This window comes from Grampus griseus (genome assembly GCF_964374135.1).
Source record: "Grampus griseus genome assembly, chromosome: X".
Classification (NCBI taxonomy): domain Eukaryota; kingdom Metazoa; phylum Chordata; class Mammalia; order Artiodactyla; family Delphinidae; genus Grampus; species Grampus griseus.
The window spans coordinates 11,563,612-11,851,969 of record NC_138999.1 but is presented as its reverse complement, the minus strand read 5'-3'; the positions used below and the strand labels follow the sequence as shown (position 1 = coordinate 11,851,969).

General features: G+C 40.2%; 1 protein-coding gene across 2 annotated transcripts; it reads right to left on the bottom strand.

Moving 5' to 3' along the window:
- Positions 1–67,517: 67,517 nt before the first annotated feature.
- On the bottom strand, positions 67,518–263,094 carry GLRA2 (glycine receptor alpha 2; the record flags this gene model as incomplete). 2 transcript variants are annotated; one of them, XM_082681722.1, is made up of 10 exons in its annotated part: positions 67,518–67,796; positions 103,933–104,082; positions 189,666–189,880; positions 191,496–191,633; positions 194,325–194,407; positions 211,999–212,222; positions 220,229–220,296; positions 260,144–260,277; positions 262,424–262,499; positions 263,038–263,094. In XM_082681722.1, 9 exons carry the CDS (start codon positions 262,489–262,491, stop codon positions 67,518–67,520), a joined length of 1,359 nt encoding a protein of 452 aa, XP_082537848.1. The 2 variants fall into 2 exon arrangements, with proteins under 2 accessions (XP_082537848.1, XP_082537847.1); XM_082681721.1 differs by lacking the exons at positions 220,229–220,296; positions 263,038–263,094 and adding an exon at positions 220,392–220,459 and having other exon boundaries at positions 262,424–262,491.
- Between the last annotated feature and the right edge of the window lie 25,264 nt (positions 263,095–288,358).

Here is a 288,358-nt window from a genome sequence, read left to right as displayed (position 1 = left end):
TCACCAACAGTGCAAGAGGGTTCCCTTTTCTCCACACCCTCTCCAGCATTGGTTGTTTGTAGATTTTCTGATGATGCCCATTTTGACTGGTGTGAGGTGATACCTCATTGTAGTTTTGATTTGCGTTTCTCTAATAATTAGAGATCTTGAGCAGCTTTTCATGTGCTTCTTGGCCATCTGTATGTCTTCTCTGGAGAGATGTCTATTTAGGTCTTCTGCCCATTTTTGGATTGGGTTGTTTGTTTCTTTAATATTAAGCTGCCTGAGCTGTTTATATATTTTGGAGATTAATCCTTTGTCTGATGACTTGTTTGCAAATATTTTCTCCCATTCTGAGGGTTGTCTTTTTGTCTTGTTTATGGTTTCCTTTGCTGTGCAAAAGCTTTGAAGTTTCATTAGGTCCCATTTGTTTATTTTTGTTTTTATTTCCATTACTCTAGGAGGTGGATCAAAAAAGATCTTGCTGTGATTTATGTCAGAGTGTTCTTCCTGTTTTCCTCTAAGAGTTTTATAGTGTCCGGTCTTACATTTAGGTCTCGAATCCATTTTGAGTTTATTTTTGTGTATGGTGTTAGGGAGTGTTCTAATTTCCTTCTTTTACATGTAGCTGTCCCATTTTCCCAGCACCCCTTATTGAAGAGACTGTCTTTTCTCCATTGTATATCTTTGCCTCCTTTGTCATAGATTAGTTGACCATAGGTGCGTGGGTTTATCTCGGGAGAAGGACGCTTTTGAAAGATGTTAAGGAGCAGAATGTCATGCTCAAAGCTACATTCTAGAAAGATCACTCTGGCTTGGGTCAGAGGGCCACAGCGTGGAGTCAGAGAGAACAGTCATAAGACTTTGACTGCAGAAGGAACTCTGAAATGTGTGGGCTGAGGCAGGACAAGGGGAGGGGCATGAAATGGATTTGAGAGCTATTGCGAAGGTGGGATTGAAGGGGCTCAGCAGCTGTGTGGGTAGGTGAGTCAGTGAGAGGATGGACCTGGCTTGAGCAGTGGAGGCGTGCTGGTGCCCTCTCTGAGACGAGGGAACATGGAAGGAGGAGCACTTTGCGGGGGGCGGGGGTGGAGGAAACCATGGATTCAGTTATGCCTATGGTTAGTTTGAGGTACCAGTGACACCCTCTCAAAGATGTTGAGTTGGCAGCTGTAGACCCCTGGATGCCGGCACCCACAGATTTAGCATGCTTGGTTTTGAATGTTCTTAAGGAGCGTGACATTCCTGTAGCACAAATGTAAATCAGGAGGTGAAAAACTGGTGTTTAAGAATGAGTCATGGGGCTTCCCTGGTGGTGCAGTGGTTGAGAGTCCGCCTGCTGATGCAGGGGACACGGGTTTGTGCACTGGTCTGGGAAGATCCCGCATGCCGTGGAGCGGCTGGGCCCATGAGCCATGGCTGCTGAGCCTGCGCGTCTGGAGCCTGTGCTCTGCAACGGGAGAGGCCACAACAGTGAGAGGCCCACATACTGCAAAAAAAAAAAAAAGAATGAGTCATGTAGCCTATGAGTGAGACTCACACGTCTATTTTTGGGGGATCAGGAGAATTCAGGAAGGGTGGGTTCAAAGACAAAAGCCAGAAGTGCTGGCTAGTAGGGTGAAAAGGAGGAGACAATTTCAACCTGTGGAGTTTGAGCGGACAGAGTGGCATAGAAAAGCCACTAAAAAGTCAGGATTGGAACTTGGGTGGTATCAGAACTGGAGCTGTAGGTTAGGGAAACAGAAGTCGAATCCATTTTGCCAAACTGTAGCTTTTGATTTCTTGATTTCTTAGCTCTGCTAAATGGCATGGAGCTGAGAAGCGGGCCCTAGCCTTTTGAGTTTGCTCTACTTTCTTCAAGGCACGCCCCCCCCAACAACTGGCAGAGACAGGTAGTTCTTTAACAATCTGAAAAGGGATTGAGGTGAGTAATGAACTTGGAAAAGAGGGTGAAATCTAACCCACATCAGCAGAACTATATCTGTTACCTCTGTGGGCCGAGGATGAACACCAGGCATGGTATTGGAAGGCAGAAACGTGCTAAATTTTTACTTCTGACACTTTTTCTTATTTTAACTTTACTGATAGCTACATGATGCTCCTTCTGCCCTCCTCCCCTCCTCCCCGGAAAAAAAAAAGAAGCTTGTCAGGTTGGCGTGAGCTTCTTTTCCTCCCCAACACTCCTCTGCCCCACCCCACCCCTCCCCCGCTCCCCCACCTACACACACCCAGAGTTATTAGTGGGTAGCTTATCTAAGGCATTTCAAAATGCAATCTCTTCATCGGTGAGGAAACACATGGTGATCATTTTAAAATATTGAGTGGCGGAAAGAATTCCGGAGGTCTTTAAGGTAACAGATTAAACTGGAGTCTTGTTCTGCAATAACATTTCCTGGCACCAAGTTTATTGCTGAAATCCAAGTAGCACGTCTGCTTTGCCTCAGCACCATACATGCCTGTGGCTAATCGACAGACAGGTCTCGAAATCCCTGGGTGATCTGCACATTTGTCCCTAGGAATAAACGTTACTCCCTTTGGGAGAGCTCAAGGCTAAATGATTCAGAACCCAGTCCTTTTGGCATGTAAAAAACAGTAGCTTTCTTGGAGTCAGAGACAAATTCATGACTCTTTTCCACCACTGCAAATGTCTTGGCTCTCAAAATGAAGGTTGGTCTTCATATCCTGGAATGAAGAGAATTTATTCAAGTCTCAGCAGTACCTAGATCTGAAGATAGCAGCATTGGGGCCCTAGTTTTTCCAGAATTTCTTGTATTCAGTGCATGCTGATTCTTTTCTCCTGAAATACATTTTCAAGGACCATAGTAGAAACCACTGCCTGGTGACTTTAAAGGAAAGTGTTGCTTGACTTAAGGCCTATACATTTCTTGGGTTGTTTGATTGCATTTCAGCTTAGAAAACAAAAGAAGGTACCAGATTCAATTATCTAATATCCTAATTCATTTGGATGTCCTATATTCACATTAATTCAGTTTAGCCCAAACTGAATTTATCATCTGTGCCCAGTGTTTCTTCTCCTCCCACAATTCCTGTCCTAAAGAATAGTACCACCACCCATGCAGACACCCAATTGAGAAGGATGGGAGTTACCCAAGACTCCTCTTGGTTCTTCACCAGTCGCCAAATTTTCTTGATTCTATCTCTTCAATCTCTTATTTCCATTTTCTCCTCTGCCTTCCCACCACTGTGATGAAGGTCCCCATCACGTCTTACATGATCTATGGTAACAGGGTCCTATCAAACTTTCCTGCCTCCAAAAGCTTACTGCCCCTGATCTCAGCAATCGGTCTTGGCGTCCTTACACAATGACCCTTCTGTGTTGCAAATCTGATTGTTTTATTACAACTTAAGACCCCTGGGTGGTTTTCCATGACTACAGGGTAATGCCTGAACTCTTTAGTATAACCACCAAGCCTTTCCCTCTGTGACCTGGTCTCTGCCCTCCCTCCTTACCCTATGGTCTGACATTCTGCCCTGTGACCCAATGTTTTAGCCACATCATGTGATACCATACCATCCTATGAGGTGCCTGGCTCCATGGCCTCGCCATTCCTTTCACATACCCTGCATATTCCATTCTCTGCCTGGAGGGTCCTTCCTCCTCTCCTCTGATAGGGAAACTCCTAGTTATCTTTTCAGAACATCTTATCCTTGGTAGCACCCTCAATAAATCACTCACAGCATCACCTTACAATGGTACTATCTGAAACGTCCTTTTTTGCTGTCAGTCCAGGAGCACCTTCAGGAGGAGCCCTGACCCATTTATCTTTGACTCTCTTGCCTAAATAGCCACAAGAAGAGAGGAAGACAGGTCATATGGCCTCGGTTCCAAGGTTTCAAGGAAATCACAGAGCTCTTAAAGGAGAATAAGCCACAAAGCTCTTCTTATTTTCCATCTTGCCCTGTTCTTTGTGTTTCCTAAGGCCTGGAGTCTTTGCAATTCATTTTTTTCCTAGCAGGCACCAGTACTGTTGGCCTGGGAACATGGTGTTAATAAAAAGAAATGGAGGAAGGGTGGCTGTGTTAGCAGTGCGAGGGTCTAGTGGTCCTTTAGATGGAAGGCAATCTGGGAATCATTATTATGCTGCGAGCTCTGTTTTTCAAACTTTTAAAAACATGATTCCCCCACCAGAAGGATAAACGGTTTTGTTATGATCTAATACACATAAACACATACACAAACATATGTGAAAAAACAAGTGAAAAAGAGGTTCATTCAGTGGTTGAGAGTCCGCCTGCTGATGCAGGGGACACAGGTTCGTGCCCCGGTCTGGGAAGATCCCACATGCCGCGGAGCGGCTGGGCCCGTGAGCCATGGCCGCTGAGCCTGCGCGTCCGGAGCCTGTGCTCCCCAACGGGAGAGGCCACAACAGTGAGAGGCCCGCGTACAGCAAAAAAAAAAAAAAAAGGAAGCATTTTGATTATTTAAATATTTCCTTTAATGAAATTGAGTTCTTTATCAGAGGACGTTTTCACACCCACTGGCATGATATGGTGCAACACTGGGGCTGGTAAAGCGCAAATCACAGGGCTGTGTGCTTGCTGTCTAAGGACTTGTGTCTTCAGAGACACAAGAGTAGATGCAGATGATAGAGGGAAGACCTGGCTGCTCATTAGAATCACCTGGCGATCTTTAAAAAAAAAAAATCCCAGACTAATTAAATCAGAAGGGCTAGGTGTGATAGGTAGCTAGGTGTCAGTATTTTTAAATCTGTCAGATTCAGTGGTTTAAAAATACACCCACACATTTTGTGATACTCCTTTCTTCAAGAGGTAAAACTTAATTCCTTCAGCTCATTGAGAGTGAGCTGGACTTAGTGACTTGCTTCTAACAAGAATATATGGAGGCAGTGACCATATGACTTCCAATACTAGCTCATAAAACACTCTGAGGCTTCCTCCTGGCTTTCTCTCTTGAATCACATGCTTTGGGGGAAGCCAGCTACCATGGCCATGAGGACACTCGAGCAGCCCTAGAGAGGATCTCATGTTATAAGGAACTGAGGCCTCCTACCAACAGCCAGCGAGGAACTGAGCCCTTTGTGATGGTTAATTTTATGTGTCAGCTTGACTGGGCCATGGGGTGCTCAGACACTTGGACAAACATTATTCTGGGTTTGTCTGTGAGGGTGTTTCGGGATGACATTAACATTTGAATAGATAGACTGAGCAAAGCAGATTGGATGGGCCTCATGCAATCAACTGAAGACCTAAATAGAACAAAAAGACTAAGAGGGAACTCCTCTTGCCTAAGTCCTTGAGCTGGGACATCAGTCTTCCTGCCTTCAGACTTTAACTGAAACAGCTGCTCTTCTTGGGTCTCAAGCCTGCTGGCTTTGGGACTGGAAGTGACACCGTCAGCTCTCCTGGCTCTTGGGCTATTGTACTTGGACTGGAACTACAACATTGGCTCTTGTGGGTCTCTAGCTTGCTGACTACAGGTCTTGGGACTTCTCAGCCTCAGTAAGTGTGCAAGACAATTACTTATTTTATACACATTTATATCCTATTGGTTCCTCTCTGGAGAACCTAGACTAATGCAGCCTTCTGCCAATAGTCTTGTGAGTGTGCCATCTTGGAAACCCCAGTCAAGCCTTCAGATGACTGCAGCCCAAGCTGACATCTTGAGTGCAGCCTCATGAGAGATGCTGAGCCAGATCCCCCACCTAAGCTATTCCCAAATTCCTGATCCACAGAAACTGCATGGGGTAGTAAACGTTCTTTGTTTTAAGCTGCTAACTTTTGTGGTAATTTGTTATACAGCAATAGATGACTACCACACTAGGTGATTCCATTACGCAGCCAAGCTTAAGGCGAACTGCTTTACTCTCCCATCAGTAAAAATCATGAAATACCTGCTTTTTAGGCACTCAAAGGGATCTTGACCACTTATTTATATGGTAAGGGGCCTGTCAAATGTCTAGGCGAAGCAACAGACCTGTAGTGGTGACTTTTCTTTGCTTCTCAGTATTTTCCAGTTTCATCCTATGTCCAAGCCAAGCCTCCCATCGATGAGCTTCATTCTTGGACCATATTACATTGCCTTGGTCCTTGTCTCTTTGCACTCAGAATTGACTTTGCAGCTCCAGTAATTCTGTTATCTCATGTTTGGGTGTAGACATCTTTGTGTTTGGAACAGAGTAAAAGCCCTATGAAAGACAAAATATTGTTCTAAATTTTTCTGCTAGTTTGAACCTTTCCTCTTGATTTTCAGAAGAAAATTCCATAGGAAAAATAATAGAAGCCACTAGACACAAATTCCCTTAATTTTCTTGTCATCAAACTGCTTTTGTATCCAATCTTTTCTTCTCCTCTGGCTGTTATTCTTGAAAGTTGATGTCCTCTTTTCACAGGCTAATATTCCCACCTGTGCTCTGCATCACATTATCTCTCCCTCTCCTCAAGGGTGAGTCTACATCTTCACTGCTTCTTCTCTTCTAGCTTCTTCTCATTGAAACTACTCATGGTTGAAGCCTGCACTCTTTCCCCAGCTCAACTATTGTAACCTAGAAGGCAAGGGAAGTGTCTTGTTAATGAAGATACATTGAATACATGAGTAAATGTATTAATTTTGAAAATACTGAAGCATTTAATAGAGAATAGAGTTATTCTTTTTCAGTGTCTACCCCAAAGTTTGTATTTCCTTTTCTTGAAAATAAAACCTAAGATGGAAGTTACAGCCTCTTCACCAGAGATGTAGTAAAAGAAGCTACAAAGGTATTCAACTTAAAATGGAGATGTGTCTGGTTAGTGGTCAACTACCAATTTGGCAACCTAATGGCCACTTTACAACATTTAAAGCATCATATTGAAACTAAGAGGCTGGAGATCCAAGACACCTTTCTTTTATTGCTACCTAAGTGTTCTTGATTTCTCTTTATTTTGCCAAGTCTGAAAGTCACATTCACTCAAAGAGCATAATGAAAATTTCCCTAGGAAGCCATTAATACGTGTGAGAATCACTGTAGCAGGGTGGCTACTGTCTCTCTCTCAATCACACCATTTATTACATTCTCCATTTGGAATGTAAACTACAAACTGACTACATTTGATTTTTCCATCACACCCAATATTGTATGTACCTGTTCTCTCCTCATCCTATAGGCTTTTCATGGAAGAGTCTATCATTGCCATGACTTAGAGAGCGTCAGCTAGACTCAGAGGAAAGAACATGGACTTTGTATTTAATAAGAGTTATTTGAATGCCAGTTCTACCACTTATTAGCTATATGATTTTGGGGAAGTGATCTAGTCTTTTAGAATCTCAGTGTCCTCATCAGTAAAAATAATGTACAGCTCAGAATTGTCATGGACATTAAATGAGATAATTTTGAAAACATTTATTATGGCGGCACTTTCTTTGCCTTCCATATTCACAGATGACTTCCAAATGTATGTAGCCCCACTTTTCTCCTTAGATCCAAACCCATGATTCTAACTGCATATCTCAAAGGTATCTCATAAAGGCATCTTCACCACAGTAACACAGCTCATTATCTTTCCTTTCATCCTTTCTCCTCTGGTGTCCTCTAGTTTAATTAACAGCAACATCACTCAGTCATCCAACCTAAAAACCTTTGCATCATCCTTCATCTTTCATTTTCCTCTCCCTCAGTCTTCATCCGCAGGATCTGTCAGTCAACAAAGTGTTGATTCTGCCTTTAAAATTATAACCTGTCTTTTTCCTCCCCACTTCTGCCTTGGTTATGACTCTGGACTTTTCAACCTGGACCATTACCTGGCTCCAGGTAAACAGAAGCATGTCACTCATCTGATTACACACAAGACATATTTGTAACAGTGTCCTAGAGGACCCCAACATCCCTTGTAGCCTCTGTGGACCCCCTAAAGTGCTCACCAAGGACCGTGCAGTTGTTGATGCTGTGGGCCATGGTACCCAGAACCACCAAGTCACCACAGCCTCTCAGACCCAGAGTCGCCACATACCCCTGCACCTGGCACCTTGTACCACTAGGCCCAGGGTCATAGCATACTCCAATATGCCCCACCCACAGGTGAAGGTCTTTCCTTTCCTTTCCTTTCCTTTCAGCCAGTAAAGTGTGGAAGAGGTGACTGCTTCTTCAAATGTATAGACACCTGTGGTAGGCTATAGAGATCACAAAGATTCAGGGAAACATGACTTCACCAAAGGAACACAGGAAACCTCTAGTAACTGACACCAAAGAGGTGAAGATACAGGGATTGCCCAACAAAGAATGAAATAATTCTTTAAATAATTAATTCTTTAAATAATTGTTCTAAAGATGTTCAGAGAGCTACAACACAAATAATCAATTTAATAAAATCAAGAAAACAATACAAGAACAAAATTAGAAGTTCAACAAAAGGACAGAAAAAAGTAAAAGAAATATCAGAGCTGAAAAAAACAGTGACTGAACTAAAATTCAATAGAGAGCTTCAACAGCAGATAGGACCAAAAGGAGAAAGAATCAGTCAATTCAAAGACAAATCATTTGAAATTATCCAATCAAAGGAACAAAAAGTAAAAAGAATGAGGGTGTTCTCTGGTGGCCTAGTGGTTAGAATTCTGGGCTTTCACTGCTGTGGCCCAGGTTCAATCCCTGATCGGGGAACTGAGGTCCCGCAGGCCATGCAGTGCAGTTGGAACAAAAAAAGGAGAGAGAGAGAAAGAAAAAAGAATGAAAAGAAGTGAAGAAAGCCTATGGTCCTTAGGGATACCATTAACAGAAATAATCTATGCATTACTGGAGTCCTAGAAGAATAAGAGAGGGAGAAAGGGTAGAAAGCTTATTTAAAGAAATAATGGCTGAGAACTTCCCAAACCTGGGGAGAGACTTGGAAATTCAAGTTTGTGAAGCTAATAGGTACCCCCAAATTTCAATCCAAAATGATCTTCTCCAAGATACATTATAATAAAACTGTCTAAAGTCAAAGACAAAGAGAGGATTTTTAAACAGCAAGAGAAAAAATTTCTCTCAGGTAAGTGAACCCCCATAAGGCTATCAGTGGATTATTCAGCAGAAACCTTCTAGGCCAAGAGAGAATGGAATGGTAGATTCAAAGGGCTGAAAGAAAAAGAAAAGCAGCCAGCCAAGAATACTTTACCCAGCAAAGCTGTCCTTAAGAAATGAAGGTGAGATAAAGACTTTTCCTGTCAAAAGCTGAGGGAGCTCATCACCACTAGACCTGCCTTATAGGACATGCGGAAAGGAGTTCTTCAAGCTGAAATGAAAGCACAGTAACTAGTAATATGAAAACATACAAAAATATACAACACACTGGTAAGATAAGTGTAGTCAGATTCACATACTCTAATACTATAATATGGTGGAGTGTTAACCAGTTAACTCTAGTATAAAGGTTAAGGATGAAAGTATTAAAAATAGATACAGCTCTGGGCTTCCCTGGTGGCGCAGTGGTTGAGAGTCCGCCTGCTGATGCAGGGGGCATGGGTTCGTGCCCCGGTCCGGGAAGATCCCACATGCTGCGGAGCGGCTGGGCCCGTGAGCCATGGCTGCTGAGCCTGCGCGTCCAGAGCCTGTGCTCCGCAACGGGAGAGGCCACAACAGTGAGAGGCCCGCATACCGAAAAAAAAAAAAACCCATGAAATGTGGGGGTGGGAGTAAAAGGATAGAGTTTTCTGTGTAATCAAAGTTAAGTTCTTATCAGCTTAAAATAGACTATTATCTCTATAACATGTTTCAAGTAAGCCTCAGGGTAACCACAAAGAAAAATCCTGTAGTGGATACACACAAAATTGAGAGAAGGGGATCAAAGTATACCAACATGGAAATTTATCAGTTTGCATAGAAAGGCAGCAAGAGAGGAAGAAAGTAACAAAGGACATACAAAACAGCCAGAAAACAATTGACAAGATGGCAATAGTAAGTCCTTACCTATCAATAATTACTTTAAATGTAAGTGGATTAAATTCTCTGATCAAAAGTTGTAGAGTGGTTGAATGGATGAAAAACGAGACCCAACTATATGCTGCCTACAAGACTCTCACTTCAGCTTCAAGGATACAGATAAGCTGAAAGTGAGGGGATGGAAAAAGATATTTCATGAAAATGGAAACTAAAAGAGGACAGGGTCGCTATACTTATATCAGGTGAAATAGACTTTAAGTCAAATACTGTAATAAGAGACAAGGTCATTATATAATGATAAAGGGATCATCAAGAGGATATAATGATTGTAAATATATATCAACCCAGTAGTGGAGCACCTAAATATATTAAGCAAATACTAACATCTGAAGGGAGTAATAGACAACAATAAATAATAGTAGGGAAGTTTAATACCTCACTTTCAAAACAACATAAGTGTCCATTGACAGATGCATGGGTAAAGAAAATGTGGTTATATACGTATACGATGGAATATCAACCGTAAAAAAGAAGGAAATCTTGCCATTTGTGGCAACATGGATAGACCTTGAGGGCATTATGCTAAGTGAAATAAGTCAAACAGAGAAAGAAAGATGCTGTACAATCTCACTTATATATAGAATCTAAAAACATTGAACTCAGGACTTCCCTGGTGGTCCAGTGGCTAAGGCTCCGCTCTCCAATGCATGGGGCCCAGGTTCAATCCCTGGTCAGGGAACTAGATCCCACATGCTGCAGCTAAAGATCCCACATGCCACAGTGAAGATCCCGCACGAGGCAATGAAGATCCAACGTGCTGCAACTAAGACCCGGCACAGCCAAATAAATAAATATTAAAAAAATATTAACTATGAATATAAACTGTTTAAAAATAAAATAAAAACATTGAACTCGTGGAAATAGAGAGTGGAATGCGGGTTGTCAGGGGCTGAGGGGTGGAAGATATTGGGAGATGTTGGTCAAACTTCCATTTATAAGATGAATAAGTTCTGGGGATCTAATGTACCACATGGTGAAAAAAGAAGTGAAAATTCATGTTAGAAAAAACCTGCACTTTAAATTCCTTATCCAACAACACAGATACTAAATGGCACGTTTCCGTTTTTCAATTTACAGTATTATAAATGAAATATTTATGACAAAGTGTCTAGATTACTTCCAACTTACTTTTTGTGTTTTTAACTCTTGACAAATTACAACTCCTTTTACAATGAGGCAATAGGTCTAATTTTTTTTAAATGGGGCATTAATATTGAAACCTAGCCTCTGATTTCTGTTGGCCAACAGGGTTCAATGTATATATTCATCCCAGAAAATTGCTTAGCTTCAGGGAGGGACAGGTCAGCCAGGTGGGGAGGGAGAGTCAGGTTCTAACCAAAGTAGGGCATGATGAAGTGACTAACTTCTGTGGAGAGCCTTGCTTTTTCTTCAGATCAAACATATTCAGTGTCTTGAAAAACTCCTCTCACTAATTTGTGCACATATTTCTTTTGAGATTGATGCTTTCGGAGGGAAAGTACAGAATGACAGTGTCTAAGCGCAGCGCTTTTAGGAAGATATTCCTGACCTAGTTAAAGAATCTCAAATTTCAGGCAAAACCCGTGCTCCCAATTTCCACGGCATTTCTATGACACATTTGAGTGGATTCATTACAATTTTTAAACCTTTCCCAATATAAAATATTATGAATATAAATGTAAGATTTTTAGGTGTAACACAGTTGTCATCCATTTTTTGTTTTTGTCATTCTTACCCTAGAAAGAATGGAGGCTGCTCTGGAAACCAGGCTGTTAAAATGTCCCTTTTTCAAATGTGTTAACAAATGTAATTGGTTCATATAAAAGAGGACATGGGCTCTCAATGGCCACCTTAGGAGGAAAAGGTATATTAACAATTGAGAGGATAATAGGAGGGTTTATCACTGCTTCAAGTATAATGAACATACAGAACACACCTTTTGACATTCTGGGTTATAGGTCTAGCCGTTGCAGGTTGTAGCTTTCTCACCCTTTCTTCAAGTGGAGCTGAGAAGCGGCAGGGTAATTGCTCAGCTCCAGCACATCCTCCTTCTAGGGACTCTGTAGATGTCTTTAGTGCCCATGTCATCTCCCTCACCTACTTCTAACTTCAGCCATTGCTGTGTCGCACAGTTCCTTGCGCGCTCAGATGCACCACAACAACGTCTGTATCAGTTTGCTAAAGCTGCAGTGACAAAATCGGGTGGACTGAGTGGTTTACACAACGGAAATGAATTGTCTCACAGTTCTGGAGGCTAGGAATTCCAGATCAAGTTGTTGACAGGCCATGCTCCCTCCAAAGGTGCTAGGGAAGGTCTGTTCCCGGCTTCTGTCCTAGCACCTGGCAGTTCCTTGGCTGTGGTAGCAGAACTTCAGTCTTCATGTGATATTCTCCTTGTGTGCTTATATCTGTGTCCAAATTTTCCCCTTTTTCTAGGGATACCAGTCGTATTGGATTAGGGCTTATCCTAATGAACTCATTTTAATTTGATTACCTCTGTAAAGAACCTATCTTCAAATAATGTTACCTTCTGAGGCGCTGGAGGTTAGAACTCCAACATATAAATTCTGTGGAGGAACACAGTTCAACCTATAGCAGTGTCACATTTTAAACTCGCACCGTGCTTTCTGTCTCATGGCCTTCTCAGAGCTGAAGCCATGGAAGCTGCTGGGCTCAGAAGGTGAGCCTGTTGACACCCTTGGGGCAATCCTCAATCAGTCAGGAATGGGACCCGTGAAAAAATGCACCACACTCCTCTCCTTTGGATGGATTATTCTGGCAAGCAGGTATTCCATCTTTTCTCAGAAGTCCTGACAAGACTGCGTCCCATTTGCTACAACAGCAACTTTATTAACACACCCTGACGTTGGCTTTCTCCCGTCTCACTGATCCTTTCCCTTACTACAACTTCTTGGGATTCCCCTCAAACAAATTACCAACACTCTGCTGAGATGATCTCTTTGTCTCAGACTCTGCTTTTGCGACTATCCAAACAGCTGCTTTTGCTACCTTCAGTAGAAAAACTAAGTATTCCTCTGTAAGGTTGCATCTCAAGTTATACATGATAGTAGTGCCTCTGATTATGATATTAACTATGAAAAGTATATTTTTCTAGTCTTCATAAATGTGGCCTGTCTTGCTAGTATGATTATAGTAGATGTATAGAAAATATAACTTTATTGTTGAAAATACCTACTCCCATTTTGGCAGGTGAGAAAAACTGAAGCTCACAGAGTATAATTGATAATACAAGAAGTTAGAGGCAGAGATAGGGCTAGAACCTAGATTCTCTGATACCTGAATTAGCATCTTTCCCCACTATATATTTAATTCCTGTTTCCAGGAATACTTCATATGTTAATAAATGTTGTTCCTTTTAGAGGGTGTTTTACAAGCTTTTAAGGTAATAGAATATAAACTTCTTAAAGACAGGGAAGATTCCTATTTATATTTGTGACAAATGGGGTTAATGTCTTTTACAGAACGAGTGCTCACTAGATATAATGTTAGCTCCATAATGGCACAGATTTTTGTCTGGTGTGTTCGTTGATGTATCCCAAGAACCTGGAACAGTGCATGGCACATAGTAGGCATTTGACAAACATTTGTTGAGTGAACAAATGAATGTAGATATGCTTAAAAGACAAGAAATAATTGTTTCTGTCTCTTTTGCCTTCTGTTAGAGGGCCACCTAAAATCCATTAATAATAGCACAGTTATACATGTCAAAGAATGTTCAAGATTGTTTACGTATATCCGTGATCTAATTTAATCCTCACAATATCCCTATGAGGTAAGGAAACCAAGACTTAGAGGAACTTCATAGCTATTCAATATCACAAAGCTTATGATTGACCCAACCACGTTTTGATCATGTGGCCTCTGATTAGCATAACTTAGATAACTGCATTGTTAACGCAACAGAAAATGAGGGCAGATGAAGTTTTAGTCTCTACTCATAAATTAAGCAATCATCTTGCAAACATCATAATCGAAAGGTAAAGGATTCAATCCAAGATATTTCTACACATTGAATCTGATGGAGTGTGATGACTCATCACAAAACCAGAAAGAACCTTTACTTCTCCCCGTTTGGTTGTTGCAAGTCTGCTGGGAGTGAATTTTACTGAAGTGAAACTACTTTCATTGTCATAATTCCTTATGTTATTAAGCCCCATTATTAATTGTTGGTTTTCTTGGTGTAATTTATTTTTTTCTGAGGAAATAATGTTCTACTGAAAAATGGCAAGCAAATAAAATCTCCTCTTTGTGAAATATCAGCTCCCTTTGACAGCCTGAGACAATGTATGCCAGAGGTTAAGTCAAGGGCTCTGCAGTCAACTGTGTGGCTTTGACGAGTTCCTTACCCACTCTAAACTCCAGGTTCTACATCTGTAAGATGGGATCCAAAAAGTACTTAGCTCTTAGTGTTGTGCTAGTAAATGAAATACTGAAACCAAAATACTTTGCACAGGACGTGACTCTAAATGTAAATGCTTAATAAAATATTGCCACTACCACCACCATCACTACCACCACCGTCATTGTATTGAAGAAGAGTCCTTTTTTTAATGGCATAATACCATTATTTGTTTGAAGAAAGATCACCTTTGCTAGAGTATGGATGGTTTCTCTGGGTCTGAAGATACAGCATAGAAAGTGAAACTTACAAGATGCACTGTGTTCCTTCTTATGTGATTTAGGGCATCACCATCTCCTACTGCTGTGCTGTCCAACATAATAGCCACTAGCCACATGTGGCTCTTGAGCAATCCAAATGTAGCTAGTGCAAGTGAGGAACTGAATTTTTAATTTTATTTAATTTCCATGTATTTAAATTGAAACTTAAATGGCTACTTGTAGCTAGTGACAACCAGACTGGACAGCATTGTATTTTGTCATGCTGGGGATGGGACTTTGCAAACCTTTGCCAGCTGATGCCCTGTTAGGCTCTGCCAGTAGGGGGCACTAGATGGAGACTTCAAAGTTGGGAGGAGAAGGGACCTGTTCCTTCCTGTCCACTTTTGTTCCTTCAGTTAATGTCAACACAGCAATGGTTCTTCACTCTGACAGTGGCAATTGGTTTCAGTACTTGCCACACTCCCAGAACTAGCCCCATTGTACTCCTCAGAGATACCAGGACCAGCTGGGCAGTGCCTGCCCCTTCCACCCATGCCCCCAGGGCTGGGCTCCAATTCCATGGGGCTCTTCCTCCAAACCTTTAAATTCCACTAACTCTAATCTCTCATATAGGGACAGGTTGCTGCTTTAGTTTCCTGATTTTGTCTTATGGTTTCTTTGACAACAGTTCAGTGAATTCTCTAGATTAAATCTTTTCTATTAAAATACCTGGCATGGTGTCTGTTTTCCTGTCTGGACCCTGATACCAGCTTCCTGGGATCTCAGTCCCTGTGGGGCATATTCCTGCTACTTCAGCCAAATGTAGCTCCAGCCCCAGGACTTCACCTAGAACTTCACCTCTGGCACAATCTAGCCAGATTTTCCCTTTTTTTCCTGCTAATTCTTTTTTTTAAAAAATATTTATTTTATTATTATAAAATATTTTATTATTATAAAATGTGAACTGAACACATGGGTTGAGTCCACATTTTAGCTATTGTGAATAATGCTGCTATGAACACGGGTATGCCTCATGTATGTTTTAAGAGACTTTTCATGAAGAAAGCAAGAACTGAATGAATCTCAAAGGGCACTGATGAGAGAATATTTTAAATGCTGAGGAAAATGGAGGTTTTTCCTTCCTCTCACTTCCTTGCATTTACTTCTCTCACTCCCCCTAATGGATCCCCCCAGCCTAGGTGGGCATGTTCTCCCAAGAAATTCACCATATAGTGACCGAGGCCATATAAAAGTTACCTGTCCTCAGAGTCATAATCCCCATTTTGCCTTTGACCCATTTTCTTCACTGAAACATTTTGCACGCTGACGTTTCACATCATTCAACTCACTGGGCTCTAAATCCATGGTCTATGAAATATATTATCATTGGATTCCAGACAAATCCTTCTGGAGTCACAAACATGGAGAGCTTGGCACTAAGGAGGTGGCAGCCAGGGCAAGGTTGAACTCATGGAGTTCTTGGGTGGTAATGAACTTCTTGATACCACTAGAGGCCCAATAAAAGATTATATTGCTGCTTCTTGGACAGTTTTACCCCATTCTGCTTCCTGCATACTAATTATGGGGTTCTTTCTCCTCACTTTATCAGGAACATGGTAAGGCTCATTCAAGGTACAGTTTTCCTCAGCTCCCTTTTCTTACCACAAGGGCCAAAGAGAGACTAGGTGAAATAGGCATTAGCACAAATAGGAGTTTAAAAATAGTTTCTTTCCTTTGGGGGAGGTTCTTTGATTTTTCAGGTTCCCTTCTTGGCAACCAATGACAGGGAGAAGGGCCAGACCCCACCACTTTTATTCATTTTTTATTATTTTTATTTTTTTAACATCTTTATTGGAGTATAACTGCTTTACAATGGTGTGTTAGTTTCTGCTGTATAACAGAGTGAATCAGCTATACGTATACATATATCCCCATATCTCCTCCCTCTTGCGTCTCCCTCCCTCCCACCCTCCCTATCCCACCGCTCTAGGTGATCACAAAGCACGGAGCTGATCTCTCTGTGCTATGCGGCTGCTTCCCACTAGCTATCTATTTTACGTTTGATAGTGTATATATGTCCATGCCTCTCTTTCACTTTGTCCCAGCTTACCCTTTCCCCTCCCCGTGGCCTCAAGTCCATTCTCTAGTAGATCTGCGTCTTTGTTCCTGTCCTGTGGTACGCGGGCCTCTCACTGTTGTGGCCTCTCCCGTTGCGGAGCACAGGCTCCAGGCGTGCAGGCTCAGCGGCCATGGCTCACGGGCCCAGCCGCTCCGCGGCATGTGGGATCTTCCCAGACCAGGGCACGAACCCGTGTCTTCTGCATCGGCAGGCGGACTCTCAACCACTGCTTCACCAGGGTAGCCCCCTCTAGGTTCTTTATGACCTTTTTTTTTTTTTTTTTTTAGATTCCATATATATGCGTTAGCATACGGTATATGTTTTTCTCTTTCTGACTTATTTCACTCTGTATGACAGACTCTAGGTCCATCCACCTCACTTATTTTTAGTTTTTGAAGGAACTTCCATACTGTTTTCCATAGTGGCTATACCAATTTACATTCCCATCAAGAGTATAGGAGGGTTCCCTTTTCTCCACACCTGCTCCAACATTTATTGTTTGTAGATATTTTAATAATGGCCACTCTTACTGGTGTGAGGCGATACCTCATTGTAGTTTTGATTTGCATTTCTCTAATAATAAGTGATGTCGAACATTTTTTCACGTGCCTGTTGGCCATCTGTATGTCTTCTTTGGAGAAATGTCTATTTAGGTCTTCTGCCCATTTTTTGATTGTTTTTTTTTTATGATATTGAGCTGTATAAGCTGTTTGTATATTTTGGAAATGAATCGCTTGTCAGTTGCATCATTTGCAAATATTTTCTCCCATAAATAGGTTGTGTTTTTTTTTATGGTTTCTTTTGCTGTGCGTGAGCTTTTAAGTTTAATTAGGTCCCATTTGTTTATTTTTGCTTTTATTTCTTTTGCCTTGAGAGACTGACCTAAGAAAACATTGCTACAATTTATGTCAGAGGATGTTTTGCCTATATCCTCTTCTAGGAGTTTTATGGTGTCATGTCTTATATTTAAGTCTTTAAGCCATTTTGAGTTTATTTATGTGTATGGTATGAGGGTGTGTTCTAACTTCATTGATTTACATGAAGCTGTCTCCAACTTTCCCAACACCACTTGCTGAAGAGACTGTCTTTTCTCCATTGTATATTTTTGCTTCCTTTGTCATAGATTAATTGACCGTAGGTGTGTGGGTTTATTTCTGGGCTCTCTATTCTGTTTCATTGATTCGCAAGGGTCTTAAGATTGCTAGCTTTGAAGGTGGAGAAGGCGCCATGAGCTGAGGAATGCAGGCAGCCTCTGGAAGCTAGAAAAGGCAAGAAGGTGAATTCTCCTCTGGAGCATTCAGAAAGGAATGCAACCTTGCTGACACCTTGATCTTAGTCCAAGGAGACCAATTCAGACTTCTGACCTCCACAATTGTAAAAGTATAGATTTGTGTTGTTTTTAAAAGCCACTAAGTTTGTGGTAGTTTGTTACAGCAGCAATAGGAAACTCATACTAACACAGGCATGTATTGCTAACATAGCACGCCTGAATCCATGGGCATTTGTAACTGCTGCATGCATGGTGATAGGGGCAAGTGTCCATCTACTCCAGAGTATCTTCTCCTGTAGTTATGCCCCAGCATTTCCATACTGAAATATATGTTGTTTTTGTTGTGAAATACATTCTTTTTTTATTCTTCCTTTATATAGTCTTCCCTTTGGGTTCAAAATCCTCAAGATCTGTTCCCACAAATATCCCTCTGATTTTTGCTCTTATAATTGAATAAATTCCTAAAGGTCTTCCATTATATAAGCCTTCTCTTCCCAAGTTTGATGCCACACTCAACCTCTCTCCCAGGGCTGGAATCTGATTATGGTTATTGACTGAGTGACAATGACTGGTGGGCTACAAAATATTAATTTTGTTCCACGAGGGCACACAGGCCAGGAAATAAGAGTTTCTCTAAGCAAGGGTAGGAGAACTGCTCTGCAGACTCAGGAGGCCCAGTGGGAAGCACTTCATGGGGAGTTGAGGATTCAGGGTATTCTTCAAAGTGTTCCAGATATTTCCATTCAAATTGCTGGAATTGCACTCTTTCCAGGGCACTGCCTTCACTCACATCAAAGACGTGGTAGGGCTGTGAATCCAACTGATACTGTAATTCAGCAAGCAAACTTGGATTTGATCAGACTCAAAGTCTGAGTTAGATTTTTGGATATTTTATTTTTATTGCTGTAAGAGAGAAAATGTTTTAAAGCGTGTTATAGAAAATCTTTGATTTTCATCTGTGCCTCGAGGTGAAAGCTTAGGCATATGAGGCTTTAAAGCGTGTTCTCCACGCTTTAAATTCAGTACTGCCGTCAGGAGCAACCTCCCATCCTTCAGAGGAGAATGTCTAGGGCACATTCTACCAGTTTCTCAGAGCGTACCCAGTGGGATAGAGTCCAGCTGCCCTCAGTAACAGATCTCTTTTCCAATCTCTCTCTCTCTCCATGCTCCTTCATTCCTGCTTCCTGGGGTCACCTCCCAAATAAACTACCTGCACCCCCAAACCCTTGCCTCAGCCCGACCTCGGGGAAACTCAAAACTGGGACACCAGGTTCTTGGACTAAACTCACCCTACTACTTGTTTTTATAGAGCTCACTCGTGAGCTAAGAATGATTTTTCACATTTTTAAACGATTGAAAAAAATCAAAATAATATTTTGTGACACATGAGAATTATATGAAAATCAAATTTCAGTGTCTGTAAAGTTTTATTGAATCACAGCTACGCCCATTAATGTTTGTATTATCTACGTTTGCACTGCAGGGCTGTGTTGAATAATTGTGACAGAAACCATCTGGCCTGCAAAACCTCAAATATTTACTATCTAATGCTTTACAGTAAAAGCTTGCTGACCCGTGGATCTGGGCAATACATGTTCTACTAAATTGAATTGTAACATTATCAAGTATAGGCTAAAATCTAACCTATGTTACATCAAAATCATTTATTTCAGAATATTTTAGACATTTAAAAAGTTTAGCCGAATATCTACCCAATTATCATTAATAACCAACTTTTTAGACCTCAGACTAAGATGTTATGTTGTTGGAAACTGTCTTCTGGTTGTATGTATAGAACATAAGAGTTTAAAAACCCAGAAAACGATTTCAGTATTTAACCTTATGATTTACTTCTTAAGTACTCTTACTGAGTGCTTGGCACATAGTAAGCAGGTAGGGAATATTTAACAGTAAACAAATGAAAAGTGACCATACTTTACTGTGAGACCAAGTAGTTCTCCTGTATCATGTTAGAAATTTAACTTGTTATAGAGAGAAGGGTTTCATTTTGTAAAATAAGTGGTCCCAGGCCACAGGGAAACAAGCCTCCTTTTCACGGTTGGACATAATCATGGTTCAAAGTCATTTGATCTATTCATGTATATCTAGAGCACGAAGCCCCTTTGTACACAGAAAGTAATCAACACCTAAGAATTTTTCATTTTCCTTTATTACATTTTGCTATATTTGCGAGTTATCCAGTACTTAGTAATGCATTTGGAAAATATCCAATAACTTACGTTTAGTATCAGCTAAGGTTTATTAATGTAGTGGATTCTATTTCATGTGGAATGTTCTTCCTTACTGAAAAAAATCATTAATAGTTTTCCATTGCTCACAGGCTGCATCCAGATTCCTTAGTTAGACTCATCCTGGGTGCAGCCTATATCACTGAGCTTATCTCCCATTATCCTCCAGTTAAATGTCCTCTTACTCTGAGAAGCATCCCCAACGTTTCTGGCCTCCATTATCTCTTCTTACGCATTAGGTGCCCCCAGAAGCAGACTGGGACACAATGATTTGTGTGCAAGTGATTTTTTTTTTAACATCTTTATTGGAGTATAATTGCTTTACAATGGTGTGTTAGTTTCTGCTTTATAACAAAGTGAATCAGTTAAACATATACATATGTTCCCATATCTCTTCCCTCTTTCATCTCCCTCCCTCCCACCCTCCCTATCCCACCCCTCTAGGTGGTTACAAAGTACCAAGCTGATCTCCCTGTGCTATGCGGCTGCTTCCCACTAGCTATCTATTTTACGTTTGGTAGTGTATATATGTCCATGTCACTCTCTCACTTTGTCACAGCTCACCCTTCCCCCTCCCCATATCCTCAAGTCCATTCTTTAGTAGGTCTTTATTCCTGTCTTACCCCTAGGTTCTTCATGACCTTTTTTTTTTCTTCCTTAGATTCCATATATATGTGTTAGCATACGGTATTTGTTTTTCTCTTTCTGACTTACTTCACTCTGTGTGACAGACTCTAGGTCCATCCACCTCACTACAAATAACTCAATTTCGTTCCTTTTTATGGCTGTGTAATATTCCATTGTATGTATGTGCCACATCTTCTTTATCCATTCATCCGATGATGTACACTTAGGTTGATTCCATGTCCTGGCTATTGTAAATAGAGCTGCAGTGAACATACTGGTACATGACTCTTTTTGAATTATGTGTGCAAGTGACTTCTTACGGAAGTGCTCTTGGGAGAAAAGGGTGAGGGAGCAGGGCACGCAGGATAGGGAAGAGTGGGGTTGCAGGTGAGGTCTCACGGAGGGTACGTCGGCCTTATCCCGCGGGGGAGCTCTGGAGTGGGCGTTGCTTCTCAGCCTTTGCCTTGCCTTGCGGAATAGGAGCTAGAGTTTTATGCTCTCAGGGTCCTGAGTTCCTGGCTAAGGGCCGCTCAGGGGCAAGTAGGACCCCAGGCATTGTGGGCTTTCCATGCATGCAGGCAAAGTGACTCTAAGCATCTAAGGGCATCTTCTAACCAAAGTCACAGCTACAAGCTGTTACAAGCAGAATCACACTGAAGCTAGGGAAGGGTGCCCAGAATTGGTGAGGGAGCTCAGTTTCTATCACATCGTTTCCTCTAGCATGTGCTTGCCGTGTGGCGGGTACCACCTTCTACTTTCAAATACCACGGGAAGGAGAGAGCCCTGGGAGCGAATCTTGGCTCCCTACCCAACCAAGGGACCTTGGTCATATGTCTAAACTTGTCTTAGTCTCTTAGACTGTGCTTCTTTAAGTAAGCATAGTTCTATATACCTCAGAGGATTATTCTGTAGATTAAAAAAGATACCTAGGGAACTAGCACACGAGAGGTTTTCCACACGTGTCAAATCTGAAATTGTTCCACTTTGCTAGTCTCTGGCAACTCGTGCTCTCCTGGCCATAATCTAGAATTAGTCTCTATTCTATGACACATGGAATGAATTATGAGCTTCTCTATTTAGTCCAGTTAAACACCGTTACAAGGATGCATCATCTGTACTTGGGTTAAGCAGAACTTCCCAACCTCTATTGACATTTTGGACTGGATAATTCTTTGTAGTGGTGGGGGGCTGTCCTGTGCACTGTAGGATATTTATCAGCATCCTTGACCTCTACCCAGTACGTCCTAGTAGCCCTCCCTCAAGTTATGACAACCAAAAATGTCACCAGACATTGCCAAATGTCCCCTAGGGAGCAAAATCACTCTTGGTTGAGAACCACTGGATTAAAGACATTCCTAGGAAATGTGCAGAGTTGATTTCAGTCTTGGAAACAATGCAGGTTGAATAACAGCAGTACCTTTTATTTTTAAATAAATTTATTTATTTATTTATTTTTGGCTGCGTTGGGTCTTCGTTGCTGTGCGCCGGCCTTCTCTAGTTACAGTGAGCGGGGGCTACTCTTCGTTGTGGCGCGCGGGCTTCTCATTGTGGTGGCTTCTCTTGTGTGCGGGCTTCAGTAGTTGTGGCATGCGGGCTCAGTAGTTGCGGCTCACGGGCTCTAGAGCGCAGGCTCAGTAGTTGTGGTGCACGGGCTTAGTTGCTCTGCGGCATGTGGGATCGAACCCATGTCCCCTTCATTGGCAGGCGGATTCTCAACCACTGTGCCACCAGGGAAGTCCCAACAGCAGTACCTTTTAAATGCTGTTCCTTTTCTCTTTAAATAATACAATTGTTTTCATGCATCGTTTTTGTGTTTTGGTCGTTGCTGTTTCGCTTTGCTTTGCTTTGGCATTGGGGAAGGCGAAAGGGAGGAAATTCATATATTTCAAGTGCAAGAATTTGAGGAGCCATGCTTTGAGCAACAGCTGGATCTCAGGGACCAGAGAGCTCACATACATCATATCTCAAGTCTCTGAAGGAGGCAGGATTTGAATGCAGACTGCCTTGCTCCATCCAGTGTTTGAGAAGCAGCCATTGACAGACTCTGATATCGGGTAATGATTGATGGTTTCCTAGATAACATCTTATTGGGGACAGGAGGAATAGAATGAGTGTTATTGTGTCAGACAGGATGTGCCAATTTCTTATTTAGAAGGAAGATTGACAATGCTTTGTGACTGTGATTCTAATGAGGCATATTTAGGAGTGAATATTTCAATACGAAATGCCATCCAGTAATCTTATCTTTATATGACCTATGGGTTCCAATTTCAACTGTTTCAGTCATTCTTGTCAAAGAGATAGCCAGAGTAATTGAAATCATCAAATTACTGTAATTGCAACTTTATCCTAATCCAGTAATTATCCCCTTAATTCAGTTTTCACCACTGAATATTTATATCTCTATTAGGAGCAGATAGAATTGAAAAAAAATATATTGCATATTGCAAATTGTAATCTCAGGAATTTGAACAGGTACAAAGTCATTACTTTCTCATCCTAGAAAAATAATTGGCTGTTTTCAAGCTTTTCCAAAGTGATGATCGGTAACTGCTGAGAAACTGCTCCCAGCAGGTGCCCTAATTGGTAGACACCTGGGAAAAACCGGCTAATTTACACTACACCAGACCTTCATTTATGAGAGGCTTTTGAATCTTTGGGATTTGGGTTTGTAAACCTTTAAGTATTTCAGCATTATAATGATTGGTTTTATTTTTGTAAACCTGCTTTTAGACCCAGCAATGCCTGGCAAGGCTTCTGAAACAACCTATTCTTACTTGTGGGAAAGCAGAAATACCCGCAGAGAGCAGTAGACGGGCCAGCATCGCCGGCCACTCCCCTGTAAGCACCTTCCCGATACCCCAGCCCGCCTCACATGGGTACCCAGGAGTCCTCCTACCTTTCTCCCTCTTTCTACTTCTGTTTTCAACCTCTTCCCCCAGCTGCATCCCCCTGACTGCCCAAAACCCTACCCATTGTGGCCCAGATGGCAGATCTTCAGCCTTTGTATTAGCAAGTCCCATTTTGCTCCTTATTCGGTTCAGAGTGGCACACCCACAAGATAAACAACCCCCTCTCTTGCTAACGTCCATCACTACTCACAGCTTTACTTTGTTGTTTTCTCATGAATAACTAGTCTAGTCTGGTTAAGTGATTGTCAAACCTTATTTTAGCAGCCAAGTATTCCCCTCAAATAAAACCAACTAAGCCCCTATTTGTGAAACAAGACACATGTGCCATTGCTTTTGGAGAAGCAGGGGACCCTGGGCCATCTCTCTCCAGTCTTCAAGACTCCCCTCTCAGCTCAGGTCAGACACTCCCTAGACTGGAGCATTCCTTTCAATACCATTTGCAAATCACTGGTCTAGTCCAGCCTCCTTATTTTACAAATACGGAACTTAGTCCCCAAGAGTTACAGGCACAAGTTCAAAGTTACACTGCTTGTGTTTGATAGAGGCAAGATTTGAACTGGCCCAGTGCTCTTTCCTCAGTGGTCCTCCCAACCCTTGTGGCCAGATGTCCACTAGATAGATATTCTTGAAAACTTGAAGCAGGTAGGCATTTTCTCTAGGATGTCTGAACTATTTGCTTTATCATTGTTGAGCTGAAAAGCTCTCTGAGAAGGTACTGCATCCAAGCTGATGATATGTAGCTTGTCCCATCATGAGGAGACCTCTCCCTGCCCCGTCCTCCCTACCCCCGGCTGTGGTTTTGAGAGCTACCAGGGGACGTAAAACGTGCCCACAAACAAATCACCGTTTGTGTTCGCATTGTCCTGAGCCCCAGCCGGCTCGCTGATCTCAGGCTCTGCCTTCTCCCAGCTGAGTTTCTGGCCATTGGTGGCCTGTCCACTGGGCACTGCTGCTCTTGCCTGGAGATCTGGTGTGGAGTGCATGAAGACTTTTTTTTTTAAATAAATTTATTTATTTTTGGCTGAGTTGGGTCTTTGTTGATGCGTGCGGGCTTTCTCTAGTTGTGGCGAGCGGGGGCTACTCTTCGTTGCGGTGCGTGGGCTTCTCAGTGTGGTGGCTTCTCTTGTTGCGGAGCACGGGCTCTAGACGTGCGGGCTTCAGTAGTTGAGGCTCACGGGCTCTAGAGCGCAGGCTCAGTAGTTGTGGCGCACGGGCTTAGTTGCTCCATAGCACGTGGGATATTCCCAGACCAGGGCTCGAACCCGTGTCCCTTGCATTGGCAGGCGGATTCTTAACTGCTGCGCCACCAGGAAAGCCCGAGAATCTCTCTTTTCTCCGTCATCCTCCCTATAGCAGCTTCTTGTGCCTGGGAGCTTTACAGAGTTTTTAATGAACGTGACCGGGAGCCCTCCATGAAGTCCTATAGTAGATGCTGGGTAGAGTGATAACTCTAACTGATTTATCATGTGGTATTCAAAATGGCCCCAACCCTCTGATCACTATTACTGGGTATCTGGATCAAGCTGGTTATGTAGGAATTTTTGTTTTATTTTGTTTTAAAAAAGTTTTGTCCCAGGAGGTGCCTTAGTTCCACAAACAATCAAACAAAAAAAGAGATTTCTGGAAGACTCAACCCTCTGGGCCCACAGACATGCCCAGACAGTCTCAATTCCCTTGGTGACCCAGGAGACGCTCACGCTGAGAGTCCCCTACGCTGTAAAAAGTAATTCTCACAGCTTAGGATTTGTCTACGAGCTGGAATCTTCTCGAGCCTGCTGAACTCGTCCAGAATAGGCAGCTTCCTTTCCTTGCTGCTTCCTATCAGCGCCAGGCTTCCCAGGTGTCCTCATCATGTCATGTTCTGACTCAGTCTAGTTCTCCTCAGGGTTCCCTGTTCCATCCACACTGGCCAAACATTGATTGTATTGAAAGACAGAGTAAGGAGGGCGGGGGAAGGATTGGCAGTAGGAAAATCTGCAAGTATAGAAAAGACAGTGATATGTTAATTAGTGTTAAATAATAGTTTGCAGTTGATAAAGGCTTTATATATACTTAAGTCACTTAACAACCTTGGGTGTTGGGCATTGTTATCCTTCTAAGGTTTTAACTTCTTTGAAAATACAGTGCCAGGAAAATGCTATATGTCCTCAGAGGAACTGATGTTCACTCTCCTTAATGAAAACCAAATATATGTAATTTCATTTTTCCCTGCATGCCCTGGCGTCTAGGAACCTCAGATTCTAATGTGATGAATATTTAAGGCTATTATAGCAGCAGTTAGCATGCTTTCTCTCTTTTCTTTGTTCTGATTCTTCCTAGCTCCCCTTCCTCTCTTTTCTTTTTTTTCATTCGTTTCTTTATTTTCTAATATATACCCTCTTTCAAAACATTTGAAGCAGATTATGAAAGCTTGTACCAAATGATACCAAAATAAAAAGATTGGGTTAGATGCCTGGAAATAACAGAGTGGAAACAGAAGTGGGTCCCAAAAGGAAATGTTCTAGTTTGCAGATAATATAGAGACATGGCCAGGGCTTTAGGAATCTGATCCTTAGCTACCTGTGAAAGGAATAGGAAAGAAAATATATATTGAAACATTTGTACTTTTCTGCTGAGTTATATACTTCCCAGGAATCATAGGAAAGTTTTCCCTATTCCCAGGTTGTAAAGAAATTTGTCCATTTTTTTCCCTCTAGTACTTTTTTTTTTTTTTTTTGCGGTACGCAGGCCTCTCACTGTTGTGGCCTCTCCCGTCGCGGAGCACAGGCTCCGGATGCGCAGGCTCAGCGGCCATGGCTCACGGGCCCAGCCGCTCCGCGGCATGTGGGATCTTCCCAGACCGGGGCACGAACCCGCGTCCCCTGCATCGGCAGGCGGACTCTCAACCACTGTGCCACCAGGGAAGCCCCCCTCTAGTACTTTTAAGATTTCAAAAATTTACGTTGAAATCATTGGTGCATTTGGACTTGATTTTGGTGCACAACGTGAAGTGGGGAGCCAACTTCAGCTTTTTTCACAAGGCTACCCAGTTGTTCCTACACCACTGATTAAAAAGTCCAACTTTACCCAACAGGTTAGAGATGCCCCTTCTATCATGTACTAAATCCCATGTGTATTTCTATCCTATAATTCTAGGCTGTTCAGTTATATTGGCATCTCTAGTTGTGCACTAGTTCCACGTTTTTAAATTATTGTGCCATTATAAATGTTTTGATTTCTAATAGCACTTGTCATTCTTCAATGCTTTCATTATTTTTCAGATGTTTGCCTAGCTATTCTCATCTATTTTCTCATTTAACTTTATAATCAGCTTGCGTAACTCTCGACAAAAAATCCTGGCGTTCATTGGGATCTCATTAAATTTATAAAACACAATCAAAAAATTTTAATGGCTGCTTAATATTCTTTCATACTGATACACCCTCATTTATCAAACCATTATGCTATTTTGGATATTTAGGTTGTAGGCGTTGATTGTTTTGTCAGATCTTTATTTACCCTCCTTCTTTTGAGTAATTGCTCCTATCTCAGTCTAATCATGTGCTTTGGTTGAGGGCCATTAAACAAAGAACCTCATCACGCCCTGGTAATTGGTTCAACAGATGGATCTATGACTCAAGACAGGCCAGTCAAACTCTTTCCCTGGGATCTCTTTGAATTGGGAATCTCGTCAGGTATAGAAACGTGAGGTGGTGAGCCCAGAATTATAACCAAGGATGGGTTCACTTCATGGGAACGTAGCAAGAAAGAAGAAAGCTGACACCTATTGAGTGTCTGGTGGCATGGACCTCTAGCTTCAGGTATCTGTAACTAGGATCACACTCTTGCTGGTTATGGGAGCCAAGAAATCCCATTTCGCTAAAGATAGTTCTCTCCCTGGCTCCAGCTTTATTGAGGTATAATTGACAAATAAAAATTATATATACTTAAGATATACAATGTAATGATTTAAGATACGTATACATTTTGAAATGATTAATACAATCAAATTAATTAACACATCCATCACCTCACATCGTTACTATTTTTCCTGTGTGGTGGGAACACTTAAAATCTACTCTCTTAGCAAATTTCAAGTATACAATACAGCATAATTAGCTATAGTCACTATGTTATACATGAGATCCCCAGAACTCATTCATCTTATACTGAAAGCTTGTACCCTTTGACCAACATCTTCCCATTTCCCCCTCCACTCAGCCCCTGGCAACTACTGTTCTACCCTCTGTTTCTGAGTTTGATGTTTTTAGAGTTCACCTATAAATGGGAATATACAGTATTTCTCTCTATGTCTGGCTTATTTCACTTAGCGTAATGTCCTCCAGGTTCATCCATATTGTCACAAATGGCAGACTTTCCTTCTTTTTTATGGCTAGATAATATTACATTGTGTATATGTAACACATTTTCTTTATTCTTCATGTGTCTGTGGACACTTAGATTGCTTCCATATCTTGGTTATTGTGAGTAATACTGCAACGGGCATGGCAGTTCAGATATCTGAAGACACTGATTTCATTTCTTTTGGGTAAATACCCAGAAGTGAGGTTGCTGGATCATATAGTGGTTCTATCTTTAATATTTTGAGGAATCTCCATACTGTTTTCCATAGTGGCTGCACCAATTTACATTCCCACCAACAGTGTAGGAGGGTTCCATTTTCTTCACACCCTTGCCAACGCTTGTCACCTTTTTGGTAGTAACCATTCTAGCAGGTGTGAGGTGATATAAATATAGTTTTTCTTGAAGTAATACTGAGCAATACAAGAGATATTTTCCCTCCTTCCCTCCCTGCCTTTGTTTAGATGTGAGGATCTCACTGAGTGTTGAGTATCCTCTAAATTTCAGTCTCAGCCTTTCCACAGGTGTCTTTTTCTCCTGTTCCTCCCTGCATCCTGCATGTCAGCCACAGTGCTTTATGACTGTACCTTTGTCTTTCTTGCCTTTGAAACCTCTTCCAAGACTCCCAGATCCTCTCATTTTCTGATTGGAATAGCACTATTGTGATACTTCACCTTTCATAAGAAGTACGTTCAGAGCACTCATGACCCTCGCCTTTGCTAACTTGAAAGTTTGGTCAGACTTTCTTCTGACCCGAAGTTTTGTGCAAGGCATGTGTATGTCCTAGAGCTAGCTCTTCAATCATCATTGAAGTGTTGGGTTTCACTCGACTGCTGTTTTTTAAAATACCTTTTTAAAATAACCTCTTCGTAAATTGCTATACGCTATATAAGATTAAAGAAAACTGAAGGTGAATCAATGAAAACACGCATGACCAGCTAGCGTCACACATAAGCGCAATGATGCATCCTTTGCCTAGCCTATGGACTTGTGACAACTGCTCTTTAAATGTTTGCCTGAAGAAGATTACCCATTATTGGAATTACACAAAGCTTTGATTGTTAAGTCAGCAGGGTTTTGCTTCATTTTTTCCTGCTTTGTTTTCTGTTTGCATTTAGTATTAACTCAAAATTTGATGTCTTTTGAGGGAAGAACACAAATTTGATTCATCCCCACATTACTTCCAGGTGCTTCCTAGTTTATTTAATGGTTGAATGAATTGTCTGTCACACATTAGGTTTTCCCAAAGCACCTGGCACAGTGAAGCCCTCAAAAATTTATTGAATGAACAAATAAATGTATGAGTATATGAATGACTATGGAATGAATAAATGGAAAAGTGTAGAATACATCAATGAACTAAATGTTTTCAAAGGAGAAATTTTCTTTTATTTTCTTCTTTTTTTCTCATGGAAAGGCATTTTATTTTAGATATAGCAATGTGTACATGTCAATCCCAAACAAAGGAGAGATTTTCTGAGTACCAGAGAATTATAGCAATCTGACTTGTCAGTATAACAAATTGTTCATTTATATCTCTCTCGAGCAGGATTTCTCAGCCTCGGCGTTGATGACATTTGGCGTCTGATAATTCTTTGATGTGGGGCCGTCCTGTGCACCGTAGGATGTTTAGAAGCATCCCTGGGCTCTACTCACTAGATACCAGTAGCTTCCACCACCTCTGCTCCAAAAATGTCTCCAGAAAGTGGCAAGTGTCCACTGGGGGGCAAAATCACCCCAGATGAGAGCCACGGCTCTTAAGATCGTTCGGTTCCCCATTTCCTCCCTTCTCTCCAGCTGCCGGTTTAATAATGTGTAAATTGTTTCTAAAGATCTTTCCATTCCCCCAGCAGCTGAGCTGCTACTAGCACGTCTCTCAGTTGTCTAATGTGCATTTGCCATTCCCATCTTTGCTTGAGGAACTGCAGGAGCTCATATGTGCAACAAACATCGCTCGCCCGTCATCAGCATTTTTGGGCTGAATCAGCCTGTCAGGCTTTGTCATGTTGAAGCTGCTGTGGCCAACTTCAGTAAGCAAGAACAACAAAAAAATGCCTTCTAACTTCCCTAACCAAGAGGTCCTGTTTGACAGATTTAATTCAATCAAATAGATACTGAGGCATTTCGTTAATAAATGATGAACTTAACTGTCATTTCTGAGCTATCTTCTTACTCTTCAACTAGAGAAGGGGGTTTGCTTCTTAAATGCTGGAACCATTCTCGGTTATTGTCTCATGAAAGAGACAGGCTGACTGGCCAAGATAATGGGTAGATAGTTATCTATCGTATTAGTCATCATTTACTGTGTAACAAATTACTCCCCACACTTAGTGGTTTAAAACAACAAGCATATATGATCTCAGTTTCTGTGGGTCAGGAATTCAGGAGCAGCTTAGGCAGGAGGTTCTGGTTCAGGGTCTCTCCCAAGGTTGCAGTCGAGATGTCAGCTGTGGCTTCAGTCAGATGAAGATTTGATTGAAGCTGGGCAGAGGAATTTGTTTTACTCACGTGGCTGTTGGCAGGTCAACTTAGTAGATTGCAGAAAACAAACACAAAAACAAAACCCAGGATGACCAGTTAAATTTGAATTTTAGATGAACCACAAATAATTCTGTAGTATAAGTATGTTACAAGCAATATTTGGGACATCCTTATACTAAACTGTTATTCACTGTTTATCAGAAATTCAAATTTAGCTGGCATTCTTTTTGCATCTGACAACCTTATTGGCAGTAGGTCTCATTTCCTTGCTGTGTGAACCTCTCTCCAGGGCTGCTTTAGTGTTCTCATGGTGTGGTGGCCAGCCTTCCTGAGAACGAGTGGTAGAGAGGTGGAATCTACTTTGTCTTTTATGATCTAACCTCAGAAGTCACGTGTTATCCTTTCTGCCAATTTCTGTTGGCCACATAGACTAACTCTGATACAGTGTGAGAGGAGTTTATCCAAGGGTCTGATCATAGGGTGCCGTCTTGGAGGCTGGTTCCCACATCTATATTGTGGGATTTCAGGGCTGCTAGTAAAATCTTCCTCAATCTCCAAATATTACCCTATTGGTAGGCCGAATTCTAAGGTAACCCCTAATGAGTTGTCCCTTTGTATCATACCCTCCCCTGGGCAGAAGCTGGGACTTTCTTCTAGCCAAGAGAATATGATAAAGGTAATGAGATGTCACTACCTTAATTAGGTTATGTTATATGGCAAAGGCGGTGGGATTTTATTTTCATAATTCTTTTACATTGTCTGAGTCCCTCTTAGCCTACTAGAGTACGAGACTCTCCCTTGCTGGCCTTGAGGAAGCTGCCATGTTGAGAAGTCAGCTAGAGGGTCTATGACAAGGAAGGTGGGTGGCCTTCAGGAGCAGAGAGAGAGTGGCCCTTGGCTGACAGTCTGCAAGAAAGCGGGGATCTTGGTCCTACAGTGGCAAGGGACTAAATTCACCCAACCACCATATGAGCTTGGGAGAGGCTCCTGAGGCTCCTGGAAGGAATGCAGCCCTGATGACACCTTGATTACAGCCTTGATCGTGAGACCCCAAAGCAGAGGACCCGGCTAATCTGTACCTGGACTTGTGATACACGAAAACTCTGAGAAGATAAATATGTCTTGTTTTAAGTTGCTGACCATGTGGTAATTAGTTACAAAGCAGTAGATCACTAGTTCATCTTTCTACCTTTGGCGCTGCATTGGGGCTGACACTCCACCTTCGGGAGAGTATTGGTAAATCTTACTCCCATCACATGCCCTCTATTAAACTGCATGCGCTTTCACAGTGTGCCTGAAAAGAGACAGAAAGCCAATTTGGAAAAACTTGATTCAACAAGTAGTTGTAATTAAATGTGGAGAGTTGTTATGATAGGTGAACAGCAGGGGACTTTGAACACACAGTAGGGTGAGCTAAAATAAAATAGCCTAGGAATTCAGGAAAGGGCTTCTGGAGGAAGTGATTTTGAAAGTTGGAAGAGTTATTTAGGCACAAAGAAGAGATGTGGAATATGAAGGAAGAGAATTTTTCGAAAGTATAAACTATTGCGGTATGACAGAAAAAGTGCCTAAATCCTGTGTGCGGCTTGACAAACTTCACAAAGCAAACACCCCTGCAACTGTCGCTCGGGTCAGCAAACAGTCCTACCTGCCTCCCAGAAGCCCCGCTGTGTCCCATTCCAGCGAGTGACCCGACCTCCTTCTCTGCAAGGGTAACCCTGTCCTGACTCGTAACACCATAGTTTAGTTTTGACTGTTCTTGTACTTCACATGCTTAGACTAATATAGCATAGGCTCTTCTGTACCTGGGTTACCCCCAGTGTTATGTTTGTGAGATTCATTCCTGTTGTTGCATGTAGCTATAGTTACTTTTCTCGCATGGGTGCGGAGTATTCCCCTTTAAGAAGAGACCACATTGCTTCACGTTCATCTGGGTGATCTGGGTTGTTCCCCGTTTGAAATCAAGGAGTGGGGCATTTAGTGTGACTTATGGGGAATGAAGCAATCTAGCACCAGCCTACCTTTCCAAGCTTGGCTTAGACCGCCCTCTGAAATATGAGTGTTCAGAGGAGAGGGTTATCTAAATAGATGTCAGAAGGGTAGGCCAGTGCTAGATTGCTCCCTGCCCTGCAAGCCACGTTTGAATTTGACTTTATTCCAAGGAGCCATTTAAAGGCTTAAAGTAAGTAAAAGCTCAAAATTCATTTAAAATATGTCTTCTTAGCTAAATTTTAGAGAATGAATTGAAAGGAAGCAAGTCTGGTGCAGGGAGACAAATTGACTATTTCAATAATTGTGAACAACAGACATATTTGATCTTGTAAGGGTTTAATGAGTCTGGTGTTGATGTTTTCTGCTAAAGGACCTTGCATTTAATCATTGTTTTTTCTTGGATCAGCCAGAAGACTTAGCTGGCATTTTTCACAAAAGAATGGGGAGGCTGGTGGAGCTGCTGGTTTGCTTTTGTTGGCTGTCACTCTGCAAATGCTACTATAAAGAACACAGGAAAAGTCCGAGGGCCACTGTCTGAGCGGGGCCTGCGACCACAGTAGGAGAAGCATGATTCCAGTACTTCAGTAATGGAAATGCAGGCCTATGCTTGTGCAAAGAGGGCATCGTCCATTCTCTCTGGTTAGACATGTGTGGTCAACACCCCCTCCTCCATACACTGAGACCGTTCCACCCAGAATGGTCCTTTCCCCATGTTATGACTAGGCTTCCCCCTTCGCGCTGTCTTTATAAACCCCCAACCAGGCTTAGCCATTATGTCTACATCATGCACACGTTCAGAGCACACCCTTCTTCACTCCCTTTATAGGAAGCTCACTCTGTAAGTAGGCATATGCCCGTCCTCTCCAGCAAGGACTGTACCTGTCTGAAACCTGTGTCATGTCTGTTCCCCATGTATCCACCATCCACCCTCCACTGTTTTTCCTGGTCTGTCATAGTCTTTCTCACCACCATTCACTAAATCCTGTCTACTCTATCTCAGAAAACCCTTTCATGACCAGTTTTTCCTTCCCACACTTACTGCTGACTTTCTACCCCTATTTCAGTCACTCAGCATCTCTCGAGTGACCCCGACAAAATGACTCCAGCTGACCTCCTTGCCCAGGCTACCTACCCTACTTCAATTTTTTTCGTATGTCCAGAAAGTAATGTCTTTTTTAAAAACAAATTTTATTGGGGTATTGTTGATTTACAATGTTGTGTTAGTTTCAGGTGTACAGCAGAGTGAATCTGTTATACAAATACATATATTTACTCTTTTTTAGATTCTTTTCCCATATAGGCCATTACAGAGTATTGACTTAGAGTTCCCTGTGCTATACAGTAGGTTCTTATTAGTTATCTGTTTTATATGTAGTAGTGTGTATGTGTCAGTCCCAATCTTCCAATTTATTCCTCCCCCCTCCTTACCCCCTGGTAACCATAAGTTTATTTTCTACATCTGTAACTGTTTTGGTTTTGTAGATAAGTACATTTGTAGCCTTTTTTAGATTCCACATATAAGCAATATGATATGATATTTATCTTTCTCTGTCTGACTTACTTTACTCAGTATGAGAATCTCTAGGTCCATCCATGTTGCTGCAAATGTCATTATTTTGTTCTTTCTTATGGCTGAGTAATATTCCATTGTATATATGTGCCACATCTTCTTTATCCATTCCTCTGTTGATAGACATTTAGGTTGCTTCCATGTCCTGGCTATTGTGAATAGTGCTGCAATGAACATTGGGGTGTATGTATCTTTTACGGTTTTCTCCAGATATACGCCCAGGAGTGGGATTGCTGGATTATATGGTAGTTCTATTTTCAGTTTTTGAAGGATCCTCCATAGTGGCTGTAACAGTTTGCATTCCCACCAACAGTGTAGGAGGGTTCCCTTTTCTCCACACCCTCTCCAGCATTTATTGTTTGCAGATATTTTGATGATGGCCATTCTGACCAGTGTGAGGCGATACCTCATTGTACTTTTGATTTGCATTTCTCTGATAGTTAGCGATATTGAGCATATTTCCATGTGCTTTTTAACCATCCATATGTCTTTTTTTGGAAAATGTCTATTTAGATCTTCTGCCCAGTTTTTGATTGGGTTGTGTTTTTGTTTTTGTTTTTTTTTTTTTTGATATGTATGAGCTATTTGTATATTTTGGAGATTAAGCCCTTGTCAGTTGCTTCATTTGCAAATATTTTCTCTCATTCTGAGGGTTTTCTTTTCATTTTGTTTATGGTTTCCTACATAATGATCAAGGGATCAATCCAAGAAGAAGACATAACAATTGTAAATATACGCGTACCCAACATAGGAGCACCTGAATATACAACGCAAATGCTAACAGCCATAAAAGGGGAAAGCAACAGTAACACAATAATAGTGGGGGACATTAACACCTAACTTACACCAGTGGATAGATCATCCAGACATAAAATTAATAAGGAAACATAAGCCTTAAGTAACACATTAGACCAGATAGACTTAATTGATCTTTCTTTATAGGACATTCCATCCAAAAGCAGCAGAATATACTTTCTTCTCAAGTGCACATGGAACCTTCTCCAGGATAGATCACATCTTGGGTCACAAATCAAGCCTCGGTAAATTTAAGAAAACTGAAATCATATCAAGCATCTTTTCTGACCACACACTGTGAGATTAAAAATCAATTACAGGAAAAAAACTGTAAAAAACACAAACACATGGAGGATAAACAATATGTTAGTAAATAATCAATGGATCACTGAGGAAATCAAAAAATACCTAGAGACAAATGGCAACGAAAACACAACAATCCAAAACCTACAGGACTCAGCAAGAGCAGTTCTAAGAAGGAAGTTTATAACAATACAATCTTATCTCAGGAAACAAGAAAAATCTCAAATAAACAACTTAACCTTGCACCTAAAGCAACTAGAGAAAGAAGAACAAACAGAACCCAAAGTTTGACACTTTGCTTCCACCTGCACCACAATCGTATTCACTTTTAGAGTTTCTGAGATTGTTGCTGCCCATACTATAAAACCGTTGATCGCTGTTCTGAAAAGTGATGAGATGCATGGACCCAGGATGGACCCATGTTCCTTGGGGCTGGTCAAAGGAGGCAGTTGTTTCTTAGCCTTCGAAAAGTTCACTCTTTGCCCAGATCTCACAGTCACGCTGCTAATCCATTGTCTACACACCTTCCCCCAGTCTGTGCATGCTTAAGTACCAGGACTCCCCTCTGACCTGTTCCTGGTGTTATCACTCAACCTGGGTAATAATACCATCTACTTCTACCAGCGCTGTGTCCCCAACTCCTTCTGATCTCTCACCCCTATATCCAATCATGAAGTGCTATCCATTCTCTTTCAAAAGCTTATCTCATGCCAGCCCCTTCACTTCTTTTGCCATGCCCTAATTCAGACCTTCATCACCTCTGGAATCATCTGCAACTGACCTCCCTGTCACCATTCCCCCTTCTGTAATTTATTTACAATTATCTAGACTCTTCCTCAAATACTAAACTGCTGCGTTACTCTTTAAAACCTTTGAAGATCACCTCTATAACGATATATATGTTTTATGGCTATTTAATAATATTCCATTGTATGGATATACTACACTTTGTTTATCCATTTACTAGTGAATGAACATTTCAGTTGTTTCTAGCTTTTGGTGATTATGAATAGTGCTATAAATATTTGTGTGCAAGTTTTTATTTGAATACCTGCTTTCAGTTCTTTTGGATATATACCTTGGAGTGGAATTGCTGGGTCATATAGTAACTCTCTGTTTAACTTTTTGAGGAACTACCACAGGGGCTGCAGCATTTTACATTCCCATCAGCAATGTATGATGGTTCTAATATCTCCACATCTTTGTCAATACTTGTTATTTTCTGTTTTTTTTATTATAGTCATCCTAGTGCATGTGAAGTGGTATCTCATTGTGGTTTTGACTGGCATTTCCTTAATGGCTAATGACGTTGAGCATTTTTTCATGTGCTTATTGGCTTTTTGTATATGTTTTTTGAAGAAACGTCTCTTCAAGGCCTTTGCCCATTTACCCATAGATTTGTCCTTTTTGTTAATTGTGTTTTAAGAGTTCTCTATATATTCTGGATATGAGACCCTTATCAGATATATGATTTGCTAATATTTTCTCCCATTCTGTAACTTGTCTTTTCACTTTCATGATAGTGCCCCTTTCTGCACAAAAGTTCTCTAATTTTGATGAAGTCCAATTAATCTATTTTTTCTTTTGTTGCTTGTGTTTTTGGTGTCATAACTAAGACTCTATTGCCAAATCCAAGGCCAGATCTACTTTTAAAATTTCCATTTCCCACCATGAACCTCAATCCTGTGGTTTACCCAAAATGAATCTCTAATGAGTCCCTGGACATGCAGTTTCCTTTACCTGGCAAACCTTTTCCTCAATTCAAATATCACCTCCGTGAATTCTCCATATCCACAGGAAGTGTTACTTATTCAAATAGCTTCTTCCTTCAGGCACTGATTTTATCTCTGTACTCACCTGGTATGTAAGTTTATCTGTGTCTTTTTCTCCTTTTAAGATTATGGTGCTTTGAGCACAGGGATGAATTTTGTTGTGCTCTGAAGTCTGTGCCTTTAGTAGATGCTCAGTGTTTGTGGAGTGAATGGATGAATGAGCAGTTATGAGAAATAACACGTTCTCTTGTCATATAGCTTTAAAAGCCATTCCTTACATCCCATTCATTTTGTGGAAAGGGGAGACAGATTTCCCACTGCAAGAGTCAGACAGATATAAGACTGATTGAATACATGGCATTGTCACTTGTCACTGAACACCCAGAAAGGTTCTTCTTGGCTCACCTACTGCCTGTGGTCCTTTTTGGAGACCTTCCAATTCTCTAAGGCCACCTATGACTCTCTTTACATGAGAAGTCAGGTGAGGGGAATCTCACATGAGATCTAACCTGTGCTTCTCTTTATTTCTAAAGAGATACCCCACATCCTATTTTATTTAAAGCTAGGGACACGCTATCAATAAGAAAAAAAGTCAGTCTTGGGATTCAGGAACTGTTTCACAGAAGTATATAAAAAAATTAGTGCTATCCAGCTGCCTGAATTTTAATCTATTCTCTGATTCCACACATAGTTGTAATAAGACACAAGACTGCCTTTACCTTTGTTTCTTTTTGTCTTTCTCCTTTTGCTCCTCTTCAGTATCTCATACTTTCTCTTATTCTCCCCGTCTGTGCTAGTATTGGGGCAATCAAAGAGATTATGCTGTCAACAAGATACCATTCTGTGGACTTATGGTTTTTGTAGTTCATGACGGTGGGAACATTTCCTTTCAAAGCAGCAAGATCTACCCGTCTACACTGATAGACCTCTTCTTAGGTTGAGATGAGAAGTGGCCCAGACTTTATACTTGGGCAGCCATGACTTCCCAGAGGAGCCATAGCCCATGTGGTAATAAGCTCATAGCCCACTGTGAAGTAGCATCCATGCCCGTGTGAAGCCATGACAGTGTAACCCTTGCAGTGTCCCCCATTGTTCTACACAGTTCTGCTAATTCACAAAAGCCCTCACACTCCCAGAGAAAGACAGTCCGCTCTCTAGCCATGGTAACAATGAAACCCCAGAACAAGATCTGTTTTATCCATCACTGATTACTCTCTGAAAGGCAGCCAATCAGCGACAATCTCACACTTTGACAGTCAGCTGAAGGAAAGCTGCTGATTTTGCACGTTTGTAAGGCTGACCACTCCTGTCTCTTTGACAAATGTAACCTGAAAACAAACCCATCCCCTAAATGAGCAGTTTGTTTTGCTCAGGGAGAGTCTGCCTGACCAGTAAAGCTCTCCCTTACTTACGTAAGAAAGAAGTTCAGTCTTTTGGTTTCAGAAATTGTGTGACGGTCTTATCCTTTGTCAGTTTTCCACTATGTCTTGAATGTCTGCCTATGCCAGTATTAACAGAGTTCTATCATCTATGCTATATATGATATATCATGCTAAAAATGACAGTTATTGAACATAAAGGTGCAGGCATGCTATATACATGATGCTGAGTCTTGTAGTTACTGAGCACAAATCAACGTATATTTTACACAGTCACAGGTTAAGAGAGGTATTATATCTCTCTAAGGGGATTAGATAAGCATTTCATGTATTCAATTTTTAAGCCCTCTCTGTTCTTATAGTTTGATTTTTTTTATGCTTTTAAGCCACTAAGTTTTTAATTTTTTAAAAAATTATTTATTTATTTTTGGCGGCATTGGGTCTTCTTTGCTGCGCACAGGCTTTCTCTAATTGTGGCGAGCAGGGGCTACTCTTTGTTGCGGTGCACTGGCTTGTCATTGCGGTGGCTTCTCTTGCTGCAGAGCACGGGCGCTAGGTGAGCGGGTTTCAGTAGTTCTGGCTTGTGGGCTCAGTAGTTGTGGCTTGTGGGCTCTAGGCACAGGCTTAGTAGTTGTGGCACACGGGCTTAGTTGATTAGATGTGGGATCTTCCCAGACCAGGGCTTGAACCAGTGTGCCCTGCATCGGCAGGTGGATTCTTAACCACTGCGCCACCAGGGAAGTTCCTAGTTTGATTTTTTTGATTTTAGATGAGAAAAGTCAAGTTTTCAAATTTCAAATATGGCCTCTGGGTCTAACTCAGCCTGAAAATGGGCTCTTAAAAATACTTAAACCAAATTTAGAAGTCTGGAAATTTCACACTTAAGTCTAGATTTCAGTATTTTCTTTAAAAAAAAAAAAAAGGTCAACTTGGTATTCCAGGGCCTACACTGCTGCCTAGCTGCACTCAGCAGTAATAGAGGAGCTGCGGCTGCCCTGTTTCCGCAGTCCCAGGACTCCCTGGTGTTGCCCCCCAGGGAGGGGGAGTGTCAGTTTCCCTTTATCAACATTGTCTCCTTGTTGCTTTTCTTGTAATAGGGACCTATTACTCTGCACAGAACTCTCTCTGTCATTCAGTTGTTTGTGTTAAGTGCATTATAGCTTCAGAGGGTGATCATTCCAGTTCATTTATAGGCTTTTAAATGTGACCCCTTTGACCAATAAAAAGAAGCCAGGTGACAAACCCTTTCCCAGTCAGCTTGGGTTATAGGCCCTTTTCCCTCACTGGTGTAGCATCTTCATTTCAGATTCTTTCAAGGTTATAAATTTAAGTGTTCGTACCTCCCTATTTTGGAGGCTTTTAGCTTGTCTTCTCATTTCTTCCATTAATAGCATATTTTATTCCTTAAAAACAGCAACAACAATTTTATCCCCTGCATTTAGCTGCTGTGGTAGATTGTGAAAATGGTCACAGTTGTTCTACTTCTTCTGTCCATGATCTAGGGGAGTGCTCTCCCACACCGACTCCAGGCTGGCCTCGCAACTTCCTTTGGCCAGTGGGACATTCACAGCCATGATGTGAGAGAAGGTTTGGAAAGCATTTGTGCATTGGGGTTCATTCTTTTGCTGAGCTTCGGAACTGTGGGCACCATCACACGAATGAGCCCGGGTTAACCTGCTAGATGATGACAGACACATAGTTAAGTCATCCTCATCACCCCAGCTCGTATTCAGCCAACTGCCAGACAGGTGAGAGAGGGCATCCTGGGCCATCCAGCCCCAGCCAAGCTGGCCCAAAGCAGAAGAATTGTCTAGCGGTCCTGCTGAATTGTGAGAAATGATAAACTTTTCTTATAATAAACTTTTGTTTTAAGCTTCTAAGTTTAGGGATGGTTTATTATTATATAGCAAAAACTAACTGGTACAACCTAAGTCAAAGAATGTTCTATTACCAAAAAAAGCTACATTTTTCAAAACTGTCAATATCGTGAAAGAAAAGTACTGTTCCAGATTGGAGAAGAGTAAAGAGGCATGAAAATCAAATGTAACACGTCATAGTGGATTGGGTCTTGGACTGGGTGGGGAAAATGCTCTAAAAGACATTGATGGGAAAAATTGAAAAAAAATTGGAATACGGGCAATAGAATAGATGATAGTATTGTGACAATATTAATTTTCTTAAAGTTGGTAATTATGTTGTGACTATGTAAGAAAATATCTTTGCTATTAGGAAATACACACTGAAGTGTTATGAGGTAAAGTGACACGATTTATGCAACCGACTCTCAGAGAAGAATAACAAGAATGATATTCTCTCTCAAAGAATAAATAATAATAATAATGTGTGTGTGAGAGAGGAGGGAGGGAGGGAGGGAGGGGGAGAGAGAGAGGGATCGAGGGAGAGAGGGAAGGAGGGAGAGAGGGACAGAGGCAAGGGGGATGGACAGGAGGAGGAAGGTGGGAGGGAGAGACAATTATAAAGCAGCTGTGGCAAAAGTTAAAAATTGATCAGTCTGGGTAAAGTTATATAGAGGTTCTTTATACTATTCTTGTATCTTTAAGTTTAAAAATACTTCAAAAATGTAAAAAGGAAAAACTCAACAATTGAGGAAATAAAATATTAACTGATGTAGCTTTCTTCAGAAGCCCTCTAACAACACTATCTCAACACATATGTTTTAGGCAGAAGCCAAGATATGTATTTATGTAGACATCAGATCTAGGGGCTTATGATTGAAATGGGAAATGGAGGATGCTAGAATCGTGTTCATTTTATGCCCAAGACACGTGGAGATCAACAGAAGCCCTTTAAGGGGTAGTGAAGAGGCTGGTGGAGAGGGAGCAGAACATCTGGAGTTTTGTCTTGGTTCTGCCACAACTATCTTTAAGTTTTAAAGCAAGTTATTCAACTCTCTTGGCCTCAGTTTGCTTTCTAGATTACATGGGAAGGTGATCTCTCAAGGCTCTTAATGTTGCTAACATTTATAAAATACTTATAAAATGAAATCAAATGTGTTGATCAGTGACTTCTAGTGTTGTAATCTTAGTGACCCTTGGTTACTATGTGGTAACTACACATGCCATATATTTATGGCTGTAGATGGGTGCCTCATTACATATGTAGAAGTATAGTGGGCATAGGCTTGGGTTATTACATGGCTGCCCCTGTAGAAGCTAGGCTATCTGGGGGTGATATTAGCAGAGAACGATTTTTGCACAGTCATGACATTGGAGGGCCTCATTGGTGATCAGGGTAAGTGATATAGATTGCAAGGCCTGGGATTAGTAAGGATTGACACCCTCCCCTCCCCCTCAATGTACACACATACATATAACCCTAGCTCCCCAAAATGACACAGGAGCGAAGAATCACAGTGACAGAAATGACAGGGTGGCATATGGAACAGAAAGACACCTTATAATCTGGAAGACATGTAGTGAATTGCCCATAGGTAAGACTTGTATTTTTAGCAGCATTAAAACTTAGCCCAAATAAGAATGCCAGTGTCACTGTGGAAAAGTGTCCTGGACCCTTTTGTTATTGTCAGGGATTTGGGATACATAACACAAAATGGCATTTTTTAGAAAAGTGCTGGATATCTCTGGCTCTTGGTACCCTGCAGCTTTATGATGCATCCTCGCCACCTCTCCTCCCTCTTAATGACTTACTTTCACATTTCTTTCCTCCTGCCCCTTTTTACTACCCCTCACCCCTTCAAAGGCTGGTGCCACTCGTGAGCAATATTTAAGCACTTTGGGAGTCTCTCAGAGGAAGGATGCTATTAAAAACAAACAACAACTTTGTATTGATGTAAGTACAGCTTAATGAATTTTCACACTGAATGCACTTTGTCACCAGCCCCCCACCCCCATTCCCGAAGAGAACATTACCTGCATCCCACGAGCCATTCTCACTCTCTTCCCATTCAGTAGTTTCCTCCAAGGGTAACCATCATTCTGACTTCTAACAGCATATTAGTTTTGTCTGTTTGGAACTTTACATTAATGGAATCACACAGTAGGTACTCTCTCGTATCTTTCACTCAGCATGTGTGAGATTCATCCGTATTGGTACATGTAGTTGTAGTTTGTTCATTTTCGTTGCTGTGTAGTATTGCATGTAAGATATACCACAACCTGTCTGTCCATTCTATTCTTGGTGGGCGTATGTGTTGTTTTTGTGTTATAGCTATTTTGAACAGTGCTGCTCTGAATGTTCTGGTACTTGACTTTTGATAAACATGTGTATGTGTTGGCTATATGTCTGGGAGTGAAATTGCTGCACCCTAGGAGACGTGTGTGCTCAGCTTCGGTAGATGCTGTGAGGGCATTATTCTGCACATGCCTTTTTTGGCCCACGCACTTGCCATGCCATCTCAGTGAGTCCTCACAAAATCCTTTCAGGATCTTATTCTTGAGCTTACGCTGCTGCTGAAGACACTGAGGTTTCGAAGTGTTAAATAAATTGTGCAAGTCCCTTATTATTTGGACTGGAGCAGAGATTAGAACCCAGCCTGACTTGACTTCAAAGCCTGTTGTTGTTGTCGTTGTTTTAAATGATGCCCTCCCATAAGTTTCTGATCTCAGATTTAGAACCATGCCAGACTATTTTCATATGATTTAAGGATAAATGGTAGTGCCTTTCCAAGCAATGCTATTTATTTTATTGGTAACATTTCTAGCTATAAACATTTCTAGCTATAAAAACCTTTGATGTGTGTATTGCCTAGAAATGCTGGGAAAAGAAAAGGATGCAAAATGGTAAGATCTGTGTTCTCTCTGTTCCCAGGTGAGACAAAGATATTACCTGTTTCCCCCAAATTTGAGCTCCCCTATTGTAGTGTCCAGTTGCTGCTGGCAAACCAGGAGCTATGTTTCCTATCCTGCTTGTATCTAGTGGGACCACGTGACAAGTTCTCACTACAGGAATAGTGATAGTGATGTGTCATCATCTCCAGGCAGAAATAGTTGAAAGCAGGTGTTCCTCCTCCTCCCTATCTTTTTCTGCATACCAGACAGACCCCGAGAATTCAGTATGGACCTTTAAGTCCATGGTGATGCTGAAGCCATCAAGGGAGCCTGAGTCCCAAATCACAGCTTGGAAGAGAGGAAAGCTACCTGCCAATCAGAAACGCCCACTTGGGGGACTTCCCTGGTGGTCCAGTGGTTGACAATCTGCCTTCCAATGCAGGGGACGTGGGTTCCATCCCTGGTCAGGGAACTAAGATCCCACGTGCCTCGGGGCAACTAAGCCCACATGCCGCAACTACTGAGCCCATGTGCCACAACTAGAGAGCCCTCACACCGCAACTACTGAGCCCTTGTATTCTGGAGCCTGCGTGCCGCAACTAGAGAAGCCCACACACTGCAACAAAGAGCCCGTGTGCCACAATGCAGACGCAGCCAAAAAAAAAAAAGAAAAAAGATCCCACGTGATGCAACTAAGACCTGGCCCAGCCAAATAAATAAATAAATAAATAAGTATTAAAAAAAAACCACGCCCATTTGGACTTTGCCGGAGTGAAGAACGATAAACTTCTGTTGTGTCAAGCCTCTGAGATTTGGGGGCTTGTCTGTTACAGCAGCTGCTGTTACCTTAACTAATACACGTGGTGAACCTCCAGGCTCATCTCACCATTTCCTCCTGCTTCCCTCATTTGGATTCTGGTACCTTTTCCATGGCTGAAACCCTGAAGACTTAATTCCCTGATTCTTTTTACCGGCCAGAATCATAGGAAGTAAATGCTCTGCTCTTGCAGGACCCTGATCTGATTATCTTTGTGAATCATCTTAAGCCCCATTATTTATTGCGTGTGCTGTGACAATGTAATGTAATATAATGTAATTTAGCCTTTGAAACTCTTTGTTCTTTGTGAAGAAAGCCAGTACAGAATGAAAAAAAGGCCTTTTCGTGGCAACAATGGAAAATTTAGTGGAACTTTTTGTATATAGCCATGAATTTGTACAGCTCTTTTATGCTTTTCAAACTTCAGCCCTCACAGAAGCTTTGTGACATAAGACAGGCAGCTTTTATTATCTCCACTGCGCAGTTGAAGAAAATGAAGTGCAGAGAGGTTCAGTCACGCTGAACTAGAAACCAGACTAGTGACTTCAGTCAACTGTCCTTTTGGCTCCTCTGTGATGCCCCCGTGTCTGTGTCAGGAGTCGGGGAATTATGGCAGAATCTACCAAACCTCATTATGATCAGCTGTTACATGTGAGGTTGTTCAATCTGGGTCTGAAGAATTAGTAATTTGAAGAAATCAATTTCTTAATTTCTTTAAAGTGGGCTTCTTGTGGGCTAATTTTACATGTTAGTTCCCAAAGCCTTATTAGCCTATCACAGGGCTATGTTGTACAGCTGTGTAGGTGGATCACTACATAACCATATCTAGCAGCTGATATGGTCATACAATGATGATACAATTGCCACAAGATCCAGGTGAGGGTTTTAGCACATTCTAAGCACAGATATGAGCCCTTGTAAGCCCTTCCTCTTTCCTTCTACTTCAAGACTGGGAAACTAGCAAGTTTCCCAAATTCTGATGCTCACTATCTCTTCCTGCCTGGCCATTTTTCTTTTTTTCCTCCCAGTTTTATTGAGATATAGGTGACATACAGCACCATATAGGTTTAAAGTGTACAGCATAATGATTTAACTTATATCATGAAATGATTACAAGTTTAGTGAACACCCATCATCCCATACAAAGTTAAAGAAATAGAAAAGAAATTTTTTCCTTGTGATGAAAACTCTTCGAATTTACTCTTAACAACTTTTGTATATAACAGCAGTGTTAATTACATTTATCATGTTGTACATTACATCCCTAGTACTTATTTATCTTATAACTGGAAGTTTGTACCTTTTGACTGCCTTCATCTAGTTCCCCCTACCCTGCCTACCCATTTTTCTTACTTCCAGACTCACTCTAGCTGCCTGCCATAAAGTCTCATGCAAATATTCCTTCCTTGGTTTGCCTGTCCACCAAGATTTGTCCTTTCTTCTCTGCTGACTTCTCCTCCTTGTAGGTACCATTTCTTTGCAAGGCCTCCCCACCCTTACCTTTCATATGAGCGTCAAGATAATTGACCAGGGACTTCCATGGTGGCACAGTGGTTAAGTATCCGCCTGCCAATGCAGGGGACACGGGTTCGAGCCCTGGTCTGGAAAGATCCCACATGCCACGGAGCAACTAAGCCCCATGCACCACAACTACTGAGCCTGTGCTCTAGAGCCCACGAGCCACAACTACTGAGCCCGAATGCCACAACTACTGAAGCCCACGCACTTAGAGCCCGTGCTCCACAACAAGAGAAGCCACTGCAATGAGAAGCCCACGCACCGCAGCGAAGAGTGGCCCCTGCTCGCTGCAACTAGAGAAAGCCCTCACACAGCAACAAAGACCCAGCACAGCCAAAAATAAATAAATAAATAAATTTTTAAAAAGTTAAAAAAAGAAAAAGATAATTGACGAAACCATGGAGATTTTGATTCTCATGAGGTACAGTCCCATCACTGTTTTTCTGTCATGCATCCTGTGTATGTAATGCCTTCCCTCATCCTACCCAGTCTTCCAAGCCCTGCTTGAACCATAATTTCTTTTTCTTTCTCTTTCTTTCTTTTTTTTTTTTTGGCCACACAGCTTGAGGGATCTTAGTTCCCCAACCAGGGATCGAACCCAGGCCCTCGACAGTGAAAGCGCGAGTCCTAACCACTGGACCGCCAGGGAATTCCCGAGCCTTACTTTCTATAGTCAGGGTTTCCCCAGGCTTTCTGATATTCCTGTCCTCTAAACACTGCCATGGGATGCTGCAGAAGAGCCCTGAAGAGGGAACCAGAAGTCCTGGATCTAGCCTGACACTTCAAGGACCCTGTGGCCCTGGACAAGTCACTTAATGCTTCTGAGTCTCAGTTTCCATTTCTATAAAATAAGGGCATTTGGCTGATGACCTCAAAGTTCCTTTCCAGACAGAAATTCTCTAAATTTAGGCTTGATTTACGCTGATGGGATCCAGCCAAGTTTGGGGCTCATGCCCTATTTAGTTTTCCATCAACACCAGAGCAGACTCAGAAAGTCTTGGTCTATTTCCTAGCAGTAAGTACCTAAGGATCCGAACCAGTTGAGCTCTTTAGGGAATACATTGTCACGCACTTACCCTTTCTTCAGCATACATTTACTGAATGTGTTAGTTATCTATTGCTGCACAGCAAATTGCCTTAGAATGTAGCAGCTTACTACAATTAACATGTATTATTGCACAGTTTGTGTGGGTGAGGAATCTGTGCAGGGCTCAGCTGGGTCCCCTGGCTCAGAGTCTCTTACGAGGCTGGAATCAAAGTGTTGGCCAGGACTGCAATCAACTCAAGGCTCAACTGGTGGAGGATTTGTTTCCAAGGCCATTTATCTGATCGTTGGCAGCCTTCAGTTTCTCATACGCCTCATAGGTCTGAAGAGCCTGAGTTTCTCATTGGTTGTTGGCCAGTGGCCTCCCTCAGTTCCTTGCTACGTAGTCCTCTCCATAGGACAGTTCAAAACATGGTGGCTTGCTTCAGAACAAGCAAGCAATAGGAACCAGAGAGAGCAAGACAGAAATCACAGTCTTTTGTAACCTGATCCCAGAAGTGACATCCTGTCCCTTTTGCCATATTTTATTTATTAGTGGAGACCAGCAAATAGCCATCTGCTTTTTCCATTGAATTGTGAACTAATTGAAAAATCAGACAGATAGGTGAGGCAGATGGGAGGCCCAAATGCAGACATCTCTTGCTTAATGCTGGTTTTCTGTTAATGAAATTAGATGTTCTGCACAAAAATTCTACAGGAGACCTTTTGCAATTATTTTAAATGGGAAAAAGTACTACGCATTACAAATCAACCCACACCCCCAACCAACTGAAGCACATTAAAATGCCCTTATGTAAAGAACAAACTGTCATGTCATGAGGTAAAATGCTTAAAACATGGCTTACTTGACACCAAATAATTAATATGGCTGTTGACAAGCCGTTGCTTCATCTATAGTCACGTCATTCTTAGTGCCAGCGACATCCTAGCCACAAATCCCCTCTGTTGACACTCTGGAGAACTTCACAGTATCTTTGCGTGCTTCTGATCCATCCAAACTTGATTTATTCTAAATGCCAATTGTATTAGGAGTGAAACTTGAGACATTCCCTGCATGCTCTTTTGTTTAAAAGGTTGTATTGATCTTTTAAGGCATAAATGTAATTTTTTTAATACAATCCTCATTCCCCTGAAAAGTATTCAGGTGAAGTTTGGATATTAAAAACCAAGAGACACTTTCCTGAGAAAACATTAACCAAAGATACATTCTGTGTGGTATATGCCTGTGTCACTTTTATTGTAAATAGTGCTGATATTGGAAAATGTGATTTAAATCTGTGGGCGAGCAGGCTCTAAAATTCTGCTCTGTAGAATGGACTTGAGGACACGGGGAGGGGGAAGGGTAAGCTGGGACAAAGTGAGAGAGTGGCATGGACATATATACACTACCAAATGTAAAATAGATAGCTAGTGGGAAGCAGCCGCATAGCACAGGGAGATCAGCTCGGTGCTTTGTTACCACCTAGAGGGGTGGGATAGGGAGGGTGGGAGGGAGGGAGACGTAAGAGGGAAGAGATATAGGGACATATGTATATGTATAACTGATTCACTTTGTTATAAAGCAGAAACTAACACACCATTTTAAAGCAATTATACTCCAATAAAGATGTTAAAAAAAAAAAAAAAGATGGTTCAGGCCAGAATCGTAAACTGGAAATAAAAATAAAGTAAAATAAAATTCTGCTCTGTAGAATTATTTAGACTTATCTGTTGAGTCATACTTCATGCTGGAGAACCGTGGGCTTTCCCTGAAGGGAAATGTTGAAAACATTTCCTTTATGGGAAACATTTCTATTAGGTTGAAAGCACATGGCAAGACCAGAGCACAACATGTAATTTTGGAAAATCGGTGGCCCCCCCAAGAGAAAGGAGAGAGGAGGGGGCAGGAAAACACTTTCAAACTTCACAATCAGATTCAGTCACTTTTCCTTTCCAGGGAGGGACTGAGAGAGGCCAGAAGAAATACCCTAGTGAGTTCCCTCCACATGTAAAGATAGCCCCGAGTTTGAGAGACAAGACCCTTGCGACAAACCCTGTATTGTAGGTTCTAACACTTTACGTGCGTGAATCTCACAGTGGCGTTGCAAATCAGGTGTTGCCATCATTATTGCCATCATAGATGGGCGAAGTAAGAATGTAAGAGATTAAGCAACCTATCAAAGGAACAGGAACAAATAGGGACAGAGAGTAACACATTTGAGACTTGAACCCAGTCCTATCCGATGCTAAACCCTGTGTTCTTAACCACAGAATGATAATACCGTATTGTTTTGCATACCATGTTTAAGTCTTTATTGTAAGTGGAAGTGGAATGTTGCTGAATTTTTAGCTGATAACATGGTGAAACTAGTAAAAAATTTTATCCACGTTTCTAGGGTCCGTTTTGTTTCTGTCTTTGTCCAGGCCAGAAGTTTTCCTCCTTTGCTTAGGTTATGTTCAGCAGTCAATGGATCTTGTCAGGTTACAACAGGAATATTTAATTTCAAAACTTTAGAGATCAGCCCTCTTTCATCTTTGTCTGATCTCCTTTATACTCTGCAACCAAAATTATGTTCTGAAATGCAAAATCAGTCTTGTTCCTCCCCTGCTTAAAACCTTATAATGGCATACCATTACTTATAAGAGAAATCCCAAGGTCCTTAGCCAGGCATGCGACTTCATATTTTTCATCCCCGCTTTTCTCTCCAGCCTCATTTCTCATTCCCATTCCAGAATAAGATCCAGCCATTTTAAACTATCTGCAGCTGGCATACTTTCTCTATGAAGGAGGATGTAGAACACTGAGTTTTCACCGAATGATTTGGTAAAAATATAACCATAGAATCAGATCCCCAAAAGGCCTCAAGTACATCTCCAATTTGCCCACCAACTGCCCCAAAGTACCCCTAGTATATTCATAATGAGTTGACTTTCTTAAAAATCCAGAGTCCTCAGTCATCAGTCTGAAGGCTTTTATTGGGTTTAGAGGTGACCAGAGGCTCCCAGCAAAACATTGGATTATGTGTTTGGTCAACCAAATGGGAAAGGTGACTGTCGTCGTTGGATTCCGAACAGCTAGGAAAGCAAAGAAGCTGTGAAGGTATAGCTGGAATCAAGAAAAGGTCATCTCCTCAGTGGGGCTAGAAAGGAAAGTTGTAAGTCAGCCTTAATTCTTTTTTTTTTAAATTTTTAAATTAAAAAAATTTTTTTAACATCTTTATTGGAGTATAATTGCTTTACAATGGTGTGTTAGTTTCTGCTGTATAACAAAGTGAATCAGCTATACATATACATATGTCCCCATATCTCCTCCCTCTTGCGTCTCCCTCCCACCTTCCCTATCCCACCCCCCTAGGTGGTCACAAAGCACCAAGCTGATCTCCCTGTGCTATGTGGGTTTAGGGTTCTCACCCGCAGTCAACACACAGGCTGGGTGGATCTAGGTCACGGTAACTTCAGGTTGATTTGCCGCCCGGTGTTGCCTTACCGCTTCATTAACAGCTTGTTAAACCAGTCGGTAAAGCCATTTAGAAAATTCCTGGTAAGAGGGAACCAATGGGAGCACCATGTATTGAATGTCACTTTGATACCTCCCAGGATCCACTAACAGGACTTTTTTTTACCTGTGTTGATGTGTGCTGTTCCGATATTTACAGTCTGCAGACCCTTACATGTGAGCCCATTTTAATGATACTGGAGAGCAAAAAGGAAAAAAAAAAAAAAGATCCATCCAAGGCTTTCCTGAAATCAATACCATAATTACATTTTAGACCCTCCAGGTATTAATCTCCTTTCTTTCAGAAAAGCATTCCATTTTCCTAGCATTGGTCTCTTAGAAATAATACTGCTTCTCCATGGCTCTGTTGAATTTTTTTCCCCCTGAGGGAGAAGGAAAAGCAAGCTTTTCCTTTTCACCTTCTTTTCTCCTATAGCCCTTCTCGCTTTTAAATTGAATGTTCATTCATGCTCTAAAAAGACTGTGCACAGACAAAGGGCTGATGTGAAAATATTTTATAATGTCAACAGCTTGAACATAAGCTGTTTTCAGTGCTTTCTGACACTCCTTGATTTCATTATTTTATTTAACAAATATTATGTTTTTTCCTCTAAAAATAATGCTAATACTATTTGCTGAACACTTGTTACAGGCTAATGGTTGTTCCAAACACTTGACATGAATTGACAGATTTAAATCTCATTAGAACTCTGTGAAATCAGTACTCTTTTCACATTAGGACTCCAATGCATGGAAAGTTTGGAACGTTTTCCCAAAGGCTCACAGCTAGTAAAGGCAGAACAAAGATTTGATCCCAGGCAGTCTCACTCCAGCACCTGCATGCCCAACCACTAAGCTATATCTGGCTGAATCTGTATGTATGTACCTTACACTGGGCTACGTGCCGAGAGGACTGTAAAAAATTAAACACAATTGGTGCCTGTACTGGATTGAATAGTGTTCCCCCCAAATTCATGTCCACTTAGAACCTCAGATTGTGACCTTATTTGAAAACTGGATCTTTGTAGTTATAATTAGTTAAGATGAAGTCATACTGACCTATACTCTGAAAACTGTAAAACATTGATGAAGGAAATTGAAGATGATACAAAGAAATGGAAAGACATCCCATGCTCTTGGATTGGAAGAATTAATATTGCTAAAATGGCCATACGACCCAAAGCAATCTACAGATTTAATGCAATCCCTATCAAAATACCCATGACATTTTTCACAGAACTAGAACAAATAATTCTAAAATGTATATGGAACCACAAAAGACCCTAACTTGCCAAAGCAATCTTGCGGAAAAAGAAGAAAGCTGGAGGTATCACTCTTCCTGACTTCAGATTATACTACAAAGCTACAGTAATCAAAACAGTATGGTACTGACACAAAAACAGACATATAGATCAGTGGAACAGAATAGAGAGCCCAGAAATAAACCCAGGCACCTATGGTCAGTTAATCTACTACAAAGGAGGCGAGAATATACAATGGAGAAAAGACAGTTTCTTCAGTCAGTGGTGCTGGGAAAACCAGACAGCTGCATGAAAAAGAATGAAATTAGAACATTCTCTCACACCATATACAAAAATAAACTCAAAATGGATCAAAGACCTAAATGTAAGACTGGAAATAATAAAACTCCTAGAAGAGAACATAGGCGGAACACTCTTTGACATAAATCGTAGCAATATTTTTTGGAGCTGTCTCCTAAGGCAAAAGAAATAAAAGCAGAAATAAACAAATGAGACCTAATTAAACTTAAAAGCTTTTGCACAGCAAAGGAAACCATCAATGAAACAAAAAGACAATCTACAGAATGGGAGAAAATATTTGCAAATGATGTGACCAACAAGGGGTTAATATCCAGAATGTATAAAGAGCCCGTACAACTCAACATCAAAAAAACAACCCAATCAAAAAAACAACCCAATCAAAAAAATGGGCTGAAGACATTGCCTAGAGTCACACACTAGGACATGGTGAATGGATCTGCCTCTGTGACAGTGGATCAGTCCCTTAACTGTACTATGTTTCAGTTTCCTTATCCCTAGAATGATGATGGTGATGATGTTGATGGTAATGATGGTGGTGATGCTGCTGCTGATGGCAGTGATGATGATGGTTGTCATGTACCGCAGGCTAACTCCATGCTAGGGTCTCTGATGGGAAACGATTCTTCTCTATTTTACAGGAGAATAAACTGACCAAGGCCACCATTCCTGTGATCACAGGATGATCTGGCAGAATTTGTGTGAAAGCAATTTGTAAACTGTCCTTGTGCTGCACAAATGTTAGTTATATACAGCAAAAGTCCTCCTAATAAGTTCCTCCCACTGGCCTTGGTATGCCAACTTAGGCATTTTCAACACTTAAATCAGGAAAATGTTTTCCTTTCTGTATTAGGTCAAAGTGAAACAATAAAAACTCTATTGTCCCCTTTTACCAAAGAAGTTTATTCAGACTGTCTATAGATAGAGTCTTTTCATTTTCAGTCAGGCTTTTTGATGTTTAGATGATAATTTAAAATTGTAAGAGTTACAGTAGACCACACAAGAATGGACTTCATTCATAGGTGATAGATTCTGAATGATGTCTGTAGTGAAATAAAACATTATTAATTAAAGGTGGGTAGGAAGGGAAGTTAGAACTAATGTTTATTCGGGTACCAATCAATTTAGCCCTTACCTACAATGTATAAGGTAGATATTATTGTTATATGTATTTTACAATATCTTCAGTACTGGGGCATTAAAGCTTTCCCCAAGGACAGCCTGCAGATATGAGACCAAGGGAGAGTTTAAACTCAGATCTGACTCCACAAACTATACCTTTACAACGATGCCACCTGCCTTCCAGAAGAATGGGCAAATAACTACATAGAGGTAGAATAATTTGAAGGAGAAAAACTTCCCTTTCTAAATTTTTCTACCTGGTATACATGGCAAAAGCTGATGGGAGTATTTAGAAAGGAACTGGGATAGCACTCAGTGTGTTTTGGTTTCTGAGCCCAAAGTTACATTAACGTGCTGTGTGGTATGAGGCATGTCACTCTAATGCTATGTGTTTTGGTCCTGATAAGATATGGTATTAATAGTCAGAAAATAGTTAGGCATTAAGTTTGAACTGCAAAGGGGGGGGGTTACAAGCGTTCTTTCGGCGCGGTGCTGGGCTTGACATTGCGTTATCTGGGCCATTTTACCACTCTGTAGAGGCAGAGGTGAACGTGCAGAATTTTGTTCAGTAGAAATGTGAATAATTTCTGTCTGAAGAAGAGAGAACTCCAAAGGTTACTGCTTATGGCCTGTTGGACATCGACCAGTTTGGTTTCTAAGGCCAGAAAACTTTATTCTAACAGTGCTTATAAATACCTAACTTCTCAAATTCTCTTAGGACTGGTTTTAATACTTTACTGTTTTTTTTTTAAATCAACTAATAAGTTAAATACAATTTTTGACTTGTGTTAATTTTATATTTGTATGAGAGTCATGATTTGAAAATTATGGTTTAAGAGTTTTTAGCTAGGAAGCCTCAAATCTATAGCCTTTTCTGGAATCTCTGCCTCTGCTTCCTCCAAGTGACACAGCAATGGCACTGGAAGTCGAGACAGTCACCTGGCACTCTGGGCTCCTTCTGCAGCAATTGACAGGCAAAGAAGGGGGTTATGTGCTAGCTGGGGTGATTGTTCCTGAGGATCAAGAGGAAATTGAGTTGCTACTATACGATGGGAATAAAGGAAAGTATGTAAATATATCTGAAATGCAGCAGACCCCCTCTCAGAGCTCCATGTCTTAGAAGGCCCATGCCTTCTGATAAAAAAGTGAAGGGAAAAGGTCAATGGGAAACTATTACAAAAACTTAATACAGGCAGAACTGCTAATGTCCCAGACCCTTAAGGATCTGTAGAATTAGGGTTTTTCAGAACACACTTTGAAAAATCCTAATCTAGTGCAATTCTTTCATTGTTACAGACCCCAAACCTGCTTAAGTTTTCACAGCAATTTTTATCTAACTGGCTAGTAATAGGTTCCTTAGTTCTCTGAGCCTCTCATGCAACACTCAATTAAGTTCTTAATAAGTATTCAATATTCACTGAAGAAATACCGTACTGATTTAACCACCTACTAAGTGCCAGGCACAGATCTAGACCTTGGGAATACAACACTGAACCTATGTTTCTACTTTCTTACATGAAGCTGTCCTTTAAGTGTGTGTGGGGGGGGTGGGGGGGGGAGAGAGAGAGAGAGAAACAAGAAATAAGTATATAAAAGCATCATTTGGAAAGTGACAAATGCTATGTAAAATATAAGGCAGGAATGATTATAGTGGTTAGAGGCTACTAGTTTATATAGGATGGTCAGAGAAAGCTTCTCTGATAAGAAGACATTGGAGCAGAGACCTGAATTCAATCAGTGAGTGTGTTAATTAAATCAGTGAATTAAAGCCCTGAGTGTATCTAGAGTAAGGGCTGGCAAAGTACGGCCCACAGGACAGATCTGGCCTGCCACTTGCTTCTGTAAATAAAGTTTTGTTGGAACACAGCCACATCCATTTGTGCACACATTGTCTATAACTGTTTTCATACCATAAGAGCAGAGTTGAGTAGTTGCAGCAGAGGCGATATGGCCTGCAAAGCCTAACCAATTTACTATCTGGCCTTAAAAAGTTCGACAACTCCTGGTCTAGGGAAAGAGGGTACCAGGCAGAAGAAATAGCACGTGCAAAGGCTCTGAGGTAGAAGTGTGGTTAGCATGTTTAAGCACTGGGCAGTATGCCTGGAGGAAGTGGGGATGGATGGGAGAGGGTTGTGGAGTGGAGGGAGGGAAGGTCAGATCATGTGGCCACAGTGAAGGTTCTGGCTTATTCTCTGAGTAAGATGGGAAGCCACTGGAGGTTTAAAGCAGAGTGACATGATCTGATTTATGCCTTGAAAGGAGCTTTCTCGCTACTGTCCTTCTTGTATCTCTTCTGCCTTTCTCAATACCCTGCCCCTAAATCTTTGGCCTCAGAAAGCAGGGATAGCTTAAGAAGTGATTATACATTGAGGTGTTGAAGCCTTGGTTAGTTCTAATCCTTGCATATGAAGGATCTCCTAGCTCTTGATTCTATCATGTTTGAGGACCTGGAGCTTCTGATGAGGCTTCAGTGTGCGTGAGGACTGACCGAGCTGTCCACTCCATGACCAACCCTAGGGCCTACCAGAAAAAGGCTGGCATGGCACACACTTCATAAAGACCACCCCAGAGCTTTGCTCTTCTCTTTGAAGACACATTCACCTATTTATGAATCATTTATGCCAAAGTAATAATGTACTTTCTAAATGCTGACTTGTGGTCTAAAAACATCTAATACACACTACCCTCAGCTTGGGGGAAGCTATATTACTTGTTATTTTTGAGATGCATTTGCACCAACATAGGAATATTCCATCTTTTCTTATGTGGGGACATGTGTGATGATGTGAAGACCATTTCCCCTCCTTCAAAAATGGAAATAAACACCTTCTAAAATGAATTCCATTGGTCTTTTATTCAACTCCAGTATCTTTGGGGCCATTCAATAACACACGATATTTACTGTCAGTGAAGATGTTCTTAATACTATATGCACCATTTGAGCTACCTCTCTTGGGCGTGTTCAACAGAAATATTCTATTGTACGCTGTCCTTTACCAATTTATTTTGTTATCCATGAGGGTGGGTCAGTGGTACCATGACTTTTTACTTTCCAGGCTTTTATTTTCCTAGACAGTGTGGATATAGTGAAAGGATATAGTCTGAGGAGTTAGGAAGCAAATTATGCCAGATGTTCAACCTTGAATATGATAGGTGGCTTGGGTGAGGTGTCTGATTCGTGGAGCGTCTGTTTATCTATTGACCCTTTGTGATTGGCCGCCTTGGACAATTACTAGAATTGAATGCTGTTGCTGTTGTAGACATCAAAACATGTTGATATGTTGAAAGCACTATATGAATATGAAGTTGTGGTGTTATTTTTAATTCTTCTACTTCGTGATCTATGAAGAGTATGCATTACTTGAATCACTCAGTCTATACTGAGGAAAAAAAAGAAAAAAAGCAAACGCAAATTGGTGAAAATAAGAAGTTTAAAGCAGAGGTTAAAACATTAAAAAAGGCTATTTGGCAGATATATGGTTTACATTCATTCGACAAATTGGCTTCAGGCTTAAACTAGGAGATGCAAAAATGTTAAAAAATATTCTGAACAGGCTTTTCTCTCTTTTCCAGAGCTGTGAATCATACGATATGGAATTTTATGCTGTGTTTTGGTTAGAACCTACTTATTTGATGTTAATGGAGTAAGCAAAATGTAAAATGGTACTCATTTAATCTTTATTGGAAAATCTGCTTTCAGAATTTGGCAGTTCTCTTCAGTGGCATAGATGAGGAGCTTAATGCTAATACTGTTGTTTGGGAGGAATTTAAAGAATCTACAGCCAGTCTGGTTTGTAGCATCTGTTTTGGACCAAGGTGTTTGAGAATGCCATAAAGAGTCTTAAGCCTTAAGTCATCTCAATCTGTTCTTAAAACCAACTGGTAGGAATTGAAAAGTGTTTAAAAGACAAATCCCCCAATAATCCATTATCTGAAAAATGGTAGCAGTAGTTGGTTACTTCTTGTCATTGCTTGGCTGGGAAAAACTTATGTAACTTTGTCAATAGGCACAGCATAGCCACCTTCACCAACTTTTCCCCTAGTGATAGTAATAATATTCATTGAGCATCTGAGCTTTGGCAGGCAGTGCAGAAAACCCATGGAACCATAACCATTTTCTTCCACAAGCTTCCAATCTAATGAAAACTCGTAGTAAGTTCTCTTCGTCAGAGCCATGATTTTACTCTTGAACTATTTTCTTTCAAATACTTTTGTCAAAGAAAAACGTCCTCAATAAAATCTCCAATAACATTACAGAGGAATTATCTATTTTGCCAGAGTATGTGTTGCTCAAAATCTTTTCCCCGAGATTTTATTTATCTAACCCCAATTCAAGAGTTCTTTCCACTGAATGTGGACTAGAATTACAGAAAAGTCAAGAATCCCTCTTGCCATCCAGGATGCCTTTACCTACTTCAGTGGCCAGCAGATACGTTTAGAGGTGAATATATATATATATATATTTTTAACAATGTTATTGGAGTATAATTGCTTTACAATGGTGTGTTACTTTCTGCTTTATAATAAAGTGAATCAGTTATACATATACATATGTTCCCATATCTCTTCCCTCTTGCATCTCCCTCCCAACCTCCCTATCCCACCCCTCTAGCTGGTCACAAACCACCGAGCTTATCTCCCTGTGCTATGCGGCTGCTTCCCACTAGCTATCTGTTTTACATTTGGTAGTGTATATATGTCCATGCCACTCTCTCACTTTGTCCCAGCTTACCCTTCCCCCTCCCCATTTCCTCAAGTCCATTCTTTAGTGGGTCTGTGTCTTTATTCCCGTCTTGGCCCTACGTTCTTCATGACCATTTTTTTTTTCTTAGATTCCATATATATGTGTTAGGATACGGTATTTGTTTTTCTCTTTCTGACTTACTGCACTCTGTATGACAGACTCTAGGTCCATCCACCTCACTACAAATAACTCAATTTCGTTTCTTTTTATGGCTGAGTAATATTCCATTATATATAAGTGCCACATCTTCTTTATCGATTCATCTGTTAATGGACACTTAGGTTGCTTCAGTGTCCTGGCTATTGTAAATAGAGCTGCAATGAATATTGTGGTACATGACTCTTTTTGAATTATGGTTTTCTCAGGGTATATGCCCAGTAGTGGGATTGCTGGGTTATATGGTAGTTCTGTTTTAAGTTTTTTAAGGAACCTCCATAATGTTCTCCATAGTGGCTGTATCAATTTACATTTCCACCAACAGTGCAAGAGGGTTCCCTTTTCTCCACACCCTCTCCAGCATTTATTGTTTCTAGATTTTTTGATGATGGCCATTCTGACTGGTGTGAGATGATATCTCATTGTAGTTTTGGTTTGCATTTCTCTAATGATTAATGATGTTGAGCATTCTTTCATGTGTCTGTTGGCAATCTGTATATCTTCTGTGGAGAAATGTCTGCTTAGGTCTTCTGCCCATTTTTGGATTGGGTTGTTTCTTTTTCTGATATTGAGCTGCATGACCGGCTTGTAAATTTTAGAGATTAATCGTTTGTCAGTTGCTTCATTTGCAAGTATTTTCCCCCATTCTGAGGGTTGTCTTTTCGTCTTGTTTATGGTTACCTTTGCTGTGCAAAAGCTTTTAAGTTTCATTAGGTCCCATTTGTTTATTTTTGTTTTTATTTCCATTTCTCTAGGAGGTGGGTCAAAAAGGATATTGCTGTGATTTATGTCATTGAGTGTTCTGCCTATGTTTTCCTCTAAGAGTTTGATAGTATCTGGCCTTACATTTAGGCCATTTAATCCATTTTGAGTTTATTTTTGTGTATGGTGTTAGGGAGTGATCTAATTTCATACTTTTACATGTACCTGTCCGGTTTTCCCAGCACCACTTATTGAAGAGGCTGTCTTCTCCACTGTACATTCCTGCCTCCTTTATCAAAGATAAGGTGACCATATGTGCGTGGGGTTATCTCTGGGCTTTCTATCCTGTTCCATTGATCTATCTTTCTGTTTTTGTGCCAGTACCATACTGTCTTGATTACTGTAGCTTTGTAGTATAGTCTGAAGTCAGGGAGCCTGATTCCTCCAGTTCTGTTTTTCGTTCTCAAGATTGCTTTGGCTATTCGGGGTCTTTCGTGTTTCCATACAAATTGTGAAATTTTTTGTTCTAGTTCTGTGAAAAATGCCAGTGGCAGTTTGATAGGGATTGCATTGAATCTGTAGATTGCTTTGGGTAGTAGAGTCATTTTCACAATGTTGATTCTTCCAATCCAAGAACATGGTATATCTCTCCAACTATTTGTATCATCTTTAATTTCTTTCATCAGTGTCTTATAGTTTTCTGCATACAAGTCTTTTGTCTCCTTAGGCAGGTTTATTCCTAGATATTTTATTCTTTTTTGTTGCAATGGTAAATGGGAGTGTTTTCTTAAGTTAACTTCAGGATTTTTCATCATTAGTGTATAGGAATGCTAGAGATTTCAGTGCATTACTTTTGTATCCTACTACTTGATCAAATTCATTGATTAGCTCTAGTAGTTTTCTGGTAGCATCTTTAGGATTCTCTATGTATAGTATCATGTCATCTGCAAACAGTGACAGCTTTACTTCTTCTTTTCCAATTTGGATTCCTTTTATTTCTTTTTCTTCTCTGATTGCTGTGGCTAAAACTTCCAAAACTATGTTGAATAATAGTGGTGAGCGTGGGAAACCTTGTCTTGTTCCTGGTCTTAGTGGAAATGGTTGCAGTTTTTCACCACTGAGTACGATGTTGGCTGTGGGTTTGTCACATATGGCCTTTATTACGTTGAGGAAAGTTCCCTCTATGCCTACTTTCTGCAGGGTTTTTATCATAAATGGGTATTGAATTTTGTTGAAAGCTTTCTCTGCATCCATTGAGATTATCATATGGTTTTTCTCCTTCAATTTGTTAATATGGGGTATCACATTGATTGATTTGCATATATTGAAGAATCCTTGCATTCCTGGGATAAACCCCACTTGATCGTGGTGTATGATCCTTTTAATGTGCTGTTGGATTCTGTTTGCTAGTATTTTGTTGAGGATTTTTGCATCTATGTTCATCAGTGATATTGGCCTTTAGTTTTCTTTCTTTGTGACATCTTTGTCTGGTTTTGGAATCAGGGTGATGGTGGCCTCGTAGAATGCATTTGGGAGTGTTCCTCCCTCTGCTATATTTTGGAAGTGTTTGAGAAGGATAGGTGTTAGCTCTTCTCTAAATGTTTGGTAGAAGTCGCCTGTGAAGCCATCTGGTCCTGGGCTTTTGTTTGTTGGAAGATTTTTAATCACAGTTTCAATTTCAGTGCTTGTGATTGGTCTGTTCATATTTTCTATTTCTTCCTGGTTCAGTCTCGGCAGGTTGTACATTTCTAAGAATTTGTCCATTTCTTCCAGGTTGTCCATTTTATTGGCATAGAGTTGCCTGTAGTAATCTCTCATGATCCTTTGTATTTCTGCAGTGTCAGTTGTTACTTCTCCTTTTTCATTTCTAATTCTAGAAATTTGAGTCTTCTCCCTTTTTTTCTTGATGAGTCTGGCTAATGGTTTATCAATTTTGTTTATCTTCTCAAAGAACCAGCTTTTACTTTTATCGATCTTTGCTATCGTTTCCTTCATTTCTTTTTCATTTATTTCTGATCTGATCTTTATGGTTTCTTCTGCTAACTTTGGGGTTGTTTTGTCCTTCTTTCTCTAATTGCTTTAGGTGTAAGTTTAGGTTGTTTATTTGAGATGTTTCCTGTTTCTTAAGGTAGGATTGTATTGCTATAAACTTCCCTCTTAGAACTGCTTTTGCTGCATCCCATAGGTTTTGGGTCATCGTGTTTTCGTTGTCATTTGTTTCAAGGTATTTTTTTATTTCCTCTTTGATTTCTTCAGTGATCACTTCGTTATTAACTAGTGTATTGTTTACTCTCCATGTGTTTGTATTTTTTACAGATCTTTTCCTGTAATTGATATCTCGTCTCATAACATTGTGAGACGAGATGTCTCATAGCATTGTCTCATAGCATTGTGGTTGGAAAAGATACTTGATACGATTTCAATTTTCTTAAATTTACCAAGGCTTGATTTGTGATCCAAGATATGATCTATCCTGGAGAATGTTCCATGAGCACTGGAGAAGAATGTGTATTCTATTGTTTTGGGATGGAATGTCCTATAAATATCACTTAAGTCCATCTTGTTTAATGTATCATTTAAAGCTTGTGTTTCCTTATTTAGTTTCATTTTGGATGATCTGTCCATTGGTGAAAGTGGGGTGTTAAAGTCTCCTACCATCATTGTGCTACTGTCGATTTCCCCTTTTATGGCTGTTAGTATTTGCCTTATGTATTGAGGTGCTCCTATGTTGTGTGCATAAATATTTACAATTGTTATATCTTCTTCTTGGATCGATCCCTTGATCATTATGTAGTGTCCTTCTTTGTCTCTTGTAATAATCTTTGTTTTAAAGTCTATTTTGTCTGATATGAGAATTGCTACTCCAGCTTTCTTTTGATTTCCATTTGCATGGAATATCTTTTTCCATCCCCTTACTTTCAGTCTGTATGTGTCCCTAGGTCTGAAGTGGGTCTCTTGTAGACAGCCTATATACGGGTCTTGTTTTTGTACCCATTCAGCCAGTCTGTGTCTTTTGGTGGGAGCATTTAATCCATTTACATTTAAGGTAATTATCGATATGTATGTTCCTTTCCCATTTTCTTAATTGTTTTGGGTTTGCTATTGTAGGTCTTTTCCTTCTGTTGTGTTTCCTGCCTAGAGAAGTTCCTTTAGCATTTGTTGTAAAGCTGGTTTAGTGGTACTGAATTCTCTTAGCTTTTGCTTGTCTGTAAAGGTTTTAATTTCTCCATCAAATCTGACTGAGATCCTTGCTCAATAGAGTAATCTTGGTTGTAGGTTTTTCTCCTTCATCACTTTAAATATGTCCTGCCACTCCCTTCTGGCTTGCAGAGTTTCTGCTGAAAGATCAGCTGTTAACCTTATGGGGATTCCCTTGTGTGTTATTTGTTGTTTTTCCCTTGCTGCTTTTAATATGTCTTCTTTGTATTTAATTTTTGATAGTTTGATTAATATGTGTCTTTGCATGTTTCCCCTTGGATTTATCCTGTATGGGACTCTCTGTGCTTCCTGGACTTGATTAACTATTTCCTTGCCCATATTAAGGAAGTTTTCAACTATAATCTCTTCAAATATTTTCTCAGTCCCTTTCTTTTTCTGTTCTTCTTCTGGGACCCCTATAATTTGAATGTTGGTGCGTTTAATGTTGTCCCTGAGGTCTCTGAGACTGTCCTCAATTCTTTTCATTCTTTTTTCTTTATTCTGCTCTGCGGTAGTTATTTCCACTATTTTATCTTCCAGGTCACTTATCTGTTCTTCTGCCTCAGTTATTCTGCTATTGATCCCATCTAGAGAGTTTAAATTTCATTTATTGTGTTGTTCATCACTGTTTGTTTGCTCTTTAGTTCTTGTAGGTCCTTGTTAAACGTTTTTTGTATTTTCTCTATTCTGTTTCCAAGATTTTGCATCATCTTTACTATCATTATTCTGAATTCTTTTTCAGGTAGACTGCCTATTTCCTCTTCATTTGTTAGGTCTGGTGGGTTTTTGCCTTGCTCTTTTATTTGCTGTGTGTTTCTCTGTCTTCTCATTTTGCTTAACTTACTGTGTTTGGGGTCTCCTTTTCGCAGCCTGCAGGTTCGTACTTCCCGTTGTTTTTGGTATCTGTCCCTAGTGAGTAAGCTTGGTTCAGTGGGTTGTGTAGGCTTCGTGGTGGAGGGGACTAGTGCCTGTGTTCTGGTGGATGAGGTTGGATATTGTCTTTCTGGTGGGAAGATACACAGCTGGTGGTGTGTTTTGGGGTGTCTGTGGCCTTATTATGATTTTAGGCAGCCTCTCTGCTAATGGATGGGGTTGTGTTCCTGTCTTGCTAGTTGTTTGGCATAGGGTATCCAGCACTGTAGCTTGCTGGTCATTGAGTGAAGCTGCGTCTTGGCATTGAGATGGAGATCTCTGGGAGATTTTTGCTGTTCGATATTACATGGAGCTGGGAGGTCTCTTGTGGACCAGTGTCCTGAACTTGGCTCTCCCACCTCAGAGGCACAGCCCTGATGCCTGGCTGGAGCACCAAGAGCCTTTCATCCACACGGCTAAGAATAAAAGGGAGAACAAATAGAAAGGAAGGAAGGAAGGGAGGGAGGGAGGGAGGGAGGAAGGAAGGAAGGAAGGAAGGAAAGAAAGAAAGAAAGAAAGGAAGGCAGGAAGGAAGAAGATAAAATAAAATAAAGTAAAATAAAATAAAGTTATTAAAAATAAAAAATTATTATTAAGAAAAAAAATTTTTTTTTTTTTTGCAGTACTCGGGCTTCTCACTGTTGTGGCCTCTCCCGTTGCGGGGCAACAGGCTCCAGACGCTCAGGCTCAGCGGCCATAGCTCATCACGGGCGCAGCTGCTCCGTGGCATGTGGGATCTTCCTGGACCGGGGCATGAACCCGTGTCCCCTGCATCGGCAGGCGGACTCTCAACCACTGCGCCACCAGGGATGCCCAAGAAAAAATTTTTAAAAAGTAACAAAAATAACCCCCAGAAAAACCGTGGACAAAACCCTAGGACAAATGGTAAAAGCAAAGCTATACAGACAGAATCACACACAGAAGTATATGCATACACACTCACAAAAAGAGAAAAAGGGAAAAAAATATATGTATCGTTGTTCCCAAAGTCCACCTCCTCAATTTGGGATGATTCGTTGTCTATTCATGTATTCCATAGATGCAGGGTACATCAAGTTGATTGTGGAGATGTAATCCACTGCTCCTGAGGCTCCTGGGATAGATTTTCCATTCTCTTCTTTGTTTGCCCAGCTGCCGGGGTTCAGCTTTGGATTTGCCCCCCCTTTGGGTCTTAGCATTGAGACAGAGATATGTAGGAGAGTTCTCGCTGATTGATATTACATGGGGCCGGGAGGTCTCTGTGGTACAATGTCCTGAACTCGCCTTTCCTACCTTAGAGGTTCAGTCCTGACACCCGGCCGGAACACCAAGACCCTGTCAGTAACATGGCTCAGAAGAAAAGGGAGAAGAAAAGAAAGAAAGAAAAATAAAATAAAATAAAGTTATTAAAATTTTAAAAAATTATTAATGTAAAAAATTTTAAAAGGAAAAAAAAAGAAGAGAGCAACTCAACCAATAAACCAAATCCACTAATGATAACACGTGCTAAAAACTAACATAGCATACTAACATAAACATAAAAATCAGAAACTAGTCAGTTGCATACAGCAAATCCCCCAAAATCCACTGCCTCAATTTTCAGATGGTTCGTTTTCTATTCAGGTATTCCATAGATGTGGGGTACCTAAGTTGACTGTGGGGATTTAATCCACTGCTCCTGAGGCTTCACAGAGAAATTTCCCTTTCTCTTCTTTGTTCACACGGCTCCTGGGGTTCAGCTTTGGTTTTGGCCCTGCCTCTGCATGTAGGTCACTGTCGGGCGTCTGTTCTTCACCCAGATAGGAGGGGGTTGAAGGAGAGGCTGATTAGCGGGCTGTGGTTCACTCAGGCCTGGGGGGAGGGAGGGGCACGGAGTGCGGGGCGAGCCTGCGCAGCAGAGGCCGGCGTGACATTGCACCAGACTGAGGCGCACTATGTGTTCTCCCTGGGAAGTTGTCCCTGGATCCTGGGACCCTGGCAGTGGCGGGCTGCACAGGCTCCCAGGAGGGGAGGTGTGGAGAGTGACCTGTGCTCGCACACAGGCTTCTTGGTGGCGGCAGCAGCAGCCTTAGCGTCTCATGCCCATCTCTGGGGTCCGTGCTGATAGCTGCGGCTCGCGCCCGTCTCTGGAGCTTGTTTACGCGGTGCTCGGAATCCCCTGTCCTCGCACACCAGGAAACAAAGAGGGAAGAAAATGTCTCTTGCCTCTTTTGCAGCTCCAGACTTTTTCCCGGACTCCCTCCTGGCTAGCCGTGGCGCACTAGCCCCTTTCAGGCTGTGTTCACGCCGCCAACCCCAGCCCTCTCCCTGCGCTCAGAACCGAGCCTCAGCTCCCAGCCCCGCCCACCCCGCCCCGCCCCGGCGGATGAGCAGACAAGCCTCTCGGACTGGTGAGTGCCCGTCGGCACTGATCCTCTGTGCCGGAATCTCTCCGCTTTGCTCTCCGCACCCCTGTTGCTGCGCTCTCCTCCGCTGCTCCGAAGCTCCCCGCCCCTCCACCACCCGCAGTCTCCGCCCACGAAGGGGCTTCTAGTGTGTGGAAACCTTTCCTCCTTCACAGCTCCCTCCTACCGGTGCAGGTCCCGTCCCTATTCTTTTGTCTCTCTTTATTCTTTTTTCTTTTGCCCTACCCAGGTACGTGGGGAGTTTCTTGCCTTTTGGGAGGTCTGAGGTCTTCTGCCAGCGTTCAGTAGGTGTTCTGTAGGAGCTGTTCCATGTGTAGATGTTGTTCTGATGTATTTGTGGAGAGGAAGGTGAACTCCGCGTCTTACTCTTCCGCCATCTTGAAGCTCCTCCTCTAGAGGTGAATATTAAAAAAAATTTTCTAATGTGGGAACCACACCCTGCCTCTGAAAATTATACGGTATACACTTCGATTAGACATGATCGTTTAGCTTAGGATTTTCCCCCAAGGCGCCGCCCATCCCACCATGTGTAGCATCGGGGCTCTTCCTAGGACACTTATGGGGTCAGGCCTATCTTTGGGAGGCATTTTAGCCTTACTTTTAGAGGAAGAGAATTGAGACCAATCAAAGTCTTTGCCTTATTTATTTGGAAAGAAGCGAGCAATAAGATAGAAATAGTGTTTTAGGAAAGAGGCACAAAGCATGGCACTAATCTTGCCAAAGCTAGGAATTGTGTAGTGTAGTGCAATTCATAATAATAATAATTTTATTATTATCTGTTAGTTATTGAGAATTTACGATATGTTAGACATCAAGCTCATGGCTTTCCTTGCATTTTTCTCGGTTCATCCTCTTAAAACTCTATGAAATAGGAGCTACTCAGAAAAATCAGGTAACTTATCCAAGATAACCCTGTTGATAGGTGGCCGAGCTAGTCTTTCTATCTCCAAAATTCATGTGTTTAGCCATTCTGTGATATTCTTCTCTATGGAAATGATTCAATATTTGAATTGGTTTAAAAGGGTATAAACATCAACTTAGGAATCCATGTCTTCCTGAAAATTTTATGAAGGATACCTTTAGTTAAGGAAAATCTACAAGAGCTAAGATGAGTTACCTCTATTTCACTGGGGTTCTCAGAATTGTTTTTCATCATGGAACTCCATTCCTGACAAGATTAGGATGGATAGGTGGACAGATTGGTCTTTTAAATTGCTTTTCCCTTTGGTATTTTACGATTACGCAGTGCTCTTGGAACTTTTCCATATCTCATATGAAGTATCCAGTATTAGATTCTGCTCGCAATGGCTACTAATACTTCCATGTCTCCATTTCCCTGTTTCTACAATGAGAATAATGTACTTTTTTCTTTCTTCATGGGGATACTATAAGCTACTCTTATATTACAATAAAAATATAATAGCTATGTAAATGCTTCAAGTTTATGAGGAAGACCAGAAACAAAAATCCAAGTTACCATTGTCATCTAAATTATTTACATTGTAATGCAAAAATGGAAAGACTCATAGCTTCTGTGGCACACTTAGCTTTATTGAAATTGAACAAATATTTTTAATAACCCCTTTTACAGCACATGTAAAATTTAATTTTTTCGTTATATTTTTTACAGGTTGTCTTTTATCTGAGTAAGCAAAAATACGTCTTTTTTTTTTTTTTCTTACTTAAAACATGTAGCCAGGATTCAAACCACGTAGCTCTGGTACCAAAAAGGCAACAGGTTATGAAAATCACAGTACAATTTTAAAATTCTTTAAGTTAGTTAAGGATATTTCCAACAATATTCACTTGGATTGACAGTAGAAATCATGGGTCAGTTGACATTAGGACTAATAGTTACACCTACAATGAGAGCAGAAATGGGAAGTTCAAGCTAATATGAGCTACACCGTTCAGGACACATCATCTCCATAAATACTGTGGCTGAGAGGCTGCGACGGCTAAGTCACACTTGAGTACTTAATTGCACGTAAATATAGCCAAAGTGAAAAAAAATGTAGTGTGCTAACTTGGATCTAAAAGAAAATGGGCATTTATTTTTAAGAGGACATACGGTCAAATCAATTTCACAATACACAATTCAAATCCCCAAATTACATCTAGGAAAGAAAAAGAGTATTAAAATGCACACCTACACGGACAGTAAAGTATAAACTTGTTCTTTGTGATTGGTATTTATTTTTTGTTGTCGTTTTCTCGATAAGTAGAAATTATTTATGACCCACAAAAGGATTCCTCAGGTGAAGCACTAATTACGGACATCGTAAAGAACGTAGCTCAGCAGGCTTGTTTTAAAAACGAGGCAGCATTTTCCTGAAAAAGTTTGGTCCTCAACTCACTATAGGCTAGTCACGATGATCAGATGGTAAGCATTTTCCTTTTGTGTGTGTGTGTGCGCACGCATGTGTGTGCACACACACGCGTGTGTTTAAGCTGTCTTTTCAGTACCAGAATTAGCCAAAACCAAACCAAACCAAACTGAACCAAAAGACAAATAGCCCTCAAGTACTTGACTTTGCATATCATGTCTATTTAATGCATCATCGGAAAGAGCAGTGCTAAAGACTGTGAAGGGAATTATGCTCACGTGATTCTGCAACACCGTAATTTTGTGCAAACATTTTCCTTCATTGCCCGGATAACTTATCTTTTTTCATGTAGGTGCCAGGAAACCCGCCCCCATGATCCTCCCTCCCCCCTCCCGCAGTCTTCTCCTCTGTCAAAGTGATGTAAAGACAATTTCACTGTGTATTTACAAGCACAACAGTTAGGCAAGAAGGTCCCAGGGTCTGAAGAGCACGTCTATTTCTTGTGGACATCTTCATGCCGAATGATCTTGTATGTGATCCAGTAAAAGACGTTGAAAATGAGGAAGGCCAATGGGAAGGCAGCTCGAGAAATCGTGTCAATCCTTTTTGCCCGGTCTACAAACTTCTTCTTGATGGCATCTGCATCTTTGGGGGGCTGTGGGAGCTGGCTGGCAGGTGTGGCCTTGACAGCCGTTCCATCCTTCACTTGAAGGCAGTGACCCATCCCGTAACCACTGAAATTAAAACGACTTTCACGAGTAACATCTTCTTCCTGGAAGAATAAAAACAGGGAAAGCACAGATAGGTTGTCAGTCAAATCAGATGGAAGGTGCTTAAAATTCTTCAGAAGTAAAAGGATAAATCGCAGTTAACTGGTCGTGTGGAAGGCTTTCGGAATGGGGAGTTGTCTTTCAAGTTCAACTCAATTATTCATGGAACAGATACAGTTCATTAACTTTTCTGGCTGAGAAATTAAGTGTAAGAATAATGACTCCGTGGTCATTTTAATTAATTAACAAACAGAAATACCTACACTATACTCAGCACTGACTGACGTTCCCAAATTCTAGTTTATTGATCCACAGCTTTGAATAGACTGTTTTAAAGCTAAATCTCCAAATCCCAGTATTACACTCTAAATCTAAGAAGGGGACTATTCATTCATTCACTCACTCATTCATTCATTCACCCATTCTTTCATTCAACAAAGCATTTACTGAATCTCTGCCCTGTACCTGGCCCTGAGCCAGGAACTTCTAGTATTGTGGCTCATTCATAGCCCAGTCCCTTCCATTAACATTGGCTTTAATGTTTGTGTTAGATCTAAGATTAACCCCTTAAATGTATAACTTTTCCTCTCCAGCCCTCTAGTTCATCTCAGTTATATAGCAGACATTAAATATTCAGTGTTTGGAGTTGAATATTTCTACCATGGTTAGTTTTTCTAGTGTCAACTTTTTACGTTGATTCTTTGGCTATTCATATCTACCATATGAACATACGTCGTTTTAGCTGATGTCAGTGGTTTTTTTGTGTTATTTCTACATGAATTAGATACAAGACTGAAAAACTGTAACCTTATGGTGAAGAGCAAATACCCTACATAGAGACAAATGTATGGAATTTGGGTGCGTGGTTGGGTTGAAAAGATGGGATTGAAATGACCTGCTTAATAAAAATCTAGTTCTAAATAGCCATCGATTGAATCATCAGCTTCTGCAGCTAGATTACTGTTTTCTACAATACTGTGCCACCCCTTTGAAACACCAAAGACACTGCACTCTTTATCTTGCTAGAGAAGAATATTATATTAATTAATTTGGTTATGTTTTTCCAAAAGACAGTAAAATTTGGTATTAATTTTATTTCATCAATGTTTATTGTATGTCAGTTGTGCCTTCACACATACAAAAGATATACTGAATGAAGGACTTTTAAAAATTTTATTGGAGTGTAGTTGGTTTACAATATTGTGTTAGTTTCAGGTGTACAGCAAAGTGATTCAGTTATATGTATATTATCTATATATCTATATTCTTTTTCAGATTCTTTTCCCTTATAGGTTATTACAAGATATTGAGTAGAGTTTCCTGTGCTCTACAGTAGGTCCTTGTTGGTTCTCTATCTTATATGTAGTACTGTGTGTATCTGTTAATCCCATCCTCCTAATTCAACCCCCCCGCCCGCCACGTTTCCCCTTTGGTGACCGTAAGTTTGTTTTTGAAATCTGTGAGTCTGTTTCTGTTTTATAAATAAGTTCATTTGTATCATTTGAATGAAGGACTTTTAACGTAATATTAATGTGAGATAACCCAACTGTAATCCAAATGGTACAGCAAGGACAAATTTAGGTCAGGAAAATCAGGCCAAAGCTCTTCTAATAAAATAACTGTAAAACTACTCCTTTATAAAACCATTTTCCCAGTACTTTTATGTATATGAGATTGTCCTGCACAAGTTGGTTCAGGATACTCTGTCTCATTTGTTAACAAAATGTAATAAGGATTTTTCATTCAACAAATAACTGTTGAGTGTTGAGTCTATGGCGAGCATTTTGCTAGATGCTGGGAGACAGTTGATGAAGTTGGACAAGAGCCCTACCTGCATGGAGCTTTCAGAACCCAGTGGAAGTGGTCAACCTAAAGGCATTCTCATATAGGGAAGCTGGCTAAGAAAACCCAGGCAGACATTAGAATACTTCCATGTACTCAGCTCTGTAAGCTCTGTAATGAAGACTTCAGCTGGACTCAGATTCAAAGAGTAAATCTGGTTTCTTTGTCTAAAATGGGAATGATATATTTTATGGGTGCAAAACTTTCAAATACGTGAAATATTTAAAAATGTGGACTAAACAGATATATTAATCATTACAGCGTCGTTGGAAGACTTATTAGCAAGAATGTTAGAAGACTTATTAGCAAGAATGGAAGCACACAGGTCACTAGGAGGAGGGGACTTGTTAGTCACATGGGTTATAAGCAGTCTTATTCTTCCTGCCTATTACTAACTGGTAATTAGATCTTAACCAGTGTGTGAGAGAAGTAGAAACGGTGTGATTTGGTTTAGTTAGAAGATCCAGACTAGGAATTTGGCTGTTTGGGTTCTAGCCTGGCTCCACAGGTTATAAGCTGTGCTGATCTGAGGCAAGATATTTATTCTCTCAAGGGCTCGGAGACCTCATGCCAAACTGTTGAGTCTGGACTAGGTCTGTGGGTCTCAGCTTTGGCTGCTAGGGAAGCTGTACAAGTATATGTATGCTTGCCTCTCCTCCCAGCCTCTTCCAGATCAACAGAATCAGAATCTCTGGGAATGAGAGCTGAGAATCCATATTTTTTTAAAAATCCAGTGACTCTAATGCAAAAGGTTGGAAACCAGTGGCCTAGATCAGCTCTAATGTCCATCTCTAACCTAGTCTATGTTATTAAGTCTAATATAACTTTTCAAGTGGAAACAATCCCTCAAAATACATTTCCCCTTATCTGCCTAAATTTACTGTGCTGTTTTTCCTTTCCATATCTGTAGAATCTTACAAATTGCTGTTCTCACCTCTATAAACACTTAGAAAGTCATGAATAAGTGTATAGTTCACTGCCTGAGTGAGATAAGATTCTTTTAAATTTCCTGGGTCCCTGAAGAAATAGAAAGAGTAGTTGGCTAGTAACCTGTTTTTAGCACATGAAACAAAAGGAAACCTAAATACACACATCCATGTTTCTTTTCAGACTGACTCATTCATTTAATTTCTGTGGTCTTTCTTCACATACTGTGAATGGACAGCTGAAGAGATTAACTCATTCATTAACTAGCAGAAGCAGAAGAGAATACCAGGTTAGGTTACTATTATGTCGTACATTGCCGTGCAAACTGTGGGCGCTTAATAAACGTTTGTTGAATAATGAACAAAGGGAATTTTAAGAGAGTTTCTCTCTGCTTGAAAATACTTTCACCATTCATTCAACAGTATTTCAAATTATGCTTCTGAGCATAGTTACAACTAATTAAATCAATTCTTTAAAATTCTCTACCACAAAAATAAATCTGTCACAGGTAGAATTTATCCATTTAATTTTTCATGTGCAGGAGATATGAATGCTAGTTTAAGGGTCTTCTTATTTACCATTATGATTCATTCAATGCATTTTAAATATAGAACCTTAAATTACCCACATCAAAGGGTATGGTCTTGATTCAGAAAACATAATTGCAACCAATTTGAATTTTTGTGTTATAATGAATGACTAATTGCCTTTGTAGCAGGTTCAGAATAAAAACGTTATGGTAATGTGGCAAGATTCCTACATGAGGGCAAAGTGGAGATGAGCTTGAGTCATGGATAAACTGAAGCTAAAATAAAGAACAATCTGTAGGCACAGATTAGTTGAATGTATTCACAGGGACAGTCGGTGTAATCCTCTCAGTGAGGAAAGAATTGCAGGCATATATTCTCCATTTCTTCTAATTAGCCAGAAAACCAATTACTTAATTATTGCTACTGACCTGCCACCTTCAGTATCTTTGAGCAGTAAATACTTCTAGCTCACTCTGTTTTGTTTTTCACTGATTAAATTCCCACAGAAAATGAATCATCCAGTTGAAGTTTCAGTACATGCAATTTCTATATCCCACTTTGATAAAATCTCCTTAAACCCTGTCTGCTGTAAGTAGGAAGCACTGCCATGGTGCTATGCAATTCATTGGAGATTTATCATCTTATTTTATCTTATCCATCAGTTTTACTTACTGTAAAATTCACTCATTCCTGTGTTTGGAATAACTCTTGTCTGGATGTGAAACTGAACCTAAAGCTCACCAGAATTGCATCGTACTGAATTGTTTAAGCAAATAATTTCAATATAATTAAAGAGTATAGGATTTATACAATGAAAGATTTCAGTGGGACCCATATTTCCAATTTTTCTTTTATGTCCTAGAAAGGAGGAAATAAAAGGACTCCTATAAACGGGGGTAGGGGAAAACTCTTTCCATCCCATTTCTCACCCAGATTCTTTGATTGAATCTTTGCCCTTCTACTGGAATAGGAAATGGCCCAGTTGGAACTGAAGTTTGCAGTGAGCTTCAGTCAATGCAAGGACATTATGGAGTCTCCAGCCCTCCTTAGGAAACAGTGTGAGTCCAAACACAAGTAGGTTTTTACCAAAAAAGTCCCCTGAGCAAATGAAGGCTGGGTGATGCTTAATGGTAGCCCTGCTTGGGCTTCCTAGCCTTGGGGAGGAGGGATGGCCTTGAGAAATTCTCAATTCTTTTTTTTTTTTTGCGGTACGCGGGCCTCTCACTGTTGTGGCCTCTCCCGTTGCGGAACACAGGCTCCAGACGCACAGACTCAGCGGCCATGGCTCACGGGCCTAGCCGCTACACGGCATGTAGGATCTTCCCGGACCGGGGCAAGAACCCGTGTCCCCTGCATCGGCAGGCGGACTCTCAACCACTGCGCCACCAGGGAAGCCCTGAAATTCTCAATTCTTATGGCCTCAGTTTTCTCCTCTGTATCATGGGGGCTTGGGAGTAGATATGAATAATAAATAGATATCATGTATTGATTATAATTATATACCATGCTCTTAAAACCACAGTCAGTCCTATCACCAAACCATCCCTACAAATCACATGGTTTCAGAGGAAATTGAGACAGAGAGAAGTTATGTGGCTTCCTGAAGTTATATTGCTAATAAATGTTGAAGCTGAAATTCAAATCAGGTCTGTCAGATCTCCAAACTGTCTGATTCCAAAGACTCTGGAAGTCTTTGGTTTTTATGAATTTGTCCCTAGCAAGCCCCAAATGGCTTCCATTCAAGATTATGGAAGAAGAATCCCACTGAAATTTGTAGAACAACAGATCTGAAATAAAGTAAACCAAATATAACCCCTTGTTGCTTAATGGCATGTGGTGAAATAAATTAAAACTGTCACAGTGTCATTTTGGGGAAGACAGTGAATAGCATTTTTTCCAAAAGAAAAGCAAATCAGTGGATCATCTCTTTTCAGTGCAGGATATCATTATGATTGATTTTTGAAGAAGAATGAACTGCTGGTGTTCATTTCTTGAGTGCTTGTCATTTATGTATTCATAATGCCAACAAATGATTCCTTGAGCACCTATTATGTGCCAGGTGTGTGGTGAGGGTACAGCAGTGAACAAGGAGATGAAGTCTCTTCTTTTTTGGAGTTTACATTCTAGTGGGGAAAACAGTAAGAAGTAGAGTAATTATGTGACACACACACAACTACATATTTATACATATACACAGATAAGACACCCCACACATTTGCACGTACACAAACACACACACACAGATAATGATGGAGGCTTTGAAGGAAAACAATCAAGGTAAGACCCTTAAGAGAGATGAGTGACAGAGAAGTGGATGTTTTAGATTGAGTGGTCAGAAGAGTCCCAAGGACATGCCAGGCACTGTGCCATTTGGCAGGAATCCAGCGGCGAGCAGGACAGATCAGACTCTTGCCTTCACGTGGTTCCCAACCTTGAGGTGAAGACAAACATTCATGGAAGCATCACATGAGCATGGAATTACTAGCTATGATAAGGGCTCTGAAGGGAAATTATAGGGTGTTAGGAGAGCGTATTAACGGGGGTCCAGGTCTAATCTGGCTGATAGGAGAAGCTTTTCCCTGGGGAAGTGATGTTTCGTTAGAGATCTGAAAAATGAGAGGCATTAAAGAGGGCACAGCAGAGTTGGGAGATGTCTGAGATAGGAAGGTTTGCTGCAATTGAGAGATGGTAGGATGGCTCGTGGAATGCAGAAGGAAAGTGGGGTGAGACACAGTTTCAGAAAAGACCAGGGGCTGGATCACATAGGACCCTGCAAACCGTGCTGTCGGTTTGGAGCTTTATCTTAAGAACCAAGGGAAGGAAAAGATGAATAAGACCTTGGGTTTGGGGGGGGTCATACAGAACCAAATACAGAATTATATGAGAGAGATTCTTGAGATATGTACAAAGGTTTATTGGAGCTCAGGTGGGCCTGAAGCCTTTAGAGTTGGTGAGGGTATGGACGGTAATGCTGCTGAGATATACAAGGCAACATGCAAATCATCTATGATCCCCCTAACCTGGAAAAGACTCTGTAGCTACCTATTGGTGTTTAGAACTCATTTCCAACTTTCTTTTTTTATTATTATTTAAAATTTTTGCTTCCCAGTCATGTTAAAGAATAGGTAGACAGGAACTCTGGATTATGATAGCTGATTTCCACTAATGTCTTTACTCACCAAAGGATAAGCTCCTAGGAGTGTGCCCACCTCATCTCTGTAGTCCTCTTCCCTGGCACAGTGCTGGGCCTATGAGTTATTCAAAACCCGTGCTTGGCAAGATCCTCCTGATTCTGAGAACAGTCTCAGAAAGGACATGCTTCCTGGGGAAAGGGAGGGGACAGCGATTGTCTCCCAGCTGATTTCCCTTTCTTTGACACTTGCAGCCCTTTCTGCGGCCTCTGGATCAGTCTTGCCCAAAGAACTTCCATTCTATCCCTTTCACTGCAGACTCACTAGCCTTGGCATTGTAGAGGAGCAGAGGAAACACTGGGATAGAATCTAAAAGGCTCAGTCCCTCAACATTTTTGCTCTTCTATTTCCTCTTTAAAATGAAGAGATTAGCCATTTGGCCATTTTCTTAGTTTGAGTATAGGACTATAATGCTGGCTAGTATATTGCCTTGATACTAATCTCTAGCTGGTTGATATGTTTAAGACATTCTTCCCAACTGCAGACTAGACAGTATGCAGGTAAGGATCTTAAAGCCGCCTTCCTCCTGCTGCTCTCATGCCTTTGCTAGGGTTGGCCTTGTGGGCATGCATACTGTGCCCTCACTCGCCCCATTGCTTAGAAGGGTACTATACTTGGTTTAACGCTTTGCTGTAGCCATCTTGAAATTCATAATGATTTTTGAACAAGCACTCCACGTTTTCATTTTGCACTGGGTCCCACAGATTTTGAAGCCAGCCCTGCTTTCTGCTCCAGTGGAACTAAAGGAATGCCACTGGCCCATTGCTTTCATTCCTGGCTTAATACTTTTCAAGAGTTTCTCATCTCCTTAATGACCACTCCTAAGCTCCTTTGTGACATTCAAGGACCCCCTATGTCCTGTCTTATACCTGCTTCTCTAATGGGGTTTCATGGTCTTTGGCTTTATTCTTTGCATAGAATACTCCTCACCTCTCTTCACTTGGCGAGCTCCTGCATGTCCTTCAAAGCTCTACTCATCCCATTCAGGGTGCCTTTTCTCTACCCCTGAGCCTGGGCCTTGGGTTTCTCCTCAGCTCCTGTAGCACTGGGTCGCATGCCTCCATAATGGAACCTGCTGTCATCATAGTTTACATGTCGGCCTCTTTTATGTGACCTTCAAGTGGAAGGACCCACTTTTGCATATCTTGATCGCCCCAGTACCTAGAACAATACTTGGCTAAAGCTGCCTATGTTGAATATTATATATAAGGTAAATGCTTCTTAAATGAATGTTGGAAAAAAGTCTTCTGTGATATGAAAAATGATTTCCTAGCTTATTTATTTTATGGTTTATTTTTGCATATTGAATTTCTATAAAGTTAGGGCAAACCTAAGCTCAGCAGTGCCACTCACGAACTGAGGTATTTATGGTCTATATTTGAAACACTGTCCATTTTGTCTGGCCCAGTGTTAAGCTAGTGAGCAGCCCAGAGAGCGTGAAAATATGTAAAATTAGATCCCTCTTATTAACAATCTTAGCAAAAAATACATGCTTCTTTGCAAAAAAAATAAATAGAAGAGACAAAGACTCCAGAATACAGAGAAATTGGTTTTCATTTATGCATCTATTTGCAAATCAAAATAATAAAGCTAGGTAAATGAAAAGCCAGTATGTATTATATACTTGCAAGTATTTCACCAAATAAATGAGACCTTATCAGTTATTACCCATAGCAAAGACTAAGGAGTATTTGCATAATATTAAGGGTATTTGAATTCATATGCCATCCATTTGGGTTTGGTGAAGAGAGTAAAATTCCTATAAATCTACGGTCATCACCAAATATCAGTTTTAAGTCTTGAAATTTTAATTATTGGAACATTTTTCTTCACAAATCTCTTAAAACACATGAATACCTGCACTATGGTGCTGTGCACAATGTACACAAAATCATTACACAAAATCTCCTTCACGAAATCTCTTTCATTGCCTCAATCACACATGTTATTTTTACAAGCCTCTCTGTGTATATAAAAAGAAAAAAGCGGGCTTCCCTGGTGGCGCAGTGGTTGAGAATCCACCTGCTGATGCAGGGGACACGGGTTCGTGCCCCGGTTCGGGAAGATCCCGAATGCCGCGGAGCGGCTGGGCCCGTGAGCCATGGCCGCTGAACCTGCGCGTCCGGAGCCTGTGCTCCGCAACGGGAGAGGCCGCAACAGTGAGAGGCCCGCGTACCACAAAAAAAAAAGAAAAAGAGGGGGCTTCCCTGGTGGCGCAGTGGTTGAGAGTCCGCCTGCCGATGCAGGGGACACGGGTTCGTGCCCCGGCCTGGGAGGATCCCACATGCCGCGGAGCGGCTCGGCCCGTGAGCCATGGCCGCTGAGCCTGCGCGTCCGGAGCCTGTGCTCTACAACGGGAGAGGCCACAACAGTGAGAGGCCCGTGTACCACAAAAAAAAAAAGAAAAAGAAAAAGAAAAAAGCCAGCAAGGTTTCTTATTCGGGCCAAAGCTCACCTCCAATAACAGGCAGAAGATATGCGGGCAAGAGAGGACAAACAGAACTCAGCTGTGGTGTGAGCTGGGGTTCCAAAACTGCTGTTGCCCCAGCCCGCAAATGCCTTGCAGGGATTGGGGCATTGGGAATTGAGCTGGGCTAAGACTCCTAGTTATCCATGAAAACCCATCTTTCTTTCTTCTTCCACTGGTGGGTCTTTCTTGAGCTCCAAGTTGCTTAACTATGGCACTGTTGACATTTGGGACCAGGTAATTATTTTTGTGGTAGGGAACTATGTTGTATATTTTAGGATATTTAGCAGCGTCCCTGGCCTCTACCCACTAGAAGCAAGTAACACACACTTCCCCCACAGTCGTGACCATGAAAAGTGTCTCCAGACATTGCCAGATGTCTCTCGCCCGTACTTAAGAAGCCCTGCTTTAGCTGCTCACCCATGTGCGCCTGGGGAGGCTGTATTTTCTAGCGTCCCCTGCACCTGTGTGGGACCATGCGACACATCTAGTACCAGGAAGTCTAACCAGCTCAATCTCCAAACCAGAATCTAGGCACCTCTTACCAGAGCCTCCACTCCGTGCTGAGCTGAGCTACCTGACAGTGGCGTATCGGAACCATTTCCACCAGAATTATAGTGATCACCTTCTACCTAATCCCCTGGCTTCTAGACCCTCCCTCCCAACAAGAAGGTCTCTTCTCAATCCAGCAACTAGAGGGATCCTGTTAAAATGTGAGTCAGGTCAGATCTTCATGAGCTCGAACCTCCAGCGGCTCTCACCTCAGTAAAGTCCAAGTCCTTGTGATGTCCCCCCTTTACCTCTCAGAGCCCAGCTCTTGCTGCTTTCCCTCTAGCCCAGGTGTCAGCAAACACTTTCTGTAAAGGGCCAGGTAGGAAATATCTTAGACATCATGGGCCATCCTGAAGTATAGGTCCCTTTAATGCGTATTTTGAATCTAATTTCCTAAAGTGAACTATGTACTTCACTCTATTTTGGACCACACCTCACCTGCAGCACCCTATTTTTTAATAGACTGGAAGTAATTATCTAAAAATAATTGTTTGATCTTTGGCTCAAAATCTGTAAAGCAGAAATGTTTTCACTTAATGTCAGCTGCAGTCTTAGAGAGTAGTTCAGAAATCAGTTACATGGTTGTGATGTTTCGATGCCCAGAGGGAAGCAGTGCCTTGCAGATGGAAATTCTTTCCTAGTAGTCCCTGTCAAATCTGGCCTGGCCAGAATGCTCAGAAGACACACTAAATTCTAAGAAGCGTGAAGGTGAACACCTTCCATCTGGAGTATGAGCTGTTCGATGATTAGCGTAGTCTGCCATCTGTTCAGGGTACAAACAAAGTGAATGTTGAGACTGTCTACACAGTGCAGACTGGAGGGGACAGGTGGTCAGAGGGTGAGCCCACTGCCGAACTAAAAGGCGTAAGAGCGGCAGCAGCAGCGCGTCATGTCAGGCATTCACTTGCTTTCTAACGTGGATGGCTGTGACTGCCAACTTCTTCAGACCATGATCATGCTTTGATCTCTATATATAACATACACACTTGGTGTCAAAAAGTGGTTACTGTGTGAGATGATCTGTTGCTCACCTGGCACTTCCAGTCCTGTAGACGTGCCTGCCTATGGCTGGGAAGAACTACATTTTCCAGAATTCCCTCCTTGATTAGTTCCAGGTGTGGGTTTGCCGGTGAGAGGAATTTGGGAGATTTGGAAGGTAGAAGGGAAGGAGAGGCCATTATTTTGGGGAGTCTCTGGGAGGCAGATGCGGCTGCTCTGTTAGACACAGCGGCATTACAGACCTTTCTGGGGGCTCCCATTTTATGATTCCACTTTGGAGGCCAGATATGGTAGCTTCTCAGATTTTCCTGTCCATACCTGCTTTTCCCCCCAGAGCTTCAGCTTAAAGTTCTGTCCTCTGACTATAGCCTTCCAGACCTTCCTTCCCCCAGTTACTCTCATATTTATATAAACCGTAATTTCTATAATAAACGCCTTATCCTAGTAGTGTGTATAGTGTCTCTGTTTTCCTGACTAAACCCATCCAGATACAGATATACAGGTAATCCAGGCTTACAAGTACAAAACAGCATCTTGATGCAAGTTACTGTAGTTTTCTTCAATTAAGACTTATTGAGCATCATAATGTACCAAGCATTAGAAAGAAATAAGGGCACAAAAGACAGAGCCCTGCCCTTGAAGTCAGTGTGGGATTGGTGGAGGGGGCCTAGAACATGTGGACCAGTGGCTCTCAACCAAGAGTGATTTTGCCCCCCAGGGGACGTGGGGCAACGTCTGGAGACATTTTGGGTTGTCACATGGGGCAGAGGGTGCTATTGGCAACTAGTCGGTGGAGGCCAGGTCACTGCTAAACATCCTACAATACGCAGGACGGCACCTCACAACAAAGCGTGAATTATCTAGCTTCAAATGTCAATAATGCTGAGGTTGGGAAACCCTGATACAGACAGATGACTCCAGTATAATGTGATATCTGCTGTGATAAAGGAATGTACAGGCCACGGGATACTATGGAAGAGGATGTTAGGCTAGAGTCATTAAAGGAAAGTTAGATGGTACTTTTTTCTGTAATAATACCATGGAATGCACTGCTTCTGGAAGAATACATGAATATTACAGATATGTTACAGAAAAGCGAATGTAAAGGCAGCCTCGTTTGGTTCACTGAGCCTGCTTTTTAGTGCAACTACAGAGCAGCTCAAGGACACTTGTCTGTGCCATTTGGCCAGGTGTTAGTATCTTTTAATCTTCCTGTATCTTAATCAGGGAGGATTTGTTACAAAGGACAGAAACCTGCTTGTGACAGCTTAAATGGGGGAATTTCTTTAGGAAATTACTATAAAAATATTGTAAGAAAATCTCTCGAGTCACCAAGGGTAGAGAAGCAGTGCCCTGTAAAGGTAAGAAGGCTGGGTTCTAGATCCAGAGCTCCTGGTTTCCAGTCTTGTCTCTGTCACTAACCAGCGTGGGAGCTGGATAAGTCACTCAGATCTCTACGTGCCTCAGTCTCCTCTGCAGTAAAAAAAGAGAACAACGGCGTCTTCCTTTTAGGGATTTTGAAAGGATTCAGTGAGCTAATGCACACTGAGGGCTTGTATCAGTGCCGGTATATAGTATGTACTCAGTAAATGTTAGCAACGATGGTGATATTGATGGTGGTGTAAGCAGGGCTACCAGTCCAGGAACTCCAATAAGCAAGTCAGCAAACGAGATTATTCGCCATCTCTCAGGGCTGTGATTCTCCCCCATTTCTGCTTTTCTCCTTTCAGCTTCCTTTACTTATGCATATTTCAACTGGGCCACCCCGACCTCAACCCTATGGGAACCTTTTCAACTCAGGTCCTTACTACCATTAGAGCTTACTAATTAGAGCACTCTTCATTCAAATTCTTGAAAGAGAGAATGTCACTGATATCCCAGTTTATGGACTGTTGTACTTGAGTCATCGGATAGGAAAAGGGGTAGGAGATACAAACAGGACAGCTTGAGTGCAGGGTAGGGGGCAAGGGAACCCTTCCAGGGTGCTGAGTGTTCCTGAAAGCCCACCACACGAGGAACCATAGAAGGAACAAGAGAGGCTGGCCTCTCTTGTCTCTCTTATCTCTCCAGATAAGCGTGGCTATATAACAGGTGTTTTCAGAAGAGGGAAGAGCATCTGTACTAATGATTCCAAGGTTGCTGATCAAAAACAATTGGTTGATGTTACAGGGAGACGGAATTCAACTCAACATGCGAAAGAACTTTAAACAACTCTGCCTGAACGTGGAGCACAACATCTTGGAAGGTAACGAATTCCTTGTTGCTGGAGATATTCAAGTGTTTGATCATTTCTTGGAGATGTTTACTATTGACGTAACGTGCGGGTTAGTGGCCAAGATAACCATTTATGTACCTTCTAATTGTGGGAGTCTCTGGTTGGGTATGAAAATTGGTAAGGTAAGAAGTCCAGGAGGGAAAACCAAATTGAAGGTGCTGACCCAAGTGAAGGAAAGATGTATTTAGTAAGCTGTGCCCTGCTATGACCCTCCTTGACCTCCTGGAAGTTTCTGATCACTTTGATCCCATTTTGAGAAATCCTGCTCTAATGTGATCAACCCACAGCAACAGTTTGGTTCAGGTGTATTTTCTCTTTTGATTATTTTTGACTCGCACACTATTTTATGTCCTCATTTCTAAGGGTTTCATTTAAGCAGCAAGTCCCTTGCTGCTGTTATAATGTTGAAGAAGATTCTAATATAGAATATATAAAATATATAATACAGAATAATTAAAAAAACCACAAATAGTAATGTGCAACCTCATATTATGTAAACTAGGCACAGAATGGATGTATTTTTAGAGGTCTACACAACATGTTTGTGGAGGCCTGTCTTTATGATAGCCACTTTTGACAGCCTAGAGGCTCCACGCCATAATAGTACCCTTCCAAACAGCCACTTCTTTCTTTCTCCTCTTCCCTCCCACTGCTCAGTTTCTGCTGAAAGGAGCTCAGAGGGAGAGGAGTAGACGCTGTTGGCTGTCAAAGGTTGGCGAGCTGTTCATTTCTGCAGGGAGCTCAATAAACTCAAGAACTGAGAACTCAGTCCACAGGATTGGATCTATATTTGGTCTTGCCCTTGATCCCTTCCTCCCAACTTTGAAAAGATAGGTTAACATCATGATGAAATCACCCAGGTGTGACTTGGAGAAGGCTTAGGAGGGTTGACAGAGGGGCAGTGAGGCGTATCCTGAGGAGAGAGACGTCCCCGGGCCATTACTTCATTGCTTTCTGCAGTTGCAGAACGAACACGTTTTCTCCAGGTGAAAAACTATAAACCTGCTTTCTCTGGCCGATCGTTATTTCTTTTGGAATTTGAATGCTCCTGATAAGCGAGGTCTTCTCTGTTGAGTGTGGATGGACTGTAGGTTCTGTTTTAAAATTAACAGCAGACGAACACTGTAAACCATGAGGAGGCACTTTTCCTGTTGCTTCTTCCAAGGACATTGAGAGCAGCAAAGTGAACCAGAAGCACAACCTGTGCTCCATCCTTCGGGATTATTATTTAGTTCTGCAGATCATCTATGCCCCAGCTCTCTTCTACCTTCCAAGGACATTCAGAGCAGCAAAGTGAACCAGAAACACAACCTGTGCTCCATCCTTCTGGATTATCATTTAGTTCTGCAATCATCTATGCCCCAGCTCTCTTCTACCTTCCCTGCAACCACTTGTTCACTAGTACTTCAACTATAGCTTCTTATAGGCAACTCTTGCAAAAAAAAAAATTAGGAAAAGGAAAATGGGAAAGAATGGAAGGGTTTTTTTTGTTTTGTTTTGTTTTCCTTTTCCTTTTTCTTTTTTTTTTTTCTTTTTATCTGTACTGCATTTCCAAGATCTCCCCTCCTCTCTGCTTCATTACTATGGTTACCAGATTTAAGATTTCAGACAGAAAGTTGTCTGCAGGCCCAGAGGGAAGATTGATTGCAGTAAACCCAGAAGACAGAGATTGGGCACAATTCGAAAATAATACCAGGATCTGTTGATCTAATTGTCAACCAGTCGAGTTTCTAATTAAGAGAGTGTGCGTGAAGGTATGTAGCACAGGACATGTGCTAGGCCCTGCCACTTCCTACCGAGCCCTAGACTCTACATGTGTACAGCTTTTGTTTGATTTTAGCAATAAGGTAGCAGTAAATGCTTCCAAGTCCTCTAGAGCTTCACAGGAGAAGCAACTTTCTGTTACAAGAAATAAGCTTCAGTGATCAAGGATTCCGAATTCACTTTTCTGGTTATCCATGAACTGATCATTTGCCTCCGGAATAAACATGCAGATCCTGCTGGCACAGATTGCCAGCCCCTTTATAATCAGGCCGTAACAGACTGTTCGAGTTTCATTTTCCATCATTTCTCATGACATAACCTATGCTTTAGAAACTCTGTTCTCTCAGTGGCCCAAACTTTTCTACATTTCTAGGCCTTTCCATGTCCTGTTCTTCGTGTCTAGCGATTCTCTTTGACTTGTCTGCCTGCTGAATGACAAGTCAACCTTCCGTCCTTAGCTCAGCTCTGTGTAGCAGTAGCCATGCCCTTTTCCTATCCTCTCCTAAATGCTTGCCTTTATTAGGTTGGAGTTGAATACTATAGTTATGAGTCTCTTGTGCACTAAACAGTGGGCGATGAAATTAGTCAAAATAATACATAGGGTCGTTTTCAAGAGTCAGAGGACATTGTACATGAGCGTGAGGAGATACGTTTACATCAAGGGCTCTATTATACTAATCCAGGTAGCTGTCCATCCCTTTCCCCACAGATTTGTTGTGTGTTGGGCTAGAAGTCAGATGCCAGCGGGCTGGATCCTTAGGAAGACACAGCTCTGTATGTTTAACTGCCTCGTATAAGAAATGGCATGACTTCTGATGACTTAGTGCTGGCTGGTTTCCCACCTTCAGGCCACTGAGCTATGAGCCCCGAGTAGAAACCCACAATTCATTCAACATTTCTCAGGTACCTAGTATGTACCAGACAATGTGACAGGCTCTTCAGATTGAAAGATGAGTAATAGCCTTTGCTGGTTAGATTTCTGATGACATTTTCCTGCAGGTTTTTTTTTTTAAAACAGACGAAGGGAAGAGAAAGGAAATATTTGATGAGTGTTGGCTGTGTGCAAGGCACCGTGGTTCACATGCATAATCTTGCTTCCTCTTAATAGTAACCCCGTGACAAAGGGTTTATTAGACCCTTTTTACAGATGAAGAAACTAAGACCCAGAGTATAAGACCACGGCTCCACATCACTCAGCAGATATAGTACCAGCCAGGATTTTAATTCAGCCAGCTGGACGCCTGGCCAAAGCTCATTTCACTATGCCATGATTGTCTCCTATCTCTTTGTTTTTATGATTTTAAGAGAAGAGGTGTATATTTTTAAACAGGACAGGAATTCTATGGCAGAATTATTCTAGAAAAGTGTGCTATAATGAAACATGTTGAGGGGATATTTGGCTGGTACGAAAAAATCTGGCTTTATGAAAGAGATTTTTATAAGTTTTTTTTCATCAATCTGTCCTCAAAGACTGGAAGTGTGAAAGAGCGTTTGTTGATACTATGATGAATTAAGTCATCTACGGTCTGGCAGCCAGGAACTGGCTGTCTGTACGACATTTAGCAAACCTCAGAAACTCCCTATGGAGATACCACAGCCAAACTCTCTTAATTCAAAGCATTTTGTTCTTTCCAGAAGTCGTATGACTATTTAGAACAACTGTTTTACTATCATACAGGCGTGCGCAGTTCAATCCTGTTCACCACAGTGAAACTCCTCACCCTGGCATGGATTCTATTGGATGGCATTTCACATGGTCTCCTCCTCGCTCGTGTGAACACAGAGCTTAGAGAGGGCGCCTTCTCAGTTATGGGAAAAGGTGTTGTGTAGGTTCCCGTTTGGCTCTCAGTACCAGGTGATAATCCTAGGCCACTGAATAGCTAGAGCTGCTCTTCTTAGGAAAAACAAAACCAACTGACAATAAGCAACACACGATTAAATTATTCTGTATGACTGAAATCTTTCATAATTAAAAATAAATAAAATTACTGAAAAAGAGAGCAGTCATAGTGATGAACTTAGCATTCCTCATCACATGAAAATTAATTTTATTTAGCGCCTTGGGGCATTTTCCTATGCCTTAATAGCGTGCCTTATTTTAGACTGTGCATACTGCAATATGTGTACATTAAAAAAATGGACTGTTTTGCAAGATGTTCTAGAGCAGCATTTCTCAAGCTTCAGTGTGCTTGTGAATCCCCTGGCGAACCCTGTTATAATGCAGATTCTGATGCAGTAGGTCTGGGGTGGGGCCTGAGAGTCTGCATCTCTAACCCGCTCCAGGTGATGCCTGTGCTGCTGGTCAACAGGTGCATTTTAAGAAGCAAGGATCTAGCAAAGTAGTTCTCAAACTTGGCTACACCTTGGAATCAGCTGGTAAAGATTAAAAAAAAAATCAAGATGTTTTGATTCCCACCCCCCACAAAGATTGCCTTAATTGGTCTGGGGTGTGGTCTGGGCATGCGGAAATCTTCAAAAACTCCCAGGTGACTATACTGTGTAGCCAGGATTGAGAACCTTGCTCTACTGCATTATCTTGTCTCTAGAAAATGTGAGGACTCATTTCTGATGCGACTTTTGTTGCTTTTGAATAAATCCAACAGCAGACAGAGTGCAATGAAGTGGGAACATTCAATAACTTAACCTCCTCATGTTTATACTTGTGTCAACTTCTTGAAAAGCAATTAAATTATGTGCCAACAAAGTTCATACTCTTGTTACCAGGACAAAGAACCATATTTTGGATCCCCTTTTTTTACTATCTGGTATAAATAGAAGCTTATATAGAATAAAAAGCTAACTTACTAAAGAGGAAATTCCTAATTAAAAGGTTTTTCTGGCTCTTCTTTTGGGTTGTATCAGTTCTAATTATTTACTCCTCACCTGAGTAGTATCTTTGTAAGCAGATTGTAATTATGAAGCTAAACTTTTTTTTTCTCTCAAAAGCCTCAGCCCTCTGTGTGTCTCTGTCCCTGAGATCAGGGTTTCTTCATCTTGGTACTGTTGACGTTTGGACCGGATGGTTCTTTGCCGTGAGTGCTGTGTCCTGTGCTTTGTAGGGTGCTTAGCAGAATCCTGGCCTCTACCCACTTAATGTCAGTGTCACGTAGTCTCTCCCCCTCACCCCCACCAGAATGCCTCCAGACATTGCCAGTGTTCCCTGGGGCAGGGGAGAGCTAGCCTCTGCTTGAGAACCACTGCTTTAGATCAAAGGACGTTTCCATGTCACTGACTCTCGCTTTCACCCTGAACGTCTCAGTGTGGGAAGCTCTCCAGGTTCATCTATTGCAAATGAGAGGTATACTATCAGCAAGATAGGACGAGACCATTTTCTGGTGAGCATTGAACGTCAACTTCAAGAGTGGAATTTTCATTACCTATGAAATAGAATATCTAATTCTGTTTTATTTATTCACAATAACACGATGATATTAGAATACCCTACACTTAACATTCCAAGACGAAATGAAGTTTACAAGTGCCACTTCCTCCTTGGGAACAGCCCCTCCTCGTTAGCTGGGAGTATTTTCCCTTCCTAGGAATTGCCACGACTCCGACTATATTATGGTTCTTAACATTCTCTATTCCATATTAGAAAAATTTTGCATTTAATTTGTTTTCTTATTGATCTCTGAAGCTGCATGGAGCCAGTTTCAAGCAGTTTTCATAGCCTCACTCTCCGTAACTAAAACATAACTCTGTACAAAGCAAGCATTATAAAAAATATTTGTTAATCAAATGAATTCTAGGGCTGTCCAGCAGCTTAGAGCGAAAACTAAGAAAACGGCCCATTTCTTTCTAACCGCTTCAGCGCAAAGCCAGGATCATTTATTTTGTAAATGGTTGCTCTTGCTTTTGATGACCATTCATCAGTCAGATGGGAAGTAACTCCAGCTTCACTTAAGCGTTTTGTCCTCAGGTGAGTTTATTACAAACAAGAATACTATTGAGAGAAGACAAATTAATATTGTGCTTAGTAAACCCACATCTCTTTAATTTAATGTCAGAGAGGCACCAGGCTTCTCTCATTTAGTTTGATCTTTTTATGAGAATCCAGTTCTGTTGAAATAACTACAGCTTGCATCATCGTGAAGAATTCTACAGCAATTAAGAGCTATCCAGTCAAAGGAGAAGGTTTAAGATATCTGCCATCAGTCTTAGACAGTAACAGAGCTGAAGGCACAGGCTTAGATTTCCGGGACATAAAGAGATAGAATTGTATCACTGAAACCTGTCAAGTTGTTTGGAAAATCCAGTAGCACGAACATATTTTAGCATTTCCGACTGTAGGTTGCAATAGATGGAATGCAGTTGTTTATCTGTAATTTGAAGAAACCACTATTTTGCCACTCGCTGCTCTTTCTAGATCCTTAGCCCTCTGTTTTCACACTTCGGGCACAAAAGGTACTCCAGGATCTGTTTGGTATTTGGTGAGGAGGCAGAGGACGGGATTAAATGGGACCGTGATTGTCATCAGTCCTCTGCCCAGGAGGCGTTGCTTTTGTTCTCTCCAAAGCAACCCTGAGACAAGGTATTTGTGTGCAAGTGGTTTATTTGGAAGGTAGCATTGGCGGGAAGTGGGACAGGACAAGGGCGAAAGTCAGTAGAGGGGGTGCGAATGATCAGCCATCACCAGGGTTGGCAAGTGGGGCTCAAACCTCTCACAGCCTCAGACTGGGACCTACCAAGGGCTGCGGAAGCTGAGTATTTGGCCCCCACACCCCAGCTCTCATTGGTTGAGAGCCACTCTGGCACTTCTGGCCTGCCTCAAGGATGCATGGAGAGCGCTAGAGTGGTCTGTGGACGCTCTCAGACAGTCGCAGGAAACCACTGCCATGTGTGGTCGTCAGAATAATGGCCACCAGTGATGTCCATGTCCTTATCCCTGGAACCTGTGAATATGTTACTTTCCAGGGCAAAGAGAGTTTGCACGTGTGATTAAGTTAAGGCCCTAGAGATGAAGAGAGGGCCCTGGATTATCCAGCTGAGCCCAATTTAATCACAAGGCTCTTACAAGTGGAGACTCTTTCCCAGCTGTAGTCAGAGGGATACGTGCCTGTGGAAGGAGGGTCAGAGAGATGCAGCGTTGCTGGCTTTCAAGATGGAGAGAGGGGGCTGTAAGTCAGGGAATGTCGGTGGCCTCTAGAAGTTGGAAAAGGCAAGAAATCAGATTCTCCCCTAGAACTTTGTTACATAACAACATGAAGGTGGCCACCGTACTGGCCCCCTAGGTTGTTTATTTCTCCACTGTAGGCTGAGACCTGTTAGCTCAAAAGCCTGCTGGCACCAAATGCAAATTTTACACATTGAATCATTTTTTAAATGGCCCAAACAAGCAGATTGTTAGTCCCCTAGAGCCTGCCTGCTTCGCACACCTCATATAACTATGCCTGGCGTCTGCTGGCCAGTGATAAGGTAGAGCCTGTGGTTAGAAGACCCCAAGCCGCTGCTGCCCTTCGGAGCTCTCCAATGGGACCCTGCCTGCATGCTGCTGAATGCCGCCACCAAGACAGATAAGGCCCGCTCTCGGATCTCCTCGTCCCTTCTCGTCGGGAGCTCCTCGTTGTCAGCCCCTGGCCCGGTGCCTGCCGTGAGGGACTCCCCCCATCCCCCCCGTGCAGTCCTGCCCAAGCCCATCCCTACAGCTTGTGCCGTGGTACTGCCGCTCGCGAGCACAGTTTCCCCTGATCAGCCCCCGAATCCTGACAACCCCACAAGCCTCCAGAAGCAATGCAACTTTGCCGATACCTGATTTTCACCCAGGGAGGCCCGTATTGCACTTCTGACCTCCAGACTTAAGATAATAAATTTGTCTTGTTGTAAACCACTAAGTTTGTGGTGATATTATAGCAATGATAAGAAGCATGTGTTAGAGGAAAACATAGGCAGAACACTCTATGACATAAATCATAGCAAGATCCTTTTTGACCCACCTCCCAGAGAAATGGAAATAAAAACAAAAATAAACAAATGGGACCTCATGAAACTTCAAAGCTTTTGCACAGCAAAGGAAATCATAAACAAGACCAAAGGACAACCCTCAGAATGGGAGAAAATATTTGCAAATGAAGCAACTGACAAAGGATTAATTTCCCAAATTTACAAGCAGCTCATGCAGCTCAATAACAAAAAAACAACCCAATCCAAAAATGGGCAGAAGACCTAAACAGACATTTCTCCAAAGATATACAGACTGCCAACAAACACATGAAAGAATGCTCAACATCATTAATCATTAGAGAAATGGAAATCAAAACTACAATGAGATATCATCTCACACCAGTCAGAATGGCCATCATCAAAAAATCTACAAACAATAAATGCTGGAGAGGGTGCGGAGAAAAGGGAACCCTCTTGCACTGCTGGTGGGAATGTGAATTGGTTCAGCCACTATGGAGAACAGTATGGAGGTTCCTTAAAAAACGACAAATAGAACTACCATATGACCCAGCAATCCCACTACTGGGCATATACCCTGAGAAAACCAAAACTCAAAAAGAGTCATGTACCAAAATGTTTATTGCAGCTCTATTTACAATAGTCCGGAGATGGAAACAACCTAAGAGCCCATCATCAGATGAATGGATAAAGAAGATGTGGCACATATATACAATGGAATATTACTCAGCCATAAAAAGAAACGAAATTGAGCTATTTGTAATGAGGTGGATAGACCTAGAGTCTGTCATACAGAATGAAGTAACTCAGAAAGAGAAAGACAAATACCGTATGCTAACACATATATATGGAATTTAAGAAGAAAAAAAAATGTGTCATGAAGAACCTAGGGGTAAGACAGGAATAAAGACACAGACGTACTGGAGAACGGACTTGAGGATATGGGGAGGGGGAAGGGTGAGCTGTGACAAAGCGAGAGAGAGGCATGGACATATATACACTAACAAACGTAAGGTAGATAGCTAGTGGGAAGCAGCCGCATAGCACAGGAATATCATCTCGGTGCTCTGTGACCGCCTGGAGGGGTGGGACAGGGAGGGTGGGAGGGAGGGAGACGCAAGAGGGAAGAGATATGGGAACATATGTATATGTATAACTGATTCACTTTGTTATAAAGCAGAAACTAACACACCATTGTAAAGCAATTAAACCCCAATAAAGATGTTAAAAAAAAAAAAAAGCATGTGTGTGGGGCTTCCCTGGTGGCACGGTGGTTAAGAATCCACCTGCCAGTGCAAGAGACATGGGTTCAAGCCCTGGTCCGGGAAGATCCCACATGCCGCGGAGGAACTAAGCCCATGCGCCACAACTACTGAGCCCACATGCCACAGCTACTGAAGCCCGTGCACCTAGAGCCCGTGCTCTGCCACCGCAATGAGAAGCCCCCGCTCGCCACAACTAGAGAAAGCCCGCGCGCAGCAACGAAGACCCAACGCAGCCAGAAATAAATATTAAAAAAAGAGAGAAGCATGTGTTATTGCAAATAATTCAAACCGCAAAGGCATTTTCGTATTTACACTTATGTAAGGCAAGCTTTGCTAAGGTCACAGTATGTATGTCAGATTTGGAAAGGTAGTTGCAGCAAAACTACAAAAAGATAAACGTGTATTCATAATAATCTATGCCTCTGGGGAGGGGCTTTTAGGTAAGTGTACAATTAAAAGTGTTTAATTAGAAACGCTGCAGCAGCATTTTCCTGACACTGCCTCATTCCATCCTGGCCATTTCTGTACAGAGCGACATTCCTACAGTTCCATTCTGATTATAGCATCTTTAAGACCTTTTGGTGGCTCCCACTTCGTGAGCAGCTGTAGTCTTTCTTCCTCATCCCTCCATGTCCCCAACACTTGGCCAGACCCAGCTCTTTTTTTTTTTTGCTTTAAGTTCATTATCTGTTTTCATCCTTATGAAAGTATTTTTTTAAATTGAAGTATGGTTGATTTACAATGTTGTGTTAATTTCTGTTGTACAGCAGAGTGACTCAGTTATACACATATATTTTCTTTTCCATTATGGTTTATCACAGGATATTGAATATAGTTCCCTGTGCTATATAATAGGACCTGGTTGTTTATCCATCCTATATGTAATAGTTTGTATCTGCTAATCCCAAATTCCCACTCCATCCCTCCCCCCCGCCACCCCCCTGGCAACCACCAGTCTGTTCTCTATGTCTGTGAGTCTGTTTCTGTTCCGTAAATAGTTCGTTTGTGTCATATTTTAGATTCCACATATAAGTGATATCATATGGTATTTGAGACCCAACTCTTGATGATGACCTGAAAGCACCCTGTTGTTTCTTGCTTCTGAGCCTTTGCATAACTGTTCCCTCAGCCAGAACATCCTCCTCACCCCTTTTTCATCTGTCAAGTTCTTATTCCTGTGTCAAGACCCAGGTGAACAGTCAATTCCCTGGTGCTACTAAGTGGAGGAGATGCTCTCTCCTTGGTCATCACCAAATCTTGCACTTAAACCTCTCATGTGGTACACAACACTCTGTGTTGAAATCATTTGTCTGGGAGTCTGTCTATCCTAGCAAACAAAACACAAATAGCACCAAAAGGAGACTAGTTGATGCAAGTTTTCTTATTTTAATGTTGAATTCCCTTTAAAAAAAATTGTATAGCAAAAGTCTCTTAAAAGAGTCTGTGTGCAAAACTAGAACTTCAACTAAGTTTGATAATTAGAGGATCACTGATGTTAAGGACCTGGGGTAACTGTTTTATTGCCAAAAAGGGGTGGGGGGTAACTACTGTATTGGTCACATTTTCATTTACGTGGAAAATGTTCATTCTCTTTTCATTCTCCTTCTTCTCCTCTTGACATTATGTCTATTTCTCTACCCCCCTCCTTGGACCATCACATGAGTCATACTTTTGTCTATTTATCCATTCTGTCTGGCAAAAGCCTTACTCTTCACAGGCATGTGACCTGCAGTGAACATAGGGGTGTACATATCTTTTTGAAGTAGTGTTTTCATTTTCTTTGGACAGACACCCAGAAGTGGAATAGTTGGGTCATATGGTAGTTCTATTCTTAATTTTTTGAGGAGTCTCCATACTGTTTCCCATAGTGGCTGCACTAGTTTACATTCCTACTAACAGTGTACAAGGGTTCCTTTTTCTTTGCATCCTCTCCAACATTTGCTATTTCTTTTCTTTTCAGTAATAGCCATTCTAACAGGTGTGAGGCAATATCTCATTGTGATTTTGATTTGCATTTCCCTAATAATTAGTGATGTTGAACATCTTTTCATGTGCCTGTTTGCCATCTGTATATCTTCTTTGGGAAAATGTCTATTGAGAGTCTCGGCCCATTTTTTAATTAGGTTGTTTTTTAATGTATTTTAGATATTAACCCCTTATCAGACATATTGTTTGCAAATATCCTATCTCCCATTGCACAGGTCGCCTTTTTGTTTTGATGATAGTTGTCTTTGCTGTATAGAAGCTTTTAAATTTGATGTAGTCTCATTTGTTTTTGCTTTTGTTTCCCTTGCCTTTGGATTCGGATCCACCAAAAAAAACTCAGTAAGACTGATGTCAAGGAGCTAACTGCCTATGATTTCTTCCAGGAATTTTATGGATTCAGGTGTTACATTGAAGTCTTTAATCCATTTTGAGTTAATTTTTGTGTATAGTATAAGATAGTGGTCCAGTTTCATTCTTTTGTGTGTGGCTGTCCAGTTTCCCTAACACCATTTATTGAAGAGAGTGTCCTCCCTTAGGATATTCTTTGCTCCTTTGTTAGTTAATTGTCCATATATGTGTGGGTTTATTTTGGGGTGCCCTTTGTGTTCCATTGATCTGTTTTTGTGCCAGTACCATACTGTTTTGATTACTATAGCTTTGTTGTTTAGTTTCAAATCATAGCATGTGATGCCTCCAGCTTTGTTCTTCTTCTTTTTTTTCTTTTTGCGGTACGTGGGCCTCTCACTGTTGTGGCCTCTCCCGTTGGGGAGCACAGGCTCTGGACGCGCAGGCTCAGCGGCCATGGCTCATGGGCCCAGCCGCTCCACGGCATGTGGACTTTTCCCGGACCGGGGCACGAACCCATGTCCTCTGCATCGGCAGGTGGACTCTCAACCACTGCGCCACCAGAACCAGAATCTTGTTCTTCTTTCTCAAGATTGTTTTGGCTATTTGGGATATTTTGTGGTTCCATACAAATTTTAGAATTATTTGTTCTAGTTCTGTGAAATATGCCGTTGGAATTTTGATTGGGATTGCAATCTGTAGATTGCTTTGGGTAGGATGGACATTTTAACTATTCTCCCAATCCATGAGCATGGAATACCTTTCCATTTGTGTCTTTGATTTCTTTCATTAGTGTCTTAAAGTTTTCAGTGCCCAGGTCTTTTCCCTCTTTGGTTAAATTTATTTCTAGGTATTTTATTCTTTTTAATGCAACTGTAAAAGGGATAGTTTTCTTAATTTATTTCTGATAGTTTGTTATTAGTGTATAGAAATGCCACAGATTTTTGTATATTGATTTTTGTATTCTGTGACTGTACTGAATTCATTTACTAGTTCTAACAGGTTTTTGGTGGAATCTTTAGGGTTTTCTAAAAAGTGACAGTTTTACTTCTTCCTTTCCAATTTAGATGCCTTTTATTTCTTTTTCTTGCCTAATTTCTGTGGCTAGGATTATCTTGAATAAAAGTGAGAAGAGTGGGTGATTTTGCTTTCTTAATTTTTTAGAAATTATTTAATTTCTTGTTACCTTTCAGTCCCTCATTATCTCTGGTATTGATTAAAACAAGAACCATCTCCTCTTCCTCTTGCCTCCTGTCCTGCTCTGTTTGAAGCATTTTCCATAGTGCCCAACTGGACTTTTTTCTCATAATGCAAATTTCACCATGGCATCCCCTCCCTACTTAAAAACTTAGTGTCTCCCCATTGCCCTGAGGAGGAAGTTCAACCCTCTTAGCATGGTGTGGAGCCTTTCCTTGCCTAGCACCTGTTCACCTCTCCAGCTTCCTGTCTTGTTACTCAACCCTGAGGGAGCACACGTGTTGGCTTGGTACTGTCTTAGTTGGCTTTTTCTAGAAGGCCCTGAGACAAAGATATGAGTACAGATAGTTTATATGGGAGGTCATCTCGGGAGGCGATCTCAGGAGGCAATCTCAGGAGGCACCAGTAGAGGAGTGGGAAAGTGAGGTGGGGAAAGAAACAATGTCAAAGGTGCATTGGTACAAAGGTTACAGTGTGGGCACCTGGGGCTCAGTGCCACTTGGAACCCCTGGGAGCCAGTGTAGAACATGCCTCAGAGGGACAAGGAAGTTGGTATATTTAACCCCCGCCCCCAGCGGTTACTGATGGAGGGCTGTTCCTGGAGTAAGCCCTCAGTGTTGCCAGCTTGCCCTGCAAAACTGGAGCATGCTTCTGGGGCCTAAGACACCCTCCTTCTCCTCACACCAAGGCAGAGCAGAACTTGTAGTAGGAAGCCACCACTGTATTTAGAAGCAGAGAGTGCCGTGGGGATATGGGTGGGGCGTCCACAGCGTTTACCGTAGTGTCTGTATCACAATATATCATATGTACATAGACTAATAAGCCGACACATTTTCTGTCTCTCCGTGGCCTGTGAGCATCCCAAGGGCAGACTTTGTGGATTGCTTGTAGAAAGTGTGCAATACATCTACACTGAATATATGAGTGAATGAATCAATAAAATAGTCTGAAGGTAAGGGAAAGTGAAAATTTTGAAGAGAAGAAAATCAGAGTCAGAAAAATATGACCTAGTAGGAAGGAAGGTAGTAAAGAAAATAGAGATAATGGGAAATAGCCTGAGATGAAAGAAGGAATTGGAGGGAGACACTACAAAGACAGGCATTTAATTTGTAAGGCTGCTTCTGCAAGTCACTTTGCATCTTGCAAAAGGGAATTCCATACTGGATGCCCTAAAAGAACAGTCTGTCACAATACCTAACAAAATGGAAGAAGCTGGGAAGAAGGAACAACTGAAAAATATTTCAGGCCTCTATACCCCTGACAAGTATCAGCTCTGTACCTTGGTGGTATAGGGGAATTACAAAGTACAGTGACATTTCTTTTTTCTTGCTGGCTTTCACAGTTAAGTCCAAACTCCTAATCCACACAGGTCTGTGAAAGCCTCATCTGAACCCCTCAACCTTTAAGACAAAAACCAAACATGCCTCCTGCCTCCCAGGAGAAGCATTTACAACCTCTTCAACATCCTGCTTGCTAAGGAAGCAGTTGTTACCTTAATTAATGATGTATGAAATCCTCTTTAAGCACTTTGTGCAAACATGTGGCAGAACATGGAAAAAATGCTAAATGACAAGAGAGAACATACACTGTTGCACTGCATTCTTCCTGAAAGGAAAAAAAAAAGCTTCCTTCCAAGGACAAGGAAAAAGGAGACCTGTAGGGATCTTCAATCTAAAAATACCTTTATAAAGTATTTTCTGTTTGTTAATCTTTCAGTGGCTAGTTTCCCAACGTGGAATCTCTGAGGTTAATGTCCTTGACATGACTATGGACACGTTAGTAGCAAAGGTATGAGGTAATCACGGCATTTTCTTACCGAAAGCCGTTTTACAGAGTTCTCTGGAGCCTCACTACTCAAAGTGTGGGTCTCTGGACCAGCAGCATCAGAATCACCTGGCCCGCAAATGTTGCAAAAGTCCCAGGCTCTGACCTACTGAGTCAGCGTCTCTCGGGCTGGAGCCCAGAGTTCTGTGTGTTGCCTAGGCTTCAGGTGATGCTCACGTGCACCAAAGCTGGAGAAGTACTGATCTAGAGCAGGACGGTCAAGGTGGAGTCCATACACCAGCACCACCTGTGAATTGTTCATTGCAGTCTGCAACCGGACAAGTGCACTTGTTGTTGGTTATTCTCAATTCCTGTGCTGGTCTGCGGAGTGAGGATTCCTAGGCATTCTCCCAATCTGAGTAACAAACCCACTTTAAGAGTTCCCCACTGGGTTTTCTCTAGAATGAACAACACTGTTTGTTGCTTGTTTAATGCTGTCCTACTGCCTTCCCTTTCTCTTTAACACCAAACGTGGATGTGTGCGCCTGTTGAACCACACATGTTCACATGTTAATCCTAAAAATAAGTTTACATTATGACTCTTCACATCAATGAGCATTCCCGAAATAGGTGTGATAAAGAGCTTAATTTTTTTTCCCTACCCACATACAAGCATCTTCATCTCTCAGAATCAGGATGTTAATTCAGAGTCTGAACCTAGTATTTTCCAGATGTGACCCTGCCTTACTTCATGCGTGAAGCTATGCATAGCATCAGAGATCTTTTTAGGGGGTAGGAGGCATCCACATGAATTGTGTCTTAATGAATGAAGCCAATCAGATGCAGTTTTCCTTCCTACTCAGTTGAGTGTGCATTTGAATAAATAAATCAATTTTTAGAAGGTAGGCTGCTGAATAGAATTTGCCTTTTTCTAATGTAAGGGAAAGACAACTGGCCATCACCCAATGGGCCCCACGTGAATGTGAATCAAGCAGGAATTGACCCTGACTGATGTTAGCAGAACCGGAAGTGCTCTCCTGCCTTGGTGGGCGGGTGTTTGCAAGGGTGGCACAATTTACATACAAGAAACAGAAAATAACCTAGAATGTTTCGTACTGAGAAGTGTAACCTACCAATGTTCTAAAGCAAGGATTTCTCCACCGTGGAACTGTCAACATTTAGGGCTGGGTCATCCTTTGCCGTGGGCACTGTCCTGTGCACTGTAGGATGTTTAGCAGCATCCCTGGCCTCTACCCACTAGGGACTAGTAGCATCCGTCCCTTGGCTGTAACAACCAAACATATCTCCAGACATTGTCAAATGTGCCTTGTGGGGGGAGGGCAGAATAGCCCAGGTTGAGAACCACTGCTCTAATCCTTTGGAGAGGAAGAAAAAGGTGAGACCTTAAAAAGCAAGATTATCAAAGGTTGACCTTACTCTGAATATAGTTCAGTGGGTCCCCTGTTTGCTTAGATTTGTTTGGTCAGTTAGGCTTAGTGGTAGTGACATCTGCATTTCAGCAGCCTTCTTTCAAAGTCCGTTTACATTCTAATTGGGTTGGCAGGGTCTTAATGGGCTCTGTAACTTTGAGAAAAGTGCCCTTGTACTGACTGGCTGTGGCTAAACTACATCTTAGCAGTGGGAGGTAAAATGGAAGAATTCAGCTTAGCCTCAATCTTTCTACTTCTCTTGTTTGGACACTGTAGAGTAAGAGCACGAATTCATTATTTCAACCCTATGATTATAAAAATAGCTGTACCTGGCTGACATCTTGCTGTGCAGTCTAATTTCCCTTTGTGGAAGAAAGACGAGAGGAGTAAAAATGGGGGAGGGAGCAGGTCGGCAGCCTGTTGCTGTATTGTAAGATAGTTGATTTTAATCTGTAGACTATGTTCCCCCATACATTGAGCAAAACCTTTATGACTCTGAGTCTACCACATACCCTTGTGGTGCAGAAAGTGGATACTAAAACAAGCAATCACTAAATGTAGAACTTAGCACATACCAGGGCCTATTTTAGGAGCTTTACCCATGGGAAGTCATTTTATTCTCACCACAGTCCTATGAGGTGAATACATATTAACTCTATTTACAGATGAGAAAACTGAGGCACAGGTAGGTTTTTTTTTTTTTTAAGTAACCTGCCAGGGTCACAGAGCTGGTAGATTACAGAGCCTCCATTTGAATGTTGCCAGTTGTAGTAATCTCACAGAATACCAAGCTCAGGGTTACTCTGAGACCATGATAGAGTGAGACAAAACAAGGCCACTTCATAATGTTATCTAAGCACAGATGAAAACAAGGTCACTATGACAGCCAGAAAATACTAAACATCTTTCTTTCAGTTAAAATGAGTGACTGCTGCTTCTTTACCAAATATAGTTTTATTTTCACTCTAGTCTGCCCTCCTATAAATAAGATTTATTGAGATACCTAATCACTGAATTTCCCTTGCTTTCTGACAGCATCCAGTCTAGAGCAAACCTCTGCTTCCGTAGTCTTTCCTCCCAAATCGCCCAGTTTAGAGCCCTCTCTATGTTCCCCCTCACTGCAAAGAGTAGTAAACCCAACTTAACTACCAGCTTGCTCCTGGTGGCCTTTGCTTGAAGGGCATTGACACCTATTTGTCAGTGTTAAAAAGCTAGAAGTAGTAGCTGATTTTCCAGATGAGTAAATCACTATCAAGAAGATTAATACATTCTAAAAAATGGGCCAGATCCAACGAGGTGAATATTTATAGCAATAAATATAAAGTCCTTTCTTTAGGTTTGAAAAAAATCAAGCACATAATCAAGAACAGATAACTTGACAGCTATATGTATTAATAGGAAAAAAAAGACTTGGGAAATGAACAAGCATTAGCAACGTCAAAATGAGCCAATCGTGGAATATGACTACTGAAAAGCACTACTGTAATTTACTGCTCTATTAAAAAGTGCAGATAGGGCTTCCCTGGTGGCGCAGTGGTTGAGAGTCCGCCTGCCGATGCAGGGGACACGGGTTCGTGCCCCGGCCCGGGAGGATCCCGCGTGCCGTGGAGCGGCTGGGCCTGTGAGCCATGGCCGCCGCGCCTGCGCGTCCAGAGCCTGCGCTCCGCAACGGGAGAGGCCACAGCAGTGAGAGGGCCGCATACCGCAAAAACAAAAACAAAACAAAAAAAAAGTACAGATAAAGAGAGGGGATATTCCTGCTTTTCTGTATTACATGCTGATCATGCCTGCACTATCACATTCTGTGACTCATACTTCAAGATGTCACTAGCGAACTAGAGAAAGGGTGAGCAGTGTGCTAAGAGGCTGTAAGCTGTATCATAGGAAAGAGTTGGTCAGTTTAGCTCAGAAACTTTGAGAAGACCTGCCGGCTCACCATCCTTAAGTGTTTGAAGGGGTGTCTCCAGAAAGAGAGGAAGGAGACTTTGGTCCTTAAGGGGAAGGAGTGTTGGTCTGACTGGGGACTTTCCAGGACCCCATGGGTGTGAAAAAGCCACTCCCAGGTGACCATTTGCTCTGGGTCCTTGTCTTCTGGCCTTCACCAGTGGGGCTTCCGCCCCACTGGAATGGGAAGATCTAAGGGCCTTGGAACATTGAGGAGGAAATAGTGCAGGGCTCTGGACCTTCCGAGTGGAGGGACAGGGCTTCTAAGTTGTTCCCCTCCTGGGGCAGTGCACTGGGATTTGAGGCTAAAACCTGGATAACGATAAAGTAGCTACTGTTCTTGTAGGTTTATTCCCCTCCAATAGGTCCAATGGAGGGGAATTGGAGGGGTCCAATTCCCCTCCAAAGGGAAGATGATTGGTTAAGAGCAGGATTCAAGTATTTCTAGGTAGAGTGTCCTAAATAACCCCCCCAATACATTTCAATTTTATATTCTTCTGTAAAGCGTACAACAAATGGGTAGAAAGTGACACCTTATGAAAGGAACAAATTACATACTATGCGTGCTTGAAAGAGTGGTATCATTTCCACCCGGTAGGATCAGGAAATTCTTATTTTTAAATTGAAGTATAGTTGATTTACAATTTTGTGTTACTTTCAGATGTACAGCAAAGTGATTCAGTTATATGTATATATATTTCAGATTACTAGGAAGTTATCTTTTGGGAAATTGGCAATCTAAGAATTAAAGGACAGGGAAATGAAGGGAGGGAAAGGCAAAATTGCAAAAAAAATGAGGACTTTTCCAAGTTACTGTCACGTGAGACATTTTGGTCAGGGCCTCACATTCTCACCCTGTTGTCTAATTAGGTTGAGGCCCCGTCTTTTCTTCCGGGGAGGTTGAAGTCTAAACAGTGTGTTCACAACATTCCCTTAAAAGGCGGCTCATCCTCAGGTGGCCTAGAAGCCGTAGCCATGTTCTCAAGCAGCTACAATTTGTTTAGTCACTGAAAATAAAGCAGTCAGAGCTCTATGGGTAACTGGAAACCTGAAATCAGGCACAATGCCGAAGTCAGGAGTGGTGTGGCCAGATATAAAAAGACAGGGCGAGAGAAGCGCAGGTGAGGCTTTAAAGTTCTTATGGGGAAGTTGTTAAGCCATCACATGGTGTGAAAAGTTACTGGAGCTGAGGGCGTAACATAAAAATAGGATTTTACTACTTAGACCTGGGGCACATCAACTTCTAACAGGCTGGGGTTGGCCCAACCATAGGGATTTGCAAGTTCTGTCCGTGAAGATCTCACCTTGATTGTTGCTGAGAAACTCTGCTTTGATAAAATTGGCTGCTTTTTGAGATGTAGAAAAGGTAAAGCAGATACGCCTAGTTGCAAATTGCCTGGTCCCCTCCTTGAAAGTGACCCCGTTTCATAACTTGACGGTTCAATAAACACCCGGCACTCTTCCCATGTAAGTAAATGTAATCTCAGGGCTCTCTCAGTAAACATCTTCCTTGAACATCATGCCAGTGTCACTTTGGGAAGTAATCTGCGCTGGGATTTTCTTACACCGTCTAAAGAATCAGGCTGGATTGTGTTGGGGAGGTCAGTTTCCTAATGGGAAATTAAAGAGATGACTTTTTTATTGGGAATATTGAACATTTTAACATGGTGGCCTTGTTTTTGTTTTTAAACTCAGGCCACAACCTATTAGGGTCTGTGAAAGTCTAATGGTTCAAGACCAGCTGGGCTGGAACTAGGGCAAGGTAAGGTCTCAGGTGCAAAATGTAAGGGGGGTGCCAAAACCCCAGTACTTCAGGTCAATATTTTAATGCAATATTTGAAAAATTCCTTATTAATGCAAAAAGCCATGGGGAAAAACTACCAAATTTAAATAAATACAAGATCTGACCCTGTACTTGTGTGACTTAATCTCACTTGCCTCACCCTAATCTCATCCCTGATGGACCAGCCTTAAAAAAACTGAATAGAAAATATTAGGGTGCATTAGAGATGTTTGTTTCAAGTGTGTGAGTGGGAGAGAGATTCTGGATCAGAATGTAAGATGTAAAATGATGTGAACTCTGCAGAGCAGCAGCTGAGGCCCGGAACGCTGGAGCCAGGCTGCCTGCGTGTGTGGCTTTGGGCGTTTTACCTAACCTCTCAGGGCTTTCCTCTCCTCATCTGTACAGTGGAGATAAGAACACTGCCTTCATTATTGGCAGGATGACCACTTAACTGATCCCAACAAGGACAGTTTTGATAGTGGAAAGTGGCTCGGACAATCCAGCTCTATAATGTTGATGCTTTTTTATTTTACAGTAATTATCAAACAGTAAGACAATTACAGATTTAAATCATCAAGAAATGACAAAGCCATTCAATCATGAGCATTTAGATGCCCACAGCAAGACTGCTCAGCCTCTATTTTGTTGGTCTCATGTTCACTGAACTTAGGATTTTCTCATGTTTTCCACTGACCCCACCAAAGGGTAGCCTAGTGGCTTTCTAGGTTTTGTATACCGTGTCATGGGCCAAGGCTGGTGCCCCAAATGGCCAGCAGGACAGCAGTATCTCATCACTGACAGACCAAAAGAAAGAAAGGTTTATCCCTAGCCTCTTGTGTCTGAGTGCACTTCATTTTATCAGCAAGCTCCCTTCCAGCTATCCTGGAAAGAGTGTTAGTTATGACATTGCTTCTGGAAAGGGTCAAGAACAGAGGCCAGGGATGGGGATGGTTATTTTTTAGATTTCAACACATGTTAAAGTGAGAACTTGTGTACTGCACCTGTGTACCCCCAACCCAGAAAGAAGATCACACCATGACAGAAAGCAGATGTATAGAGTAGAGGTCCACCAAACCCATCTGAGTTTATTTTAATGCAACTATTAATAAGTGTTTTGGTTTAAAATGAATAATCCAAGACAAATGCTAAATTACACAGGGCATCAGGAAAATAGGCAGAAACAGGACTTTCTGCAGTAAACTGGGCTGTATGATCACAGTGCTCACAGTTGTGGGGACTAAATCAATTCTTGTATGGAAAGTATGGTTTATAGTAACCCCTCAATCAGTGTGAGCTCTTGTTACCATTTTTTCTAAACATAATTCAGACTCAAAAAAATTGGAAAGTGCTACTTTGGAAAGATGCCGTTTCCTAAGGGACAAATAATTGGAAATGCCTCCCCCTCCTTTTTTTTTTCAAAAGTCAATTGTCAATGATAGTAAGAGCTTTGACTGCAAAGGGGCACCTGCTGATTGTTTTAATTAAAGTTTTAAATTTAATCGTAAACTTTAAATTCATAACCACACACCTCAGCTGGGCTCTCCCACTACCTCTGCCTCAGCATTCTGACCCCATCTCTCTCCTTGAGCAATGGCTTTTTTATTCTCCCAAACTACTATTTAATACTATATCTTTCCTCCTTAAACCTTCTACATTCCTCCTTTCCATGCCATTTTCAGCTGGTAACCTGCCTCATAATCCTTGGAAATGATAGGAGCAATTAGGAGCTCTACATCGTACCATCATCCAACTACCAGTGTCATTCTTCCATTTTGTCGGTACAGTGGTGTAGCACATGGGCTCTGGAGACACAGCATCACACCTCAGATCTTGCTGTGCTACTTCGTGGCGCATGAGCACGGGCAAATTATTTAACCGTGCTTTGGTATCCTCATCAATGAACTGACACTAATTTAAGTCATTATTAAAATGGCTGAAATATCTGTCCTCGTGTAAGGCCACCCCTGACCCTTGGTTCTGGATTTCACCCTTTCTCATCTTCTAAAGGTTTTTTTGTTTTTCCTAGAAATTATGGTGTCCTTTCACTGCGTTGTTGATTTCTCCCTTTTTGCTACAGTATTCCTGTTGTCAAACATGTTCTTTTATTTTCCATTTCGAAAAAAGGTTCCTCCCATGATCCCACATGATCTTCCATGCTATCTTCTAGGCTCCCAGCAAGTTTAATGTATCATTTTTTAGGGGGAACAGATTTTGAAAACTCTCTCTCATCTCTTGTATGTAAAATTTTGACTTCAGTTCGCTAGTGTATTGTTACAGGCACTGGAGTTCTCCGTATCAAAGAGCATATTTCTCTCCCAGAATCTGAAACTGAAAGCAAGTGCAAGGCTTCTGGAGTCCTATATGAAATTAAGTTATAAACCAGGGCACTGCTTCCCAAATGTGTCTGCACACTGGCATTGCCTGGGGACCTTCAGAAGATACACCTGTGCCCCATTCCGAGACTGGGATTAATGGGTATGGGGTATGGCCAAGGTTTGGGATTTTTTTTTTTTTTTTTTTTGCGGTACGCGGGCCTCTCACTGTTGCGGCCTCTCCCATTGCGGAGCACAGGCTCCGGACGCGCAGGCCCAAGCGGCCATGGCTCACGGGCCCAGCCGCTCCGCAGCACGTGGGATCTTCCCGGACCGGGGCGCGAACCCGTGTCCCCTGCATCGGCAGGCGGACCCTCAACCACTACGCCACCAGGGAAGACCCGGTTTGGGATTTTTGAAAGATCTCCAAGCTATTCTAATGTGCAGGCAAGTTTGGGAACCACTGAACTGGAGGTTTCGAGCCATGTATTTCCAACCTCAAACTTCTAGATAATGTAAGTTTTGGGTTTCTGCATTAAAATTAAAGTTGAGACAATGAGATCAGTCTAATTGGATTTATCAGGTTGAAATCAACATGAGTAGGGACCTTATTTACATAAAGCCGAGCAATTCATAAAAAAAGCAGTTTTGTGAGCAAAGACACGCACACAAATTATCAATGTTCAAAACAACAGGATTTTAAAATAATTTTGTCAAACGGAATATATATCTCCAACTACAGTTGCTAGGTAAAACACAGGGCTCCCAGTTACATTTAAATTTCAGATAAACAACAAATAATTTATTAATATAAGTCTGTTCCATGCAACATCTCGGATGTACTTATACTAAATATTTATTATTTATCTGAAATTCAGGCTTAACTGTGTGCCCTATATATTTTTTAAATTGAAGTATAGTAAATTTACAATGTTGTGTTAGTTTCAGGTGTATAGCCAAGCGATTCAGTTATATATATGTATATGTATGTGTGTGTGTGTGTGTATTCTTTTTCGCATTCTTTTCCCTTATAGGTTATTACAAGATATTGAGTATAGTTCCCTGTGCTATACAGTAGGTCCTTGTTGGTTATCTATTTTATATATAGTAGTGTGTATGTGTTAATCCCAAACTCCTGGTTTATCCCTCTTCCCCCTTTCCCCTTTGGTAACCATAAGTTTGTTTTCTATGTCTGTGAGTCTATTTCTGTTTTGTAAATAAGTTCATTTGAATCATTTTTTTTAGATTCCACATATAAGTGATATCACATGATATTGCTCTTTCTCTGTCTCACTTATTTCACTTAGTATGATAATCTCTAGGTCCATCCATGTTGTTCCAAATGGCATTATTCCATTCTTTTTTATGGCTGAGTAATATTCCAGTGTGTGTGTGTGTGTGTGTGTGTGTGTGTGTGTGTGTATGTGTATACACCACATCTGTTTTATCCATTCATCTCTTGATGAATTTTATTTGCTAAATGTGACAACTCTGTCCCAATTTTAAAGGACTAACCTGAGCAGGAATTCAGTATAGAAGGCTGAATCAGGACAAAAATTAACTTCAGCTTCTTGCTCGCTATGTATTGTTCTATTTTATAAATTACATTGCCTGGATAACCACCTCGAGCTCTACCTGACTTTGTCTGCACTCAGGGTCAACTGTACCTTATTCTGCCTCTTCTGCCTTCTCCGGAGCCGCAGAAACTCCTTGTGCTGCCTGGAGACAAAGTTCACTGCTGCATATTCCAGTAAGGCTGCAAACACAAACAGAAGGCACACTGCCATCCAGATGTCAATCGCTTTTACGTAGGAGACCTGAGAGAGAGGGAGAGACAGAGACACCGTGAAAACTTGTGGGGAAACCAGGCTCCTTATGGTGTGAGCAGCAGAATAACGTCATTTCCCTTCATCAAGGATTATTTTCTAGGCTTTCCTTAAGAAAGTGCTTAAGCGTTTTCCATCCCACTTTGCAGATTCTGGGCAGAGCAGTGAAAGTTACATGCCCCCCTGCCCCAGGCCCTTGTTCCATTTCTCTCAGTGTAGCCCACCTGCTCAAGTAGCCTCATCCCTGAGACCAGCTCCAAAGGTGACTACAAGAACTGCCTTCGTGAAAAAAAAAAAGAAAGAAAAAACTTTGAGGTAAAACAGTGGGTGCTACTCTTGAAACTGCTCATTTCCTTCTATTTTTTCTTACCATTTAAAAACTCATTAAGATAATTCCAAAACTTGGATGAGAAATAAACTATATCTGGCTTTGGGTCCTTCAAAAACCAATTTGTAATTTCCATTCAGCTTTTGATCCTAACTGATGCAGAAACAAGTTTCTTCTTTTTTTTATTGAAATATACAATATTATACAAGTTACAGGTGTATAATATAGTGATTCACAATTTTTAAAGGTTGTACTCCATTTGTAGTTATTTTAAAATGTTGGCTGTATTCCCCTTGTAGCTTATTTTATACACAATAGTTTTTACCTCTTAATCCCCTACCCCTAAATTGCCCCTCCCTTCTTCCCTTGCCCCACTGGTAACCACTAGTTCGTTCTCTATATCTGTGAGTCGTTTTTTTTTTTTTTTACATCTTTATTGGAGTATAATTGCTTTACAATGGTGTGTTAGTTTCTGCTTTATAACAAAGTGCATCAGTTATACATATACATGTGTTCCCATATCTCTTCCCTCTTTTCTTTATTGTTATAGTCACTAGTTTGTTGTATTTTTTAGATTCCACACATAAGTGATATCGTACAGTATTTGTCTTTCTCTGTCTGACTTAGTTGCACATGGCAAAATTTAGTTCTTTTTTATGCTGAGTAGCATTCCATTGTGTGTGTGTGTGTGTATACACACCACATCTTCTTTATCCATACATCTATTGATGGACACTTAGGTTGCTTCCATATCTTGGCAATTCTAAATAATGCTGCTATGAACACTGGGGTGCATGTATCTTTTCGAATTAGTGTTTTTGTTTTTTTCAGATATATACCCAGGAGTGGAATTGCTGGGTCATATGGTAGTTCTATTTTTAGTTTTTTTAGAAACCTCCATACTGTTTTCCCTAGTGGCTGCACCCCTTTTCTCCACATCCTCGCCAACATTTGTTATTTGTGTTCTTTCTGATGGTTGCCATACTGACAGGTGTGAGGTGACATCTTACTGTTGTTTTGATTTGCATTTCCCTGATGATTAGCGATGTTGAACATCTTGTCATGTGCCTGTTGGCCATCTGCATGTCCTCTTTGGAGAAATGTGTATTCGGGTTTTCTGCCCACTTTTTTAATCAAGTTGTTTTATTTTTTGGTTTTTTGGGGGTTTTTTTGTGGTACGCGGGCCTCTCACTGTTGTGGCCTCTCCTGTTGTGGAGCACAGGCTCCGGACGCGCAGGCTCAGTGGCCATGGCTCACGGGCCCAGCCGCTCCGCAGCATGTGGGATCTTCCCGGACCGGGGCACGAACCCGTGTCCCCTGCATCGCAGGCGGACTCTCAACCACTGCGCCACCAGGGAAGCCCAAGTTGTTTGTTTTTTTTTGATGTTGAGTTGTATAAGCTGTTTATATATTTTGGATATTAACCCCTTATTGATCATATCATTTGCAAATATTTTCTCCCATTCCAGAGGTTGTCTTTTCATTTTGCTCATGATTTCCTTTGCTGTGCAAAAACTTTTAAGTTTGATTAGGTGCTCCTTGTTTATTTTTGCTTTTATTTCCTTTGCTTTAGGAGACAGATCCAAAAAAAATATTGATGTGATTTATGTCAAACAGTGTTCTGCCTATGTTTTCCTCTAGGATGTTTATGGTTTCTGATCTTATATTTAGGTCTTTAATCCATTTTGAGTTTATTTTTGTATATGGTGTTCTAATTTCATTCTTTTACATATAACTGTCCAGTTTTCCCAGCACCACTTATCAAAGAGACTGTCTTTTCTCCATTATATATTCTTGCCTCCTTTCTTGAAGATTAGTGGACCATAAATGTGTGGGTTTATTTCTGGGCTGTCTGTCCGGTTCCATTGATCTGTGTGTCTGTTTTTGTGCCAGTACCATACTGTTTTGTTTACTATAACTTTGTAGTATAGTCTGAAGTCAGGGAGAATGATTCCTTCAGCTCTGTTCTTTCTCCAGATTGTTTTGGCTATTCGGGGTCTTTTGTATTTCCATACAAATTTTACAATTATTCTCGTTCTTTGAAAAATGCCATTAGTATTTTAATAGGGATTTCATTGAATCTGTAGATTGCCTTGGGTAGTATCATCGTTTTAACAATATTAATTTTTCCAATCCAAGAATGTGGTATATCTGTCCATCTGTTTGTGTCATCTTCAATTTCTTTTATCAGTGTTTTATAGTTTTCTAAGTAGAGGCTTTTACCTCCTTAGGTAGGTTTATTCCTAGGTATTTCATTCTTTTTGATGTGATGATAAATGGGATTGTTTCCTTAATTACTCTTTCTGATATTTTGTTGTTAGTGTATAGAAAAGTAACAGATTTCTGTATATTAATTTTTTTATGCAGCAATTTTACCAAATTCATTGATGAGCTCTAGTAGTATCAGGTGGCATCTTTAGGATTTTCTATGTATAGTATCATGTCGTCTGCAAACAGTGACAGTTTTACTTCTTCTTTTCCAATTTGGATTCCTTTTATTTCTTATTTTCTGATTGCAGTGGCTAGGACTTCCAATACCATGTTGGATAAAAGTGGCAAGAGTGGGCATCCTTGTCTTGTTCCTGATCTTAGAGGAAATGCTTTCAGCTTTTCACTGTTGAGTATGATGTTAGCTGTGGGTTTGTGATATATGGCTTTCATTATGTTGAGGTTAAATAGTTGTAAACTATCACAAATCAAGATATTCAACCAAAGTAAAATATCAGGGCTGTAGCCTTGGGAAGGTATCTGGTTAAAAAGGAAACTTTTATGACCCTTCTGTGATTGGTTGAGTGCTTTGTACATCTTATTTGATAAAGCAGATTCTGAAAGCAAATACTTTTTACTTGCAATGCAAAGTTCCTTTCATCTCACTCAACTTCCAATTATTTTTTTAAACAGGAGGGGGAAAATAATTAGATGAAGTTGTAACATGTTGGACCACAGACTACAAACGATTCTTATTCAACTGCCTATGTGAATGTGTACTATCTAGTTCTAATTTTTAAATAGGGTTTCCTGTTTTTTGATAGTTGTTACTGAGTGTTTGCCATCCAGAATTTATGCATTTTACATATATTAATTTTCTAACCATTATGACAACTGTATTACCCCCATTTTCTGGTGAGGAAAGTGGGGTACAGAGAGGTTAAATTATTACCCAAAGTGAGAAAGCTAAAAGGTGGCGGAGCTAAGATTGGAATTGGAACCCAGTCTGACTAGCGAATCTCCTTTCTGGACACACACAAACATACTACTGGGATTATACCTTTTGTACCTTGCACTTCCCTTTGACCTTTGTAGTGAGCATTTCCCATGTAATTTAACTTTCTTCTAAATCATAATTTCCAGTGCTTGTATAATTGTCTATACCATCATTAATCATTCTGTATGATAGGATATTTAGGTGATTTTTAGTTTCATTTTATGCTACTGTAAATTTGGGAGCTATGAATATTCTTCCCCCCCCCCACCAGATATTTAACTATATCTCTGATTATTTGTTAGGTCAATTTTTAGACTGGGATTATGGGAGTAAATGCTAAGAAAATATGCTCCTGACTTAGAAAGTTAGTAGGAGCATAGAGGATGTAAAAGCAGAGACTCTAGAATGAGATGCCCGAAGTAAGAAACACTGCTCTGTTGTTACTCTAACTTTGCCAAATTGTTTAACCTGTCTCTGCTTCCCCTCCTCATCTGTATAAAGGAAAATAATAGTAGCTATTTCGTAGAGTTATGTGGATAAAATCACTTAATGTATGCAAAGTGCTTAGAATAGTGTTTGGCACAGAGTAAGTACTATATAAATGTTTGTAATTATTTGACTACATAAGGGTGTGATTTTGTTAATAGAAAAATCTTGGAAGAGACAGAAAAATCAACAAGGAAAATAAAAACTGCCCACTGTCCTAATATATTCCAATTATTATTTTTAAGGTTACCACCTGCCTTGCACTATTTGTCTCCATCAATCTGAACTACTTGGCAGTCCCACATATGTTGTGACAAAGTGGTATAGCACCTGCGATGCTTATTCTCAGTCTTTCTGATTAACAGATGACTCAGAATCCTTCGTGACTTGGCTTGGATACCAGCTCCTCTGGGAAGCATCCCTAACCTTCCTACTTTTGTCTCATCTGGGTTGGGGGCCACTTTTCCTTGCTCCCTTATAACTCTCTATTGAGCCTGTCTGTTCTTTTTCAGTCCAGCAGCTTCCCTGACCCAACCACTAGACTCACTAGACTGTAAACTTTTTTTTTTTTTTAAGAAAGGTCCTGTGTAGTATTACTCTTTGTATCACCACCAGCCCTGGACCTGGCAAATAGTGAGTAAACATTAGATATGTGGGATGGATGGATAAATGGATGATTGAATGACAGAAGGAAGGAATGAAGGAAATAGCTGGCCATCTTTCCATTTTTGTACTTTAACTTCAACAATTCTTTACTATATAACATTACCCACAATTGCACATACTGGGTATTTCTGAGAGTGGACTGTTAGTGCATTTAAATTCTCTCAGCTCACCAAGCATTCCTGGAATGTTTCTTTCCTTAATAAGCAATAATTTTCTTGTATTTGCTGTCCTGGAGCAGTCCTATTCTCCTGTAATAATCGAACATTACCAATCACAGCATTCCGGTTATATGTTATTCAGATGGCCTTTGAATGTTTTAAGACCTAATAATGAGAAGAATTTGTCAGTGCCTGATAGATGTCCATACCAAAAGCTAAGTGCAGTAGAACTCACCATCATTCCTCCCCTTGCTAGTGTTTATAGCACTCAGTCATTTGTAAACCTTTCCCCCCTCTCCTTCTAGCCATCAGCAGGCCAGGCACGTATTTGGCTTCTTTTATAACTGCTCATAAACAAATCCTTTCAGTCTCTTAATGATTTTGGTTGGTCTCCGAGTTTCCTCCAAATCATGATCATCTTTCCAGCATTGAAGTGCTGGCATTAACTGCATTATTCACACGGATTTAGGTGGTGCTGTGAGACATCTGTTACGTATGATGGGATGTCCTTCAGTGCTGGTCTCTCAGGATTGAAATGCCTTTTTGTTACTTCCATCCAGCTCTGATGTCACATTCTCTCCCTTTGGCTGCTAATTCTTAGATGTTTTTACCTCACATTTTTTCCTGTCACATTATTTTTATGATTCCTGGGCTTACATGAGCCCTTCCTGAACTACATTACTACAGTCTTGCAAAACAGTTTTCAAATTAATGAAGCTCTCAAAATGCTAGTATGATTCATTTAGTGTTATCTCTCCAGGTATATTTAATTCAGAAACATAAACGCTGAGGGCCTACTATGTGGAAGGCACTGTAGTAGGTGCTGGTGGGAGGTGGGGCAGAAATACAAGAATAACTAAGATGCACATTGATTCTTCCCAGGACTCCCCAGATGATACCCCAGGGGAACCTGTTCATGCTGTGCTCCAGAAAGCGCCATTCACATAGGTCAGGGAGCAGCAAATTAGGACCTATGAATCGAATCTGCCCCACCACGTTCTATAAATAGTTTTATTGGAACACAGCCATACTCATTCATTTATATATTGTCCACGGCAGCTTTTACAGTAAAATGGCACAGTTGAGTAGTTGTGACAGAGACCATATGGTCTGGAAATCCTAAAATACTATGTGACCCTGTACAGAAAATGTTTGCCAGCCCCTGACATAGACTGCAGTGTTGTCTGGTTTGTCCTGGGGATGTAAATCTCGGTGGCCCTATTTGGTGCTTGAGAAAACCACGGTCTAGTGAGGGAGACAGTCAAGTGAACATAAAACTGATGCAAAGCAGGTGGTCTCATATGCCAAAGTAGAGGAAAAACCAAAAGGTGGCTGGAAGATGTGGGGAGTTCAGTAGTGACAGGGAAAATCAGAAAAGGCTTCGTTCCTGGATGGCGTGACATTTGACTTAGGGCTTGAGGAAAGCCAGGACTTTGATGGGTGGAAGAAGCTATGAAAGCAAACCATGAAGATGGGAGAGAATAGGTGGGCTTGAGGATGGTCAGCAATCCAGTGACTGGGATGTGCTGGGTACCGGGGAAGTGCATGGTGAGGTATGGACAGGTAGGCTGGGCCAACACAACTTCCAGGCAGAGGCATCTGGGTTTCAGACTGCTTGTAAAGATAAGCTAGTTATGGTTTTGAGGTGGGGTATAGATATATAAGGCCTTTTGTAATTAGCTTGGATTTCTTTGTCTCAAAAGCAAGAGTCTTAGCAAAAGTAGACATTTTCCCTCCATATAGAAATTTACCTTCTCTCCTGACACTCTCAACTCTACACAGAGTCAGTTCTCTTCCAAGCTTTCTAACAACATCTCTGAATCCTTTGCTGAATCTTCTTCGATTTCTTATCTGTGGTCCTTGAACTCTTTCCTCTTCTATTTTCCCTGTATCTTCAGGTCCTCAATAAATTCATTCACTCCTATAGTTTCTCTCTCTCTGTGTGTGTGTGTGTGTGTGTGTGTGTGTGTGTGTGTGTGTGTGTGTGTGTCTCTCCCATAGCAGAGATTGGCCAAGTTCTTGTGAATCCCATTTCCTCTTCCTGGGACACCAGTAAACAAGATTTCCCCAGTGGAATGTGGGCAGAAGTCATATACACTGCTTCAGGGCCTCTGAAATCTCCCAAGAGGTCATTAGGACTTAACCTTTCTGCAGCCACCTTGGGTGTCACTCATCTAAGATGGCAGTGCCATAAGATGGGAGAAGCCTGGATCCCTAAAAGACGCAGGGCCACCCATTTCACAGTGGAATGTAATAGGAGTGAGAAATAAATTTTTATTGTTTAAAGCCATGGAGATTTCAGGGTTTTGTATTTCCAACGTTCCCAAACCCATCACTCAGTCCTGACCTCCTGACCTCTCACCAGTATTCTTGTGCTCATTATAAAAGGCCCAGTGCGGGGTGGGGGTGAGGTGGTGGTGGTGGTGGTATTTCCCTGGTGGTCCAGTGGTAAAGAATCCGCCTTACAATGCAGGGGATGTGGGTGGTTCCATCCCTGGTCAGGGAACTAAGATCCCATGTGCCGCGGGGCAACAGGTTACACTGGGACAGGCCAGGTAGTCAGTGCTGCCACCATCCTTCTCTTCCAAGGAAATCTGATTTTCCTGGCATTAAACAGCAGATAGTAAGCCCGTGTGCCACAACTACAGAGCCCACGCACCCTGGAGCCTGCGTGCCACAACTAGAGAAGAGAAAACCCACATGCCATAACGAAAGATCCCGTGCCACAACGAAGATCCCACATCCCACAACTAAGACCCGACACAGCCAAAAATAAATAAATAAAATAAATTTTAAAAAAAAAATTAAAAAAATAAAAGGCCTGGGAAATTCCCTGGTGGTCCAGTGGTTAGGAGCCCACACTTCCACTGCGGGGGGCATGGGTCTGATCCCTGGTCTGGAAACTAAGATCCCACAATGCCCTGCAGCATGGCCAAAAAATATATAAAAAGGGCCCGCAGTTAGGATTTGCAAAAGCAAAATCATTAAATGCCCCACCTTCCCATTCACTTCATTTGAATCTTGCTTCCCACCGGCAACACTAGTTTCACCATTAGTTCTTTCCTTGCCTTCACCTCTATTCAGTCTGTTGCAAAAGCTCAACATTGACTTCTGCAAAGCACCCTTAGGTTCACCCTTTTCTCTCCATTCCAAAGATGTCACTGCAACCCTGGCCATCAACGCTTACACCTGGTTATTATAACAACTTCCTAACTGATCACCCTGTACCCAGTTCCTCCTCGTGGCACTTTATCCTTTTGCTTCTGCCAGATTTAATTTAAACACCAATTCATTTTGCAGCACATCTTGAGAACTACTGTGGCTGCCTAGTACAGGCTCTAGTATCCAAGATCTCACACAGCATGTGTCCACCCTAGTTATTCAGTCTTATTCCACTCTTTCCTAACATGAACCTTGTGCTTTGTTTAAGCAGTTCTTCTTACCCTGAGGAAGCCAAGTGCATTCCTACTGAGAATCTCAGTCATTCTCAGATGGGTGTAATTTTGCACCACAGGAGACGTTTGGCGATGTCTGGAGATATTTTTGGTTGTCACAACCAGGGGGAGGTGCTACTCGTGTCTAGTTGGTTGAGGTCAGGGATGCTGCTAAACATCCTATAAAGCACAGGACAGTCCCCACAGTGAATAGTTATCCAGCCCAAAATGTCAATAATTCTGAGATTGATAAGCTCTGAGATAGAGAAAGCACCCGCCCCCAACCCAGGTATCCAGGCCTGGTTCAGTGGTCCTCAGCTGGGGCTGATGTTGCCGTGAGAGGACACTTGGCAATGTCTGAAGGTGGTTTTGGTTGTCCCACCTGGGGAGTGAGATTTTGCCACAGGCTTCTAGTGAGTAGAGGCCAGGGATACTGCTAAAAAGCCCAACAATGCATAAGACAGCCCCCATGACAAAGAATTATCCAGCCCCAAATGTTAATAGTACGAAGGCTGAGAAATCTTGGTTTACACTCTTCTCCCAGCATAGAAATTCTTCCTCCCTTTTCCTGCTTTCTCTGCCTATGTATTTCCAGGTAATTCCTCAAGGAGTAGCTCAGTCTCCATCTCCAGAGTGATGCTTTCTCTGCCTATTCTAGCCCACAGTGGTCTTACCCATCTTTAGGATTTGTAATGCACTGGTAGTTAGCATCGGACAGTTGAGTGTGTGCTTCATGTTTGCATGTTTTATCTGCCTAGTCAAAGTATAGGATGCTTGGAGGATAAAGACCCAGGGATGTCTTTTGTATCTATACCCCCCAAGAACAAGTCTTTGTGCACTGAGTAAATGCCGCATAGTTTCTGTTGACTGACAAGTTATTCAAGCTGCATATAAATTCAAATTCCTCTCACAATCACTAAAGGGAAAAAATTTATCTCACGTCTTTTAAAGCCAATAGCTGATGATATTAAGATTACTCTAGATTTATTTTCACTAAGGGAAAGAAGAATAGTTATTCTGCTGAATTTACAATTCCTGTAGTTTACAAACATATCTGGTGAAACAGTAGAGCCAGTCAAGTTGTTTAGGTTTTTGTGGCACTAAATAAACATTTATCTGATATTTGAACAGACCAGTTAGTTGATGGAGTTTAGCTCATTACTCAGTTACTTTGGCATCATGTTGACATTTCTTAGAGATACTTTTCATTAGTGTTTTTTTTTCTTTTTCAACACTATCTAGGTATTTTTGAAAACCTTGGCAGTTTTTCATGAGGAAATTTTTTCATTAATTATAATACTGAGATCAGTTTCAAAATGGAAAATCAAACCATGAATTTATTTACTTTAGTCCCATAATTTGTTTTGTCTACATTCAAAGACTACACCATTTCCTGCGTCATGAAGCCAGTTGTTCATGGGTTCGGCCATTTTCTACCCAGTGTTTATCCCCATCATAGAAGAGTGGCTCGTCATTGTATAAGGATTGCCTGAATGTCCTTACAGCTTGGGTGCCCTCTCCATCCCTCATGGGCAAGGCACTACCATTTGACAATGTGCCAACTGAAATATATCCACATTCGCATCCCCTAGGCTGACCCCAGAGAGCTGAGACGTTCCTCTAGCAGCCAGCCAAGGAGGATGGGTATGAACACGTATGAAGAGAAATTCTCTCCAGTAGAGAAAAATCACAAATGACTGTGATAAACCAAGTATTTTTTTAATAGAAAAGAGACAAAATGGAATTTATAGGACAATGTCAAAATACTAAGATATTTTTCTTGCTTTAAGTGGAATGATGTCTCACACCCACCTGCTTGAGTCAGTGTTTAATTATTCTCAGAGTATGCATACAATCCACTGCTAAACCAGAATAGAAGATTTTCTGCTCTGTACAGTACAGTTTCTTTTCATCCAATTTAGAAGGACAAATCTTAATTAACCCTGATTAATGCAGCTGTTGAAATGGATACCCGTTGGTCACAGTAGCCTGACCTGCGCTTCCATTACATGGGACAGAAGCCTTTGGTAGCTCCAATCAATCGTCTTTTATTGAGTGCTATGAAGTACACCACCACCCTCTCCATCCTCATTTTATGGGGGAGAAAAATAAGTTTATTAAATGCATGTCTAAATCTTATACAAGTAGTAAGCAACAAAGATGGAAATGAGAATTCTGGCTTTGACTTTGTTTTGTCTCTTACCTACATTCAGTCATGGTAAAAAATATCATCAGAAAAAATATAAGCAGTCGAATTAATCCTAGTGCCAGAGATTCATGGTGTTGTACAATTTTATCTTTACAATTTCACTGCCAAGTTGCCATTTTTATTGCCTAATTAAAGAGCTCACATCTGCCGTTTAACGCCAGGAAAATCACATTTCCTTGGAAGAGAAGGATGGTGGCAGCACTGACTACCTGGCCTGTCCCAGTGTAACCACCGCACCCCGTTTTCTCTCCATGTCTTACACTCTTACTAGGTTCTGGGTAGAGTACTGAATAAACACAACTCTTGTAAGGGTGCTGTTTGTAAAAAGAGCCATTGGGTGGCAGTGCCTCCAAGCCCGTACCTGCAGGAACCAACTAGTTACCAAGGGCATTCCTTAGACCACAAAGCTTTCATCAGGACAGGACCTGAACAACCTCAGGGACCAAATAATTTGGGTGTTGGGTGGCACACAGGTCTAGTTAGCTGATATTATTTCTTAAGATGAATAAATTTCTCTCCATTATGGTGGTCAGAAAACTGTTCAAAGTTGCTTGCCAAAGCACACTCTCCGTGTGAGTTTTGTGAGTGGAGAGGCAAGAGAAGGGTAGAACTGCCAGCCCCAGAATGCACGAATAATCCTAGGTGACAGCCACTGTTAGAGGCATCATAGGGACACCCTGGAAAAAGGCAGCCCCAAGGCTCAGCTTTCTGCAAATGTAGGTGTCTGGGGGAGGGAGGCAAGGTGAGGAAGGAGTGGCATCTGGAGGAAGGGGAGGGAGCAGGGCTGGTGGGGCTTCTTCCCTGTGCTGCGTCTGCCACATGTCTCACCATATTCTCAGCTGATGGACAGGAATACTGATTCCTTCCATAGTCTGCTTCCGGTGGCTGCACCTTCAACGACAAAAGAAGTGCAGTATATTGTTTCTTAGGCAAGGGCAGGAATGAGGAGGGAGTTGGGAGTCAGGAGCAAATTGCCCAGCAGTGTAAGATAACCACAATGAAGAAAAGAGCCAGTTGGATGATATCAGTTTTGGAAAGGCAACCAAAGGCTTTTGGTGGATAATGAGACGATGCTCCACTTAATAGATATCTGTGTAGTCAGTGTGTGTGTGTGTGTGTGTGTGTGTGTGTGTGTGTGTGTGTGAGAGAGAGAGAGAGAGAGAGAGAGAGAGCGAGAGAGAGAGAGAGAGAGGGAGAGAGGGAGAGAATCAGGGAGAATATGAAGACGGGAAAAGGAAGGAAATGATCCAAGGATCCCAGTGTCATGGGGTCACTGAAGGATTGCATAAGACACTTCCGGTAAATCTTAACACTCATTTGGCAGATTGTGGACCCTCAGTCACATTGGTTTGCCAGGAATGAGCTCTTGAAGATATTACATAATTCAAAGCTTGCATAATTCAAGGCAATTTTCCCTAGAGGAATACATAAAAAGTAGAATTTGGTTGTATTTCATGTTCTGTGCATGCATTAAGACTTTATTAGTATTTTTACATTGCCCTATTTCAAACTCACACAAGCTAAGTTCACGTAAAATGGCATCTCGTCGTAGCGAGCACTCCTATATGTCAGGGGGGCTGCGATGTGCTGTTACGAAAACAAAACAACGAACTCCCACCACCATGATCAGTGAAACGCTTTCAGCCACAGAACTCTAGGAGTTATCTCTGTGATATAGATAAGAAAGCTGAGTTTACTCTTTAACTCTAGCAAGATCACACGGCAGAAGAGTGGGTGAGCTGCTCCTCACATCTCCTCTGGCTTGACTCCACCCTCCGTGCTTTTCTGGCTCCCTGACCCCTGAGGGAAACCGTCCCCAGGGAGTGAGTCGGCAGAATTACTCACAGACTGTGGTTTCACCAGATGACAACATCTGATGTGAAAGAGGTGAGAGAGTGCAGGCAGCGGGCTGGGCGAGCTCGAGACAGCACAGTCACACCTGCAGCCATGGAGCTACTGTGAAAAGAAATGTGGGAAAATAAGAGAGAGCTACACTGCCCTTCATCTGCTTTCTCAGCCATGGGTGCTGTTTCCACTTCTTTATTTACTCCCCCACCCACCTCGTCGCAGCTTCAAGTTTCATTCTTATGAACAAGGAAGGAGAGGAGGGAAGTTTAATAAAAACCGTCCAGTCTCGTTCTCTGACTCAGGCTGAGGGAAAGGCCTTGGGATGGCGGCTAGGGTTTGTAGCGATGACAGTGGTTTTCTCCTGTCCTCCGTCTGCTGCTGCCCAGAGAGGGGGCTGGATGGGAGGGGAAATCTGGAGAAGCTGAGTGGTCTCCACCCCCTAGACTGGGCTCGTTGCCTTATGATTTCCAAGTCGGCTGTGCTCCCTGGAGTAGCATGAGGAGGCCAGATCAGGAAGGCAACACGGGCCAAATCTCTCACCCCCGACCATTTTTGCAACCCTGAACCTTAGCAGAGTGAGCAGGCAGGCCATTGCTGGGTATGTGCGGGCTCTTGGTCATCCCAGAGCAATCACGATGGCGGACTTCTGATGCAAGCGGACTTCTGAGATGCTTGGTGGGGTGGGTGAGATAGGTGAGCAATGGACGATCCTGGACTACAAACGGTGGCAGGCTTAGAAGCCCATTCCAACCTGTAGTGATAGAGAAGCCATTTCCTCAAGAGCACCTGGGATCCTGTGATGACTCTGGGGTGCAAAGAGGCTTCTCCAGGTGCTGAGCTTCCCTGCAATGCACCTGAATCCTCTGAGCCCTGGGATGCCACAGCCTGGGGATAAGGACGGATGTTCCTTTGGTGGAGGGCAAGAGTGTTTCACAACTGAGATATTAATATCTATTGAATGGCAGTCAGTGGTAGCCAAGAAGCTTTACCACCCACGCCCTGACCTGTGGCCTGGTTTAGCTTCAGCTCTGCACTTTAATGTTAGCTCATGGTGCAGGCAGCAGGTGAGTGAGGAGGGCTCTGCAGAAGTCACCTTGATAGAAACCTTCCCTTCTTGGCCTGAGACCCTGGGTGCTCATGCCTGGGGCATGGCAACCTCAAGCTCCTGAAGTGAATCAGGCCTCCATCATGTTCAAGGTTACATATGGGGAGAAGAAAACAAGAAAAAGAGCTCCAGGTCAATCAGAGGCCTGGAATTAACGTGGTACAAGAGCCTCTGGCTGGGCTGGTGATCTCACTTTTTGTTACTGTAAATTACCCAAGAGCTGGCCTCCACTGTGTCCATTTCTTGTAGCAGAGCAACATTTTGATGCAAGTCAGTTCCATGCCTTTCTCCTCACCACAAAAACCAGAAACACAAACCACCCGCTAATAATTAGCTACTTATTTGCACTAGATATGAGCCTGCAGGAATCTGTTCGTAATTAAAAAGAAATCCTACAGCCTCTTGAATAAAATGACACAAATAGATAAGCAAGCTCTTTGAAGAAATTAAAAAGACCGTGCTATCAGGAGGCATTTTTTGTATTTCAATATTGAATTGTACAGACTGCTATAAAAAGAACAAAAGATAAATTGTGAAAGTGGAAAGATTTGGGTTGGGCTTATTGAGTACATCAATTTCTAATACATCATTTGCATATATCTGCTTCAGAGAGTTTAGATGAGTCCCAGTCCCTTGATGGAAATCAATCCTGTAGCATTACAGAAGCTAAGAAAAGGAGGCAGGGCTGTGATGGAGAGAGCAGTGAGAAGATGCCAGGGATGTGGGTCTTGGCTTTGCCACTGGCTGACTTTGCAAAGGTGGCCACGTCATTTCACCCTTCTGGGCCTCAGTTTCCTTCTTGGAAATATAAAAGGGTTGGATGATCATCTCTAAGGTTTCTGAAAATCTATAACTCAAGGGAAAGAGAAAGTGATGAGGGAGGAAACTAAGTCAGTAGCAGGATGGGGTCCCAATCTCAAGGTGATCAGGGCCGTGAGTGCAAGAAGCGGCCTTCTGGCTCTCTGCTGTGCCGTCTTAACAACCTTCAGTGTCATCCAGTAATGCGTATTCATTGAGCACCTCTGTGTGCCAGGCGGCACCTGCCTAAAATGGAGAATTCCTTGCTTAGAAACAACTTGTATTGATGAAAACATTTACCTGCATAAGACTATGTGTAGCAGATGTACTGCAAATTCACCAGCAAATTGAGTGAGAAAGTCTCCTGTAAACCATCAGCAACTCACCTCAAGCCCTGAACCTTGCTGCTTTTCTGCCTGAGAGTTGTTTTTTTGTTTGTTTGTTTTATTTTTTGGCACTTTAATAACTTTCTCAACTTGCATACAAGGAAGCTTAGAACACTCCAGGGGGACGCCTCTCAACCATAGAGGGATGGGAGTTAGTGGATAAAGACGCCGGATTTCCAGTTACTTGGTGGGATAAATCTGATGAGAATTCTATATGGTTTTTCAGAGGATCCCCAGCAGGATTGAACCATACTTGCCGTCCATGGTAACTGGCTCAGTAATAGACTTTATTGGCTTTTCCCCTTTCCTTGTTTACACTCCGTACTCTCTCACTTGTCCTTCCTGAGGCCCCCTCCCAAATGAACTATCTGCACCCAAATACTTGTTATGGGGTCTGTAGTTTACTGAAGCAAATGGCCCAAAACTAAAATTAGATCAGGGAAGGCTGACACAAACGTGATGCCTGTCACATCATGCACCGTTTAGAACCAGGATAGCAACCAACCACAGGTCCTCCTGAAAATTCCTTTCCTATTGACAAAAGCCCTATATCTGGCTGGTTTCCTCATCATCAGTGAGAATGGAGTGTCAACACAGTTCAAAAACCAATCTGGAGAAGTAAGCATCAAATCAATTTGGGATCTATATTACCCATGTCATTTAACACCCATTACTTCCCTTTTTGCTCTGCACATCTAATTTTAAATTGACAAATTACAATTGTGTAACTGTAACAGAAACTAATTTCCAATCTAATACTATGCAAGTCATCCCGCATATACCAACCCTCCTTGGGTCAGGGAAATAACGAGAGCAGCTTATTCGTAGAAACATCATAGAAACTGTTCCATGCTGGCTATGAAGTTTGTTAGGAAGATTGAATCACAGTTATATTTTGAGCCTAAAAGGATATAGCTATTATGAAGGTACAAATTACTCCTTGTTGGAGAATGGAGGGAACGAAACGTGCCCACCCAACTGAGAAGGCATCTTGAAACCGAAAAATGAGGGAGGCAGCTCCATATTATTAATGAATCAGTTTATTATAGGGTAACCTACTCACAGGGTGGGAGCGGGATCGGGCAGACAACAATCCGGAAGCATTCGCAGCTGCACTCCACACGGCCAAGGGGCCACTGGGACAATTGTATAGTTAACCTAGGGTATGGGGGTAGGTGTTTGGAAATAGGACATGCATTCCTAAGTCAAAATTCATGAATGGGTAACTAGTCTAGTGGGTGCTAGGAATAAGTCAGCAAAGATTTTCATCATTATTTGGGGACTAACGGAGCATAGAGGCCACCTGGTCCTAATGATTATTAAACAATATCTATTAGCTACACAGCCCCTGACAGAGAAGGGCTTTACTGCACAGTACAGTCCTGGGTAGGGTCAGTGAAAGGACACAAGAAACTGTAAGGGCCCAAGATGGCCTCAGTTGTGCTAACAGCCATACACTCCTGTTGACAGGACATCAATTAAAAATGTTAATAACGGGGGGTAGTGGTGGGATGAACTGGGAGATTGGGATTGACATATATACACTAATATGTATAAAATAGATAACTAGTAAGAACCTCCTGTATAAAAATTTTTTTTAAATGTTAACAGCATTACACTAGAAGACCAATGAAGACTTTGTTTTACTAGCGTGTGGTAGGCAGCCTTCTGAAGTGGACCCCAGTGATCCTTGCCTCCCGGTATTCATATTCTTGGGTAACCCCCTCCACTTGACTGTGGGCTGGACCTAGCAACTTGCTTCTAACATACAATATGGCAAAAGTGAAGGGAGGTTACTTTCACGCTGAGGTTATAAAGGCTGGAGGTCTGTCTTGCTTGCACTTGCTTTCCTGCTGGCATTCTCTCTGGCTCTCCGCACTGCTTGCCTTAGTGGAGAGGGCTGCCTGGCAAGGAGCTGAGTGTGGCGTTCGGTCAACAGTCAGTGAGGGACTGAGGCCTCAGTCCAACAGCCCAGGAGGAACTGAATCTTGCCAAGAACTACTTGAGTGAGCTTGAAAGTGGATCCTTTTCTAGTTGGGCCCTCATGTGAGACTGCAGTCCCAGCTTACACCTTGATTTTAGCCTCCTGAGAGACCCTGAAACAGAGGTCTCAGCTAGGTTGTGCCTGGACTCCTGACCCATAGAAACTGTGAGATTAAAATGTTGTTGTTTAAGCCACTGAATTGGGGCGGGTGGGAATTTGTCAGACAACGGTAGGTAACTCATATGTGGTGTCTTTAGGAGAGAGAGGGAGAGAGAAGAGATAAGTTGTTTACTTTGGGCCTCATGAATCTAGAATTTGGTAAGATTTGATGATTTATTTTTGGACTTTTTAAAGAGGAAAGTTTAATTAAGAAAACTAGTGAGATATCTGTGAGGATAATCAGTATAAGAGAACAAGAACCATAATATATCTTTTAATCTATTCATTCAAATAAGATCCCTGCTTAAACATGTATCAAGTAGCTATTGAAAATCAATTTACCTATGCTGGAGTCCAGGGGTCAGCCCACTATTGCCCATGGGTTAAGTCTTGCTACCTTCTTTTGTAAATAAAGCCATGCCCATTCTTTTACATATTGTCTGTGGCTCTCTTATTCTCTACTTAAAGTGGTAGAGTTGAGTAGGTACAACAGGGATCTTACAGCCCAAAAAGCCTAATATGTTTACCACCTAGCCCTTTACAGAACATTTTTTTAATGAACTCCTGATCTAATCATATATTATAATTCAAAGTAACCACTATCCAAGGCAGTCTGAATTAATAACTTTTCTCTAGATTTTGGTTAACATAGAAAATAAAACTGGATAGTTCATAATCCAAAACATTCCACTGTAGGATTTTTATTTCTGGAATTACCTACATTCTCTCTTAATTTTGTGTTTCCAATACAGATATAGGGTCCCAAAATGATTTGCATATTTTTAGCAGTCAGTCAACAAATGATTGTAAACTGTTCCCCATGTGTGAGGTGCTGAGAGATACACAAAGATAATTGACATTTGGTTCATTCCTTTCAGAAACCTGCTTTATAGAGGTAAAGAAAGACAAGAAAATAGATGATGGCCATGTACTCTAGCAATCCTGGGTTGGCGTGGTGGTAAAATCCATTAGCACCAGTGTTCGACTTTGAGGGTCCAAATCAGGTCTTGCCTCTTCCTAGCTGTACACTTTGGGCAAGATACTTAATCTCTCTGTGCCTCAGATTTCTCAGCTGAAAAATGGGGACAATAATGAAGCCCATCTCATAGATTTGGTGTAAAGATTGAGATACACATGAAATAACAAGCGTGTAGTGCTTAGAACTGGGCCCAGTACCTTGCAAGTTCTCAAACACGTCAGCTCTCATCACCATGGTGGAGTTGACTTCTTGGACTCACGTCCTGCCATTAGAGTCAATGCCTTGAGTACTGCAAATTAGTTAGATTAATTAATAGTTTCATCCAATTTAGGTTCTTCATTAAAGTTAAATGTGGGAGTCAGTCTCGTGTGACTTCATTCTGGATGGAAGCACTTAAGAGATTTCGAGCAACTGCTGTATCTTGAAATCAGTGCTATCACTGAGGGCTAATTTTCCTGCTACTGGTCTTGTTTTAAAATTACCCTTTGGCCTGAAATGGCTCGATTTTACCTTTAAATCCCAAACCGAATTTTCTGAGAACTGGGAAAAATTGTTCTTGTGGAATTTTAGATAAAGAGGATGCAAACTATATTCTCTCAGATGCTATTTAGAGAATCATTGATGTTTTTATAATTCATAATTGAATTTGATCTTTTTTATAAACTTTGGTTGAGCTTTATCCAGTATTATGACTCACGGTGGTAATATTGAAGGCATTTCGTTTATGAGTAACAGTATGAAAATGATAAATTTGCATAACCTTGCCCAATTTTCTCTAACATTCTGAGGCATGTTGTCATCATGAACAATTAGTATTATGTATGTTGTGTAGGGTACATTGATCTTTCAAAAATATTTCAATATATAATTCGTTCTGTCTCCACATACTATAGTTATGCAGATACTGAGTTCAGAGAGCTTGAGAGATTTTCCTAATGTCAAAAAAACAGTTAAGAACAGAGCTAGGTTACTCAGCCATAAAAAAAAAGAAACAAAATTGGGTTATTTGTAGTGAGGTGGATGGACCTAGAGAATGTCATACAGAGTGAAGTAAGTCAGAAAGAGAGAAACAAATACCGTATGCTAACACATATATATGGAATCTAAAAAAAAAAAATTGGTTCTGAAGAACCTAGGGGCAGGACAGGAATAAAGACGCAGACATAGAGAATGGACGTGAGGACACGGGGAGGGGGAAGGGTAAGCTGGGACAAAGTGAAAGAGTGGCATGGACATATATACACTACCAAACGTAAGGTAGGTAGCTAGTGGGAAGCAGCCGCATAGCACAGGGAGATCGGCTCGGTGCTCTGTGTCCACCTAGAGGGGTGGGATAGGGAGGGTGGGAGGGAGGGAGACACAAGAGGGAGGAGATATGGGGATATATGTATACATATAGCTGATTCACTTTGTTATACAGCAGAAACTAACACACGATTGTAAAGCAATTGTACTCCAATAAAGATGTTAAAAAAAAAAGAACAAAGCTAGACCTGGAACAGGATTCTTGGTCTAATCTTATTTCCACTGTAGTGTCACATATTCATTCTAGTTTTAACACTTGAAATATTTTTATTGTATTGTAATTCTTTCAACATTTTATTTCCTAGTGTCTTAGATCTAACCATTAATTGGAATATTTGATTAACCAGAATGCTTCCTACAATACCTATTTCCAGGAAATTTATGCCTCTGGAAAGGGTTTGAACCAGATGTTCTCTTAGACCCCTCCCGATTCTTTTGTCTTTGATAATTGATAACAGATTTCTGTCTTATTCACTAAGATGATTTTTGCCATTCAGCAGTGCTGTGGATGGTCAAAGACTGACTATATGACCCCCTCCCCTAATTTGAGGATTTGTTGAGATCAGTATTTGCCTGGCTGTCCTTGCTAACTCTCCTATGGTGATTGAATCTATTTAGAGTAGTTTGCAAAGGGTAGATGACAGAATACTAATCATAGAAATTTAGAGCTGAGACAACTTTCTAGATCAACTAATCAAATTCCCTCATTTTTCAGATGAGGAAAGGCAAGGAAAAGGGGAAGATTGTATATGTCTGCCTGCCATGCATTTTGCAAGCATAATTAAGCATGGTGGGGGAGGGGGTATTCAGAAGAGATAAGTAGCCACTAGCTCAAGATACGGATCAGCAGGCTTCCATTTGGGGATGAACATGTGTCTTGAAAAATTAAGTTGATACAGTCAGTCACTACTCATAGCAAATTACTTTAATAAAACCAATACTCAACTTAGACTGGCCTAATTGCCTGGAATTTCTATTGCAGAAGGGAAAAAAGGACTGAGGAAGTTTCTGAATGTTGGAACCAGAGCAGTGATATGAGATTAGTGGCTTCTTCTGGGGCAGGGTACAGAATAAGGGATGTAGAAAATGCTGGTGATAAACACTGACCGCTTTGCCATTTTTCCTGGTTCACTTGGGCTACTGACCACATCTGAGTACCAGTATGGTAGACCGCCGATGTCTGGATGGGAATCATAGGACTTGTTTGGAAGACTACCTACTTGCCAGACACCTCCAGTCTATCCTTAATATTTTCTTCGCAGTGTCTCACCCCCTCTCTCCAGTCTCTTTCTCTAAGAGGAATTCTAAAGAAGGGAAAGTTATGGAGATATTCATCCATTCATGCAACAAATGATTATGAGGTCCTTCTGTGTGCCAAGAGCTGTCAGGTCCTGAGAATGCAACAGTGAACAACACATGCTCTCTGTTCTTAAGGACCTTGAATGCCCATTGACAAGTAAATAAGCAATTATAACACAGTGCAAGAATTGTTAAAATAGCAGGAAGTACAGGTGCTAGAGGAGCAGATAGGCCAAGAGCTTATCTGGGCTTAGGGTGTACCTGGTTTGAAAACATGTCTCAGAGGAAATGTCCAGTAAGTTGAGACTTGAAGCGAGCACAAATGGAAGACCTCATACTGTAATTAATGAGGAAGATCTAACTGACATTTTCTGAACTCCCTAAAGAATATGGCTTCTTTGTAAACACCCGCGGAATATTCACCAAAATCAACCAAGTATTAGACTACATAGATGATCTGAATAAATTGCAAAAATTGGAAATAGTACAGCAAACATTTTCTCATGATAATATTGCAAAACTAGAAATAACAAAAACAAGAACAACAAAGCTCAGAAAATAAAAAGTCTTTTCTTTCTGGGGGAAAAAGGAATTTCTCATAATCCTTGAATCAAAGGGGAAATACAAACTGAACTTGCGTAGTATCTAGAAACTTGTAATAAAGCTATGTATTATAATTTGTAAGACATAACTAGAGCTGTACTCAGAATTTTTATATAATTAAAAAGGAAGAAAATTACGATTCATAAGAGACTACTTTGTTCAACTTAAACGTATATATTTCAAAACCTGGATGGAATGGGCAATATTGTAGAAAAATACGATTTACTGAAAGTGATCCCAGAAGAAATTTTTTTAAAAAATCAAGTAGACCATTTCCCTGGAAGAAATAGAGACATTCCTTCAAGGGCTACATTCTTCAGCATATAGATAACCATATGATACGTTAATATGAAGTATTTTAGTATTAGATTTTCTAATAGCAAATTATTGCATTCTTGAATAAAATCCCACTTGGTCATAACTTATTATTTTTAATGCCTTACTGAATTGTTTGCCACACAGAATTATTGTGTCCATTTTCCTAAGTAAGACTCGTCTGCAGTTATCTCTTGTTTGTGTGTGTGTGTGTGTGTGTAATCTTTTTGGGGAATTTTGGCATCACTGTTAGGTTTGCCTTATGATTTAGAAGTTTTTCTTTCATACACTAGGTTCTGCAATAGACAAAACAGATTAGAATTATTTACTCTTTCAAGGTATACTAGAAATCCTCTGTGAAACCATCTGGACCTGTGAAATCTAATATGAAAAACTATAAGGTCATCTACTGATATGCTAAACAGATATTTGTAAAATTCAACATAAATTCTTAATAAAATATTTAATAATACTAATTTTTGGAAAATATGTATGCAAAAGCCAGAACTATGTTTAATGGGGAAACACTGGTAGAATTACAACTAGTATTAGTAACAAAACTGTGGGATGCCAACATTACCATTATCATGCAACATTGTACTAGAGGTTGACATTAAAGCATTTAGGCAAAAGAACTTAACTAGAGGTATAAAAATTGCAAAGGTGGTGGTAATCTAACTACTAGTGAATGACAGAACAATCTACCTGGAAAACCCAAGAGAATCAACTGATAAGTCCATAAGAATTAAGATAATTCAGTAAGATAGCAAAGTATAAAATTAATATATAGAAATCAAAAACTTTTATTCATATACAATAAAAGTATTTGCAATAGAAAAAGAATAAAATATTTGAGTAAACTTGAAATATGTAAGAATGCAAAAGTTGATTTGAACAAATGAAAAAACATTCCATGGACTTGTGTAGGATGGCACAATATCATTTAAGTTTTAATCCTTTTATGGGTTAAATTTGTAACTATAATGTGTTCCTGATAAAAAGATGAAATGTTGACCTGTTGAGAGGGATACAAACTTAGGACCTGTGCCTGTGGAAGATGGGGTCAGGGGAGACTTTTTTTTTTTTTTTTTTGCGTTACGCGGGCCTCTCACTGTTGTGGCCTCTCCCGTTGCAGAGCACAGGCTCCGGATGCGCAGGCTCAGCGGCCATGGCTCACGGGCCCAGCCGCTCCGCGGCATGTAGGATCTTCCCGGACTGGGGCACGAACCTGCGTCCTCTGCATCGGCAGGCGGACTCTCAACCACTGTGCCACCAGGGAAGCCCAGGGGAGACTTTTTTATTACCTTGTATGGGTATTTATGCAAATGCATTACCTGTTCAGAAAATTAAATATTTTTATTAATCAGGTACAACTAAACATCTAAAGCCTGAGCATTCATATATATTTTGTTTGGTGCCTGAAATTCTTACCAGGATAATTTCTCTATTTTTAAGTCATTATTCACATCTAAAATACAGTTTTGAAACTGAGTTAGTTTAAGTGAATTGTGTTGTTCATCTTTCTGTGCAGTAATATATAATTTGAAGTTAATGTGAAAAAATCTGAGCTGAGCTTTCTGGAACTCTGAAATCAAGTTAAATCTGTCCCTTTAAGTAAAATTGTCTTGTTGATCGTGAATTTTCATTAATAGGTCTTTGTGTGTGAGTGTGTGTTTGTGTGTGTGTATGCATGCACGAATGTATGTTTTGTTCTGCTTCATGAATTTTAGAGATAGATCTTAGAATGTATAATTCTCCCTCATTTATCACAAGTCCCCAAATGGACTTACAGTGACAAACTAGTGAGTATCCAGGAAAGTGATAAATCCCAGCCGTCCTGGCACTTCATTTCTTTCTACCTACCCCCTTTCTCAGATATGATATGGAAATTAAAAGTGATAAACTATTTATATCACTATTATGTTTATTTGCACAGAGTTGCAAATTTTAATAAATCATAGACTTAATATTACTCAACTCAAAAATTATTAGTAATCTCTGAAAATGTACTCAATTCTTAGATTGGATGATGTCGATAAGTCTTTTCTATTTTAAAATTAAGTTTTAGCAGAGCTAAATACTTCCTAGAATTTATTATTTTTCTCTTGGCATAATTTTCAACTATAGAGTTTTTCCCAGATGAGTTAATTTTTCTGGAATTATTTTTTTGTTTTGGAATTCAATTTCTCTGATCATCCAGCTTGTCCAGAAATTGACAACTTTTCTTTGATCAATACGAGCCATTCTCTTATATCAAGAATAACAAGAACTCGGGCTGCCAATGTATTTATTATCTCAGTACAACTAAAATGATGGGAATGACAGTATACTGCCAAGTTTGAAGGTCATATTTGATCCTTTACCATGACACCTACTTGAACATGCCCTCCTAAATATCATTAATGGTAAATGAGACAATTTGAGGTTTTTTCCTTCCACAGATGGAAAATGCTCCTTTCCCAAAGTGTGTAAATCAGTCTCGTGAAAGTATCTGTCCATTCATTCATTCATTCCTGTAGCATTTTTGAACATCAATAAAATACAATGTTATCCACTGTGCTCCTGGCACCATATTAAGGGCTAGATATTAAAAAAAAAAATGAATGAGACAAGGTCCTGCCATCAAAGAATTTATAGTCTAAAAAAAGAAACAAAGAAATGCTATGAGCTTTTCATTTCATTACAGTCAATGAAATTTGTATCTCTATCCAGGACCTTCTATTAACTCCATACTTGTATATCCAATGCCAACGAACATTGGTGTCTAACGAACATCTGTGCTAACCGGCTGTACCTGCAGTCTTTCTCACGGTCACGTTGGTTGGTAGCTCCATCATTCTAGAGGCTATACTAAAAAGTTTAACTACTTTCTTTCATTTAAGTTCCATATCCAATCCATCAGAAATTTCTGTTGGTTTTACTTCAATATACATCCACCAGAATGTGGCCATTTTTTCATCTCGCCACTGCCAGCCACTGGTCCCACTCCCTATCATCTCATTTGAATGACATAGCAGACTCCTCACTACTATCCCTGTTCCCTCCCTTGTTCTCCCAGAGTCTATAATCAACAAAGCAGCTGCAGTAACCTTTTTAGAACATAAACCATATCATGTTGCTTCTCTGTTCAAAACCTTCCATGGCCCATGTTTCACTTAGAATATAAGCTGGAATTCTTCTAGTGGTCAACAAAGATCTACACGCTCCATCCACAATAATTACTTTCACCTCATCTACTATTTTCCCCTTTACTCTCTACTCCAGAGGCACTGTCTTCTTTGTTGTTCCTGCCTTAGAGTCTTTGCACTGACTGTTCTCTCTGCCTGGAATGTTCTTTCCTAGATATCTATGTGCCTTTCTGTTTACGCCATTTAGTCCTTGCTCAGTATCATCTTCTCAATGAGAGAAGACCACAGTATTTAAAATTGCATGCTGCCATTTGTCCTCTCAATTGCCCATCGACTTTTCTTCCCCTTTTCCCAAAGCACATATCTCCCTCTGAAGTACCATATAATTTACTTATTTATTATATGTATTGTTTGTTATCTGTCTCGCCCCACTGGAATGTAACCTGTAAGAGTGTGGAGGGTCTTTTTCATTCATAAATCCCAAGAGAACTTGGCACATAGTAGATACTCCATAAACATTTCTTGAATGAATTTGTTGACTGAAAAAATTTGCCAGAACCCAATTTGCAACAAATAAATTCATCGAATGACCAATTTACCATATTAAAAAAAACTTCTCAAATTACCAAAATTATTTAAAAACTATTTGTGATGAATTGCCCTGTTTCTAGTTAATTGTTAGACATGCTACGAGGGTCATCTACTAGAGCAGGAGTCAGCAAATTTTTTCTGTAAAGGGCCACATGGTAATGATTTTAGGTTTTGTGGGCCATACATTCTCTGTTAAAACTACTCAATTCTGCCTCTGTAGTGCAAAAGCAGCTGTAAACACTATGTAAATGAATGACTGTGACTACGTTCCAATAAAACTTTATTTACAAAAAGAGTAAGCCGGATTTGGCCCATGGGCCAACCCTTGCTGACCTCAGTTCTAGAGGACACTGGAGCCCTTAAGGGAAGTTGAATGGTCACATACCCAATGTCTGTTGTGGCTAAACTCAAGGGTTTTTATCTACTCAGACTGGATTCAAATTCTGGGTCTGCATTAATTTAACCTATCTCATTGGGTAAATGAGTTAACCCTCATTTTTAAAAATCTTAAAATGGCAAAAATTTTAACCCATCTCGGAGTGGTGATAATAAATTGAGAAAGTGTATATGACAAGGGCAAAATATAAACATATGGATGGCCACTGTGTTTTCTCCTTTTCTTCTAGGAGGAAGGTTTTTTTGTTGTTAGCACTTCTACCTCTGTGGTGAGGTCAGTTGATTCAGCATTCATCCACTGGCTCTGTAGAACCAAGGTTGAGGCAAAAGAAGCCTAAAACATAGTAGACTGGTTTATACTGGAAAGGATACAAAGCTACTTGAGAGAGAAAAATCTGGATTTGGAAAGCATTAGGAGGGAGGGGGAAGGAGAACAAAAGCCATACTGGGATGGGTTTCGGGGGGAGAGTTTTAGAAGTTTGGAAGAGGTGGGTTCTTGGAGGCAGCTCTCATGCATGGCTTTGTAGGCTGGAGGGTGTATGGAGTGCATGGGGGTGGGGAAGGAGGGAGAGAAGGATTCTAAGAAGTGTTGCTCTGTGTTACGAATGTAATTCTCCTTCTGGAGTTTTAGGGTGTGCAGTAAAGACTAAAACTACAACTTAATTTTACAGCGTAGGACTTGAAATACAACCATTTTATTGCTTGGCCAGGAGGCAGCCTAACTTTATAAGGGTTATGTAAGTATAGCACTAAGCACAGAGCCTGACATAGAATAAGAATTTAACATGGGAATTATGTCATTTTTGTTATAGTATTTTTACCTGATGAGGGGGAGAGAAGGGAAAGCTACATAGAGGGTAGACTCCTAAGTTGAATTTTGTAAGCTAAGTAGATGTTTGTCGAGCAGGTAAGTGGTATGAGTATGAGCTTAGGCTTTGGAATCAGAAAGTCTAGAGTTTCAGGCCTGGTTCAGTCGCTTCGTGTTGTCTTTGGACAAGTTGCCCAGTCTCTATGTGATTCAGGTTCCTGGGAATGAAGGCGACAGTAAATAATGCATAAGGAGATTGTGGGGATCAAATCTGATAACACATGCAAGGCACTTAGAAGAGAGATGAAACACAGTTAAGTCTATCTTATGTTAGTCAGTGTTGTTGTAATTATGACTATTTTACCTGCACTAATGGAGCCAAATAGCATGTGGAAAAGGGGAGACCCATCATAGATACATTAATCATTATCATCATACGAATCATCTTCAAGCATTGTTTCTTTGGGGGCTTATATTCTAACTTCAAGATTTTGCAATTAAGATTCCTATTACTGGGACACAAACCTCTGAATCCTAGATGGATTTTGGCAGTTGAACTGTAGAAATAAAACCATGACATCTGGGGGTGGGGGAAAGTGGTTGAAGAAGCAAGCTAGCAACAATATAATGATGTTCCGCATCTTGGCTGGAACCAGAGACTCATGAAGTCTGGAACCAGAGCCATGGACTCCAGGCCCAGAGGGCTGACATTCTCCTGATCCTGGTTTTCTGAGCCATTCACAGAACTTTGATAAATCAAAGGAGAAGAGACAGAAGCAGGAGAGTGCCTAAATGGACCTTTTCATCACCCAAGAGAGCAGGAGTAAATCCACTGAACTCAAGGCACTGCCTAGAGCAGTGATATTATCTCTGTATGTGTTGGTAGCATACTCCTGCAGATTCCAAAGTAGAATATTACACTGAGTAGAGAAGTTGAGCCAATGATGATGACGCTCTGGTTTTCTGTTACTTTTCTGCTGCCCCAAGTATTAGATGTTTTTGCCTTCAGGTAATTTATGTTTCCCATGAATGGACTAAAGGTTTGATTAGTTTCAAGACTTAAATAAATCTACCTGAGTCTTTAAGTCATAGACTAGAGACATTTACAAAGAATCCTGCTGCAACCACCCTTGCCCTCTGTCTCCCCCTTGACCACTTCTAGCTTGTTTCTGCCTCAGAGGTGTTATTCTTGCAGGATCTCAGCCTATCATTCCCTGGCTGGCTTCTTCCATCATTCAAGTCTCTGCTCAAATGTCCCCTCCTAAGAGAGGTCTCCTCTGATTACGTGGCTGAGCTAGCTTTCCCCACTGTCATCTAACAGTTTACTACTCTCCGGTACTTTACTATGCTTCATTTTTCTTAGTATTTACGACGATCTATGCCTCTATTCTGCTTTCTATTTTTTATTTGCTTGTTTGTTATTCATGTCTCACTATAATGTAAGTTCTATGAGGACAAGAGCTTTTCCTGTCTTTGTTATTTATTCCTGTATCCTCGATGCCTGGAACAGTACCCAGAACAGAATAGATGCTCATAAATATTTGGCAAATGAATGAATGACTAATAACTACTTTAATATAAAGTCATTCATATTTGACTGACAAAGAAATTGACTTCCCAGCAAGTTCAGGGGCCTGCCCAAGGTCAAAGATGTCATATCTTTCAGAGTATGAACCCTAGTCTTTTGCTTTAGTACCCCATCAAGCATGAACATGTAATTGAGTCACTACCATATGTTAAGCACTGTACAAAGGGCAATTTGGAGAACACATAAAAAATAAAAGAGGTGGGGGCTTCCCTGGTGGCGCAGTGGTTGAGAGTCCGCCTGCCGATGCAGGGGACACGGGTTCATGCCTCGGTCCGGGAAGATCCCACATGTCGCGGAGCGGCTGGGTCCGTGAGCCATGGCCGCTGAGCCTGCGCGTCCGGAGCCTGTGCTCCACAACGGGAGAGGCCACAGCAGTGAGAGGCCCGCATACCACAAAAAAATAAAAAATAAAAGAGGTGGATTTGACCCTCAAGGATCTTCCAGTCTAACACTGAATGCACAACATGCACAGCTTTTAGCTGTACAAATTTTACCTAATATTGCTTATTCTAGAGAAGTGTTTCTCAGAATAATTAAATTAAATGTGTTTCCCTTTAAATTAAATGTGAAACTTAAAAATAAACTTAAACCCCATATCGGGGCTATGCCTCAAACTAATTACAATTAGAATCTCTAGGAGTGGGACGCAACTTTGGTATTTTTTTTTTAAGTCCTCTGTGTGACTAATGTATAGTCTCTGCTTCAAAAGCCATTGCCATAGCCCAGTGCATCTCAAATGCTAATGTGCCCATGAAGCACCTGGGGACCTTGTTAAATTGCAGATGGTGATGTGGTAGGTCTGGGGCAGGTCCTGAGAACTTACATTTCTAAGAAGCTCCCAGGTGATGCCAGGACTGCTGGTCCTTGACCGCAGTAGGGAGGTTCCTGAGTGTAGGAAGTGATCTGTGTTAGAAAATAAAGTCTTTGTATAGTTATGAAATAGATATGTAGAGAGCCATGCTATAACATAGATGGATACATGGCATAGACTCCATATTTCATAGTGAGGTTCTCTTGTAGTTGGGAAAAAATTGAAAAACAACAGTGTACAAATGCAAGCAACTCAGCCCATTGTAAAACATACCCCACAAATACTGGGAGCATGTAGAGGGAAGCAATTAAGAAAATATCCTAAACGACAAGGATTTACTGTATAGCACAGGGAACTATATTCAATATCTTGTAATAAACTATACTGGAGAAGTATCTGAAAAAGAAGATATATATATATATATATATATATATATATATATATATATATATATATATAACTGAATCACTTTGCCCTACACCTGAAGCTAACACAATATAGTAAATCAACTGTAGTTCAATTTTTATAAAATTAAAAAAATAAAATATCCTAAGAATGGAAAATGAGTACCAAGCTATGGAAACCTTCTTCTGGATGGATTCTGGGAATAGAGCAAATCCATAAATGCAGCTGCAGAAACTGACTACAGATTCCTCCAGGGAATAGTGTCCATTGAAGAGTCAGGAGGGGTTTATACAGGAACTCTCAGTTTGGATTATTTTCACCAAAAATAGCAGACGTCTCATGGGAATCTGATCTGGTCATCACCTTTCCAGATCTACAGCAGGGAGTAGATCAGGGGTGGCTGAAGAGAAAATTAGGCGAGACTCAGCCCAGGTGTCCTTGGCCAGAGTACAGGGGGAGAAGGGGTACCCACCACCACGAGAGTAATAGAGAGCCCTGGCAGGCACTCCCCTCCCTGCTCACAGATTCTCCACACAACCCAGCCTGGCTCTGATCTCTCCTGGTTTGTTTTCACCCGACATCTCCTATTTCCAAAATGAAACTTCAAGATTCTGGGATTGACCTAAGTGGGCACTGAAACTTCTGTCTTGTGAGAATTCCCACTGTGCAGGTAGGCCCAGCTCAGTGTGGCTATCACACCTGGCTTATTGGCATCTATCCAAACAGCTGTCTCTCTCCTACATCCCGGAATACCTTGAAAATCCGAGGTGCCACATCCTTCATCCCCAAGTATGTTCAGTATCTGTCATGCTTAAGGCACTGAGTATAAATGTAAGCTCACCACAGGTGGATGCTGATTTCAGAGACTACAGATGCATTAGGGCTAGAAACGCCCACATGCTAAGTATGTATGGAGAGAGAACTCGGTGAGGGAGGCCACCTCAAGGACATCAGGATGACTCTCTGCCCTCATTTACATCCCTGACTCGATTTCTGCTCAGGCAGGTGAAGGACTGACTGGATGACAGCCTTGAGAATGCACGCTAAGCAAAGGGGGTTGCCTGTGTTCTAAGTTAGGTTGGTTCTTCGGAGCTTTACATTTCAACAAACCTGATTTTACTGTGGGATATCTGAATACAATAACATGGAGTTAAGCTATAATTGTGTGATATATATATAATATAAATGTATATTTTAATATTATATAACAATGCATTTTATATTTTAAATTATATAATAGAATTTTATATTATAATATACAGTATAGTATCAGGCATCATTTTACTTTGAAATCTCTCAACACTCAGATCTTCACATCTAACAAAGCACATTGCTCCCTATACACAGGTTTGGAATTGCAAAGTGTGGGAAAAACAGTTTTCTGAAATTACAGTTGACGCTTGAACAACATTGGAAGTTAGGGGTGCCGGCCCTCCATGCAGTCAGAAATTCGAGTACCACTTTACAGTCGGCCCTCCATACCCTTGGTTTTGCATCTGTGGATTCAACCAGCCATACATCATGTAGTACTTTAATATTTACTATTGGAAAAAAGACACGTATAAGTGGACCTGTGCGGTTCAAACCCATGTTGTTCAAGGATCAACTGAATTTAAAAGCTACTGCTTGAACTTCATTTATAGGCAAATTCTTCCCTCATGAAATAATACCACTATCACAAATGATTAAGGTCTGTTATTCAAATTCAACAGGAGAAGAATAAAGAATATATTAAAGTTCGCACGCAGTCATCTCAGAGATGACATACTCTACAGTGACTACTCCACTATGATAGTTAAACTGTTGACACACATCTTCTGGAATACAGAGAGTTTTCATAATATCATTATGTAGATAATCAAAAGGCTATAGGAAAAATCCTTCCTTCTACCTTCCATCTAAGAACACACTTCTCAGTACCAACATTCACAAAAAAACATATTCTTTTGATTTTTAGTTAAACAGCATAGCACTTATTCCAGATTATAAGTGGACGTTGATGAAGCCACTAAAGCAATAAAATCCCATATCAAAGAGCTCAAGCTTGGGATGTCACAACTGAGCTTTACCTAACAAATACAGGCAAATGTGGGTCCTCCTGGTGTATCTTTTGAGGGCGCAAATGAAAATGAGACCCTTGTGCACTTGGGGGCATTGGGGTGAAGGTGAGATTGTGATGAAATAGAAGGCAAAGGAGTGAGTTGTCTCTATTGTAATAAAAGAATGCGATATACAAGCCACATTTTCTTTCTTTCTTTTTTTTTTTTTTTGGTCCATACTGAATAGATGGCTACTAGAATTCCTTGGTGGGTAGAAAGGAGCTGGGATCCACTCTTTAGGTTTCAATGCCCAGGCTCCATTACGGAGGAGGCTGGGAGGAGTGGTTGGAGGTGCTCTCTAATGAGACAGGAGACTTCTTTGTTTTCCCAAAGGTGAAAGGTACAAGAACATTCAAATGTATTTTCCCTTTCTGCCATATTTACTTGATTAACATGTCACTAAAGAACAAAAGAACAGAAGGGAACAGGGATTTTGTTAATTTTTTTCCTGCATGGAGCTTAATTTGCAAACCATGAAGAAAAATTGATCCTTTTCTTATGTCTGCTACTCTGTTGAGGGAGTCCTATGCAGAAAATCAATTTCCTTGTCTCAAGTCAGTATGCCTAGTTAATTAACTTAAAGGCTTAATGGAAACAAATATGATTAAAACACAGTTTGAGAAAGGTTTCAAAATTGTCATTTATTATATATAATAATATTTCATCAGAGATTTCCCTATAATCATCACGGTGTGTTTAGATTTTGTTTTCCTTGCCTCGATGTTTGATTAGTTCTTGAAGGTGACTAGTTCAGTAGTCTTGTCATAATCAGAAACTAAAATATTCCTACTATACTTTAATACGTGCAATATAACATTACCTGGGTTGGAAGATGATGTTTCATACAAATCTAAAACGGTGTTTTATTTGTCTTCTGTAGAATTCTTGCATTGAACAGTCATTACATAGTTGTCAACTAACTAATTCAAAACAACGATAAAGAATTTTAAAGATCAAATTTTTGGAACTCACCAAAAAGTTATCCAGTTATCGAAACAGTTATCCAAATGTTTTGGATAACATTTTTTAGCTCTACTTTTTTTTTTTAGAGTAAGTGATCAAAATCCAGGTATACTTGACGAGATAGAGAAGAAGACTTAGGAATATATGTTTGGAATCAGATGAGGCAGGTCTCACAACTTAAATATTAGGGAGAAAGATGACATATTGCATCTTTAACTTTATTTACTTTAAAAGTTATTTTAATCCCTCAGCATTAAAAATAAAGTTTATTTAAAGCTGCTTAAATATTTTTAAATTATTAGGCAGTGAACTTACTGTCCTAATTTATGCTAGCTGTTCTATATCTACACTGTCAATCATAAAGCCATTATGTGCTATGTTTTCTCCTTTATAGCCTTAATTTAGTTTTAGTTCTGCAGATAAATAAGGACCACCAATCCTTATACTCTTTTTTTTTAACATCTTTATTGGAGTATAATTGCTTTACAATGCTGTGTTAGTTTCTGCTTTATAACAAAGTGAATCGGTTATACATATACATATATTCCCATATTTCTTCCCTCTTGCGTCTCCCTCCCTCCCACCCTCCCTATCCCACCCCTCTAGGTGGTCACAAACCCTCCCTGTGCTATGTGGCTGCTTCCCACTAGCTATCTATTTTACGTTTGGTAGTGTATATATGTCCATGCCACTCTCTCACTTTGTCACAGATTACCCTTCCCCCTCCCCATATCCTCAGGTCCATTCTCTAGTAGGTCTGTGTCTTTATTCCCATCTTACCCCTAGGTTCTTCATGACATTTTTTCCCTTAGATTCCATATATATGTGTTAGCATACAGTACTTATTTTTCTCTTTCTGACTTACTTCACTCTGTATGACAGACTCTAGGTCCATCCACCTCACTACAAATAACTCAATTTCGTTTCTTTTTATGGCTGAGTAATATTCCATTGTATACATGTGCCACATCTTCTTTATCCATTCATCCAATGATGGACACTTAGGTTGCTTCCATGTCCTGACTATTGTATATAGAGCTTCAATGAACATTTTGGTACATGACTCTTTTTGAATTATGGTTTTCTCAGGGTATATGCCCAGTAGTGGGATTGCTGGGTCATATGGTAGTTCTATTTGTCGTTTTTTAAGGAACCTCCATACTGTTCTCCATAGTGGCTGTATCAATTTACATTCCCACCAGCAGTGCAAGAGTGTTCCCTTTTCTCCACACCCTCTCCAACATTTATTGTTTCTAGATTTCTTGATGATGGCCATTCTGACCGGTGTGAGATGATACCTCATTGTAGTTTTTTGTTTGTTTGTTTGTTTTTGCGGTACGCGGGCCTCTTACTGTTGTGGCCTCTCCCGTTGCGAAGCACAGGCTCTGGACGCGCAGGCTCAGCGGCCATGGCTCACGGGCCCAGCCGCTCCGCAGCATGTGGGATCTTCCCGGACTGGGGCACAAACCCGTGTCCCCTGCATCGGCAGGCGGCCTCTCAACCACTGCACCACCAGGGAAGCCCCTCATTGTAGTTTTGATTTGCATTTCTTTAATGATTAATGATGCTGAGCATTCTTTCATGTGTTTGTTGGCAATCTGTATATCTTCTTTGGAGAAATGTCTATTTAGGTCTTCTGTCCATTATTGGATTGGGTTGCTTGTTTTTTTGTTACTGAGCTGCATAAGCTGCTCGTAAATTTTGGAGATTAATCCTTTGTCAGTTGCTTCATTTGCAAATATTTTCTCCCATTCTGAGGGTTGTCCTTTGGTCTTGTTTATGGTTTCCTTTGCTGTGCAAAAGCTTTTAAGTTTCATTAGGTCCCATTTGTTTATTTTTGTTTTTATTTCCATTTCTCTAGGAGGTGGGCCAAAAAGGACCTTGCTGTGATTTATGCCATAGAGCATTCTGCCTATGTTTTCCTCTAAGAGTTTGATAGTGTCTGGCCTTACATTTAGGTCTTTAATCCAGTTTGAGCTTATTTTTGTGTATGGTGTTAGGCAGTGTTCTAATCCCATACTTTTACATGTACCTGTCTGGTTCTCCCAGCACCACTTATTGAAGAGGCTGTCTTTTCTCCACTGTATATTCTTGCCTCCTTTATCAAAGATAAGGTGACCATATGTGCGTGGGCTTATCTCTGGGCTTTCTATCCTGTTCCATTGATCTATATTTCTGTTTTTGTGCCAGTACCATACTGTCTTGATTAATGTAGCTTTGTAGTATAGTCTGAAGTCAGGGAGCCTGATTCCTCCAGCTCCATTTTTCGTTCTCAAGATTCCTCTGGCATTTCGGGGTCTTTTGTGTTTCCGTACAAATTGTGAAATTTTTTGTTCTAGTTCTGTGAAAAATGCCAGTGGTAGTTTGATAGGGATTGCATTGAATCTGTAGATTGCTTTGGGTAGTAGAGTCATTTTCACAGTGTTGATTCTTCCAACCCAAGAACATGGTATATCTCTCCAGGGAAGCCCTGTTGGAAGGTTTTTAATCACAGTTTCAATTTCAGTGCTTGTGATTGGTCTGTTCATATTTTGTATTTCTTCCTGGTTCAGTCTTGGCAGGTTGTACATTTCTAAGAATTTGTTCCTTTCTTCCAGGTTGTCCTTTCTATTGGCATAGAGTTGCTTGTAGTAATCTCTCATGATCCTTTGTATTTCTGCATCATCAGTTGTTACTTCTCCTTTTTCATTTCTAATTCTAGTGATTTGAGTCTTCTCCCTTTTTATCTTGATGAGTCTGGCTAGTGGTTTATCAATTTTGTTTATCTTCTCAAAGAACCAGCTTTTAGTTTTATTGATCTTTGCTATCGTTTCCTTCATTTCTTTTTCATTTATTTCTGATCTGATCTTTATGGTTTCTTCTGCTAACTTTGGGGGTTTTTTGTTCTTCTTTCGCTAATTCCTCTAGGTGCAAGGTTAGGTTGTTAATTTGAGATGTTTCCTGTTTCTTAAGGTAGGATTGTATTGCTCTAAACTTCCCTCTTAGAACTGCTTTTGCTGTATCCCATAGGTTTTGGGTCGTCGTGTTTTCATTGTCATTTGTTTCTAGGTATTATTTGATGTCCTCTTTGATTTCTTCAGTGATCACTTCGTTATTAAGTAGTGTATTGTTTAGCCTCCATGTGTTTGTATTTTTTACAGATCTTTTCCTGTAATTGATATCTAGTCTCATAGCGTTGTGGTCGGAAAAGATACTCGATACAATTTCAGTTTTCGTAAATTTACCAAGGCTTGATTTGTGACCCAAGATATGATCTATCCTGGAGAATGTTCCATGACCACTTGAGAAAAATGTGTATTCTGTTGATTTTGGATGGAATGTCCTATAAATATCACTTAAGTCCATCTTGTTCAATGTATTATTTAAAGGTTGTTTCCTTATTTATTTTCATTTTGGATGATCTGTCCATTGGTGAAAGTGGTGTGTTAAAGTCCCCTACTATGCATGTGTTACTGTCGATTTCCCCTTTTATGGCTGTTAGTATTTGCCTTATGTATTGAGGTGCTCCTATGTTGGGTGTATAAATATTTACAATTGTTATATCTTCTTCTTGGATTGATCCCATGATCATTATGTAGTGTCCTTCTTTGTCTCTTGTAATAGTCTTTATTTTAAAGTCTATTTTGTCTGATATGAGAATTGCTACTCAAGCTTTCTTTTGATTTCCATTTGCATGGAATATCTTTTTCCATCCCCTCACTTTCAGTCTGTATGTGTCCCTAGGTCTGAAGTGGGTCTCTTGTAGACAGCATATATATATATGGCTATTGTTTTCGTATGCATTCAGGCAATCTGTGTCTTTTGGTTGCAGCATTTAATCCTTTTACATTTAAGGTAATTATCGATATGTATGTTCCTTTCCCATTTTCTTAATTGTTTTGGGTTTGTTATTCTAGGTCTTTTCCTTCTCTTGTGTTTCTTGCCTAGAGAAGTTCCTTTAGCATTTGTTGTAAAGCTGGTTTGGTGGTGCTGAACTCTCTCAGCTTTTGCTTGTCTGTAAAGGTTTTAATTTCTCCATCAAATCTGAATGAGATCCTTGCTGGATAGAGTAATCTTGGTTGTAGGTTTTTCTCGTTCATCACTTTAAATATGTCCTGCCAGTCCCTTCTGGCTTGCAGAGTTTCTGCTGAAAGATCAGCTGTTAACTTTAGGGGATTCCCTTGTGTGTTATTTGTTGTTTTTCCCTTGCTGCTTTTAATATGTTTTCTTTGTATTTAATTTTTGATAGTTTGATTAATATGTGTCTTGGCATGTTTCTCCTTGGATTTATCCTTTATGGGACTCTCTGTGCTTCCTGGACTTGATTAACTATTTCCTTTCCCATATTAGGGAAGTTTTCAACTATAACCTCTTCAAATATTTTCTCAGTCCCTTTCTTTTTCTGTTCTTCTTCTGGGACCCCTATAATTCGAATGTTGTTGCGTTTAATGTTGTCCCAGAGGTCTCTGAGACTGTCCTCAGTTCTTTTCATTCTTTTTTCTTTATTCTGCTCTGCAGTAGTTATTTCCACTATTTTATCTTCCAGGTCACTTATCCGTTCCTCTGCCTCAGTTATTCTGCTATTGATCCCTTCTAGAGTCTTTTTCTTTTCATTTATTGTGTTGTTCATCAGTGTTTGTTTCATCTTTAGTTCTTCTAGGTCCTTGTTAAATGTTTCTTGCATTTTCTCTATTCTGTTTCCAAGATTTTGGATCATCCTTACTATCATTATTCTGAATTCTTTTTCAGGTAGACTGCCTATTTCCTCTTCATTTGTTAGGTCTGGTGGGTTTTTATCTTGCTTCTTCATCTGCTGTGTGCTTTTCCGTCTTCTCATTTTGCTTATCTTACTGTGTTTGGGGTCTCCTTTTTGCATGCTGCAGGTTCATAGTTCCCGTTGTTTTTGGTGTCTCTCCCCAGTGGCTAAAGTTGGTTCAGTGGGTTGTGTAGGCTTCCTTGTGTAGGGGACTAGTGCCTGTGTTCTGGTGGATGAGGCTGGATCTTTTCTTTCTGGTGGGTAGGTCCATGTCTGGTGGTGTGTTTTGGGGTGTCTGTGGCCTTATTATTTTAGGCAGCGTCTCTGTTAATGGGTGGGGTTGTGTCCCTGTCTTGCTAGTTGTTTGGCATAGGGCGTCCAGCACTGTAGCTTGCTGGTTGTTGAGTGAAGCTGGGTCTTGGCGTTGAGATGGAGATCTCTGGGAGATTTTCGCCGTTTGATATCCCGTGGAGCTGGGAGGTCTCTTGTGGACCAGTGTCCTGAAGTTGGCTCTCCCAGCTCAGAGTTACAGCCCTGATGCCTGGCTGGAGCACCAAGAGCCTTTCGTCCACACAGCTCAGAATAAAAGGGAGAAAAAGTAGAAAGAAAGAGGATAAAATAAAATAAAATAAAGATAAAATAAGTTTATTAAAATAAAAAATTATTAAGAAAAACTTTTTTAAAAAGTAAAAAAAAAAACAAACAAAAACGGATGGACAGAACCCTAGGACAAATGGTGAAAGCAAAGCTTTACAGACAATGTCACACAGAGGGCTTCCCTGGTGGTGCAGTCGTTGGGAGTCCGCCTGCCGATGCAGGGGACACGGGTTCGTGCCCCGGTCCGGGAAGATCCCACATGCCGCGGAGTGGCTGGGCCCGTGAGCCATGGCCACTGAGCCTGCGCATCCGGAGCCTGTGCTCCGCAACGGGAGAGGCCACAACAGTGGGAGAGAGGCCTGTGTACTGAAAAAAAAAAAAAAACTCACACAGAAGCATACACATACATACTCACAAAAAGAGGAAAAGGGGAAAAAATAATATATCGTTGCTCCCGAGTCCAGCTTCTCAATTTGGGATGATTCGTTGTCTATTCAGGTATTCTAGAGATGCAGGGTACATCAAGTTGATTGTGGAGCTTTAATCCGCTGCTCCTGAGGCTTCTGGGAGGGATTTCCCTGTCTCTTCTTTGTTCGCACAGCTCCCTGGGTTCAGCTTTGGATTTGGCCCCGCCTCTGCGTGTACGTCGCCTGAGGGCGTCTGTTCTTTGCTCTGACAGGACGAGGTTAACGGAGCAGCTGATTGGGGGCTCTGGTTCACTCAGGCCCGGGGGGAGGGAGGGGCACGAAGTGCGGGGCGAGCCTGCGGCGGCAGAGGCCGCCATGACGTCGCAGCAGCCTGAGGCCGCCGTGCGTTCTCCCGGGTAAGTTGTCCCTGGATCCCGGGAACCTGGCCGTGGCGGGCTGCACAGGCTTCCGGGTAGGGAGGTGTGGAGAGTGACCTGTGCTCGCACACAGGCTTCTTGGTGGCGGCGGCAGCAGCGGCCTTAGCGTCTCATGTCTGTCTCTGGGGTCCGCGCTTTTAGCCGCGGCTCGCACCCATCTCTGGAGCTCCTTTAAGCAGCACTCTTAATCCCCTCTCCTCACGCACCAGGAAACAAAGAGGGAAGAAAAAGTTTCTTGCCTCTTCGGCAGCTCCAGCCTTTTTCCCGGACTCCCTCCTGGCGAGCCGTGGTGCACTAACCCCCTGCAGGCTGTGTTCACGCCGCCAACCCCAGTCCTCTCCCTGCGCTCCGACCTCCTACGAAGCCCGAGCCTCAGCTCCCAGCCCCGCCCGCCCTGGCGGGTGAGCAGACAAGCCTCTCGGGCTGGTGAGTGCCGGTCGGCCCCGATACTCCGTGCGGGAATCTCCCCGCTTTGCCCTCCGCACCCCTGTTGCTGTGCTCTCCTCTGCGGCTCCAAAGCTTCTTCCCCCCTCCGCCACCCCCAGTCTCCGCCCGCGAAGGGCCTCCTAGTGTGTGGAAACGTTTCCTCCTTCACGGCTCCCTCCCACTCGTGCATGTCCCGTCCCCATCCTTTTGTCTCTGTTTTTTCTTTTGCCCTACCCAGGTACGTGGGGAGTTTCTTGCCTTTTGGGAGGTCTGAGGCCTTCTGTCAGCGTTCAGTAGGTGTTCTGTAGGAGTTGTTCCATGTGTAGATGTATTTCTGGTGTATCTGTGGGGAGGAAGGTTATCTCTGCGTCTTACTCTTCCGCCATCTTCCTCAACTCCCAATTCTTATACTCTTGAAGTTCATGGTATAGATGTACTACAGTGAGGTTATTCGTCCAACTATTGGTGGACATTTGCGTTATGTTCAGTTCTAGAATATCGTAAATAATACTACTGTGAACACTTACATACATGTCTCTATGTGGACGTATATCTTATTCTCTTGGGTAAATGCCTAGGAGTGGGATTGTTGTGTTCTATGATATGTCTCTTTAATTTTACCATACACTGCCATATTCTTGTCAAACAGGCTTTCACGTTTTGCATTCCTACCAGCAACACACGAGGATTTCAGTTGCTCCACATTCTCACCAACATTAGGTATAATCAGTCTCATTAACTTTAACCATTCTAGTAGATGTATAATGGTGTCTCATTGTGATTTGATTTTGCATCACCCTAATGACTAATGATGTCAAGCATCTTTTTCTGGTGTGTATTGGCCATTTGTGTATCTTCTTTGTAGTGTCTGTTACAACTTTTTGGCCCATCATGGTATTGGGTTGTTTGTCTTGTCATTATTGACTCGTACCGCTCTTTTTATATTTCAGATATAAGCTTTCTCTTCAGTTACATGTCTTGCAGATATTTTCTCCCAGTCTATGTCTTGCTTTTTCATTTGCTTAAATGACAATTTAAATTTAATAAGGTCCATGTTAGTATTTTTTATTTTATGGTTTGTGCTTTTTGTGATTTGTCTGAGAGAACTTTGTCTAATCCAGTATTTCAGATTTTCTCCTGTGTTTTGTTAAAGTTTAATAATTTTAACTCCTAGATTTTTAGATCTATGGTTATTCAAGATTCATTTCAAGTATCATTTTCCTTGTGACTCTTTGAGGAAGAGTTCATCAAACCTTCCTTCCGTACTTTCATAGCACCATATGTACATTTATCTCAGAGTACTTAATTGCAATTATTTAAATGTTTATTTTCCCCAGTAGACTGTGAGCTTCAGTGCACAGTGATAAGTCTTACTCATTTATGAATACCAAATGCCTAGACCATGCCTGATATATAATAGGCTTTCAGACAATACTTGTGAAATGAATTGGTGAATGAATAAATGAAAGAATGCAATTATACAATATTAATTCCTTAAATCATATTTTTACAAAGCACTTTCGTGTCAGTACTTCATTAACATCTCACAAGAAACCTGTGAGACAGACATTGTGTTACCTCCATGTTTATAAACTATTATTGGTTCTCTAAAGCCTAATGAATTAAGATCAAACTATTTAGCTTGATATTCAGAACTGTCTATGATATTATTCCCCCTATCCTTTCCAGCTTTGTTTTCTGCTATCCCCTTTCACATAGCCAATGGAACAGTTGCCCTGGGCCATGTTCTTTATCTGTGCCCTTGATTTCTGCCTCTTCACATTCATTCATCTCTTCCACCTTAAAATTCTCTCTACCCCATCTCTGCTTGAGAATATCCTACTCATCTCAAAAGCCAATACTTTGATGTACCTTCCCAGGATCTGACCAGGTGAATGACCAGCTAAATGGGACTGCTCCTTCCTTTACACAACCACACACCTCCATCTTTATTACCTTAAGTTAAAAAAAAATGGTGTTTGTCCTTAGCTTTAGACCATTTTTCTCTTGGTACCTATCTCCTGGCTGTGGCGTGCTTGCTCTCCTCGATTCGTGGGTTCCCCTTGCTTCGCTGATGCTCTTCCCTCCAAGTTGCCCTCTTCGGCCTCATATATCCTCAGACAAAGAGTCATGAGATCTGGATTCCAACTCTAGCTGTGTCAGGCAGTGGCGGTGGGACTTGGGCCCTTAATTGTCTCCTTTGCAAAGCAGATCTAATCCTGCCTGCCTTTAAAGACTGCTCTAGAAATTAAATAATACAATGGCTGGGAAAGTCACTTGTAAAGTTAACATGCCACAGAAATACAAGCTATTATAACCATTATTGTAATCAACGTTTAGCTTGATTCCATGCATCTCTCAGCCCTCACAGTTGAAGACAGATGTATTTGGGAGGAATGTTTTAGGGCGGATGTACTTATGGCATTTGCTTAAAATGGCCCTTAACTCCTGAGCCTCCCTGTGGCCTAGGTGAGCCCTGAACACCACCTTCTTGTTCCTCCCTACATTTTGCTTTATGTTCAGTTAGACGCTTTTGCATCCCTCTGTGCGACACTCAACATCTGTGCACGCTTCCTCCTGACAGGCTTTCTACAGCTAATGTGAAGGGGAATGATGACTTATTTCGCCTGATTTACTCAAGTTGTTGTAGTTGTGAAACGTGGCCTGAATGTGGCTGTCACTGTCTTTTATGAGGGGCAGGGATCCGGATGGCAGGAAAGGAAAGCTGAAGCCCAGAGTGAACAGTCCCTTCCTGTTTTCAACACCATCAAAGGATTGTACCTCCCCAGGCAAAACTAACTGCGAGGTTATCGCAACTGGGCTGCCCACTTTCTTTGACTATTGGACCCTTTCCCCCTTCATTAAACCTTCCCCTCTGGACTGTTATCACCCTCAATCGCCTTTGTCACATGTCTTCCTGCACATCCCAGTTATCTTCTTCCAAGCCCTCTGGATTGGTCTGAGATTGAGTCTGGTTCCCCAAATTAAGTGCACCTACTTTCCCTACTCCCTCTCATGGGGAAGGTTCAAGTTAGTTATTTAATGACACGAGGAGAGGCCATGGTTAAAAGCATAGCCTCTGGTGCAAGATTTTCTGAATTCAGATTCCAGCTCTGCCATACTCTCTTTCTGATGATTGCAAGTTATTGAACTTCTCTTGCCTCAGTTGATAAAACTGTCAAATGGGCTACTGAGAGTCCCTACCTCATTTCTTATTGGATTAAATGAGTCTATTAAAGGGTTTAATGAGTTTATCACATAAGGAATTTGTTAAAGTGCCCAGTACCAAGTAAGCAGTCAGTACAAGTGCTATATGCCAATTAATTGAATTGAACCTAGAACAGAGACATAAAGCACATGGCTTCACACCTTTAACTGTCTATGTTCTAATCTTGTTTTTGCCATTTCTTGGCCACACAATCTAAGTCTAGGTAGTTAATCTTTGTAGGCTGAATTTCTTCATTTCTAATAATAGTACCTTCACCATATTGGGTTGTGTTAAGCATTAAATAACATATGTATTAAATTACTTTCAGCACGGTGCTTGGTACATAATAAGCATGCATTTGAATTGGGTACTTTTATTTCTTAGATGAGTAGGATTCCCCTTCCTAATTATTTAATCATGGTCTTCTGGAGCATTGTCCAAATGTCTCCACTTATTCCAGAGGGATGGCTTTCATCGTATATTCGTAAAGTCCGGTCAGAAGGTAGAAGAGCTATTTTTGCATAAACTAGGTTTGTGATACTTCTCAACTCACAGAGGATCAACAGAGGTATTGAACAAGGAAGACAAGCAAGGGAACAGGCAAGCAAATGGGCAGTTTAAATTAACCCAACAAATAAAAGCCCTTTAATTAGTTTTCAAGCACATCTATCATCTCACACTGTGGGAAAAACCAGCCATCTGATACTGCAGCAAGTCCGGCAAGCCCCAGGTGGACTCTGTTCCAAAAGCTGTGATGAGTTCTTGCTCCAGTCTTTCCTTTAGGTTAATTCCAAAGAGGCAAGATAATGGACTGAGAGCTGCGTTTTGTTTGCATCTGTGTTCAAAGCTTTTCTCTTTGAAAAATGACGCTGCCATTTGCACACATATTTGTGTATAGTGTCTAATTATGGGCTCAAAGAAGAAAAGACCCCAAAATAGAGTTTATGGTTATTTCTCCATATTTTTCTCAGTTTTCTATTGCTAACAGTATAACTTAATTCCTATCCCAGAGGAAGAGACTAGGAAATATAACCCAATAAGAAAATGAATCATGTACAGCCATCAGGAATGGAGAAGAGAAGAACGAGGGCGTCAATTAAGTGTTCACCTTTACTCTAGTGCAAGAAAAGGAGGAATATTTATTAGACACTTTGATCTGTAGGTAAAAAGACTCTATGGCTCACATCAAGGAAAATATACATCCTCCACCTTGCAGTTACCTTTTATCTACCCAAGCTGAGTAATCAAACCGTGGGCAGAGCAGGCATGGAATTTGCTGTTCACGTTTACCTGCCTATGCCATTACTATGGATCACAGAAGTCATATCAGTTGTATAAAATCGGTATTTTTCATTAATGCTCATAGAAGAAAGTTGCTCGGGCCATTTTTATTTATGCCTCCATCAGAATTCTTCACCTGAAGATGAGGGCTTAAGCATTAATATGTTTTCGGAGATTGAACAATGAACAGTATTTACAGTACCCATTAAAGTGCTGTGATTAGTACTAGAGGTTAGCACTAGAAAGGTATAGTATAAACAAGCAAGTAAGAAATTGCTTTTATCAAACTATAAAGCCAAAAGCCAATACTGAACTGAATTATCTTCTCCTGTTAATTCGTTTCCCTCAAACCAGCATTTAATTTGACTAGTAAGAATGTTTAAGGACAGAGCAATAGTTTAAACAATTTAGAACCACTCACTTAGGTAGGAAATAAAGTTTATTGTTTGGTAGACCAAGGAACCTTCTAGGTATTTAGTTTTTTAAAGCATACTAATTAAAAAGATAAATAAAATCCATCCTCTGAAACCTTATGTCAGCAAAAGAAACACTGTAAATTAGGATTATAAAATTAATTTACTCTGACTTGATGTCCTGGGCTTTTCCTTTTGAGATTTTGGCTCTAGGGAATGCCATACCTCTTTACCTTGCTTGAACTAACAGGCTTTGAATTCACTTTTTTTTTTTCCCATACAGAATTCTCTATTTTTTTAGAAAGTTTGGAATATTACTTGAAAGAAGGATTTTCCAAATGTCTAGCTTGCCCCATTAGTTTATTAAAATCCATTATCCTCAATTTCTCTATTGCTAAAAAAATTCACTTCCTTTCTTTGATTATCCCACTAGTCTGTCTAAACTCCAGTTTCCCATCAAATAGAGCAGGAGATGTGAGCTCTGATGAGGAGGGGCCCCTGAAAATCAGAAAGAAGAGTGCCATTTGGGCATGATCATGAAGAAACTCTCTGGAAAAAATCTAAGAACTGGAAGGGCTGTCCCAATGGCCACAGAAAGAGAAGGGCAAAGGAGGTCAGGAGTGTAGAGAAAATCCAGTATTTTGGTGGCACACCTGGGTAAGCAGAGCCCAGTGGGGGTGATCTGCACCAGAGTAGAGGGCCCGCAGAGCCGTTTCTAGAAGCTGTAGGGGGTGGAGAAGTGTATTCCTTGCTTAATGGCTTCCTAATTTTGCTCTGTGTTAAACACACATAGGACCCGTACTCCTAACCTCTTTCTCTTCTGAGAAATTTCCTGAATCTACATATTATACTTTCTTGTAATCCTGGAAATTAATTTTTTTAGCACCACTTCCCACTTTCCATTTTTCTAACACCTTGTGACACCTATGCTGTGTAGGCTTTAATAATGGATTTCATGACAATGATGTATGATGTCAGCATGTTCCCATTTCATTGATGGAGCTGTCAAGGCACTCTTGATCTTGGCCATGTTGCTACAGAAATGAGAAAAAGCCCTTCGAAGTCAAGGAAGAAAGGGAAGCACAAAAAGCAAGATGACATTCCTGGTATGATTCAAATTTGAGGAAAAATGACTGTCAAACCCAGCACCTGGTGAACTCTCTTATACTCCCACTAGAAGACTCAATATTCTTTTCCTTGCCCTAATAGTATTGTGATAATTACTATCAAGATGGTATCAACTGGACCCTCCTCTTCTTGAGATGACCCCATGATCTCTAATAACCTGAGTTAATCCCTGCGTGTTTCTTAGGCCTTTTAATTTTCTCTACCCAATCCTTGCTTGGCCTTTTAAAAGAATGCAAAGGGAAGAAACCAGAATTATTAGTTCTCTAATTGCTGTGTAACATACTACGACAAATTCACTGGCTTTTAAACAACACCCACTTATTAGCTGATTTCTGTAGGTCGGAAGTCAGGCCCAGCATGGCTGGGCTTCGGGTCTCACAAGGCTGAAGTCAAGGTGTCAGTCAGCTGTGTTCTCATCTGGAGCTTGGAGTCCTCTTCCAAGCTCATTCCTATTATTGGCAGAATTCAATTCCTTGTAGTTGTAGGACTGAGGTACCTGTTTCCTTGATCACTGTCAGCCAGGGGGCTCTCTCAGCTCCTTAAGGCAGCCCATACTCCTTCTCTTGTGACCTCCTCTGTCTTTAAGCCAGAGTTGAATCTTCCTTGAGCTTCAGATCTCTCTGACTTCCTCTTCTGCAACCAGCCAGTGAAAGGTTTCTGCTTTTAAGGGCTCATGTGATTGGATCTGGCCCACCCAGACCATCTCCATGTGTTAGGGTCAACTGTGCCATACAGCGTAACACAGTCACAGCAGTGACATCTCGTCACATTCACAGATTCTGGGGGAAAGGGACATGGAGTCTTGGTGGGGAAGGGCATTTTTAGAATTCTGACTACCACACCAGGTCAAAGAGCATATGAAAAAGGGTCCCAGGACTGACTTTCCTTTGAGCCAAATAATTCTCAAGAATCATTTTATTAAAATCCGTGATGTAGAAAGATTTTTTTAAAAAAACATAAGCAAAATAAAAATAACTATCTGCTCAGTGGACATATTAATAGCAAGAAATCCATGTAGTTATAACTTGAATTGTGCAAAAGAAAAAATATCGTGACCAAGTGCAAATCGTTGCACATTCTTTTGTGAGCATTTATGGGAAGCTAACATTCTGATGGCATTGGATAATAAGGGTGTGATTCCCCTCTGAATCTAATGAGTCATGAGAGGAAGGACAGTCAGTCAGCACTGTCGTCTGTCTGCATCGCATCAAATGACTGAGGGGCTTGGTCACTGAATGATCATACGTGGTTGTACCTTGAAATGTCTCTTTGCTGAAAAATTGTTCCTGACATGATGCTGGCCCATGCAAAGGAGTAGAGATGAAGACTTATTTCTGCCAGTATCAGGAAGAGCAGATTCTCATTAGCAGAAGAACTGCCAGGCACCTAGCCTAGATAGATGGACTTAATGAGAGGAAAAGCTCATGGCCTCCTTTACGTTACTGACAGAAAGAAAGTGCTCTTACTTAGGCAATTTCTCCCCTGCCACATTTGACTTGTGCTCTCTCGCCACTGGATATCCTTGAATATATAACCTTTAGAGGAGTGTTTTATAGATTTTATTTATTATATTTTTATTATAAAAAGGATGTATGATGTCAGCATGTTCCCATTTCACTGATGGAGCTGTCAAGGCACTCCTGATCTTGGCCATGTTTTATTTATTATATTATTATATAATATATTTATTATATTTTTTATTTTATTATAGATTTTAGAAATTGATTCTTGTGGAACCCAAGTCCTCATTTTATTAAAGTGCTCCTGGGTCTTGGGCTGCCTGGAAGGGGAGCTGTTCTTTTTCTCCTAAATCTTTTAGTTCCTATTCAGAGCCAGGCTGAACAATTTACAAGTCATGAATGTGTATAATTTGGCTTGGGCCCTCCTAACTCATACACCAATGGAGCCATTAGACATATGTTGGGTCCTCAAAGGCAAATGGACCAGAAAGAACATTTTCAACAGGCTTCAGTGATCACTTCAGTGGTCATTTCACATAGCCAGTTCTGTAGATTCACACCCAATCTCACAGTTTTTGTTTGAGTGTCCAGATCCACATGTGAATGTTTCCTCAATTCGTTGGATGATGTTTTAGCCTTCTTTTGATTGAACAGACACAGTGAGGGCATAATCTGACCCCCCAAGTAATGTTATCAATAATGCTATTGAGCTTGCTGTACACTGCGCATACTCTAAGAGCTTTATATAGGTTACCCCCGATCATCTCCACTATGAGGCAAGTCCTGTCATGATACTCATTATACAGATGAGGTGTCAGAGGCATATAAACACAACCAACATCATATGGCTTGAACCCAGGCATCTTGGCTTCAGAGTCTATGCTCTGAACTACTAAACTGTGCAGGATTTTATCTCACTTGTGATAATATATGCAGGATAAGAACCCCATCATATAGAATTCTACACTTCAAAAAATGGTCATTTTGAAATCAGTTTTTGAAAACCACCACAGAGAGCTTCTTAAAAGGTAAAAGTTGTTACCCCTGAAAAACCTTATTAGGTTGGTTTACTAAAATTATGTAGAACTCAACACAGTGTACTCAGATAATCGAGTTAAACTCAAAAATTGTGCTTGGGCAATAACATAACGTACAAAACTTGGAACAAGCACTTCACAAAAGAAGATAATTAAACGACCACTAAGTATATGAAAAGGTGCTAATTATCGTTAGTCATTAGGGGCACGCAAGTTAAAACTACAGTGAAGTACCTCTAAATACCATCTGAATGGCCAAAATGAAAAAGACTGACAATGATGAGTGTGGACACAGATGTGGAACAACTGGAACTCTCATACATTACTGGGGAAGTGTGAATTGTTTCAACTAATTGGCAAAACTGTCAATATGCACTGGAGCCAAACATATTCATACCCTGTGGCCCAGCAATTCCATTCATAGATATATTCTTACAATGAATGAATGTGTATATCCATCAGAAGTTATATATCAAGTGTTCATAGCAGATTTAACACCTAATAAACTAAAACCTGGAAGTGATGCCTGTCAATGGGAAAATGAACAACAAAAAGGGACAAATTACAGCTACACGAACATGGATACATCCCACAGACATTACGTCCTACAAAAGAAGCCAGTTATAAAAGAATACATACTGTAAAATTCCATTAATATGAAATTCAAGAAGAGGCAAAACTAATCAATAGTTAAATAAGTCAGAACGGTGGTTACTTCTGGGGAGAGGTGTTGACTGTGAAGGGGAACTAAAACTATCTGGAATACTGGAAATGTTCTCTATCTTGATCTGAAATGTATATCCATGTTAAAATTCATTGGGCAGTACAATGAACATTAGGGCATTTTAACGTATGTAGTTTTTTCAACTCCAGAAAAAAGGAAAAGATTTCTGCCTGGGAAAGTTTTTTTACATATGGTTGAACAGGACATTTTAGCGCTTTTTCATTTCCTTGTCATTTGCATGATACCCCTTTCCTCACGGTGCAATACTTGTTGATTATTTTTCTTATGATGCATCTACCACATAGGTATCTTCCAAACAAAAATGTTGAAGCTTTGCAATTTTTCTTCCTTAAAAACGCCTGCTGTATTTTGCCTCTGTCTTGGTAAAGCAGTAGGCTGCTTTTCTTTTTTTCTTTTTTGACCACAAAGACAAATCTTTAAGGAAAACAAAAATTTATATCCATTTTAAGGGTGTCACTATACTATGGCCATGCAAAGAGGAAGAAACAATGCAGTGGTAGGGAAAAAGTGTTGTAAAATATTCTCCCAATTAGGAATCAAAACTGAATTTCAGTATTAAAATGCTGTTTGGATCACCAAATATGTGAAATTCACATATAAGATATACTTGTTCTACACATCATACAAAAACTTTTTTTTTACTATGGCTATTTTGACATCTGTTATAGTAGTTCTCTTTATTATTACAAATATTCTGCTAAATAATATAAGTTTTTAAAAGTTGTATGAAAACATTCCCATTAAAGATAAAAAGAGCAAATATAGCAAACAAATGGGGGATTATTTAAATAAAATTCTCAGGTTTAGGTAGATTTCAGTCCTTTTTGTGGATTTTTCAGGCATTTATAAGAGTTTAGAATCTTACAGAGGCACCCCAAGTCTCAGAGTTGCTAATGATGAGCAGCATTTGAGGGTAGAAAGCAGAGGGGCCCAGGGCCCAGAACTGAGGAGCTGGCTTCAGCAATCACCCCTGGGGCTCCCGTACTGACGCTGAAATAGAAAAGCTATTTCAGTGTCAGTATGAAAAGCTAAAGTTATTGTCACCAAATAACTAAAACCGTAAATAATTGCAGTGCAGGAGGGAATTTATTCTAAGAGTGTTAAATCATCTAATTTAAATAATTAACTGTTGAGGATTTCCTTGCCTCTGATGTGAGATTTCCTCCAATGGGAAATTCCCAATCTTCCTCTAGTTATTCATTCGACAAATACAAATTGAGCACCTGCTTCGTACCAAGCTCTGTGTTATGCTGGGTACACAATGTGTCTCTGCCTTCATGAAGTGTATGGTCTACAGTGTCATATTTCTCAGCATTACGGACGTGATTTCATTAAGATTCACCCGGGAAGGGAAGTTTGGGTGACTTCCTGAGAAAGGAGTTTGAAGGAGAAAAGAACTACCTTTTATGGAATACACCATGTGACATTTTATTTATAGAATGTCATGCGAGACCCCACAGCATGGGCTATTATAATAACTGGCTTGACCAAGGGCACTTACGGCTGATAAGGGATTCAGATCCAAGGAAATCTGAGCCCTGGATATTTTATCCTACTACAGGAGGCTGCCTCACCACCACCCTTCCCAAGGATCCTAACAAAAAACCTTTCTTTTCATAGTCCTCAAACATCAAACAAACCATATATTAAGTAGCTTTGGTACGCTTTTACCTACATGCTGAAAATGCCAATTCAATAACTCCTTTCCATCTGAGACAGAGTGCTGGGATTCAAGGGCACTGGATTAGCAATTAGGAGACATGCAACTGAGACCCTACCCTTTTTATAGTAAAATCTTCTCTAGGTACCACTCTTTCATCCATAAAAGGCAATAATAGGCATCGGCCCTGCTTATGTCCAAAACTTGTTTTGATGATTAAAAAAATAACAGATTTGAGGACTAAGCATTATGTGAAAATGTATTCTTATTAATAGAGTTAGCCTATCCTCCAGAACCAGCATAGGTACTGTGTACTTCCCTTTCAACGTTTTAAAGGTTTTTTTCTTTGTTTTCTATGGTTTTTTTGTGGCTCTTATTTTTGGAGCCACATGGCAACTGACAAATTTATGTTCTTCAATATATGTGCTATTATATGCGTATCCCTTAAGCTCGTGGGAGCAATTAAGCACTGTAATTCAGAGTTTTTCAGATTTTATTAAGGTAGTGCTGTAACATATACAATTTATTACATATTACTTCTAGTAGGGCTTAGGGACAACCCTGTAATCAAACACAATATTTCTTTGGCAAGCAGTATGAATATTCACACTGAATGGGATCTGTAGACCCTATAATTAGCCTCCCATCAGTTCAGGACAGGTTTGCTGCCAAATGAGCTATGGAAAACCTTTTGGTTTTCAGAGCTTTGGGGATTTCAGAGGTGTGGCTAAGGGATTTTGGACCTGTACATTTTCAGAAGTGCTAGCTATTTACATTTTATATTAAGTCTGCTCCCCCTCCCCCAATCTTAGATGCTTTATGGTCATTCTTTTATTTGGTGGGAGCGCCCCTGCTGTCCCCACTGCTGTCCACCCTGGGAGAAACTCCTCTTCCTTGTCTCACCTCCTCCATGGTTCCCTACTATCCACAGGGGTGGATCTCTGGGCGACCATGTACATACATGTAACTATTCTTTTGATGGTAATTGATTTGTCCAGAGTGAACAGACAACCTGAACTCGGGTGATCAGAGTCCTATCCCTGACTCTGCCTATCACAGCTGGTGAAAACAGAGGTGGAGTCCTGTCCCAAAGCAGATGACCCTTTCCTCTGGGAATTTGGAACTGGACCAGAAAGAAAGCAATCCCTGTTCAGGTGCCTAGAATTACACAAATGAACATCGTGGCACAGTCTGTAGCCAGGCTCTGTACCGTGTGCAAATAAGAGACAAGGGGGAGAGAGAGAGAGAGAGGGAGGGTTGGGTGGGGGGCAGGGAGAGAGAGACCAGAACAAATCACATCTCTTATTTAGAGACAGACAAAGAGGTTCGTACTCTTTTTCATCTCTCCAGTCCAGTTTGGATGCCCACGTGCACATCAATTCTTAGATTACGTAAGATTTTTCAGTTGTTTCAAAATAGGTATCACTTTCAAAAAATTTTTTTAAGAAGTTTAGAATAATTTTAGATTTATAGAAAGTTGCGAGGATAACACAGAGAGGTTCCATATACCCTACACCCAGTTTTCCCTAACGTTAACATCTCACTTGGGTACAGTACCTTTGTTGCGCCTAACAAGCCAATATGGATACCTTAGTTTTTGCCTAATTGTTGTTGTTGTTGTTCAAGGATCCAATCCAGGGTACCATATTATATTTAGCTCTTGTATCTCCTTAGGTTCCTTTTGGCTTTGACAGTTTCTCAGACTTTTCTTGTTTTTTATGACCTTGACCGTTTTGAGGAGTATTGATTAGGCATTTTGTAGAATGCCCCTCAGTTGGGAACTGTCTGATGATTTTCTCATGATAAGACCAGGGTTATGGGTTTTAGGAAGGAAGACAACAGAGGTAAAGTTCCCTTCTCATCACATCATATCAAGAGTATATACTGTCAACATGACTCCTCACTGTTGATGTTGACCTTGGTCATCTGGCTGAGGTAGTGTTTGCCGGGTTTCTCCTCTCCTCTTTTTGCCCTTTCCATATTGCCCTCTTTGGAAAGAAGTCACTATACAGAGCCCACACTTCAGAAGTGGGGAATTATGCTGCACCTCCTTGAGGGTAGAATATTTACAGAAATTATTTGGAATTCTTCTGCATGGGAGATTTGTCTACTATCCCTCAACTCTTTTTATCCAATCATTTATTTATATTAGTATGGAGTCCTGGATATTTTGTTTTATAATATCGGTTATAATCCAATACTACTTTATTTTGTTGCTTAAATTGTTCCAGCTTTGGCCACTGGGAACTCATTCGGTTGGCTCCTATGTCCCTTTGACATACCTCTACCGTTAGGAGTTTTTCTTTTCTTTTCTTTCTTTCTTCCTCTCTTTCTTCTTCCTCTCTTTCTTTCTTTCTTTCTTTTCTTTCTTTCTTTCTCTCTTTCTTTCTTTCTTTCTCTCTTTCTCTCTTTCTCTCTTTCTCTCTCTCTTTCTCTCTTTCTTCCTTCCCTCCCTCCCTCCCTCCCCCCTTCCTTCCTTCTTTCTTTCCTTCCTTCCTTCTTTCTTTCTTTTTCCCAATCTCCGTATGGCCAGGGAAGACCAGGAGCTGTGATTCTGCTTGGGCACGAGGAGTTCTATCTCTTTGCTCTCAATTCAGACTGATATTTGATCCCCATGATTTGGGGCTAGGAGACATACACAGTACCCCAAACTCCTCCCTAGGAATTGTTTCCAGTAGAAAACATGAGATACGTATCTCGCATGCCCGAGTTAATGTCACATAAGCAACAAATTAACAGTTCTCCGGAGGCCCCCCAAAGATCGTGACAGAAATTGTCTTACACTCTGATATTGTGAAGTGTACGAAGTGTCCATCATATCCTTCTTATAAATATAGCCTTCTGTTTCCTTCTGAATAGTGACATGGACTGCAGCCCTCATATTTCTCTTAACTTATTTGCTTATTTGGTGACATTTACTAAGAAAAGAAGGTTCCCACTCATAAGCTACCACCTACGTACTCTCACAGACACACAGGTGTTACATAAACAGATCACGCTGATGGATGGTGTCGCTATTTGCTCCTTGAAAATCTTCAGTAAATGACTCTGGCCTCCTCTTTTCTCAGCCACCCGTGTTTAGTCAGATTCCATTTTTGCTGTCTGTCTTCATTTTCTCAGTGGACATGATAAAGCCAATTTATAATTCTGCAGTTATTTACTGTCAGTGCAGTTCAGAAGGTTCATTTAAATGCTAACCACTTGGTGTTTCGCTTTAAAGAACTGCTCATAAGCTATGTCTTTGTGAAGCACTATACATTTTACAAAATGATTTCTGTGGGGATTCTAGCCATTGCAAGAGGATTTGAGCACCTTTATCAGCTTTCCTGCCTTCTCAGGTTAAACTTGCCAGAGGCAATTTTGTCTGCTGTTGCATAATTAATAGAACACATAAGATTTTTACTCGTTCCCTTAGCTTTATTATTCATTTTAATACTACACTGATTTGATTTTAACCCATTTAAATTATTCCAAATTCCATGCAAACATAAAGATTAATTCACTTAATTAACCTTTTGATTAGAAAATAAAACCCCAGTACTTATCTATATGGATTTTTCCCTTGAAATAGACTGTGGAGAATTGCACCTTAGAAGCTGTATTTCAAGTGGCTACTGATTACGGTCAAATCTACATGATGGAGGAATTAAAGGAATTAACCCATGCGCAATTGCAAGATCCCTTACCAAAACCCTTGTTGAAAAATAAAGGTGCTATGTGGTAACGAGTGAACATTTTCACTCCTTGTCAGTCACCTAGTTTTTAAACTCTTTCTGCGGTGCCTCAGTGTCTAATAAATTCAAATGGTTTGGACTGAAGTGAATGGTTTCTTTTAGTAATCCCACAGATATTTTTGCTCTGCTGCTGTGTTCCATCTCTGTGCTAGAAACAGTGGAGATTCAAAGATGAGCAACATATAATTATGAGCAATATATAATCCTCACCCTAAAGGTGACAGTTGTCTAGTAGAGAAACAAAGAGAAGTCCCGAAACCACCATACTGTAAAGGCAGGATGAGATCATGGACCAAAGAGAGGAGCTAAACCGTTTAGAGGAGGAAGACCTTCTTTCTGTCTGGGGGGATTCAAAGGCCTTACATTGCCTTATTTTTTCTACCTCACTCCTGAGTATAATTAACATTCCAGATAAACAGGACTACTTACTTCTTCCCCCAAATCTTCAGTGCTTCCTCATCTCTAATATTTATTTCAGATCTTCCCCTGTCACTTCTGCTTGTTGTAATTCTATCTAATCTTCATACATCAACTCCAATATTGCTGCTTCTTTTCAATCATTCATTGTTTTTACAAACCACCTATTAAGACATGAATCTCCCTTCTTTGACATCCCATAGGACTTGCCTCTGATCACCTTTGTAATACATATACTTTTCAATGTACTTCTCAGCTTCTTCCCACTAGATCACGGGTTTTATTGGAACACAGCCACACTCATTTGTTTATGCATTGTCTACCGCTGCCTTTGTGCTGCATCTGCAGAGTTGAGTAGTTGTGACAGAGACCTTAACACTTAAAGTATTTACTATCTGGCCCTTTGCAGACAATATTTGCTGACTCTTATACTAGATTAAAAATTCCTCAAGGGCAGGGACTATCTTACTATTTTTAAACCTACTTAATACCTAACATAGTAGGTAATATCTTGAATACTTATTGAATTGAGTTGAACTTAATTAACTAACTATGTGATTTAGTGACTGCATCCATGGGAGCAAAAAGCAGGGACGATTAAGAGAAATTGACATGTAAAGAGGAGTTGCTGTATGAGAGATAAGGTCCTTTCTTCCCAAAGCAGTCCAGAATGTGTTATAAAAAAAAGAGGTAAGAATTATCAGTCAGCTATAAGCCTAAATATATTGGAATATATCACTTTGAAGCAAATCTTTTGATGAAACATCTTATAGAACAAAACCGATTTTCCCATTAAGATATTAATATTTTGGCCCACACATACCAATTATTTATTTATTTTCCAAAACATTTGTTCTCAGTCTTAGAGTTCATAGACCATGTATTTGATAAATGCAGACTTCATTGATTAGAACAATTGTACTCTTAGCATTTACAGTCTGATGCTGGTTCTGGTAATTATTTCAATTATCTAAATTGTCACACTCAGTTTATTTACATGCTGTGTCTAATTTTAAAAATAAATCAAAGATTCGAAACCTTGGCAGTGACTTCTACTCAAGGCCAAGATGGAGTAATAAGGACCAGATTGACCCTCCATCCTGAATCAACTAAAAAAATATGGACAAAACATGAAAAAGTGGTTTTCAAGGGACTAGACATTAGGCAAAAAGGACAGTGATCCCTGAAAGATGGAAAACAAGCAAGGTCAGTCCTGCTATTGCTCTAACTTACTGTCCTAAGAGAGTTTCCAGGTCATGATGCAGAGAGGAGGAACCCAAGCAGAGCCCAACAAACTCCCAAAATTAAAGAGATGGAGCTGAGAATCTGGGGAGTCCACAGTAGCTAGAGTTGACAGGGTAGAGTACCAGAATGGAGAGAATTGCAGAGAGAGGGAGAAAGAGAGAGAACTTCAGAAGTCTGAAGAGGGTTCCTTTGGACCAGTCAGCAAAGTAGTGATAAGTGCATACATGTGAGGAAGGTAGCTGAGGCTAAGAAAAGAACCAAAACAGAAAAAAAAAAAAACCCCTAGGGACTTCCCTGGTGGCGCAGTGGTTAAGAATCTGCCTGCCAATGCAGGGGACAGGGGTTCGAGCCCTGATCCGGGAGGATCCCACGTGCCGTGGGGCAACTAAGCCCATGTGCCACAACTACTGAGCCTGCACTCTAGAGCCCACAAGCTACAACTACTGAAGCCTATGCGCCTAGAGCCCATGCTCTGCAACAAGAGAAGCCACCGCAATGAGAAGCCTGCGCACTGCAATAAAGAGTAGCCCCCGCTCGCTGCAACTTGAGAAAGCCTGCACGCAACAACGAAGACCCAACGCAGCCAAAAAGAAAAAAAAAAATCAAACTAGAGGAGAAAGTACTTGGAGTTCTCACAGGGCTGAAAATAGTGCTTGTTGTTCCCACAAGCCAGATTAGCACACCTGATTATTCATGGGGCATTAGACAGTGTATTCAGAAGGGCCCTGCTTAACTAAATTACTGCTCTGAGACTACCTAACAAATCTTAAAAGCAAGATCAAAAGGATCAAGTTGTTTCCAAGTAACTTAACTGTGTCTCAGAGCATCTTGATAATTTTTGTAGAAAAAGAAAATCCAGCACCCAACAAAGTAAAAAACACAATGCCTGGCATCTAACACAAAATTACTAGGCATGCAAAGAAGCACAAAGAGATACGTAACTGGGAGAAAAATAAACCATTTGAAAACAACCCAGAATTGATACAGATGTTAGAATTAGCAGATAAGAACATTAAAAGTCATTTAAATTGTATTCAGTCTATTCAAAAAGCTGGAGAAAGGACTGAACAGGGTAATAAGAGACATGGAAGAGGTAAAAAAAAAAAAAAAAAAAGGACCGAAATCAAACTTCTAGAGATGAAAAATATAATGCCTGAAAAGAAAAGTATACTGGATTGGGATTAATGGCAGATGATACTTTACAGAAGAAAAGATTAATGTATTTAAAATATGACAGTAGAAACTAAAATGAAATAGAGAAAAGATCACAAGAAGAACAGAGGCTCAGTGAGCTGTGGAGCAAGGTCAAGTGGCCTAATATACATGTAATTTAATTCTCTGAAGAGGAGGAGACAGAGAGGGGTACAGAAAATTTATCTGAAAAACTAATGGATACAGTTTTCCCAAATGTGGTGAAAACTATGAATCTACAAATCTGGGAAGCTTGATAAAGCACAAGAAAAATTAAGAAAATGACATTGAGGCACATCATAATCAAATTGCTCAGAAGTACGGATTGAAAGAAAATAGTTAAGATGATCAGAGGAAAAAAGACACGTTATGTACATAGGAAAAGATAGGATTACAGCAGATTTTTAACTTAGAAACAGTGCAAGTAAGAAGACAATGGAGTAACGTCTTTAAAGTACTGATCGGAAAAAAACACCTAGTATTTAATGTTCAGTAAAAATATCTTTCCCAAACAAATGCGAAATAAAAGACTTTTCAGACATACAAAAGCTGACAGAATCCATCACCAGCATATTTGCACTACAAGAAATGTTAAAAAGTCCCATAGGCAAAAGAAAAATGATACCAGATAGAATTATATATCTACCCAAGGAATGAAGCACACTGGGAATGGTAACTCTACAGGTGAATATACAAGATATGTTTCAAATTATTAGAATCATGCAAAAGATAATTGAGTGGAGACAAAAATAATATAGGGTTTATAATATTTCAAAATAAAAAATTTGACAACAGTAGCATAAAAGCTGTATGAGACGAAATGGAAGTTTGCTTTGTAGGACTCTTGTACTATATGAGAAGGAATATAATATTAGTTGAAGGTAGACTTTGATGAGTTGAAGGTTTATATTATAAACCTTAAAGCAATCACAAAAATAATACAAAAAGAGCATGGACAACAGGCCAACAAAAGATATCACATACAACACTCTAAGGTACTCTATCCAAAAGAAGGGAGTGAAAAGGTTAAAGAATAGATGTGACAAATAAAAGATGAATAATAAAATGATAGATTTAAATCTAACCTTATCAATAATCATATTAAATGTGAATATTCTAAGCATCTCAATTAAGAATCCCCTGGGTGGGGTTTTCTGCTGAGGGCTAATGGTCATGAGCCCGACAGGTTGCTGGTGTCACAGAAGTGGGGAGGCAGTTACTGTTTCTTGTTGATGCCAACCATAGGCCATGGACTCTCCCGCTACTTCTCTGGTTCAGACGAGCGCTACTCAATCCACTGTGCTCTGCCGATAACCCCGAAATGGGAAGTACGCTTTGGCACCCAATGACACGACTCTTTGATATGTTAGCTACAAGTCAGTGCTGCTTGTGCTCCCAGGGCTTTGTGGAGGAGGCTTTCCATGGTTTCTCACAGCCTTCCTTCCCTAGTACTCACGTCTGAGTTACAAATCCCAGGCTGTACTCAAAACACCTACTTCTTCCAATCCTGAGATGTTTTCCTAGGTTCAAGCCTCTAGGCCCTCCTTTTTAATTCCATTAGGATGAGTTCTCCTCCAGTCATTGACTTTGGCTCCATTTCTGTCTCCACCAATTCCTTACATATGGTCATATGTTTCTTACCATGTCCAAATTCTACCTCCAAAATTTATCTCAAAATTTATCCATTTCTCTTTATTCCCACAGCCAACACCCCATCCAAGCCATCTCTCCCTTGTTATTGCTATTGTTCCCCAACTAGTCTCCCTACATCCACCCTGGCCCCTCTCAAATCTTAGTCCACAGAGTGGCCATCATAGCCCTTTTAAAGAGATAGAACTCAAACATGTTACTGAGGCCTACAAGGCCCTGTGTGACCTGGGTGGCTTTGTGTTTGCCACTTCCCCTTTAGTTTTCTACATTCTAGTCAGGTTTTCTTTCTTTCTAATTCCCTGAAGTTCACTGGCTCTTTGCAACCTCAGATCCTGCAGACCAGCTCTTTCTTCCTCTGGGATCATCCTTGGTCACCTTCATCTAGACACTTCTTACTTAGCCTTCACATCCCACTCGGACTTCACTCCCTTGGGAAAAGTGTCCTCTGACACTTGGACAAGCACCCATTTACTTGTTACGTGCTCCCATGGCACCCAGAATTACTTCTTAACAAGCATTATCAGCTAATTACGTGCTCAGTACTTGTCACTCCAGTGGGATATGAGAGTGGAGAGCACATCTGTTTTACTCACTTCTGTGTGCCCAGTGCCAAGCATAATGGTTGGCTCTTGAAGTTCAGTACAGTAGTTCATTAAATCTAAGATGCCAGTGACTATAAGATGCACCATTATTTTACACAGCACTAAGAAAGAAAAACATCTCCAATTAAACTGATTTGTCTTCAATTTTAAGTTACAACCCAAACTCAAAGCTGTGAAAATAGGGAAAAAAAAGGGTCTTAGAATACAGTATATACCATGAAGAGTAAGTAAACTGAATGAATGAGTACAAACTAATCCTATAACACATATTTCCATATTTGCAGAGCATCCTTTCTCTGGAGTCTCCTCAAAAGAGAAATCCACGTATAAGATTTAGAACCAACAATAAAATGTATGGTCTATGGGGAATGGTCTTCTGCATGAGCCAATTACAAAATGTTAATTCCTATTTTAATTCCTCTTTTAATTAGGGTTACATGGGGGCAAGAAACATTAATAGATACCAATTTCTGTTTAGTATCTTGTACCTTCAGATTCTCTCCGATGACAGAAAGGTGCTAATTTCCCTTGCCATAAGAAAGGATTGTTTAGGAAGTGAGCAGAAAACAGCAGTGGAAAGCAAAATAAAGGGTGGGACTGTTCCAGGGTGAATTCAGAACTGTATGGAAGACTCACTATGATTACTCCAAACTGTGAACCGTAATTTAAGAATATGGAAGGAATCTGTAGGTTACTGAATTCTTTGAGTTCCATCAATCAACCCTCAAGTGTATAAACTGCAACAGGCATAAAGGACATCCATTTTAAAGGCTGAAGGGACATTAGTGACTATAAAGTAAGACAGGACCAGAGCTGAGGTGCAATTACGTTTGAATTCTGGCTTTGGTACTTATTAGTTGTATAACCTTGAGTCTCAATTTACGTATCTAGAAAGTGGGACCAATAATATCTAGCTCATAGGGTTGTTGAGAAGATTAAATAATACATAAATGAAAAGCACTTAGTAGCAGGTCTGGAACCTGGAGTCAATCAATATCAGCTTTTGTTTTCATTCTGAAAAAGGAAGAGGAGGAAACTGCCTAAAGTGTATGAGTATCCTCTATTATTTATTCATTACTGGTACAATCTGGGTTAACTTCTTTAATAAAACATTTAAAAGTACCAGGATCAAAAAAAGAGGAGGAGAAAGAATGGGCTTGTGCTAAAATGTTCCTCTAAGTTTATTTGGGGAACCTGTATTTCTTTGCTTTACAAAACAACCTTTATTCATCTTTTCATAAACAAGATGTCCCATTCATAGTGGAGAAAAAAAGCACCAGGATCACAACTGTCCAGCGAATGACCACAAAATGAACATGCCCTCTAATTGCCACCCAGGTCAAGAAATATAACATTTCTTGCCCCCTGAAGCTCAGTCACTCACGGTCCATCCCCATCACTAGTCCCATGCTACTTCCCAAATCCTACCAGAATTCTAGTTGGGACACCATAGATGAATTTTGCCTGTGAATATTTTTTTATGATTGTTAACTTTTCCTTAATGTAAGATTTGAGAGATTCATCTCTGTTTTTATGTGTGACTGCAGTTCTTACATTTTTATTTCCATCTAGTATTTCATTGTATGAATAGGCCACAATTTAACCATTTTATTGCTCATGGTCATCCAATCTGCTTTCCTTCAACCTTTTACTTGCCATTAAATGATGGATAATAGCCTCTACCAGGTTGGGCTCTTAACATAATCACACTGATGAAAATGATGGTTCAAATGGCTACAGCTGATACAAGCAATAAACAGCAATTGAATTCAGTTAGAAAGTCTGCTGAGGATGAATGTGTAACAGAAGCCTCAGGAATCATTATGTTATTCTTAATATGAAAGAGAAAGGGCAATCAGGCAAACATTGTCTCTTCATCAAAATGGTGAACAGAGTTGCCAACTGCATGTAATACACAGTGAATGCAATCTGCGCAGCCAAAAGACAGGGATTACAGAGCCTGGAAAATAACTTATCTCACACTCAAAAGTTTCCACCTGTAATTAGCATGGTACGGACAACGTGATGAAACTTAAAATTCTTAGTTCTTCCTCTGGGAGGATTTGAATTGACCAGTGGTTTGAATCTTGCTTCTTCACTTGCTAGCAACATAACTGTGGGCAAATTGCTTAACCTCTTAATGTTTCAGTTTCCCTACCTGTAAATTAGTGATGCGAAGTTGTATCAATACTTATCTTATATGTTTGCTGTGAGATAACCTACGTAAAGCTTTGAGTACAGTGCTGGGCATGTTGAAGAAACTCGGTAACCGTTAACAACGGGAGGTGGTGTGGCCAAGAGATGAATCATACCAACTCAGACTCAACTGCCTGGATTCAAGTCTAGCTCTGTGGGAACTTGAGCACTTACTTAACCCCTCTGTGCCTTAGTATCCTCCTCTACAAAGTGATGATAATAATAATATGTAGTTCATAGTGTTGTCATGAAGTTTAAATGCATCTGTATTCCGGCAAATGATACACAGTGAAAACACTTCCCAAGACAACAAAACTTAGAGCCACAGTTCTCAACCCTGGCTACACATTAAAACCAGCTTTAAAAAATGCTGATGCCTGAACCCTACTGCCAGATAGTTTAATTTATCTGTGGTGGAGTATAGGAAAGCTTTAACATCTCTGCTGATTACAATGTGCAGCAAAGGTTGAGGCCCCCTGCTTTACTGACACTCCCTTATCAGGCCAATTAAGCTCCTGCACTTATTCCTACTCCAATCACAGAACATCAGGAACCATTGAACACAGTCCCCTTATAATAATAACTACTGAGGGCCTCTTCTATGTAAGTCACTCAGGTCATTCAGAGTTGAACAATACTTGGTCCTCTCGACAAAGAGTTTACAAAACGTTAGAGCAAGTACATAGGGCCCTAATCACTAAGCCACAAGTCTGAATGCAATGACTGATATAAGACACAAAGTACCATGGAGGTAAGGAAGAGAGGCTATTTATATTTGATGGATCCATGAGGGCTTCATGTAAGAAGTGGCATCTACTTCAAGCAGATCTTGAAAGATTGAAAGTGAATTCACCTCCTAGTCATCAGTTTTCCCATCCCTAACAGGATCGCTGGGACCCCTTCTGCTAACAACACAAAAGTTTTAGATTTTATCAGTTCCTGTGTAGTTTGGAAAATATTTGGATATTCCAGTTTCCTTAAGGCATGGTCAATTTTGGAAAGCAAACTGGGGTCACCCCCTTTTTTTCATTAGGGATGGAAAATGGTTTGCTTTAGGCATGTCATGCACTTTGCTTCAGATTGGAGCTCAGGGCTTCTCAAGTCCTAGATGATGATGCAGTCCAAAGCAATCCTTAAGTTCAGGTGCACAGATACTTTTTAATGACACATTAAAATCAGAGGAAAGCAAAACCCCACTTGGTTCTTGTTAGGTAAAGAAAAGGGGGTATTTTCTGATGATTGGGCCTCTATGGAAGAGTATGGGGGCTTCACCTCTGGCCCAGAGTGGCTGTAGAGAGTTCAGCTGAGGAGAGCTCTGGACGCCTTTATCAGAATCCAAAGAATATATTTGCATCCAAACAAACTGGAGGAGCTGGAAGCGGAAATGGGCACTTGCATCGGCACATTGAGAAACCTCCAAATTGGTTGTGACGGTGCTGAGGAAGCAAAACTGAGATAAAAATAGCCTGTCTGGATGCCCTCTCATCTAAACCATTGCCGCTTTATTATTGTTTCTTTGGTTATATTACTCTATTAGAAATAGCTGTCAGAGAAGAATGAATATAACACTGCTTGATACAATCTGTCAGAGAAGTAAAACTTTATGAAAATGATATTCTGTTAGAGTGACATACTGTAGGTAGCCAGGATTCTTGGTGGTAAAGAATAGCCAGTTAAGGAAAGGTGGGCCCCTGGCTATACGGTTCCCCTTTTATTAGTTCTGTCTTCTAGAGAAAGGTTAGATGGATTTGTCTCAGTGACTAGACGTTAGAGATGTATGTATTCATTAATTCAATCAACAAACATTTATTGAGCATATACTACAGGCTTGGTGCTGTTATAGGGAGCAAGCCAGATGAAGATCTTTGCTTTCATGGAGTTCATATTCAAGGTGAAGGAAACAGACAGTATAAAATAAAGACTATCCGTAATAGAATTTGATATGAATCAGTGTTGCTGTAAGGTGATAAAGTACAGTGGGGAAACAAATCAAAAAGTTGAGTTGGGTCAAGGTGTGGATGAGGGCATGGGTGAAGGGATAATGGCTAGAACGGGCATTATTGAGAAGATAAGGTTTAAATAAAGACTTGGAAAAGGTCGAGAAGTTAGTCATGTGAATATCTGGGGGCAGAGCATTCCGGGCACAGAGAACAGTCATTGCAAAGGCCCAGGGATGACAGCATGTACCTGCCATATTCGGAAAACAGCAAGGAGGCCAGTGTGCCTGGAGTAATGAGCAGGAAAGTGGCAGTTAGCTGGCTGCCATCTTGGTAATTGAATAACTGGGTCGTTTGTCTCTCATCACCCAACAGGCTAGCCTGGCTTTTTTCACATGGTGGTGTTCATAGGGTCCCAAGAGCAGCAAGAGAAAGTGAGCTACAATGTGCAAGCATTTTTCAAGTCTCTGGTTATGTCACATTTGCCATTGTTCCTTCGGCTGAGGCAAGTCACACGGTCAAGTTGACAGTCAACGTGGGAGGGGGCTATTACCCAAAGGGTATGGATACAGAGAAGGGTATTATTACAGCCAGTTTTTGTTAAAAGTCTACCCCATTGCCCTTACTTTACTGAATTATAATCTCCTATTTTACGTATATGTCAGTCTGTTTCTTCATGTCTATATCCTGAGTTTGTAGTACATGCTCCATAATAGTTCATTTTTTCTTCACTGTGTGGCATTTATAAGAACCGAAGACATTTAGGTTATATGACCCGGATGGAGTTCCCCATTTTAGTGAAATGGAAAGAGAGTTCAAAATAATCCTGAACCTCAAAATGCTATCCCCCAAATATTGATAAGCCTCGCCAGGAGGTGAGCAGAAGCGCAGCCTGGGTAGCTTCTCCCACTGCCAGCTCCCTGTAAAATTTGCCGACCACATTCTTGAACTAAAGTGCCAATAGTGCTCCGGCTCTGTCCCAGGAGAATTTGCACACATCATCTCTCTGCATATTTGTATCACACAGTCACTACATCAACAACTCTTTAGTTTGCTGTGGCTCAGGAAATGTCATAAGGGAAAGTTTATGAAGTCTCCCACGTACACAGACATCTGGTTGAAGTAAGCAGGCCTGCAGGTCAATTTGCCAAAGCTTGGCTTTGTTACTTTTCAATCTTTTATCCAGGAACTCAGTAAAATCCTGATTTCACAAAACAGAATTGTTCCCCACCTCTTTCAGAAATACCGATCTGACCTAGGAAATTCATTGCAACTAGCTGGGGACGTACCTGATTCAAGGAGCATTCATCTTTATTTTTTAGAGTTAAAACAGACATCCCCCCCCAAAATCCTTACTTCAAAACTTCTATAGGTATCAGTCTTCCTGCTTTCATAGTTTCTCTTGCTGCAGTCTCTAGATAGAAACATTCTCATGGGGAATAAAGCAAGACCAAACATGGCAGCACTCTTTTGTTTTAAATTCCAGGCTGTCCTGGGTTTGGCAGCTTCTTGAAATGGTCCAGCTGGTCTTAGTTGACCAGATGGCTGAAAAGTAAGGCAAAATTTCCTTATATAGGAAATAGGGCATTTCAGTTAATAATGGCTAAAGATAATGCCTCTGGATCTTTGCTCCAAGGAGATGGTTATGGACCTGTCAGAGTCACCTGCACACTGCATCCCAACTGTGCCCTATCAATGCTTGCTCTCAGCTCTACAGCCTCTGGGCTGTAGCCACAAATGGGACTCAAGACACACTTAGGAGTGGCTGCGCATCATTTAGCTATAATAACAAACACAGTGTAAAGGAAAAGAATTGTTCAACTCCGTTTGGCCACACTCAAAGCCTGCCTGGTGTCTCACAGCCTTCTATTCAGTTCATCCTGATATTTTCCTGTGGGTTAGAAAGACGACAATACACCCAGCCTTCAGTCTTTTTTTTTTAAAGCTTTTTAAAAGCCAGAGTTTGTTTCTATTTAAATCTTTAAAATGTCCCAAGTCCCAGGGATTTCCAGGTTTAAGATAATATTACAGTCAGGTGATAACTGCCACTAGGGGTTTTATGCGCCAAACTGTTAGAATATTACCAGCAAAACAGCTTCTTGGAGGTTGATAAAGATGTGTATTTTAAAAACCAATTTTATAGCTTCAAATGGGAAAGTACCTCTGGAACAGATATAATGCCAGTATTTCATTTTTCTGTATTGAGGGAAGAGACTGAACTTGTAAACACCAAACCAAACAAAACCAGACCAAACGAAGCAAAAACCACAAAAAGCTTTGGTTGGCAGGAAGTCAGGGAATTAACTTGGAATCAATAAACACAAGTTTCTTACTTGAAATGTGTTTAAAATTCGTGAAGCATGTTGGAAACCTGCCCAGATTGTCTTCTAGAAAAGCTTGTTTTATAAGTGTAGCCCAAATATTATGAAGAGCAAAGTCCTCATTGCCTGGAATGACCTTTACCTCCTCCTACTTCCACCTGTTCAGTCTGCTTCATAGATTCAGCTCAGGCTCCCTCCTTCAGGCCATGTTCCTAGCACTGCTCCTTCCTTCTTTGACTCCCTTCCCCTGTTGCCCTTCCCTCCTCCCCCTCCATTTCCCCCTCCTCCATTTAATAATGTTAGGCATCCTCATCGATATCCTTATATTCCACATTGTTTCATAATCACCGTTCCACGTATCTGTCTCTGGCATATCAGATTACAAGCCCCTGAGGCAGGGGCAAGGACTGTTTTTTTTTTTTTTAATCTTTGATTTCTCCAGCTCCTAGCATAATGAGTAGCCCAGAGGAGATGCTCAATCAATGTTAGTTGAATAAATGATGGATGAATGAACTGCCAATTAAATTATACCTGGAATACCACTTGACTACAAGGCTTTTCAACACTGTTTATTCATTGACTAACCAACTCTTTACTGAGCACCTCCTCTGAGCCAGGTGTTATACTAAGTGGTGGGTAGGTAAACATGGACAAAATCAAGAGTCCTTGCCCTCATAGGGCTAAAACTCTAAAATTGGGTATGTTTATTTTATAAGTATAGTAGTATGGGAATGGGATTTCGACTAAAGCCTCACTCTGGAGGGAGAATCTACACATATGCATGCAGGATGCAGGACTTTCTAGAAGAAATGCTATCTAGAGACCATTATACCCGACACCCTGTATTCTGGAAGACTAGACATTTGAAAAGAATTAATTGAAGTCATGGAATTTGTGGGTGTTGACAGCACTATGGCATTTTCCCTACTCTCCTAAAGCGGGTCGGAAGAAGGTGGTTTACCCCACCACAGCAAGAGAAGAGCTCTCCTCCACATGTCATACCTGCTGAGCTGCAGAAATTCCAAGTTGCCCTGGAATTGGAGAGTAAAAGAGTTCTTAGGAGAACCTGTCGTGTGTCCTCAGCAGGTTGGGTTTTGTATAAAAATATGAACACTAGTACTTCTTTCTTACCTGGATAAATTCCAAAGGCAGTAGGTAGCTGGAATACCCAAGATGCAAGGGTGAAGGCAGAAGGGTTACCAATTAAGTTGCATTTCCACTATTTAGCATGGCAAGAACACATGTTCTTGGTGGGCCAAATAAATGGTGTGGAAAGTAGCCAGATGTGAATCTTGTAAGCATGCCAACCAGGAGGGCTGTCTAGTTGAGTAAGGAGGCCCTGCAAGTAAGAAAATGTATGGAATATGCTGCTAGGAGACGATAGCTAAGAGGAGACTGTAAGACATCAGCCAGAGTGCATTATTCATCCAGGGATGGCGTGGTATGTGGGACCCCCAGAATTCTCCGAAGAAATCAAGTTCAATTCACAAGAAAGCTGGCATTTGGAGGCTTGCCATTAGAGAAGGCAAGAGTTAGAATACCACAGTGTGAGTCACATACAACTTTCTTCCATCCACCCTTTTACCCTCAGCCTGGTGAACTCAGCAACAGGAGCGGGGAGGAGAATTGGAAAAGCAAGGGGAGGAACTGTGAAGGAACAGGCAGTGTGCCTGCCTCACTGCATATCTTCAAGCCAAAGGGCAGGCCTGAGCTGGGGGCAAGGGATGGAAAGAATATGAAGTTGGGTGTGAGACTGAAGTTTTGCTTCAGGCTAGATGACTTTTTAAAAACCTGATAGTGGACTATCATAAAGTATCTATCACCAATATTTTAGGTGTCTATTAAATGGTAAAACACACATTTGTTCATTCTGGGTCTAATGACATGATATGTAGTGACTGAGAATCTATGGAATCTTCCTGAAGTCCCCCAGGGACAGGGTAAACAGAACCAACTGTTTAATGGCAGTGATTGGAGAAAAACAGCCATTGCTTATTCAGACCCTCTAGAGCTTAACCCATTCAATAAACTGCCTACCTATGAAAAATACACACATGCATGTACACGCACACATATGATAAACTTTGGCTCATCACATTGGCAGCATGACTATAAGCAAATAACGGGCCATCCAAAGAACATGGTGTCTTCTATTCATAAGGCCCTGTATGAGTCTTCTAATACAACCTCCCATCCCATGGAGCAGTCTTTTCTATTACATTATGGACAGGGAAAAATGACCAAATAACCAGAAGGAATTGACTGCCTACCCTGTAAAAGAAAAACTGAGCTCAACAACGTATGCAGATAATGCCCTATTTTATCCTCATTTAATTTATGAAAGGGGTAGAAAATAATATGTTCATTTCAAAAATGAGGAAACAGGTTTAGAGAGGTTGAGTGAAATGAAGGCTCTAAGATTTAGGTACAGGCCTGTCTGTGTTTCAAAATATTAAGATACCATCGTGGATATATTCTTAACTTCCCAAAGTCTACTTGAGAACTTCTGAAAAGGAAGACATACTCCTCTAGAGAAATTCCTTTCTTCTATAGTATATGTCACAGTATTATGATATTATTCCATACATTAGAGCCCTAATATTTTTCTGGAAAACCTTTACCCATAGATTCTGCTTCAAGCCTACTCTATATCTTCTACATGGTTTCACATGGGGGAACATGCTTGTTCATTAATTTATTTATTTATCCATCTGGTGAGGATTTATAGATCAACAAGTCTAAGTCACACACTGTTCTAGGTGCTGAAGTTAACATGATAAGACAAAGTTTCTCCCTGAATGGAGCATACATCCCATTTAGCCTCTTCCCATAGATCATCTCTCATTTACTCTACTCACCCTCAGTTCCTTCTTTTTTTCCACTGCAAAATAATATTTAAGAAAGTATAAGCATTTGTCATCTAAAACAAAGATACAACACTCATATACAGGTATATTTATAATGATCATACTCACAAATGCAAAAAAAATCTGAAATATCCAAGACGGTAAAATAAATGCTGATTTGTTTAGTCTACATCAAATAGGCTGTTAAGTTACTGCAAATTATAGTCATGATAGATTTTTAATGCCATGTGAAATGGACATAGTATAGAAATGTATAAAAGTTAGATCTAAGTTTTCTGTGTGTGCATGTGTGGGGGTTTGCCTACAAACGCGCGTGGAAAAAACACTCGACAGTTACATACTGGCTGGTTAACGTTAATGATACTTTCTGTGTTTTCTATCGTATATATAAAGAAGTATGTCTTACTTGTTATAGATTAGGAAGTGCAGTGTGCATGCCTACTCTGTAAAGCGTGTTGCCCTAGGCCCTGGAGCAACTGTACAATCAGTACAGTGAAGCACCTTGTCAGGGATGGCCATGTTTATAAATTAGAATGCGTGTGTATGTGTGTAAGTAATTGTTTTCCGTGACTCATTTTGTATCCCATTTTCCTTTCTTACTGTTATCCATATGAATCACAACTCCCCACACAGTTGAGAGCCAACCGTGTTTAATAATAGCCTAAGAAAAACACGTAGGAAGGTAAACCTGTGATGGCAAAAGGATAACCATGATGAGGTCAGAGCTGAATATAAAATGATTTTGTATTATACCCTCTTTTGGTTTATCTGAGTTTCCGACTGCCTCTCATACAGAGGTCACTAATCAGTGACCATTTATTTAGCAGTAGTTTTTTAAAAAATGAAGTATAGTTGATTTACAATATTATATTAGTTTCAGGTGTCCAGCATAGTGATTCAAGATTTTTATAGATTATACTCCATTAAAACTTATTACAAAATTATGGCCAGAATTCCCTGTGAGGTACAATATATCCTTGTTGCTTATCTATTTTATACATAGTAGTTTGTATCTCTTAATCCCATACCTCTGTCTTCCCCCACCTGCTTCCCTCTCCCCACTGATAACCACTAGTTTGTTCTCTATATCTGTTAGATCGTTTCTGTTTTTCTATATACATTCATTTTACTTTTAAGATTCCACATTTAAGTGATATCATACAGTATTTGTCTTTCTCTGTATGACTTATTTCATGAAGCATAATATTCTCTAGCTCCAGCCACATTGCTACAGATGGCAGAATTTCATTCTTTTATATGGTGAGTAATATTTCATTGTATATTTATACCACATCTTCTTTATCCATTTGTCTATTGACGGACACTTGGGTTGCTTCCATATCCTGCCTATTGTAAATAGTGCTGCTATGAACATTGTGGTGCATGTATCTTTTTGAATTAGTGTTTTTGATTTTTTCTGGATCTATACCCAGAAGTGGAATTGCTGGATCATATGGTAGTTCTACTTTTAGTTTTTTGAGGAATCTCTATATTGTTTTCCCTAGTGGCTGCACAAATTTACATTCCCACCAACAATGTACAGTGAATCCCTTTTCCCCACATCCTCACCAACCAACATTTGTTATTTGTAGACTTTTTGATGATAGCCATTCTGACAGGTGTGAGGTGATTTTAGTTTTGATTTGCATTTCCCTGATGATTAGCGATGTTGAGAAACTTTTCATGTGCCTGGTGGCCATCTGCATTTCCTCTTTAGAAAAATGTCTATTTAGGTCTTTACCCTACTTTTTGTTTCGGTTGTTTGCTTTTGATATTGAGTTGTATGAGCTATTTATTTATTTTGGATATTAACCCTTTGTCGATCATATCACTTGCAAATATTTTCTCCTATTCGGTAAGTTGTCTTTTCGTTTTGTTGATGGTTTCTTTTGCTGTGCAAAAGCTTTTAAGTTTAATTAGGTTCCATTTGTATATTTTTGCTTTTACTTCTTTTGCCTTAGGAGACAGATCCAAAAAAATATTGGTACCCTTTGTAAAAGCGTGTTCTGCCTATGTTCTCTTCTAGGAGTTTTATGGTTTCAGGTCTTACATTTAGGACTTTAATCCATTTCGAGTTTATTTTTATACATGATGTGGTGAAATGTTCTAATCTCATTCTTTTACATGTAGCTGTCCAGTTTTCCCACCACCACTTATAGAAGAGACTGTCTTTTCTCCACTGTATATTCTTGCCTACTTTGTCATAATTGACCATAGGTGTATGGGTTTATTTATGGGCTCTATAATCTGTTCCATTGATATATGTGTCTGTTTCTGTGCCAGTGCCATGCTGTTTTGGTTACTGTAGCTTTGTTTTATTATCTGAAGTCAAGGAGGGTGATTTCACAGCTTTGTTTTTATTCACAAGATTGCTTTCACAATTTGGTATCTTTTGTGGTTCCATATAAATTTTAGGATTACTAGTTCTATTTCTGTGAAAACTATCATGGGTATTTTGATAGGGATTGCATTAAATCTGTAGATTGCTTTGGGTAGTATGGCCATTTTAGCAATATTAATTCTTCCAATCCAAGAGCATGGGATATCTTTCCATTTCTTTGTATCATCCTCGGTTTCCTTCCTCAGTGTTTTATAGTTTTCATAGTATAGGTCTTTTACCTCCTCTGTTAAGTTTTATTTCTAGGTATTTTATTCTTTTTGATGTGATTTAAACAGGATTTTTTTCATTCTCTTTCTGATAGTTCATTATTAGTGTATAGAAAAGCAACAGATTTCTCTATATTAACCTTGTATTCTACAACTTTTCTGAATTCATTTATTAGTTCTAGTAGATTTTTGTTGGAGACCTTAGGATTTTCTCTATAAAGTACCATGTTATCTGCAAATAGTGATAGTTTTATTTCTTCCCTTCCAATTTGGATGCTTGTTCATTCTTTCTTTCTTTCTTCCTTCCTTCCTTCCTTCCTTCCTTCCTTCCTTCCTTCCTCCCTCCCTCCCTCTCTCCCTCCTTCCCTCTCTCCCTCTCTCCTTCCCTCCCTCCCTCCCTTCCTTCCTTCCTTCATTCTTCTGTTTTTTATTTTTTGTCTGTTTGCTGTTGCTAGGACTTCCAATACTATGTTTAAAAGAGTGGCGATAGGGACTTCCCTGGTGGTGCAGTGCTTAAGAATCTGTCTGTGAATGCAGGAGACACAGCTTCCAGCCCTGGTCTGGGAAGATCCCACATGCCATGGAGCAACTAAGCCCATGCGCCAAAACTACTGAGCCTGTGCTCTAGAGCCTGGGAGCCACAACTACTCAGCCCACATGCCTCAACTACTGAAGCCCACATGCCTAGAGCCTGTGCCTGGCAAACAGAGAAGCGACCACAATGAGAAGCCTGCGCACCACAACGATGAGTAGCCCCAACTCACAACAACTAGAGAAAGACTGTGTGCAGCAACAAAGACCCAATGCAGCCAAAATAAATAAATAATAAACAAATTTTTTTTAAAAAGTGGCAAGAGTGGGCATCCTTGTCTTGTTCCTGATTTTAGAAGAAAGACCTTCAACTTTTCACTGTTGAGTATGTTGTTAGCTATGGGTTTTTTTTTTTTTGCATCTTTATTGGAGTATAATTGCTTTACAATGGTGTGTTAGTTTCTGCTTTATAACAAAGTGAATCAGTTATACATATACATATGTTCCCATATCTCTTCCCTCTTGCGTCTCCCTCCCTCCCACCCTCCCTATCCCACTCCTCTAGGTGGTCACAAAGCACCGCGCTGATCTCCCTGTGCTATGCAACTGCTTCCCACGATCTATCTATTTTACGTTTGGTAGTGTATATATGTCCATGCCACTCTCTCGCGTTCTCACAGCTTACCCTTCCCCCTCCCCATATCCTCAAGTCCATTCTCTAGTAGGTCTGTGTCTTTATTCCTGTCTTACCCCTAGGTTCTTCATGACATTTTTTTTTCTTAAATTCCATATATATGTGTTAGCATACGGTATTTGTCTTTCTCTTTCTGACTTACTTCACTCTGTATGACAGACTCTAGGTTTATCCACCTCATTACAAATAGCTCAATTTCGTTTCTTTTTATGGCTGAGTAATATTCCATTGTATATATGTGCCACATCTTCTTTATCCATTCATCCGATGATGGACACTTAGGTTCTTTCCATCTCTTGGCTATTGTAAATAGAGCTGCAATGAACATTTTGGTACATGACTCTTTTTGAATTATGGTTTTCTCAGGGTATATGCCCAGTAGTGGGATTGCTGGGTTGTATGGTAGTTCTATTTGTAGTTTTTTAAGGAACCTCCATACTGTTCTCCATAGTGGCTGTATCAGTTCACATTCCCGACAGCAGTGCAAGAGTGTTCCCTTTTCTCCACACCCTCTCCAGCATTTATTGTTTCTAGATTTTTGGATGATGGCCATTCTGACTGGTCTGAGATGATATCTCATTGTAGTTTTGATTTGCATTTCTCTAATGATTAATGATGTTGAGCATTCTTTCATGTGTTTGTTGGCAGTCTGTATATCTTCTTTGGAGAAATGTCTCTTTAGGTCTTCTGCCCATTTTTGGATTGGGTTGTTTGTTTTTTTGTTATTGAGGTGCATGAGCTGCTTGTATATTTTGGAGATTAATCCTTTGTCACTTGCTTCATTTGCAAACATTTTCTCCCATTCTGAGGGTTGTCTTTTGGTCTTGTTTATGGTTTCGTTTGCTGTGCAAAAGCTTTGAAGTTTCATTAGGTCCCATTTGTTTATTTTTGTTTTTCTTTTCATTTCTCTGGGAGGTGGGTCAAAAAGCATCTTGCTGTGATTTATGTCAGAGTGTTCTGCCTTTGTTTTCCTCTAAGACTTTGACAGTTTCTGGCCTTACATTTAGGTCTTTAATCCATTTTGAGCTTATTTTTGTGCATGGTGTTAGGGAGTGATCTAATCTCACACTTTTACATGTATCTATCCAGTTTTCCCAGCACCACTTATTGAAGAGGCTGTCCTTTCTCCACTGTACATTCCTGCCTCCTTTATCAAACATAAGGTGACCATATGTGCGTGGGTTTATCTCTGGGCTTTCGATCCTGTTCCATTGATCTATCTTTCTGTTTTTGTGCCAGTACCATACTGTCTTGATTACTGTAGCTTTGTAGTATAATCTGAAGTCAGGGAGCCTGATTCCTCCAGCTCCGTTTTTCGTTCTCCAGATTGCTTTGGCTATTTGGGGTCTTTTGCGTTTCCATACAAATTGTGAAATTTTTTGTTCTTGCTCTGTGAAAAATGCCAGTGGTAGTTTGATAGGGATTGCATTGAATCTGTAGATTGCTTTGGGTAGTAGAGTCATTTTCACAATGTTGATTCTTCCAATCCAAGAACATGGTATATCTCTCCATCTATTGGTATCATCTTTAATTTCTTTCATCAGTGTCTTATAATTATCTGCATACAGGTCTTTTGTCTCCTTAGGTAGGTTTATTCCTAGATATTTTATTCTTTTTGTTGCAATGGTAAATGGGAGTGTTTTCTTGATTTCACTTTCAGATTTTTCATCATTAGTGTATAGGAATGCAAGAGATTTCTGTGCATTAATTTTGTATCCTGCTACTTTATCAAATTCATTGATTAGCTCTAGTAGTTTTCTGGTAGCATCTTTAGGATTCTCTATGTATAGTATCATGTCATCTGCAAACAGTGACAGCTTTACTTCTTTTCCGATTTGGATTCCTTTCATTTCTTTTTCTTCTCTGATTGCTGTAGCTAAAACTTCCAAAACTATGTTGAATAAGAGTGGTGAGAGTGGGCAACCTTGTCGTGTTCCTGATCTTAATGGAAATGATTTCAGTTTTTCACCATTGAGGACGACATTGTCTGTGGGTTTGTCATATATGGCTTTATTATGTTGAGGAAAGTTCCCTCTGTGCCTACTTTCTGGAGGGTTTTTATCATAAATGGATGTTGAATTTTGTCAAAAGACTTCTCTGCATCTATTGAGATGACCATATGGTTTTTCTCCTTCAATTTGTTAATATGGTGTATCACATTGATTGATTTGCATATATTGAAGAATCCTTGCATTCCTGGAATAAACCCCACTTGATCATGGTGTATGATCGTTTTAATGTGTTGTTGGATTCTGTTTGCTAGTATTTTGTTGAGGATTTTTGCATCTATGTTCATCAGTGATATTGGCCTGTAGTTTTCTTTCTTTGTGACATCCTTGTCTGGTTTTGGAATCAGGGTGATGGTGGCCTCGTAGAATGAGTTTGGGAGTGTTCCTCCCTTTGCTATATTTTGGAAGTGTTTGAGAAGGATAGGTGTTAGGTCTTCTCTAAATGTTTGATAGAATTCGCCTGTGAAGCCATCTGGTCCTCGGCTTTTGTTTGTTGGAAGATTTTTAATCACAGTTTCAATTTCAGTGCTTGTGATTGGTCTGTTCATATTTTCTATTTCTTCCTGATTCAGTCTTAGCAGGTTGTGCATTTCTAAGAATTTGTCCATTTCTTCCAGGTTGTCCATTTTATTGGCATATAGTTGCTTGTAGTAATCTCTCATGATCCTTTGTATTTCTGCAGTGTCACTTGTTACTTCTCCTTTTTAATTTCTATTTCTATTGATTTGAGTCTTCTCCCTTTCTTGATGAGTCTGGCTAATGGTTTATCAATTTTGTTTATCTTCTCAAAGAACCAGCTTTCAGTTTTATTGATCTTTGCTATCGTTTCCTCATTTCTTTTTCATTTATTTCTGATTTGATCTTTATGATTTCATTCCTTCTGCTAATTTTGGGGGTTTTTTTGTTCTTCTTTCTCTAATTGCTTTAGGTGCAAGGTTAGGGTGTTTATTCGATATGTTTCCTGTTTCTTAAGGTAGGATTGTATTGCTATAAGCTTCCCTCTTAGAACTGCTTTTGCTTCATTCCATAGGTTTTAGGTCGTCGTGCCTCCATTGTCATTTTTTTCTAGGTATTTTTTGATGTCCTCTTTGATTTCTTCAGTGATCACTTCGTTATTAAGTAGTGTATTGTTTAGCCTCCATGTGTTTGTATTTTTTACAGATCTTTTCCTGTAATTGATATCTAGTCTCATAGCGTTGTGGTCGGAAAAGATACTTGATACGATTTCAGTTTTCTTAAATTTACCAAGGCTTGACTTGTAACCCAAGATATGATCTATCCTGGAGAATGTTCCATGAGCACTTGAGAAAAATGTGTATTCTGTTGTTTTTGGATGGAGTGTCCTATAAACAAGTCCATCTTGTTTCATGTATCATTTAAAGCTTGTGTTTCCTCATTTATTTTCATTTTGGATGATCTGTCCATTGGTGAAAGTGGGGTGTTAAAGTCCCCTACTATGATTGTGTTACTGTTGATTTCCCGTTTTATGGCTGTTAGTATTTGCCTTATGTATTGAGGTGCTCCTATGTTGGGTGCATAAGTATTTATAATTGTTATATCTTCTTCTTGGATCGATCCCTTGATCATTATGTAGTGTCCTTCTTTGTCTCTTCTAATAGTCTATATTTTAAAGTCTATTTTGTCTGATATGAGAATTGCTACTCAAGCTTTCTTTTGGTTTCCATTTGCAAGGAATATCTTTTTCCATCCCCTCCATTTCAGTCTGTATGTGTGTCTAGGTCTGAAGTGGGTCTCTTGTAGACACCATATATGGGTCTTGTTTTTGTTTCCATTCAGCCAGTCTGTGTCTTTTGGTGGGAGCATTTAATCCATTTACATTTAAGGTAATTATCGATATGTATGTTCCTATTCCCATTTTCTTAATTGTTTTGGGTTTGCTATTGTAGGTCTTTTCCTTCTCTTGTGTTTCTTGCCTAAAGAAGGTTCTTTATCATTTGTTGTAAAGCTGCTTTGGTGGTGCTGAACTCTCTCAGCTTTTGCTTGTCTGTAAAGGTTTTAATTTCTCCATCAAATCTGAATGAGATCCTTGCTGGGTAGAGTAATCTTGGTTGTAGGTTTTTCTCCTTCATCACTTTAAATATGTCCTGCCAGTCCCTTCTGGCTTGCAGAGTTTCTGCTGAAAGATCAGCTGTTAACCTTATGGGGATTCCCTTGTGTGTTATTTGTTGTTTTTCCCTTGCTGCTTTTAATATGTTTTCTTTGTATTTAATTTTTGATAGTTTGATTAATATGTGTCTTGGCGTATTTCTCCTTGAATTTATCCTGTATGGGACTCTCTGTGCTTCCTGGACTTGATTAACTATTTCCTTTCCCATATTAGGGAAGTTTTCAACTATAATCTCTTCAAATATTTTCTCAGTCTCTTTCTTTTTCTGTTCTTCTTCTGGGACCCCTATAATTCGAATGTTGTTGCGTTTAATGTTGTCCCAGAGGTCTCTGAGACTGTCCTCAGTTCTTTTCATTCTTTTTTCTTTGTTCTGCTCTGCAGTAGTTATTTCCACTATTTTATCTTCCAGGTCACTTATCCATTCTTCTGCCTCAGTTATTCTGCTATTGATCCCATCTAGAGTATTTTTAATTTCATTTATTGTGTTGTTCATCATTGCTTGTTTCCTCTTTAGTTCTTCTAGGTCCTTTTTAAATGTTTCTTGCATTTTGTCTATTCTATTTCCAAGATTTTGCATCATCTTTACTATGATTATTCTGAATTCTTTTTCAGGTAGACTGCCTATTTCCTCTTCATTTGTTAGGTCTGGTGGGTTTTTATCTTGCTCCTTCATCTGCTGTGTGTTCTTCTGTCTTCTCATTTTGCTTATCTTACTGTGTTTGGGGTCTCCTTTTTGCAGGCTGCACGTTCGTAGTTCCCGTTGTTTTTGGTGTCTGTCCCCAGTGGCTAAAGTTGGTTCAGTGGGTTGTGTAGGCTTCATGGTGGAGGGGACTAGTGCCTGTGTTCTGGTGGATGAGGCTGGATCTTTTCTTTCTGGTGGGTAGGTCCACGTCTGGTGGTGTGTTTTGGGGTGTCTGTGGCCTTATTATGATTTTAGGCAGCCTTTCAGCTAATGGGTGGGGTTGTGTTCCTGTCTTGCTAGTTGTTTGGCATAGGGTGTCCAGCACTGTAGCTTGCTGGTCATTGAGTGAAGCTGGGTGTTGGTGGTGAGATGGAGATCTCTGGGAGATTTTCGCCGTTTGATATTCTGTGGGGCTGGGAGGTCTCTTGTTGACCAGTGTCCTGACATTGGCTCTCCCACCTCAGAGGCACAGCACTGACTCCTGGTTGTAGCACCAAGCGCCTTTCATCCACACAGCTCAGAATAAAAGTGAGAAAAAGTGGAAAGAAGGAGGATAAAATAAAATAAAATAAAGTAAGGTAAAATAAAGTTATTAAAATAAATAATTATTAAGAAAATTTTTTTTAAAAAAGTAAAAGAAGAAACAACAAAAAACAAACAAAAAAAACGGATGGATAGAATCCCAGGACAAATGTTGAAAGCAAAGCTATACAGACAAATCTCCCACAGAAGCATACACATACACACTCAGAAAAAGAGGAAAAGCGGAAAAAATAATAAATCTTGCTCTCAAAGTCCACCTCCTCAATATGGGATGATTCGTTGTCTATTCAGGTATTCTAGAGATGCAGGTACATCAAGTTGATTGTGGAGATTTAATCCTCTGCTCCTGAGGCTGCTGGGAGAGATTTCCCTTTCTCTTCTTTGTTCTCACAGCTCCCAGGGTTCAGCTTTGGGTTTGGCCTCGCCTCTGCGTGTAGGTCGCCAGAGGGCGTCTATTCTTCGCTCAGATAGGACAGGGTTAGAGGAGCGGCTGATTTGGGGGCTCTGGCTCACTCAGGCCTGGGAGAGGGAGGGGTACTGATTGTGGGGTGATCATGCGGCGGCAGAGCCCACCGTGACGTTGCACCAGCCTGTGGCACGCCGTGCGTTCTCCTGGGGAAGTTGTCCCTGGATCACGGGACCCTGGCAGTGGCGGGCTGCACAGGCTCCCCGGAATGGAGGTGTGGAGAGTGACCTGTGCTTGCACACGGGGTTCTTGGTGGCGGCAGCAGCAGCCTTAGAGTCTCATGCCCGTCTCGGGTCTGCGCTGTTAGCCGCGGCTTGCGCCTGTCTCTGGAGCTCCTTTAAGCAGCGCTCTTAATCCCCTCTCCTCACGCACCAGGAAACAAAGAGGGAAGAAAAAGTCTCTCGCCTCTTCGGCAGCTCCAGACTTTTCCCGGACTCCCTCCCGGCTAGCCGTGGTGCACTAACCCCTTCAGGCTGTGTTCATGCCGCCAACCGCAGTCCTGTCCCTTCGCTCCGACAGAAGCCCGAGCCTCAGGTCCCAACCCTGCCTGCCCCAGCAGGTACAAGCTCTCGGGCTGGTAAGTGCCGGTTGGCACCGATCCTCTGTGCGGGAATCTCTCTGCTTTGCCCTCCGCACCCCTGTTGCTGCACTCTCCTCTGTGGCTCCGAAGCTCCCCCCGTCCGCCACCCGCAGTCTCCGCCCACGAAGGGGCTTCCTAGTGTGTGGAAACCTTTCCTCCTTCATGGCTCCCTCCCACTGGTGCACGTCCCGTCCCCATCCTTTTGTCTCTGTTTTTCTTTTTCTTTTGCCCTACCCAGGTACGTGGGGAGTTTCTTGCCTTTTGGGAGGTCTGAGGTCTTCTGCCAGCATTCAGTAGGTGTGCTGTAGGAGTTGTTCCACGTGTAGATCTATTTCTGATGTATCTGTGGGGAGGAAGGTGATCTCCACGTCTTACTCTTCCGCCATCTTCCCCCTCTCTAGCTATGGGTTTGTCCTAAATGGTCTTTATCATATTGAGATATGTTCCCTTTATGTCAACTTTGATGAGAGTTTTTATCATGAATGAATGTTGAATTTTGTCAAATGCTGTTTTTGGGGGGGTCTATTGAGATGATCATGTGATTTTTATCCTTTTTGCTAATGTGATGTATCACATTGGTTAATTTGCAAATATTGAACTATCCTTGAGTCCCTGCAATAAATCCCTGTTGATCATGGTGTATGATCCTTTTCGTATATTGTTGGCTTCAGTTTGCTAACATTTTGTTGAGGAGTTTTGCATCTATGTTCATCAGTGATATTGGCCTGTAATTTTCTTTCTTTGTAGCGTCTTTTTCTGGTTTTGGTATCAGGGTAATGGTGGCTTCATAGACTGAATTTGGAATGTGTGTTCACTTCAGTTTTTTAGAATATTTGAAGAAGTATAGGTATTAGCTCTCTTTATATGTTTGGTAGAATTTTCTTGTGAAGCCATCTGGTCCTGGACTTTTGTCTGATGGGAGTTTTTTAATTACAAATTTAATTTCATTGCTAGTGATTGGTCTTTTCAAATTGTTTCTTCTTGATACAGTCTTGGCAGGTGTATGCTTCTAGAAATTTGTCCATTTCTTCGAGGTTGTCCAATTTGTTGGCATATACTGTTTGTAGTATTCTCTTATGAGTTTTGTATCTATGTGGCATTGGTTGTTATTTCTGTTCTTTCACTTATTATGTTGTTTATTTGGGTCTTCTCTTTTCTTCTTGGTGAACCAGGCTAAAAGTTTATCAAGTTTATCTTTTCAAAAAATTAGCTCTTGCTTTCATTGATCTTTTCTTACTTTTGGTCTCTATTTTTATTTCCTCTTTGATCTTTATTATTTCCTTCCTTTTGCTGACTTTGGGCTTTTTTGTCCTTTTTCTAATTCCTTTAGGTGGTAGGTTATGCTGTTTATTTGAGATTTTCTTGTTTCTTCAGGAAGGCCTGTATTGCTAATAAACTTCCTTCTTAGAACTGCTTTTGCTGCATTCCATAGATTTTGGAAAGTTGTGTTTCCATTTTCATTTGTCTCAATGTATTTTCTTATTTCCTCTTTCATTCCTTTATTGACCCATTGGTTTTTTAGTAGCATGTTGTTTAGTGTCCACGTGTTTGTTCTTTTCTCATTTTTCTTTCTGTAACTGATTTCCAGCTTCACACTGTTGTGGTCAGAAAAGATGCTTGAAATAATTTCTATCCTCTTAAATTTGCTGAGACTTGCTTTGTGGCCTAGCTTGTGATCTGTCCTGGAAAACGTTCCATGTGCACTTGAAAAGAATATGTATTCTGCCATTTTGGGATGGAATTTCCTGTAGGTACTATCAAGTCCCACTGGTATAACGTGTCATTTAAGACCACTGTTGCCTTATTGATTTTCTATCTGGATGATCTGTCCATTGATGTAAATGGGGCATTTAAGTTCCCTGCGAGTATTGTATTATTGTCAATTTCTCCATCTATTCCTGTTAATATTTCCTTTCTGTGTTTAGATGCTCCTTTACTGGATGCGTATATGTTAATGTGTGTGATATCTTCTTCTTGTATTGATCCCTTTATCATTATATAATGCCCTTCTTTATCTTTTGTCACAGCCTTTGTTTTAAAGTCTGTTTTGTCTGGTATGAGTATTGCTACCCCCTGCTTTCTTGCCATTTCCATTTGCATGAAATATCCTTTCCCATTCCCTCTCTTTCAGTCTGTGTCTTTAGTTCTGAAGTGAGTCTTGTAGGCAGCATATAGATAGGTCTTTTTTTTTTTTAATACAATCAGCCACCCTATGTCTTTTTTATTTATAAATGTTTTTTAATTTATTTTTGGCTGTGTTGGGTCTTCATTGCTGTGCGCGGGCTTTCTCTAGTTGCAACAACTGAGGGCTGCTCTTTGTTGCAGCGCACAGGCTTCTCATTGTGGTGGCTTCTCTTGTTGCGGAGCATGGGCTGTAGGTGCACGGGCTTCAGTAGTTGCAGCACATGGGCTCAGTAGTTGTGGCTCGCGGGCTCTAGAGTGCAGGCTCAGTAGTTGTGGTGCACAGGCTTAGTTGCTTCGCAGCGTGTGGGATCTTCCCGGACCAGGGCTGGAAGCTGTGTCCCCTGCATTGGCAGGCGGATTCTCAACCACCTCACCACCAGGGAAGTCCCCACCCTATGTCTTTTGATTGAAGCATTTAGTCTATTCATGTTTAGGGTAATTATTGATAGGTATGAACTGATTGCCATTTTATTACTTGTTTTCTGGTTGTTTTTATAGTTTTTCTCTGTTCATTTCTTCTTCTTTTTGTTTCTTCCCCTGTAGTTTGATGATATTCTTTTGTATGCTCATGTGCCTTTCTTTTTAGTTTTTGTGTATCTATTGCAGGTTTTCGATTTGTGGTTGTCACGGGGTTCATATATGTTGACCTGTAACTATATCTACTTGTTTTAAACTGATAGTCATTTATGTTCAAACACATTTTAAAAGATCTACATTTTTAAAACATTTTTACTGGCGTATAATTGCTTTACAATATTGTGTGAGTTTCTGCTGTATAACAAAGTGAACCAGCTATATGTATACATATATCCCCATATCCCCTCCCTCTTGCGTCTCCCTCCCTCCCACCCTCCCTATCCCACCCCTCTAGGTGGTCACAAAGCACTGAGCTGATCTCCCTGTGCTATGCGACTGCTTCCCACTAGCTATCTATTTTACGTTTGGTAGTGTATATATGTCAATGTTACTCTCTCACTTCATCCCAGCTTAGCCTTCCCCCTCCCCATATCCTCAAGTCCATTCTGTTCATCTGCATCTTTATTCCTGTCCTGCCCCTAGGTTCATCAGACCTTTTTTTTTTTTTTAGATTCCATATATATGTGTTAGCATATGGTATTTGTTTTACTCTTTCTGACTTACTTCACTCTGTATGACAGATTCTAGGTCCAACCACCTCAGTACAAATAGTTCAATTTCGTTTCTTTTTATGGCTAATATTCCATTGTATATATGTGCCACATCTTCTTTCTCCATTCATAAAAGATATACATTTTTTTACACCCCTCCCGAAACTTTTGTGTTTTTAATGTCATATTTTACATCTTCATGTTTATCCCTTAGCTGTTTATTGTAGTTATAGTTGCTTTTACAATTTTTTGTCTTTTAATATTTGTACTGGCTTATTTAAGTGGTAGATCCTTAGTCCTTAGTATATATTTGCCTTTCCTTTTCGGATTTTCCATTTCCTACAGATTCTTACTTTTTTCCACTTAGAGAAGACCCTTTAACATTTCCTTTATGGTAGGTTTAGTATTGATGAACTCTTTTAGTTATTGCTTTTCCAAGAAGTTTTTACCTCTTCTTGGATTCTAAATGACAGTCTTGCTGGGTAGTATCCTGGGTTGCAGGTTTTTCCCTTTCAGCACTTTGAATATATCATGCCACTCCCTTCTGACCTGCAGACTTTCTGCAGAACAATCAGCTGATAGCCTTATGGGGGTTCCCTTGTATATGGCTCTGTTTTTATCTTGCTGCCTTTAAAATTCTCTTTATCTTTAAGCTTTACCATTTTAATTATGATATGTCTGTCTGGGTTTATACTGTTTGGGACCCTCTGTGCTTCCTGTACCTGGACATTTGTTTCCTTTTTCACTGGTTTGGGAAGTCTTTAGCCATAATTTTCTCAAATACATTTTCAATTCCCTTCTCTCTCTCTTCTTCTGGGGCCCCTATAATTTGAATATTGGTACACTTAATGTTATGTCAGAGATCTCATAAACTGTTGTCATTTTTTTAAATTTGTTTTTCTTTTTGCTTTTCTGATTGGGTGGTTTCCATTACTCTATTTTCGAGATCACTTATGTGTTCTTCTGTGTCACTTAGTCTGCTATTCATTCCTTCTCCTGTGTTTTTTATTTCAGTTATTGAATTCATTATTTCTGATTGGGGTTTTTAAAATATTTTCTTGTTCCTTGTTAACATTCTCACTCTGTTCATCTATTCTTTTCCCTAGTTCAATTGACATTCTTACTAGCAATGCTTTGAATTCTTTATCTGGTAAGTTATTTATTTCTGTTTAATTATGTATTTTCAGTGGTTTTCTCTTGCTGTTTCAGCTGAGAGTAGCTCCTCTGCCTTATTAGTTTGCTTAACTTTCTTTGCCTCTATGGATTTAAATGAAACAGTTATCTATTCCAGTCTGGAAGGGGTGTTCATATTATAGACTGTATGTGCCTAATGCCTTTGGTGGGAGAGCAGATTTGATGTGGACATAAGCCAGGTCTTTCCTCAGGATATCCTGTTAGCTATCACCTTGGTAGGACATGAGGCTGAAGATGGAGGGGCTAGAGTTGTAGCCGGGTGTGGGGTGGGACTTCCCTTCTGCCCAGTGGCCATCACTGCCCTCCAAGTTGCTGGAGTAGAAACCCTGAGGGTTGGGCTTGATCTGGCCCTGTTCCCTTTAAGTGTCTGCTTTCCCCTTTTCTAGCACTGGGACCTTTGCCCCAGAGCTGGGGATTGCTGAGGCAAGGGAGGCCCGTGTGGAGTCTTGGCTCATTTTTGCCACAGACAGATGTCTGAGCTGTCTCCGATGTGCTGCCAGTACAAGTGCCAGCAGTTATTTCCCTCGATCTGCTCAGATGCAGCCTCGGGTCCAAGTCCCCTTTGTCCCTCACTGCTAATCACTTCCCCCAGTCTCTGCCATCGCTGCGCTTTTGTGGAGCTGCACTGCAGGGCAGGCGGGGCCGGTGTGGACTCTCTTTGTGTATTAGGGTAAGCTGTGGTGGAGTGGACATCATCAGAGTCCTGGGCTGCTTCTGATATGACGTTTGAGTAAGTGCCAGCACTGGCTACTGCCGCCTCACCCAGGCTCTGCCCTGGGACTGGGTCATCTCTGCATCCCACAGCCAAGTTTTTTCTTCTGGTCGTGGCAGCCCTAGATTCCATACCACACGGCGACGTGGGGTAAGCTTTGCTGGAGCGTGCACCGAGGCAGTTGTGGGAAACTTGGCAGCCGCTGGAGCAGTCCTCTCACCACCCTCTCTGCCCTGCCCCAGGAGCAAGCCAGAGCACAAGCCCTCGTGCACATGCATGTTCCTCAGGAGCGGGGTCCAGGCTTCCCCCAGCCCTCCTGTTAGTCCCAGTGGTCCTTCCAGCAGCCAAGGGGGCTTGTCTTCCCTGTGTAGGATGCCAGGACTGGGGCTTCCAATTGTGGTTCTCACTGCTCACTCCCCAAGGCGGGCGTCTGTTCATGTGTTCTCCCTTTTCCTCTGAGTCCCCTCCCAGGGGCATGGGTCCTGACCTGATTGCTTTTCTTCCCTTCCTGCCCAATTCCATATATATCTTTCTTATAGCCTTGGTTGTACAGGAGTCTTTCTGCCAGTTTCCAGTTAGTTTTCAATGAGAACTGTTCCACATGTAGATATATTTTTGATGTGTTCATGGGGGGAGGTGACTTCCATGTCTTCCTATTCTACCGTCTTGATTGGTCTCCTTTTTAACAATAGTTTTGACCATGTAAAATCACAATGGCTAATAAGAATGAATAACAAATTTGTAAAAAACCTCAAGCTCTCATTTTGAAAATAAATGACTATTCTTTTGGCAGCAATGAGTAGTTGGAGGCTAAATGTCTTATGTTTTCACATTATCTGCTTGCAGTGTGCCGCCAGTACTTTAGCTGTCTAGTAAAATGTAAAATATAGTTGTGTGTCCTAGTGTTTAATGTCATGGCATTACAGTGATGGCAGTAGCTAATAAATAACGGGATATAATCAAATGAACCTGTTTGGAAGGAGGTACAGAGGGGATTAGAGTTTGTATTAGGCAATATTGATTTGTGATTATGTAGCGGAAAAAAAAAGCTGTTACCATTTTTGACATCTGTATTGCAACAGAAATATGACACAGGTATTTCGTACTATTTGTTATTCTAGAAAGTAAAAAAGTATCGGAGACAGGTCTATTCCTTTCTCTATTAGCATACAAAATCTAATGTTTATCTTTGGAGGCATGGAACTTGAAAAATTTGTATAACTATTTTCCCACTGTTCAACCCCACTCCATTATAGCCAAAGGCCTCTTCTGTACGTCATCTTATCTTCCAACATAGGAGGTAATGTGGAGCATTATATAACATTTCTCGTCATGTCAGTTGCAGCACAACTGAACATAAGCCCAAGCCAGCCAAGATAGGGGATTACATCTCAGTTACTTTCTGGAACTGAGTTTTGGAGGGACTGCTAAACCAGTATGAGACAGTGTATACTGAATACTAATTGAACTCAGATTCCTGGAAAATTGAGGCTAATGGCTCAATGTACTCAGTGAAAGGGGGAAATACACATAGGCACATTTTGGGGTGCTGGGGCATTTCACAAGCAGAACATTTATCATTACTTGCTTAAGCAATATTTACAAATGCAGAGGGCCGCTCTTACATAAAAAGAGATTATGTAGCCATTATGATTTCTTATTCAGGGTGCTACAAAATGTCCTTCTGTCCCCAATATCCACTCCACACTTCTCTGTCAACCTGCCACAGTAGCCAGAATTTTCAGCATCTTCAGTGAGTCCACTGTTCTCTAGGTAACTGTGTCGCTTAAAATAGTAGTGTTATTAGCCATGAAGGTAAATTAAGGCATAGCGAACACCCGTGTGTCTGATTTGATGCACCCTCATACTGCACCTTTATTTCTTATGCATACTCATCGCATATGGCTTTTCTGTAAATTTGCAGGAGCTTAAGTCACTCTTCTATTACTGTAAATGACTTCACTGAGCACGTGAATCGCAATAGCCTCCCCAGTAACTGCTTGACAATACAACGTAAGTTGCATCAGTCTTACTCCAGTTCCTGCAAGCTTCGTGCCTCATAAACAATATGAGGTCAAAAGTACTCGAGGGCTTCTTAGAATTCCTGAGACATGTTTCTGCCTCCACTCATTCCTCTTGTCTCTCAACCCTGAATCTCCTTTCCCCTAATTGATCTGATTATGAAGATCCCCCGTGTCCTCAGAGCTCTAACTCTCAAACTCAGCTTTCCATTCTCTTCTTACTGCATTTGCATCTCCAACAGTGCCGCAGGGTAGCAAACATTTCTGTCTTCACAGAATTCTCCAGCCCGTAAGACCTTTGACAAACCTCTCAGGTCACTTGTTGTCAAGTGAGGAGATTTCTTACCTTTGGCAGAGATGCCCTGGAGCCTGAACTCTGGGTGGTCATCGTTAAGACTGTCGTGATGCCCAGTGCAACTCTGGCAGGGGCTGCATCCATGTTTATCCAAAAAGAGACCCAGGACAAAATGACTATCAACAGACTGGGTATATACATCTGGATCAAGTAATATCCCATCTGGCGTTCCAGGTGAAACTTAACCTCGATGCAGGTAAACTTTCCTGGAAACAGGAAGTGATGATTTAAAATCCAATTTGAATTTATCTTTCCCATTCCAGCCTCCCACTTTATTTTTATTAAAAAGGAGCATTAACGATGGATTTGAAAGATCGCACAAAACGCTGACACTACACACCCAATTCAACTCTTTTCCAACTCAACCCGTAATGGAAATGACAGTGTGAGAACGAGTGATCTAAAGAGTCACTGGACCAAAACCATGTGGCAGATTTAATTTTCAAATCTGTGCTTGTTGCAGCCTGATTATTTAGACAGAGCTTCAGAATTTTCTAGACTATCCATTGGAAAGAAAACATTCATGTTTTGTGGGGGTTATAGTATGTAATATATAGGATATAACATATAACCTACAACATATATGTATAGCATATACTACACAGCATATAATATATAACATATAATATGAAATAGTTGAAACCATTCCTTCCTAAGTAGTAAAGTTCACATGGGGCTCCTAAAGGATTTGGATAATTGTGTATCTATCTTTGTGTTACCAATAGCAAAAGAAAAATATACATTTGTAGAAACCATGAATATAATCTAGTCACTGTAAAAATGTCATAACCTCCTGGATAATTGCTTGAGGTCATTTAGAATATTCCTAGAATCTGTTTACAGTGTTGCATTGCCTATAAAATAGAGTGCATATAAAGATATTAAAACTTGTAACCTACTATTAAGAGACAGATGTTCCTGCCCCTTCCCACTTTCCTTCCTCTTTAATTGGCTTGGAGTTAGAAACACAGAAGGTAATTCGGCTTAGCTCACACAAATTATGAGGTAGGGTTAGGTTCTTCTTGGCCAGGAAGGACACCTTAGAGTCCGGTTTTAGTTATTTCATAGGAAGCACTGTTGACTTCTGGAACAAGTGTTCATGGACCAGAGCAGTCACTGAATAAACCATCATGTCTCGACTGCCTCTCCTTGATCAGCTGTGTGGCATCACAGACGAGGACGTTCATAGGAAAGGCTATCAACTTTACTCGGCGGGCATAATCTTCCGGGGAACAACAGATGCCCACTTGTTGCTACTACCTCACATTCTCCCCCTGACCCATGTGTCTGTCAGCACCACAGACAATGCATGACTTTAGAGCCAGCTGACTCCCCGCAAGCTGATTTTCATGCGCGCTGTCTATAGGACTGGAGAGTACAACAGCTGTATTTCTGGGTTTGCAAAGACCTATGTTATTATTTGTGTCTTCCACTAAGGCAGAGAGTGCAAATTGACCCGAGGAGCTAACGTCAAGAATGGATGCTGGGAATGGGCGAGAATTCATACACTTCCTGCACCATTTACAAGGTCTCATGCACTTTTCCTCAGACTCATTTGATAGTAGATGGTCAGCAAGAGAGCAGCAAAAGATCCCCAAATCTCTTTCCTTCTCTCTCTCTTGGAAAAATTATCTGTTGGGCTCCCTGACCTGTTCGAAAGGATATAGGCATCTTATGTGTTGAGGGCATTTTGACCCAAGCCCAGGACCGTGCCTCATAGCTCCACTTTCTTGGTGAATATGCGGCAATTAAGGTGATGGGATATATACTCCAAGCGGCAGATGGAGCCCACTTGGGTTTAGCAGCTCAAAGGAAACTTACCAGTGTTGTAGTGCTTTGTGCAGTAGCCGAGCTCCTTCTCTTCTTTCAGAATGAACTGAGGCAGTGTCAATCCTTCAGCAACTTGAACTGGACCATCACTTAACCACTCAAATATCAGGTCATTCATCGTGTACCCAACTGGAGTAAACAAATCATAGTAAAAAATTGGATGCATCTTTCCAAGAAAGCTTGAAAGTCTAGCCACGTAAAGAAACAAACAAGGACATTATCTAAAGCGACATATGCTCGATCAATTCAAGAGCATTTTTTAATAAAAGAGCTGCAATCATCATGACAACTACATGTCATTGGAGCCAAAGAAATGGAAGACAACAAGCTATTTCTGAATGATTTTTTTTTCTGTGTAATGGGAGAATGGAACTTATAAAGTCCATTTTTCTTCTGCCCGCTCTATCCACTAAATGTTTCTGAAGAACAAACAAGTAAACAAACAAAAATCCTTTGAAGATTGTCTTTACTTTAAAGAGCTGTGTCTGTGGATATCCATTAAGACAATGCAGTTCACGGCACCAGTCTTAGTATTTCAAATGAAAAGCATTCCTTTTTTTTAAAAAAAAAAAGAGAATGGATTTATCACAGACCTGCTTAAAATATTTCCATTGCAAACTTGGCCCCTCTCCTAGGGTCTATTAGCTTTGTTTTGAGAAAGTTTATGTTCAAGTCATTATGGTCAATCCTCAGTTACTTTAGCAAGCGGGGAAGGCTATAGGCAGGTAACCTAAGAGGAAGCTGTGGGATATGCAAGTCAAGCATATTCATTTGTGCTGGTGTCTTGCTAAAGGGGCCCACACATCACAATGATTAATATGAAGTAAAACAGATGCTCTGTTATATAAAGTCATATTGTTATATGACTTTTGAACCATCCAGAGTAAGACTGTTACCAGTTTAGTAAACCGAAGTTAGCACTTAGTCTCCAAGCTCCTGCTAACTAGGTCATTATGTCAAGGGCTTCTGGGTTTTTTACACCCCGGAAATGAAGGCTACTCTTTTTTCAGGCATCAGTTCTCCCCCTTCTTCCTTTATTTGTGATATTGGAACTCTAAAAGGAGATTGAGGAGGACAAGGTTATTATGTGAGGTTTTGGCTGGCCAGTAACCTCAGCAAGTTTATTAAGTTTATAGATTCTTATTCTTGTTTACTGCAAGGTAGTGACTCACCAAAGCTACCCAGAAATCAATGGCAAAGCTAATTGGAATCTACTTTCCTCTTTCTTTGGGCCACCTTTTCCATTCAAAGCCAGAAAATAAGAACAAGCAAGGAATCACAAAGGGGACTTCGTGTAAGCATTGATGGTCCACAGAGAGAATGGCCAACCCTATCTCTTCCACATCAGTGCTGCATGAGCCCTTCTTGAGTATCTCCACCAAATACCAGAAGCTTGCCAAACACCCCTATTCTTGTCTGGTCAGCTTCTTGCTGACCACTACAATAATAGTCCCTGTGAGCTACCCGGAAACCCCAGGTGGGGGCAAACAGAAGAGGTAAAGATGTGGGGAAGGAGGACGTGATATGAGGGTAGAAAAGTAAAGAGCAATTCCCACCCTTCACAGTCAAAGTCAGTGGTAAACACATCACTGCTTCTTTCATTTCATTACTTCTAGGTCCTGCAAGGGCCAAGCATATTTACTAATTGGAGTTTTTAAGCCTTGGAGGAGCCTCAGATGACAGCTATGGTTGCTGTTTTATAGAGAAACTAAGTGTTGGGTTGAGTCAGGGGAGAGTTGGGAGCAGTAGAGAAGTCACGAAGAAGGAATCATTATGTAGGAAAAAGTTTTTCTTAACTGTCTTCTCAAGAGAAGGGGCGATAGGGAAAATATGAATACATAAAGCCTATTGTAAACCAGAAATTCTCATTTTATTCCTGACAAATTCTTCAAACAAAGATGCTTCATTATTTTGTTTATTTCTGTAGGAAGTTTCAAGGGAAGTCTACAGTGATTTTAAATGATCAGAAGGAAACCCTGTCACCGCCTCTTTTAATAATAGTTGATATGTCTTTTTACATTTGTTATTTTTCTAAACCAAGAAGTTAAAAGTATTTTCTTGCCCCTGCCTCATTAGATCTCCTAACATCCCTGTAGGTCAGTAGCACTTATTATTCTCTGCATTTTACAAACAGAGGAACTGACAGAGCAAGCCAGCAAACACTTCATGTCTCCTGTCTAAAAATCCCATTACCTGGAGGCATCAGCAACTTAACGGCACATGTCAAAGATTTCAGCGGCGTCAGGACCATGACATAAAGGGGACAAAGTAGTAGCGTTTTCCTATTCCCTTCACCAGGCCTTTGGATATCCATTGCCCATCTAAGGGAGATGCCTTTATTCCTTATCATCTCATGCCCCTCATTTTTGTTTCCTCCTCTGGCTAAGGCCCCTGCATCTTGTCCTCAAATCAATTAGCCCTTCCTGCCAAAATTCCTTTGGGGTGAAGGTCTATACAAGCATGAGATAGAAGGAGATACAATTTTCTGACTAGAATGTGATTCATTATAGAGGTTAAATGACTAATAATCTTAATTTTCCCAGGAGACATTTTCATTTCAAAGAAAAGCTTACTAAATCAGGCTCATTTTTTGAGGAAGGGCAAGTTATTTGGCATTTTACCTTGAAACATGGTCTTCTCTCTATTGCATATAAGACATGCACACACATTCACTTTTGCTTGTCCTTCCCTTAAGGACCTCGGGAGTTGTTAAGTAGGTAGAGAATGAGTCTTACGGGTTTTTTCTCCTTAATGACACATTGAAAGAACCAGGTCATTGGTTAAAACAAGCAGGTGGTTATTTCAGTAGTAGTGACTTACAACTCTCCAGCTGCATTGTACACGTCTGGACATCCATTGGAAAATTCTTCAAGTCCATGGGACAGGATAAGGTCAAGGTGAGCCTTAGCAGAGAAAACAAATTTTTAAAACAAGTTTTTAATTTTTGAGGTCTGGTTCTTGAGAAGCAAACCAAAAACACATTTTGCATTAAGCAGAGTGACAGTGATTCAAGTAATGAAGTCTCGGCTCTCACTCAGGACAATGCTTTCTAATTTTCAAATGAACAGTAGTCATTGGTAAAGTTTTAAAATACTGTACAATTTCGCTGTAACCCCTTACTCTCCATTTCCCATCTTCCAGCCTCTGAGTCTCATCTCCCCAGTGGCACTGGTCTCACGCTTATTCTAGAATCGAGAAGAGCACTGAGAAATAGTGTAACAAGAACCGTGGGCTCTTCTTACACACACTGATGTCCAAAAGGCGTAAAGTTTATACTGCTTTAGAATTGGACAGGTGGGCTTTGCTTCAAGGACAATAAATGATGTGATAAGCATTATTGATTGTGATAAGTATTCGTTCTCCTTCCATCAGGTGGGCAAAAACTTCAATATCTTTTCATTTGCTAACTACATGGATAGGTCAGTTGTACATTGTAGCATTCATTCTAGAATTTTGACAAATCTGGAGCAGGTAATCCTTGATCTAAAAAAAACAAAACCATTTGAGGATGGTGGCTTGTATAAATACATAGTCTTCTCCTCTCTGCACCCTGGGGGGACTACTGTGCTCCCCCTTTCCTTAACTTTCCAAGCTCCAGCCAGCTCTGATCAAGTCTTTTATCAGGACATTGATTAAGCCACCACCTCTTTTCTACTATTTCCTTTTTTAGTCCTCAAGGAAATGGTACACACCTCTTGCTCTTCAGTTTTTCTATACCTCAGAGATTCAAGGGAGGAAATTAAGGTTGAGAATCAGCAGACCTGTGTTCCCTTTCAAGTACTGCCTGCAACTGTCTCTGTCCCCAAAGCAAGACCTTAAATTCAATAAACACGCATCCTCACCAAATGATGGGGTAGGACCGAATGATGCTCATTGCCATTTAGCTCTAATGCTAGAATCCATGTTATTCTGAAGTTCACTGCTCCAACTTCTGTTCATTTTCTCTCAAACATCTTTTCTATCCATAGACCCCTCTGACTTTTACACCATTACCTAAACTCTCCCTTTCTGTCATGCTCTCCCCTCCTGGTTCCCTTCTCTTTCCTTTCTCAGCTTCATGTTATACCTTCTATACAAGCCAAGACAAAATTAAAAAAAGAGTGGCCCAGTTACTTTAAAGAAAGAAAAGATTTGGGATTTGAAGTGAGGTTAGACAAAGAATCCATGCTGACAATCTTCAAAATCATCAAAATACAACAGCGACTGGGAAAAGCAAGATACAAAACAGTGCAGTATAATCTCAATTGTGTAAATATGTTTTCAATATTGGAAGTAAACACAACACTATATTAAGAGTAGATAGTTCTGGTTGGTGGGATGATTCATATTTTTTTTTTTTACTCTGTTCATTCTGCATTATCTATATTGACAAGTGTAGGCTATTCTAAGATGTCCGTCTTTATGTAATTAAACATGCCTTTCTTTAAACAATAGCTGAAGGGTAAAATTATTAAATTATGTTTTATTCAATAATGTTTTGCTATATTATAATTATATTATTATTATTAAAATTTTGCCACAAACATACAGTATTTCATTGCTAAATAAATTACCTACCTTCTCTGAGCTATTCTGAGAACACAAATACCATGTTTCTAAAGGAAAAACAATAGTTTTGGGTTCTAAACATCTGAATTAAAATAACATTTTAGACAGGAAAAATAATTTTTGTCAGTTGTGGAGTTCATTTAGAGATAGCAGTATAAATATAGTTAAAGATATTTACATTTCTTCCCAGCATAAAGACTTTTTTTTGAGATTTTATTTTATTGAGATCAATGCCATGAACTCTTTAAAGTAAGGGAAGAGTAAAAGAATCAAAATGAAAATCTCTAGTAATCAAAAATTTTTTTTAATTTGACACTTTAATAAGGGAGGGGAATCTCAAAAGGGTCTGTGGGTTTAAAACTGTTACTAACACAGTAAGAATCTATTTATTCTTTTCTATTTTTTTAAAGAGGAAATACTTACATCAAACAAAAATATGTCCATCATATAAAAATAATCAGAGGGCATGTGTATAGTTTAAGTGAATCAAAACTAGAAAACCTGGAAATTTCATTATGATTTTGAAAAGTTTACTTTTGAGAAATTAGAAAATAATAATAGCAAAAATGAACACAGCTTAAAAACGTGCAACAGGAAATTCAGTTGTATTTTGTTTGCTATTGGAAACAACGCAATTTTAGTATTCTTAATCATAGGTTTGCTGAATACAATTCTTCTGTGAACTTTTCACATTTATTTAGGGGGAAGAGGCTTCAGACATGATATTTCTGCTTTTGTGGCAGATATAACAATCCTATAGGGACCCAGAATTCTTGGGGTCAAAACTATTAACAGCCATGGAAAACCCCACTGAGAGAAATTCCCAATGAGCATGAAACTCTCTCTGAATTTTGTCTCAGCTGAGAACTCAGTGGGTATTTCCCTTCTTCCTTATTTATTTTTCTAATTTCCTTTCTAGGTAGGTTTTGTATGGGAACTCAATGGGTGCCAATAACAAGGAGGCAAGTTAACAGCTCCCCACTTTGCTAAATCACGTCATCCGCTGAGCAAATGGGAAGCGATTGGAAAGATCTAATCAGTTCTTTCATGGCCAACAGAGCCCATAATGTATGATGTCTAGTGTACCACACATCCGCAGGCCTAAAACTCAGACTTGCCTTTTACTTATTTTTTTCCTTTTCATTGAAGCATATATTAAACACAGTAAAAATACACAAATCTTAAGTTACAGCGTGATACCTTTTTGCATCTATACCCACCTGTTTAACAAGCACCCAGACCAGACTTAGAATATTCCCATCACCCCAGAACATTCCCATGTGCTCTCTTCTCAGTCAAGAACCTTCAAAAGTAACCACCACTGCTTTATTTAAAAGCTATCTTTTAATTTAAAAACATGAGTTTTGGGGAAAGAACGAGACGATATTATTTTGTACAGAGATGCGAAATTGCACCAAATAATACTGACACATACAACATATACTAAAATGTGAACTATTTTTATCCCCTTTACTCTGGCTCTCCATCTTTTTTGGGGGGTGTCTCACAGAATTAAGTATTTTTATTGAAAGTCAGATTTTTTGCTAGCAGACACTGCCTACAGCATGTCAGATTTGCTCTCCTCTTCCTCACCATCTAAAATATTAAGGCCATTGCGTGTGAAGGCGGTGAGCTGAGGCCACCCATCTTCCATTTGACTTTTCTTAAAGAACTCATTCCCTGAAGCATTGTCGCGCATCTCCCACTGTCACTGTGGCGACATGCATGCATTCAGGGCGCCCCTGCTCCTGTTTGCACAAAGGAAGGAATAAAGTTCCCTTATAGAGGCCCTACTTCTTTATAGAGAGTAAGAAGGCTGAGTGAACATTTTGATTTTAAAGGCAAAAGGATAAGACAAAGCACAGGAAGTCAGCTTCCACCCAAATCTCCCTCGCCTTCCTTACTACTCTCCTATTCAGTTCACCTTGCCATCAAACCAGCTCTTGGGTTTATACCTTATTTAAAGTTTAAAAGAATGATAGATGCAGACATTGTAAACTGAGTTAATGTTATACTTTTTTAAATCAAATATATTTTAAAATTTACTTACTTCTCTCCTACGCAAGGTTCTTCCCTTATGCAAGAACCACAAAGGCTACAACTCTCTCTTTTTCACCATCTAAAATAATGCCTTCAACAGATGAGGTATTCAGTAAACATTTGTTGAGCAAATGAATGAATCTTCGTCCTCAAGCTCTGTGGGAGAACTTAAGGCTTTTATTCAGCAGAAATGGGAAAAGACAGAGGATTTAGAAGAGAAGAAGGGTCCTCTGAGCCCACGGGGTGTTGCCAAATTCCCGGACTGGCAAAAGAAGCCAGAAAGCTGGCCTGGCCCTTTCTGTAAGTTGCTAGCATTTCTAGTGGGAACTAGAGATAAGGCAAATCAAGCTGAAAGAAAGCCCGGAAGCCCTGTCCACCTGTCCTTGAGCCTTGCTCAGGTAGCTGGGTCCACGGCCAGGACTGTTCTCCTATTGCTAGAAGCATGCGAACTAATCACTTAACTTTATAACGTCATGGCGGACAGGAGGTTCCTTGACTCACAAAGCAACTACTTGTTCATAAGGCACTCAGTATTAGAAGTGGAAGTCCATTCCCAGCAAAAGATTCTTGAGGGAAAAAAAGCCACTTGAAGAGAAAACGAATTTTCAGGTGGAATTACAAATTGTCATTAGGGATCTTCCTGCTTAAAGCAAAGATTGCCAGCATCCTCTTTTGAGAGAGTGAATTCTGACGGTTATAGTAGTCTGTCTTGTTTGGAAAGGAAGGGTAAGGGGATGCTTCTGTGTTTCAGGAAAAGCAAGAGTCTCAGGTATATTGCTGCTGTTCCTCTGTCAGAGACCATGCTTAGCACACTCTGTGTAGCACACTGCAAACCCTAGCAGTATACAGAAATATCAGAGGGGATAGAACCTGTGGTGTTCTTTTAGGATCAGAATATTTAATAAGGAAAGATAAAAATTCAAGTGATGTCAATAGTATTGATAATCATTCTCTGAGCACCTGCTGTAGGTCAGGTGCTCTCATTATTTTGCAGTCATGGAGTACCATCCCACGAGGCACACAGCATTCTCTGTCTTTGAGGTAAGCACATTGGAGCTCAGACAGGTTAAGCCGTTTTCCCAAAGTCACAAAACCAGTAAGCAACCAAAGTTAGATTTGAACCCAACTTTAATTGATGTCAAAGTTTATTTATTATTTTCCACTCTACTACATTTCCTCCTTAGAAAAAGAATCTGTTATCATCCTCTTTTGTCTGTGAAGCTAGCAGAATAGGTTGTAGACCTTTCATTTTTTCTGCAGGCATCCAGGCTTCCCATGACTTTTCCTTTTAAAAACTCCTCCAGCCTCTCCTGGCCACCTCACAGAGGAGAAGCACCATTGACTGGGGATCCAGGGACCTGGGTGGTGGACCAGACTTACAGAGAAAGAGCAATTTGACCTTAACTAAATCTCTGGGCCTCATTCCTCACCCACGACCCCATCCTGCTCAAAATTTCTGTGATTCTAAACTGTAAGTGACGGTGACCAGCATGAAGATTTCCTCTTATAGGTGAATTTCCACTCTTGAATATGATGAAAGCCTTAAGTCCAAATAATAATGCTTCTTAAAATTGGAACTTTCTGGTAGTCTGGGTATATAGGTGAGATATTTGTTGCCCCCACAGGGCTTTGTCATCCAACATCCTAGAATGCTGTCCACTCTTTCTCCAAGAACATTAGGACAGCCTTACTGTACAATGTAGGTCTGTTGACCCTTTCCTCTCAGGTGTACCTGGAAATCTCTAAACCATGTGACATTCTAATGTCAGGGAGATTTGACAGGATGCATCATGTATTGAACAAGAGTGTCCTCCTAACCTACCTAGACCTTAAATGAAATTATCGTGGAGCAAGTTAGAAGTCAAGTTAAATGTGCATCACTTATTTATTTTTTTTTAAAGATTTTTTTGACGTGGACCGTGTTTTAAAGTCTTTATTGAATTTGTTACAATATTGCTTCTGTTCTATGTTTTGGTTTTTTGGCCACGAGGCGTGTGGGATCTTAGCTCCCCAACCAGGGATCGAACCTGCACCCCTACATTAGAAGGCAAAGTCTTAAGCACTGGACCACCAGGAAAGTCCCAGATGTGCATCATTTATACAACTCACACATATGGGGAGAGGGAGGGAAGAGTTAGAGGAGTCATTGGATTAAAAGACCCCACCAGGCTGGTTGTCTGATCGAGATCTCCTTTAGCACCATGGGTTTCGAATTCTGGTGGGCGTAAGTGTCATCCGAAGGACTTGGTAGGAATGCAGGTTCTCAGGCCCTCCTGAGAAGCAGCTCAGGTAAACTGATGCTGGTCTTGTGGAGCACATTTTAAGAAGCTCTACTTCAGCATGTCCCAAGGGAGGACTTTTATGTACTGTCCCTGTGATGGACTAAAAGGAGAAAAATTTGAAAGGGAAATAGGAAGGGATTGAGAAAGGGGGCTGTGATTTTTCAGTAGCTCTAGCACTGTCTTTGGAAAATACGACTTTCTACTTGAAACCAGGTCCGGCCAATGAGGCCCAAGTAGGCTTCTAAGTGATTGGACCGGGGGTAGTGAGCCAAGGGGGCTTAATCACGAGCCTCAGTCACCATGGAGTGGCATGCTGCTAAGGTCAAGGCAGTAATAACAAGGTCAGTTCACTGGCGCCAAGAATATGGTGGGTGTGGCTAGAAAACTGGGAACGCTGCTAAGAGGGGTGGAAGGTACAGCAGAGAGGAACCCAGACGAGATGCTCATTAACACACACGAGTGTGCAAAGGTGGACAGTGGAACTCTACTCAGGGCGCTGTCTCTGGTCTCTGACTAGAAAAACCAGCCGCCGAGAAATTTCAAAGGAAATTGGGGTGGTAGATGCAACATTCACTGCATGCACCCCAACTAAAAATTTACAAAAGCTCCTGGTACTGAGCAGGGAGGAGGTCAGAGCGTGGAGGAAGACCAGCTCCAGGTCTTTAGTGAGGAGGGATTCGTGTTAAACAGAACTCCACCTGGGCTGTAACCTACTACATCCATTTAGCAATTCTTGGCAAGCATTTATTGAGCATCATACTTAACAGACACTTGAAATAAGTTTCTCTCTTGAAGGAGGTCGTAGTTTAACATTACTGAGATATTAATATATATGTGTCTATAGGTGTGTGTGTACATACATATATTCTTTCAGTGGAGTCTATCCCAATAGTTCTGCATTTATTATTCAACTTTTTAAAGTTGTTTTCAAATTCTCATTTAAAGAATCCTTCCAGATTATGTAAATCAGACATAGTTGAACTAAATCAAGTAAAAGGCTTTTCATTACTCCCTTGGGGCCTAAATAAGTGCTCACACTGATCGGGTAGAGCAGATAATCTGCCCTTCCAGACCTAGATCCCGAGAGGGCCCTTTGGGTCTGTCAGGGAAGCATGACTTGCAATAATCATTTGATGATCCTGAATCAAATCAAGGTACCCGCGAAAGGATCTTTATCCACAGAGGACAAAAGTAATTGGTCCAAGCTTGGCTAGGCAGGCAAGGCATGAAATGTGGCTGTGCTTTTTTATATAAGTAAAGGTTGAAAATTCTTGGCTGCCAAGTATAATGAGCTAATAGACATTTAGCTAAAGGCTTCCATGACTATTAAGATGCAAATCTAGGGAGAGTGTGGTGTCTTAAGTACCGTTAGTCATTTCCTCCTTTGTCTATATGAGTTGATAGATTCTCAGGTTCCCTACCCATATCCCTGAGGGCAGACTTTGATACTGAGAGTATCAAACAGAAGGATGAACCTAGGTGGATAACAGGGCTCAGAACCCCGTGGCTAGGACACCAGGGAGAAATCATTTTTTCAGTATTGTCTAGGGCTGAAAGTAAACCCCAGGTTGGTCGTAAGCCGTGCAGTTAGACTCTATCCCCTTAGTTAATTCCAAATAAATATAAAACCTGTTTTTCCATGTTGACCTTGGGATTTTCAGGAGATGAATGGCAACACTGCTGGTTCATCAGCTGTTCTACTCCTGTCCCCTGACTAAAATGCCAGTGGCTGACTAGGAAGGTCCATGTTTACCAAACATTATAAAGGCATCACAGAAAATACCCATATGCATTGAGCACTACTAGCTGGGAAGGACAGAAATACAATATCTGCTCCCATCTGTGCCTGGTCCCTTCAGAAAATGTGCCCGCATATGGTGGGCCCATGTTAATTAAGTCCAAATATGGATTGGATTCAACTTGGAGAGCGACTGATAAATCTGCAGCTAAAACTTTTCCAAATGTTTTGATATTTCCTGAACGAAAATGGTTTGAAGGTGGTGAATGGGAGAGGACTAAATGGAACACCATCAGAAAGAAGAGCTCAAATTATCAAAGAGTCATATAACCAATTCTGCCTACAGTTTAGTTACATTTTAAATTTCAGTCATTTCACAGCTAGTATTTATTTATACAACCAAATATTCATGAAGATAAAATGTTATTAGCCTGCACATTAAAATAATGACAACTGACTTGTCCACAGTCACTCTATTGCCTCAGTTCACGGCTATTTAATGGTGACACTGAGGTGAAAAAAAGAGGGAATAGCACTGTATAGCAGTGTTTTATTTGGGATTATTTTACTTTTGGTGAAAGAGAAAAAGAACAAGTGCTTGTGAACTGCAGATATGGTTTTAAGAAAACCAAAGTAACTTTTCATCTGCTGACAGCTGAGAGCAAAATTGTGTTACTTTGCTGGTATTTTGCCGCACTAAGACTTCTGCTGTGGTAACTGGCGGAGACTTGCTGGCCACTGTTTCTGGTGGCAAAGGTTGGAGAGAGAAAGAACGGAGTCTTGGTCAGATGGTAGGATGGTCCATTCTTGATTAGATAACACTTTGAAACCAAGCACAATTCCTTAGTTGACTCTTAACAAGCAGCTGAAGAGGGGGCCCAAGCCCTTAGCTGAAAAAAGATGCAACTGTCACTTCTGCTAGGAGCAATATACCTCCCAAAGGAAGGAAACCCAAGGCACAGAGAGTAGTCATCTGCTTGGGACTCATGGAAGGAGAGTGGAGCCTGAGTGTAACAGGTACTGAGTAAGGAAATGTCCGTGTGTACGGATTAGGAAGAATGGGGAGAACTGTCTCGCCACTCCCCTCCCCTTATTCTACAGCCAACCCAGGGTGATTATGACAGACATTCACTGAACATTTATCGGGGACTGAGAAAAACTGCAGATCAAAGAAAAATTAAGTGACTTCTCATGGTCACTTAGTAAGACTGGATTTGAACCCAAGTCCTCCTGAACTTCAGAACTGACATCTGCCCCACCCCCTTAGTGTTGTCTTTAATCTCTTAGCTCACTTGTTGCTTTCTTTCATCTAACTATTCATATTTAGCAAAATATCCCCACTAAAATGAAACATCGAATAAACATTTGTTCTGTTGTCCTTGGAAAGGGATGATCAATCCCATATGGGACGGCCTTGCCCTGAGTGTGTGTCACGTTGTAGAACTTCACATTATTATATATGTCCTTAATTGTCTTTCAATGACTGTACGGTGATAAATGTTGTATCAGATGTTGGTTTGTAATTTTAGATGCCACGAGCAAGGATAGACTTATTGGAAAGACTGTTGAGCTTTGAGGATAGACGATTTTTTCCCATTTTAAAACGGAGTGTCTTTCCTTTGAATTATGTGCTATGAGAATGCACTAAAGTAATTCATGCGTTTCATAAGAGCCATGGTGATATTATTTGTGTTTATTTGGGGATTAATGCCATCCAGGGAGCCTTTGAAAAGCAGCACTGTGGACCAGGCAGAAGCACACGTCAACATAAGTTGAGCACGTTCACCAGGACCTCTGAATTTCCTTTGGCTTCCTGCCACAGGAAAAGTCAGGTGATTAATAATGGCAGACTAGCCCTCGAACTCTGTTGGCTCCAAGCTACCGGGTGATCTCCTTTAGTCTTATATATCCAGTTAATAATTATCCTAGCCAACCATCTTTTATAGTTGTCTGAAAGTATATAAACCCATAATTCATGAACACATTCTAAAATAATATCTCATGGGTGCTCCTGCTGGTTGAATCAGAGGGTACAAATGATCTAATCTGCAATTGGGAAATTTCTCAATAAGGAGCTCAGTGTTAAGTATTTGTCACGGTGTAAACTATATGTTGAGTATAAGGCTGCCTCTTAAACAACAGGTAGTCCAACCTTCCCTACCCCACTCCAAAATCAGTTCCTCTCCTCAGATGTTCAGTTTGGGAGGAAACGGTTCAAAGATCCCAAAGTAGTTTGAGATAGGCATCTTACAATTCAGAATCCCCTCTTGCTGGCTCCCAAACCCTAAGGGACATGAAGGACCCACTCTTATTTCCTCATTCAGAAGGAATTTTGCGGTTTGGGAAAGAGGAGATCATTTTGAGACTTATTAGAGACTTATGACGGAGCTAGAAGGAGCCTCAGACTTGATCTCATCTCCTGGTTCAATCTCATTTTATAGTAAGGAAACCGAAACTCAGAATAATAAACTGATGGCGTTAGAGAGGCTGGTCTTTGAGCCTAGGGGATACAGTAAATGATGGAAGGAGGTGTGGCTCTCCTGATGCCCTAAGCTACCTTCTTGGTATTCTGTTCTTTGCACCATCACCTTCAGAGCAAACTCTAATGAATGTTAATGCAGTGGAAAGTCACCTCCAAATGGAGAAAAACCTACTGGTTGCTATTGCTAGTCCAATCAGGCAAACAGTCAAGGAAAAGTGGTCATGCCACCTGCCATGTATTTCATTGCACAACCCCCTTTTTTTCCTTCAAACAAGGGTAAAATCCTTACTCTGTTGTGTTTGAACCAGTATTATGCCCTTGAGTGTATGTGTCTTTCTGAACCCAATCAGGAGCTCAGCAGAGCTTTCCAGCACTTTAAGAGAGTCTGTCATGTACAGAACACACTTTCTAGACTTTAATGCTTCTACCTTCAGACGCATCTTTTTTGAGGACCACTGTCCAAAAGTGCCCCTTCTGCACCACTTAGCTCAGCTCCTGCTGAAGCCACCGGCATATATGCATGCCAGCACCTCCCACCCTCCCAACCTTGCTTGCCCTAGGAAGAAGGGAATCGTGGTTTCCATGGCATTTTCCAGCACTTCTCTGAAGCCTCATTGCTTAATTCTGATGTGGGCGCTTATGTTACAGTCATTAATTACTGCATTAAGTCAAGTCCCAAAACTAATGAGGATTTGGACACAGATTTGGAAGATGAGAATGTAATTTTGCCTGGATTATAGGATATAAAGATAAACATGATCCAAATATGCACAGAGAGAAGAAATCACAGCTTTGCATAGCTGCCTTCTAATAGAAAATATGGGCTTACATGTCTCATCACAATTGAGAGTAAGATAAATCAAAGTATCACCATTGGTAACATTTAGGCAGGTTTTAGTTCACTGTGCATTCTGTTTTCAGCTCTGACATCTAAATAAAGAATGTTCTTTTTTCCTATGCCATAAAAATCATTCTATAGCCAAAGTTAGAATCTTTGAAGTTCTTGCATCAGGCTGTAGGATGAGTCAAGGGTGGGAGGCTTTGTCAGAAAAGTTGGCCTTTTATGTGTGTGGATGGAGTTGGTCATTAGACAGGATTATTTGGGGAGCTCTTTTGGATGTCTGTCTAGAAATCTACACCCCACCTACTCTCAGTGGTGCCTGTAATCTATCATCAGAGGTAGAAGGCATGTCAATCCCCAAGAGTTCTCTATGACAACTCAGATACTACTGGGATGGTGGAACACTGAATCATCAACACCTGCAATTATGAACTGAATCAAAAGGAATTAACAAGTAAATCACCTCTAACACCATAAAGGAATAAGTTTCAGGTCAGATAAAGTTTGATGATGAGGGGCTCAGATGTCTTGATGATGCGGGGTGCTGTTGTAGAGGATCAATCCCATAACTTTATTGTTTGGAGAACTCTGTGCAGTTGGCAGGTAGCATAGGGCCCCTAGGTACCTGGTCAGTAAAATAAAAGACACTGAAGGCAAACAATAATGTCTGGAGATCGTGGGGATCTATCCTGGTCAGTTTACTCTTCATCTTAGAGACTGGGACAGAAAGCACAATCATGAAATTACAAGAAGATACCAAGGGCCCTAGAGTACAGGGCAATGCCACTTTGGACTGTCTATGCATATAGCATATAGTGTATTCTACTAAAGTTAACCAAATCATCTCTTTTTGAAAGCTGAGGAAATAGAGGTTCAGGGAGCGAACAAATTTTCCCTAGGTCACACAGCTAGTTCTGAGGCCAGAGACCCTAGCCCAAGGGTGTTTGACTCTAAAACCGCAGTCTAGGGCTTCCCTGGTGGCGCAGTGGTTGAGAGGCCGCCTGCCGATGCAGGGGACACGGGTTCGTGCCCTGGTCCGGGAAGATCCCACATGCCGCGGAGCCGCTGGGCCCGTGAGCCATGGCCGCTGAGCCTGCGCGTCCGGAGCCTGTGCTCCGCAACGGGCGAGGCCACAGCAGTGAGAGGCCCGCGTACCGCAAAAAAAATAAATTAATTAATTAAAAAAAAAGTAAAACCCCAGTCTACTATAGTATCAGAAGGAACCAGGATAACATTCAACATCATAAGGTTCAGAGTAGGCGCTCTGAACCATACAGCGAACTGAAAACTGCAAGATGAAGAACATCTTGGTGCTGATTTTACACACTGTAAAATTAAACCAGCAGCATAGTTTTGGTGACTAAACATATGTCCACTAACTCTGGTGGGATGAAAATGTATTTCATTTTCAAAAATGAAACAAAAACAGTGAGGTAATCCCTCCATCCTTCTAAAAATGGTAGCCATTTGTTTATCATGTTAACAAATGTGGGAAAAAGTGACTGATTTAAGTTGTAGCAAATATGATTTAAGTTATATAAGGAGGAGTTTCTGCACAATGTTCGAGTAACTTATTATAAGATCCAAGGAGAGAATATAAAATCTCCTTCTCTGAAGGTCTTTAAAAATAGAATAAGTTCTCAACAGGTTGTCTGAAGGTAAGGAGTTGACTTAATAACTTTAATGGGTCTTTTCAGCCCTTTGATCCCTGGGATAGTAAAAGTTTTCAGAAAGTAGATATGCTATATAAGCTATACATGCTGTATAAAACTCTCAAATGAGCTTCCTATTTGAAGGTCAATTGTGGCATCTTGAATTTAAAGTCTTTTTAGACATTTGCGAAATTTTAAGTTACTTTATATTCTCATCTTAAATCTTACCTTCTTCCTCCACTAGTCCTTTGAAAACTGAGTCCCCAAAAGGTTGGTTCGAAAATGACATGTGTTTGGTATTGTATTTGTTTGTGTCTTTGGATTTGAGTTGGAGTAAATGAAGAATTAATGTGGGGTAGGAGATGATAGCTCTGAAATAGAAGTCAAGAGCTTTGATTCTTGTCCTAGCTTTCCTATTTATGGGCTCCATTATTTTAGCTCATTTAACTTTTTAAAGAAGTCACTTCCTCATCAGTAAAACAAGGATATTTTGCCCTGTAATACCTTCAATTAAAAAAAAAATCTTATGCTTCTATAAAAGTCAGAGTTTTGGCGGAGAAGTCTCAGAAGCAGTGGGAAGTAAGGGAAGAAAACAAATATTAGCAAAGACATTGTGGACATATGAGACCAGCTGCTTCTCTTTAAAAATGCTTACCCTCGAGCTTCCCTGGTGGCGCAGTGGTTTAGAGTCCGCCTGCCGATGCAGGGGACGCGGGTTCGTACCCCTGTCCGGGAGGATCCCACGTGCCGCAGAGCGGCTGGGCCCGTGAGCCATGAGCCTGCGCGTCCGGAGCCTGTGCTCCACAACGGGAGAGGCCACAACAGTGAGAGGCCCGCGTACCGCAAAAAACAAAAAACAAAATAAAAAAAAAAAACACAAAAAAACAAAAATGCTCACCCTCTCCTTTTCTCTTTCATATTGCATACCATAGGTCATGATGCCCTGACTTCTACTACAATTCATTATATTCAATTCAGTAAATATTGTTTGAGCACTAATATGTATTATACCCAAGGCTCACCTCGTTATTCCACTGTGGATTCAGGCCTTTTAAAGTAATATGAATTTAGAATTTGACTGTCTCTGAAGAGGGTATACAAAGCAAGATGTGTGTCCTTGTTTACACTTTGGTCAAAAATGGTCAATACTTAATGGGGTGGGTCAACAAAAAACATGAAAACAGAGTAAGATCAAACATATGACGGAAGTGAATAATTAAAAAAGTAATCAGAGGATAAGTGGACAGAAATAGATTTGACATCTTCATCATCAGAGACTATGTCCTGCATCACTGGATAGAAATTTTCTAACACTGAGCTAAGACCTTTGGTTCCTATTTAAAAGATTTGTTTAAATTTTACTCAGGTGCCTCAGGTGTTTGAATCTGCAGAACGTGTATGGATTTCCGGTCTGTTGTCACTCCCTTTTTTAAATCTTGGTCTTCTGGCAAACAGATATATTACCTCTTGGGGAGTGTGACCTTGCTTGTTATGAAGTCAGTGGGCTGCAGAGTTCTCTGTGTTCTGTTTGGCCATCAAAGCCTTGGGCTTTGGTTTCCATGCAGAGTTAATTCTACCTCTGCTCCTACAGAGCTAAGAAAGCACAGAACTTTTCCTGGCTGAAACGCTACCATCCATTTGCTTTAGGTTTTAGGAAAATTCAAATACAAAACATAACCATAGAACATTATTCTTCTAACGTGGCCCAGTGTTGGAGTAATTATTAAAATGTGTCAGGTGGAGGCAATTCATGAGTTTATCTTTGGTACTTCTGTTGTATGCCTCCCTTCTATCTTTCTTAACTCTCTTCGTCCTATCTGATTTTTCCTCTCAGGCATCCAACATGCTCTCTGTCCCTATTCTTCACAGACATTAAACCTACTATCAGAAAGAAAATTTCGTATCAGCTCTTTATGGCTTAGTATGAATTGAGGATAGCGTTTTCCCTCTCCTGGGGGTATTTGCATTGTGAACCTTAGAGTTGAGGGAAAGTCCTTCCTAATGGAATGTCAGCAAGGACTTTCCAGCACCTTTAAGACACCAAAAACTGTACTTTAAACTTGAGTTGGACCTGCAGCTGGGCCTATATTAGCACTAATTCCTCCTTATCCTCTAGTTAAATTGAGTCCAGTGACTCAAGTAAACAGGAGTGTGGGTGCCGACCCCAAAATTCTAACAATATTTGAGTCACAGAATTCGTTTGCAAAGTTAGAGCCACTTTTCTTTTCCTTGTTCCCTATTTATTCCTACTACTCAATTTATCTTATGTCTGCCTGCCTTGTTAGACTGGAGCCCTTCCAGGACAGAGACCACATTTTACTCACCTCTGGATCTCTAGGCCCAGCACCGTGTCTGGCTCATTGAAAACCCTTCCAGGCAAGTAATTAGATTCCTGCAATTCAAATCTGCCAGGAGCTGTGTTTCCCTAAAATGGCATGCCCAGTTCTCCTGCACCAGGGGTCTTTCCCCTGATTTCATAGAATACCCACAGTGAAGGAAAAGTCTAAACCACCCTGCCACAGGACAAACTCTACCCAACCCCAAACAATCGTGGGGTATTTCAGAGCCTACTGGGAACCAGAGATAGAAGAATTGCCTCTGGATCGAGTCTCGGGGACATTCTATTCTTCATGGTTCTAGAATGGAAGGGCCTTTATAGAACAGAAGGAAAAAAAAAAAAACCCTGGTTTTATTTCGGCAGTGCATGATGCCAGGTATTTACTAGAGCAACTGCCACCCAAGGCCCAGAGGGTTAGCTGGAGCAGCTGATACCCTGTGCTGCTTTTTATAACTCTCCTTCCCAGCACCATGCTCTATATATGTCCCATTTCATCAGGTCACATCGACTTAGGTTGTGCCCAATACTGCATCTTACACCAAATGCATCACCATGTGGAATATTCTGTGTTTCCTTAAAAATTTTTATAAAAATAAATGTAAAGTTTCTTAAAAATAAAGTGGGGGAAGTTTCCCTGGTTCTTTGTGGAAGCGGTGACTTTGCCACTTTTTACAAATGAGCAGCCTCTTTCCTTCCAAAAGACATTGCAGCTATCTGCCACCAGCAAGCTGTGAAATTACTAGGTTAAGAATGGAATCTACAGTACAGACCTAAATTGTATATAGAGTTGTGAAATGCAGTTTTGGTGGTGGTGAGTCTGCAAACTTGTGAAAATCATTTGCAAAGACACTAGCTGCCTCTTTTTTTTTTGTTGGTAATAAGATTGGAGAGAAAGGGGGAATTCTCTAAAGAATCTTTAACATGTCAATATTTATTCAATGTATTCGATTTCTCTCATATACAATACACTGTCTTGGCCCTTTGGGAGGGGTTACAAAAGATGAAAAATCCGAATATCTTGGCTTTAAAGAGCTTATTATTTAGAAAGAATGTTAACTTAAAAATGCAAACAGCCATCATTTCATTTATTGAGAACATACTCTGTGTCATGAACTGTGGCAAGTATTTTTATTTACTCTATATCAGGGGTTGGCAAACTATGGCCAAAGAGCTAAATCTAGTCCACCACCTGTTTTTGTAAATAAAGTTTTATTGAAACATGGCCACACCTAATTGTTTGAGTATTGTTTATGGCTGTTTTGTGCTATAATGGCAGAGTTGAGTCGCTCTGACAGAGCTGAGACAGTCTGACAGGCAAAGCTAAAATACTTTCCATCTGCCCTTTACAGAAAATATTTGCTGACCTCTGCTGTATATAATTCATTCTCACAAGAATACTCTGAGTTAAATATGGTGTTTCCCATTTTCCAATTGAGGTAACTGAAGGTTATAGCTTATGTAACTTAGTAAGTGGCAAAGCTTCAGTTTAATTCTAGGTTTGTCTGATTCCAAAAGTCTATGCTCTTATGCTATATTTGTGTACAGAAGTAGCCAAAATATGGGATAGGAAGAAGTCAGAGACTTACAGATTCACAGAGAAACTATTATGAGAGTTCCTAAAAGGGAGTGATTATTTTGATTGTAGGGTGGTATTCTGGAGAATATTCTGGAGAAGATCATATTTGAATAAAAAAGCAAAAATACATCTATCCCAAGCTCAAGCCCAAGAAATGTTAACAGATCAAGATCACATGTTTAGTTAGAAGTAGATCTGGGATTAGAACCAGTTTTCCATTCACTGAGCTCAAAGTATGCTGTCAGTGACGATACTGAGCCATTGAATCTTTGTGTGTGTGTGTGTGTGTGTGTGTGTGTGTGTGTGTGTGTTTAAATGCTATAGAATGGCATAATTATTTGAAATGAGAATTTGTATGTTATGCTCAGTGGTAATTGAACTAAAGGGCCTGCACTTCCTTTATTGAATCAATCAAAAACATATTTATGGGGCTTCCCTGGTGGCACAGTGATTGAGAATCTGCCTGCCAATGCAAGGGACACAGGTTCGGGACGATCCCATATGCCATGGAGCAACTAAGCCCGTGAGCCACAACTACTGAGCCTGCGCTCTAGAGCCCGCAAGCCACAACTACTGAGCCTGCACACCTAGAGCCCGTGCTTTGCAACAAGAGAAGCCACCGCAATGAGAAGTCCGCACACTGCAAAGAAGAGTACCCCTGGCTCACTGCAACTAGAGAAAGCCCGTGCACAGCACCGAAGACCCAACGCAGCCAAAAATAAATAAATAAAATAAACAAATAAATAAAAACATACTTGTGCAGATATTTATATGATACCATCACCTACCCACCATCCAACCAAATATATTTTGGTTATGGAGAATTACACTTCTGAGACCATGGGAACCACTGGCACTCTCACCAACTTTAAGTTTAAATAATAAACAAGAGACCACAAAGGATAATATTTATATACATCTTGCCCTGCAGAATCATGCAGCTCTAGGTCAGGAGGAAAATGGAGAAGGGAGCAGGGGGCAGCCGAAGGAAGCTTACCTGATACTGTAGAGCACTTTGCCATTTTTTGAAATGCGAAGCAACTTGTTGTCGGTGGTGACATCATGGAAGTTGGCCCCCTTCTCATTGGCAAAGAACAAATCTGGTTTCCAAATGGAGTCCAGCATCGATGGGTCCAAGTCCAGAGAATCATCAGGGTACTCGCTATAAGCCAGCCGTGAATCATTCCACTGTTGTCTCAGAAAAATATTCACTCGGTAGTCCTACAGAAACGCCATGCGTAAGCGTTACTTCTTGCCCACTCTGGCATATTTTCCCCTCACTCTTCTGCCTGATTCGATGCATGCAGTGTTGGTATCTGAGTAAACCCAGCTGTGTATATCTTGGTCAAGATAAACCACTCAATTCTATTAGGAGTGGGAACAGAGACAAGAAGGAAAGAAGACTTGACCAAAGCAGAACACTAATGGAACAAGTTGAGCTGGTTGAATTTTTGTTTCACTTAATCGTTCTGGGAGGAAATAATACTAACTCAATCTGATTTTGCTGTAGAAAAAGGTAATGATAAGTACAGGAGTCAGTCTGTGATAGCAGATTGTCAAATAAAACCTATTCATTTTCCAAATCAGAAATGACATGATCTCTATTTTCAATCTGCTCAGATGCTCTGGGCAGAAGAAAACCCACTCTGTAATTTTGGTAGTAGAAATCTTATCATAAAACTCTGACATGATGGGCCAATATTTTTTAAATTCATCAACATAAATATTAAGATGGTTCATGTTGACAAGATAATTCCCTTACAGCTACTTACTTTTGAAATTCTTAAATATTTTATCATTTCTCTGAATGGGTTGTATCTACAGTAGTCAACTGGAGATTTCAAAACAGAAATCTTTTTCATGTTTTCCTAATCTGAGCACCTTTTGATAAAGGTGTTCCTCCCTGTGGGAGCCTCAGGTACACCCTGTCATTCGACTTGGCATGGGAATTTTCTTCTGTGCTAATGAATCAGCTTGGGACAGTAACTTCTCTTCAGAGGATTTCTACTCAAAGGTCTTTAAGTTCATGGAAACTGTTGCTTCGCTTGACAGAGCAGACCCAATAAAGGCTTCAACAGTATTCCCTAGTCAAGCAGGACTATGGTTCAGAGCTAACAGTGGTCCACATCTGCCACTGTGGTCATTTAGGGTGATACATACTCATCCCATTTTACTCTCTTTCCTTTACCTTTTTCACCTTCATTTGCTTTGTTTCCACATCTTTGTTTGGGCACCTGGATTTTGAGTCATTGTTTACTTTTCTCTAACAGTGACCAACATGTCCTTGGTTTGCCTGAGAACTTTCCCATTTTAGCCTCAGGTAAAAATGAAATTTTCAGGGAACCCACTCAGTCCTAGGCAAAACTCAGATGGTTGGTTACTCTATAAGGTACAATGGAGACCACCTCGGGTTGGTCGGTTTTGGTTAATCCCTTTAGAGCCAAAAGAAAATCTGTAAGTAAGTTATAAAGATCAGGGTGTATGGAAGAGAGCTTCAAATCCAGTTCCTTCTGCTTATTACTAAACTCTCCAAATTCCCATGACTTTCCCCCCCAAATACAGCCATCCTGATGATCAGGCTGGTAGAGTATTTTGGAAGTGGCAGTTCTTAGAAAGAGTGCCCCCTGTGGGTTTAAAGAATGCTAATAATCAAGTAGTTACTAACTTCTGAAAATCAGTCATCAGAACCCAGCTTATTAGGAAAAGCTGAAATATTAAAAGAAATAACTGTACGTTTCCTTGTTGTACAACATAAGGACTTTCTGACTTGGAAAATTTTATCAGCTGACTTTTATTTGGGATTATACCAGGCTTGCACAGCAAATTCCCAGACCTAAGAGGGTGCTGTTGTGAGGCCAGCCAGGCTTCCATCCCATTCTGTTTGCTCACTGGCTGCCCCCTCCTTCCATGAGTGAGCCAAGAGGATGGCAGAACCTCAGAGTTCTCCCCATCACATATTTTGCATTTTGGGGATTGTCCAAAGAGACCAGAGGGTAGTAACTGGAAAGAGATTATCAGTTCAGCGTTTCATTGGCAATAGGAGTGACTGGAACCTTTGGAGTTTTGTGTGAGTAAAGAGTGGGAATGTGTGATTTGTAGAAAATCAAAACAGGGGCTATTGAAAATACAATAATCCAATTTGCGTATAAATAGGCACTGGATAGATCAACTGTGAGATTTTCTTAAGGTTTCCTGAAGGAAAAAGATGCAGTGTCTTCACTGTGTGACATCTACCCCTTTTATTTCCCTTAGGGTGGGAACCAATTATCCTTCATAAAATTTTGTGTGTGTGGGTCTAGGAGCTTGTTTCAGTAGGAAAGAAGAGGACGCCATCTCTTAGCCAATTCTGGAGGTAGAAGAACTCTAAGTACAAGAAGTAATGACAGCTGGAAATAACAGAGGTGAATGGGTTAAATTTCTTAGGCCATTGGGAGGCCATTGAGGCCCCCCACCCAGGAAGGAAACATAAAATGGGAGAGGCCATGAGACGCCAGATAGCGAGCACTGGGCGGCAGAATCACCAGGACAACATCATTGCAGTCCTCCTTTGAACCTGAGAATGATTTAAAGATGCATTTTGAGAGCCTCTAGAGAATATTACATTGGTGACATACAATATGAAAACATTGACCTTTTTAAAAAAAATCTCAATATAAAATTTCCCAGCTAATGTATTAATACATCTTTTTAAAAAGTCTTTCCCACAAGTATTCTTCTCCAGTGTTTCCTGCTTTTCTATTTTGAATTTTATCTATTTAAAATAATAAAATAGGTTCTCCCAATATCAGAACTTTAAAAAGAGCACTGAATCTATCTTATCACAATAGAACCATTAAATATCTAACAGTTAATTTAAAATAAATTAATTAGCCTATTCATAAGCAAGAATAAGTGGAAAAGTTAGAGGAGAAAATACATTTTACTCCACAATGACAGGAATTATATGAAACAAGACTTTTATTAGATATTTTGGGAGTGTTTGTTCTTTATAATGTATAGGAATTAAAATTTTCCATAATTTTTTTCATGATGCTATACATTATTCCAAAATAAATGGCAACCCTTAAAACCTTTAAGAATAGAAAAGGGCGCCCAAGGATATAGAGAAGTAGATAGCCAAAGAAAAGATTTTCCGGGGCTGTGCCTCTGTAATTCTTTCAGTTCACTATCATTTTCAATGTAGGGTACAAATTTGATGCATGATTTATCTGTGCATCACCTCTGTTTATTTACAGATAGGTTTATTCTCTCAAGATATTCCAAACCACAGGAGATAGTTATATTGCTCTGTAGCCTTTCTTTGTCTTTATTTTTGCTTCTAGGTTTAATGAAATATTAAAGAAGTAAATATTAAGAGACATGCTCAAGTGTAGACTGAATTTTCTTTTATACTGCCTTCTCTCTCCAGAGACAGATTCTACTTCAAATAAATGACGTATTTCCTTGTATTAAAATTTGTTTTCCTATGATTGACTCTCTGGGTACTAGATTAGGTAATAGAAAAATTCAAATTAAAAAGTGTGTGTGTATGTATATATTATATATATATGTGTATATATATGTGTATGTGTGCACATGCGTATGTGTGTAAATACATACACATATCTTTTATTTTTTCAAAAGCTATGTGTAAGTCATAGAATCTTTATTATATTCTTAGCACAGTTAATACAAGTACCTATATTCCATACTATTATTTCATATCAAATTTAGAATTTCTAAAGTTTTACTTTTCTTGGTACCTTCTAATTCTATGCCCATTGCCACAAAGATTGTTTCCTTAAATTGAATTATTTTGTTACTATTATATTTAGTGTAGCATTTGTACATAGAGATTGCCACTCTGTCTCATAAATATTGTTATTAAACTTTACTGCTCTCTTTTTATTTTTATAGGTATATATTTTTCAATCCAGTTATGTTATAAAGTTATTATAGACAAACATATGCTTTGTGGATTTCCCACAGACCTATATGGCACTTCAGTTTTAACTTCTAGCTACACTGCAGTGAAGTTTTCATCATCTTGAGTCTGTGCTAGCTTTGAATATGGGAAGTTAGCTTTGAATTTGAAATTATGGGAGGGGGGGCAGTTGCTTTATGATGAATCCAGGTTTTAACATTGCATTGTTAATTTAGAGACCAAGGACACCTTATATCTCAGATTAACAAAATGTTAGGTAGATTCTTGGTTCTCCCTTAAAAATTCAGAAATAAGGAATGTAGCTACCTGCTATTCCTGGTAAGTTAGCATCTCCTTATGAGTTGCTTATGCACCTATAGAATGAAAGGTCTGTAATGTCATTCCAGCAGTTACAGCGTAGCCTGCATTCTCCTAAGGGACTGTCTACACCTTATCCAGTTCTTTAGGAAAGTGATTTCAGATCGGAGATAAAACAGCTCTTCACCCTGTAGCGGTAACCAGCAGAGCATGTGGAATTTGGGGAAGAGTTTGGGGAGCTGGAATCATATTCTGGAGATGCTCTCCAAGTGGACACGTTTTGTACACCTTCAGCTCTTTCTACCCCCTTCCCCCTATTGCAGTCTCTCAATATTAAATGAGGAAAGGGTCTGAGTCTGCTGCTGTAGCATGGGGAGTGTTCCAGCACCCATAGGTCCAAATCACAGTCTATTCACCCACATCCTTCCAGGCAGTCATTTGGAAGCTTTGAGGAGACTATCTCTTCTCCATTTTCTGATGGCCCAACCTTGGGGACAGCTGTATGCAGATGGCATGCAAATACTCTTGACCTTTACTGACATTATCGATATTCCCAAACTATGACTTTATAGTAGGAAGGAGGCGGTTGCAAATACACTCCTCATCCTGTAAATTCACTTGCCATCACTAGCTAAAGGAAAAGGGGAAAGAAAGAAAAGGAAATGGTAAACTGATGTTCCAAAACCGAAAGATAACCTGTCTCATCATACATCCCTTACTGGTCTTCTGAGTCTTTTGGAATCATAAGGAAAAAAAAAAATTGTTCCACTGAATACTTTTAACACAGGGTCAGCTAGTAATGAACGTCACCGGATCCCTGTGACTCTTAATGAACAGAAGTACATGTTTTGAAATAATGTGCATGATCATAATGATCCATAAAAATATTCCTTAGAATAACACAAATATATTGTCCCGTGAGCACAGTCTTTAAACACTAACATACCAAAGGAGTAAGAGGCAATACTGTGTCTGTAAGTGAGCCTAATCTTTGTGGGCAGTTAGTACCAACAGTAGTTTAGTGGGATTTCATCAAACATAAGAGGGCAGACTGGATAGAACCAAAAGAAAGTCATATCACATTCTTAAAACAGATAATTATTGCCTCTTATTTAGAAACAAACATCCAAACTAAATCCTTCAATAATGCTGTCAAGGGTTGTGGGATAAGAGTGGGACATGAGGGAAGAGAGGGAAATCAACATGCTCAGAAACTCGAAACTCTGAGACATTCTTGGAAAAAAATCATTCCAGAAAACATAGAGAAAGCAAAACTATTATCCCCCCACCATAGCACTAATCAACGTCCTCAATGACTACATATATTACTGTGCATAAAACCTAAAGGTCTGATGTCTTGACTCCAACTAAAGACAGTTCAAGGAAGAATCTGTTTCTGTTTAACTTTTTTGACCATTTTTTTGAGTCACATTTTGTGAGAATGTTCGTGGATGGTAGAATCTCAGGGTTTTGGTAAGGGAAGCTCAGGCTGTGATGACACTCTGTGGGTACATCAGGTAGGTCCCCAGGCAGGGCCTAAGGGGTCTGGGAAAGTAAGACCTTTTCAAGGTGGAGCAATTCTCACGTTCTTATGAGCCCCTGAATAATGTCCATTTTAAATAGTGATGCCTTAGATCCCGGAGTTGGCAACCTATGGCCTGTGGGCCAAATTTGGCCATAGCCTGTGTTTATAAGTAGTTTTTTTTTGGAGTATAGCCACACCCATTTACTTACTATCGTTTATGGCTTCTTTTATGCCAAAAGGGCAGAATTAAGTAGTTGTGACAGAGACTGTCTGGTCCTCAAAGTCTTAAGTATTTACCGTCTGGCTTTTTAGAGAAAAATGTTTGCCAGTCCCTACCCTACATGACATGATTTATTCTTTGATTTAAGCATGGTAGAGTTTCAAAAAACATTTTTTTTAGTTTCACACAAAAGCCATAATTGAAGAAAATAAAAGATATTTTTAAAAGCCAAATTCAGTTTGTCATTACATCAGAAGCCAAGAAATGAAATAAAAGAAGCACAATACACATCATTCTTCTGGTCATGCGATTCAGTACGTCTCATACAGCAGAATAGACAGGCCGTTGATATTACACTTGGACAATGATTTCCAAATTTTTGCGTAGGAAACATGACAAAGGACACCTTAATAAGTGGCCAAGAAGCACCTAAGCAGCCCATTTATTAAACACCTTCAGTAGCTCTTAAAGACACAGGAAAACAAGGATATCCATCGTTTCCATTTTCATCTCCTTAAATATTTAGCTTTTTCTTGCATTAATGAACACTGGAAAGGTGCACATTTACATTTTTGATTGAGGGTAAAAGGCAATAAGGAGATTTAATCAAAGCAACTTAAGGGTCTAATTAAAGCAATCAGCGTTAGGTCGTGCAAATATTGTCATTGAATGCCATCGTGTAAAGCTGGTGATAGTGATTTGGGCGGCTGGAAGATTTGCCCCTCTGTTACCAGGATAAAACCAGGAGGGGAGAGACAGAAACTGAATGCCAAGTACAGAGTTGGAGTCTTCTTTCCATGTTCAGCTTTTCTTATGAGTCATTTAATAACCCTATCAAAACTATCCTGGTTGGGTAAAATTCTTAATGCACTACATACTGTCAAAGCCCCAAAAGTCTCGTTTCTGGACAATGCTGTGTCAGAATAATATTAAAACGGGTAGTGGAGTTGCATTATGTCTGACTTGCCAGTGGAAAGGAGTGATAAGAGGTAAATTATTCTTTTATAACATTAAGGACACCAAAAAGTACAGTAATTTGTTAAACACAATCCTGGTAGCCTAAAAGAGAGAATTCATAAACACAGGGGAACACTATTTTTTACTTCTCAATGGCATTATGCTCATTATTTCACTTCTTGAGTGTTTCTAGGACATCGGCCACCATAGTAGTATAGTCACGCTCAACTATAGTTTATTTCGATCTCATTCAATAATATGACTGTATACTTTACATAGTACTGAAAATTTGAACCAGCCAATTGACTTAGGACTTAAATTGTATGGGGGCCAAGAAAATGTTTTACCCAAAATGTAATCTCCACACAATAGCCTAGCACTGTAAGCCTACTTATCTAATAGGCTGTGTCACAGGCAACAGCGCCATCTTGACATTGATAAGGAATCTTGGTGGATTTTACAGTATCTGAGATCTTTTTCATGTATGTGAAACATGTCTGCACTTAGAGTGTGATGGTTGTTTATTAGTTTTTTATGTTTATGTTTTTTTTTTTTTTTGGAAAAGCCATGCATGTGATGTAATTGCTTTGGACTTGGAACAACTTTCTATTGCCACCAAATTGTGTGTGTGTGTGTGTGTGTGTGTGTGTGTTCATTGTAAGGTCAGCTCCTTGGCGTATATCTTAAATCAGCGGTCCCCAACCTTTTTGGCGCCAGGGACCAGTTTCGAGGAAGACAATTTTTCCATGGAGTGGGGGCGGGGCGGGGGGGAGGGGAATGGTTGGGTGTTTCAGGTGGTAATGCGGGCGATGGGGAGCGGCAGATGAAGCCTCGCTCGCTAGCCTGCCACTCACCTCCTGCAGTGCGGACAGGTTCCTAACAGGCCTCTGACCGGTAACAATGTGAGGCCCAGGGGGTGGGGGGTTGGGGACCCCTGTCTTAAATGTAGCATGTCTGAGGCTTGATTATGTTAAAACTTCCTATTATATGAAAAATATCTCCCAAACTTTGAAATTTGTATTTCTGAAACATTGGAGATGCAAATATTTAAATATCCTTAACTGTAAACCATGCTTAATACTGATAATTCTACCTAAATCTAACCGAACATCATGTGTTTCCAAAATTTCTCTGGCATGATGGATAAAAGATTATTGAATTTTAAATAAATAACTAATTGTTTTCTAGAGGTGAATGAACTTGGAAATTGGCACTCAGTAAATGTCCTACAAATATACAACAGTACTGTTTGATCGCATATCCCATTCCTTCACACGATGGCTTCAGTGCTCAGTCCCACTCACCATTGTAGTTTCTGCTATTGACCCAAAGCTGTTGATAAATATGTTGCAGGTAACATTTACAGGAGGCCCTGCAAGTTGAACAATAAATAGAAAATTTGACAGGTTGTGTTCATGGCATAATCAAGTCACGTTTTTCTCTTGCCAGTGGCGTTGTAGCACTTACCATGGTGGTTTCTGTGACTGATCCAAAACTGTTGATAAAAATATTGCAAGTAACGTTTACTGGAGGACCTGCAGAACGCAATAAGAATGTTGCAATAGACATTGAAGCAAAAATACAGCTCCATCAACATCTGTGCAAATGACTAGAGATGTAAACAAAATTAAAATGATGGTGAGATTGCAAAAAAAAAAAAAAAGTTTTACCCAGAGAGGTTAACAGTGATAGCATTCCCACTAGCATTTCCAATAATGACAGTTATGCAGTAACTTACCCTGAAGAGTTTTGGATTTGGAAAATATAAGCTGAAGACTATTAAACGGAATTCATTGTCAATAGTTGCTATCAAAATTGCCTTTTGGGTGGGTGGCTTTCTTTGACCTTAGGCTCATCAACATTGTAGATGTCAACAGTAGGCGCCCATGGTGATGAAATAGCCCACGTTTATGAGTTCAAATGGAGCTGCGTTTTGAACTGTGGATGGGTCAGGAATATCCACCTCCTTTCATGTGATACCCTTTAAATCAGTGGATCTAGTTTGATTCTCTTGATACCTCTGAATTTACCCTATTCCTTCTTTATATCCTGTGACCCCCCCAATGAAAAATGATGCACAGAAATACAAAATCAAAGAAAATCAGCTCATCTTAAGAACCAAACACAGCAGTGTCACTTAATGTCCAGATTGTTGCCTCAGTAAATATACTGTAAAGAAAGATTTATTAATCCTAAATGTGCTATAAACAAAGAGCCTACTTTTTCCTCCAGAGACGGAGGGACTAACTCTCTTTCCTCTTGCCCTTTGTCTCTCATCCAAGCACTAACCAGGCCTGACTCTGCTTAGCTTCAGGTATAATCAGGCGTGTTCAAGGGGTATGGCCACAGACTCTTTGCCCTTTGACAACAGATAAATCACTTCCTGATGATTTCCGGTTTCATGTTATGCTGAGCAATATGTTTATTGCCCTCATGTAGTTTCCCCATAATGCTTTCTGAGATAAGAAATGGCTCATACTGCCATGAACTGTCTATTCACTCACTGCTTTCCCCTGTGGAAATTTGTCTCTTTTCACTTGACAAAGGCTCAGCAACCTGGTGCAAGGTACACCCCAGTTGGCTCAGTACCCAACAAGCCAGTAGGATCTGAATGAGGAGGAGTTTGACTTGAGGCCTCCCTCAAAGGCTGGTAGTAAAACACAGCTGTGGCCACACTTGAGCGCCATGTTTTTACTTCTACAAGTCCACGTTGAGTTCTCAAAATGAGGAAAGGAAAAGGACTCAACAGCTAATGGACTCCCCCAGGCAAGGACTTTTGGTAAAAGAAGGAGCAAGGAGTTTGGGTAAAAGAGATGTATTGAGCTGTTTTTCTTTTTAACATAACTAACTTTTCTGTTTTTAATGAAAATGTGTTTATTTTTTAAGAAGTGTTTGCAGGCGTGGAATCATAGGCACCACCATATTACCAAAGCATTTTCAGCCTGCATCTTTGAAATATTCCATCTTTTAGTTCATCCCTCTGTTATTCAGTATCTGCCAACTTGACTTCCTCTCCATGGTCACTTCCTACTCTACTTGATTTTGTTTTTCTGTTTCGGTTATTCAAAACAAACAAAACAAAGCAAAACGAAAACCAAAAAGAGTCTCTTTCTTGGTCATAGAATTTTATTCTATAACAAATATATTCTTCTGCTAATAAGAAATAAATTAGACAAGGTAGAGGCACGTCATGAGAAATTATGTATCTTTGCTTTTTTTTCCTCTCTTCACAAGAAAATATTTCCTTTTAGATGGTCCAATTCAGGATGGAAAACTTTCATGAATTTTTATATGCAAGGTAGAAAATGAATGATGTGGGAAAAGAAACAGGAAAGAGAGAAATGTCATCTTAACAGGAAGAATTTGAAAATCCAAATGTAGTTTGTCTCATACTGTACATTATCTGATTGTCTGGACTCCCCACCTGGCTTGAAACCAATTAGAAGGCTGGGTCCTACCATCATATATCTGTTTCTAACGTTCCCAGTAAATGACAGTGTGAGTATATTGCTAGAATTCAAAATATTTTTTAAGCCACCACATATTGACACACTGTACTAAGCACATTAAAAAAATTACCTAGTTTAATCCTCACAAAAGAGGAATTGTTTTACTGCTCCAATAAATATTTTCAGATGAGGAAACTGGGGGTTAGAGAGGTTAAGTGACTTGCTTAAAGTCATGCCACAGTAATTAGAGAAGCTGAGACTCAATGTCTCATCATTCTGATTCCAAAAACCTAAACTTTAAACCCCTTTGCTGCACTGGATTCATTGCATAATATCCTCTGACCTGCCAACCATGGTATTTCCCATTGGTTTGTACATTTCTGGGATAATTTAATCCTTCACATCTGATCGCTTCAATCTTGGGCATTGCCTTAAGGTTCATTTGCATTTGGGTATAAAACCTTGGGAAGAAAAAAAGTAACTTTTTTTTGATAAGGGATTAGCACATGCGTATAATAAGAGCCCACATATATTAAAACCTCGCTGCATGCCAATGAGTGCCTTATTTCATTCTTCAGTAATTACATGCTTCCATGTCCCCCATTTTACGGATGAGGAAACTGAGGCATAAAGGAAATTCATTAATTTTCCCAAGGTCACAGAGTTTGTAAGAGGCAGAAACTGCCTAAGTTTAGGGACACCTTTTTAAACTACAGGGATAAAATGCCTGAGGCCAATAGACTCATTCTAAGGATAGAAGTTACCTAAATATGGGAATATGCCTGCAAGTTTTTCGGGTTGAATGATAGAATCATTTTTCACTTTTAAGAGTTATCCTGACATGTGCCAGCACAACCTTTCCTCTGTTTTAGCCCAATAATCTGCTAAGGTGTTCTAATTAACAAGAACATATTCTTAGATGTGATCACCAGCGAATGAATGTGTTCTATAAACTGCAGAAAGAGTTAACACTAGTTAACCTCATCTAATTGGTTTATCACCGAAGATATTCCAAAGTGAATTGGATGAGAATTTGACTGGGAAGAAGAATTATGTAGACATCTAATCTCTCATATCCCTATCCTCCCCTCCCTCCCTTCCTTCCTTGTCTCCTCTCTCCCGTCTACCTTCTCTCCCTCCCTCTTTTCCTTTCTTTCTCACTCTCTTCCTTTATTTTTTGCCTTATTCTTATGAGAGAGAACAACCTTGCCATAACTCAAGTATAAATGGAAGTAAAAAATATATTTAGAATACTTCATAGGGATTAGGAAAGATGGTTCCCCTCCCTGACCCCCAGCACAAGCTATAACAAGCCTCATCCCATACTGATCCTCTTTGTTGCTAAATATCTCTCTCAGACTGTCTTCTTTGGAGTAAGGCATTTGTTTTGGTAACCCAAGTAAAATTACAGTTATGCTGCTTGAGAGGGGTAATAGAGTTATTGATTATTGCTCATTAACATCTTCAGTTTTGGATCAATTGATCAAATTCACTGTAAGAGGGAATAGGATCACTGTGAATAGTGCATCCTAACTATTGTGTCCCCTGCTGCTTACACCGGAGTTGGAAGATCAGCAGAATCAGCACCACCTGGGACCTTGTTGGTCCCAGAAACTCAGGCCCCATTCAAGTCCTGCTGAAGTGGTCTTCACTTTAACAAAGGGGATTTGTTCCTGCAGATCAATTTTTTCTCCCTTTCAAGATCAAAATCATTTCTTTGTGTCATTCAGTCTTTCATGAGTGTTCCTTGAAATGTCAACTCTAGTCCATTAATAAAACTTCTTAGGTCAAACCCAAAGTTGTGCAACCATCACCATTATCTATTTATAAAACTTTTCCATCACTTCAAACAGAAACTTTGTAACCATTAAGCAATAGTGTCCCGTACTTCTCTCTGTCCAGCCCCCCGGCAACTTTTAATCTACTTTGTGTCTCTATAAATTTGTCTATTCAAGATATTTCATATAAGTAGAATCATACAATATTTGTCCTTTGTGTCTGGCTTCTTTCACTTAACATAATGATTTCAGGGTTCATCCATGTTGTAGCATGTATCAGAACTTCTTTTTTTATGGCTCAGTAATAATCCATTGTATGTATATACTACATTTAAAAAATGTTTCTGTTGGTGGACACTTCGGCTGTTTTCAACTTTTGGCTATTGTCAGTAATGCTGCAATGAATTGTTTGAGTTTCTGCTTACAATTCTTTTGAGTATATATCAAGGAGTGAAATTGCTGGGTCATATGGTAATTCTATGTTTAACTTTTTAAGGAACTGCCATGCTGTTTTCCACATTGGCTACACCATTTTACATTGCCACAAGTAATGTATAAGACTTCTAATTTTTCCACATCTTAACCAGTGCTTACTTTCCATTTTTTGATAATCGGTATCCTAGTAGGTGTGAAGTGGCTTTGAATTTCATTCCCCTAACGACTGATGACATTGAGCATCTTTTCATGTGATTATTTGCTATCTTCTTTGGAGAAAAGTCTATTTTTGTATTGGGTGGGTTGTCTTTCTGCTGCTGAATTGCAGGAGTTCTTTATATATTCTGGATATTAAACCCTTATCAAACATGTAATTTGTAAATATTTTCTCCCATTCTGTAGATTGTCTCTACTCTTTCCTTGTAATGTCGTTTGATACCCAAAAGTTTTTAGTTTTGATGAAGTCCAACTTACCTATTTTTTCTTTTGTTGCTCATGCTTTGGTGTCATCAAAAAGAAACAGACATTCAATTGCCAAATCCATGGTCATAAAAATTGACTCCTGTTTTCTTTTAAGAGATTTATGGCTTGAGGCCCTATATTTAAGCTGTTGATTTATTTTGAGATAATTTTTGTATATGATGTGAGATAGAGGTCCAATTTCATTCTTTTGCATGTAGAAATCCAGGTGTCCCAGCCCCATTTGTTGATGACTGGTATTTCCCTCACTGAATGGACTTGCTACCCTTGTCAAAATCAATTGGCTATAGATGTATGGACTCTCAGTTCTATTCCATTGGATAGAACTGATGTTTATGCTGATGTAAGTACTACACTGTTTTGATCACTGTAGCTTTGCCGTAATTTTTGAAATCAGGAATTGTGAACCCTTCTACTTTGTTCTTCTCTTTCAAGATTGTTTTGGCTATTCAGGGCCTCTTGCAATTTCATATGAGTTTGAAGATTGGTTTTTTCAATTCCTCAAAAAAAAAAAGGCTGTTGGAATTTTTATAGGAGTCATATTGAATTATAGATTGCTTTGCATAGTATTTATACCTTGTCAATATTAAGTATTTCTTCCCATGATCATGGTGTGTCTTTCCATTTTTTAAAGTCTTCTTTAATTTATTTCAGCCATGTTTTGTGATTTGCTTTGTACAACTCTTTCACTCCTTGGTTTAATTTATTCCTATGTATTTTATTCTTTTAGATGCTATTGTAAATCGAATTGTTTTCTTCACTTCCTTTTCAGATTGTTTATTGCAGTTGTATCGATACGCAACTGATTGTTGTGTGTTGATCTTTTATGCTGCAGTTTTACTGAATTCATTTATTAGCTCTAGCAGTTTTCTTTTGGATTATTTGGGGTTTTAAATGTATAGGACCGTGTCGTCTGCAAACAGAGATAGTTTTACTTCTTCCTTTCAAATTTAAATGCCTTTTATTTCTTTTTCTTATCTAATTGCTCTGGAAAAAACTGCCAATAAAGTGCTGAATAGCAGTGGTGGAAGCAGGCATCCTTGTCTTGTTCCTGATCTTAGGGAGAAAGCTTTGTCTTTCACCATTTAGTATGCCTCTTATAGAAGGCATATAGTTGAGTTATGTTGTTAGCTGGGAATTTTTCATAAGTGCTCTTTATTGTGTAGAAGAAATTCTCTTCTATTCCTAGTTTTCTGAGTGGTTTTCCTTTTTTACTGTTAAAAGTTGTTGGACTTTGTCAGCTGCCTCTTCAGCATCAAATGAGATGATAACATGTTTTCTTTCCTTCATTCTATTAATGTAGTGTATTTGATCAATTTCATTATATTGAAAAGGGCTTTGCATTCCTGGGATAAATCTCTATTGGCCATGATGTATAATCCTTTTACTTCACTGTTGGATTTGTTCTGATACTATTTTGTTGTGGATTTTTGCATCTATATCCACAAAGGGTATTTGTCTGTGTTTTTATTTTCTTGTGGTGTATTTATCTGCCTTTGGTGTCAAGGTAATGTTGACCTCATTAGGAAGTATTCTTTCTTCTTTTATTTCTTGGAAGAGTTTGAGAAGGATTGGTGTTAATTCTTCTTTACATGTTTGTAAGAATTCACCAGTGAAGCTGTCTGGTCCTGAACTTTATTGGAAGGTTTTTGATTATTCAGTCAATTTCTTTACTTGTTATAAGTTCGAGATTTTTCTATTTCATCTTGAGTCAGTTTAGGTAATTTCTGTATTTCTAGGTATTTGTCCATTTTATCTAGGTTACCTAATTTGTTTACAATCTTCTCTTATAATTCTTTTTTACTTCTGTAAGGTCAGTAGTAATGCCCCCACTTTCATTTCTGATTTTTATTATTGGAGTCTTCTTTATTTTCTTTGTCAGTCTAGCTAAAGTTTTGTAATTTTTGTTGATCTTTTAAGAGAGCCAACTTTTGGTTTTGTTGATTCTCTAATTGCTTTTCTATTTTATTTTTGTCTACTTTGATCTTTATTATTTATTTCCTCTGCTAGCTTTGGGTTTAGTTTGCTCTTCTTTTTCTAGTTCCTCAAGGTGTGATGTTAGGTTATTGATTTGAGATCTTTCTTCTTTTTTAATGCAGGCATTTACATTATAAATTTCCCTCTGAACACTGCTATCACTGCATCCCATAAGTTTTGGTATGTTGTGTTTTTGTTTTCATTCTTCTTTAATTTCCCTTGTGATTTCTTCTTTGACCTATTGGTTGTATAAGAGTGTGTTATTTTCCAGATATCTGTGAATTTTCTGATTTTCCTTTTATTATTGATTTTTGGCTTCATTCTACTATGTTTGGAAAAGATACAATACTTTTTATAATTTTTATCTTTTAAATTTTATTAAGATTTATTTTGTAGCCCAATATATGGTCTGTCCTAGAGAATGTTGCATGTACACTTAGAAGAATGTGTATTCTGCTGTTGTTGTGTGGAGTATTCTTTATGTTTGTTAGGTCTATTTGGTTTATAGTGTTGTTCATATCCTATATTTCCTTACTGATCTCTGTATTGATGTTCCATCTATTACTGAAACTGGTGTATTAAAGTCTCCAACTATTACTGTAAAAGTATTATTTCTTCCATCAATTTTATCAAGGTTTGCTTCATATATTTTGGGGCTCCGTTGTTTGGTGCATATATTTTTAGGATTGTTATATCATCATGATGGCTTGACTCTTTTATCAATATATATTGTCATTCTTTGCCTCTTTTAAGAGATTTTGACTTATGTTAGTATAGCCACCTCAGCTGTCTTTTGGTTACTATTTGCATAGAATATCTTTTTCCATCCTTTCACAGTCAATCTACTTGTATCTTTGGATCTAAAGTGAGTCTCTTGTAGACAGCATATAGTTGGATCATAGTTTGTTTTATCCATTCTTCCTATCTATGTCTTTTGATTGAAGAGTTTAGTACATTTAGATTTAAAATAATTACTGTTAAGGAATGACTTCTGCCATTTGGTATTTGATCTCTGTATATTTTACAGGTTTTTTGTTTTTCCTTTTGTCTATTACAACCCTCTTTCGTATTTAGTTGATTTTTATTTTTTTGTAGTGAACCATTTTGATTCTCTTTTATTTCAAAGAGGTATACTTTTTAGAATTTTTTTTTGTGGTTACTCTGGGGATTACATTTAACATCCTAAATTTATAACAGTCTAGTTTGAAATGATATCAACTTAACGTCTATAACATACAAAAACTCTACTCCTGTACAGCTACATCCTCCTCCCTTTATGTTTTTCTTGTCACAAATAATATCTTTATTTATTGTACATCCAGTAACATAAATTAATAACTTTTTAATGAATTTGTCTTATAAATCCTGTAGGAGATAAAAAGTGGAGTCACAAACCAAAAATACCATAATACTGTTTTTATATTTGCTGGTGTATTTACCTTTAGCAGAGACCTTTATTTCTTCATTAGGCTTTGAGTTACTGTCTAGCATCCTTGCATTTCAACCTGAAAGATTCCCTCTATCATTTCCTGTAGGGCAAGTCTAGTTGTAGTTAACTCTTTCAGCTTTTGTTTATCTGGGAATGTCTTAATTTATCTTTCATTTGTGAAAGTTTTGCTGGATATAAATTCTCAGCTACATTTTTTTTTCTTTCAGCACTTTAAATGTATCATCCTTTGCCTCCTGGTCTCCAAGGCTTCTTCTGAGAGATTGGCTAATGATTTTATTGGGCATCCCATGTAAGTAATGAATTGCTTTTGTCTATCTGTTTTAAAAATTCTTTCATTGTCTTTCAACAGTTTGATTGTAAAGTTCCTCAGTGTGAATCTCTTTGGGTTTTCCTACTTGGAGTTCATTGAAGGTTTTGGATTTGTAGATTTATATATATCATCAAATTTGAGAAGCCATTATTTCTTCAAATATTCTATTCAAATATTCAAAGATTCTTCCCACCTCTTTCTCACTCTCAGAATGTGTATGTTGGTCTGTTTGATGGCATCCCATTGGTTCTTTAGACTCTGTTCAGTTTTCTTTATTCTTTTTCTTTTATGCTCCTCAGACTCAGTAATTCACTTGCCCCGTCTTTGCATTCACTGGTTCTTCTTCCTGCTCAAATCTACTGTTAAACTCCTCTAGTGAATTTTCCATTTCTATTTTTTCACTTTTCAGCTCCAGAACTTCTGTTTGGTTCCTTTTTATAATTTCTAGCTCTTTATTGATATTCTCATTTTATTCTTACATCAATTTCCTTATTTCCTTTTATTGTTTGTCCTTGTTTTCCTTTAGATCTTTAAGCATATTTAAGACAGTTATTTTAAAGGATTTATCTAGAAAGTCCAATGTCTGGACTTCCTCAGGGATGATTTCTGTCAATTTATTTTTTATCTTCAAATAGGACATACTTTCCTGTTTCTTTATATGCTGTGTGATATTTGTTGATAATTAGATATTTGACTGTTATAACTGATAACTCAAGAGGAAAGTAAGGGAAAAGGGGGAAATTAGATTCTCCCCCTTTGCCCAGAGTTTGATGGATGTTTTTATTGTTGATAGCTATTGTAGGCCATCTATTTGGTGACTTTCCTACACTATTTTTGGAAAGACTATGTTCCTTCTTGTGTATGGCCTTTATAGTCTCTGTTTCTCAGCTTGTGTTCAACTACGGTTTCGATAGAAATTTTCTTGAATGCCAAGGGCTAAAAAAATCTACCAAACAAACAAAAAAAATACCTTTCCCAGTTTTCATGGATTGTTTCTGTTCTGGGGCACTCCTTCAATACATAGCCATTCTTGAACTGAACCTAGCGATCAGCCCAAGGTGAAATCTTCTCAGGTCTTTTCTGAGCATGCATCTTGCCCTGAGAATGCATATGGCTTTCTAAATTTTCCTGCCTGCATCCATGGCTGATTTTGAATTTTGTAATTTCCCTAAGAAACTCTCCTCAGCTTTTGCTCTCAGGCCTTGGATAGTCTGTTGTATGTTTCAACTGTAATCTTTTACCCAGGCATCTGAAGGCTTTTAGTGTTTCTTGCAGTGTTTTTGATCAATACCTACTGCTTTTCTATCCTGAGTTCCACCACGTTAGGTGGAACAAAGCTGAGCACTGTTATGGGCTGAATTGTGTCCCTTCAAGAAATTTATATGTTGGAGTGCTAACCACCAGTACCTCAGAATGTAACTGCATTTGGAGAGAAGGTCTTTAAAGAGGTAATTAAGGTTAAATGAGGTCATAAATGTAGTTCCTAATCTGACACAAATAGGGTCCTTAAAAGAAGAGGAGAAAAGAGACATCAGGGATGTGTGTGCACAGAGGAAAGACCATAAGAGGACACAGTGAGAAGGTGGCCACCCGCAAGCCAGGGAGAGAGTCCTTGGGAGAAACCAATACTGCTGTCACATAGATCTTGGACTTCTAGCCTAAAGAGTTGTGAGAAAGTAAATTTCTATTGTTTAAGTCACCTAGTCTGTGGTATTTTGTTATAACAGTCCTAGCAAACTAATACAAGTGCTTTGCATCTGTCCTTCTGGTAGCATGCAGACAGGTTAGAATAGACAGACAAAATAATTTGTGAATAATGTTTGCCTTGCCTCCTCCAGAACGAGGGACCAGGGTTCCACACTGGGAATGTAGGCTGCCACTGATTCAAAACCAAAACCACTACTGAGGAGGGGATGGGACAAGGACAAGTAAAGACACCACAAAGCTTTCCTGCCATTTTGAAGTTAGCTTTTTCTTGATTCAGTCGTTTCTTGCTTGCTGTAGACCTCTGACTATTTCCCAGAATTCTGACCAAGTTATTTCTGACAGTTTATACTTACTTTCTGATGTTTCTGTGTGGGGAACAAGAGCTTGGAGATGCCTACTCTGCCATTTTGTTGACGCCAGCCTTTTCCTCTGCAAAACTTGAACACAGTCCTGTGAATTATGGTGCTTCTAAAGGAGAATAAAGTATGTGTTGTTGTTTCCCAACTTTATTTGACCATAGGAGATTTTTTGTTTTTTTGAAATAGACCATCCTTTTTGTTAAAAAAAAAAATTGAAGTATAGTTGATTTACAATGTTGTGTTAGTTTCTGGTGTGCAGCAAAGTGATTCAGTTATACATATATATTCTTTTTCATATTCTTTTCCGTATGGTTTATTACAGGATATTGAATATAGTTCCTGGTGCTATACAATAGCATCTTGTTGTTTATCCATTCTCTATATGATAGTTTGCATCTGCTAGTCCCAAACTCCTAATCCAACCCTCCCCTGCCCCACTCCCTCTTTGGCAACCACAAGTCTGTTCTCTATGTAAAATAGACCATCCTTTTCATGGAGCAAAGATGGCAGGCATTCTTCAAAACATAGTTTTGAAAATGCTGATCTACATTAATTCATTTATTAATTCAATTAACAAATTCTTGTTGAACAATAACTATATTAGATGATAGTAATATAACTATAAGAACTAAAGGCTATTATAGAGGTATTATCATACCCTGTGATCCTGCCAAGGAGGGAATGTTTTATTGGGGGCTGCAGGGTAGGTGCCTGGGATGAGGAGGTAATGGAAGAGGAACAAAGAATCAGTGAAGATCAGCTTAACCTTTCCCAGTTATCTATCTAAGACTCTCAACTTACGTAATGATCCTGTGGTCTAGGAATGTAATGCAGAGTTGCAAGTCACAAACTCTGCTTGTAATCAGATTTGATAAGTGTATTAATTCCTAGATGAGTTCTTTTAAAAACTCAGTGGCCTAGATGACAGGTCAGCAATATTTTTTTGTAAAGAGCCAGATGGTAAATATTTTAGGCTTTGTGGACCATAAGGTCTCTGTTACAATTACTCAATTCTGTCTTTGTAGTGAAAGTAGCCATAGACAGTATATAAATAAATGAGCGTGGCTGTGTTACTGTAAAACTTTATTTACAAAACTGGTGGTGGACTAGATTTGGCCATGGGTCAAGTTTGCTGGGCCCTGCTCTGGACTCTTAGAGTTGGAGGTTGGAGAACCACAGAAATGGTTTTGGAATTCCATAATCTTTCCATATCTTGAAGTGAGGACTGGCCGTGGCCATGGAGGAGCATAGGGACTGTCTGTAGGTCTGTCTACAATGAGCTTGATATTGTGCTTTGTGGCATGAATAAAATCCACTTCAGCAGAAAGGGTGGATGGGAAATGATATCCTTTGGGCCAGCTGCACTGTAGTGGGCCCAGGTGAAAACCATGAATTTCCAGTCAGACCAATATGCTATCACAAGAGCTAGGAGGCAGTATGGAAGAGAAATGGGGCCAGGACAGATAATGTGGACCACAGATATTTGACTCAGTAATTATATTTAATATGACTCAGGCTTGCTCATAAAAATGAATCAATGGTAAGAGCATTCTGTATCTTGCATATTTAAAACCTGGAACTGATTTTTATAACTTCTACCATGGTAATGAAAATTTTATCTAGTATTCATAGTGACTGAATTAAAATAAGCGTATATATATTTGTATTGACCAAAGCTTTCTAAATTAACAATAAATACAATTTTTTAAAGCTCTGTGATGGATTCTATTTAAAAATAATCACCAGAGACAAATACTGTATGATGTCACTTATTTGTGGAATCTAAAAGAGCCAGACTAATAGGAACAGAGATTAGAATGGTGGTTACCAGGGGCTGGGAGGTGGGGGAAATGGGGAGATGTTGGTCAAAGGGTACACACTTACAGTTATAAGATGAATAAGTTCTGGGGATCTAATGTACAGCATGGTGGCTATAGTTCTCAGTACTGTATTATATACTTGGAAGTTGCTAAGTGAATCATAAATGTTCTTACCACGAAAAAGAATTTGTAATTATGTGACATGATAGAGGTGTTAGGTAATGCTACATGGTAATGATTTTGTAATATGTGTGTAGCTCAACACATTGTACACCTTAAATTTACACATTTGACATCGTTATATGTCAATTATATCTCAATAAAGCTTGAAAACATTTAAATGAGGGCTGCAGCAAAGATAAAAAAAATAAGCACTAGGAGAGCATAGAGAATCTGTGTAACAGCAAAACAACTAGTCACTGTTCATTAGTTTTGCCTCAGTTATGTTATTTTCCAACATGATTTTAGGGCAAAAGACTTGAGAGCAGAGGGCATTCTTTGAGTACTAAGATGAAAATTATTTTTTCTCTCTTGTCACAAATAGACAAGAATGACATTTTGATTTTGCATTTTATTCCTTGTAAATAATTTAATGAGTCCTCAAGTATCACAACTGATTGAGTGTGGGGCCCCTGGATGGGAATGGAATAGTAACTATATGTGCTTGATTTATACAGAAATTAAATTTCTTTTGGAATAAGAAGATTTTTATCTCGCAGGAGGATTCTCACCATTAGCTCAAGAGATAAAGGGAGAAAATAAAGCACATAGAGAAATCAAAGATGTATAGTTAACAGTCAGAGACTTGCTGTTTGAACACGGCGAAGCGCTGTTTCTTATGATGGCTTCCTGTGTTGCGTGGTACTTCGATTTGATGCCCATGAAAGAGAGAGTCTTGGAGAATGAGAGGGTTGTAAAGGGAGGGAATGGCTTTTCATGGTGGCACTCCCTTTGCGAGGGGTGATTTGAAGCATCTAATCCCAAAGAATGGAGAAAGTTGTTGTTTTTTTAATGTCATGATATTAATTAGAAATGGTCACAGAAACTAACCCATTGCATTTTTTAAATCTTCTTGAAAATTCACCACTAGTAAGTTATATATTATTGATTCTTCTGCCCAACACATGGTCAAAATGATTTTATCAGTCCTACTACATTCAGTTTAGTTGCTGACATCCAGGTCTGTGCAGAGGGCAAACTATTCACATAAGTAAAAAAGGTTGGATTTTTACTGATTCCTACAGCCTGATGCAGCAAACCATTTGCTTTGGACCAGCCATGCTGATAAAATGGTAAAACTGCCAGACAAAGCAATTAATTAGCAACTTAGGTAGCTTGAATACAGAGAACCAAATGGCAGATTCTGTGAGTCCTTCCACTAATGGCTGCCACTTGTTAGCTGCTCTCACACAAGGATGAGTGAATGGACAGATGTGCACACGGCTCAGATCCATGTCAGAGGGCTTTGAGAATGCAGGCAAGTTTCTATCTTTGCATACTGTGGATTTCTCCATGATTTAAAAAGAAGGGATAAGACAGGGGCCATTATCTTATGCAAGATGATCACTTTGTTTTTTTTTACATCTTTATTGGAGTATAATTGCTTTACAGTGGTGTGTTAGTTTCTGCTTTATAACAAAGTGAATCAGTTATACATATACATATGTTCCCATATCTCTTCCCTCTTGCGTCTCCCTCTCTCCCACCCTCCCTATCCCACCCCTCTAGGTGGTCACAAAGCACCGAGCTGAAACTGGGTGCTATTAATAATTACACAAGAACGCCAGGCATAAACCAGTACTGTCCTGAGAAACCTGGACTTTGGGTCATACTACTCAAAGATATATTTGCAGTATGGTAACTACCAGTCTGTCTTATTTTTGCCACTAGCTCTGCTTATTATTACCTGTGAATTTTAAACAGATTATAGAAACTCTCTGGGTCTGTTAATTCTTCTGTAAAATGGGAATAATGATGGTTGCCTTGATGTTAATTGTGAGAATTGGTAGTAATGTATGGAAAGCCCATGATAGTAAAATAAATTGAAGCTTATTTATAGTAATAGTAGTAGTATTACTATCATTATTACAAGTTCATTGGGTTGTCAAAGTATGCCTCTGCAGGAGGTACATCATTAAACCCATTTTAATACAGAGTAAACTGAAATGTTGAGACTACAACTTAGATTTCCCAACTTTTTCTATGCTAAGCTTTACCTGAAATAATGCCCATCTCATCCAGTTTCCCCTCTCTTCTCTCCATAAGTTGTTTTTTCTCAGCTCTGTAGAAATTTTTAGCAGGATCCAACCACCTTGTATAACTTGCTTTCAGGAATTATGCATAAACATTCTTCATGTCTGGACAACCATGTAGCACCATGGGTTTGAGATCATTCCTGCTAGCTTCTTTATTTAAAATAGGGTTTCTCAGGGACTTCCCTGGTGGCTCAGTGGTTAAGAATCCACCTGCCAATGCAGGGGACACGGGTTCGAGCCCTGGTCCAGGAAGATCCCACAACTACTGAGCCTGCGCTCTAGAGCCCACAAGCCACAACTCCTGAGCCCGCATGCCGCAACTACTGAAGCCCGTGCACCTAGAGCCCGTGCTCTGCAACAAGAGAAGCCACCGCAAGGAACAGTAGCCCCCGCTTGCTGCAACTAGAGAAATCCCGCACGCAGCAACGAAGACCCAAGGCAGCCATAAATAAATAAATAAATAAAATTTTAAAAAATAAATAAATAAAATAAAATAGGGTTTCTCAACCTAAGGATTGGCATTTGGGGCCAGATCATTCTTTATTGTGGGAGTTTGTCTTTTGAGTTGTAGGATGTGGCGCAGCATCCTTGGTCTCTAGTCAGTAGATACCAATAGCACCCCACCTCCCACAGCCCCTGCTGTGACAACCAAACACATGTCCAGACATTGCCAAATGCCCCCTGGGGGACAAAAATCACTCCTGGTTGAGAACTACTCAATTATAAATAGCAGGTAGAAGTGCAGGATGAGTGGAAAGGCAATTTAACAAGGCTTGCATGTTATGTAACAATGAAACGCGCTTCAGAGTATTCTTCTGCTTAGCCAAGCAAATGCTAGGGTCATGTTCAAATATTTTTGGTCATATGAATTTCTGATAAGAAAGTCATCTCTCTTATGTATTTCAACAAAGAATGTGGATTTTTAAAAATTTATAAACATACTTTGGATGAGTAAATGGCAGTATTATGGAATTTGTACTCCTTTGTTTGGTTTGTTCATCAAGAAATTAAATTTGGTGCCTCTTTGCAGGCACTTGCTGAATTCTGTGCATTTCCGTCTTATATCTCTTCAGTCATTCAGTCAGTCAGCAAACATTTATTGAGTACCCATTATGTGCCTGGTCTTGTACTAATTATCATTTACAATTAGATGGTGAATTGTGGGACAAAATATAAGAAAATCAGGCATTAAGGACAAGTCAGAAACAATTTGCTGGAAAGCCCTTCACTCATTCTGCAAGAAATGTCAGATGAAACAAAAAGTGTGTGCCCAGCCAAGCACCACAGAGAGGGCATTTTCGTTAAGCCTCTTTCTAATACAAGCAAACTGCTGCTTTTTTGTTGTTTGCAGAGTCATAGTGACCTTAGTGAGCAGTTTATGTTCTGGGAGATTTAGGGCTCTTTGTTTGTGGTGACAAAATTCATTTCCTATTTTAAAGATCTCAGAGACTAAGTGGAAACCTTCATGTTGGGAATAATTTGTAAGTGTAATTGACATATATTTCTATTTATGCTATAATAAAATGTCATCAGATGGAGAATTGCTGGAAAACGTGAGATTCTTGCCATCTTGGGATTGGGGTGGATAATAAATAAAGGCCCATTTAGCCTTAGAAGAAGACGATTTTAAATGCCATTTGGAAGTAGTTTTGAAATGAAGAGATCTGAGAATTTCTCATGAACCCAAATGATATTTCCTTTCATTTTAGCAAGTAACAAAAATAGGATTAAAGATGACTTTCTCTCATGTTAATTGAATCCCCTACTACTTTACAGAATGAATAGCAAGTTCATCAACTTGTTAGGGCCTGACAAATTGAAAATAGATTTGTTTTGCATTAGTAATTTTTAAAGAGGGAACTATGCTGGTTTTGAGGTTATAATAATGAAATTGATGGGTGCAATTCACACACATATACAGTGAATTTTCCCATGGTTCTTCCTACTTGAATGTCATCTTTCTTGGAACTTCCAGAGCCCTATAATCCTTGCCATGTTGTAGTATAGTCATTTTTGTTCATGTTTGTCTAATTCTATCTAGTATGTTCTAGACAGTATGCTCAGATCTGATTCCCTGTAGTGTTTCCTAAGGCATTTATATAGTACTAAGCACACAGTAGGCATTCAATAAATGCTCCATGAATGCTGTTGATCAGAATATAAGCCTTTTTGTGTAAGTAAATGCCAGTGGCATGCCAAGAAATCTGTGTATTTCCATTCTATTTCAGAGCAACTTTCAATACAAGGCATTTTAAGCCCATCAGTTGCCTCTATCCCTTCAGCTTCAAAGAGGAGTTCATTCAAAAAGTCCTTCATTTAAATCAATTATTTCATCTCAGCCTGTGAAATAGAAAGTGCATTCTGTTTGCTCTCTTTGCAAAGCACTCGACAAGAATGATAAAATTCTGACAAAAGCATGACAGTCACCAATGAGCACCAATGGCCCTCTGAAACTACTACTGAACTGCCATGTTTGAGGTGGGGGTCGGGAAACTTCTGGACTGTGGCCCTCCCTCCTGACATTATCCCTCACCAGTGCAGCATAGAGTAAAGGGAAGAATCATAAACTTCAGAGCTAGAACTGGATTTAAAACCTGTCTCTGCTTTGTACTATATGTATAACTCTCTGTAGGCTATTTAATCACTCTGGGCTCCAGCTTCCTCATCTATAAAAGAAGAAATATCTTCGTCTAATTCATAGGTTCATTGGGAGGACAGAATGTGACAATGTGTGTGAAATGCCACCTATTTCTTTTCTCTTACCATCTCCTTCCCCTATCAGGGAAGGATCTTCCTCCTAAACCTTGAGATTTTCCCTTTATTTAACCATTAGATGTACTTTTCTCAAGCATCATATCTCTGCTCTACATTTTATTATACTCACCCTTACTCACAGTGTTGAGAAAAATACCTGGATTTTAAATAGGCTCTAGCAAAAAAGAAGAGATCTTCTTATTGGAGAAGGAGTGTATTATTGAATCTAGCAATCATGAGTATAGGGAAAAATTGTGCTTCAAGGGAAAACTCTGGATTGTCTATAGTACACGCCTCCATGTCATCTGACTCTCATTCTGTGGGAGCTATTTTGTAACTCTTTAAATTGTGTAACTCATAGCAATGGGAAATATCTCTTGCTTAGAGACATGCAAATCCTGCCATGTCCTGTCCCACAGAGGTTCAAGTGACTGCCCTCCCCCACCGTGAAGAGGCTGGTTTTGCCTCTATTTGCACATTCAGGCCAATAGTTTTGATCTATAAATGTGTCTGTTTCTTAGATTTTCTTTTGAACTGGTTATGCCATCTGCCTGGTTCCCTCATTGATGAATGAGTTAAAGAAAATTTAACACGTATTCATTTTATATCTGCATGAGAGTTGTGATTTTATCTTTTTTTTTTTTTTCGGTACGCGGGCCTCTCACCGCTGCGGCCCCTCCCGCCGCTGAGCACAGGCTCCGGACATGCAGGCCCAGCGGCCATGGCTCACGGGCCTAGCCGGTCCGCGGCACGCGGAACCCTCCCGGACAGGGGCACGAACCCGTGCCCCCCGCATCGGCAGGCGGACCCCCAACCTCTGCACCACCAGGGAAGCCCTATCTTTTTTTTTTTGAAAATTATCTTTTAATGTGAGTTGTTAGAAGAAATTATTACCCTTTGGAACTGTTAGACTCAGAGCCAGGCTGTGGAAGCTTAAAGACCTAAACCTGTTCAAGGCCATGACAGTGCTGGGCAACCCAGCACCTCCAGTTCCACAGTCAAAAGAGATATTACAGCACCATGTCTGCCAGTGAATAGTACCTAAGCTCTCACATCCCTGCTCTGTTAGTCTGTGGCTTCCACAAATGGGAACCTGTTTCCTCATTAGGCATTCTGCACCATTTCTCAGAGGGTAGGAAGGTCACCATTGCACTGGGAGGAAACAGAAGTTTTCTATGTCAGCAAGGTATCTAAAAATAGAAACCAGAGTTCCTAACATGCATTATTCTCTGCTCACAGCTAGGACAGCCACTTGCCTACTGCAGAGGGAAACCCTGAAATCATGGTGCTTGTTGCGTTTTCGTGTGCTCACACCTGACAGATAGGCCCCTTGCGTTTATGTAGCACAGGCTTCCGTCTCTCTTATCTCATGCTACACTAGCCAGCTTTGTAACTCAGTTTAATTAAAAGGACATTTACTGGACTTCTTCTGTATATTAGGTGCTTACTTAGTTTGGGCTACCCTCGAATCAAGAATTCAGGTGAAGGTAGTTTTTTAAGGAGGCGAATAATACACCAGTTGGGAAGTGGGGAGGAGATACAGGGTAGGGAAGGAAGCCAAGAAAAGGTGCTGTAGCGAGTCTATTATCCATCCCCAAAAAGCACATGAAGATTTATCCCATAAGTAACTCTGGAAGACACACTCTTCTGAGCTATTCTGCCCAAGGGGAGAAGGAGCTGGGGTATTTTATATCAACACCCAGCTGTCATTAGATGGGAGTATTCTCAGGGGGCATTAATTCGTCTTCGCTTCTGGTCGGCCACAAGGGTGGGCAAAGTGGCTTAGGTCAGAGAAAGCCCTCAAGCAAAGAAATGCAAGTGCTAGTGTCTGGAAGTCAGATGGTGCAGTGATGTGGTAAGGGATTGGGGATATGGGTTGGGTGCCGACAGTGGTGTCTCTGTGGTGCTGGGAATACCAAAATGTAGCCGATCCTTGAATTCAATAAACTCACAATTTGCCATGGCAGAAAGACATGAATTAGACTAATTACGATGTAACATGATAATAAACCTAACATGTTGAGGGAATGTAGCAGAGGAAGCAATGGATCGTGCATGGGAAGAGGAGGAAGGGAAAGGAGAGCAGAGATTCTTTGTAGGGATGTTGATGAATTTCTTTACATACAGAGGAGGGGAGGGAGAGAGACGGCTCTGTTTTATAAAAAGTACATATCACTAGGCAAAGTGTAATCAGCAATTGAAAGTTTTACCTGCATATTTATCTTTGTATTGTATATCTTCCTTGAAATTCGAAGGTCCCCCCAAGTTTGCATTGTTCGAGATTTTTTTAAAGTTGTGGAGAAACATTCCTATCCCTGGATTTTAATATCATATATTTCCACCTCCATCTCAGTGTGACAGGATCTCTGATGCTGAGCTGAGTAGAACTGTCCTTCCAAGAGTCAGGAAGCTAAGTGGCCTCCTCGCGTTTAGCACTGCTGAGTCTATACTTAAAGTGGAGAATGCCCTTCTCCTATGAGACACCATCACTTCCTGTGGGCTCATGACAATGGGCACAGCATCATCACCTTGGGACCTCGAGAGGCTTACAATTTGAAGACATGGGAGTTTGAATGCTTTGCTAAAGAAACAGAATGGGGTTTGTAGTCATAATCCTTTCATACTAGAGAGAAGATTTGTTGAGGCTTTTAAAAGGCTCTAATTTTGTGTGTGGTACCAAACACAATAGAGCAGCGTTGTAGCAAAGAAAATCCCTTGAGGAGAAATGGCCCCATTCTCAAACTCTCAGGAAATGGAGGGAGCGTGTCCCTCAAGTTAAAAGGCCAGAATCTTTCTAAGAGAGTCTTCCTTCTGGGGATTAGCCTGGGTCGACACATATCTCTCCACATGTTCCCTACTGGACACTGGTAGCCCGCCTAGACCACTGCAAGGAAGAGTGCGGTGGGTACGTGTGCAGGCTCCAGCCCCAGATAGCCTGGATTTGACCAGCTGCTCTGCCTCTCACAGCTGTGCCGACTGTAAAGATTCTGAATATGAGTTCGTAGATTTAGAAAAAGGGAACTGGTAACAGGAGTGCTTATCAATTTTGTCGGGAATGAATGAGATCATGCATGGAACACACCTAACATGTTACTTGCCACATCATGAGGCACGCATTCTCCCTGTAAACCCCACCTGTACTTCATGTCCTCACTCATTTTCTAGCTCTTCCTTATACTTTAGCCATCATCAACTCCCCTTACTCAGAAATCCTAGTTTCCGTGACATCATTCCCTATGTAGCTGCATGTTTACATAGACAAGAGTTGGCTTGTGTTGCGCGGACTTGTTTTCTGTGTGCTACTTCATTTGCTCTGCAAGATGTCACATTGCTAAAGGACAGGGGTTGTCTGCTATCGCTTTCAGCAAGTTCCCAAAACCCCTATAAGTTAGGCACATCCTAAGTGTTTCTCCCAAATACTTTGTGATTCATTTGTACCTTGCTACAAAGTAAACTTGACATTGTTCATAAGCACTAAGTACTTCCTGTGCTTAAGAAACAACCACCTACATTATTTGAGAGAGCAGTCTCAATTCTTAAAGAATGCTACCGCAGCAAGCACGCAGCACTCAAAACCTTTCCTCCTCTGTTCCCTTGGCAGGCTTGGACTCTTCATATATGTTGGAAAGTAATCATAAGGAGAATCAAATTGCAAACTTCAGGTTTCAGACTTAGCGTTTTCTCCCACTATGCCTAAATGACTGAGATTATTAAATGAAAACATTTCCTGGAGCCCAGATAATAAAGTACACTAGGAAGCAGACTATAGGGCTAGAGGAAATGCCAGATGGAAGGGCATGCTTTTGGTATGTCATAGTCAGCATTTTCCTGGAATATATTTAAATGCATCACACATTTGTTCTGAAAGAAGATGTAAAAAAATGACTAGAAAATGCCATTAGTCAGAGACAAAATCACAGAATGTGTAACCCATGAAGGTAGCAGTTGCTGTATCCCATCTCCTTTCCTCAGCCACTGACTGCCTCCCCACACACCAGACGCCCCCCGGAACCCCCCCTCCAAAACGATCTACAAGCTGGTTCCAATACATTCCAAGCAGAAAGCTGTTGGGTGATTGGAGAGAAATCAGCTTGGCTCATTCATTTAATTATTCATCAAACATTTGTGGAGGATTAATAATGTGCTCGAGTCTGAGGACGCAAATTTGAATAATAATAAACAGATTCTGAAGCAAAATGCTCCAAAGGCTCTTGCAGGCCTCCAGACTCACAGCCCCTAGCATAGCTCTGTAATTAAGAAACATACAAGTCTAACTCATGAACTTGGTGTACAACAACACAAATCTTCCAGGCCTTTACTCTTGGTAACAGGCTAGATGCCTGCCAGACTGCCTGGGATTGAAAGCTAGCACTGCGTCCTTACTACCCATATAACCATGAGCAAACACATCAGCTCTCTTTTCTCAGTTTCTTCATCTATAAAGCAGGGATAATAATAACATGCATGCACTTCTCTGTAAGGTTATTGGGAGGAGTAAGTGAATGAATATGCAAAGTACTTAGAAGAATGCTTGACACATGGTAAGGACTCAAATAATATAAACAAATAATGTTATCATTATTAACGCTTTCTGAGTTGCTACAATTAAAATGGTGTGAAATATATGGATGGATGCGGTGAGGAATAAAGAGTTGGCCAAGAAGGCGAATGATGGAGAACTTGGACCCTGAGCCCCTTTTCTTCCCCTCATCTGTTTGAGTATTGCACCTAATACCTTCCGGCTTCATCTTCTGGGTCTCATATTTAAAAAATTCTCCCTACTCAATAAACCTACTGAGAAGTGTATTTTAGTAGAAAACTCTGTTTTATAATGTGTTTAAATTTTACAAATGTTTCCTGAATGTCTGGGCGATCTGTCCTGATGGTAAAGAAGGGCATCGAGAAAAAACATCAAGACCCTAGTGCCCTTTTTCAGCTTCATGCTGGCTATACTGAGGACCAGCCAGCCTAGGCGGTGGTGGTGGCCCCTCTGCGGCAGACGACAGGTCACTTCTTCACCAAGAAAACGGAGGCCAATTCATACAAAACCCAAACCCAAACCAAAAACCTTTCTTCCCTCAAACTTTGTGAACTGATAACTGATCTCCCTTTTTCTCCCTGGCATTAGTCTTTTTTTTTTTTTTTTTACCATCTTTATTGGAGTATAATTGCTTTACAGTGGTGTGTTAGTTTCTGCTGTATAACAAAGTGAATTAGCTGTATGTATACATATATCCCCATATCCCCTCCCTCTTGCGTCTCCCTCCCACCCTCCCTGTCCCACCCCTCTAGGTGGTCACAAAGCACCGAGCTGATCTCCCCGTGCTATGCGGCTGCTTCGCACTAGCTATCTACCTTACGTTTGGTAGTGTATATATGTCCATGCCTCTCTCTCACTTCGTCCCAGCTTCCCCTTCCCCTTCCCCATGTCCTCAAGTCCATTCTCTAGGTCTGCATCTCTACTCCCGTCCTGCCCCTAGGTTCATCAGAACCTCTTTTTCTTTTTTAGATTCCATATATATGTGTTAGCATACGGTATTTGCAGTGAGGTGGATGGACCTAGAGTCTGTCATACAGAGTGAAGTAGGTCAGAAAGAGAAAAACAAATACCATATGCTGGCATTAGTCTTTTAAATGAGAAGTCTACACACTCACTTTCCCCTACTTTCTCCAATCTCATTCACTCTACAACCAGCTACAATCTGGGCTTTGGTCTCAGTGCTCTAGAGATATCGCCCTCGCTAAGGTCAAAAATGTCCCACTGACCAAACCCAATTGCCCACTTCCTTGCCTCTTTCTATTCAACATCCCTGCTGCACTTGGCAGGTTTGATTTCCTCATCCCCAAAGCTCTCTCTTCCCTTGACATCAATGACTACATCTTTTTCCTGCTTCTCTTCCAGATGTTGTGACCAGTCCTTCATATTCCTTGTCGAGTCCTTCTCTCCCCCCATTCCATCAGTGTTCATGTTCATGGGAGTCTCATCCTTAATCCTCTCTCTCTTCATTCTGCACATTTGCACTGAGTGATCCTAGTTAATACTCTCATGATCTGATGACTCCCATTCCTACATTTCTAGCCCTGATATCTCTTTTTGGCTCCAGATTAATATTTTCAACAGCAGATGAGACATCTCTATGTGGATTTGTGGCGGTCATCTCAAAAACATGCTCAAAGCTGAACTCACATCTTCCTTAGCGTCTTCTTCCTCTAACGTCTCCTCTTTGAGTAAATGAGAACACCGTCTGCTCAGTTGCTTAACTTGGAACCTTGAGTCAAACATGACTCTTTCTCTTGTACCCTCTATATCTTGCCTGATGCAATTTGACTTGAACTTATCTTGTTAATTTAGCCTCCCCTTTCTAATCCCACAGCCTAAGCCTGAACTGTCATCATTTCTCTCTTGTGGGTGAATGTCATGATTCCCTGATACCCCCATCTTTCTAGCATACACTTCTAAAGGCATCTTGAGTTACCTTCTTAGAATCCACATCTAATCATGCCCTTTCTCTGCTTAAAAACCTTGATTTGACTTCCTGTTACCTATGGTTAGATCTTAATGCCTTAATAATCAGCTTAACACTCTAGCCCTAACTAACTTCATTCTCTAGCCTCATTTTCCATGACTTCCGTCCTTTTAATTCCTTCAGTTATACTTATGTTTTGTTATCCCCCCCAAATAATCAAATTCTTTCCAGACATGAGAGTTCCCTACCTGAAGTCCCCCTTTCCATTCCTTGAACACCTATGCATCTCTCAAGACCCAATTGTAACATCACCTTTTATATGAAGCCTAGAGCTGCTTCTTTTTCTCTTCTGCAGATTGAGCTCTCACATGTTTAAGGCTCCAGAGAAATATAAACATTATCATTAGTAGTAACTACCTTAGTTGGGCCTTCCAGGCTTTATAAAGATTTTTGGTCCATTGTTTCATAATCTGGGAGAATCCTGTAACTTGAGAACCACTTTGCAAGTTTTGATGAGGATGGAAGATAAGGCTCAAAAGGACAATTCTAGAGGAGAATCAACCACAGGCTTGCTGGTTGGAAGGAGTTAAATGCTATAACCATGAAGTAAATCTGATATTACTTTAGCAGTTGGAAATTACTGATAATTCAGGTATATCCAAAATTAACATTTGGGTGTATTGATTTTATTCACTAAACATTTCATGCACTGAAGAGGAGAGTTGCCTCAGGCCAGTGGATTCTATCTGGGTAACCTTAATGCCACCATAATCCCTGTTCAGTATTGGGCATGGAAAATAAAGCTTTTTAGACATGGGATGTTGGTCCTGAAATAGTAGCAAAGTAGAGGGGCTGGGATAGAAAGGCTGGAGGTTAGAAAGCTGGTACGTTAACAATTTGCCTTTTAATTCTCCTCTACTTGGTGCCTAGCACAGTGACATACGCATAATAAATGCTTGATATATATCTATATGTGAATGAATCCACTCATCTCATTCAACATTAAACATTTAAACTCCTACAAAGACAGGAAGTACACAAAACCCTGCAACTTTGAAGATAAATTAGAATCATCCTGGAATAAAAAGGGGGGACATTTATGTTAAAAATACCTTCAATAAAGTACTGCAGATCGAGAATGAGTGTCATTGTCATCATTCTCTAAATGATGGCCTACATTCCTCCCCATCTTAGGCTTTATATATCTGGAGAGCTAGTGTTGGTCTAAGTCCTGTCGGGTAACAAGATAACTTTTTCTCCCCCCTAAATAACAAGAATGGTAAACAAAATTACAGCTGTTTTCCATCATGAGAAATGTGTAAGGAGTGAAATGAGATCATACGTGGCAAAAGACTTTGTGCATTTTGAAAGAATCACAGATATTAGATAATAATTTATTATTTTAGTTCAACTGCTCACACCCACCTTTGCATTAGTACAGATTCTGTGGTTAATGATTGGTGTTGTACATTTTTATATTCACCTGATACGTGTTTATTGGCTTCTACCTACTGTCAGGTGTTTGGAGGTACAATGAAGAATGATATAAGTCCAATCTCTGGCCTCCTTGAACTCGTCTAGGAGGGAAAGGGACAGGGAAGCAGCCAATCAGAAGAGAGCTTGAAGGCTGAGCATGTAGGAGAGGATGGACTTAGTAGTGTAAGGGAAGCTTTCTAGAGGAAATGGTATTGATGCTTAAGTCTGTAGGACGAGTAGGAATTAGGCTGCTGAAAAGGAAGGCATGGTGAAGGGAAATGAAAGTGCAAAGCACCGGAATAAAAGGTTTGAGAACAGGGGAAAAGGGCACTGAGGTTGGAACAGAGTGGGAGGGTATGGCTGGGCACGTGGGATGGTGATGTTGAAGAAGACGATATTGATGCTCCCCCCTCAAGTTCCTTGGATCCCACTTTACCATTTTGTGCCTCTCACCTCAGTATCCTTTTTTCTTTTTAATTGACGTATAGTTGATGTAAAATATTATATAAGTTACAGGTGTACAATATAGGGATCCACAATTTTTAAAGGTTATACTCTGTTTATAGTTATTACAAAATGCTGGCTGTATTCCTCGTGTTGTACAATATATCCTTGTAGCTTATTTATTTTATATGTAGTAGTTTGTACTGCTTAATCCCCTACCCCTATATTGCCCCTCCCCACTTCGCTCCTCCTACTGGCAACCATGAGTTTGTTCTCTAGGTCTGTAAGTCTGCTTCTTTTTTTGTTATATTCCCTAGTTTGTTGTATTTCTTAGATTCCACATATAAGTGATACCAAACAGTATTTGCCTTTCCCTCTCTGACTTATCTCAGTTAGCACAATACCCTCTAGGTCCATCCATGTTGCTGCAGATGGCAAAATTCTATGCTTTTGCTTCCAGTAGCCAGAACATGTGTTTTTTCACAGAGGACTGTCCCAGAGCTACTGGAGCTCACTTTATCCACCTGAGAAGAGATAGAAGCATGTGGGAATTTACTCTCCCTACCGTGCCCCCCATGCATACCTTGAAGGCCGTCTTTACCCAATAACTAACAGAGCGGGTATGAAAAGTCAGCTCTCTTGCCTCCATTTAGACAGCTCTGGGGTGTGTCTTACACTCCAGAGTTCCCCGGAGGGGTCAGGTCGAACTCATCCACTGTTGGACTTTGCTTGAGATCACACCCTTACTGGGCTTTCCCCCCACGTCCTTCTCTGATTTCATCACTCTCTTATGTCTCCCTTGCTCACTTATCCTTAATAATTACTTCCACACAGCATCTGCTTCTCAGAAACCCAACCCCAGACAGATGTAGTGAAAAACCTAACCGTGAAAACCCCGGTAAGCCATGTACAGGTGTATAGACTTTATCCGGAAGTGATGAGAAGTCCCAGGAGAGTTTCAAGAGTCATGAGGGGCCTAGAAATTCAAGGATACTAGTATTCGAGCTCTTCACTCCCTTGGGTGACAGCTCAGCTTGATTTTCCTGTGCATTCAGATAAAGACATAACCAATCAGGCACCCAGAGCAGCTGCACTATGGATTTTCTAAAAAAAAAGCATAGGAGTTTATTTCTGATCTCAGCTTTCCTGAAGGATCTATTTATTATCCAGTCTGTATTTCTTTGCTTTCTTTCCACCTGCCACATCCCCCCTCAGAAGTCAGTAATTTTTTTCAGAGGCGTTATTCTGCAGTTTATGTGGCATTTTGCACGATGTCACTGATGGACACTTTTTGTTAATACCCTCAACTGCTTTGCTTCATCACTGACGCACATAATTTATTCTGACATTTATATGGAAAGTTAGACACTGAGGGGACACCTGCTTTCTTGGGACTTTACATATGCAGTTATTATGGTACATTATTAGCACCTGCTTCCAGATTCTTATATAATAATTATGCTCTCTCAATGTATGGAGGAGTGAGAAAGGTCCCATGGTGAAGGACTCATAACAATCACGGACGCTTCACGTGTTCATCCACTTCTACTGAGTTCTGCAAAGACTCCTTCGCGCAAACTATATTGCCGTTAATTGTACACTGACATCTCTTAAATGAACTCAGTTGGGGCAACTGGGTACTATAGCAGACTTTTCACCCAGGGGCTCACAGAAGCCCAGTTTCCAGTAGGAGGAAAATAAAAAATGTGCCTGTGATTGTGCTATTTGCAGAGTCTTGTTGACAAGTAGAAATGCGGAATTTTTTTCTTTGAGATAAGTGTATTCTCTTGCTGAGGAAATCCTTTTTTTAATGGGCTTTGGGATATTTGTCCCAAGTCAGAAATTTATACATTTGCTGAAAGCCCTGCATGTTACAAACTTGGTTGGCATCATGAGATGTATGGAACAGGAAGCCGCCTGCTGAGTTTTAAGTGGGAATATTTGCTCAGAAGATTTGAATAAAGGATGAGCTTAAATGAGGCATATGTGCACGATAAACAAATGTGAATGTTGGAAATGTAAGTGCTTGGGGGAAATAAAAGGAATACGTATCCCAGACTGTGGGTAATTCCTCCTATTTTTGGAGAACTAGAGAAAACATGTCTGATAATATAGGATTAGTCTGGCAAGGGTCAGGTCACGTATGCCACTGGTCACAGAGAGGTCACTAACTCCAGAAAATATAATAGGAATATTCCAGAGAAAATAAATACTGAAGAGCATAGCAACCTTGTTGGTAACAAGCTATGACCTCAAATTTTAGAGAGAACAAGCAGAGTGGCATTTTATCTATAAAAATCTTCCTGAAAAAAAATTTAGTGCCAGGGTTTCCTATTCACAGGCAAGGCATTGGACCTGTGTGACATTTCTTTTCAAACAGAGACGATCTCTTCTTAAGTTTTTATATTTTGAGAAGACACTATATACTTCATTTTAAAATCAAATCTCAGAAAATTCTGGGGAAACTGTTACCCTCTTATTCATATTCCATGACTTCTATAACTAAGGATTCAGCAAAGCCACCTCCCCATCTGCCACTATGATGCCACTGTCTGCCTCCTAGAAATGCAGAAGCCTCAGTGATACTGGAAGCAAATGATAACAAGGAATCTGAGTCAGGCACCCAGGCTATATGATACAAAGTCTGAAGACAGAGTGCGTGCTAAATCACTTCTTTATAGTTAATCTTCACTCAGTTCCTCTTCAAGGTCCAGTATATGCCAACCCTCAACTACCAGAAAAGCTTAAACCTCGGTATTCCATTATCTGTGGGCTGTACAGTGGAATATCAGCAACGCCAGTGCCATCACATGGATACCTTGAAGCAATGTTTCAAATAAAGGACTTGTTTGATACAGAATGTGTAGTGGCCCCATCATCAATGTGTCTTCATCTACTGTGTGAGATATAGTTGACCCTTGAACAATGTGGGTTTGAACTATACAGCTCCACTTACATGCCAATTTTTTTCAGTAAATACCTGCTAGTACTATACAATCCGCTTCATGTTTGGTTGAATGCACCCATGCAGAACTGTGAATACCAGAGGGCCCGTCGTTAAGTTATACATGCGTTTTCAATTGCTGGAATTTGGTGCCCCAACACCCGCATTGTTCAAGGGTCAACTATAAATGACGTGGATCAGAAGCCATTAAGGCTAAGGTAGCTTTAATATTTCCCCACCCCCTACTTTGTTCTCTGTATTTTACTAGGACCCTAGAGTAAGAAACAGGAAGAAAGAATCGTACTTGCTTATTTAACTAACTCAGAGAAAGTATGAAGGAAGAACTAGTAATAAACAAGTTTTATATATAGATAACTCTTTTCCCAAGACATTTCGTGATATTTCAAAGACATTTCTCTTTCTGCATCCATCTTCATTGAAAACAATTTTCAATAGTTTTTCCTGGGAATTTATATATCTAACTATATGAAACATCCATTTTGAGCAGACCAACTTAGAATATATTTTAATACTAATAAGTGGGGAGTTCCCTGGTGGCACAGTGGTTAAGAATCCGCCTGCCAATGCAGGGGACACGGGTTCGAGCCCCGGTCTGGGAAGATCCCACATGCCGCGGAGCAACTAAGCCCGTGCACCACAACTACTGAGCCCATGTGCCACAACTACTGGAGCCCATGCTCTGCAGCAAGAGAAGCCACTGCAGTGAGAAGCCTGTGCACCACAACGAAGAGTAGCCCCCGCTCGATGCAACTAGAGGAAGCCCACGTGCAGCAACGAAGACCAAACGCAGCCAAAAATAAATAAATAAAATAAATTTATTAAAAAAATACTAATAAGTGAAGACCTTAACCTTAAATCTACACACATTATTTGAGATAAATATTGCATGCTTTCAATTACTAAATGAAGTTTTTTTTTAGTATGGATTCAAATTTTTTTAAATTTCAAGGAAGTGATGGGGAAAAACATTCTCAACAAACAGTTGAATGGAAATGATATGAGATTTATCCATCCTGGAAAACTGCCCAAAAGAGAATGGCAATCCAAAAGGAAATTTCCCATACAGGCATGCAACTTTGTCATATTCTGCTAAAAAATGTCTTTAGTTCAGGGTTAAAGGTCACTTGTTTAAGTGTGTATTTGTCACTCAGCATTCAAGAATCATAAAGACTAAACCAGAAGGTGATTATCAGATCAAAGTATTTTGCTGTACTGACATGTTTTTTCTTTTGTCTTCAATGTTTGTTTTTTCAAAATGCCACTGCTTGCTTATTTATTCATGTAAATGAAGCAGGAGATAAATAGCCTGCAATAATAATCTAACTTGTGGAGTAACTCTCTTGTGGCATCAGAATGCTAATGTTGACCATGTATCAAAATGAAAGCCACATTTACGAATGCTGGGGCCTTCCCGCTCTTAGGAATGTTATCTTTCTAGCAGATCATCGTATTTTATATGTATGTAGGTTTCCCATCATCATCACCTATTTTCATGGCAAAAAATTTTTTTTAGATTTATGGATTTTACCAAGACCACATTTTCCAAAGTGTATTCCATGAAACACCAGTTCTCCAGAATGTTACTCATTTAAGGAATCTATGATCTAATAAGTAGAGGATAAACCCCTGGGTAAAAGAAGTTTTTAAAATATCTATTTATTTGTAGATTTTTACTGCAGGTTTTCTCAAAACATTTTAATATGCTAATGAATATTGGAAGTCTCTTGGAGGCTGTTTTGCAGAATTTCCATCCTTTTTTTTTTTTTTTTTTTTTTTTTTTTTTTTTTGCGGTACACGGGCCTCTCACTGTTGTGGCCTCTCCCGTTGCGGAGCACAGGCTTCCGGACGCGCAGGCTCAGCGGCCATGGCTCACGGGCCCAGCCGCTCCGCGGCATGTGGGATCTTCCCAGACCGGGGCACGAACCCGTGTCCCCTGCATCGGCAGGCGAATTCTCAACCACTGCGCCACCAGGGAAGCCCAGAATTTCCATTCTTATTTCACATTTTAAACCTTATATCTGAGAACATCTCATGGGACTAGCATTTCGAGAAACATCTTTGGCCAGATGCTGAACTAAAGAAACATGTTAGCTACTTTCCCTAGAAGCAGCCTCTGTACATGAATTTGCTACCTCCGAACCTTTCAAAAACAAGACAAAAATTGTGAATGGCTGATTTCTTCAGTAACCCTCTCATAAGTTTCCAGAGTCTTCCAGAGAATAATGATCATCCTTGAAATATTGGGAGTCATAGATATCAGCAACTGCTAAGAATTCTGGATAGAATTAATAATTTCTCAGAGACCAATTCTCTAGGAAGATTGCATGCATCCAAGCTCTTATGTGGGTGCATCAATAATTTACAAAAGGACATACTCAAAGATGTTAGACTGTAAAGACTAGGGACTATCAAAGTTGGACCTAGACGTCTTGGTCCAAGTCCTTTATTTTGGAGGTGACAAGAATTAATCCCAGAGAGGTTAGGTGGCATGCTCTAGGTCACAGCTGGCAAACGTGTAGTTAAGACAAGGCCTCATGAGTCTCAGTTCAGATTTTTTTTTCCTTGTAGGATCTCCCCCCGCCTTTATTTGGTAAGGCAATGCTGGCCCACACTATCTTGGGAAAAATACTATAAGGAAGATATTATTCTTCAGATACAGGAGCAAAAATGTCTCATTCTAGTCCTGTAGTTCTTAAACTATAGGAAGTAATGAAATCATTAAAGTCAGTATTTTCAGATCCCATCATTCAGTGTTTCTGGAGAGGTAGAGCTGGAGAAATGCGGGGCCCAGCTATGTGCCTTTTTAACAGGACTCAGGCTCTAAAGCAGGTATTCCGAAAAGCGTGGTTTGAGAAACACATCTGGTTGGTTGCCAGTTTAGTTTACCATTAAATCCTAAGTCCTTTGACTTGGCATACTCTATACAACGTTCAAGTATGAAAGACACAATTAATTCAAAGGAAAAAATAGAATATGAGAAGTCCATCGTGAGCACTGCAGTGTATGTGTAAATTATCCTGAATTGTATCTTCTAACTGGGGTTGTTACAGTGTGGTTTGCCAAATGTGTGTATCCTTCACTTTTCAGAGACTTGGAGGTTCAAAGCTAAATAAACAGACCCCTTGTTTTCTGAATACATTTGAGGCGGAGGGGCGCAAAGAAGGCTATTTCTAAGAGAAAGCCTGATAAAAGAAATCTCAGCTGCCTTGTTGGGCATGAATTGGTTCTTAGAAATCAACATCTTGAAGTATTTAAATGTAAATAAATCAGAAGAAGATAGATTATATTATCGTCTACGTATACTTGGGTTTTAAAAGTGAAAGAAAAATTAGGTGGTAAAGTGGTTCTGAGGTTTTCCTAAAGTAGCAGAATTGCCACGAGTAGTAGCTGTATTTCAGGTGCCGTAATCAAACCAACCAAGGAGTGGGAAACAAGCAACTCTCCCTTAGACCTGCCGTTTCCTCACAATGCACAATACTCTGCCCCTGGGCTTCATGTTCTTCTAACCCTCCCACCCAGTCCTTTTTTCTTCTAACACTTCTACTTCAGCTCTGTATAGACAGAAGAGCACGGAGGAAAGACTGTGTCTCAGAAATGCTGCCCCAAGAGACTTGGCATTAAGTCTTGCGCTCAAATCTAAGTCCACAACCCATCCCAGCATGGAGCGCCTGGAGGGGATTGACTGTGGGGCAAACACAACAATATTAGCAAACATATTAACATATTAAATCAGATAGAAAGGAAGCTATATTAATTATTTTCGTATATTCCGCAGGAAGATCTCTCCCTCCTCCCTTCCCGCCCTCCCTCCCCGCCCCACCCCCGTCCATTGGTTACACATCTTTCAGTTGTCTGCTTAGGAAACAGAACTACCACGTTCTACTCTCTTCCTCTCTCTTCTCTGCATCTGGAGGTATCATTTATCTATTGGGATAGTATATCCAGATGATATCCCGTTCTCACTTCCCTGCTTTCCCAAGACTGATAAAGGAAGGCTTACTAAACGGATTATCAGCTTGGGAGCTGTCTGCTCCACCAGGTTGAAGGGTGGCTTTGCTCATATGCTGACTTTGTGCTGATTATCTTCCATTTGCCCCCAGAGACTCTCCTCTTTTCTGTTCTTCTCTGTGCTCTGGGAAGCTGACCTTCCGGGTTTGCGTCATTCCGCTCCCTTGCCCTCAGACTTCGAGCTGGATTTGGCCAACGAGAGGTTCCCTCAAGGAAATGGAATGCAGGAGGAGAGTGAGGTCAGAATATTTATTCCCTAGCTTCCTCCCTGCTAGGCCAGCACAGATTGACTCCATTGCTCCATAGATCTCATTAGGTGGCCTCTCGGTAGAGCCACTTTCTCTAGGTTCTGGCAGCTGCTCCCCCCCTTGCCTCTTCGGGTCTATCGCTGGCAGTCCCAGAGTACTACATTCTCCCTTTAGGGATTGGTTTTTTCCAAACCCTCCCACACCCTGTTGGAGTGTGTCATTTCTTTCCTGCAAAGATCCTGGATGGTACGGCGTTAAACTTACAAATTATGTTCCAGTTTTTACTGAAGTGAGAACTGACATTTAAAAGCTTCAATTTCTGTTTACCACTGTATACTTAGCAAGAACATGGTGCCTGGCATATAGATACTGCTCACTACTTATTTATTAAAGGAATAAACAAACGAATTGTGTGTTTAAATTCAAATATAAAGATGGAAAACCTTTACATGTAATTTTTTTGTGCTCACATATGTGCTCCCTTGCTGCAAATTTATTCTATTGCTTTGACAATGCATGGGCAAGTGTAGCTTATTTGTCCTCAAGAAAGTATGAGCCACCTCCTGATAGAAAAAAAAGAAGAAATAGAAAAATAGAAAACAAGACTTATCCAGTCACATTCATGATAATTGCCTATTGAGTTTCCGCATTTTGACTCGATCCAGGATTTTCTTTTTCCCTCTTGGATGGACATGTTAATAAAACAGAGCCATCATTTGGTGTACTCATGTATTATACTTCCTAAAGGAGTGCTGAGTGCATAAACCAGGGCATGAGTCAGAGAGAGTGTCCAGTTTCCCTCTCATACTTGCCCCACGGCCACGTTTGGTTGGCTAGCCAGGCTAGACTCCAAAATGGAAATCTAGTGACTTTATTCTTACAGGTCCTTCACACTTAAGAATACCAGTTAGAGACCTATTCCTTTTGCTCAGGTCCTTCCTTTAATGGGCTTCACATGGCCAAAAGTGTCTGCAGTCAGTCACAAGTGTTCAGAGTAACCCTCTCAAGAGAGAAGTTAATGAGGAATATGCTGCATCCTACAGTCGAGACAGCCTCTCAGGTGTTAACTCCAAGGAGAACACAGCATGCTTCCAAAGACCTTGTTATGAGGCTTAATCAATCATATTTTCATTTTTAAGACCCTGTTTCAAACGTGTCTGATCCAACACACCAAGAAAAACACCCAACACCACCAAGAACAAGCTAATAACTATTTTTTTCTCTAAGCCTGATAGTGCCAACTGGACACATTATAATGTCCACTCTCTAAGTACCGAGATACCCTGATACATATGCCATTATTTTTTTAAATGAAGTCTCAGATTATCAGCAAAAGGGACTGAATTGTTCTTCAGCATGGGGAGTAACAGAAAGCACTATAGAACTCAGGATAAAATGTTTAGGCTCTTTTAATAATGAAAATTAAGGATATGAACTCACCCAGAATCAACCAAGGAACAATACATTCTCAAAAACTAAATTATGGGCTTCCATTTCCAGTGCTCTTAACCTGCCATGTTGTAGAGACAAAATGTTCTCCTTAAAATACTTATTCTAAAATAGAAAATCAATTCATGTTTGTGCAGTGACCCTTGCAACTGCAGTAACTGGACAAGAAAATACATCAGAAATGACAGTCATATATCTTCCATTAAATTTAGAGCCCTTTCTAGGACCAAGCGAAATTGGTTCTATGTCTTTTACTTGGTTCATTTAAAAAATGAGTCTAAGAAAATAATCAGGGGTAAGATTTGAATGGATAAAGATGATTCCTTCCCACAAATGGCTCCCTTTCTGTCTCATATTTAGAAATACGAAATAGCCCTTTCAGGTTGGAAATCTTCCCACCAGACTAATAAAGGAGAACCTACTGAGACACGTGACATCTACATCCTGGTTACTGTGGTAGGACTCTAAAATGCTAGAACTTCTTTGACTCGTTTTTTTCCATTAAAAAAAATTCAAACAACTTTAAGGACCCAATCACCATGAAGGCTAAGAGAATACATAGTCAGTTATCAAAGAGAAGTAGAAGACTAGTAATAAGAATTCAAATTATTTGTAATAATTTTAATAGTTGGAAACAAATCATTCAGATGTATGATCTCATTTGATGCTCAGAAGAAAACCTGAGTCATGGAGAGGTGGAGACATCTTTTCTCCAAAGTGGCTGAACCAGGACATGAACCTGGGTTTTCTGGATCCAAGTCCAAGGCCCCTCCCACTCTACTACTCTGTCACCATGGAATGGAAGACGTACTCCAATAAATGAACTTATCCTTTGGAATAGACTTTACCAGAGTGTGTTAGAATGCTGTAGGTGCCTCCTTGATGTTACCTCAAATCCCTGACAAGCAACTTGCAGACCCATCGTAGCAGCCTAGTATATACAAATGTGTTGATTGGTATACATACAGTACACAAAAGCTAAAATAAATTGTGACACAGCCAGTGGATTTTGGATATTCAAAAATCTTCATCAACATCATCCCTGAACAAAACTGTCATATATAAATTTCTCTTTGATACACGCAGCTTTTTCTTTCAATAATCACTTCCGCCCTTTTATCTCCTATTGTCTTATTCTATATAAAATGACTGTACCCTTTCAGGTGCCTGAAGATTTCCACTACTTTCTGCACTCAAGTCAAATACTTCTGCAAAAAAAAAAAAAACTTCTGAGACTTGTAAGCATTCTGTTCTTTTTCTCAGAACCCATGGTAATATCTGATGCCCGCATCTGCCAGAGTGATCAATGAAATGATCACACTAGGGCTACATTATCACCAACTGAGAGAATCACTCTTTCCAAGTGTTTCTGCTGGACATTTGTGCTCAAGTCACCCCTCCTGGGATTGGTAAGCACAACACATGAGCTTGAGCTCCACTTGGCTACAGACAAGAAACTTTCCAAGGGGCGAAACATGAAGACCTCTAGTTTTCTGGAAGTGGATCTGTTTCTTACTTATATCTGAAACACCTTTTGAGCTGATAACTCCTTGGAAAATAAAGGAAACCATACTGCATGCAAATGTAGGTTTTAATATCACACATCACACTTTAAAATTTAGGTCTCCGGATATGGAAGAAAGATTAGTGTGCATGGCCTGCACAAAGAAGTGGAGGGAATAATTATCTCCTGGCATTATCTATTCCAGATCCTATCCCAAAATGAATGTTCTGGTGAAATGTATTTTTTCACATTGGGATGCAACTTAGGATATAACTCTAAGTTAATTTTCTTTTCAAAGAAAATTTTATTAAAATAGATAAAGGCTTTGTTTCAAAGAGAGAGAATCAGAACTAATGCATTTTGCCCAGGTTTGAGCATTTCATTTGGCTTCTTTAAAAGCTTAATGTTTAAAGTGGCATTTTCAAGATACAATAATACTGACAAAGGAATATCTGTTAGGATGATGGAATAACACCATGATGAATCAACTGACAACGAGACAAATCACCCAAGTGGGGAAGGAGGCTTCCCTGTTGACATAGAATCAACATTTACCATGGTTTCGGAAACAGGTAATTGTGAATGGACATAGCTTGTGTTTTTATCTGAACTGAGGATTTTGAAAATTTATGTTTTGACGAGGTCTGACCCAAGTCTCTATGGCTCTCATAGATGGAATGCAATTGGCAACTCTGACTCACGACTTTGTTTATACACTTGTGCTTCAGCACATCAGAAAAGCTATTTTTTCCCTATAGTTTCTAAGAATGACTCTCAATTACAGAGTCTAAGTCTGAATCATTTCTGGTTCCCTTTTCTAACTTACATCCATCTTCCTTCTTGTATATATGCCCATTATGACATTTTTCAGAGCCCATCAGGGATATGGAATAGACATGAAATACTTTACTGACTTGAAAGGATGCAGGAAAAATTCCTTCCAGTAAGAAAAAATGTGCATATACATTTCTTTTCCCTTGCCAATGCATGGCAGCAAGGAAAACAGAGAAATGTGCTAATATTTAATAAGACTTCTAGAAAAGCCATAGCCTTTATCTCAACAGCCCATATTGGGCTCTTGCTTATATACTTGTGGTCAAATTTTGCCCTTTTGTCTTCTTATTAATCACCATTATTGTTATTTTCAATATCATTGTCATCATCATCACCATGTTTATTGTTATCATAGTCAGTTTGGTTTTTGGCATTTACAGGGAGCGTATCACTATTCCAGATAAAATCACATTTCCTAATCACCTTCCATTTCTACCTACTCTATAAAATTTCTCATCGATACATTGCTAATCAACTGCAGTAAGTACTATAGTCTTCCTAGTCTCTTTGTTGTTACAAGTTCCCTATTATCTCTTTCTTTTATTTCTTTCTCCTCAGCTCAGCTAAAATCATCTTTGCTAGCCAGCCACTATGACCACTGGTTCATCCCTCAAAAGTTCCCACCCCTTCCCAATATGTCGTAATAACCTCTAATGGAATATAATCTGCAAAAAAAAACCCTGAGTCAGTATGCTGTACACCTGAAACTATATATAATATTATATATATAAACTAGATATATATAATATTATATATATATAAATAAGGTACCTCCCTGCCCTCTCAGATGCGGTGCGGGGGTGAGTTGATAAAACATAAATATGCAAAAGAACTATATTAGACATAGAAAGTTTCATGGGAACACCAAGGAGGAAAAATCACTTTAGTCTAAAATAATGGGGAATGTTTTACATCTAGGAAAAGCCAAGATCCTCACAGTAAAGAGAATTGTGAGACCTGTTAGGTAATTGATCTGATATAAATGGTCCATGTAAGTAAAAGTTATGAAAGAATATCAGGGTTCATTGAATCGGAGAGTTAAGGGAAGAGGGGGCCAAAAGTCAGTACAGTTCATTAACGTTAGAGTCTTAAATTATATCCACCCATTTCCCTTTTATAAGTCTTTAAAACATCCTGTACTCATGTCTTTAGGACAGATCTCAAAAACATGGCCATGCTTTGCTATGCTTGATATTCTCCTCATTTATTTATTCTTTAGAATCATGAGAAATGTTATTTCCGAAGGGTGACATCCCCAGAAGAACCAGAAAAAAAAGCTGTGTGTGGAAATTATTGCTCATCCTATGTGGTCACTTAAAGTAGCATTGGCAACATGGGTGTTTGTTTTATTGCTCTTTGCACTTTTCTTCCCTTTAAAAAATTATTTCTAGAAAATAATGAATAATAGCTGCTATTAAACAAGATGCTCATAAACTTGAAACAATTTTCCATCTCTGGTCCTTCTCTATGAAGCTTTCCGTGAATAGCTTAATAGGAAAGCGTCTCTGCTCTTGTTGGAGTCCTGTAGTATTTTATCTGTACTTCCTAATGTTACTTAACCATTAACTACTTAACTATTTCTATCTAGTATTATATATTATTGTATAAGTATTCATATAACATCTACTCTGTCCAATGAAATTTTTGATGGTAGCATCCAAACCTGTTTCAACTCTCAAGTTTTCAAAGCATGCAGTAGTTAGTATCCTTTATGTAGTTCAGACTCAAAAGTTATTGAATGGCTCAGTGAATAAATGTACAAGTGAGCCGGCCCATTGAAAAAGCTGACTCTCGAATACTTACTCATAGGATTTTATTTCAAATATTGACTTCCATTGACCACAAAATTAATATGAAATTGGGCAAACATGAAAATTGTTTTCAGCAAAAGCAAGCTTTTGAACTAAGTTCTGTTGTCTCTTTTGGAAATACTCTATAAGTCAAAAACATCTGTTTGGTCAAAATTCTGACATGTTTCTTTATGAAATGTGCCCTTAGCTGGGTATATTCAGAGGTGCAGCATTTAAAGAAGAAAAGAATTTTGAATTTAGTTTTCATGCTCATATTTGCCAATAATAAAAATTAATCAAACCTCAAGGAAAGCAATCCAATTAAATAGCTAATAAGCAAAACCAAAGCGATGCATGAATTATGACATAATACCTAGAATACTATAGATTTATCCTTTTATAAAATATAAGCACTTCACAATGCATTATTTTAAGTTAAATTACAAGATAAAATGCATTTATTTAAAATATGTATCTAAAAATTAAAACATCAAAAACAATTCAATTAATAGGTTCTTTCTTATTTCAGTATTTTTCTGATTCAGAGTAAAAATAAATCAAATAGATAAAAGGTAATTTCTAAAAAGTAATTTCTATTAATTACATTTTTGTAATGTTAAACATACAAAAACACCAAACTTTTTGGTTTGTTTCTAATTGAACAAAGAAAGTATCCACCATCTTTGACATACGCACTTTACAATTCTATGATCTTCTTTGTTAACTTCAGATCAATAATTTCAAATAAAGAATTAGAATGTTTAAACAAGAGGAAACCAAAACTTTGTAATATATTCAGTTAGAGCCTTTTCTCACAAGGTTTAAAAATGAGAGAGGCCTGAAAGTGTATAAAAGGGCATGTTATATATTGAGATGTAAACTTCATTTTGGGAGTACGTATTTAAAACCCAAACCAAAGATTTTGGTGTAACGATTCATACAAATCAAGTGCATCATTTGTTCTTGTATTCATTTCCAGTCCCACTCCCACTTTAGATAACATAGGCAATGTGGCAATAATCTCTGACGTTAGTTTTCTTTGTGGAACATAACACAAATGAGGAAAGTTTTTGAAAGTGGCAAGCAACATGTAAAATTTAAGCTGTTAAATCAACTAGTTCCAAAGAATGCCAAAATGAAATGAATACTATGCTTGTTGTTTTCATTTTATAATAAAAAGCCCTGAAAAATTTTTTTCAGAGTATTCAAACATCTAGATTTCCCACAGGCTTAATTAAGGTAAGTTTCAGTGAAACCTACCTTTAAAATTTGGCCTGATTCTTGCGTCATATCCTGATGTCCTTCCCATTAATTTGTCCAAGAAATCTGAAGGAGATAGGGTCTGCGAAGGTTGTTTTCCAGACCTGGAGTCATGGTCTTTGCAGAAAGCTGCCCTAAACACATCATTAACTCTTTTAGCAACAATTACGTTCTTATCTCCTGAGAACTAATGCTCACAGAATGTTTGACATCGTGTTTTGTAAATATATTTGATATGTTAAGAAGAAGAAAAGGAAAATTATAAACTCTTTGGTCAACTTCCTAACTTGTACATGGTCTAGAGTTAACTTTAAGTGATGAAAGGTATAAATCCTGAGTCATATCTCCTAAGTTACCAAACTTTCATAAGATGTTTAAGATGATACAACATGCATAGCTTTAGCTTGTAGGTTTTACAGATATACAAAGCTGTTTCTTTCTAGTGTCATCAGAGAAATGAAGATAATTTCTAAAATTTATGTGATTGTGTTAAATTATTTCCCTATGACTTCCAAAACATTCTTCCAGCATTTCGGCCCTTAATATGTCCTCTACTTTTTATAAAAAATACATAATAAGATGGGCAGAACAAAGTAAATCATGAATTAAGCATCCCATTGCTTATTTTGTCACCTGCTAGATTCTATTCCAGCTTTCAGCTATTAATAATTTCCAATGTGTTTTCTAAAAGAAAATCTTCACTTGGAAATTTAACTTCATTTTAAAATAGGTCAACAATGAGCATGTCTGTACTTCTATCATTTTATCAGCTGTTATTTATATATTAGCATTTAAATTGTTGACTCTCTAGTATTCATGAAAAAGAACTTCTAAAGCATTTTGTCTTTTGCGTTATCAAAAACACTAAATGGTAATTGGAAAATTTCTCAGACTTCCACTTTCCTTAAAAGGCTTATAAAAAGAGCATATATGGTTTATAGTGAAATGAATTCTTTGACAATACATAGTGGTTGACTGAATGTTGATTTCTTCCATAAAGTATATATTTTACAAGCTTTCTTTTCAGTATTTTGACAAATAATATTGTTAATTCTTATCACTAGGAAAATACCACATTCTTGCCGGTTTTTCAAAGAAGTAATATTAAATATAAGTACAAAGATGATATAAACATTTGGTAAGAGTTAAAAATTGATACAGTCACCTAGAAATACTCACATTCCCATATGCAGATTCATCTGATTAATCAAGTATTATTTGATTATAATGGTGATGGTGGTGGTGATGAAGATGATGATGATGATGATGATTCTAATAAAACCCAGCCTACAGTTTTTCTTAATCATAGTAGGAGGTGTGAACCTGAAAGGAACATAGTGGGTTTTCCCAGTACTCATAGCATTATTGCTATATGTTCCATTTCTCTTGGTTCTGTGAAAAAATACCATAAAATGTGGTGAAAATTAAATGAAGAGTCCTACACTTTGTTGTATGAACATCTCTTATCTCTATCTTGTCTTAGAACCTCTTAGCCATTAGGATGGCTATTTCACTTACTGGTAATAATCTGGTATTTTGAGGTATCAATTGATTAGACGATTTGTAAATTAAGTAGAAAATGCAAGCATGCAAATAATGATTTCTCACTTTTTAAAATTATGCATAATCCATTTCTCATGCGTGCACGAACACAGAGATGTCATATTAATTCAGTTTTGATAGGCAGTACATTTCTAAATATATTGAACAGTAGTACAGTGGTAAAATGAAATTTTAAATGTTTTTGGTATTTCAAGAAATTTCCTGAATTGTAGTTCTCATAGTATGCATCTAGTTGCCGAAATACAATAGAAGTCCCAAGTTAGCTAAGAATTTGGGTTCTTTTATATTTTACATAAAATGAGCATGCTCCTGGCAAATTAATTCAATCACTTCCACCATATGAAAAGCACTGCATTCAATAATCCCTTTAAATGACTTACAGAAGAATTTGAAAGCAAAAAAGAAAAAAAATCACCATTATATAGAAATGTAAAGAGCATGCAACTCATCAGAGTATCTTAATATCACATTGGCTGTGAAAATACGTTGAAATGCACAGAGTGGGGTTATGCATCATAAAACTTGCCTTTGTAAAAATTTACCACCTTCCCACCATAATTAAGCTTTTTAAAAGAACAAAAGAACTCTTAACTCTCTTCTATTCAATTAACATAATGTGGTCCGGGACATAGAGAAATAGATAAAAATTGCATGACACGTTCTCTTTCAAACAGTTTTCATGTGGAAAATACCAGCATGCAAAGTCGTTTCACCTACCTGAAGTGGTTTGTCTCTAAGAAAAATGCAAACAAGGCTGTCAAAATGTTCACTAGCTGCCGGTTCATTCCTGTATCTGTGATGCTTGTGGAAAATATTCCCGAAATGATTCCAGAAAGAAGCTAGGACAAAGTATCTATTTATTGTCCAGACTCAAAATCTGGCAGGAATCTAGTTTCCTTGAAAATCAAAAAGAGATTTGGGCTTGTACAGTTTGCTGAGAAAAAACAAAAAGTGCCAGTACTGGGCATCATGGTCAGGTCAAACGGGGGCTTAGGACCATCAGTTAACCTAGGAAAGACAAAGCCTTAGAACTGATGGATCCCCCAGCTGCTTTTCCTGAATAATAAAAATGCTGCTACCTTAATCGCATCACCATGCAAAGGGGGCTGGTGACAATGCCATGCTGGAAGTCGGGTTGCTGTAGCTTTTGTTTTATGTCCTTTCTATTTAGCAAATCCCTTTTCTCTAGAAAATGTTCTCTTTTTAAAAGAAGTTGTAAACGAGGGAGAAGAAAGGACTCTGCGTGCTGGAGTGGGTAGGAAGAAGAGGGCAAAATTGCTGAAATCCTGTGCTGGAATGAGGGCTACAGAAAGACGGAGACGTGATCTTACCGAGCCTATAAATTTCAGCACTCGGACAGCTCCTAGCTCCGAAGTGCGCATGTTTCCTTTTTCAGTCGCTTGGGGCGGGGGTCTGGGAGAGGCATTCCAGAGGGGACGTTCCTGCTATTCCAAGGCAAAGAGTGACTGGCCGTTCCGCGCGAAGGGGTGCTGAAGGGGTGCGGTGATGACCAGGGAAGAGCAGAGGTCAGGGTAGATGGAGAGGGTGAAGAAGGCTAGGGTCTGAGCTCCTGGAAATGGGAGTCTGTCAGTGGGTGGGCGGGACGGGAGTTTGAAGCAGAGAAGAGAAGGGAAATAAGGTCTAGGCGTGGGAAAAGAAAATTGGGCGAAGCAGAGAACAGGATCTAGAGTACTGAAATTATAATAGGGGAGTGGGTAGTCTACTCGTTATCAGTGAAAGCTAGAGGCAAAAGAGGAATCCTGTGCTGAAGAGGAGGGGACATTTCATTGGCATAGAGAAGCCCATATGCGGAGAATGGTTCACGAGGATCGATAATTTAATTTAGAAGCCCTTTATGCCTTCCTCGCCCCTTGAGTGTTTTCGTTTGATTTTAGCTGCCGGTTCCCAAAGGATCTCTCTACTTTTTTACTAGGGAAAGCCCCTTCTCTGAGCTTTCTTCAGCGGCTCAAAATCCTTGGGCATCCTCTTCAAGTCACGGATTTGTAGAGGAGGAAGAATACAATGGGCCGGCAGGGGGCAGTAGCAATCTTTACTTGACCTGGTTAAAGGTTAGAGAGTAGGGCTCGGAGTAAGAGCTGGAGCAAGGAAGGGTGAGACTGCGGGTGGAGTTTCATCTGCCCATTCCAGATGTTAATCACCAGGGAGGAGTCAGGTAATAAAGTGTAAATGTTCTCCTAAATCGGCTAAAGAGACAGAAAATAGTGAAAGTTTATGAATCCTGTACAAAAGCATGACAGGTAACCTTGCTATTTCAAATTAAACTTACAAATGTTGTTATTAATAAAAAAGAGGAAGGGTAGATAGTTCAGTGTAAGTAATTATCAGCTCTGGCAAGGGGGAATGAAAAATGCATGTTCTGCCATGAGCTGGGTGTGTAACCTACTTTTTGTCTGTAAAATGTACCTTGTTCGTCACCTTGGCACTCCACTGCAGATCTTAATTTTAAAACAAAATAAAATGATTAATTTTCAGTCCATAAATGACTAATATGCCCATGGATAAGTTTAAATATTATGGCAGAGTAACGAAGAATTCTATGTTTTTAAAAAGTAGATTCTGAGAAAAAATGCATGTTCTTTTCACCTTTTAATCTTAACATAAATCACCTGAAGAGCTTGTTGAAATGCAGATTCTGATCTGGTAGGTCTGATGTGGTGCCTGAGATTCTGCATTTCTAACAAGTTCCTAGCTGAGGTCGTTTCTGCTGGTCCACCGATCACACGTCAAGTAGCAATGGTCTGTATGCCCTTTTATCAGAAATCTATCCCACCAAGACAGTGAGAATATAGGACCTTTCTTTAGATGAAAAGCAGCAGTGCCCAAGCATTCTGCTTACATACAAAATCAATTCTTTGGCAGTGTTCTCTTAACTCCCGAAGCCCAGAAAAAGTGATTCAATTTAAAAGGAAAACAGTACGGTGTAGGGTGAGACATCCCTGGACTGCAGCTTTGAATCTGTTCACTTCCGAATTCATCCACATGGAAACTCTAGACCTGATTTTATCCCTGCAGTCCTGACCCAAAAAATAAAATCAATTCTTGGAAATATATTTCTTCAACTGGTGCTATGGAAAACTCATACAAGATTTTTTTGTGCTCAAGATTCTTTCCAAAAGAGAAAATATATATGTAAAAGTATATGAAAATGATTTGTCCTAAAATTTTTTGAGGTTGTAATGATGCTTAAAGTAATACAGTCTTTGCAAGTCATTTCTTTCAATAGCAGAGTTTTGTTATTAAACAAGAGTAGGGTGAGTAGGGAAACCTGTGACACAGGGAGACTCTGGCTAGCAGCATGGGATCAAAGCACGTATTATTTTAGAGTTGGAAGGAACTTTAGAGAGGATCTAGTGTAACCTCCTCATTTTACTTCTCAGCTCTCCTCAATTTGGATTCCAGCTCCGTCAATCTACAGAAACAGATCTCACTAAGTCTGCCAATGAATTCCTTGGAACTAAGGCCGAAAGATATTTTTGCTGTTGTCATCTAACTTGACATTTACATGGCACTTAACATCATCGAGCTCTTTTCCCTTCTTTTATTGAAATTTATTTTTATTTTATTGTGGAAAGAACACTTAACTTGAAATCTACTCTCTCAACAGACTTTTAAGTATAAAATACAATGTTGTTACTATAGGCTCAATATTGTACAGTGCATCTCTAGAACTTACTCATCTCGCATCACTGAAACTATACCCACTGATTAGCAGCTCCTCATTTCCCCCTCTCTTCTGTCCCTAAGAGCCACCATTCTGCTCTCTTGAAGGGCTTTCTTCCCTGGACCCTGTGACACAGTACACTCCTGGCTTGCCTCCTGTTTTGTCTCCTTGGCAGCCATATCCTCCTCTACCTGGCTTGGAAAAGTTGGACTTTCTAAAGTCTGTATTCGAGGTCCTCTTATCTTCTCATACTGCACTCTCTTAGACAATATTATACACATCTGTAACTTGCATTTTCCTTTTATGCAGATGACACACAAATATATATTTCTGTCCAGACCTGCACATCCTAAACAATTCCTGTTGAATGTCTCAAAGGCTCCACAAAGTCCACAGGTCAAAACCAAACTTTTAATACTTCCTTCAAATCCTGTTTCTTTTCTGCTGTGCCTGTTTCATTATCACCAACCAAAAGCCAAGGCATCAACGCTAAGACTCCCTCTCCATCGCCTACCATATTCAGTTCTCTACGAAGCTCTATTGATTTTCTCTCACATATTTACCAAGTCTGTCCACTTCTCTCCCTCTCAGCCTCCATGACCCTAGTTGAGCTACCCTGATCTCTTGCTCGTACTGCGGCAGTAGTTACCCAACTCCTCTACCTGTGCCAACAGCAGATCCCCCTCCACCTTATGATTACACTGCATCCACAACAACTGTTCAGAAATCAAAATCTGATCGCGTCATACCCTCTGAGTAACGTGATGACTTTCCGCTGATCTTTAGGTACAACAAGAAAACTACTTAACATGATCTAAAAGTTCCACGTGGTCTGGCCTATGCCTACATTGTCTTTCATCTCATTTGCTACTCATCTCATTCCTTCTCCTCTATCCATACTGGCCTGTTTTTAGTCCCTTGTGCTTGCCATCTTGCTTAATCCCAGAGAGTGCTCGTGCCTCCCATCTTGTCTTGTTAACATCAGCTTATTTTTCAAATCTCTTCTCAAGTGTTATTTTCTCAAGAAGGACTTTCCTGACCTGCACACCTCTATCTATTACAGGCTCCCTTACTACTCAGCAACTTCGATTCAAAGAGCTTGTCACCATTGCACATATACATGTGTATGATTAATTGCTTAGATAATGAGCTTTGTAATGGACAGGGGCAGCATCTGGTTTTGTCTACCATGGTATATCCATCCATTCAGTGTTAATGACAGGAATCATAATGGTATTGATGGTGATGAGAATGTAATTTTTTGAATGCACCCAGCAGTGCTGCTTAAAAAACCCAGTATACTTACATATGTATCGTTCTGTCAAAAATTACTTGTTCATCATTTTAAATCTAAAAAAAAAATGACTTGTTAGGGAATTACCAAGTTGAGAACTATGATGATTTGAAAGGAAACCCAGCTCAGTGGCTCAGGACTCTATAGCATGAGATGAAAATACAACTAGGAGACTATTAATCTGATGTCCTTAATCCAGGTACCACCTCTAACACTGATCAGTTATATGACCATGGGCAAGTCATTTAATACCACTGAGCCTCACTGTCATAATATATAAAATACAGATGATGATATTGCTACAAAAAATACGGAATACTCTTGAAAGTCTTATCACATCATAGCTGACTGTGTGTTTTAGGCTGGTAATCTCAGTTCTGAGCCTCTATTGACTGCTACAATTCATGTTTTCACTGTCCCTTGGACAATTCCACTTTCAAAGACAGTAAGTCTCAGAAGCTTGGAAAAGCTCTTATTTGCAATGCAATAGAATCCTGAAGTTAAATCCACCTAAGCTTCTAATTCACACCTGGTTGAGGCGTGCGGCACCCTCGTTTTGTACTCTTATCAGAAAAATGAGAAGTTTCTGACCCATCCTGTAACATCATAAGGATCAATACAGAATAGTTGGTCTATATGATGCCACATATTAAAGAATTCTAAGTAGATGTAAACAAACAGACATTTCTTATGAACATCAGAATCGTTTGAACATCAGTATCATTTACTGACACTGATAAATCTCTAACATATACATAATGCTTTGTAGTTTTCAAAATACCCATACTATGTAGTAGGCAGAACAATGATTAATCACTATATTTTTTCCAGTGAGGAATTTAAGGCTCATGTAAGTTGGTCAATTCTCCCAAGTCCACATGATTATTAAGTGACAAAGTCACACTTTCTATATTTCCTATCCAGGGAACAGACTTATTTCTCATCATATGTATGACTGATATTTTTCAAGTCACGGAGAAACTACTATATACCCACACTATTTTTAATAACTATGTTTATGAGTCCATTGTAGTAAGTGCCCCTTTGTTGATGGAATTTTGGTCTCCATTAAATTCATACACACAAATGACAAATGGAAACCGCATTTGCTTTTTATAAATTTATTTATTTATTTTTGGCTGCGTTGGGTCTTTGCTGCCGTGCGCGGGCTTTCTCTAGTTGCGATGAGCAGGGCTACTCTTTGTTGTGGCGCCAGGGCTTCTCATTGCGGTGGCTTCTCTTGTTGCAGAACATGGGCTCTAGGCGCATGGGCTTCAGTAGTTGTGGCACATGGGCTCAGTAGTTGTGGCACGTGGGCTCTAGAGCGCAGACTCAATAGTTATGGATCACGGGCTCTAGGGCACAGGCTCAGTAGTTGTGGCGCACGGGCTTAGTTGCTCCGTGGCATGTGGGATCTTCCCGGACCAGGGCTCGAACCTGTGTCCCCTTCATTGGCAGGCAGATTCTTAACCACTGCGCCACCAGGGAAGCCCCAGGACAGGAATTTTTAAAGGGAGGTAAAAAAATGTAGTTCCCACATTTTGATTTGTGCAGGCTGCTGCAAGCACTAGTGCTGATGAATTTAAAGCAGTTTTCAATGGCCAGCGTTGTCTACAGAGCAAGGATGCCTAAAGAGCTGCTGTCACCCTGCATTTCTTTTCTAATTTTGAGAAATCTAGCTTGCTTCTCTCTTCTTTATCTTGTGGAATGAATAAAGATGCTCAGCATGTAGAGAGGCAAGCTTCAAGGCCGTGAAGTGTAAATGTGAAATCACTGCTCTTCCAGGTTCCATGCAGACAATTGGATGTCTGTCCAGAGCATTTCTGGATTAAATGACTTAGATGTCAGAAAAATCATTTTAGGATTGGAATTCTTCTGCTTATTAGTGCTCAATGTTCATAGACCACAAATGTGTCCAGCACTTGAAACAATTTCTATTTCCAGTGATGATTCATACAAGTGATTGCTTCTCTGTTGGCTAACGTGAGAAATGCAGCATTTCTTTTTCATAAACACCAAGTAGGCAAACAATAATTTGGAGGATAAATCAAATATAATCCTACTCGGATGTATTGGAAAGGTTCCTTCTTTGCCACAATTCTCAAACTGAAAATAACGAATAACGGGAAGACTGACTGCTGCAGTATCACTTGTCTTAGAATCTCCTAGGTTTGGTTCTACAACTGACACGAAAACCGCCTCGACATCACCTGAGTTATCATGATACTCTTGCTGAAATTTTCTTTTGGAGAGTTCTCAGATTTTAAACTTTTATTATTGACTTGATAATGTTTGTCCCCCTCCATATAAAATGCCTCTTCTTGGTTCACAGAAGACTAAAAAGAAGCTGATTTTGAAAGAGTGAATTATTTTAAGTTGGACAATAGCAATAGTTTTATATTTGCAAGTAAGCTAGCCCTTGGTAGTTGAAGTGGAGTTCCACTCATTATATTCAATGACAACATTTTTATTATTGTTGTAAAGCATAGCATAGATACTAATGGGAAAGGACGTAGATAATCAACAGTCCTGTCAATCAACCAGTCAACAAATATTCATTGAGCATTTACTATATACAAAGTACTGTGTATTTCTCTGAAGATGAGGCAAAGTAATATAAGACATTATTTCTGCCCTCTAGGGACTTATGATCTATATGTGAAGGTAAGAAAAATAAATATTATGGGATCAGGACTCTCGGTCAGGGTATCATCCGGGGAGGTCAGCTTACTGACACCCAAGAACTTGAAAAGGTGACATTCACCTATGGGTTCTTCACCGTTTAAACTCTGGTTCTTAGCTTGGCAGGTTCACAGAATTAATCTTGTCTGTGCCCCAAATATGTTACTAATCGAGGATGTGACATACCAACTATATGTCATATAAACCAGAATGAAAATGTAGCTATCAGGCTGCCAAGTAACCCATGTGGATTGGATGATGTGTAAGCTTCTTGGGTGCATTCTGCCTAGGAAGGTTTCATGATAAACTTGAAGTTAGAGTTATAGAGCTATAGTCAACCATCTGACCATATGGTTGAAATGTGAAAAAGTTGAGTAGAACCTATCTCAAATAGACTGATAGAGCCATCTCCAGCTTCATAATACCCATTATGAACATTTATATTATCTGTTATTATTCACTCCTTGGATTGGAGTTTGAGTTAGCTCTCAGACCTCTCTCTTTGATGCTCTATTTCTAATTAAACTTCACCGCTAATTATTACCTTAAATTGCTTTTGGAAAATGGTATATTATGAAGTATTGGCTATTTATAAAAATATATATCTGGAATATTTATAAAATATACATAATAATGATAAAACAAATTTCTATGTAACCACACATAGCATAAGACATAGAAAATAACCCACACTTCTTAAGCCCCCTAAATGCTAATCTACTAATCTCATCGTTTTCTTGCTTTGCTTTATTATTCTGACACTCACAATACACACATATTGTTTAGTTTCTCATGTTTTAACCTGTACATAAATTGAGTGAGATTGTTTGTATTCTTCTGTGACTTGTTTTGTTTGGTCCATATTATATTGTTGCCATGTAGCAAGAAGTCATTCATTTTCATACTGTGTTGCTCTGTTCTCTGAGCATGCCACAATTTATTCATCCATTTCACTGTTGATTGATGGGCTTTTGAGTTGTTTCCAGGTTTTTTGCTATGATAAATAATGCTGCATAATATTCTTGTACCTTTCTTCTCCTGTACATGTTCATATTTAGAGGAAGAATTACTGAATCCTAAGGTACGCAAAGCTTCATTTTATTAGATGATGCCAAGTTGTCTCTTACAGTGTACTAATAATTTACACTCTCACCATAGTGGAGAAAGGTTCTAGTTTCTTTATATACTCACCAACAGTTGGCGTTGTCAGACTTCTTAATTTTTGCCAATCTAGAGAATGTTAAATAGCATCTCGTGGTTTCAGTTTGTATTTATCTAATTACTAATGAGCCTGAGTACCTTTTCAATATGTTTACTGACCATTTGTGTTATGTCTGTGAAACATCTGTTTATTTCTTTTGAAAACTATTCAATTAGGTTTTTCCTTTTCCTTATTTTTGTGTAAAACTATTTTATAGCAATATTTTGCTAGTCATATATGTTACAAATATCTTTTCCCAGTTTGTGGCTTTTCACTTTCTTTATCGTATTATTAATATAAATTTATTAATTTTTCCCTTAAGATTTTTGCTATTTTTGTCTTGTAATATAAGTATCAGTATTGCAATTGTGAAGATGTGTTCTTCTGTTATCTTCAAGGTTTTTAATATCGTTCACGTTTAAATGATTAATACCTAGAGCAGATGTTGTCTATTTTAATTGTCTGTGTGAGTGTCATGCACTTTTAGTTGTTAATTGATAGGTGTAGATCATATATGAAAACAGGAACCAGGTGCTGTCCTTCTAAGAATTTGGAAATTAAAATGCCCTATAATACCAGCACAACACATTAGAGCCTAATTTTGCAAAGGTGCTTCAAAGAGATAAAATGCCTCCTAATCCAGAAAGACCCAAGTGTTCTTCTGGTAATGTGTGGCTGTATAGTAAAGTACCCCCAAACCTTTGTGGTTTAAAACAACTATTTGTCTCTCAAGGTCTGTACGTGGAGTGGGTTCATTTGGACATTCTTGTTTGGGGTCTCTCAAGCTGTTGTGTGGAAGCTGAGGCTTGAGTCATCTGAGGGCTCAATTGGGTCAGACTTCCAGATGGCTTACTTGCCTGACTGGTATTGATATTACTTGTTGGGTATTGGATGTGAACTCAGCTGGAACAGTCAACCAGCGGACCTACACATGGCCTTTCCCTGGGACTTGGGCTTCATACAACATGGTGCCTTGGGTTCTGAGAAGGTGTGTCTCAACAGTGAGCATTCCAAGAGAGTAAGGAAAATACTGCTGCAGGGATTCTTATGACCCAGTCTTGGGAGTCATGCTGCGTCACTTCTGCTGCATTTTACTGGTTACACATGGCCAGCTCCGTTTCAATGTGGAAGGGAATTTCTCTAGGGTGTGAATACTAGAGGGTATGGTTCATTGGGCGGTTGTCTTTGAAGATTAACTATAGCAACCATGTCAAAGGATTGTCAGTATTAATGTTTACAGAGACTGTTGTGTCATCTTCCAGTTCAAGCAATAAAGAAGAGTGGATAGACTGAAAAAAACCTCTCAAGACAAAACACCTAAAATTTCTGGATAAAATATGTTTTTAAAAACAAAGTTGAACTGGCCATGAATTAAGAGAAATTCTCAGAGACCCGAAACAAGAGAGCATGAATCCAAACTAAAATTCAAATGCTGAAGACAGGAGTTATCCTAGAGCATCTCGTTATCCCCCAAGATTTATGACTTCGGTTTTAATGGCAGCTTGGTGGGATGGGGAAGGGAGAATGAGAGAGAAGGCCTAGAGCCCAGACGAGCTGGGTGGTCTATTTGGAGACCCTCTGTATAAACCACAGAAAAGGAGAGAGAACACAGAAGCATTTGCCTACCCAAAACTTGACTCTAAATGGAGCTAAAACATATCTGAGAATTTGTAACCACAGGAAAACATCATATGGGCTTGTGATCCTAAATCTATAATCCAAATACCTCAAACCAAGAATGTATTTAAAGTTGTTCTGAGTTGGTGACTTCAAGTATCTCTGGTGGAAGCAATGCTCATGCACTTGGGAGAAACAAATTTCAACACACACTTCAAAGTTTTCTTTCAGCTAAAGTTATAATGGATATGATTTGCAAATATAAATCACAGAACATATGACAAAACGAGGCCTCCAAAAGTAAGAGCCGGCAGAAGCAATGAATAATAAAGGAAGATACTCAAACACTTCAGATATTAAAATTATCAGACTTAGAATAAATATATTAATTATGTTTAACAATTACAGAAGCAAAGAATGAGTGAGAAATAAGAGACTCAAAAAGAACCAGATACAGTACATGGAAATTAAAAGTATAATAATTTACATTTACAAGTCAATGAGCTATTTAAATATTATATTAGATATAGCATGTAAGATTACTGGAAGAGGGGGAATCGGGAAGATGGTGAAAGAGTAAGATGCGGAGATCACCTTCCTCCCCACAGATACTCCAGAAATACATCTACACGTGGAACAACTCCTACAGAGCACCTACTGAACGCTGGCAGAAGACCTCAGACCTCCCAAAAGGCAAGAACCACCCCCCACCGCGTACCTGGGTAGGGCAAAAGAAAAAAGAAAAAACAGAGACAAAAGAATAGGGACGGGACCTGCACCAGTGGGAGGGAGCCGTGAAGGAGGAAAGGTTTCCACACACTAGGAGCCCCTTCGCGGGCGGAGACTGTGGGTGGCGGAGGGGGGAAGCTTCAGAGCCGAGGAGGAGAGCGCAGCAACAGGGGTGCGGGGGGCAAAGTGGTGAGATTCCCGCACACAGGATCGGTGCTGACCGGCACTCACCAGCCCGAGAGGCTTGTCTGCTCACCTGCCGCGGCGGGCGGGGCTGGGAGCAGAGGCTCAGGCTTCTGTCACAGCGCAGGGAGAGGACTGGGGTTGGTGGCGTGAACAAAGCCTGAAGGGGGTTAGTGCACCACGGCTAGCCGGGAGGTATTCTGGGAAAAAGTCTGGAACTGCCAAAGAGGCAAGAGACGTTTTCTTCCCTCTTTGTTTCCTGGTGCGCGAGGAGAGGGGATTAAGAGCGCTGCTTAAAGGAGCTCCACAGACGGGCGCGAGCCGCGGCTAAAAGCGTGGACCCCAGAGACGGGCATGAGACGCTAAAGGCTGCTGTTGCCGCCACCAAGAAGACTGTGTGCGAGCACAAGTCACTATCCACACCCCGCTTCCGGGGAGCCTGTGCAGCCCGCCACTGCCAGGTTCCCGGGAGAACGCACAGTGCGCCTGAGGCTGGTGCAACGTCCCGCTGGCGTCTGCCACCACAGGCTCGCCCCGCATCCATACCCCTCTCTCCCCCCGGCCTGAGTGAGCCAGAGCCCCCGAATCAGCTGCTCCTTTAACCCCATCCTGTCTGAGCGAAGAACAGACGCCCTCCGGTGACCTACACGCAACGGCGGGGCCAAATCCAAAGCTGAGCCCCTGGGAACTGTGAGAACAAAGAAGAGAAAGGGAAAGCTCTCCCAGCAGCCTCAGGAGCAGCAGATTAAATCTCCACAATCAACTTGATGTACCTGCATCTCTGGAATATCTGAACAGACAACGAATCATCCCAAATTGAGGAGGTGGACTTTGGGAGCAAGATTTACTATTTTTTCCCCTTTTCCTCTTTTTATAAGTGTGTATGTGTATGCTTCTGTGTGAGATGTTGTCTGTATAGCTTTGCTGTCACCATTTGTCCTAAGATTCTATCCGTCCATTCTTTTTTCTTTCTAAAAAAATTTTTTTTAATAATTATTTTTTATTTTAATAACTTTATTTTATTTTATCTTGCTTTATTTTATTTTATCCTCTTTCTTTCTTTCTTTTCTTCCTTTCTTCCCTCCTTCCTTCCTTCCTTCCTTCCTTCCCTCCCTCCCTCCTTCCTTCCTTTCCCCCTTCCTTCCTTCCTTCCTTCCTTCCTTCCTTCCTTCCTTCCCTCTCTCCCTCCTTCCTTCCTTTCCCCCTTCCTTCCTTCCTTCCTTCCTTCCTTCCTTCCTTCCTTCCTTCCTTCCTTTCTTTCTTTCTTTCTTTCTCTCTCTCTCTCTCTTGCTCTCACTCTCTCTCTCTCTTTCTTTCTATCTACATTTTCTCCCTTTTATTCTGAGCCGTGTGGATGAAAGGCTCTTGGTGCTACAGCCAGGAGTCAGTGCTGTGCCTCTGAGCTGGGAGAGCCAACTTCAAGACACTGGTCCACAAGAGACCTCCCAGCTCCACATAATATCAAACGGTGAAAATCTCCCAGGGATCTCCATCTCAACACCAGCACCCAGCTTCACTCAACCACCAGCAAGCTACAGTGCTGGACACCCTATGCCAAACAACTAGCAAGACAGGAACACAACCCCACCCATTAGCAGAGACACTACCTAAAATCATACTAAGGCCACAGAACCCCAAAACACAACACCAGACGTGGACCTGCCCACCAGAAAGACAAGATCCAACCTCATCCACCAGAACACAGGCACTAGTCCCCTCCACCAGGAAGCCTACACAACCCACTGAACCAACTTTACCCACTGGGGCCAGACACCAAAAACAATGGGAACTACGAACCTGCAGCATGCAAAAAGGAGACCCCAAACACAGTAAGATAAGCAAAATGGGAAGACAGAAAAACATACAGCAGATGAAGGAGTAAGGCAAAAAGCCACCAGACCTAATAAATGAAGAGGAAATAGGCAGTCTACCTGAAAAAGAATTCAGAATAATGATAGTAAAAATGATCCAAAATCTTGGAAACAGAATAAAGAAAATGCAAGAAACATTTAACAAGGACCTAGAAGAACTAAAGATGAAACAAGCAATGATGAACAACACAATAAATGAAATGAAAAATACTCTAGATGGGATCAATAGCAGAATAACTGAGGCAGAAGAATGGATAAGTGACCTGGAAGATAAAATAGTGGAAATAACTACTGCAGACCAGAATAAAGAAAAAAGAATGAAAAGAACTGAGGACAGTCTCAGAGACCTCTGGGACAACATTAAATGCAACAGCATTCGAATTATAGGGGTCACAGAAGAAGAACAGAAAAAGAAAGGGACTGAGAAAATATTTGAAGAGATTATAGTTGAAAACTTCCCTAATATGGGAAAGGAAATAGTTAATCAAGTCCAGGAAGCACAGAGAGTCCCATACAGGATAAATCCAAGGAGAAACACGCCAAAACACATATTAATCAAACTGTCAAAAATTAAATACAAAGAAAGCATATTAAAAGCAGCAAGGGAAAAACAACAAATAACACACAAGGGAATCCCCATAAGGTTAAGAGCTGATCTCTCAGCAGAAACTCTGCAAGCCAGAAGGGACTGGCAGGATATATTTAAGGTGATGAAGGAGAAAAACCTACAACCAAGATTACTCTACCCAGCAAGGATCTCATTCAGCTTTGATGGAGAAATTAAAAGCTTTACAGACAAGCAAAAGCTGAGAGAGTTCAGTACCACCAAACCAGCTTTACAACAAATGCTAAAGGACCTTCTCTAGGAAACAAACACAAGAGAAGGAAAAGACCTAGAATAACAAACCCAAAACAATTAAGAAAATGGGAATAGGAACATACATATCGATAATTACCTTAAATGTAAATGGATTAAATGCTCCCACCAAAAGACGTAGACTGGCTGAATGGATACAAAAACAAGACCCATATATATGCTGTCTACAAGAGACCCACTTCAGACCTAGAGACACATACAGACTGAAAGTGAGAGGATGGAAAAAGATATCCCATGCAAATGGAAATCAAAAGAAAGCTGGAGTAGCAATTCTCATATCAGACAAAAATAGACTTTAAAATAAAGACTATTACAAAAGACAAAGAAGGACACTACATAATGATCAAGGGATTGATCCAAGAAGATGTAACAATTGTAAATATTTATGCACCCAACATAGGAGCACCTCAATACATAAGGCGAATGCTAACAGCCATAAAAGGGGAAATTGACAGTAACACAATCATAGTAGGGGACTTTAACACCCCACTTTCACCAATGGACAGATCATCCAAAATGAAAATAAATAAGGAAACACAAGCTTTAAATGATACATTAAACAAGATGGGCTTAACTGATTTTTATAGGACATTCCATCCCAAAATAACAGAATACTCATTTTTCTCCAGTGCTCATGGAACATTCTCCAGTATAGATCATATCTTGGGTCACATGTCAAGACTTGGTAAATTTACGAAAATTGAAATCGCATCAAGTATCTTTTCCAACCACAAAGCTATGAGACTAGACATCAATTACAGGAAAAGATCTGTAAAAAATAGAAACACATGGAGGCTAAACAATACACTACTTAATCAAGTTATCACTGAAGAAATCAAAGAGGAAATGAAAAGATACCTAGAAACAACTGACAGTGGAGACATGATGACCCAAAAACTATGGGAAGCAGCAAAAGCAGTTCTTAGAGGGAAGTTTATAGCAATACAATCCTACCTTAAGAAACAGGAAACATATCGAATAAACAACCTAACCTTGCACCTAAAGCAATTAGAGAAAGAAGAACAAAAAAACCCCAAAGTTAGCAGAAGGAAAGAAATCATAAAGATCAGATCAGAAATAAATGAAAAAGAAATGAAGGAAATGATAACAAAGATCAATAAAACTAAAAGCTTGTTCTTTGAGAAGATAAACAAAATTGATAAACAATTAGCCAGACTCATCAAGAAAAAAAGGGAGAAGACTCAAATCAATAGAAGTGGAAATGAAAAAGGAGAAGTAACAACTGACACTGCAGAAATACAAAAGCTCATGAGAGATTACTACAAGCAACTCTATGCCAATAAAATGGATAACCTGGAAGAAATGGACAAATTCTTACAAAAGCAGAACCTGCCAAGACTGAATCAGGAAGAAATAGAAAATATGAACAGACCAATCACAAGCACTGAAATTTAAACTGTGATTAAAAATCGTCCAACACGGGCTTCCCTGGTGGCGCAGTGGTTGAGAGTCCGCTTGCCAATGCAGGGGACACGGGTTCGTGCCCCGGTCCGGGATGATCCCACATGCCGCGGAGCGGCTGGGCCCATGAGCCATGGCCACTGAACCTGCGCGTCCGGAGCCTGTGCTCCGCAACGGGAGAAGCCACAACAGTGAGAGACCCACGTACCGCAAAACAAACAAACAAAAGTCTTCTAACAAACAAAAGCCCAGGAGCAGATGGCTTCACAAGAGAATTCTATCAAACATTTAGAGAATAGCTAACACCTATCCTTCTCAAAGTCTTCCAAAATATAGCAGAGGGAGGAACACTCCCAAACTCATTCTACGAGGCCACCATCACCCTGATACCAAAACCAGACAAGGATCTCACAAAGTAAGAAAACTAAAGGCCAATATCACTGATGAACATAGATGCAAAAATCCTCAACAAGATACTAGCAAACAGAATCCAACAGCACATTAAAAGGATCATACACCATGATCAAGTGGGGTTTATTCCAGGAATGCAAGGATTCTTCAATATATGCAAATCAATCAATGTGATACACCATATTAACAAATTGAAGGAGAAAAGCCATATGGTCATCTCAATAGATGCAGACAAAGCTTTCGACAAAATTCAACACCGATTTATGATAAAAAACTGTGCAGAAAGTGGGCATAGAGAGAACTTTCCTCAACATAATAAAGGCCATATATGACAAACCCACAGCCAACATTGTCCTCAATGGTGAAAAACTGAAAGCATTTCCACTAAGATCAGGAACAAGACAACGTTGCCCAGTCTCACCACTCTTATTCAACATAGTTTTGGAAGTTTTAGCCACAGCAATCAGAGAAGAAAAGGAAATAAAAGGAATCCAAATCGGAAAAGAAGAAGTAAAGCTGTTACTGTTTGCAGATGACATGATCCTATACATAGAGATCCTAAAGATGCTACCAGAAAACTACTAGAGCCAATCAATGAATTTGGTAAAGTAGCAGGATACAAAATTAATGCACAGAAATCTCTGGCATTCCTCTACACTAATGATGAAAAATCTGAAAGTGAAATCAAGAAAACACTCCCATTTACCACTGCAACAAAAAGAATAAAATATCTAGGAATAAACCTACCTAAGGAGACAAAAGACCTGTATGCAGAAAATTATAAGACACTGATGAAAGAAATTAAAGATGATACAAATAGATGGATAGATATACCATGTTCTTGGATTGGAAGAATCAACATTGTGAAAATTTCTCTACTACCCAAAGCAATCTACAGATTCAATGCAATCCCTATCAAACTACTACTGGCATTTTTCACAGAACTAGAACAAAAAATTTCACAATTTGTATGGAAACACAAAAGACCCCGAATAGCCAAAGCAATCTTGAGAACGAAAAACGGAACTGGAGGAATCAGGCTCCCTGACTTCAGACTATACTACAAAGCTACATTAATCAAGACAGTATGGTACTGGCACAAAACCAGAAATATAGATCAATGGAACAGGATAGAAAGCCCAGAGATTAACCCACACACATATGGTCACCTTATGTTTGATAAAGGAGACAGGAATGTACAGTAGATAAAGGACAGCCTCTTCAATAAGTGGTGCTAGGCAAACTGGACAGGTACATGTAAAAGTATGAGATTAGATCACTCCCTAACACCATGCACAAAAATAAGCTCAAAATGGATTAAAGACCTAAATATAATGCCAGAAACTATCAAAGTCTTAGAGGAAAACATGGGCAGAACACTCTATGACATAAATCACAGCAAGATCCTTTTTGACCCACCTCCCAGAGAAATGGAAATAAAAACAAAAATAAACAAATGGGACCTAATGAAACTTCAAAGCTTTTGCACAGCAAATGAAACCATAAACAAGACCAAAAGACAACCCTCAGAATGGGAGAAAATATTTGCAAGTGAAGCAACTGACAAAGGATTAATCTCCAAAATTTACAAGCAGCTCAATAACAAAAAAACAAACAACCCAATCCAAAAATGGGCAGAAAACCGAAATAGACATTTCTCCAAAGAAGATATACAGACTGCCAACAAACACATGAAAGAATCAACATCATTAATCATTAGAGAAATGCAAATCAAAACTACAATGAGATATCATCTCACACCAGTCATAATGGCCATCATCAAAAAATCTAGGAACAATAAATGCTGGAGAGGATGTGGAGAAAAGGGAACACGCTTGCACTGCTGGTGGGAATGTAAATTGGTACAGCCACTATGGAGAACAGTATGAAGATTCCTTAAAAAACTACAAATAGAACTACCATATGACCCAGCAATCCCACTACTGGGCATATACCCTGAGAAAACCATAATTCAAAAATAGTCATGTACCAAAATGTTCATTGCAGCTCTATTTACAATAGCCAGGAGATGGAAACAACCTAAGTGTCCATCACTGGATGAATGGATAAAGAAGATGCGGCTCATGTATACAATGGAATATTACTCAGCCATAAAAAGAAATGAAATTGAGATATTTGTAATGAGGTAGATGGACCTAGAGTCTGTCATACAGAATGAAGTGAGTCAGAAAGAGAAAGACAATTACCGTATGCTAACGCATATATATGGAATTTAAGAAAAAAAATGTCATGAAGAACCTAGGGGTAAGACAGGAATAAAGACACAGACCTACTGGAGAGTGGACTTGAGGATATGGAGAGGGGGAAGGGTAAGCTGTGACAAAGTGAGAGAGTGGCATGGACATATATACACTACCAAACGTAAAATAGATAGCTAATGGGAAGCAGCCTCATAGCACAGGGAGATCAGCTCGGTGCTTTGTGACCACCTAGAGGGGTGGGATAGGGAGGGTGGGAGGGAGGGAGACGCAAGAGGGAAGAGATATGGGAACATATGTATATGTATAACCGATTTGCTATGTTATAAAGCAGAAACTAGCACACCATTGTAAAGCAATTATACTCCTATAAAGATGTAAAAAAAAAAAAAGAAAACCAAAGATTACTGGAAGAGAGACCAAAGATATTATCTGGAAAAATAACACAAAGAGACAAAGAATTTGAAAACATGGAAGAGAGATTAAGAAACATAGAAGATAGGGAGAGTAGATCTAACACATGACAAGTAGGTGTTTCAAAGAAATAATAGATTTCAGGAGTGGTGATTTGTGAAGAAGCAATGACTAAAATTTTTCAGAATCAATGAAAAACTTGAAGCATCAGAATCAGAAATTCAAATGAAATCCAAGCAGAATAAATGAAATATCTATGACACCTAAATAAATTGTAGTGAAAGTGAACTTGAAGACACTCAAGACAAAGAAAAGACCTTGAAATCAGTCAGAAATCAATTTTTTTAAAATTCGGGCTTCCCTGGTGGCGCAGTGGTTGAGAGTCCACCTGCCGATGCAGGGGACACGGGTTCGTGCCCCGGTCCGGGAAGATCCCACATGCCGCAGAGTGGCTGGGCCAATGAGCCATGGCCGCTGAGCCTGCGCGTCCGGAGCCTGTGCTCCGCAGCGGGAGAGGCCACAACAGTGGCCTGTGTACCGCAAAAAAAAAAAAAAAGAAAAAATTACTAAGTGACCACGATTAGACTGACAGCTGAATTCTCAGCAATAATAAGAGGACAAGAAGATAATGAAATTAATTACTCAATATACTTATGGAATATAGCTGCCAATCTAGAATTATATATCTGCATAATTCTTTTAGAAACAAAAACAAGAGTGAAATAAATATATTTTCAAACAAAACTGAGACTGTTTACTGACAATGGAAATGTCAAGAGAGGAATAAAAGAGAAATACAATTTAGAGTGAAAGACTATTTCAAGAAAAAAGAAAATGACTCCAGAAGGAGGGTATAAGATGCAAGTAAAAGTAGTGAACATAGAAATTGCTATACAGATGGGTAAACATGAATAAATAATAATGGTATATATTAATTTCAGACAAAATAAGTTGGTTTTTGTTTTTGCGTTGGAATAGAGCAGAAAGAAAACTTAAGGAGGATGAAGATGAGCAGAGAGAATAATAGAAGAAGTAGAAGGTCAGAGGGGCATTCTGACAAGTTGTTAAATGCTAAAAAAAAGTTAAATCGGATTAACATAGTTAACTATGTTAATAAGTTTAACATATTCATCAAAGGTTTCTCTCTTCCTCCTCTTCTTCATCCTTCCCCTTCCCCCCCTTTCCCCTCTTCCTCTTCCTTCTTCTCCTCCCTCTCTTCCTCCCCCTCCCTCTCTTAACTCCAGGTTCTCAGAGACTAAGATGCTAGAATTAGTTCACTTCATATAAGGACGTTAAAGGACAATGTAATTGTTGCCCTCAAGAGTGTCAAGTCCATTTTCTAAAATATGCCAAAGATGCGTATCTCCATCTTTCAGGACAGCCGTATAGGGGCCATGGGTCTAGGATACATAAATGGTGGGAATTCCTGCCAAATGGTTGACTGGTGTACCAGGCAAGGAAAAATGGATGGAATCTCTATTAACAGAGCCTTTAAAAAAAAGGTGTGGGTCTGTCATACACCTGCTTATTTCCCTCCAGGCTTGTGCATCTACGGCACATGATATCGAGAATTGAGAAGATGTATGTCCAAGTTCTAGTTCCTGCTTACTAGCTCTACAATATAGACAGATTACTAGCTCTCTGAGCTCCAGTTTCCCTTCAGTAAAATGAGAGATGTATCACCTTCCTTGTCTACCACCCCTGGTGGTAGCAGGGATCCAATGACATGGGTTAGAGGGCTGTATCAACTTCGAGGATTCCAATAAATGTAAGCTATTGCTATTCTTGAATAAATGCTTTCATTATCACAGTCACATGAGGCCATTTATGTAATAGCTTCCTTAATCATTTCATTCTAAGGAGAGGATTATAATTTGTATTCAACATTTCACATTAATTTAGGAAAATAGAAAAAGAGAGAGAGGTATTTTTCAGTGATGATGGATAGTATATGCAAAACATATATGGATGAAGAAAACAAGATCCTTTTATTTTTCAGATGGGAAATTATCATATGAGCTTCTGGAAAGAAACCCTAATTCAACTTTTATGTTCTTAACTTTAGTAATAAAAAGTATGTTGAGTAATCATGCCAAATGACTTGGATAAATTGCTAAATATGAATGAGGGGAGAATTAAATTGACACAAAGGAAAGGGTTTCTTGGCAGAGAAAAATTTTTGAAGGGAGCTGGAGATTATTTATTTATTTATTTTTTATTCTTAAAAGTGATTCTTTTTATTTACTAAAAGACATAGGTTTGAAAATGAAATCATTGTTGTCCTTACCATAAATGGAAAACCTATACTACTACTACCAATAAATAAAAATAAATGCAATGAACAGCAATATGATTAAAATCTAGCTGTATACTGTTGCCCACTCCCTCTTTATTTTTTTTCCTAGAAAGAGGAAGAAAATGCTTCCATCTTTTTCTTTTTTTTTTAATTGAGATATAGTTTTTTACACTCCCTCTTTATTAAAAGGGAAGATTAGCAAGGATTGAAGACATGCTAAAAATGTAATCTTCCCTTTTAGCATGTCTTCAATCCTTGCAGATACTTTAATGTAAACATTAGACTGACTCTGTGGAAAATATTGCGTTTGCTTCTTGACCAGGGCACCAAGAAATGTAATCAACTAAAGAGATGGAAACAATTGAGTAACCATTCATCTTTCTCCTTTTAAGGAAATCTAGTTTTGTTACAGTTTGCAATGCTTTCAAGATAAGGCTAAATTATATTGTAAAACTAAATCAGGTTTTAAGTAAATACTAGACAAATCTAGTTGCACAGGCTCCCATCATATAATTAGAAAATAAGCTTTTCAGTTTATTTATAGGATACCATAAAGAAATGGTAAATGCAATTCTCAATGTCATGTATACAAAGTCACACTGATACAGATAAGAATGAAGATGAAATATGAATAATGGATGATGAATCATTTTCTTGGGTCTCCAGAAGCCACTTAAAAATTAAGATGAAATGATGCCATTATTAATCTTCTGTTACATAAGGACATTGAAAACAGTCTTAGTGTGGACTTCAGACCCCTTGATTCCATTATGTTGACTAGACCCATTATCCCCAGGGGCATGTCCGTTCACCATGGAGTCACAGCTTCTTGCACCAGGATTGCATACCCCTTCTACTTTCCAGTTCTGTCGGGCAATCCATTCTCTTCCTAGCATCTTCTCAAGAATCTATAGGGCCCTTGGGCACTCTCTTTTCCCTGTATGTCCCTCCAGCCTCTGGAGACCGGTCAGTGGCTTACACAAATTAGGCTTTATTGACCAGTTGATTTCCAGTCGATTTCAGCCAGTAGGAGGCACCAGCAGGAGATCAGAGCTGGGAAGGAAAGAGAGTTGGAATATTTATTCCATCACCTCCCTCCCAGCTGAGCAGAAATTTGCTAGGGGCTTTTTTTTTTTTTTCTATTGAAAGCCAAATTCAAAGAGACAGAAAATAGATGGGTGGTTTACAGCAACTTGGGACAGAGGAAAATGGGGAATGATTGCTAATGCATATGGGGCTTTGGTGAGTGATAAAAATATTCTTGAGTTGGATAGTGGTGATAGTTGAAAGCCTTACACATATACTAAGACCATTTAATTGTGTGTATCAAAAGGGTGAATTTTATGATGGGTGAATTATACCTCAATTTAAAACAGATAGAAAATATACAATGGAATATTATTCGGCCATAAAGAAGAATGAAATCTTATCACGTGCAACAACATGGATGGACCTCGAGGGCGTTATGCTACGTGAAATAAGTCAGACAGAGAAAGACACATACCATATGATCTCACTTATGTGTGGAATTTAAAACAAAACAAAACAAGCTCATGGATACAGAGAACAGATTGGTGGTTGCCAGAGTTTGGGGGTGGTGAGGGGGGCAAAATGGGTGAAGGGGATCAAAAGGTACAAACTTCCAGTTATAAAATAAATAAGTCACGGGGATATAAGGTACAGCATGGTGACTGTAGTTAACAATAGTGTGTTGCATGTTTGCCAATAATACTGTATTGCAGGTTGCTAAGAGAGTAGATCTTAAAAGTTCTCATCACAAGAAAAAAACGTTATGACTATGTATGGTAACAAATGTTAACTAGACTTACTGTGGTCATCATTTCACAGTGTATACAAATATTGAATCGTGATGTTGGACACCTGAAACTAGTATAGTTGTATGTTAAGTATACCTCAATAGAAAATGGATAGAAAAGTTGCAAACCAAACTTCCGTAGCACAAAACAAAAAATATGGATGAACAAAAAAGGAAAGAAACGTTAAAAACTAAAATCATAACGTAAAAAATACAAATGAAAAATGTATCATTTATATCAATTAAAGTATATAGACAGAAAAGACACACACACACACACACACACACACACACACACACACACACACACACACACACACACACACACACACACACACACACACACACACACACACACACACACACACACACAGAGTTCCTGGAAGGTGGGGCTCTCTTACAGCTATAGTTCTTTCCAGTTTTTATTAATGGATCCATTCTTGTGCCTTCAGGCCTAAGATGGTGACAGCTCCCTGCTGTTGTTGTTGTTCTAATTGACTTCCTTTAATCCTGACCACAGGCCTTTGTAAATAGCCCTTTTAGTGAACCCTCTTCTATCAACTCATTTGAGTACACCCTCTGTTCCCAGCCAGGACGCTTTCACATACAAGCCACCGTTGCCCATGAGATCAAGTTCAAACTCTTCTCTCTGACCTTTAACTCCCTTTCCTTTTCTTCTTTACCTCTGTTTTGTAAGGTGTGACTCAACTTTACTTTCTCTTCTTCCTTATCAGCTCTAGCACGTTTTCTATGCTCTGTATGACTTTGCACTTGGTTTTAAATTCTTATATAATTATTTAGTTAAATGTAAGACATATTTCACCTAAAGATGACACAGAAATCCATTCTTTATACTTCTCATAGCTTTTAGTCCAGGAGGAGGCACTAATTAGGAGCAATATTTGAAATTTCAACTCCTTCTTTCTTGATTTGCTTCTCTTCCTTTCTAACCTTTCCTCTTTTTTTTTTAACATCTTTATTGGAGTATAATTGCTTTACGGTGGTGTGTGAGTTTCTGCTTTATAACAAAGTGAATCAGCTATACATATATCCCCATATCTCTTCCCTCTTGCGTCTCCCTCCCACGCTCCCTATCCCACCCCTCTAGGTGGTCACAAAGCACGGAGCTGATCTCCCTGTGCTATGTGGCTGCTTCCCACTAGCTATCTATTTTACGTTTGGTAGTGTATATATGTCCATGCCACTCTCTCTTTGTCCCAGCTTACCCCTCCCCCTCCCCATATCCTCAAGTCCATTCTCTAGTAGGTCTGTGTCTTTATTCCCGTCTTACCCCTAGGTCCTTCATGACCTTTTTTTTCCTTAGATTCCATATATATGTGTTAGCATACGGTATTTGTTTTTCTCTTTCTGACTTACTTCACACTAGCCTTCCTTATTTTCTTCCAGTCTTAACCCATGCCTTCATCGCTGTTTTTCTCCTGGACCCAATTCTTATAGCCCTCTAAGTCCTGAGCATCCCTTTATAAAGCCGCTAAATTGGATTATTGATGACAAACCAAAGGACTCTGAGTTTATGAGTCTGAAAGTCCTTTGCTCTCTCAATATAACAAAGTCTGGCTCTCACAATATAACGAAGTCTGAATTTTTCACCCTTCAGGGCACAACACGGAGCTCATATTAAACTTTTTTTGGGGGGGGGCTGGTCAAAGAAAGGAGGTCGGTTTACTTGGAAAGTGCTTTCATGTTTACTTAAACACTGTTGTCAGTTCTTACACTGTATTTTTAAAAATTCACGTGAAAGATGCTCAAGGGTCATGTAGTACATGAGGCTGCCGAACCAGGGGTGATGAAGATGAGACTGGAATGGATCTTGAGAGCCGTATTCCACTTTGGCTTTATATTTCAGTTTATTACAGTACTGTCTCCTTTCTCACCCCCGAGGGCCAGCTTATGTTCTTCAAGATACGGCCAGAACACATTCGGTGGAGGATCATAGAGGGAGGGAGCACTTCTTTGCTCACAGTAGAAGGGTCCAATTCTATTCTCCTGGTAATAAGCTCAAGAGGCACCACTCTATACCCCTCTTTAGGGAGGAATGAGAGCAGTGGCAGGTAACTAAGCCCCATGGAGTCTGGGGAGGGGGCATCCTGGGGCCACCCCGATTATGGAGGGCATGGCAGTTGTTTCTGATGTCGTCTCTGCAGCAAGCTGTACTAGCATGAGCCTTGAACTCCAGAGTTGGGTTTGAATCCTGGTTCGGTCGTTTACTAGAACCAGGCATGCTGGATGAAACCAGGTTTCTGGAGGGATTCTGGCTTTGGTGACCTTGAAATCATGGATTCATTCAACAGATATTGTATTGAGCGCCTACTGTGTTCCAGGCTCTATTATGGGCATGGGGGATATTAAAAATGGAAGTAATACGGAGTCCCTAACCTCATCGAATTTACCATGACTTTGCAGGCTGGCCTCCTCTCCAGCCGCCAGTTGACCCTAAAAGGACTAGATGGCACATTGCCCGCCTGTGTCCATAGGCAGTCATGCAAAATGCACTAATTAAATGTCTCCATAATGACCGTGTGCTTCAGGAATGGCCTGGTGCCAATGCCTTGAAAAGACTGTGCTCCAAATGCCACTCTTGTCCTGAAGCTAATGGATAAAGTGACCACAGCATACGCCTAGAATTGATTGTTTTCTTTGGATTTAATCAAGCACTCTTCCCCTCCTCCCCTGAAAATGTTAATGCTTTCTCTCTACTACAGCCACTATACCTTAACATGAAAAGAATTAAATTTTCCCCTCCGATTTTGAATTATCCCCTGACAGCTTTGGGAAATGGCATGGGTAACACAAATGAGAATTGCCAGTTGGCCTTGGAATGCATCCTGCATGCTTTTGAAACAGATTTTCTGAGTTATGTTTTGAACAAATGTTAACGTTAATTTGTGTTTTCTTAACAGACACCAAGAGATGAGCAGAAGAGGTAAAAAGGTCGTTCACAAATGTGATGGTGTGACAGGAGAACTTTCAAGAATCAACAATACCACGAAGGTAACTGGCCAGCAGAAAGGGAAGAGGTCATGTAACATTTCTTAAGAATGTCTTTCCAGGTGACATATGCTAAGCTGTGCGACAGACATTTCCTCGACTGAGGTCCCATTTATATCAGTGCTTCTCTAAGTATAGTTGGGAATTGGAAATTGGAATTGGAAATTGGAAATTGGAAATTGGAAAAGGAAATTTCTAGTTTAAAAGTTTCTGCATGCTAACTCTCAATTTCTGTACTCTTTTTTTCATCACAGACCAGTAATGCAAAAGTAGCCCTGGTCCATGAACCACACTTTGATTAGCCCTGTTCTATGTAAATAATAAGCAGTACCTTTTAATGGGCAGACATTATGGCAAATATTTCATAAATATCAGAATTTAGTCTTCACAACAGTCCTGTGAGGCAGTTCTTCTTTTCTGTTTTGCAGATGGAAAATGAGGTTTAGAGACTTTAGGTCATAGGCTGAAAGTCACAAAATCCATCACTGGTGGAATGTTTCTTCCTGACTCACATCTGTCCACCACCATCTTTCCTTAAGGATCAGCACGGAGCAATGTTGGATAGTTTGTAATATGCAGGGTTATTGATAGATAATGACCTCAGGAAGGATCGGGTCCAATAGGCCAAGGTCATAAATTAATACTGGGAGCAAAAGACCAGGAGAACCAGCTGAGGCATGAGTCAGGTACTAGGTAATTGAAGATAAGAATGATTGAAACTGAGTTGGTTGCCAGACTATAGAGTGTTCCTCATAAGCAACTACCCCAGTAAAAAACTGGAAAAAAGGATTTCCCTTTTGTTAAGCATCCTTTTTTTCCTAAAGCATCCAAAGATATTCTTATTAACAGCTGTCATCTGTTTCTTCTACCACCTTCCAATGTACTGTCTGGATCTCACTATAACTCAGTGGTCCTGATTCTTTTAAGGC